This window comes from Zalophus californianus, chromosome 15 (assembly GCF_009762305.2).
Source record: "Zalophus californianus isolate mZalCal1 chromosome 15, mZalCal1.pri.v2, whole genome shotgun sequence".
In the NCBI taxonomy this organism is placed as follows: Eukaryota; Metazoa; Chordata; class Mammalia; order Carnivora; family Otariidae; genus Zalophus; species Zalophus californianus.
Window position 1 is genome coordinate 77,620,723 of NC_045609.1, and position 288,358 is coordinate 77,909,080.

General features: G+C 44.9%; 1 protein-coding gene across 8 annotated transcripts; it reads left to right on the forward strand.

Annotated features, from left to right (window-relative positions):
• Positions 1–31,841: 31,841 nt before the first annotated feature.
• On the forward strand, positions 31,842–190,224 carry PLPP4 (phospholipid phosphatase 4). 8 transcript variants are annotated; one of them, XM_027596266.2, is made up of 11 exons: positions 31,842–31,901; positions 43,268–43,330; positions 53,229–53,312; positions 110,599–110,771; positions 113,227–113,335; positions 123,955–124,045; positions 128,730–128,793; positions 130,486–130,610; positions 179,533–179,703; positions 187,583–187,698; positions 189,575–190,224. In XM_027596266.2, the coding sequence occupies exons 5-11, from the start codon at positions 113,330–113,332 to the stop codon at positions 189,698–189,700; spliced, it is 699 nt and encodes a 232-aa protein (XP_027452067.1). In that variant the 5' UTR covers positions 31,842–31,901; positions 43,268–43,330; positions 53,229–53,312; positions 110,599–110,771; positions 113,227–113,329; the 3' UTR covers positions 189,701–190,224. The 8 variants fall into 8 exon arrangements, with proteins under 8 accessions (XP_027452067.1, XP_027452065.1, XP_027452066.1 ...); XM_027596264.2 differs by lacking the exon at positions 110,599–110,771; XM_027596265.2 differs by lacking the exons at positions 31,842–31,901; positions 110,599–110,771 and adding an exon at positions 32,104–32,128.
• The last annotated feature ends 98,134 nt before the right edge of the window (positions 190,225–288,358 follow it).

Sequence of the window (288,358 nt, forward strand, 5' to 3'; positions counted from 1 at the left end):
TGGTGGTAATGGTTGCACAAAAATGTGAATGTACTTAATGCCAGTGAACTATACACTTAAAAATGGTCAAGATGGTAAATTTTATGTGCTTTTTACAACTAAAAACAAACACAAGATTTGTGTTTACACACAATTGTGTGTACACAATATACATTTGTGTACACACAAATGTATATTTGTCTATGTGATACAGAATTCGGGAATAGATCTGGGGCTTTTAAACAATGGCCTTGAGACTTTGAATCTCCCAGCCCTACTTCCTCTGTGTCGCTCATTCTCAGGGTGGTTCCAGCCATCCTAGCAGCTAAAACTGGCCAGTGGTATCTCTGAGCTTACATGGTCCTCCTATCAACAGTCTTAAGCATATAAAATATCATGGGAGGACTCTGATTGGTTCTGCTCGGGCCATATGACCATCTTTGTGACCATCACGGTGGGCAGGGAAAGTAGACCTGAGTTACCCCTGTCACTGTGGAGCGGGTGAGGTTGTGGAGCACACAAGGTCCATCAGGTAGCAAGAAAGAAAGGATGTTCTCCCAAAGAAAGGGTGGTGGATAGACAACCCAAGACCTCTGTAATGTCTCGGTTCTATCTTCCAAAGTCATTTCCACCATTGATGCAGGGCATGAGCACTTTGCGTGAGTTATGGAGACTGGCTTTCTTCCAATTCCACCCTCCTTTTTTTTTTCAAGGGACTGCAGCCCTCCAGAGGGCCTCCAGGTTCATGGCACACCTAACTCCCAGAGGAGAGGGATTTCTACCAAAAGTCCTGGTACATGGTCACATGGCCCTCAAGTACTGAGTGTGCTTGGGGTCAGTGAGGTGTGGCTCTGAACAGGACAGAACAGGCACCCTCCTGATGGTCCGATTGATTTTTCAGCTTCAATCCTGTTAACCTCATGCTACCTCTCAGGACATTGAATAATGCCCACCAGAGTCTTACATCTACGCACTTAATTTCCATTTGAGAGATTTATGTGTGAGGTTGTATACATTATACCCTTGTGTAGACAGTCAGCAGTGTTTGTGAATTAAGATCGATTACATGGGCAGCCACCTACACAAATTGCTTAAAAGTCATTAATTTGTGGTTGGCATTAACATGTTTGATGGATGTCATCAGATACAAATCAGAAAGAACTCTCAGCTCATTTCAGGGAGGGTGGGGTTCTATTGCTCCTAGCATTTCTGCATGATGGATTACCCAGTGAGGAGTTTTCCCCAAGTGGGGTCCCCTCTACTACCCACTTTCCAGGAACCTGAAGAACTGGCTTAAAATACAGATTCTTGAGATTTACCCAGATAAACGGAATCGGACTCTCTGGAGATGGAACCCAGGAGTCTGTATTTTTTCAAGCTTCCCCAGTGAAGTTGGAGGGCCCTCCTCTGGAGTTTCCTTATACTGTTCTGTGTCTATTTCACAGGGTAGCAAAATGCAAGAGGAAGCTTTTTCATACACTGAGAGACCAAGAAATTGTTTGCTGAGTGCATAGCCAGGGCGACTGCAAAATCATGGAATGAGGAAGAGCAGAGAGCTTTTTGGCATTTGCTTTTTCTCAGTTGTCTTTGGCCTCAAAAAAATCCTTATGCCAAAGTGGCACCTTTTGGGGTGGCATATTCTGATCTTCTGCAGGGCTCTCTGTCAGTCTCTCTCAGCCCCAACTCTTGGTTTTCTCTTGCAACTCCTTGTGACCAGAGACAATCTGGTGAGCATCACCCCTCCATTCCCTGCTTCCTAAGAGACTGTGCTTGAATTGGGTTTCTGGAGCAGGTGCCATTAAAGTACACACCAGAACTCACATTCTGCATGGATTTTAGGCATCTCTCGACCTTAGCAATTATCCCCGGGTAGTGCCTCTGCACCCTTTGACTTTCTTTGTTCATTTCAGATGCTGCCCAATCAATCTCTGCTCTTTCTCCCTCCAGGCTTGGATGCAGCTTCACAGTACTTTTCAATATAATACCAAGTTTTGATTGATTTACAGTGAAGCAGATTTATACCCTATATCTAACCAAACTTCGGCTTTCACTTTTGGAGAAGTGTAGGCTCAGGGAGGAAAGGTGACTTGTGCAAGGCCCAGAGCTAGGTCTGGGAATACCAGTACCCTGGCTGGAAACAGAGGTTTTTTTCCTTGCCTTAGTGAACGGTCAGTGTTTAATCATATTTTCCAGAAATGTTGGAATTGGAGCATACATTTTAACAGCTAAAATATCAATTTGTCTGGAATATAATTTTTTCCCTATATGAGTGAGTATTTCTTAAGTGTTATGGGAATTGTGAAGGACTGAGTATGTAAATAGCCATTCTTAAGTGGCAAGTCTGAGCACTGACAACCTGCTGACTCCCAAGAATAATTAGCAGATTAGTAGATTCCGCATGACCTATAACTTAGAGGGGTAGACAGTGGTTCATGTGCTTCGCCAAAAACGGGGACACAAGATAGCTAAATTTGCAAACACTCAAGTACCTGGCATTTGCCAAGAATAGAGTACATATCACTTTGTTGAACCCTCATCTGCCACACCATATGCCAACATCCCCTCATGGGTACACTTGCTATTATTCCCATTGAATTTACAGTTCTCACACCGGGGAGCCGCGTTGTTAGAGCCACTAACCAAAAAAGATGCAGTGTCATATCCAAAATGGCAAAGTGGCTGAGTTCAACAGAGAAATCAGAGGTCTGTAGAAGACCTCTCATTCCTAATGCAGTCCAGTGGGCTTCCAGCTCTCATATGGAATGCTGCTTTGTCTGCTCTCCATCAGTATCAGCCATCAGAAGGAGGACTTTAGAATAAATCGGTGGAGGCGAGTCCTGTCGGTGGTGACAGGAAGTTGTAGTTGAGAATCCTGCCATGTGCCCAATATAGCAGTCCTTCCTCCTCATCTAATCCGTGCGCCCACTCTCCCTCTCTCCATAGTTGTTATTTCTTTGCCAAGCCCTCAAGCTGGATTAATGAATAACTTTAATAATGTGGTAAAGAACCTGGAGTTATTTTGCCTGGAGAAGGTATATAAAATAGGTTATATCATTTTCTCTTGTGCTTCCCCCATAAGCAGCCCATCTGCTTACTCATCATTGCTGGTGAATTTTAGCCTTTGCATTGGATAGTGCTCAGATTAATTTGAAACTTCAGGGATAATTAAGTGTATAAAATGCATGTTTATTGCTTTTTGAGTGAAAGTAGTAAGAAGAAGAGAAAACTGGAAAGTGGGGAGAAGTGTTCTAGAAAATTAACTCAAAGTAGACCTCTTAAAGGTTCTGTGGGGATAGGGGGGCACCTGGCTGGCTCAGTTGATAGAGAGTGCAACTCTTGATCTTGGGGTCGGTGAGTTCAAGCCCCATGTCGCATGTAGAGATTACTTAAAAAATGTATAAAAAAAAAAACACCCAAATTCTGTAGGGGATATTAAATACAGTTTCCCAAGGTAATTTCTGAATAAGAAAAATAGAACAGATTACATCAATTTCAAAAAAGATCTTCTTGCCAAAGAAAACATAATTTCTGTCTTTATTTTTATTTATTCTTAGATTTCCAATAAAATGTCATATATATGTACATATATATGTATCTCTCTCTAGATCTGTATATATGTGTATGTATATATATATGGCATTTTATTTCTATATATACACTGAGAGACCAACTGGGAAAATTTATAGGCTAAGGCAGTTAAGATCTTACAGATAGTCTGTTAAGATTTAAAATTCACATATGGCAGAGATATGTTAATAAATCTAAGTGGATACTTTATATGGGCTTGAATAAATTGGAAGAATATAGAATTAAAATTGGAAAACTGTGCTTTTTGTTCTCTTTAGATCAAATTCAGACTTGCTCTGAATTGAGCACTGAGTAGTCCCATAATGTATATATTAGTTCATGCCTTACAAATTGCTTTCCTATCTGCTATAGCCTTGGATGTTTCTGCAATTCTAAGTCATGTAATGTAGTGATTATTTAATTTTCTACATGTTCTGGATGAGGAAACAATGCTCCAGAGAAGCTGATGACTGTTTAGTATGAAGCAGCCAATAACGTGGCAAGCCTGGATGAATCCAGATCATCATCACATTTGTTTGTTAGTGTTGAGTATTGAGTGTAGGTTCTTAGATTGGGCACCAGTCTGGGCACAGGGGCCAAAGGCAGTAGAAAGAGTCCCTGGCTCCAGGGAGCCCTCAACGACAGAAGTTCAGAGTTTATGAACTATGTGAAACTGTTGGATTGGGGAGGATTTGTGGATGGATTCTATCTAAGAGGTGCCAAAGGTCCTGTAATGCCTCCCAGAGTGGTAGTCCACCTGGGGGCTGATGATAAGCAGGATTGATGGGATGGGGAATTCAAGGATGGAGGACAGAGGCCCACATGCCCAGTGGGTGGGAAGGCACAAACTGTCCAGGGTGGCTCAACCCACAGTTTTGTGCTTTTTGAACACTTTAAACATTCACCAGAAGTTGAAATTATTATTGAAATTTGTTTTTATTTTGTTGCAAACCATACAGTGGGACTGGAAATCCCTAAGAATTGGGATTTCTTATTGATTGCAGAAAGACTAATTCTCCTGGGGCCCAGCTGTGTAGACTCCTGGCTCTTACGGATGCTGTCAATGAAGAAAAGTTGTCTTTTTGCAAAGTTTCAGTTCACGTTATGCATGACTTTCTTTGACATAAAAAGGTAAAAATCAATCCAAGAAGAATATTGGCAACTCAAATCTGTCCTTTTCGTTAGCATATCCGTTTTGAATAATATGTATTTACAGATTGTTTTGTGACAGGACCACAAAAAAAATGCTATACATGATATTCTTAAATTGTAATGAAATTGCCGTCAAGTTTTTCAGGTTCAATATTTCCTGAGCAGCAGGTGATAACATTCAGAAAATCAGTATATGCAGTTTTTTCAGGGCTCTGCTGGAATGATTGATAGTTTGGACTCGATTTGAATTGGGAAAGAGGAAAAAGGCAAGATCAATTATGGGTGAACTTGGACTTCATTACTGCAGGGCAATCACTAATGCAGCACTCTTCTCTGAACATATGTGAAGGCAAGGGCCGGGGCAGAGAGTGAGGAAAGGCATGGTCTGGGCCATTAGGGCTGCCCATGCACAAACAGCGCTTGCAGTGAGGATGCCTTCTTCTTCTTCTTCTTCTTCTTTTTTTTTTTTTTAAGAGACAGAGAGAAAGCATGCACCTGCAAGTGGGGGTGGTGGGGAGGGGCAGAAGGAGAGGGAGAGAGAGAATCTTAAGCAGACCTCCATGTTCAGTGCAGAGCCCCACGCGGGGCTCCATCTCACAACCCTTAGATCATGACCTGAGCTGAAATCAAGAGTCCAACGCTTAACCAGCTGAGCCACCCCGGTGCCCCAAAGTGAGGATGTCTTCTAATTGAACCAATACCACAATGTAGATTCCTGGCCTTCATAGCAGCTTCATTTGGTTATTTTTCTGGTTACCAAAGCCTGTATCCTCACTGCTACAAAATTCACGTATTACGAAATGTCTGACTTGCCACGTGAGGGTTCTCTGGAATCATTTCCCTTCTCGCTCATCTCTGAGGAAAACCACCATCAACAGTTGGGTAGTCTTCTTGGAATTGTTTTTGGCTCACTCACCACTTATTTATTAACAGAGAAAGATTAAGTACCATATTTTGAACTCGGTCGATAATTTCATATCTCTGTGAATTAAAACAACCACCACCACCACCTCCGTGGGCCTGGGGCCTGCCCTGCCATGTGGCCGTGTCTCTGGCCAGCAGCTGGCCTTGCCCTTGCATCCACAGTCCCCCGGTAAGGGCTTGTTCAGGTACCAAAATAGCATCGATCCAGGGGTAGCGTTTTCCTCAGAAACGGAAGCCACTTAAAAGCTCTGGGCACCAGACAAGAGGCTTGCTCAGGGGCTGGCGTATTCTTGCTGCGTGTGCCTTCTGAACTGGAAACTTGTCTGGGTGTTTTGGGGGATCTTCTTGCTCAAGGGGACTGAATGGCAAAGTGGGTCAGAATATGCCTTCCAGGGTTGGGTGGCATCCATGTTTCTTCACCTCACTAAGCCTCCATTTCCTTGTTTATAAATGGAAGTGGTAATAGTACCTCTGTTATAAAATTGTTTTTGTGGGGATTAAATGAAATCCTTTATGTAGAGCACTAGCCCGGTGTCTGGGATATTGTAAGCACCCGTAAACGACAGAGCCTCTTGCTGGGTGTGCAGGCTCCGGAGGACAGGGACTGGTTGTCTTTTTCCTTCTGTATCTCTAGTGCTCGGTCCATGGAAGATTCTGGCATAAATATTTGTGAAGAAATGAATTCCCCCTTGTTGCCTCCATTGTCCCCACTGAGGAGGCCAGTCCCTCAAGCTGGAAAGAGAATCCAGAAAGGAGAGTTGGAAGGTCAGAGAAAAGTCATTAAAAAGTCATTAAAAGTCATTAAAAGTCTTCTGGAAGTAGAAAGTCAGAGCTTGCTGCCCAAACTGGGAAGCTGCCACACAGGTCCCTCTGCTGAAGGGGGACCTACAAGGAGGCCAGGGGTGAAGTCTGTATCAATCACTCTCTCTTTTTGAGGCTGGTCTAGTTGTACCGTTGGTCAGCAGGTTGGCATTTAGGACGAAGAGCTGGGTGTGTTTTGAGGGGAGAAAAAGAACAGGCTAGAATCCCCCCCCCCACTTCAGCATGTTTCCACCTCGCCTCACCATGACGACCTTCCGAAAGCAATGGCTGTTGCTTCACTCCTACCTTAGATCTTCAGCAGATGTCTCCTCTGGGTAGCTCTCCACAGGATCTATAAATGCGGTCCCAGCTCAGCCAAGTGGACTCAGTCAATGAACCACTATCTGAAACTGATTCCTGTCTCTGTCAGGATAACACACAGCACTTCCATCATCTGGCCGCTAATGAATCCCATGGTTTTCTCCCAGAGCGTTCCAACAGCCAGCTATGCCCTGCTAGATCTCCTTACCCTATGAATGGAAGGGCCCACGGCCCGGGACAGATATGCGCAGACATCCGTTGTATGGGGCCACCACTGAGTATAATGATGCTGAAGCTTATTAGCTGTTATAGTAGGCAAGGTCTTCTGGGATTTCTCTAGCCTATAATTGGCTTTTACTGTTGTGGGTTCTGTGAGTGTCAGAAATAATGAGATGACATTTGGATCTGACATGGCATCATTAGAGGACTGGTAATGCAGATTATGAACATGCGTTCACATAAGGGAGAAGAATAAATCAAGAGGGAAAATGCTTGGGGAGTCATGAGGGTTGTGTCCAAATATATACTCTTTTGGTGTATATTAACGCCAGCAATTAATAACCCACGGCCCTATCCTCCAGGGGCTTGTAGGTCCCTAGCTAAAATAACATTTCTCAGGCCTTCGAGAAACCCCTGGTAAGGCACCTTGTGAGCGAGTCTGAAGATCATCTGTGCCCTGCATAGGGTTGGATGGGATGCGGATTAGTCCAAAAGGAGAGGGAAGCAGGGCATGTGATAGCCCACCTTGTCAAAATGGAAATATCCTGGGCACAGTTTTATATGCCTCTGCACGATTCCAGTGATATTATGGTTTTTGAAAAAAATTAGCAATTTATAAGTCATTAAATTGCTATGCCTTATGGGTGAGTGGCCTTATCCTCCACCCCCCCTCAGAAATACTGCAAGCTATATACTTTACCACACTCAGGAACAAGCCGATGCAAATGTTTGTCTCTGGATATAGAAATCCTTTGCTCATGCACTGAGTATTTATGAGAGTTTGTACAACTCTGCTCATTATAAAATTCAGAAGCATTAGTACCATTGCTATCATAGGTAGCAGGTGATCAGAAAGGAAGGGGGGGCAGTGCTGGTGGGCTGCCTGTTATGTGCCAACCTTTCCTACAAACAGTCGGCATGTCAACCCAGGTCTTGTAGTTTCAAATGTCATATCTTTTATCCCCAACTCCTCATCCCCAGCCAGTGTGTTTAATGCCCCAATGATGGCCACATACCTCATGCTTTAGGAGAGGGCGGGGTGCCTGTCAGTGCTGTCCCTGTCTGTCCCTGTCTGCCTCCATCTGTCCCAGTGTAGCTTTCTCTGTCTCTGCCCACTTTGTCCGAAACTCTCTTCTTACCTTAATTTTTTTTTATATTGAAGGGAAATATACATGCAGAAAAGTGCCCATATCATAAGTGCTCAGCTGAGAGAATTCTCATAAACTCGAATCAGCATCCTAGGAGCCCCTTCATGCCTGGTTCTAATTGCTGCCTCTCTCCAAGGGCAGCCATGCCCCTAATTTCTAACAGCATAGATGCATTTGCCTGTTTTCGCAGTTTAAATGAACAGAATCCTGTGGCTTCTTCCACTTGACATTTTGTTTGTGAGGCTTATCCACATTGTGTGTAGTTGAGAACTCATTCTCATCGCTGGGCGCTGTTCCATTGTGTGCAAATACCGTGGTTTATTTATCCATTCTGCCACCGATGGGCATTGGGAAGTTTCCAGTTTGGGGCTGTTATGGGAAGGGCTCCTGGGAACATTCTAGAAGATGTCCTCTGTTAAGCAGACGCCCCTATTTCTGTTGTGCATAATTTAGAATAAGAAATGTTAGCTTCCCTTTACTTTAATTGTAAATTTCACCTGGCCTTCAACCATCTCAACCTTCACTGAAGTAGAGAGGGAGACTGAGCGGCGCTTAGGCCATAAACTCAGGTGTATAAGAAATACCACTGAAGTTTTAAAAATTTAAACCTCAGTTTTAGCTCCAAGTCCTTGTACTACCAGACTAGGGGAATCCCATCTCAGTTGTTGTGGGATTGCCCCCACACCCCATGGTGGCTGTGACCAGAGCTGGGAAAGGGAAAGGGTCTCCAGCCGCTGTCGGTCCCTCTGCTGAGCAGCTCATCCTTCAGAATGAGGGACCATTCTGTGCTGTGCTAGGGGCTGGAGTTGTGGGGAGCCCGGACCCTCGATGCCTCTGAACATATCCTTTGGGGTCCTCTCTGGGTCCGGCTGTCTCTCTCTGGGGTGTGGGAAGAGGGGAGGCCAGATCCCTGCTGCTCTCCTTCCCATCTCAGGGAAGTCTCTTCTTCAACGGGAAGACTCTCCCTGCACCACCCTGCTTCTTGGAGCCCCACTACATCTTCCGCCAGCTCTGACCAACGTTGGGCTCAGGATTTGGGGAAAACAAAAGCCGAGAAGTTTTAGGAAGTTTTAGACCTGGCGTATTCCTCCCCTGAAGCAATGAAACATAGAATCTGCTTCAATGAGGGAAAGGCAACAAATGGGGAGAAGAATAGAAATCATCTTAAAGTATCACAGTCTGCTTGACTAAGATGTTGGGAGCATGATGGCCATAGACACATGTGACCTGTGCAGTAACAGTTGACATGAGCTCCTGTCTGTGGCCTAAGGGGTCACTGGGCACCACCTGGGCATGGTGGTTTCTCTCTTGTGGGACTCTTGTGACGCCTGTTTTTCCTCTCGCAGGAAGTGGGGAATGGGTCTTGGGTGGAGAGGAGGGAGGCATGAAAGACTGAGCGTGGAGAGAGATGCGTGGAGAGGTTCTTGGGGAGAAGTCACATCGTCAAAACACAGCAGTTACTGATGTGGGACACATGCTAAAATGGCCAACGTACTGATAATCTGAGAGAATGAGACTGTTGTGTCCTAAAAGATGCCAGCAAGCTCATGTGACAGGGAAACACTCACCCCCATATTCATGTCCTAGGGCCCTGGGGACAAAGTACCACAAATTGGGTGGCTTAAAATAACAGAAATGTACTCTTTCACAGTTCTGGTGTCTAGAAGTCTAAAATCAAAGTGTTGGCATGGCCACCCGCCTCTGAAGGCTTGAAGGAAGAATCCTTCCTTGCCTCTTCCCAGCTTCTGGTGGTTGCCCACAGTCGTTGGTATCATTGACTTGTGGATGCATCACTTCAACATCTGCCCCCATCCTCACATAGCCTCTTCCCATGTCTGTGTTTTCTCTTTTTATAAGAATACCAGTCATTGGATTAGGGTCCACACTAACGCATGTCAGCTTACCTAATGATACCTGCAAAGACCCTATTTCCAATATGTTCCTATTATATATATATATATATATATATATATATTTTTTTTTTTTTTTTTTTTTTTTTTTCCCTCCCCAGTCTCTCAATGGATTGAATAATGCACACCCACTTTGGGGAGGTCTATCTGCTCTATTCAGTCCACCAATTCAAATGCTAATCTCTTCTGAAAACACCCACACAGACACACCTGAAAATAATGTTTAATCAGATACCTGGGTATCCCATGGCCTGATCAAGTTGACACATAAACTATATTAAGTTATAATTATATAATTAAATTACTGTTTTTTACATTACACGAGAATCTTTATTTTGACAAATAAGTGCAGAATAAAAAAATTGACCTGAAAAGCAGGTAAAAATCAATGTGTTTACAAATTAGTGTAGAAATGATACAAAAGAGGGTTAAAATTCTCAATGAGGAAAACCCAAAACGTGTCCAATTGTATAAAGCCTCTTCTCTTGCAAGAAACAGGAATAGAGCTGAAGACCCAGTTTGTTTTTGCTGCGGAAAAATGTACAAGATAACTGAGAAAACCCAGCCGAGGTGGCCGTTTATAAAAGTGTGGGTAGGTTAAGAGGAAACATGGAGGGATGGTGCAGGACCCTGGGGACGTTCCTACCACCCCTTCCCTGGAGGGGCAATTGCTGGAACCTGGCGGGTACAGCTGAAGCTGGAGGAGAGGACCTCTCAGCAGGAGCTGTGGCCTTTGGCAGAGGGACCTGCACACTGCAGAGACCAAAAGTGAGCCAAGGGACATAGGTACCCCAGTGTCACTTTCCTCTCTCCTTCTACTTCCTGGCAGTATTAGTCACAGAGAATCAAGTAGAAGTGCCGTGGGTCCACTGAGAGCCTCCAGCATGCAGTGCAGAGTGGAGGAAGGTGGAAGGTAGAGCAGAGGGTCAATGGAAACCATCCAGCCATGAAGCTGGTGTTTCTTTGCTAGTGTGAATGTGTGGTCAAGAGGGTTTGCCTTGCCAGCGTCCATGGCTGAGGAGGAACAAGCCCAGAGAGTGGGTGGAAGTCCACACCATGGAAAAGGCCCACCTGCCGGTAATGAATTACAATTCATTACAGTATAGTTTCTATAGGGTGATTTCTAGTTTTCAATCAGCAGAGTGAGTTTCATTCTTTCCATGGAGGAAAAAGCAATCTAGACCTTTTTGGGTAGAGACTTAAAGAAAACACCAAAATCTTATGGCCACGACTGGTTGTGCCAAGAGCTGGAACAATCCTAGAATAGAGATTGACAAAGACCCTCAAAGATACCTGATGTGATTATATTACGTAAGGAATTCAAACCTCAGATTGGTTCCAAAAATCTAAATATTTTAAATGGATATTAATTTAATTTAAATTATCTGGAATAATTAACTCAAAATTTCTCCTCAAAGCATAGTCTCACTTTTTTTTTTTTATGAAACATCTTACTTATGAGAAGTAGAATTAAATCAATAGATTTTTCAGGAATATGGCACATCATTCTTTTTCCTTTTCTCCTCTTGACAAATGAACTCAAAGGTGCTATACATAGATGTGGGTTTTTTTTTGCTTGTAGGCATTTAAAATACATTTTTCTTGTGTAAGTCAAATGAAACATTACATATTAATTTGTACAGTAAGATTTATTGAGGTTTCTGGAGCTGTTAGGAGTTTACAAATATGTGCTTAAAAACTTCTGGGTCATTTCTGTGATTTATTGTGAGGTAATACGTAAATACACATTTAGGTGCTCATTAAGAACAGATTTGAGTCCCATAATATGGAAATTACTCAGTTCTTCATACTTCATAATACATCACATTAGCTGGCAGGATGGAGCCATTTTGATATTAACATAGATTTCAGGGTAATAGAAATATACTTACAGGAAGGTTAAAAGAACAAGATCCTCTTCTAATGGCTCTTTGAGCCACTTGGAATAAGGTAATGCTTTGTTGGCATATTTGTAAAAATTTGAATAATAAGATGATAAGATTTTTAAAATATCGACTTCTGAGTACTACTTTAAAATACCATTTCTCATAAAATATTAAAAAATGTAAACATTCAAAATAGCCAGATGCGACTGTGTTTCCTCTTCCATTTTGAAGACTACTAGGGGCCTGTGAAACATTACATTGAGGAAGGCTCTCAGAGAGCCTGTTAAGGAAGATCTCTTCTGCCTTTCTGGGGGTGGATGGGTGTCGGCAGGAAGTTGGCAACCGCACCTCTGGAAGTTGTGTGGAAAAATGGCGTGGCATGCAGAGCAAAGAATGATGGGCCACTTGGCTAGAATAGGAACAGCAGAGTGGAAGAATTTTGCCCTGAGGGTCCACTAAAGCCCTAATAGTCTGCTGGTTCACATTTCATTTCAGTTTTTACCATGTTGGTCATGTTAGCACTATTCCTATAGCTGAAGTCTTTTGTAGCAAGTCTCCACAAAAGTCTCTTCATTGTGGTTGAAGCAATGGGTAAAGCAATGCAGAAATAGAGGCAAACACCCTGGGATAATTGCGGATTCCTCACTCCCTCTGCCAGGTTCAAAACCATCTAAAGATTGGAGTTACTGGGACCCAAGCTCTGCTGGGTGTTGAGCACACATTTAATAGTTTCACATAACATCTCCTTGGTTAAAAACAATCCTTGGGGGCACCTGGGTGGCTCAGTGGGTTAAGCATCTGATTCTTGATTTCGGCTCAGGTCATGATCTCAGGGTCATGAGGTTGAGCCCTCTGTCAGGCTCCACACTCAGCATGGTGTCTGCTTGAGATTCTCTCTCTCTCCTTCTCCCTCTGTTCCTCCCCCTGCTCACACGTGCATGCATGCACACACACACACACACACACACTCTCTCTCTCTCTCTCTCTCTCAAATAAGTAAATCTTAAAAAAATCCAATCCTTGGTATTTATGTTATTTTTTTCTTTCCCAGAGAGTTTGAGATGATAAAATATGTTGACTTTCTCCTGGCAGTTGGGAGCACCTACAGTGGTTCTTGGCTTTGGATGTACGTTGGCATCATTTAAAGATGTTTGGATAAACAAGCATCAGTATGCAGCCACGCCTTCAAACCTATTGAATGAGAACCCTCCAGACCAAGTCTTGATTAACCTGAACTGAGAAATGAGGCCGGGCATCTCCCACTCCTTTCTCCCGTCTAGGGTCCTGAGTTGCTTCTCCAGAATTCACCTTCTAACAAACTACTCCCAGGAGGCCATTTCCCTGGGTGTGTTTAGCTGAGTGGGAAAGTGTGATGTGGAGAAAATAAGATTGGGCTGGGGTTGGTCTCTGACATTGGTGGTGTTCATCTGACCTTCTGGACTCTCTGAGGCCCGTGGAGAGAAACGGGCTATGGGGAGAAAATGGAGCAACAAGGGTCGTGCATGGTGTGGCTTTCTGTGGGAGCCATGACAACGTGTGGAGAAGAGAGGATGTCTACTCCACCTATGCATGGTGTACAGCAGGGCTTCAGAGCAGGAAAACACCCCACTCTGGCCAGACAAGGCTGGCGGCACTGGGAAAATGGAGTGTCTGCTCCTTTGACTCTAGCATTAGGGTCAGCGCTGTGGGCACTGGCCTGCAGGACAAAAGAGAGGGCAGGAGTTATCCTGAGCCTATGTGAAGACTCCCTGGTGACTCTTCAAAGTAGGAGTGTTGGGGGGTAGGGTGGGTGCATGTGTGTGAACGTACACATGCATATTTCAAGGGGCTGGAGGTCCTGCATCATGCACATGGGAAAAGGGCCAGGGATACCTGGGCTGATGCCCTTCCTTTGACCCTTCACTGTAGCCATAGGCTGGGATGCTGGGGTCACATGTTGATCCAGCCTTGGCTCCCATGTCATCTCTGGGTGGACAAGGCCCACAGTGACTAAGGGGTGAAGCAAAGAAACCGTTAGCATTTACACCTATCTTTGGAGTCTAGTAAGTCCATGTTCCATAAAATGCAAATAGATCCCAAGTCTCAATGCTACACTTTGCCTAAGATATGACTCTCTTGTCCATCAGCAGCCATACGAAATAATCTTCTCTAAAGACCAGATCAAATATTGCTTTCTTTGGATAGTCTTCCTTGGTCTCTAGCAGCTACAAGTCTCTCTTCATCTTCTTGGTTTATGGGGTACATTATTTTATAGTTCTCTTGTTGGAGTTTACTGCTTTCTTCTCTGGGTAACTGCTAATCACATTCGTATGTGAGACATGCAATAGACACTCATCATTTACAGTCTTCCATTTTCCCAGCAGATGGAAACTCCTTGAGTGCAGAGCCCAGTTGTCGTAGTCCATTCAGATTGCTACAATAGAATACCGTAGAGTGTGTGGCTTAACCAACAAACACTTATTTCTCACAGTTTTGGAGGTTGGGAGGTCCAACATCAAGATGCCAATAGGTTTGCTATCTAGTGAGGACATGCTTCCTAGTTCATAGATGACCATCCTCTCTGGCTGTGTCCTCATATAGAAGAAGGGGTGAGGGGGATCCCTGGGGTTCCTATTTTAAGGGCAAAAATTCTACTTGTGAGAGTTTCACCCTCATGACCTAATCACCTTCCAAAGGCCCCATCTCCTAATGCCATCATATTGGGTGTTTGGATTTAACATAAGAATCTGGGATGGGGGGACAAACATGCAGTCTATGACACTCACTCTTAGCTCTCCCATAAGTCAGTGTACTCAGGAAAGGCACCAGAACACGTTTGCTGAACATGAATGGCTAACCCCCAAATCCTTCCTGCTGAACTTCCATGGGCATTTTGTTTGGAAAAATAAGCTTCACAAAGAGGCTCCATTTTTAAGAGTCATTCTTGTTTAACATGGTTTGGTTTGAGTATCTGTAGGGGTCTTTCCTGAGTATGCTTTGTATCCCCTGAGCCAGTAAACGTGGAGCATAACGCTCCAGGCCATTCACACAGCGGTTCACCATGTGTGGAATTCTCTGCTGGCTGATTGAATTAAGTAAATATTTAGGGTTTTGAGGAAATTATCCTCACTAGGTACCCCAAACAAGTAGCAATTCCTGACTTCTAGGGAACTGAGAAACACCCTATTTTAATGGCAAAAACTTGCACAGATTTTCACTCTATGATTGGTTGTACTTTTTAGAATCTGCTAATTGAGCACATATATAATGACAAAGTGCAATGGATAATTTGAGGAATATTTTATGTGTTTTTTTTCTTTTTTTTATTATGTTCAATTAGCCAACATATAGTTCGTAACTAGTTTTTGATGTGGTGTTCAACAATTCATTAGTTGCCTATAACACCCAGTTCTCAAGCAGGTTAGTCTTAACGGCACCTACAGGCATATATCTGGTGTCATTTTTATTTTTTATGGCAACTAAATAAAGATAAAAACATCAGTGCTTGTTGCCATGTGCTCTCGTGGAGTCTTTGAAATTTTTCCTTCCCCCCAAGATGTGTGGCTCATGGAATTGTCAGTCACTGCACTAAACTGTCCTTTGGTTAAACCTCATGGTCGAGGAACAGCACTGTGGTGGATCTAACCAAAACGAGAACCTACAACCTCTGAGCTTCCTCCAGTGGCTTTACTTTTGTGTGTATGTACAGCTTAGAGCCAGCCTGTCTGCAAAAAGAAAAAGGTGAGATGGTTATATCTGTTTGAAGATAGATCTCACCAGCAGTATCATGCAGCCTAAAGCCATACTAGAAACAGTGCCTTGCCCCCATCACCACCCCCCCACCATCCTGCAACTGGAACTTTCTTTCATCTGCTCCAGGATGCACTCTTTACCTCTCCCACCCCTCCAACCTTTTGACCAGCCAACAAATCACTGGGGTTGTAAAAAGGAAACCTGATATTTATTCCTCCAAATTAGAATGAAGGGGAACTATAGATAATCTTATGTAAATAGACTATTGTAAAAGAAGCTGCCCAAAGCTCATTTGTTTATTGAGTCTGATGGGGATTATAGAGGTCAATGTGACCAGCCAGAGGTCCTAGGGGTACTTTACAGGCATCAGTCTTTTCTTTCCAGTTGGACTTGACAGATTGGAAAAGGGGAAGTATGTCACAAACATAACAAGATTCCGAGCATCCAAGTGGTTGTCGTCCATTTGTTTCTAGAAGGGAAATACCACTTCTTTATCAACACATCATGCAGAGCAGTTTCTGTGGGATAAACGATTTTAACATGAGTCAAAAGCAGAAAGAATGTCCTGACCTCAGATTTTAGCACTTTGGGGGGATTTCTCCATCCTTGTGTGATGTGAGTCTGCCTCTGTGTCCTCAGGCAGGACAGTGCTTCTGCATACTTGGAGCTTTCTGTTTTATCAAATCACACAAATTTGTTTCAAGAGTGCAGACATACCCGATCTCTTTATCTTTCATCCTCAGCTATTTCTGATTTGAGTCAGTGTTTCCTTAATATAAATTTTCCCAAGTTATTTTATAAAGTTGAGGACCTAATACAATTTCTGAATGCCACATAATCAATATGTTCTTGCTATTGCTATGGCAAGATGGAGGAAGGTTTCAGTTTGTAGCCCGTGGGTCAGAAGTGCAGGTAGCCTGGGGACCCCTGAGCTTGTGGCTTGTGTGTGAAGGGGGAGCCGTCTTGTTGGGCACTGAGCCCTTAAGCTGGGAGTCTAACTCCAGAAGGCTGGTGTCAGAACTACACTGCGGTATTGCAGGAACCAAGTCATATTAATGGTGGACACGAAAAGAGAAGCCATAGGCTTCTCAGCTATACCCATGCCCATGAGATGCTTCAGTATCTTTCTGAGAATTCATCCCCTTCCTCCCCCCCGCCATCTAGCTAGAGTGGGTCTAGCACTTGCAAATCAAAGAAACTCTGGTAGTCTTGGCAGGGAAGGAGGCCCTCAGAGGCCCTCCCTGATGAGATCTTGTTGAGTCCTATGGATCTCTGGCTCCCCAGAATCTGATCCTAAGAGGAGGCCAGGTGGCAAGCCCATGAACCCTGCATGATCTCATTCCATCTTGCATCTCCTGCCCCAAGTCTGGTTAAGGGGTGCAGCCTGGCCCTGCATCCCTTCCTGGACAGCTCTACTCTCCACCTGGACTCCAGTGGATGCTGCAGGGAACTCAGACCGGAAGGGCCTCAGGCTGCCTCCCCCAACTGTGACCATGAGAGGCCGTCCTGGGTGTCCTGAGCGGCCTTGCTGTTAGGTTCTTCTGTTGGCCAAAAATAGAATTTTTCATCTGGCTACCATTTGGCCCATGTGTTCATGTCTTTGGTGTTTCGGTTTTATGTAATAACAGGATAAGAATCTTATTGTCTCCTTATTGCTGTAGTTTCTAAATATTAAAGACTGAAATACGGGTTTCTGAGGGGAAGCCAATGATCTAGATCCCCAATATACACTAATGGATGGTACGATTAATATTTAATTAGAATGTTTTCTGGAATATTTTCCAGAAAATTTTAACTTAATTTTAGGTGTAAAAAGGTGCAGGCTTTTTTTTTTTTTCCTTTTTTTCTTTGTGTCATTCAGTTTTTTTTCCCTGTTCTTTTCGGTTCCTTATGTTATTGCTGGAATGTGATTCATTGGACTGTCAGTATTGGTTTAGCTTTCTTTCTGGTGAATTTAGAAAATCTTCCAGTGATTTCACTCATTTAAATTACATGTGAGAAAATGTTAAAGGTACATGGAAAATTTTATCTGGACATCTATCAAACCCAGGAGTCTTTAGGGATGGGGCCTTTTGTGAGCTTTTGGGGTATTTCTGATGACTGCCAAAGCTGGAACTGCAGTGTAATGCTTTTATAATTCCTCTAGGAATTATGGGTGCATGTTTTTGTAATCCCTTATCTGTCCCTCATAATTGGTAATAAACTTAAACAAAAAAGGAGATGGTAGTGCTTTGTGTTAAGAGGCAGGAAGCAGGGGGCTAGTATTTTATTTCCGAGCCAGGCTTGGGCTGGAGAGAGGAGCCCGAGATGGAGCTGGGGGATGTCACTGGAGAGAACAGAACAGAGCGGCGTTAACCCTGCAGATTGCGGGGGAGGAAGCCCTTTAGAGGGTTTAGAGAAGGTGGGAAAAAAGACAAAGGAAGAAAGAAGGAGACTTCGGGTAGCCGGCAGAGCCACAGCGACCACCTCCAACGGCTCTCTTAGCCCTGGCCACAGTCCGCTATCTGGACCTCCCAGTGAATATGCACTTCAGGTTTATACGGTAAGCCCCTCTCCACTGGGAGGCAGTCACCCCAGAGCTTCCTCTCAAAACTCCAATGACACGTAACCTACACGACTTTCTCCAGTTATATCCAGGGAATAAGTTGATTTCTGATGCTTCAAGCAAAGTGATTGGCCAGGGCTCAGCCTTGTGTTTTGGAAACCTCCATCATGACCCCTGCCTGCCCATCACCCTTGTCCTGTGGCCAACTGCCAAGCCTGGCTGACATGCAAACCTGGAACCCCACGAGTGCCAGAGAGACAGAACAATGCCAATGAATTTCAGAGTTTTGGAAATGTAGAAGCTTGTACAGCTGAGATCTCAACAGGCAACAGACTTTGTTTTCTGTACCTTTTAAATCACAAAATGAATAGACATTGATTGCTAAAAATTCAAGCCCAACAGAAGAATATAAAGTAAATAGTGGATGTCTCCTATTCCATAAACCCCTCTTCTAGTCCAACTCCCTACAAATAACACTGCTAATAGTTTTGTGTCTATTCTTCCATACCCTTAGCCATGCCCATGAACACACACACACACACACACACACACACACACACACACACACACACACATTTCCAGGACTTTTGTTCTTTTCATTTTGATAAAAATTTGATAATGCAAGGCATTCACTTTGCTGTCAGCAGTATACCAAGGATGCCTTACATTTCGTATAAGTTTACAGTTGACCTCTGACCTCTGTTCCATAGACTTGCTCTGCCTTAACTCATTGAACATTTCCCTATTGATTGATATTTGAGTCATCTCTACTTATTTGATCATTCAATAAATATTTATTAGGCACTTATTAAATGTTAGCCTCTGGGGCGCCTGGGTGGCTCAGTCGGTTAAGCATCTGCCTTCAGCTCAGATCATGATCCCAGGCTCCTGGAATCGAGCCCCACATCGGGCTCCCCGCTCAGCGGGGAGTCTGCTTCTCCCTCTCCCTCTGTGTTCTCTCTCTCACCCTCTCTCAAATAAATCAATAAAATCTTAAAAAAATAAATTCTAGCCTCTGTTCTAGATTAGTAAATGCCCAGCCATCCTGGTAGATTTCTGCCCTCATGGGGTTTCCTGCAATGGACACTCACGTGTCCCATTCCTGATCATAGGGCAGGTTTTGGGGGTATCATGTGTCAGACAGCATGAGGATTTTACATGTGGATGGTTCCTGCCCAAATACCGCATACCTAACTTTAGATAGTATCTTTTAAAATCCTATATGTCTTTTTATTTCTGTGCAGAGAGAATCTGTTCTTTTCCAGAGTCCTGTCTCCTGTGGACACCCTGAAAATGATTATATTTGAATCATAAATGCTGGGAGAATAATTGAAGTCATAATGGAAGAGCTCTTCTGTCAGGGAAACACTGATGGGATTTCTCCCTTGTATTTTGGCTCCTCTCCTTTCTCAGCCGATGTAATTTTAAACTGTGCAAAAGAACCATCATCCCGACACCTCCTTGGGCTCTGAAGTGCCTGGGGACTGATGGAGGTCTCCAGTGAAATCTGACCTCTTTCTAGGACTTCTGAGGAAGGAAGGAATGTTTTAGACGTCTGGAAGTCTGTTTCACCCTCTCAGCAGCCTGGAGATTTCAGGTGACTCTCTCGGCTTGTGTGGTGGGATAAGCCTGCCCTGAGAACAGGGAAAGCAGCTTTGGAGAAAGAATCCTGTTAGGGTTTCTGATGTTTCCAAATGAACAGACTATAGAGCATTAATTTAAGTCAGACCGGAGAGGTTAATACAATGTCTTTCTTTGGCTAAGTGATCTCTGACTTCACGTCTCAATGTTTGCAGCATCTCTGGATATAAAGCAGAGTAATTGTTGCCATCTGCACCTGCCACGAGTGCAAAGAAACCAGGGTGGCTTTAAGAAAAGCAGGCGTCAGGTTCTCCATCAACGTGGGTCTCAGTTCTCTAATCCCTTTTCCTTAGGTGTTCCCGGGAACCTCTGCTTGGGGAGGGAAGAGAGAGATACTGACTACGGGGAGAAGAGGGGAATGTTCTATGGGAGAAAGGGTCAAAGGCACAGGAGTCCTACAGCCAGAGTCTTGAGGTCAACTATGAGGATGGGCATTTACTAATGACGTGACTGTGGGCACGTTACTGACCTCCCCAGGCCTCTGTTTTCTTGCCTGTAGAAGTGGATAATAATCCTGTACTCCACAGGGCTGTTGTGAGATTTTCCAAATTTCTAGCCACACCACTGGCATTCAGATGTGGGTTTGGTACACCGTGTTTAGCTGTGGGACCGATTAGGCTGGAGGGCAGGAGAGCTGGGGCGGGAGGTACAGGATTTCCTCCGCTTATGGTCCGCGAGGGCACACTCTGCTGCTCGGGTCCTACGGACCCAGGTCTCAGCCCCTGGACCATGGTTTCCTCCATGTGGCCTCTGGCCGAGTCATTTAACGTCTCTGAGCCCCTCCTTCCTTGGTCAGTCACAAGGAGGCAGTGGCGGCCCCCACATCTGAAGGGTGTCCGTGAGGCCCACGCAGGACGATGCCTGGAGGGTCTACACTGAGCGGCCTGCGGAGACGGTGGCCCTCGCCCCTCGGTGTCATTCCATCTTCACTCCTGCCACCCCCTCCTCTGCTTCTGCCTGAATTCCTTGAGGCGGACGAGTAATTTTAGTTAGCCGGCCACACGCCCATTTGGCAGAGTGAATGAGGAAAACCACGGTCCTTTTCCACTGTAGACATTGTTTCTCTGTCTTCAGCCCAGAGAGGCAGCAGACCTACGGGGTCATTTTCTCAGAAGACACACTACCTGTGCCGAAAGGGAAATGATTATTCTTGGCAGAGATCCCTTATGGTTCCAATGGACAAAATGATGCGAAAACCTTCACTGAACGGTTTTACCTTAGTTGCTTGGGGAGCCTTTTGAACTAGTGTCAACGAGGCGGTGGGTCCGGGCACTTTGTTCACTCACTGTCCCCATAGCTGCAGCCCTGGCCTCACTGGTATTATTTTAGGAAAGGCTGGGTGACCGGTAACACTTTCCTTTACACGTTCCCCAATACAAATGTTCTTCCCCTTGCCCTTTGGTGTAGGACTCTGGGATTTCAATCAAGTGGGCACATGGGCAAGTACAAAGGCGTGTGTTCATTCATTCATTACTCATCCATCCAGCAGATGTTTACTGTGCACCTGCTACATGCCAGGCACCGACCCAGGTCATGAGAACCCAGTAACCAGGAAGAAACATGGTGCCTGCCCTATGGAGCCTACAGTGCAGCGAGTGGGAGACAGGCATCAAATAATCACACAGCGAACCACTAAAATACAAGTAACAATGAGCGCTAAAGAGGAGAGACACATAGTATGGGCTATCTAACGTCCTCAGATCTGCTCCTTACGGTATGGGAGAGCTCACCTATTCAGAAGGGAAAGGGAAGGCTTTGCTGGGGGAGTGGCACTTGAATGGAAATCTGAAGGGTGAGGATGGACTAACCTGGTTCAAGGTAGAACATTCCAGAAGGATGGAGCAGCAAGTTTAAAGGCCCTGAGGTGAGAGAACATGCATGCTGCAGGAATTGAGAAAAGGCCAGTGTGGCAGTGAGTGAGGGATGAACAAGTCAAGATGAGTCTGAGGAGGAGACACTCACACAGGCTGTGCAGAGCCTGGTGGGCATTGCCGGGAATTTCTCTTTTCTATTCCAGTACCACATGAGAAACCACTGCTGGAAGGTTTTATGAGTGGGTAGTTTGTGTATGTATGAGTGTGTGTGTTATATGTGACTTGATTTCCATTTTGGAAGCACCTCTTGGCTGCAGTGTGGGGTCAGGAATGGGGGAGCAGTTAGGGAACCAGGGAGGGACGGTGGACAATTGGCCTGAGATGATTGTGGAAATGCCTGGGCCTCTGAGAGTATTTGAGAGATACACCTGACAGGATGTACTTTTGGATTCAGAAATGGAGGGATGGAGAAGTTAGGGCTGACATTCAAGATGCCATCTTGCCTAATAGGGTGGACAGTGGAGCCATTCACTGAGCTAGGAAACACTGCGTCAGAGCCAAGCAGGCAAAGGAGATGGGGTGGAGGCAGCACGTGGAAAGCCCCAAACCCTTCCTCACAGCATTCTCTGGGCCTTGCCCCTGTCCCCCTGTAGCTCACCTCCCCACAAGGAGGAAGCTCCTTCTGAATTCTGGGCCACGCTCACCTCTACCAACAAGCTTCCAGATTTCTCCTCATCGAACATCACCACTTTGCCATGTTTTCGTACTCCTCGGGGAACTCAGTTCTACCTCTGAATGAAATGCAATTTCATCTAGGCCAAGTCTAAGTCAAGTTCACTCTCCTTTTGGTTAAAAAAAAAAAAAAAATAGTGTCAAGAGCCACCATTCCTTGCAGGGCACTGTGCTTGGTGACTAACATTTGCAACCTCATCTGAGCTTGGGACTAAGTCAGATCTCCAGCAAGCGATGAGCCTGATTCTGGTTTAAGCTGTCAAGGAGTTAGTTGATTGAACAGACACTCCTGGCCAAGCACCTGCCGTGTTACGCTTGGCCCTTGGGATACAAAGACAGAATATGGACCTGTCCTCAGCATGGGGTGAGGAAAGAGGGGAGACCCAAATGAGCCACTGTGTCCTGGCTTGAAGAAATGATCTGGCAGGGAAGACACACGCATTGAGATGTGGCTATAGGCAGAATGAAGTGATGTAAGGAGTAGGTCCTGGGTTACAGAGGAGAAGGGATTCACTTACAGGCAGGCTTGTGTAGGCCTCCTGGTGGCGGTGGCACTTGTTGGCGGGCGTGTGGGTTGAATAAGAGTACCGGACATAGAGTGGGTGAGGGAGAGACATTCTGGGCACAGAAGTCAAAGTCAAAGCACGGGGTATGTTTGGGGAAGGGCAGATGGGGGGGGGCTGCTAGAATGCTGGGTACGTGGATGGGGAAGCAGTGAGAGAGGAGGCCGAAACTAGAAAAGGCCAGACAGTGGAGGCCTTTCTATACTTCCTATTCCCTAATCTACTCTATGATCGTGCTTACAGAAATTTGCTAATTAATATGTGTAAGGATGCTCACTGTAGCACTGTTTGTCATGGAAAAAAAAATAACAGGAAACAACGTGTGACGGCTAATTTTATGGGTCAACGTGACTAGACTAAGGGGTGCCCAGATAGCTGGTAAAATATTATTGGAGCTGATTCTGCAGGTGGCCACAGCTGTGACAGGTTCCTGAGGAAAAGGAGTGGGAAGACAGTGCCTGTAATTTAGAAAAATGACTCAGGTGGCAAGGGGAAGAATGGGTTGGAAAAGTGAGATGTTAGAGGCAAGTTTCTAGATTTAGGTCGCTATTATGGGCTGCATTGCGTTTCCCCAAGCACCCTAACACCCTGTACCTGTCACTGTGATCTTATTTGGAAATAGGGTCTTTGCAGATGTCATCAAGGTAAGATGAGACCATTAGAGTGAATCCTAATCCGATGTGACTGGGGTCTGCGTAAGAAGAGGGAAATTTAGACACAGTCACACACAGGGAGGGCGCCGTGTGACAACAATGGAGGCAGGGATTGTTGCTACGCAACGGCAAACCAAGGCGCCCCAAGGAGCGCTGGTGATGGAGACGCTGTGAGAAAGGCATGGAACAGATTCTCCCTTGAGCCTTTGAGAGAGCGTGTTCCTGCCGACGCCTTGCTTCCAGATCCTGGCCTCCAGAACTCTGAGAGGGTAGGTTTCTGGAGTTTTCAGCCCCCCAGGTGTGGTGGCCTGTTAATGGCAGCCAGAGCAGCCCCCAGTGCTTCCTGAAAACCAGCCGGCCTGGGCCTCAGCCTCAACGTCACACAGAGGTGTGGTGCCCAACTGGAGGCCAAATTCAAAGCGCCAACTGTCTTGGTCAAAGGAGGCTATGAGGACCTTCGACAGCTCAGGCACGTCCTCAGCAATGTGCTTCAGAAGGCGGTGGAGACTGATCCCCTTCTGCCTCAGCAGATGCCCTGAGGCGCCCTCGGGAGCGAGGCTGGGAGAGAGGGTGCAGCCGAGCGGGAGGCTGCTCTGTGCTCCCCTGAAACCCCAACGCACTCCTGGAGCTCCAAGAAGCATTACAATGGCAGGGCCAGAAGGGGCAGAAGTGATACCACACTCCGGATGCTTCTGAGACTTTATAGCCTGAGGGTTGGTCCCTCGGACAACTAACCTGGAGTGGGATGTGCCCTGTGCCCTGCATGCGGAGACTGCCGGCACCTCTGGGTTTAAGCCGCTGCCTCCTGTCACTGACTCAGGGACAGTTTAAAAATGAAAGTGAGAACCTCACTCCATAATTAAAGAATGCAAATCAGAGCAACAAAGAGGCCATTGTTCATGCATTGAATTGGAAAGAAATTAAATTAGGTGTCCGGGACAGGGGAGGGAGGCGGTGTGTGGCAGTCAATCTCAGAATGTTGATGGGAGTGGAAACGTTTGCAGCCTCTCAGGAGGATCATGTCTATCAAAACGTTTAGTGCATAGACAGGGCCCTATACAGTGTAGGTAAGTTCCTACACTGGTACGAATCTACTCTATGATCCTGCTTGCAGAAATTTGCTAATTAACATGTGTAAGGATGCTCACTGCAGCACTGTTTGTCATGGAAAAAATAGAAAAAAAAATAATAAAATAACAGGAAGCAACTTGTGATGGCTAATTTTATGGGTCAACACGACTAGACTAAGGGATACCCGCCTAGCTGGTAAAATAGTATTTCTGGGTGTGTCTGTGAGGGGGTTTCTGGAAAAGAATAGCATCTGAATTGGCAGATGGATCTCATCGAAGTGGATGGGCAAGCTAGCGAGAGCCTGAGTAGAACAAGGCGGAGGAAAGATGGATTTGTTCTCCACTTAACCTGGGCCGTCCATCTCCTGCCCTCAGACACCGGCACTCCCGGTTGTTGGGCCTTCACACTCAGACCAAGACTTATACCATTGACTCTCCTGGTTCTCAGGCCTTCAGACTTAGGTTGAAAACACTCCACCAGCTTTCCCGGGCCACCCGGCTTGCAGACAGCAGACGGTGGGACGTCTCCGTCTCCATAATTGCATGAGCCAAACCCTCATAATAAATCTCTTTCAGTATATCTCTATATATCCTATTGGTTCTGTTTCTCTGAGGAACTCTAAGACACAACCTAAATGTTGTTCAGTAGGAAACTGGATAATTTTATTATGTACATCTCTACAATGAATTACTAAAATTAATTGGGAGACTATTCTGGGGTAACTGTATTGCTGGATGGAGTATAACTTGGTACAATCACTTTTTAATGTTTTAAACTAAAATAGCTTTATTTGAGCTGAAAACACAATTCTATAACTTGGAAACTGTTTTTCAGCCTCTGCTAAGAATGAACAAATGCATACCAAGATATACCCACAGGTCTACTCCTGTGTGTGTTCCCCACAGACTTGCATCATATAATCAACCAAAGACATTAAGAATGTTCCCAATAGCATCATTTATAACAGCCCAAATTGAAAACAATGCAAATATCCTAACATTGTAGACTGGGTTAATAAATTGTGGAATAGGCATATTATTTGGAATACTACGCAGCAATGAAAACAAACTGCTCTCTACACAACAACACAGGTAAATCTTACAAACATAATGTTGAAGTAAAGAAATAGGCATAAAAGGCAGTGTAGTGGTACATACCACATGATTCCAGGTGTCTGAAGCTCAAAATCCTGTAAAACTAAATGAGTGAAAGAAGTCCAGGTGGGGGTGACATTTGTTGGGGTTAAGTAATGACTGCGGTGAGATATGGCAGAGTCTGTTTCTTGGCATAGGTGGTGATTACTTGAATGTGTTCACTTTGAAAATTCATCAAGCTCTACACTGATGATTTTGGTACTTTATTTACATACTACTTCAATGAAAAATTTACTTAAAAATAGATACCACTCAACAACAAAAAGAACAAACAACCCAATTTAAAAAAATGGGCCAAGGACTTGAATAGACATTCCTTCAAAGATATATGGACGCAAGGGGCACCTGGGTGGCTCAGTTGGTTAAGCGACTGCCTTCGGCTCAGGTCATGATCCTCGAGTCCCAGGATCAAGTCCCGCATCTGGCTCTCTGCTCAGCAGGGAGTCTGCTTCTCCCTCTGCCCCTCCCCGCTCTCATGTGCTCTCTCTCTCTCATTCTCTCTCTCAAATAAATAAATAAAATCTTTTAAAAAAAAGATATATGGATGCCCAATACATGCATGAACGATCACTCAGTGTCACTAATCATTTGGGAAGAGCAGATCAAAACTGTAATGAGTTACCACTTCATACCCGTTAGGATGGCAATGACTCTAAAAAAGAGGGAAAATGACAGGTATTGGTGAGGATGTGGGGAAACTGGAACCCTTATACATTTCTGGTGGAAACATAAAAATTGTGCAGCTGCTGTGGAAAATGTTTTGGTAGTTCCTCAAAAAGTTAAACATACAATTACCATATGATCCAGCACTTCTACTTCTAACCATATACCTCAAAGAATTTAAAGCAGGGACTCAACAGTACTTGTATACTCATAGCCAAAAGATGAAAGCAACCCACGTGTCCATCGAGAGATGAATATGTCCACACAACGGAATATTATTCAGTGATAAAAAGGAATGGCTACACCAGCGATGTGCTTTGAAAACATTGCGTTAAGTGAAATAAGCCAGACACAAAAGGATCAATATTGTATGAAATCCCCATGTATGAGGTACCTGAAATAGACAAATTCATTGAGACAGGAACTAAAATGGAGGTTATCATGGGCTGGTGGGAGGGAGAATGAGGAGTTAGTATTTAATGAGTATGGAGTTTCAGTCTGGAATGATGAAAAGTTCTGGAAATGGATAGCGGTGATGTTGCCTATGGTTATGCATCTGAGAGTTCGAATGTACTTAATGCCCCTGAACGGTACACTTAAAAGGGTAAATTTTATGTATATTTTATCACAATAAGAAAGAAATACGATATAAATAAGAAATAGAGATCTGTGATATGAAATGATCACTAACACATATTAAGGGAAAAATCAAGAACAGCATATATAAAGAACCTAACTCGAATTGAATATTTTAAAAGCATATGCAAATAGATGCAGTTACTTTAATATTTTAACCCAAGGATGTGCACGAAACTTTGATGGTGCTTATCTTTGCAGAGGACTGGAAGTAGCAGGGAGAGCAGGTGGTCCTTTTTTACTGAAAACCTTTCTCTGTATAGTCTGAGATCTTCTTTCCCTCCGGGCACATGCATTGTCTTTGTTCAAATAACCCTAATATAACAAGGGAGGAGGGAGTGCGTGGAAGTTCCCTTGTAGTCACAGCTCCCCCGTCCTGCGGGGAGCAGTCCCGAGCCCAGGGTGGGAAACAAGCCAGCAGAGCCCCTGGCTTTGGGTGCCCCTGCTTCTCCCCAGGACAGCGTGACACAGGACAGGCTGACTATTGCACTTACATCGTGGAATGAGCAAAGCCTGGGGCTCCTGTTTATGGAAGACCCGGTCCCGTTCATTTTTAGAGGCCAAATTATAGAACTCTTCACCTTTGTTTTATAGTAGTTGTTTCGATAATAGAAACTGAAGTACTTGCCCAAGAGGGTAAGGGAGAGCCAACCGGTTATGTCTTTGAACAATAACCTGCTATATAGTCAATGCCTGCAAATCACTGGTGTTAGCAGAGTCGTTTCCTGGAGGAAGCGTCCATGCTCCTAGATGGGTTTTGGACTTTCAGGAGACTCAGTGGAGCTGTTTGCATTATTATCACTGTGAAGTAGAGTCATTATTCCACTGAATCTGTGACAAGTGTGACAATGGAGCAGGGCCTTGCTGTCCCCTAACTGCCTTCTTGGTGGAAAGCAAATTCCTTGGGTCTGAGCTATTGGTCCAATGAGATGTTTCTTAAAGTATCTCACACACGAGCAGGAAAGAAGTCCCACATTTTCCCAGAATTCAAGGAACATTGTTGTCACTTGTGTCAAATAGCTGTAGAGTGGCTGTTCCCAGGAGCTTTAGAGCATCTTCACTCTGTCAAGTGGCCCCAAGGGACATGAGACAGACGCCACTTCAAAACCACGGGGACAGGGTGTTAATGAAATACCTCATCACTGAGAAGTTTCTGGTTGACTCAAAAGTGTAACTTCCCTTTGGAGGAGCATTGCTAGTTTCAAAAATTAAAGTGTAATCAGATGGGACAAGAATCCTGTTTTTCCAGCAGTGGATTCCAAAGCTGGGTTTAGCAAGGCAAAGAAAAACATTTTATTGCTTTAACAGAAGCTCTTCATTGTACCCATTTCACAGCATAATTTTGCTTCTGTTTTATGACAAGGAAATCTCTGGGTTATGATGTGGTGGCTTTCCTGAACAATCTCACCATCCAGCAAGATCCCACTATAGTCCCCAGCCGGGGTGGGGTGGGTGCTTCCATTAGGTTGGTCAAAAACAGAGCTGACAGCTGCAGAAATCCTAGGCTGTGGCTAATGCTCAGAGGTGTCGGCTTTTCTGTGAGGAAGGCTGTGCTTGTTCGTTTCATTTGAGAAGACATAAACACCAAGTAATTACCACTTCTCTAATTCCACTCCACAAGGAGGGGCCTAATCATCATTAATTCCTCTGGGGTGTGCACTATGCCACCAGCCCTGTGATGCGCAGGTCTGGAATTAATCTGGATGTAACACTGCATCCTTGTCATTTAGCATTGGTTAATCTCTCTCTCTCTCTCTTTCACACACACACACACACACACACACACACACATACACACACACACAAAACCAGAAGCCCTGAGCATATTTTCTATGGGAATGTGGAACACAGAGGGAACGGGCTAGGATCTGCATTTGGGTGGAGCCTGGAAGATGACAAAACCAAATTTGTGTGATGCCGAGGCTCTGAGGAAGTCCCAAGGGCAGGCTCAGACCTCCGTCGTCCCTTCCTTATGAGTGAAGCCAGGATGAGATGGGAGGAAGGTACTTGATGACTGGGGTGGGTGGGAAGACAGACAGATGCTCCTGCTACCCAGGCCTAGCCTGGCCTTCCCTGCCAGAGCCGTGCTGTCTGGAGTTGATCTCATCTGGGATGAGAATGACACAGTGGGCCTATTAGCAAGAATAAATTAGACTAATGTGATAATGATTGTCTGCCAGTTCTTTTATACCAAGGCACACGTAGTATATCCTTTTTTTTTTTTTTTTTAGTAGAATAATCTGTAGACAAATCATGATTCATTTTCATGGGCAGTTTTATCAACCATGAGGTTCCCCCCCCCACCTTCTGCATCTGATAAGCTGTAATTTGCATCATATCCTTGTTTTTATTAGCCCTGTTTTATTTTAGACTGAGCCGTTGTGTTTGCTCCCTGTTTCAACATTTTCCCAAAGGAGAGAGATAGAAGAGCACACACTTCCAAGGTTTAGATCCACAGGCTGGAGTTGGAAGCAGTCTCTCCTTCCCAATCAGGCAATGTTCTGGGATCACCCTTCTTCTTCTTTTTTTTTTTTTTAAAGATTTTATTTATTTATTTGACAGAGAGATAGACAGTGTGAGCAGGAACACAAGCAGGGGGAGTGGGAGAGGGAGAAGCAGGCTCCCCGCTGAGCAGGGATCATGACCTGAGCCAAAGGCAGACACTTCACCGACTGAGCCACCCAGGCGCCCCATGGGGTCACCCTTCTTGATCCTACCGGGGTGTCTTTGAGCCTCCTGGTCTCCTGAACAGTCCTGTCCTCACTTGGCATACCTGGGGACCCTGCTCCTTCAGATGTCTCCCCTGTGAAGCCTCTCCTGCCCCCTGCCCCAGATATCTATTCATTCAAAAAACGTTTGAAATGATGTGATGGGCACTTGTTGGGGCACTGGGGTGCCGTGGTAGACATAGCAGCCCTAGCACCTGTGCTCCTGGAACTTAGAGTTCAGTGAGGACCCAAGATAAAAAAATAATAAGTGAATAAGCAAACACAGTTATTTCAACAGTGGTAGGTTATATAAAGATAACCAAACGCTAGGATGGAGCATGATGGAGGAGCTCTCAGGTAAGGCAGTTGGGAGAAGCCCTCTTTCTGGAAGTGACCTGTAATCTGACCCTTGGAGGATGAGCAGGAGCCAGTTGACCCTAGAGCAGGGGAAGGGCATTTCAGAACCTGGGAAGGCCAAAGGAAGGAGCAGGGTGAGTTTGAGGAACTGAAAGAAGCTAGCAGGACTGGTGAGAACATGGATTAAGGGCTCCCAGTCTGTGCCCTCAAAACCTTTTGTGCATACTCTCCATATAGGGTGCCTTGTGGTTCTCTAAGTTGGGTGTCTGGATGTCTGCCTCCTGTCTCTGCTCTTATCCTCTGGCATCTCCAGCAACTGGGTCCCTCCCAGACACACAGTAGGTATACAGCGTGTGTTTGTTGATTGGAGAAGTCCATGACGCTGGTCTTGTCTGTGCTGGGTGCTTGTTATGTGCCTCTGTGTAAGTCCTTGCTCTGGTTAATTCTGGTTGCTTGCGTAACTGCAGCAACTTTGGCTTAATGCCATAAATGAATTCCATACAAAGTGATGTAGATAGCCCAGGCTTTGAGGCGAGAACAGACACGGGAGATCATCAATCCAGTTTTCTCAGGGGAACGTGACTTATCCAAGGTCACACAACAAGCTAACGACTGGAAGGAGACTGGCTCCTGGAGCCCTTGACTCCCAGGCTTTGCTATGTCCACTGGCCATCTGGTCTCCACTATGCCTCACCTCTCCAGGTTCCTCCACATACAAAAGGCTAGGAGGGTGGGGCTAGAGCCTGGGCCCCGGAGCCGGCCTGCCCTGGGGCCGATGCCAGGTGCACTGCCGAAGCCTGGCTCCCACGCTGAGCAATGCCTCAGTTCCCCCATCTTCAAAATGGGGTAACAGCTAAATTTATCGTTTAGTGCAATGATAATTCAGTTAAATTAAGTAATTCATGCAAAGAACCTGGCACTTAGTAAGAACTTCATAAATGTCAACTATGATTATCCTTTCTCTATATTCTGAAGTCAGCAGAGGCTCAGCACAGGTTTCCAACAATTCTTTCCTTTATGCATTTTTTTCTTTCTATTATCTACTGAACTGGATTTTATTTATCCATCTCCCCCTGGGCAAATGTTGGAAAAATTATAAATCCCAAGCTATTGTTTCCTCATTAAATTTTAGAAAATGACACCGTACTGCTATGATGCGCTCTTGCCCAACACTCCCAGTGTAGGGAGGAGGCTTGTTCTGATTAGAGAAGGTAATTAGTCATGCGCAAGCAATGCAAATAGCGTGGAGGAGAAAGGGCCTCTGTGGGGAGAGAAATGGCTTGGATCGTGGTCTTGAAGATGAGATTATAAATGAGACAAAGGATTCACGTGCATAAAATACATCCTGATAAAGAGAAACCGAGAAAATGCAAATGGAAATGAAAAGGTTTGAAAAGGCTTCAGTTGTCTAAATGAAACACTGAGCTTCATGTCTTATATTTATCAGATGCCTAATGAGGATTTAAATGGAGGGGTAGGGGCACCTGGGTGGCTCAATTGGTCGAGCATCCGACTCTTGGTTTCAGCTCGGGTCATGATCTCAGGCTCAGGTCACAATCTCAGCATTGTGAGATCAAGCCCCGTGTTGGGCTCCGAGCTCAGCGGGTAGTCTGCTTGAGATTCTTCCTCTCCCTCTCCCTCTGCAAGCCCACTTCCCCACCCTCTCTCTCTCAAATCAATCAATCAATCTTTAAAGAAATAAAATAAATGGAGGGGAGGAGACAGGTGAGTAGTAGGCAGATGGGTGGACAGACAGGTGGACAGGTGGAGGGTGGGCAGTTGGGTGGATGGGGGGGTGGCTGGCCTTGTGGGTGAATGGATGGAGATAGCCAGACAGATGGATGGGGGATGGGTAGATGGAGAGGCAGGTAGGTGGGCTGGTGGATTAAGACAAAAGGTTCACCTGATTTTTCACATTAACTCATCTGGAGCTCCATGAAGTATTGCAAATAGTAAGTATATCCGTGTGAAGTTACATGTTTTATTTCCTCAACTATCAATAAGAAAAAAAAACAAGTACAAATTAGCCTTGTAGACGAAAGGCAGAATTATCGTTTTATTCTCTGTATAGAAAATAACACAAGATTATTGTCACATGAATAGGCAAAAAAAAAAAAAGAGGCAGGAAAGAAGTAATACAAGGTTGTATCAGGCAGCTAATTAGTAACAAATCACATTGGTTTTCTGGATTTTGTGATGTTAAAATTATGATTTATTTTCTCATTCTTAAAAAAAATTCACTGTTATTTTTAATTTTATTTTTGTGATATTGTGATATTGTAAGCTATTTCTTAAAGAGGGAACCCAAAAGTGTTTCCATTTCAGGTCCCACAAAACCTGGGTTCCTCCTAATGGTGAAGCATAAACTTTACCTTCCTGGTCCCCACTCCGCTCTTCTGCACTCACACCTGCCACCATCCTAGCCCTAATTAAACCAGACCACTTGTCTGCTGACACCTAAGCCCCTGAGCGGGGCTAAGAGATACCTAACTTGGATGGCGGTCTCTGGTCTCAAAATGGGCACTTGGCACTGCTCCACCCCATGCTGTGTTTTCTCGGTAAACCCACCTTCCCACGATTGTCCATGACGATGTCATACCCGTGCTTTCCTCAGAGCTCCAACATCTCACCCTGTCCACTTGCTTAGCTGATGACTTCTGTTCTTTCACTGAGAAAATAGACAGGAACCACCCACCTCCCTCAATCTACCCATCAGAGTCCTCTGCCCCACCCTTTCTGGAAGACGCAAAGATGTGAGAGTAACAGGTGCTTGGGTGCCCCACTGTTCTTAGCCCACTCTGGAGGCCACTGGGGAGAGTTCTCTTTCAGGCCAACATCCTCCTGCTTCTCTGCCCAAGGGGGTTCTTTGGTCATGGGTGTGGGTGCATCTAGAAGAGCCGAGGAGCCCTTAGTCAATAGGGGATGGGGTGAGTGCTCACCCTCTGTGGAACAGTTCTGATTCTCAGCGACCCTAGCTGGATGGAGCCCCAGTGTCCACAGCAGCTAATGCACACACCTGCTATTGACTTTCTTCCCTTCCCTGTCTTTTTCCCAAACTCTCACTGTGCTTCTTGGGATCCACCTCCCTAGTAAGCTACTTGCCCCTGAATCTTTGCTCAGAGACTTCTTAGTCTTCAAACTGCATCCCAAACCCACTGGGTCCTTACCCCTTTCACCGGCAGCACCCCGGTCTGAGCCACCCCTCACCTCGCACCTGTAATATTGTGGAAGCCTCTCTCTTTCTTTCTCCGCTTCCACTGTCGCCCCATGTGGTTATTCTACCGAGAAAAGCTGGAGGATCTTGATCTTTCAAGGGCATAAATCAAATCATGGGACTCATCTGCTTAAAATCCTTGGATAGTTGCCCACCAAATGTCGAGTAATATCCCAGAAGCTCACCTCAGCCCCTCCACCTCCCTGGCTCCATCTCATTTCCTGTGCCCCCTCAGCCAAGCTCTGTTCCCATGGGTCTTTGCTCTAGAACATGCCAAGCTTGCTCCTGTCTCAGACCCCGTGCTCAAGTGTTACCTCCTCAGAAATATCGTCCCTCTCCGATGGAAGGAACAATGGTTCCCTAAAGATGGAATATCCTAATCCCCGGACCCTGTGGATATTGACCTCCCTTGGCAAAAAGAGAGCTTTGTAATCAAATTAAGGATCTTGAGATGGAGATATTATCCTGAATTGTTTGGGTGGGCCAGTGTAACCACTATAGAATCCTTATAAGAGAGAAGCAGGAAGGCTAGAGTGAGAAAAGGCAATTGAATGAGGGAATGGGAGAGGGAGCAGGAAGAGAGGAGAGAGGAAGACGCTGTGTTGCGGAGGACAGGATCAGGAACGATGGAAAGGGATTCTTCCCCAGAGCCTCTGAAAGGGATACAGCCCTGCCAACACTGTGCTTTTAGGGCTTCTGCCCCCCGCCCCGAAATGTAAGAAAATAAATTTGTGTTTATGTAAGCCACTAAATTTGTGTTCCTTTGTTACGATGTGATTTGAAGGTTAAGGTTTGAGAGCAAACAGCCAAGAAAGAATTCTTGAGACGTTTTTGGTGCAAAAAGATGACTTTATTATAGCACGGCGACAGCACCCGTGGGCAGTAAGAGCTGCACTGGGATTGTGAGGAGTGACTGATGATACACTTTTTAATTAGTGGGGGTTAGGGATAGTGTTAAGTCTCTAAGGAATTTGGAAGCAAGGCTTTCAGGACCTTGAGGGGCTAGCTGCTGTTAAGGTAAGATTACTCTTCGTCTTTAATAAAACATAAACATGAAGGTATTAAGGCAGCTAGGAGTTCCTTGAGGAATATCATGCTGTGTATGTTTCAGGTCTCTAACCCGAGGGCTGCAAGCTATAAGGAAATTTAATTTTGGCTACATTTCTCCTGCCTTTGTTCTCATTAGTTACAGCAGCAAGAAGGAAGGAGCAGATCCTCCGGTGAATTGTGCTTTTCTCCCCAGCACTGAGCACAATCTCATCAGTACCATTTGTGATTTGTTTGTTTACTTGTTTACTCGTGATGCCCCCTAGAACGTAAGCTCTGTGAAGGCAGTCTGTGTTGGTCACTATTCTACTCCCAGCAGCACCCGGAGGTGGGGCGGCGCCTTTGCAAAGTCTGCGCACCTACAAGTGTCCCTGCCCTTCCCACGCCTGACACGACTTGTTGAATGCATGATGAAGACTGTTTCCCGTCATGACCACTGAAATATGCTTTACCTACAGAGACAGACTTCTCCTTGGCTGCACGTGCCATGTGAGTTGTTCTTCTACCCAGTATTGATGTGTTTGCCCTGAGCCAGCCATACCTGCCACCCGCTCTCCTCATGGAACCAAAGGCACTGGAGTGGGTCTTTTGCTTCTCAGGACACGTTTGGGTTGCCCTCAATAATGGGAATAATTAATTGTAAGTGTACTTCCCAATTGGATAAATCCTCATAGGGGGACCGGGAAGACATTTTCATTCATTCTCAAGGCCACATTATTACATTCCCCAACTCAAGGAGGCCGTTCACTGCTCACATCTGGGGCTCAACCCTCCTGGTGACAATGCCTTCTGCCTATTTTTGCTACCATGGATTTCTTTCTACTCTATCTAATTTCTGCTTCCTCATAGCTTCTGTGCACATGGAATTTTTACCAACTCGTGATTTCTACTACCTTACGATGACTACACTCTGTCTTTCAGAGGGTAGTAAATGCTTGACTTATGTACACCAAGTTGGTTCCTTGTTGCCAACAATATAGGAAATGCAGGTTTTTTAGGTTAGCAATGAAAGCTACTCTTGATCAAATTAACATATAAATTATTGAGGCTGTGAACTGAAGGCGGAACAGTTTACATTGGGAGTCAGAAATTCACCAAGTCATTTCCTCGTTAAAGGAGAAATTACCTTGAACAGCCACCACAGGCTTGGTGATATTAGCATTTTAAAACAATTGAATGCATTCTTTCATCTTTTATGCTGTTATGGACCTTAATGGAGTAAACATAGCAGGAAAAAAGTTAGTAAAATATGAAAGGGAGAAATTAGGCAGACTGCTAATTCTTTAGCAGAATTAAACACAGACGCCTCAAAGGTATTTCTCGGCTGCTTTACAGATAATAGCTAAATAATTAATTCACTTTATGTATCCTCATGTGGCAGGAAATGCCAAATCTCTTTTAAATGTTGTTACATTTGTTTCTGAGTTTCTCCGGAAAGTTACATGAGGAAGGGCTTTTAGGTGGCAACGTTGAGATTCTCTAAAACCTTTTAGTCCCATGTTTAGAGGAAGTAAAAATTATCTTGGCTGACTGGGCAGCCATCCCTGGCCCTGGGGGAATGCTAGGTCGGCGGGGGCGAGGGGGGGGGAGCAGATTGCCATCACTCTGATTTCTTGGGAGGAACATCTTCCAATGACAGCATGGCGAAGAGGTATTGAATCTCCGAAGCTATAAGCTTGGCTCTGGACATATGAGTCTGTAGGTGGGGAAATGGGAGAGTCACAAAAAGCAATCCTGGGGAGAAGGTAGGGCTCTCTACCTGACCTGAATAATTTACCTAGGGGCCATGCATTCGTTCATGGACATATGTCTCTGAGCACCTACTGTGTGGCTGATGCTGTGCTGGGTCCTGGGGTGAGTTGGTGGTCAGCACGCCAGACCAGGTCCCAGCCCTTCTGGGGCCTGCATTCCAATGGGGCAATAACTGAGTCCCAAAATACATTTTGAGAAGAGCTGAAGAAACAAAGTGAGTTGTGACAGACGTCACCAAAAAGGAGGCAAACATAATACCAGCAACTGTGAAAGAGCTTTTATTGACTAAAAGAAGAAAACCTCTCAGTTTTTTAAGAATTCGAATTTTGAATGAAAGTCATCCAAAATAGGTGATTCCACGAGGTTTTAAAGCAAAGGGCTGGATGAAGACATATGGAGCAAATATTAGCAAATGGTACATCACACGAGGGTGAATTCAAAGCCAAGGATTAAAATCAGGCAAAAGTAGCACTTTGTTATAAAGGATATTATCCCCAATGAGACCATAATGATCACCCATCGAGATCTTCAGGTTCTGTGGCAGGCAGAAGAACAGGCCCCCCGCAGATGTGCATGTACATTCCTGGCACCTGTAAAAATGTGACCAGGACAGAAGGGACTTTCTAGATGGGTTTAAGTTGAGGATCTTGAGATGAGGTTATCCTGGATTATCCTGGTGGGCTAATCACAAGTCCTTCTAAGTGAAAGAGGGAGGCAGCAGAGTCAGGAAATGGGATATGATGTGAATGGTGGAGTTTCTGGCTTTGAAGATGGAAGAGGGTCGCAAGCCAAGGAATGTGGGCAGCCTCTGGAGCCAGGAAGGCAAGGAAGCAGATTCTGCTCTAGAGCCTCCAGAAAAAAAATGCAGCCCTGCCAATTCCTTGAGTCTAACCATGTGATTCTTCCAACCTCCAGAACTGTAAGAAAATACATGTGTGTTGTTTAAGTGACTATGTTTGTGGTCATTTGTTACAGCAGCTGTAGGAAACCAATACATATACCAAATAACAAAGCATCAAATTATGTAAAGAATAAAGGGTAGGGACTACAGTGAGAAATATACAGAATCATAAAAGAGATTTTTAACTCATTCCTGTTAACACACAAAATTGGGTTTGAGATTGCTAGCTGCTCATCAGAATCTGTGGTCTTCTCTTCTTCCCAAGTACACAACTGGACTATAGTTCCCAGCTTCCTTTGCAGCTAGATATGGTCATGTGACAGTTCTAGCCAATGTGATAGAAGACATTTCTGGGCCAAGATTTTTAAGAAGCTCACTCTGCCCCCTTCTCCCCAAGACAATGATGAGGCCTTAGGAGATGGAGGAGTCTTAAGGTGGAAAGAGCGGGGTCCTTGAATCACCTTGTGACCAGTACGTTTTATGAGAGTGAGAAATAAGCTTCTGTGTATTTGAGTCATTGTATATTTTGAGGTCTTTTTGATACAGTAGCCTAGTTTAAGGATTAGGAGATATAGAGAAAAATATTTAAGAATTTAAAAGATCTAAAAGTTATAATTAAGGAAGGAAACAATCAACAAAACTAAAAGGCAACCTGCTAAATGGGAGACGATATCTGCAAATAACATATCAGATAAAGGGTTAGTATCCAAAATGTATAAAGAACTGATACAACTCAATACCACCCCCCAAAAATAATCCAATTAAAAAATGGGCAGAAGACGTAAACAGACATTTCTCTAAAGAAGACAGACAGATGGCCAGCAGAAACATGAAAAGATGATCAACATCACTCATCATCAGGGAAATGCAAATCAAAACCACAATGAGATATCATCTCACACCTGTCAGAATGGCTAAAACCAAAAACACAAGAAACAACAAGTGTTGGCGAGGATGTGGAGAAAAAGGAACCCCCTTGCACTGTCAGTCGGAATGCAAACTGGTGTAGCCTACTGTGAAATACAAAGTATGAAGTTTCCTTAAAAAATTAAAAATAGAGGGGCGCCTGGGTGGCTCAGTCGTTAAGCATCTGCCTTCAGCTCAGATCATGATCCCAGGATCCTGGGATCGAGCCCCGCATCAGGCTCCCTGCTCCACGGGAAGCCTGCTTCTCCCTCTCCCACTCCCCCTGCTCCTGTTCCCTCTCTAGCTGTCTCTCTCTCTGTCAAATAAATAAATAAAATCTTTTTAAAAAATTAAAAATAGAACTACCCCATGATACAGTAATTTTACTACTAGGTATTTACTAATTCAAAGGGATACATGAACCCCTACATTTATTGCAGCGTTATCTACATAGCCAAACTATGGAAGCAGCCCAAGTGTCCACTGATAGATAAATGGATAAAGAAGAGGTGGTATATACGTACAATGGAATATTATTCTGCCATAAAAAGAATGAAATTTTGCCATTAGCAAAAACATGGATAGAGCTAGAGAGTATCATGAGAAGTGAAGTCAGTCAGTCAGAGAAAGACAAATACCATATGATCTCACTCATGTATGGAATTTAAGAAACAAAACAAATGAGCAAAGGATGATAAAAGAGAGAGAGAGAAGCAAACCAAGAAATAGTCTCTTAACTGTAGAGAACAAACTGATGGTTACGAGGGGATGGTGGGGGGCGATGGGGGAAATCGGTGATGGGTATTAAAGAGTATACTTATCATGATGAAAAAAAAACTAAATTAAATTAAGAAATAGAAGATCCAACAGTTATAATTAATACATAATCATTAGTTAATAAAGTAGAATTAACAAATTATAATTAAGAAGATTAATAATTATAATTTAATATACATCGGCATATCAGCTGATGGAGACTACTCCTTATTGTCAAGCAGTTTTTCCACAATTCTAAAAACTGACCATATAACAGGTCATGGAGAAAATCTCCATACAGTCCATTTGGTCAAAAGTGTAAGACTACCTTTTCTAATCACAGTAAAACAAAAATAACTGACAAAAAAAAAATAGGCCTTCACTTTTCCTCCCAAGCCCCATACCTTCACAAAAAAAAAAGAAAAGATTTCTTAAATTGCCCTTTATTTCTCCTTTCATACTTTTCTGTAATATTTTGAAATTTCTTATTTGATTCTTACATTATTTCTTAAGAAGTGGGGCAATACCACTGCAGGGGTAGAGATGATTGCCAGAGACTGGGGATGGAGGAAGGTGACCCGCAAAAAGCATGAGGGAACTTTTTGGGGTGGTGGAAACGTCCTGTATCTCCACCGTGGTTCCACAGCCTTACCAAATGCACTGAACCACACACCCCAAACAGCGTACATTGTACTGATTGTAGGTTATACCTTAATAAACCTGAATTTTAAAAACTCAAGCCAAAGTAAATCGAGATAATAGAGTAAATTTATGGGCCATAGAACCCTGGATTATTATTATTTTTTTTGTATCAAAAAAATGCACTGATGTTTTTGAGCATGCCTGTTCGAAGCCAGTCACGCACTGAATCATCTAGATTTCAAATCTGGCTGTGTGGGACTTAGAATGACCATGGCAAGTTGGAAAATCATCTATCCTATCAGTATCTGTCAGAACGCCACTGTGCCAATACCCAGGCTCTACCGCACAATCCTAATATCAAGGAATATCCGGTTGTTCTCTTGTTTGAAGAGAGAAGCAAATCGCCTCTGCATTCCCGCATTCCAAACACGAGATTCAGCAGAAGGAAGAGAAACCCTTCAGAGCACGTCCCGAGATGGGCACCATCTCCAAGCACTGTATTTATGTCCTTCTGTTAGCCATGCCAGCATGCAGGAGGCTGCCCCTGACAAGCAACCCTCCTGGAGCTCATTACCTAGAAACTTTCTAAAAGTGGACTGTTTTATTCTAGAAAAGAATGTCGACAGGGGTCAGATACAGTTTTAAGCAATATTTAACAAATATGACATCTCCCTCCCCCAACACATTTAAATACAGGATGAGGATGCTAAAATATTACTTAGTTCTTTGGAGGAGGGTCAGTGCTGAAAAGCCAGTTGGCATGTTGGAATACTACGGAAATGGTGTGAGTTGGGGTCTGGGCCTCCTGCGCCGTCTCCTCCCATGGCCACATCCATCATCCCTTATGCTTGAGCCATGCCAGCCAGTCCGCTGGTTTCAAATCTCATGCTTTTCTCTTGGCATCTACATCTGTGCCTCCATACCCTTAACTCATCCATCCATCTGTCTCCTCCAGGAAGCCTTCCCAGAATCTTCTGGCTCAGCGAGGACCCCTCATTTTTGTATTTATTTCCCTATGCCTATGACTGTTTTTATCATCACCAAACGGTACTGAGAGGATGTGTTCCCATGACAGTCTCCTAAACTGACTGGAAGCTCCAAGAAGGCAAGTTCTCTTACTGGCTTTGTCCTCCAGGCCTTGTTGCAGGTTATAGCTCTCATCGGGGCTTGGAGAGCTTATTGAACTGAAATGGGAACTGCTTCTCTCCTCACCCCCAGTCTGTGCTCTCTTCCTCTCTCCTTGCTGACCATGTGGGCCAGGCACAGAGTAGCAGGTGCAGTTCACGGATGCTGCTGGGGCAGGTGAGGAGGTAGGGGTCAGGACACCAGTCAGAACACCGAGGGAAGGGCAAATCTGAGAAGCAATCGTGGCTTTGCCCAAGCACCCTATGAATTAAGACATTATTTTATTGATGCCACTACAAATTCAACCAACAAAAAATGATTTCGCCCTCTTATATGCTGAGCTAATCTATTTTAGAATCCTGGAAAGAAAACCAAAAAAACATGGACAATATAGCATGCACCACAGAGAAAGGGGAAATTCCAACATTAAACTCGACTGTAATCCTGTCACCAGATGATGCTATGACTGCCCTTTTCTGGTCTGTAGACATGCTGAGTTTCTTTTCACCTGTGAGACCGAGGGATTGAGGAGGACATTTTACCTTACTTCTAGTGAGGGTTAAGAAGCCTGTGGACAAGGGAAACAGAGTACATTGTTTGGTTGAAAGCAGGCCCAAGGTGGAATGGTGGACGCGCAGGCAGGCATCCTGAACCTTGTATGAAGCTCAAATGCCGCGTCAGGAGTAAGCCGAAGAGTCAGAACCTGAGAACCACTGGCCCGAGTGAATGAGGAAGCAGTTCAGGGCAGGCTGGAACCTCTAGGAAGATGGCCCAGATGGAGCTGTGTGGCTGGTGGGGTTTTCAGCAGCGTAGGTCAGAATCTTCTTCCTACTTCTCCCAAGATATCATGAATAAGAATTAGCTGAGTGTTCTTTCAAAACATCCCAAACATTTCAAATCATGCATTTATATTTGTGTGTATACATGGTATACATGTGTGTATTGTGTGCACACATGCATAGCTTCTGCTTCTCTTTTTGAAAAATATACAAATAGGATCATTCTTGACACGGTGAAGGGTTACTGTGCTTCTTTTTACTTGGCACTATGTCTTGTGGATCTTTACATGCCATTGCATCTTGATTAGAATCATTAAAAAAATTGTTCCAGAATATTCCACACGAGATGGTGGTACCAAAATGTATTTAGCCTGTTTCCCTATTGATAATAAATATTTGTTTTTTTATTATCCAGTTTGGGGCGATTTGCATAGCTACCTTTCTTATACACATATCTCTCCACAGCGGGGCAAGTGTATTGGTAAGAAAGACAGTTAAAAGTGCAATTGTTGGGTTGAAGAGAGGGTATATTTTATATTTTTTTTTTTAGAGGTTTTTTTTTAAGATTTTATTTATTTATTTGAGAGAGAGAGAGAGAGAGAGAGAGAATGAGAGATAGAAAGCACGAGAGGGAAGAGGGTCAGAAGGAGAAGCAGACTCCCTGCTGAGCAGGGAGCCCGATGTGGGACTCGATCCCGGGACTCCAGGATCATGACCTGAGCCGAAGGCAGTCGCCCAACGAACTGAGCCACCCAGGCACCCGAGAGGGTATATTTTAAATTCTGCAAGTTGTTTATAGATAGCATGGATTCTGCAAATTGCCTTTGAGAAAACATACTAATTTTTGCTCCTACCTTGGTATGTGGTCTATCTGTTTGTCCACAACATCCCAAAGAGATGTTCTTCTGAACTTGTGGCCTGGCAGCTGTGTTCAGCCTGCCTTGTTTCCAGGATCGCCAACACATTATCTGATGAATGAATGACCCTCTTCTCCCGCCAACCGCCCGAACTCCCTCCACCCTGTTGCTTAAATAAGTTTTGCTTCTTCAGGCAAGTCTCTCTGCTGCTCCAAACTAGGCTTAGTCTCTCTCTTACACGCTCACATCGTAGCCTCTATCTCCTTGTATTTACGTAGATGTTAAACAATGATTTGTATACTGTTTGTATTCCACCCTAGATTCATTTATTCATTCTTACGTTTTCATTCACTCATTCATTGAAGATGCTGACTGACAAATTGAGTGCCGGTCTAGTGTAGGGATTAAGAGCACAGACCCTGGCATCAAATTTCTTGGGTTCAAAAATCAACCTTACCTCTTACCACCCTGTATGACCAAGTCATGCAGCTTCTCTATGCCTCTCTCAGTACCCACTTCATAACATAACAGGGATGCTTAATTGGGAGAGTGCACATGAAACACTTCAAAGGGCAACTGGTATATAGCAAGTGCTAAATAAATTCTCTTCTGTCTTATTATATGCCAGACAGTGTTCCAAGTGCTGGGGATCCAGCAGGAAAGAAGACAAAGAACTGTCTTTAAAAAAATCAGAATAATTTCATATCGGCTATAAGGGAAATACATGCAGCATAGGCTGGGGAGGGGGGATTTCTCTTAGAGTGGTTAAGGGAGGCCTCTCTGTAAAGGTGACTTGTGAACAGAGGCTAGAAGGATAGGGGCAGCATGAGCTCTACAAAGAATCAGGGGAAGATCATTTTAGGCAGAAGAAACAGTAAGTGCAAATGTCCGGGGGCAGGAACATGGTGCATAAGAACAGAGCCTATATGATGGGATAATCACCATGGTACCCCAGTGCCTAGTATATGGTGTATCACTGTGTAGGTATTCAACAAATTCATAGATAAGTAAATGAGTAATGAATGTGTGAAGCAAGGAAGAGATGATATGAATGGGTTAGAGGCTTTGTCCTGCTTTTAGGTACCATCTGCCCATTTTTGTTCACTCCCTAGCCTCTGGAGAAGAAGCAAATGAGTATGATCTTTGGCATCCTTGTCTGTTGGAGAGTCAGACAGGTGAGTTGATACTTTAGTTAGGATGGGATCTGAAGATCACACGTGGCACCTGGTATAGTCATTCCTGCCAAGAAACCGAGCTGTCCGGAAGAAGGAATTTCTGCAGATCCTGTGTACAGAAATGGTGACAATGGACATTTCCACCAGACAAGCCTGGAAGGGTTTCCAAAGAAACCTTCCATTTCTGATAGTGAAGTCATCTGCCCTAAAGCAAACTTAATGTTCAGAGTTCAGTCACTGGGCATTTGCTCCTTGTCCCAGCACAGCCTGGACTGTCCCCTCCATGACTGGTGTCCTGATGCTGTGTTCACCTCCACATAAACAGGTGTAGCCAAGTGCCCATAAACATGCCCACTGTACAGACTTCACCCTGATCTGAGCCTCTGGGTGGATGTGATTGCCTAAGGCAGCAGAAGAGGAATATTAAATATCCATGTGGAAGAGAAATAGGGTCCAGATTAGCAGAAACATAAAGACCTGGGTCTGTTGAGATGAGATTAAAGAAACACTATGAGCATTGGTTTAGCACTTCAGCTTTTTCAAACTGAAGTTAAGCAGAGACTGTCTGATGTATTCTCATGATCATCCTCAAATGAAAACCAAAAAAAAAAGCTTACAAATGGCATATGATCCTAGGCTGAAATCCCAAGCTTTTCCCACTAGTCAGTGTTGATGTTCTAATCATAAATTACAGTACACTGGAAAATCCAACCTTCAGAGCCACTTTATCTTTTTCTAGGCATTTTTATGGTATACTTAAACACATCTATATCTATAGTATATTTATTTATAAGGGAAGTTAGTTTTATAAAAAAATATTCCTTCTTCATTCATATACTCAAAATATATTTTTTTGAACCAACTGCTTCCCAGGGCAAAGGTTTTTGAGTTTCATAAATTCTGAATTACTGCAGATGAAAGTGGTTTTCACTGTTTTCCTCTTCACATTTACTGGTCTTCAGAGTCTTTTTATCTTGTGGCTGGCTTCACAAGAGAAGTCCTCCAAAGAAAGTACACTCCCCCAGGGGCTGAGTTGGCCTGTTGTTGTTGTTGTTGTTGCTGTTGTTTTTCATGAAAAGGGTGATCTTGTTCATGAAACTTTCCAAATTTGAAGGGCCAGGTTGCCATGGCAACTAGTGGAAATGGACAACTCCTGTAACTGGATGAACAGCTGCCTGGATGAACATTCCTCCCACTGGGGGGCTGCCTCTGCTCCCCCATCCCTGCAGCCATTGCCTTATTGGGGCTTTGCAAGATCTTAGGTCTATATTCCAACCCCAACAAAGGTCACACCCAAAGCCCCTGTCATTTGCAACCTTGGGACAAAATCTGTGAGTGACTTATATCTGGCATTTTCATCCACAGCTTTTATTGGCATCGTGATAGAAGTTGCCAACAAGGCAGGGGACTTGCATGATGGCAGGATTAGTGTTCTATTTGGAGAGATGAAAAAAAATCTTTTCTAGACCCATAGGAGCCTGAAGAACTGGAAAAAAAGATGAGTAAAGCTCAATTTTTCTTATGCTTTATCTTTTACAAGATGGATGGCTCTAGCAACACGACCAACTATACTTGCTGATAGGTGGCATGGAGTAGGGACAAAAGCATGGACAATCACTCACTTAACAAATGTCTCTTGAGCACCTGCTGTTTACTAGATGCTGGGGATTCAAGGTTCTGGAGGCTCCAGTTAGCACTTTGCTAACCATGTGTGAACAAGGGTGCTTTGTGACTTGCTCAGTGGAGAGAGAGGGCCCTGGAGTCTATCTTGCACAGTGTCCTGTACAAGTAGGCCCTTAACAAACATTGCCAATGACACTAATGAGGGTGGGGAGCAGCAGGCTGAGATAGAAGGAGTGATGACTTTCAGACCCGGAGGCCCTGGGACCCCAGACAAGTCACATTTGCTTCTCTGAGCCTGCTTCATTGTAAAAAAAAAGGGGGGGGATAGTAATATCTCCCTTGCAGAGGTGTTGAGAGAATTTAATAAGACGATCTCCCTGGAAGGGTCTAGTGTAGTGGCTGGTGGGGACGAGCTCTCTGGAATAGCATCTGTAAGGCTAGAGCAGGTGTGGGAGAGGAGGACGGAGAAGTAGCAGGGGCCAGATCATGCAGACCGCCAATGGGGTCATATTAGCCATTTTGCACTTTTTCCTAAAAGCAACAGGGAGCCCCCAGAGGGTTCTAAGTGACCGGGACAGGGGTGGTGTAGCCGGGGCTGGAGAGCAGTGGGAGTGTTCAGGTGGGTGCCCTGGGAGGGGGAAGTCACAGGACTTGGTGTCGGTAGGATGCAGCTGGGGTGAGGAGCTGTTCCGGTGCAGAGGGCTCAAGCTGGCATCCTGAGGTTTTGCTTGTACAACAGGCTGGAGAGTGGCGCCTCCAATCCTAATCGTTGAATAATGGCGGAGGAAGGTGTTTGTTGGACAAAATGTAGACTTTAACCCTTCAACACAGAGTGTGAGGGTCTGCAGGCTGACCCAAGCGGGAGGCCCGGGAGCTTGGTCAAGCCAACAAGCCCCAACGGAGAATGTGCTTCTCCAACCAGTCTGGAGTCGGCTGCTCTGTGCTTATGTCTCAGCCACGTGCTTCACCTATCACATCGCCCATGGTCCCGCAGATACCAACCGAGCACCAAGCCCAGGGGCCCACAGGTGAATCAGACAGATCTGGACCCCCGAGACTTTCCGTTCCAGCATGGGGGACATAGAACAGACTCGTGACCAGGATGTGGACAGGATAATTTGCCCCCATTTTGAGAAGTGGAGGTCAAGAGGTCGGAGTGTTTGACAGTAGCTGGTATGGGTGGGTGGGTGGTGGTGTGACTTTATGTAAGGCAGTCAGGGAAGACATTTAAAATCAGGTTGGAAGAATGAAAGACCCTGGGCAAGTCCTTGTCTCCTGGAGCCTTGCGTTCAGCATCTTGCTGAGAATGATGGTGCTTTCTTTCAGATCAAATATACCATCCATCAGTGCAACTTTAATCTCTACAAGTGTGATGTGCTGTTACCAGGTAACAGTGGCTGTGTGGGGCAGAGTGTTTGGGCTCTGTCGTAATGTCTTTGATGGCACTAGAAAGAGAGAAGGGCGTTTGCTTACTGCCCAGCATTGTCCTTAGAATCAGAGGTCCTGGCCTGGTGAAGGAGTCAGGCTTCCCCCTAAGACCCTGAAGCCCAGCTCCTCTAGGACTCGGGGGTGGGGTGGGGGTGAAGGGGTGAAGTCCTTGGCTGTACTGTGCTTTGTGGCCACAAGAGGGCTTACGGCCCACAAACATTTCCTCCAGTAAATCTTGCAATGTTCTCTTTTGACACAGTTTCACCGAATGGGGCCGAATCCAGGAACATTTGAAATTGCTGTTTAATTACGCACGATTGCCAGACAATTATAAGCATTTCTGTAATAGCTAAACATTAATTTTAGCATCTTAATTTTATAAATGTTTAAATGTGTTTCTCATGCAGAGCTATTCAAATGCAGAGGCTTAAATCAAATGATTGCATTTATAATTTTCTGGAGGTTTTTCCTTTGAAATTAAATTTCCCCATTAAAAGTTTCCTTTTGTTGTACCCTCCCATCAGTTGTTGGTTCACGTTTACGGTGGTGATTGTTCTCTCCCAACCATGTGCATGGTTGCGACTTTTCAGCAGTTGGATTTCTTAGGCACCTGCATGTGCATAGAGCCCTGCTTAATGACTCACTGTGTGATCCTCCAGTGTCAAGCTGGAAATATGCACGAACAGGAATCTGCAGTTGTAGGAACTTTCGGAGTTTAGCAATGTGCATCTCACAAGAGAGTTCACAGTGAGATTGCCAGTCTGACACAAGCACAGGCAGGGACATTTGGGTCCAGCCTTTGCTCAGATGGAAAAAACATCCCATGTTCATGGTGATGCCTTCTGTTGATAGGTCAGCAGACAGTCATGAACTTCCCTCTCTTGAGCACACTTTCCTTTTGTAGTTCCCCTGAGGATTGGTCACACTAAGAGGGGTGTGCTCAAAGGCAGTCACCAGGTGGAGAAGTTTCCAGCCCACCGACTCCAGGAGCATTCAATCATCATTCTCAGCCATAGGACATCCATCACTTATGTATCTGGATGGGATTGGGACCTCAAGTTCTCAGAATCCTCCTGAGTTGAGGGGGCCTTTACACAAGGCTGGTGACACTGACCCCAAGGGAAAAGACTTCAAGAATAGATGTCTTTTTTTTTTTAAGTACCATTGACATTAGTATCAGGTGTACAACATAGTGATTGGACAACTCTGTACATTATGCAGTGCTCACCACAAGCTTAGCTCCCATCCGTTACCTTTGGATGCAGCAATACAGTGACAATATTCAGTTGTACCTTTTGTCTCGTGACTTATTTGTTCCATAACTGGAAATCTGTGCCTCCCATCCACCTTCGCCCATTTGGCCCATCCTCCCACCCCCCTCCTCGCCGGCAACTACCGGTTTGTTCTCTATATTTATAGGTCTGTTTCTGTTTTTTGTTGGTTTGTTGGCTTCTTGTTTAGATTCCACATATAAGTGAAATCATGCAGTGTTTGTCTTTCTCTGTCTGACTTGTTTCACTTAGCATGATACCCTCTAGGTCCATCCATGTTGTTGCAAATGGTAAGATCTCATTCCTTTTTATGGCTGAGATATATTCCCTTGCATATATACCACCTCTTCTTTATCCATTCATCTATCGATAGGCACTTAGGTTGCTTCCATATCTTGGCTATTATAAATAATGCTGCAATGGACATAGGGGTGAATATATCTTTTTCAACTAATGCTTTTGTTTTCTTTGGGTAAATACCCAGGAGTAGAATTACTGGATTGTATGATATTTCCAGTTTTAATATTTTGAGGAACCTCCATTGGTTGCACCAATTTGCATCCCCGTCAACAGTGCATGAGGGTTCCCTTTTCTTCACATCCTTGCCAACATGTGTTATTTCTTGTCTTTTTGATAATAGTCATTCTGACAGGTGTCAGGTGATTGCTCCTTGTGGTTTTGATTCGAATTTCCCTGATGATTCAAGAGTAGATGTCTTTAAAGCTAAACTATCTCATGAAAGAGGCTTGTTGATTCCCCTCTCCCTTGTATACCTTGCTAGCTGTTTTTATTCTTCAGCATCCAGGCTAGCTGGTCTTCAGGACTTCTGTTGACCCGGTACAGTGGCATACTTGTTCAAGTGGGTTCAGCAGCTGTTGTGGATGTTGTGGAATTGAGAGGGGAAGGGAGAACATTGTGTGAATCTTGGGGGCAGAAAAGATTCTGCCGGAGATACTAGAAGTTGAAAGAGGGCTTGTCCCTGGTCTAGACTCAGCCAATCTGATGCCCTCACCTGAAGTTGTGACACACGGATGAAGGGACACTTTGAGGCAACTCTCAGTCAAAGGTAGCTGAGTCAGGGACAGGATGCAGTTGAGGGTCCAAGGACAGTGATTAGCCAGACCATCCTTTGGATGTGACAGTATATTTTCTGTTGCTTGGGTCTCACTGGTTCTTGCTTTTTTTTTTTTTTTTTTTTTTTTTTTTTGAGTCTGGTTCTTTATCTTCTCTGTCAATGTGATAAAATCCATCCAAAGAATTGATTATTAGGTTAGCTAACTTTGGTTTCTGTTCTTTGCAACCAGGACTCTTGATGTAGCTGTGGATAGGGCAGCTCATCTTCTTCACTTCTCAGTTCTTTTTTCTCATCTGAGACAGAGATTTCTTTTTCAGCACCTGCTTCAGGCCTCAGGTTCTAGCCCTTTTTTGTCTCATGCAAATCATTTCCTGGCCCAAAAACCACAACACTTTCCTAGCACTTAATGAAACTTCCAGCCAACACCTGTTCTCTGGCTCTCCCTGGATAGCGGTTCATCTTCAAGCCTACATGCTCCCTCTTCCTGGAAACATAGTGCTTGGGAGGGTAGATTTTCAAGTCGGAGACCCAGGATTCAACTCCATCCTCTGCATTTACTTCTGTGTGATATTGGGCCCAATGCTTAATTTCTCTGTGTCTCAAATTCCTCATCTGAAATATGGGCATAATACTGAGTAGCTCCTCCGTTATAACAAGAATTAAACTCATGAAGACCTGTAAAGGGCCTAGGACAGTGCTTAGCAAATGGGGAGTGCTCGGTAACAATAACTGTTATTACTAACATTGCCTTGTCAGTTTGTTGTGAGGATTAAGGGAAGTGATGGGTGTAATGTGTTCAGCATAGTTCCTGGCACAAAGTACTCAGCTGTGGTTAATTATGATTGTCCTTTATCTGATGTATCTTTCTCATCCTTCAGATGTGGTTCAAGTCACCTCTATGCAAAGTGTGGCGACTTTACTTGCCACTGGTTGGCTTGCCCAAAGCAGCCAGTGAAAGAAAAACGAAGAGGTGGTGGTTTGGGTCAGAAATTCAGATGACATAGAAAAAGACCCTGCCCATCAGCTTGGCTCCCTTCAGTCAATGACATCTGTCTTTCGGCATCCCTGTGATTCCATTTTAATGGAAAGAAACCAATCAGCAGGGACTTGTTGAGCTTCTTGAGCTGGTTTTCTGGGGTTTGTAGTTTTTCTCTGATTCGATCACGCTTATTTTGCTTTTTCTCCCACCTTCTCTCTCCTTTGGTTTTCATACAGTTTTGGTTGGAAAATTCCAGCCTGCGTAGGAGGATATAAGGGAAAGGTATGTGGCCAGGTACAGGAGAGTAGCACATTTTAAAGGCCAGATCAAGGTGGCTCTGGAAGGGCAAAGGTGAGGAGTTTGGGGAGCGGGGGGGTGGAGGGAGAGCTGCGATCTCTCTGGGAATGGTCCCATCCTCCTTCCTCATCCCTGTCCCTGTCCAAACTGTTCTTCCTGCTACCCTCATGGGCTCCCCCGTTCACTCTCTTCAAAGATTTCCTTGGTTGGAGAAGGATCTGGCTGGAAGTGTCTATTGAAAGGGTCATCTCTACATTCTAGGGATCTTCAAAGCCAGGGGCGTGGGTGCTCTAGGATAATAGTGAGGCCATGAGTGGATGGGTTTGGGCAGCCAGTCACATATTTTGAACAAGATGGGCTTGGTCCACAACCTTTGCCTGGATACCCTCTGACTTGCAGAGTTGGAATACCTCTTTTTGTCTCAGAATTCCTACCCAGGACACAATTCTTTTAAAATATTGCTTATCAAATGTTACTATACCCATAAAGACAATGGCAGTAATAACACCAGCATAGACATATCTTGAACGTTTGTCCTGGTCTATGCATGTCATTGTTCTCAGTGTACTCTCCCCATTTAGTCTAGGTAACACCCTAGAGATTAGTCTTAGTATTCCCATTTTGCAGATGTGGAAACTGAGATTTCAAGAGGTTCAATGACTTGCCCAAGTCCCCATAGGCAGTAAATTGCAGAGCCAGGATTTGATCCCAGGTGGGCTCTTGGAAGTCTAACTGATGGCAAGGAGCGGACTTAACAGTTTTTACTGTGGTGTGCACTGTATTTGGCTATTCTTTTCTAGTCCGGTTTTCTCAGATTTGTAGTCCTTGTTAAAACACAGAACACGGGGCGCCTGGGTGGCTCAGTTGGTTAAGCGTCTGCCTTCAGCTCAGGTCATGATCCCAGGGTCCTGGGATCGAGCCCCTCATCAGGCTCCCTGCTCCGCGGGAAGCCTGCTTCTCCCTCTCCCACTCCCCCTGCTTGTGTTCCCTCTCTTGCTGTATCTCTCTGTCAAATAAATAAATAAAATCTTAAAAAAAAAATAAAACACAGAACGCTGGGCTTTAGTCCACAGTTTTAGATTCAGTAGATCTGGGGTGGGCCAGAAAACGTGCATTTCTCACATGTCCTCAGGTGATGCTGCGCCTGTTAGCCCGGAGACCACATGTTAAGAACCATAGTCCTAGAGCAATATCAACCCATGATTGTGTGTTGACTGGAAATATTCAACTATAAGCACTTTCTGAGTTTGGACCCAACTTGTAGAGATTTCTCAATCATGTGACTAGAGCTGAGATGTCTTTTTGCACAAAAAAAAGTTAGTTCTTTTCAGTGAATTAATAGCACACGTGATTATCAAGAAGAAGTTTAAACCGTGAGAAAAACAAAACAAAAGAAACAAACCTGCCCCCTTTACTACTCTTGCCTACGTGTGCTAAGCACAAAGCAAAAATTTGTCATTAGGTTGTTTTCCTAAAGGGAGCCCTAATTGCTCCTTTTGTGGCATTAAATAACATTGATCCACGAAGTAAGAAAGCTACTCATTTTACAAATCTCTTTCAGTTCTGGTGATATCAGTGAGGAAGCTTCGGTTCTGTACTATTTTTTTTAACACTCCCCAAAACTGCTCCTTAATCTCCTCCTGCAACAAAGAGAGAGTGAGCCTGAGGACATGCAACAGTAACCAGAATTTAATACACTGTTTCTATTGATGTACTTTGTTTTGCCATTAACTCATCTATACCCTATTTAAATAGCTTGGTGCCAATTATGAGGAGAGACTGCCTTGGCTTGAATTGGAGCTGCCATTTATCAGCTGTGTGACTGTGGGCAAAGTTCTGAATCTCTCTGTGCTTCAGTCGCTTCAGTTTTAAATGAGGATTAAAAACAGTCTTAGCTTTGGTGTTGTTATAAGGATGAAATGAGTTAATATTTATAAAGCACTTAGAAGATTATCTTGACCACAGAAGTGCTATATAAGTACTTGGAATTACATAAATCAGCAAATAATTCACAGAGGCATGAAAAGCATTGTCTTAAAGCAATTCAACAGCAGAGATGGGGTACTGGAAACCCGAAGCTGTCCTGTGCCTCTCAGCCTGTGTCAGACATTGCAAATCCATGGAGGCTGGTCCCTGACTCCACGTTCCCCTGGCCACAGCCTTCAAGGTATCCACAAACAGTGCTTGATATGTTTCATGCTTCATCTTCAAGATGAAGATCCATTTGCCCACCCTAGTCCAGACATGCCAGTGGACCTGGAATGGGGACGCTGGTTGAACAGGGTGTGAACTGGCTGCAGCTTTGGTCAGGGCAACCCCCAGAGAAGCGAGGTCAGAGATGCTGAAGGAGGACAGTTGGCCGCAGCATCCACTCCAGAACCTTTTCCTCTCCCCAAACTGAAACTCTAGTGCTAGGTTGGCCATTATTTTTTTTTTTTTGTCCTCATTAACTAAAGGTCCTGAGGGAGCAGTGATCTGCTGTCCCCCTCAAAGCCAACCAATGGGAGCCTGTCAGAGCACTGGAAGTGGGGAGTTGGGGCATGTTTGCTCCTCACTTAGACAGTCTTTTGACATGAGAACTTAGGGACCAAAACCAAACTTTCTCTTATCCATCATCTTGCCTCAGTCAGGCCTTCACTTAGCTACCCAGGGGGCTTATTTAATAAAAAGCAGATCCAGGGCCAGCATTTCCAGAAATTCTGATTCATTAGGGCATTTGCATTTTTAATAAGCACGTTAGTGATTCTGATATAGATACTTCATGGAGCACACTTTCGAAAATCTTGCTTCTGTCTCTTTTTAAAGGGAGATATTCCTTTGCTTTTATTTTTTTAGGATCTTCTGTGTAATTTTTTGCTGGCACAGAAATCCCTTTTGAAAGGAGGAAAGTGAAAAAATGCCACAGATAGATATGGGTGATGGCATTAAGACAAAGAATGAATTTATAACATGTAGAGAACTTCGAAACATTGTCCCTTTCTCTGACCTTTTCAATTTCTTGTGTATCATGAGAATTAACATAAATTGCTCTTTGGTTATTAACAGAAAGTTGCGCGTGCCTAAAATCTTTAACTAAAAAAAAAAATCAGAGCTTTTATTATTCTATATTAAAAAGTTCAACCCAATATGAGTTTTTATGCCAAATTTTTAAAATAAGAAGCTGAGAGTGTTCCAATATTATAACCATTTTTGTTTTAATTTTTCCCCCTAACTTCTTACATCCAGTGGAAAGTCTGCTCCGTTGGTGCTTCCAACTTAGAAAAAGTCAGTTGCCAAGGAAGACCACCTGTCAGCCACAGGAAAGAGGAGGTGAGCATGCAAATGAGAATGCAAATGTATGCAAATGAGAATTAGAGTGGTAAACAAGATGAGTTTTGGGGGATGCTGGGAATCATTGCTGTGCTTGGTTCTTGGGTTGATGTAAAGACATTAAATTGTTCCCACAGGAGATTTTTTTGTTGTGGTAAGTATAAATAACACAAAATTTACTACTTAGATTCTTTTTAAGTGCACAGTTTTGTGGCATTAAGTACATTCACACTGTTGTCCAATCATCACAGCATCCCCTCCAGAACCTTTTCATCTCCCCAAATTGAAACTCTACACCCATTAAACACTAACTTCCCTTTCTCCCCTCCCCAGTCCCCGGCAGCCACCATTCTACTTTCTGACGCCACCAATTGGACTAGTGTAGGGACCTCATCTGAGTGGTCACATAATCCGTGTCCTTTTGTGTTGGCTTATTTCAGTCAGCTTCATGTCCTCCAGCTTCATCCATGCCATGGTGTGTATATTTCCTTCTTTTTAAGGCTGAATAATATCCCATAGTGTGGAATACACCCCATTTTGCCTACCCATTCATCCCTGGGCGGACACTTGGTTCCTTTCACATTTTGGCTATTGTGAATACCACTGCTCCGAACGTGGGTCTACCAGTCCTCCAGCAGTGGATTTTATTTTTTAATTTTTATTTTTTATACTTTTTATTTTTTATACTGTAGTTTTAATGAGTTAAGTACAGGGCTATCCCTTATCCTTCAACATATATGTTTACAAACACATATATTTTAATGAAAGAATATTTTACTTGAAAGGTGGATCATACCCAGTGTCGTTTCAATGAGTTGAGCATACAGCAATTTCCATATGCTTCGACACTTAAGTTTATAGACACTTATATCTTAATGAAAGAAGATGTTACTTGAAACAATGATTACACACAGTGTAGTTTCAGTGAGTTAAGCACAGGGCTATTCCCATCCAGCAGGGGATTTTAATAAAAAACAATGACCCCCTCCCATCTTCCTCTGCTGAGTCTGGTCTGATATTCCAGAGCTAGCAAGGGACTGTCCGTTGCTCGAGAGACACTCATCAGGAGATGGGCTGAGCATGTGGCTAAACTCTTCATGGGCCAAGCACTTCATAATTTCTCTTGGGGCCAACTTTTCTTATGAAACCCTTCAGGCTAGAAGTTCTCACCTTTTCCCCCACAAGGAGGCATTTAGCAAATCCTGTCAGTGGTGTTTTTTTTCCCAATTGAATGAGATCTAAAAATTCCATCATATGAAAAAAAAATTCCATCACATGATTTGAAGCCACAGAAAATAGTAATAATGGGGACAGAGACAACAATATTCTTGTCAGCTTCAGTCTTTTGCATTGTATGTCGCTTCCTGTGTGTGTGTTGCCTTTACTTTGTTCACAGTGTGTAATCGCAGTCTGCTAAACCGTGGCGGGGTGGAAGGGAATTTCTGGTGAATTTTATTTGACGTGCAAGTGGGAGGCTGATTCTGCTTGCCTAACTGTCTGACTTATTCTGTCATAGATATGAGAGTCACCAGGTAGCAGTGACCTGCATCACAGGGCGGGGCTTGTTTATGAGCAACTTGCAGGGATTTTCCCCTCCCACCTGCTAATGAATCTGTAGGAGCAAGAAATCAGATGAGAATCATAGTGTTCTATGCCTCCCGTTTCCAAGGCTGTGATGGAAGGGAATGGTCATCAACCTATTCTGTTTGAAAGGAAGGTTTTCAAAGTTGTAGAACTCTCCAGAGCAGTGGTGGGTGGTCAGACCAGAGCACCTGCGTTAAAGGATGATTTTCCTTCTGGTTTTGGCCCCTTCAGGGTGCCTTGGCCTCATTCCCCCCTTTAAACTGGCCAACAGAAGCCCCCCCTGGGCAGCACTTCCCAAGAGACTGGGCTGTTTTCGAATTCAGGTTTTGAAAATGGCTTTGAAGATAAAAGGAGGTGTCTTCTCTTTATGCCGCTCCCCTCTTGATTCAATCTTGGTCTCATAGCCTCTCCCTAAAACTGGCCTCAGCCCCTGCAGCGCAGATGCTGCAGGCCTGTCCCTGCTGCCCTCTGGCTGGCCTGAGGGTTTGCTAATCCGAGAGGCCAAACAGCCTTCCCCCCAAAACGATCCCCTCGGCCCTTCAGCCATTTCTCTTCTTGGGTTCTGAGCTCATCCAGCTGGTTTAGAGCTTCCATTATGAGCAACTGTAACACCTCATTTCCCCAGCTCTGCCAGGGCCTGGATAATCCAGATCATGGAAATAGACTCTTCCAGAGCACGAACTTGGACATTGCTCAGGATGCTTGTTGGAAGTCTTTCAGAAACCACATTACATGCCTATGTTCCTTCGAAAAGAGGAGCTTTTAAAGCTTGATGTGATTACTTTAGTGGGGCCTCTGTCAGGAGGCCAAGCGGGGCCACAGCAAGGCTGCACCTGCCATCTCTGAGCGCTGACACGTGGCTGCCGCATCTCTCTGGCTTTTTCTGTGTCTCATCTGCCATGGGATAGGAAACAGAGTAACCAGCTAATTAACATCATACATGAGAATGAATAAGACTGACATCTGGCAGAGTGATAAAGACAGAGATTTTGAAGTGACAGCTCTGGGTCCGAGGGCTGGGTCTACAGTGTATTGGATGGCCTCAAAGGGCTAGTCATTCAATTTCTACACCTCAGTCTTCTCATCTGTGAAACAGGGATGGGGTTGGCATGAGGATCGTGTGAGGTGTTGTGGGCAAGGTGTCTGGCACCTGGAACCGTTATTAAAATTTGTGGAGGGGGAGAGTAGCGGGTACGGTCCCAGCGCCCCCCTCCCACGCCCGTACTCACCGTCTCTTATATAACGGTCTCCCGGTTTCCAGCTGCAAACACCGGCAACTGGGTGCTGACGTCTCTCTGGTCATTGTCGCCTGCTTGGCTAGAGCTCAGAAAAGGCCAGAAGTGCCCAGAAGTACCCTCTTGGTGTCCCAGGGGTGACACCTACTGATAGATGGTAGAACCCTGGCTCCCGGGTCAAGGATCAGGGGCGACTCGGAGACACGCTTTACTCCAGTTCTCCAGTGGAACCGCCCACAGTGTCACCTGCCTGACGACGACCTTGCATTGGCCGCCCTCCCTATTCTGACTCATGTACTCACTTTCCCATGGGAATTCCTGAGATCACCTCCTAAATAAGCTACAAGCACTCACACCCTTGCCTCAGGGTGGGCTTCTAGGGGAACCCAAACTAACTATTGTTAGGGCCGGGAGATCAGCAACTTGTTTTCCCCTCAGCATCCTACTCACGCCGTGTGTTGTTTGGATTGCACAGACAGACAAAATTCTCTTTTCACACAGGTACGTAGTTACAGATGCTAACAAGGGATTTTTAAGATCTCACTGCACAGGGCGCCTGGGGGGCTCAGTAGGTAAAGCATCTAACTTTTGATTTAGGCTCAGGTCTTGCTCTCAGGGTCCTGGGATCGAGCCCCGAATTGGGCTCCCTGCTCAGTGCAGAGTCTGCTTCTCCCTCTCCCTCTGCTCCTTCCACCGCCCCCCCCACCACTCACGCTCTCTCTCTTTCTCAAATAAGTAAAATCCTTAAGATAGCACTGTGCAATCACAGTATATATTCTTCAGTTAAACTTCCAGAAGCATGAGAGATGGGTAGTAACTTCTTTTCAGAACTGAGTCATTAACAAGATCTGATAACCACTTGCTGGGGAAGGTCATTGAGAGGATGTGACCTTCGGTTCACCCGAGAGCAGGACATCGAGAAGGCTTCTCACCCCCTCTTCTGTCATTGGAATGCACATTCTGCCTGCCGTCCTCGCAGTGGGATCCATTGTCAAGAGCACAGCCTGGAGAGAAACAGCACATGTGACTGAGCCTAGTTAGCGCCTCTATATAAACTTTTAAGATTCTGGCAGGCAGGTCTGGAAGTCTACTCATCTCCCAGCTTCTGAGACACGCCTCGTATATAAGTTCCTTTGCTTCTGAAATGTGCCGCCTCTCCACCTGGAGTGGCCTGCCTCTTCCTTCCTGCTCTCCCTGCCCTCCAAGGAGGGGGGCCAGTTTCAGCGGGAAAGCTCCCGAGGTCTGGAACCAGCACCACTTGCATTCCAGGAGTCTTAGTTAAGCAAGAAGCAGCGGAACCTTCTGGAAAATGAGAAACTTAGCTCCGGCATCCGGGGTTACCTTGATGGGACGTTTGTCCAGTTTGCATGGTGTGAATGCCTGTGCATTCACCTGTTGCTGCCCAGCTGACTGCTGCAAAGTGACAAGGGCATGCACTGGGCAGACAGTGGTGTCTGCATTTGTGCATCTGGTGCAATGGAATGGGCAGAGCCCAGAAAGTGTCAAACGACCAGTGCAGAGTGCAGTACTCCTAATCATGCCACCTTCCCCCGAAAGTCAGAAGGAAGACAGGGTTTTCTCCAAAGTTTGCACGAAAATGAGCTTATGTGGCTGCACCAGTTCACGCGCTGGCTTTCTTGGATGTGTTAAGATTTATTTTATTATTTTTTAAAGATTTTATTTCTTTGTTTGAGAGGGAGACAGAGAATGTGCATGAGAGAGAGCACAAGCAGGGTGGGGGGCAGAGGGAGAGGGAGAAGCAGGCTCCCCACTGAGCAGGGAGCCCGGCGGCACGGGGCTCAAACCCAGGACCCCGAGATCACGACCCCAGCCAAAGGCAGACGGCTTAACCCACTGAGCCACCCAAGCTCCCCGGATGTGTTAAGATGTAGCATGCCATCCAGGCAGGTGTATGTTCTTTTTTATTACAGCTTCTGAAGTGGTTAAAACATATTTTAAAACAACACCCATTTGACTACAGCCCTGCAGCAGAGCCAGGTTTGAAAGCACCACATTCTGGCACGCGGCCCGCAGAAATGGCAGCCCCTCCCTCCTTCCATCTGCAAAACCTGCCGCTCCGTTTTCCCAGCACTGGCCACGAGCCACGCGCGGCACTCAGCGCCTCCGTGCTTCGTCTCGCCCAGCGCCCCCAAGTCTCCGCGAGGCGGCTCTAATAACCACCACCGTTTTATAAAGACCGAAGCACAGAGAGGTTAGGTCACTTGCCCAAGGTCACACAGTGAAGGAGGGACAGAGCTGAGGTTCAAACCCAGGTCTGTCCCATTCCAAGGCTTCATCAAAACCACACCTCTGACGGGCCTAATTGCAAGGCGTGTGCTCTTCCTCCTTCCCTCCGTGAATTTATCAACTGCTCCTAATGGCGCAAATGAGAAAAGGCTGGAAATGAGGGACTTTCTCCCCCGGGAACAGCATGTCTTTTTGTCTACATCATGCCGGTAGGACTTGGTAAAAACTGGTGAAGAATCATGTACAATCATGTTTCCGTTTTTTTTTTTTTTTTTTAAACAAGCCGTTCGATGTGTAGAATCTACAGCATCTGTCTCCCACAGAGGTCCAATGTCTCCCAATTTTTATCTATTGCCAATAATTCTTTGGAACTGTGAATGCTTGCATTAAAAACACCAGTGCAGCTCTTGCTGGTGCAGGCCAAACCCCTGTGGCTACCCCGTCCCCAAGGTCCCTGCTTTGGAGATGACTCTTAGTGATTACAGAGATACCTGGCTGCCCTACCTGGTGAGACAGCTGGGACCTTGGCCTATCATAGACCTGTTTCCGCTTTACCAGGACAAAACCAAGGAAAGTTTTCTGGGCTGTGGGCCTCTCCACATTGCTTTTTCCTGTGTAGATTAAAGATGTTGTCAGTGTTTAGATCTAATGACGAGGAACTTGCCGGGGAGGGAGGGCTGTCACCTTCCTACTTGGACAAAGGTTGGGAAGAGGGGAGATATGGCACCCATTTTCATTAGCATCCTTTGCATGGAGAAGGGGAAAACATCTTGTGAATATCACTTATTACTCAAGTGTCAGAACATCTTGTGTCCTGGAAAGTTACAAAACAGACCTGTGAATTGAATACGGAGATGAAGTTCAGGTAAAATGGCAAGAGACCAGCTTTGGGCTGGTGACACCACTCTTTCCTACTTTCCTGCACTGACCATTCCTGGTCACGCACGTGACCACTAGAGGCCAAGGAGGGACGGAGTCACTCTGGAGTGGGATTTTATTCTATGACTCATGGATGGACAGAATAGCCACTTTTTAAAAAATATTTTATTTATTTATTTGACAGAGAGAGAGACAGCAAGAGAGGGAACACAAGCAGGGGGAGTGGGAGAGGGAGAAGCAGGCTCCCCGCGGAGCAGGGAGCCGACGCGGGGCTGGATCCCAGGACCTCGGGATCATGACCTGAGCCGAAGGCAGCTGCTTAAACAACTGAGCCACCCAGGCGCCCCTAGAATAGCCACTTTTAACTATTTTCCCAACGTGTACCATTTACTGTAGCACTCAGTCATTAGCCTCTTGCTTTGTGGATGTTGATCTTGCTTTCCTAATGGAACCCTTGTGGCCTCTGTAACGTCTGTGTCCCCCACATATCCTTCCGTGGTCCTTGGCACATGGCAGATATTTGGCAAACGCTCTGTGATTAATGTAATAGATAGAAAGATTCAATCAGGTCTCAATGACAGAAAAAAAAAAATCCTAATAAAGCTGTCATAAACAAAACCAGGAAGGTGATGGCTCATATAACTGGGAAGCCCAAGTGTTGTTAACAGTGTTAGTCAGAGCTTGTCTCGAGGCCTCATATGATGGCAGTGGTCCCCAAATCTTACCTCTGCTTTCCTCCATGTTAGCTTCATTCTCGGGATCCCCTGTGATGGCAAGAGGCCAGCTTTCTGAGAGTCGGCTAAAAATGATATAACCTCATAGAAAAAGAAACACATACCCCAAAGTTTACAAATAATTTATGGGAGTTTCGTGTACTCACTATAATCCCAGCATTACACATATATCATGATTAGGGAACTTTCTAGCTTTGGGAGTCACAGCTGGAGAAGTTGGCAGAAAGTCAGGTAAGGCAGACTTTATTCTCAGGAAGGAGGTAGTTTTATGTTCTATGTATGAAAAGACTGTACAGATACAGGGCCATAGCTCTGGAAATCCCTGTGCTGTTTGGGACCACCGTGGCAAGGTATATGTCTGTCCATCCATTGCTGTTCTAAACACATTGTCCCCCTACAGTAGACTCCTTAGTTTCTTTGAAGGAGAATAAAGAGTGGAAAGACTTTTTTAGAAGCTGGGTTCCAAAATGCAGTCTTCATATATATATATATATATATATATATAAAGGATATATATATATCCTTATGAAACTCATCAATGTCACCTGTACTGTGACAGAAAATACCGTGTTGTCTCCTTTAAGCTCAAGGGGCAAATGGACGTTCAGACAGGTGAGACAGGTGTGGCTGTTGGATGTAGCTGTGGACCCAACTCTTCCCTAAGATCTGGGTTGGCTGAAGGAAGAGATGAGCAAGACAATATCATGTAATACCATAGTTAACAGATTCCCCCAATGCTTGAAGCTTCATTCACTTTTATGTCACTCCATATGACAAATACTAATATTTATGGAGTAGCTACTCTGTGCCAGGTATTTTTCAAGGGGACATCACAGGAAATGGAAAAGCAGTCCTGTGCTAATGATTATCTTCCAGTGAGATCTATGTGGTGGGCATCTTGTGTGGTGGGCATTTGAAATTTGCCTTTTCAATATCTGATCACCCAGAGTAATGGACTTTAGCTTAAGGCTTTACTCCTTTTCCTCTCTCCATCCTTTGGTTTGAGAGACGGGTCTATGACCCAGCGTTATCCCAATCAGCATAATTACACCCCACATCTTCAGCCACAATGGTCATGTGACCCACACTGGGCTCATCAGAGCAAATGTCAGGATTTCTGCAGAAGCTATTGAGACACACACACATACACAAACACACACGCACTTTCTCTTTTATCTCTGCTGAACTTGAAGCTGAGAGGCTGTAAGCTGGAGCTACCAGAGTCAACTTGCCACAGAGGGAAAGAAGAATCTGAGGATGGAGAGAATAGAAAAGTAGCAGTGAGTGATAGCGCCAAAGACACCGAGGCTTCATACATTGTTTGAGTTCCTGATCAAGCGGAGCCTGATCCCAGAGTTTCCCTCTGGATACTATCGTCTGGGTCAACTTGAGTGGGGTTTTCTGTCAGTCACTACTAGAGAAATCATAATTGATTCACCTGCTGGCCTGGAAGACTTGAAGTAGCTTCAGCTACAAGGACGTTCTGAGGACCTGGCATACACAAGGTTCTTGGAGAACAGATATGCCAACCTGTGGGGCAGGTGGACGTGGACTTGGTCGCCCCTTCCTTCCTGTCATTAATCCCTGCTACTCATGCCCCAAGCCCCCATCCCACACACCCTCCCTCCCTTCCCCAGGCACTGGTCCTGGTTTCAGGTCCACTCTCCTAGCAGTCAGTCAGTCCCCACGGGAGAGTGCGGGCCCGGGGCATGTCGTGCCAGGAAGGGCACTGACCTCTTATGGGAAGGCTTGCCCTTCGCTTTTACTCTGTGCCTCACCATCTTAGTGGTCTGGGTGGGTCATGCAACTGCCTGAGTTTCATCTTCCACAAAAAAAAAAGGTGGCTATAACAAAAACAACAACGAAACCAAACATTCTCTTCCACATGAGCTCATGCTGAGGATCAAAGGAGTCAATGCGAGGGCCAGCGTTCTCCAAATAGCCGACTGATACGGAAAAGAAGACATCTTTGTTCACAAACAGCCTGAGGTGTGAGTTCACTTGGGAGAATTTGCTCCTCAAAACAGGATCTTTGTTTTTTTTTTTTTTAAGATTTTATTTATTTATTTGAGAGAGAGAGAGAGCATGAGAGAGAGAGAAAGAGAGAGAGGGCACAAGCAGGGGGAAGGGGTGGAGAGAGAGGGAGAAGCAGGGTCCCCGCTAAGCAGGAAGCCCAACATGGACTTGATCCCAGGACCCTGAGCTCATGACCTGAGCCGAAGGCAGTCGCTTAACAAACTGAACCACCCAGGCGTCCCCAAAAGGGGATCTTTGAAGAGGAAAACCTTCATTGCTACATGAATGAAGCTTGGGACGTGAAATGACAGCCTTCAGCAAGGGTGGATAAGGGTCAGAGGCCCTGCCTACCTACCTCCCCGGGTATCCTCTACAGACACCTGCTCCCCTGGCCCTTGCTGAACAGGCCCCGCAGCGGACTCCATTCCCAGGAGAGCAGTTATGACCTGGAGCACCTGGTTTATAAAGGAGAACATTTTTCTTTCCATGCATGCATATTTTTGTAGCACTCACAAGGCAGAGGTGGCGTTGAGGGAAAAGGACTGACAGGGTGAATAGGCTGGTTTCCCTTGACACAAGATGTAGGTGACACTGGGCGGAGCTGTCCATGCCTTCCTGTGAAGGTAGAAAGGTGGTCAGCACATCAAGATACCGGAGGAAGATTTCTGGCTATGGGGGCTAAGAGCCTGAAAACAAATGAAGAGTTTTCCCCAAAAGAATGGCCAGGAAGTGCTGAGCTCACCGGTCCTATCCGATCAGCAGTGGGGGCCACAACTTTTACTATGATCTGAGCGCCAACTTGCAAGGAGCATTGGAGCACTTCCAAATATTTCCTAGAAGCAACAGTTCAGTTTGGGTCTTCGAGAGAACCATGGCGGGTTTTGCTGAGTGCATCTGACCCGGTGGCAGGCAGAATACTGGGATGAATTAAGGAGTTGGCACGGTTTACTTGAGGGATCCCACTGAGAATTTCCTCCACATCCTCTGAACTATTGGTTTTCTTTTATTCTTCCTCTTAAAAAAAAAAAAACTGAGCTGTAACATGCACACAATTAAATACATAGACAGATTTAAAGTGTACAGTTGGATGGATGCTGACGAATGTATGCCCCCATGTATCTAGCATCTCAGTTAAGTATAATACCTTCAAAAGTTCCCTTGTGCCACTTTCTTGTCTCCACCTAGAGGTAACCACCAGTTTGCTTCTATCGCCAGAGTCCAGTTTTGCCTGTTCTAGAAGCTCCTATAAATGGAATCATATGGCATGCTCTCTTTTATGTCTGGTTTCTTTTGCTCAAAATTATGCCTTTGAGACTTATTCCTGTATTTGCATGTATCAGTAGCTCCTTCGTTTTTATTATTGAATGGTGAGTATTCCATTTCATGAACACACCATGATTTATCCATTCTCCTGCTAATGAACATGTGGGTTTTTCTCAGTGTTTGGTTATAATGAATCAATCTGCTATGAACATTTGTACACATCCCTTGGGCTTGGCTAGCGCAGAGCAGGACCCCGAAGAGATGGGGGGAGGAAATGAAAAGAATCAAGGGGAGCCCACGCAAATCCTCAGCTCTTGACAAAGCTGCCAAGGCAATTCATTGTGCAAAGATTTGTTGTGTTCTTTACAAACGAGGCGGGAGTTTGGAAAAGAGAACTGGACATCCTAAGGGGATAAAAGAACCTCAGCCCCGACTTCATGGCACGCGCAAAAATTGATTTGAGATAGAATATAGACCTAAATATAAAAGCTAATATTACAAAGCTCCTAGAAGAGAACATAGGAGAAAATCTTCACAGATGTGGAGTAGGCAGAGATTTCTTAGGACACAAAAGGAACAACCATAAAAGAAGAAATTGATAAATTTGGCTCCATCAAGATTACTAGTATGTGCTATGCTGAAGGTACTGTTAAGAAAATGCAAAGTTAAGGCGCAGATGGAGAGAATATATTTGTAACAGGCATAACTAACAGGGGACTAGTATTCGGAATATATTAAAAATTACTTCAAATCAATAACCAAAAGTGAAACCCAATTTTAAAAATAGGCAAAAGACATGCATAGGTCCTTCCCAAAAGAAGATGGCAGAATGGTGCAAACATGGATGAAGGGATGCTCAACATCACTCGCCATCAAAGAAACACAAATCAAAACCACAATAGGATTTCAACCAAGATGTGGCTGGATGTCATCAAAAGGGCACAGGACTATGAAGGACGGACTGGAGTTCTGGTCCTGCCCCTGGCCCTGTCCCTGACTCCGGGGTCTAAGCAAGGGAGCAGAACCAGCTGGTGCCCTGAGTACATCGGCTTCTATATCTTCAATTTGTTTCCCTGCACTAATATCCCAGGATCCCGATTTGTGCCACATTATCTATGTCAGTGAGAATCATGCGGGTGGCTCCCACACAGAGGTTTCTCTTTGGATGAAGTAAAGGCAGTGATATTCTGACTTCTCACGTGATGAATTTGAAAACAAGAGATGAAGTCCTGCTAGGGAAGAAAGTTCCTAACTTAAAGCCTTCTAAGAAGCAAAGGAATATTTTTTCCCCTGAAAATGTCATTAATTCACACATTTTTCTCCTTAGACGGAATAACAAGTAGTCTAAAGACAGGAAGGGGTTAAATCATTTTCAGTGTGCCTTATATCTTTCCTGGAAGCAGGAACGTTTTCTTTTATTAGGTAGAATTTAGCTTAATGCACTTCAGTGTTGAATCTATAGTGCTATATCCTCAAAGGTCTTATAAATATTACAACTTGAAAAGGTGAAAGAACTGAGAATATTTAGTTTGGAAAAGAAAGCTTCTCTCTTTTTCTGTCTCTCTGCCTCTCTCTGTCTCTCCTTCCCTTCCTCACCCCACCCCATCTCCATGTCTCTCTCTTTCTAGTTGTAGAGTAATTAAAGGGCTGTTGTAACGTAGAGGAATAGGCATTAAATTCACCCCCATGTGGTCTATAAAGCACGGTTTGGACCCATGGATATAGGCTGCTTCTTCTCAAACAGCACCACCACCACCAGATCTCTCCAGAAATGGAATGAGAGGTGAGTGAGTTCCACATCCCTGGAGGTGTTCAAGAAGACAGATATTTATTAACTATTAGGGAAGACATTCATGGACCAGGTTGAACTTGATGACCTCTCCTGAATTTCCTCTTGGTTCCTTGGTGTTTTAGGCACATCCGCAAGTTTGTACCAGGCAACCACAGTGGAAAGCCTGGATGTGTGGGTCTCTGAAGTTGAGGGCACCGTGCTGGCTATCTGTTGCCATGTCCCAATCTTAGAGCAGTTAGGTGGCTGCCATTGACATACAAAGCGTAACTGTGGGAAATGAGGTTATAAGAAATTGTTGCAAAGTTGTGTTCTCCAAAGGTGGCTTTGGTTTTTGGAAATAGCTAAAAGTCTGGTCAATATGGGATCATTGTACTGCACGATACTGCTTGAGGATTAGAAAAAGATCCAAGAGCAGAAGCAGGATTATGGAGGGATGAAGGGGACTTTCTTGACATGCTCATAAGCTCAATACAAAATAAGAGAGATTTCCCCAGAGTGGCACTTTGAAGATGCGTGTGGCCACAAAGCACTGGGGATGGGGGAAGCTGTGGTCATTTGAGTGTTTACATCCTGATGTGATTTTTCAAAGATCAGTCTCACGCATGACAGCTATGGTGCTCACTATGTCTAGGCAAGGGATGGACATGTTTATGTTATTTCTTATGATTGAGTGAGACTCTAAAGACTGCTCAAGTCTCTGAAACTGCTAGAAGCTCTGATCCATGTTTCCTTCCCTGGAGAACACATCACATTCCATGGAAGTCTTATGAAGACCCAGCAGGAGCTGCTAAGCTGGGCACCCGGGTGCTTTGACTGGATTGCTTTATCTAACCTGCTTTCATTTCTTCGCTCCCTTGTCAATTCATTTGTCTGCTGGGGTAGCAATATGGCACTTCTGGAGAGCTCTAGTATTTGGCACATGTCCACAGCTGTACAGCTGCTGGAGCCAACCACCTCCAAACCCATGGAAGTGGCAGCCTGCTCTCTGGGATTTGGGATACCAAGAATGTCATCTTCAGTCCCCTTTCACTGGGGAGAGAACCTGTCTGCCCTTCAAGAATGACCTCCCTTAAATTATAAATTCTTCTGCGAGGGAGAGCCCACAATATATCCTGATCCAGACTGATATAATGAAGAAGGCTAGAGCCAACTTTGGTAAATGAAAAAGGAGATCCTTGGGGCAGATGACAGAGTTGGCGACAGGAGTGAAGGAGGGGAGGAAGAGACCAGGCCACAGAGGACAAGCCTTGGGGGACATCACGGCTTTGGTTAAAGGCAGTCCTGCAAATCTGTATTGACAAAGGCCAGCACACCCAGGATAACTCATTCATTGGTGAAAGAATCTGGGCTTAGACAGGAACTCATGGGGCATGTGAGCTGTCTTCAATCTGCCTGTGTCTGGCATGCAAGGGGATGTGCTGGCCTTTGTTCATTTGTTCCACACCAAACAATTTCCTTACTCCAAAGTATCAGTCCCCGTTTGTGGGTCCACCTTTTCTCCATTCTCAGCTCAGGGGCTTAGGGTGAAGGTTCCACTCCCCGCTTAGGGATCAAGCCTGTTATCCAGGCTTGAGACAATCCATCCATCACGACTCCCTGGCTACAGTAATTGGTTCATGTGGGGCGGTGCCAATGACATTCAGTGACACTTTGGCTGGGAGCGCTGGGATCAAGGTCAAGGTCGTTCCCACCAGATTTGATCCTGAGAGCATGCAAAGCTGGGATTCTTGCAGCCAACTTGCAACTACCAGGAATCTGAGACAGAAGCCAATACAGTGCAGATGGAGCAGAGAGCTGAGAAGAACCAATAGAAAAGATTCAGGCATCAGATGGGAGGTTGAACTGGGCAGCTCTTTAGAGGTACATGTTTCAAAGTCGCTTCTTAATGACTACAGCAATGAGATCACCTGCCCTTTCAAACTCCTTCTCTAGGCATCTCTAATACAAGCACAAATGAGAAACATAACATGGCACAAAGATTCTAATTCTGTGATCTTGGTGACAGGTTCTGGTGGGCAGGATACTGCAACTAGCTCTCCCCCATGAGCCTACCCTTGGTTTGCCCCTCTGCTCTGCCAGGGAGAGGGACCGACTGTATCCTCCAAACCCCTTCCTAACCTTCTTCACCTGTACTCTTGCCCTCACCCAGGATCTCCTCCCTGTGTGTTTTCCTGCTCTGCTTACAAGAACCAACCGTGCTCTACAAGGCTAGGTCCCTGGCCATCCCAGACCAAAGGAAGGACTCTTAACCTTTGATCTCTGAGTGATTCAGTTTTCTGAAACCCCTCTTTGGACTTATTAATACTGCTTTGCATAGTTCCTTGGCATTTCTTCATGACTCTCTGGCTGCCTATCTTCTTGTGGGAAGATATGGATTATGAATCCTAGCACCTAGCACACAGCATTGCACGGGCTGCACTTGGTTGGTTGATGCTTATCGGTAAGTGATGTTTAATAACGTGGGCTCTTGTTAGTATCTCTTCCTGGAATATGGCCATCTGCCAGTCTCAGATCTGGGTCATTAGAGTTTACTGGGTTGACTAGGGGATCTCCTGCACCACTTTGCCAACCTATGGGAGTCCAGTTGTGTCCAGGATGTTGCCGGGCCCAAGACAGAATCACACCTCCTCCCTCCAAGTTCTTCCTACTCCCCCAACACCTGACACCTCACATGCCAGATGAGGCATACGGTCCATTCATTTATTCATTCACCAAAGACTCAACAAGCACAGTGTGCCAAGCATTGGGTGCACAGCGATGGGCAAATCAGATGCAGTTCCTGCCTGGGGTCTTTATATGAAGTTCCTTCCACACAGAACTAGGATTGTTCTTCCTCTGCCTGCTTCTCTGTCCCTAGACCCTGAGATGTCTGGGCATAGGCATCTTGCTTCGGTCTGTTATGTGTCCACTTGGAAGTAGAGTCTGTCTGTCCTTTGCTAATGGGAGAACCCTTCTCCGAAGCTCTTCTTCCTACCTACTCCCCCTTTTGTCCAAGACTGAGATATGGCTCCTCATTCCCAGGGACTACCTTCTAATCCATTTCTCCAGCTCACAGAGTCCTGGCTGGGTCTCTCCTAAAACTTATGAGATCTGGGACAAATTAATGGTTAATGTGAACTTTGCATCTTGAGCGTCCATCTGGTTTAAATTACTAAAGCTAAAGGAAATATACCTACTCGTGACAGGTGATGAGAAAACAAAGCCAAATTCCCTCTGGGCTCTGCCTTGAGGTCATGACCCTCAGGCCACCAGCCAGGGATGATGGTCTGGCCTTTGACTATGAAGCCCAAGGATGACGCTCCTGGTCTAACGTGCAGCCCCAGCTGCCTCAGGTGCTCTGGACTGAATGCTGTATCAGCGATGAGCGACCCGGATGGCCTGTCGCGGGCAGGGAATTGTGCCAGTCTCTTTTTTGATTTTCACAGCGCAGCAGCCCGAAGATGCTGAGAGTGGGAGTCGGAGGAACCCCATCCCGGGGGCTGCCTGGCGCTGGTGGCTTGGCGAGGAGCCAGGGTCACCTTTGCCCTTAGTCTGTGTGCCAGGGCGCTGGAGCCTGGCTGGCAGTTCCTGAGGGCAAAACGAAGCCTGAGAGTGTTCTCAGGGGAACTTCTTAGGAAAAAAAAGGAAGAATTTCAGGTCGGAAAGGGGTAGGGAGAGCAAAAAGCGGGAGGGAGGGAGCTCCGTTCAGCAGGCGCAAAGGGTGCCGGGGGGGGGGGGGTGGCTTCCTGGGCCCGAGAGTCCCCCAGCGCGCCTCGGCCGCCTGTCCACGTGCGGGCGTGAGCCGGGAGCCCGAGGCTGGACAGCGTGAGAAGGAAGCGGAGCCTGGAGTCGCAGAGCAGCCGCAGGCGGGGACCCAGCGAGCGCGCTGCCCCGGGAGCCGAGCGCAGGGGCCGCCCATTGGCGAGGGAGCCGGGGAGCGCGCAGGGGAGGCGGCGGCGGCCGCGGGGCTTCCCCGGGCTTCCCCTCCCCTCCCGGGACTGCGGGCGCACGGCGCGGACCAGGGCGCGGAGGCGGCGCTCGGCGCCAGGGCGCGGGGAGTCCCCGGGGCGCCCCCAGCTCGGCGCGGGGCTGCGGGGCGGGAAGCGGCCGGCGCGAGGGACGCGGCGTCCGCGAGCCCCCTGGCCCGCGGCGGGTGGTTTGGGCTGAGCCCTCCCCAGCGCCCGCCCGCCCCCGCCCGGCGCCCGCCTCCCGCCTCCCGCCCCCGCCCGCGGCCTGGAGCGCGCCTCCCTCGCCGCTCCGGGTCTGGCGAGCCGGCGCCGGTCGAGCTGCGAGAGCCGCCGAGAGCACCAGCCGCCGCCGCCCTGGGAGCTGCTCCGGCCGCACCATGCGGGAGCTGGCCATCGAGATCGGGGTCCGAGCCCTGCTCTTCGGGGTCTTCGTGTAAGTAGTGGCGCGCCGCGGCTGGGGGCGCGCGGACGCGGGGACCCACGGACCGAGCGTCTCTGCGCCCCAACTTTGTTTGCGCCACCGCGTCCCTTCGGGGCCTGGATTCGAGGTGTCCTCCCCGCCCAGTGCCCGGGGTGTGTCCTACGGGACCCTCCTGGTCCTCTTTCTGGGACCCTGGGTGCGGAGGGACCCGCGTAAGCCGGTCTAAGGCTCGCCCCCCGCCACCCCCATCGCGCCAGGGAGCGGGACCGGCCGCCGCTCGGGTCCCCTCGCCTGCGCCGGTCGCCGGCTGCGCACCAGCTGCCGGGGGAATCGGGGCTGCTCCCCTGGAAGCGGGCGCGCAGTCTCGCTCGCGCCTTCGGGAAGTTTCTCGTTGGGTGAGATCTTCTGAGCCCGACGTTTGCAGTCCTTCCTCCTGGCCCTTCTCCCATGGCCCCTCGCCGTGCCCGGGGCCAGGCTCCATCTCCTTCCGTGTCCCTGGCTTTGGTGCCCCAGGGTTCAGGGGAGCGTTTTCTAAGGAGACGTTGGCGGTAGTTCTCCGGCTGGAAAACTGTTGCTGCGGAGGCTCGGGAAGTCCGGGGCCGCAGCCCGAGGTACGGGCTCCATACGCCCGGAGCTCAGTGCGGGCGGGGGCTCTTGGGGACAGCAGCGAAATGCCCCTGGTGACCCCAAGGGGCTGGTACCTGGAAATAACGATCTTGGAAAGAGGAGGGGGCTCCAGTGCAGGCTCTTTCAGAGATGCCTGAACCCCAGGGCGCCCGGGGGACCCGCTACCCACCGGCCTCCCGGCCCCAAGCGGCAGGGAGCTGTCCTGCCTCTCTGCCTTTCAGATGCAAACCCTGAACACACCGCGGCTCAGATCCACTCCACCGTCCCTTTGATCTCTTGTCACAAAGGCGCCACACCTGCACTTGACCCTACATGAGTTCTTTCCCCCTCTGCCCATGGCTGTTCTCTGACACGTTTTAAATATTGAGGTTGCATGAACTTTCTGGACTTGCTGGGTTCTTTGGAAAAGCCCATGCAGCCATTCCAAACAGGAGGCCCTCGCTGGATGCCTACCCCAATCTGGAGTCACTGATGGCAGGTGGGAGGCTGTGAGTTGACTTCTGTTCCAGCAGCCGAGGGTAGACACATGGAAAGAAAGACCCTTTCTTGCATGTTTTTCTTTCCTAGGGATTAAATTCATCCAGAGTATTTATTCACACTATCATAAAGGGCGGTGAGTTCCCCCAGATGCAGGCAAGCCCCCTCTCCCAGCTTCTGACTAAACACTGCTGTTATTCAGTGGGAAGGAGGAATGAGAACTTCAGTTGGGTTTTGATGCATTTGGGAAAACAAAAGAAACAATTTTCCCTTTTCTTACTCGATTTTTCTACCTTTGGAATATACATTAAAACTAGTATAGCCGTGTGATCAGATGGGGACAGTTTCCAGTTGGCAGATAGGCTAAATCCCATTAAATTATTATGTGATAGAAATAATAAAATAGTGTTCAGTGCACGGTAGCATTTTAACATTTGTTTGGTGAATGTGTGTGTGAGTAATGCTGAAATAAAGTGAGGTAGGCTTGTAGGCTGCCTGGTTTGATTGCTGCTGGCAATTATCAGATTAAAAAAAAGGGGCCAAGGGTAAGCAAATACTTACATTGTTTTCAGATTTCCCTTCACATATCTCCCAAAACATTTATGAGCTGTTTACGAATATATGATGGTCTGTGCAGTGGATTTGAAAATGTGATAATTATTGTTTTACGTGCTTTTTGCTTCCTCAAAGAATGTTATGTAAAAATCAGACAAGCGGTGTATATTCTTTTTTCCAAACTTCCCCTTTTATTAATTAGGGGGATCTGCTCTCACCCAAAGGGAAACATTTGGGCACTGATGGTGTTTTTGGATGATTCCCTGATTTCCTGTCAATTGGACATATTAACAGTGTGTCCAACGTGTGGCTCTTTGACCCGCAAAGACCAGCTTTGGTATCGCTGGGAGACCCCCTAGGTGTGAATCTTGGATGTTCAGATGCAGTTATCATCAAGCAGATAACCACTTCCGGAAGAACAGGCTGGGCGCTCACAGATACAGATGACCCTTTGTTTTCTTAGATAAGAAAAGATGTGAGATGACAGAGGCTGACTTTTGGGGGAAGTTTTATTCTTCCCTTTGCCGGTGCTTGTCTGATGGCAAGATTCAGTGGTTCGTACCCCCTCTGCTCCTGAAGATGGTGGTCTCAGTAGCAGGGCCTCACCTGAGTAGGTGGAGAAATTCCCTCTGGGCAAGCTGAATCCACTTTCGTGGCTGCTGTGAAATCCATCATCTGCTGCTCCTTGGTGTATGTACCCTATTTCTCAGGACAAGAGAATAATCTTTTTTCGGGGAAGGTACCTTGCTTCTTTTGCCAACTTGTGCCTCTGGGGGAATATCACCTGTGCACGCGCTTGTTCTTGGATTATATTTGCTCTGTGTGAGAGCAGGATCCCACCGCCTGATGCCCACCTGCTCCTGGGAGTTTGAAGTTAGCACTAATGAAATGCAGCTTTGGACCCTTAGGTCGTAGGTTATATGTTATATGGTTATATGCTTTTCCTTTCTCCTTAGGGAACCAGTTCTCTGTCTCTAGACCAGGTTTAGTGCTGAGGTTTGGTGATTCAGGATCCCAAGAGAATACTCTCCAGGAAACCCTCGTAAGATCATCCAATGCCTTTTGGGCAGCCCTGCTTAAGAAATTCAGACCACCTGGAAGAAAATTAGTAACGGGTAATGCAAATCAGGGCTGGCACGGAAAGCTTAACCTAACAGGAAATAAATTGGTTAGAGGACCCCAGTGTTTAGGAAAAATCAAAATATAATGTGTAGCCTTGAGGCTGCATTTCGTGCTCGGAAGCTGTGGCCTGGAGGCCCCACGGTGCTCTTACTTGTGGACCTTGGGCAGAGCAGAGAGAAGGAGCGCCAGTGAATTGTCTCTGTCCTATTGCCACCCAAGACGCCGGCACAGATCCTGTGAGCGTTTGTGGACAGGCGAAGCCAGCACTGGACCTTGATGAGCAAGCACAGCGTGGACACAAGGTGGTCAGTCAACAGCCCTGAAGGCAGGTAGTATATCTGGTGAATGTGTGTGTGAGTAATGCTGAAATAAAGTGAGGTAGGCTTGTAGGCTGCCTGGTTTGATTGCTGCTGGGAATCATCAGATTAAGAAAAAGGACCCAGGGGTATGCAAATATTTATATTGTTTTCAGATTTCCCTTCACATATCCCCCGAAACATTTATGAGCTCTTTCATACAACTAGTAGTATATTACCTCCCCTTGTACGACCATTGCCGGTATGTAAGTGCCATGTATTGAAGGTTTATTATGTGCCAGGCAATCATGAAGACGATCACGCATACCAGTTAAGCCTTATACACACCTGATGGAGGGGTATATTGGCAGTGGCGCTCATGCTGAAGAGGCTGAAGCACAGACAGATTAAGGAACCGCCCAAGTCACAGAGCTAAGAAGGGCAGCTCTGAGATCTAAATCTAGATGCTCCTTCTGCATCATCTGGACTCTCCGCCACCTCACTATAGTGCTTCAGAAAAAAATAACAGCCGGCGTGGGGGCACTCAAGGGTTTACTCTGCAAAAGGCATTCCATGGGATTTCTCTTGTCTCGTCTCACTTGAGATGTTCTCCCCACTTTACAAAGAAACCAAGGTTTAGAAAGGGTAAGTAGCTGGCCTGAAGGTACTCAGCTAGCAGGAGGTATAGTCCGGATCCGGACAGGTGGTTGACCCCACGTCTCCAGGCTGCCAGCTGCTGAGATAGAATGTGTCTAGCCCCAGGCTTCCAGAAACTAGAGCAAAAGTGACCGCATCCTAGAAGTCATCCCCTTACGTGACCCATTGTCTCTGGAGAAGCAAGTGAACGGCCTGGAATGATGTGTGGGAAGGGCTGTCACTCTGGTTCTCATATCGGGCTCTTAGGGTGACATTTCAAAGGGGGAGGGGTGGTGGTTGAGATTCTCATTCTCTAAGAGATGGAATTTAGGACGTTACAGATTTTGAAGGGTCTTCCTTAGGTCTCTGGAGCCCAGAGGGTGAGATGTGGAGAGAAAATTGCAGGTCAGAACCTAAGTGGTAGTATTAAAGAACCGGTGGCCGATACGCTCGTGCACCTGTTGGCCCTTGCCTCCAGGACATCAGTTTGTCTGGAAAACCCTTTATTTCTAGCACTGCAGAAAGGGCTCCGGAGATACGACGACCATCAGAAATGCTGACGGAGGGGGAAGGTGATCTCCCTCTTTCACCCGTGAACCTGGGTTCCCTGGGGTCCTCAGTCCCTCCCTCCCTCCTTCTCTGTCCCCTCTGGGGTTCCGGGGGGCCCCGTGTCTGGGATGTCCCTCTAGGAGCTGTGGGGCTGCTCGGGACACTGGGTTGCTCAGGTAATGATTGGTGTTTGCCTCAACTCAGAACAGTCCTGCATCCTTCTTGGAGCACTTCCTGTGCTGGGGGCCTATGCTGGGTGTTGGGGATGTTTGAAGAAGGAAGGCTTGAGAGGGGGAGCGGGCTTCTGAGAGCTCACAGGTTGGCCGAGTGAGCACACGGTAGACCGCTGTTATTTTCCCCAGTATAATCACTGGCTTTGAAAGTTTTGCCTTCAAACATTTTTATCATTCATCCAGTTGACAGATAGATGCTTCTTTGGCCTCTTCTGGGTTGCAGGCACTTGTGCTGGCTATTTTCCTTCGCCTTCATGGGTACACTTTGGTTGGTATGATTCCAAACAGACCCAGGGAAACTTGGCACTTTCGCCAGTCCAGGTGATTTGCTTGAGGGCACTGGCTGTCAGGTAGGTTTTTGGAGTATTGACAGAAAAGAACATATCTTTCATTATTACCCCTCAGAGTCCTGTCTAGGGCTGTAGGCCAGGGACAGTTATGGTAGTTGGCACAAAGTGCTCCGTTTATTGAGAGGGAGGGAGTAAAGAGTCCTGGGAGGGGGGAGAAGGAGGAGACAGGGGCCAGGGAAGGCTGCCCAGAACTGGCAGCTCACCTGAGTCTTGAGCATCGAGGGGCAGGTGTGCAGGGCCTGGCCCGAGAACATTCCTGCGGACAGAGTGTCCTGGAGCCAAGGCCAGGAGGTCTCGAGGCATATTTCGGGTGGGGATCAGGTCGCCAGGTGTGGCCTCAGCACAGGGCGTGGGTTTGGAGGTGGCTGGTAGGAGGGGCAGGAGAGGAGTCTGGGACAAGAATGTGGATGGTCTCAGGGCCCTGCCAGGAAGCGTGGACATTCCCTTAGAAGCAGTAACTGGGAAGCCCAGGGATGTTTGAAACAAAAAAGCATCATGCTCAGACACTTGCCCAGGGGTGGAAAGCGATAGCTCCCTTCGGTACAGAGGCCCCATTTGCTTTTGTCAGTGACAGTCCCCAGCTCTTCCACCATCGCTGTGCCCTACTCTGCTCTCAGAGGGAGTGTGTGTGTGTGTGTGTGTGTGTGTGTGTGTGTGTGTGTGTGTGTGTTTTATTATGTTATGTTAACCACAATACATTACATCATTAGTTTTTGATGTAGTGTTCCATGATTCATTGTTTGCGTATAACACCCAGTTATATGCTCCATGCAGAACGTGCCCTCTTTAAAACCCATTACCAGGCTAACCCATCCTCCCCTGCCCCCAGAACCCTGTGTTTGTTTTTCAGAGTCTATCATCTCTCATGGTTCATCTCCCCCTCCGATTTCCCCTCAGGGGGCCTGTGTTTTATTCTGCCTTGGGTTGTGGTCAGCCGTCTCCACGTCTGGTTCCAGACTGCTAACTGTTGGACGGTGGGGGCTGGGGCTGTATCATTATCTTCGATGCTTGCTTTATATTCCCAGCCAGCCTTCCTTGGCATGAACGTGGTCGCTGCTTCACTAGTGCTCCCCAGATTGCACTCAATTTCTGGTGGTCATAGAGGCCTCAGAGAGATCGGCCGCAGGGCAGGACAAGGCTTCCTCAAGGGCGGTGTGCTGACCACCTGCATCGGAATTGCCTGGGGCTCAGTTCACACTTAACTGAATCAACATTTGGGATGGCGCCCTGGGAATCGGCATTTTTAACAGGGGCTCCTTCTGCCCCCCACATTGGGGAACTCCTAGCATGCAGTCTACACCCTCTTGTGGTAGGAGGGTCTCGTCGTTCTTTTCTCCTTCCTGGCCGCACAGGGGACTACCCTTCCCAAACCCCTGCCATTAGCAGGAGACATGTGGCACACTGATGTCATTGTCTTTCTCTGTCGGTGGCGAGCATGGGGCTGCGTGTTGCGATGACAGAGCTGCAGCATGTGAGTAGTGGGATAGCTGTCCTGGAGAGTCATGCCTTTGGCAGTGGGCTTTGTGGGACAGAAGGAAACTTTCTGTGTTAACGACAATGTGGCGGACTGATTAGCTACGGGAAAACAAGTCTGTTCCATCTGGCTAATACGCCTGGAATAGTTTTGCTTGCTCTCTAGAAACAAAGAGTCATCTGAGGCAAAGTGGGACAATGAAAGCCCATGGACTTTGGAGCTAGGCAGGTCTATGTTTGGATTTTCGCTGTGCCCACTAATTAGCAAGTTGCCTAAAATCTCTGAATCTCAAATTTCTTCATGTGGGAAATGGGAACAATACTGAACTTCACTGGATGTTAGTAGATAAGATGCTTTAAGTGCCTGCAGCACACAGAACAAAAATTAGATGCCTTCTCCCCACTCCTCTGAATCTCTTACTTATAGGTAGTGTCTCAATGGCCTTGTAGCACCGTGGTCATGACTGTGGCCTTTGGCACCAGTTTCCAAGGCTTGAATCCTGGTTTGTGTGAGCCTTTCAGGAAAGGATTTAACCAGCTTAGATCCTTGTTTCCCCATCTGTTCGACAGGAATATTAGCAGTACCCATGAATGAGAGTGTTAAATGAGAGTGTATTCAGCTCGTCACGGGTGCTCAGCAAATGGTAATGTTATGACCACTGTCCTTTTATTAAGATGAATCCATAATGTACACTAAAGAGAGACACTATAGGTAGTTAAGATACTCTGATTCCAAATGATTTACCACAGGATTTCTTTAAAATAATAAACTTGTTTAGACATATTTCAAAGGATTCCCTTTAGCCCCCGTCAGTGACGTATGTAACTTGCCATGAGCTCATTCAGTGGGTTGTACCCCCGTAGAGCAGTGTGGCTGGCTCACTGTCTAATGAAGGGGTGGTCTCAGCATTGTATTTTCTCATCGGTCACTTAAATCAACTGACCGTTTACAGCAGTGATTGTAGGACATTGAATCAGAAGGGGTATTAGCAAAATTGCCTTGGGCCATGTGGAAGGAAAATGCTGCATTCCCGTCATTTACCTCCGAGTCTGTGTTCATCACCCAGGGCTCCGTGAGAAGTCCGGCGCAGGGAGTTTTCCATCAGACACCCTGTCCACTCCCAGCTGGTGCTGGGCTGAGTGTGCCGAGCGCCTCTCCTCTCTCCAGGGAGGCTTCTGCCTTGTCATCTGATAAATGAAGCAGCCTTCTGTTTGAAATATTATTTGCCACTGTAAAGTGAGTCTGCTGAACCCAGAATTCTGAGAATTGATGATGTTTTGCCACAGGGAGATAAATGCTTATAACATGGCAAAAAGGAGATCACTAGTTTCATAACTTGTAGGTAAAGTTATCTCAATTAGTTATAGGGATTATGCCTTTTTATGACCCACGCAAGGATCATAAAAGCTCCCTATCTCTATTTTTCTATGATAGTGTTTTTAAATATGAAAATCATCTTAGTCATAGTTATTTCCTTAAAAAATACAATCTTGGTGTTCCGTGGATGAATTAGAAGCCCTGGTTCACAGCGAAGCGGTGGATTCACACAGAACCACACCTGCCAGTGTGTTCTCATCAGTCCACTAAAGGCACAGAGGTATTGAGGACCTTGGGAATGTCCGGGATGGGCAAGCAGGAGGCAGAGAGAATCTGGGGCTCTGAGCCCAGGGATGGCCGCATCACCGTCTTTCAGTGTGTGACCGTGAAAAACTGTCCTACAGAGGTGAGGGATGAGTTGTTTTTCTGTCTCCGCCAAAGATGAAGGAATGAAAACAGGATCAGAAGCTGCAGGAGCATCTAGGTTGGTTTTCAGAAAGGTAGCAGTCTGCCAGTCAATGCTAGATAGTTCTTTTCTCCTTTGCCAGAGGGTTTTAAACACATTTTTACTAAAGTATTAGTTCGAACCATATGCAATTGCTGATATTTGACTGTTTTGACCTACAAAAAGAAGAATTGCATTTAGCTCAACCTAAAAATAATATACACAAGGAAAAAATGCATGATTTATAATCGCACGGCTTCAGAATGCAGTCTACCCATCAAGCCCCCCCCACCCCCCCGGGGCTCCACCACCCTGACTTCGAACATCATTTTTGAACTCCGTGTAAATAGAATCATACAGTGTGACCTCTTTTGTGTGACTGTTGGTGCTTAGCATGTTTTGGAGATTTATCCATGTTACACTTAGCTGTAGTTTGTTAATTCTTATCACTGTAGAGCATTTCATGGCATGACTGTACCTCTTTCTTTACTTGTTTTACTGTTTGTGGACATTTGGGTTATTGGTTGGTTTGGGCTAGTAAGTGTAATGCTGCTATTGTTTTTAGGGTGAAGATAATTTGTAATTTCTGTTGGGTGGATACCTAGGTGTGGAAATGCTAGGTTATTCATTTGAGGTTTTTAAAGAAGGATTTGGCCTTTCTTTGTCTAGCTCTACTTCTGAAATAGAGATGTAGTCTGTATTCAGCTTTAATCTCCCATCTGTTGAGCAGCTATTTTGGCAGAGTCCGTGGTGGGCCTCGTGAATGCCATGAGGAAGCCAAGAGCTGGGTCCCCACTCAGCAGGCGGGCGGGCCGCGTGGCACCCTAGTCAACGTGAGGGCTTTGGAATCATTTCCTGACTGCTGCCTATAAAGATGTGCCCTAGCTTTCTCATCTGTAAAGTGGGTACAAGAGTATCACCTGCCAGGAGGCTGTAAAGTTGAAGTAATGTAATGTGTGACAGATGCCTGCTACGAAACTGGCACCTAGGAAGCATTAAAACCAGTCTCCGTCCCTTGCTTCATCTTCCTTCCTGTGGGGAGGTGGAGTTGGCGGTCAATGAAAAAAATATCACAATGGAATAATAATAAAATGCAGCTGTCAGCACCACAGGAGAGCTGAGCCTTGAACTAGGATTTAGGATGTTTTGGGGGAGTATTCTGAATTATCTTCCAAGAAATCACTGAGAAAAAGAAATGGCATACACACACACACACACACACACACACACACACACACACACACACACACACACACACACACACACGTATGTATCTTAATTGACCTATATCTTCACTTTGGTTGTGGAGGGAGAAGAGAAGACAAGCTTTAATACTTACTGTATATCCACTTTGTTCTAGGCACTTGTCACACCTTAGATGATTTAATCTTTGCAACCTCCCAGAAGGCGATATTATTGTCCTAATTTACAGAGTTAAGAATCAATGCTCCTCCTATACAGAAAGCTCTTACCAATCAATAAGAAAAGAGAGGAGCTCTTTAAAAGAAAAATGAGCAACAGAACTCACAGGGAACTAACATGTATACAAATAACTAATACACCTTTAAAACTGTGCCTTCCATAGAAATGCAAAATATGCATCTGAAAACAATAAAATAACATTGCATATAAGCACATGCTTTTTATTGTGCCAGGACAAAATGCGCAGCCATTGAAATTAGTGTTGTAGACAACTATTTGTTGACATGGGAAGATAGCCATAAACTGTTGTTAAGTGATAACAAGTAGGTTTACAGAAGTGTGCATAATGCTACTTTAATGTGGTAGTGTAATAGAATCAATTCGTGTTTATATCTGTAAGAAAAAGAGCTATAAAGATATACAACAAAATCTTAATGGTGGTTATTTTGGGCTGATGGGATTGTATAACATTTGTTTTTTTCTTCATACTGTTTATTGTCCACATTATTTTACAGGAAACATTTATTACTTTCATACATAATCAGAAAAATCAATAAAGAAGTTTCCTGTTGTGGGGGGAGAAAGAAGCTAGTGAAATATCCTTAGATAGGGCACGGGGTGATCCTTTTGTGATTGCTTTAGAAATATCTGAAGTGGGAATGTGTCGAAAATCACCCTTTCTATATATATATATATATATATATATATATATATATTTTCTTAAAGATTTTACTTATTTATTTGAGAGAGAGAGAGAGCACTAGAGAGCGAGAGCAAGCAGAAGTAGGGGATAAAGAGAGAGGGAGAAGCAGGCTCCCCGCTGAGCAGGGAGCCCAATGCGGGGCTCGATCCCAGGACCCTGGGATCATGAACTGAGCCGAAGGCAGACGCTTAACTGACTGAGCCACCCAGGTGCCTCTTTTCTATATATTTTTTAAAAGATTTATTTATTTGAGAGAAAGAGCACGAGCATGAGAATGGTGGGGGAGGGGCAGAGGGAGAGGGACAGACCGAATCTCAAGCAGACTCCGTGCTGAGCATGGAGCCGGACATGGGGCTCAATCCCACAACCCTGAGATACAACCTGAGCTGAAACCAAGAGTTGGACACTTAATCAGCTGAGCCACCCAGGCGCCCCTCCACCTTTCTATATTTAATAGCAACTAAAATATTGAAAGGAAAACCAGAAAGTAAAGATTAACAACAGCTGTGATCCGAGGCCGCAGGTGGAATTGTAAATGGACATAACCCCTTTGAAGAGTGGTATTACAGTGCATAGACAGCCGTGAAATTATTCTTGCCCTTTGACTTACAACTCTTAGAAAAATATGTTGAGGCACTGATGTAGAAATGTAAAAATCCTCATGTAAGAAGATATTCATTGCTGTATTCCATACAAAGCAAATATATTTGTCAAATAAAAATAAAATAAAACTCAAATGGTCAACCCTTGAAGAATAGTTTGATAAATTATGAACACAAGAGAATACTATATATCTATTTAAAATAATCATTTTGAGAATCAGGAAGAAACATAGTAACATTTTATGGTGTAACAGTTGAGGGGGAAAAGTACTATACAAGAATCGATCTCAGAATCAAATCTATGGGAAATATGTTTGATTTGTGCAAATATTAGAAAGGATTACACAAAAGTGCATGTGTGTGGTGGGAATGAATGTTTCTCCTCACCTAAACGTTATCTTTAAATTATAAAATAGTTGTGAAAATTAAAACAGTACAAAAAGTGTAAGGAACTGCTTCACCTCTGTGCCATTTCCTTCCCTTCATTTTTTTAAAAATTTATTTTATTTTTTTACAATTTTTTTTTTAAGTAGGCTCCCTGCCCAACATGGGGCTCAAACTCATGACCCTGAGATCAAGAGTTGTATGCTCTACCAACTGAGCCAGCCAGGTGCCCCTCCTTTCACTTTTTAACGTCAAACTTTTAAACAGTATGTACTCTTTTGTGTGAGTATTTTGCTTGGCACATTTCTGAGATTCATCCATGTTGTGCTTAGCTGTAGTTCATATATATATGTATATATTACATATTTTATATAATATATACATATAAAAATATAAGTAAATATAAAATAAAATAAAAATTTAATAAAAACTGAGAACACATTTTATCTATAGTTGAAATTTTTTTTACTTAGTTTAGATCTACTTGAGTCTTCTTACTGGCTGTGCAGTGTTTCATCATATTAACCTATTCATGGAATTTTCAGGTGTTTTCATTTTTTCCTACAGCAAACAATGTTGCAATTGTGCTTACACTCTGTAGCGCACCTGTTAAAATATTGCTGTGATAAGACTTTTGCAAATGAAATTTCTTGGTCAAAGGCCATGTGTATTTTAAATTCTGATGGACACTGTCAAATTGTCCATCCAAAGGGATATATACATGCCTACATTCTGTTTTTGACATCCTTGCCAATGCTGGATGTTGGGAAAGTTTTATATTTATACCACAGGACAGAGTATAACATTTGCATCTTTTCACTCTTGCATTGGCAATTTTTATTTCTTTTTTTATTAAGTTTTAATATTAATTCCAGTATAGTTAGCATACAGTGTTATATTAGTTTCAGGTGTACAACATAGTGATTCAACAATTCCATTCATCACCTGGTGCTCAGCACAACAAGTGCACTCCTTAATCCCCATCACCTGTTTCACCCATCCCCCCACTCATCTTCCTTTTGGTGACCCATCAGTTTGTTCTCTATAGTTAAAAATCTGTTTCTTGGTTTGTTTCTCTCTCTCTCTCTTTTTCCTTTGCTCATTTGTTTTGTTAAATTGCACATATGAGTGAAATAATATGGTATTTGTCTTTCTCTGACTTATTTCAATTAGCATAATATCCTCTAGTTCTACCCACATCGTTGCAAATGGCAAGATTTCATTCTTTTTATTATTGAAATAATATTCCATCATATATATACCACATCTGCTTTATCCATTCATCTATTGATGAACACCGAGGATACTTCTGTAATTTGGCTATTGTATATGATGTTGCTATAAACATAGGGGTGCATGTATCCCTTTAAATTAGTGTTTTTATATTCTGTGCAGTTACTGGATCTGTTTTTAACTTTTTGAGGAGCCTCCATACTCTTTTCCACAATGGCCACCCCAGTTTGCATTCCCACCAGTAGTGCACAAGGGTTCCCTTTTCTCCATATCCTCGGCAACACTTTCTTCTTGCTGTTGATTTTAGCCATTCTGACAGGTGTGAGGTGCTGTCTCATTGTGGTTTTGAGTTGCATTTCCCTGACGATGAGTGATATTGAGCATCTTTTCATGTGTCTGTTGGTCAATTTGTATTTCTTTGGTGAAATATCATTTCCCTTAATCCATGCTTTTATAAGATCTTTAAATTTATCTTACTGATGTGTAGGAGTACTTTATGCCTTAAAGATATGAATCTCTTCTTTCATGTGTTGCAAATATTTCTCTGTGTCTGTGGTTGACTTTTATTTTATTTTATCTATATATTATCTATCTGTCTGTCTGTCTATCTATCTCTCTATCTATCTATCTATCATCTCTCTGTCTATCTATCTTATTAAGTACTCTCCACGACCAGCAAGGAGCCCAATTCAGCACTTGAACTCACGACCTCGAGACTGAGACCTGAGCCAAGTTCAAGAGTCAGATGCTTAACCGACTGAGACACCTAGGTGCCCCTATGTTGACTTTTAAATTTCCTTGCAATTTCTGTTATTTAATTTTTTTTGAGAGCGAGAGAGAGAGAGCGTGTGTGCTCGCATGGGGAGGGACAGAAGGAGAGGGAGAGAAAGAATCCCAAGCAGGCACCATGCTGAGCATGGAGTGGGGCTCAGTCTCACAACCCTGAGGTCATTTCCTAAGCTGAAATCAAGAGTTGGACACTTAACCCACTGAGCTACCCAGGCGCCCCTGCTATTTCTATTATTGTGTGCATTTTAATTTTTATGTAGTTAAATCTATCAGTTTTTCCCTTTATGGTTTCAGAGTTTCTGTCCTATTTAGAAAGTCCTTTTTCACCTAAAATAGGAACATTCTTCTGTATTGTCTAGTATTTTATACTTTGTTCTTAAATTTTAATTCTTTAATATATTGGAAATTTATTTTTATTTATGGAGTGAGGTAGAGGATTTAAATTTTTGCTTGTATATGGTTTTTCAATTGTGAAAAGGACATTGCTTTTCAGTGATACTATTATCAGATGCAAATTTCCTTCTGTCCATGGAATTGCAAGTGAATTCTTTTACAAGTTCAATTCTAAGGTATATGGCCCCTTATTTCTGGGAACAATGTAGTACAGAGGTTAAGACTGCAAGCTCCAGAGCCAGGATGCCTGGGTTCAAAGCACTAATCTTCTATTTACTGTCTCTGTGAACTTGGAAGTTATTTTATCTCTGTGCTTCAGTTCCCTGGTCTTCAATATGGGGATAATGACACAATAATTTCATTGTATTGAGATCAGAGAGAGTGGATTGTGTGATTTCTGTGTTTTATAATTTGTTCTGACTTCCTGTGTGGCCATATACATGGTCAAGTTTTTGTAAATTTATATAGCTTGAACATAATAGTTTGTGTTTGGGGGGTACAGAGCTCTAAATATATTAAAGCAAGTTAACTGTACTATTCAGATCCTCTATATTCTCACTTTTAAAAATTCGTTCTTCTTAATTTGGTCTTGTCTTTGTTAAAGTAATCTCTACACCCAACATGGAGCTCAAACTCATGACCCTGAGATCAAGAGTGGCCAACCAGGTGCCCCTAATTTGGTCTTTTTAATGTGAAGATATGCTGCCTCTCAAACTAGGGTAATTAGAGCATTTGCATTTTTTGTGGAAATAACTAATATTTTGTCATATTGCTGCTAGCTTATTCTGTGTTTTCTTTTTGTGCTGCTTTTGTTTTTTTCCCCCTAATTTCTTGCTTCTGGCTGAATAGTTCAAGTTTTCTTTGCTGCCCTCCTTTTTTTCCTTTAGTGATTTGGACATCAGAATTCCTATGTCTGTACTTCAGGTTAGTGTTCTTAAATTTTATCTCCTTCTGATGAACCTTTTAATATTAGGAAGCGTTCATCTTTGTGTTAATATTCCTTATCTTGAAGTATACTTTATCTAATATAATACATAGCTACATTATGTTTCTTTAGATTAATGTCTGCACAGAATATATTTCTTATCCTTTTACTTCTAACCTATCTGTATTTTTATGTTTAATGTATGCCTCTTATAAGCAGCATTTAGTTATACCTTTTCATTTTATCCAATATAGCCAATCTTTGCCATTTAATTGGAGTGGTTAAGCCACTTACATTTAATGCAATTATTGATATGGTTGAGTTTAAGTTTACCACCTTGTTCTTTGTTTTTTATTTGCACTATCTGTTTTTTGTCCCCTTTTTTCTCTTTTCTCTTAGGTTAATATTTGTTAATATTCCATTTAACGCCTTTGTTGTATTTTTAGCTACACCTCTTCAAAAATGTTAGCAGTTTCTCTAGAGATTACAATATACGTTTTTTACCTATCACCATTGTCAATATTACACCATTTCAAATACAATGTAAAAATCTTATGACAGAAGACTTTCATTTCTTTCCTTATGCCTTTGATACATTGTCATAGAATTCACTTCTATGTATAAGTCACATAAAACATTTATTTTTGTCTTAATCAATATACCTTTATAGAAATTATACAAAAATACCCACATACTTATCATTTCCAGTGCTCTTTATTACTTCTTTCAGATTTGGTTTTTCCTTAGCATTATATCCCTTCAGCCTGAAGAACTTCCTTCTAGCTTTTCTTGTAGGGCATATTTGCTAGAAATTAATTCTCTTGGCTTTTGTTCTGTTAAAATTGCCTTTATTTTGAAAGATATTTTTGTTGGATGTAGAATTCTAGGTTGACAGTTTTCTTTCAGCAATTTAGAGATGGCTTTGGAATTTTCTTGTAGATTCCATTATTTCTGATGAGAAGTCACCTGTCATGGTCATTGTTGCTTTCCTGAATGTTATGTGTTTTTCTCGTTGGCTGCTTTTAAGAGTTTCTCTTCCCCTTTGGTTTTTAGCAATTAGACTATGATGTGTCTAGGTTGGTCTCATTGTATATTTCCCGCTTGGGTTCATGAGTTTCTCAGAGCAATGGTTTGATGTCTTTCATCAGTTAAATATTTATAAGACATTATTTTTTCACGTATTTCTTCTGCCCTGTTCTCTCTCTCCTTTCCTTTTGGTTTTTCAATTACATAGATGTTAGACAGCTTTATATTATTCCACAAGTCTTGGATGCTGTGTTCTATTTTTTGTTGTTGTTGTTATCTCTTTCTTCCCTGTGGCTCGGTTTAAGATAATTTCTACTGACTTATCTCAAATTCACCTATTCTTTATTTTCTACTATGTCTTTTCTGCTGCCAAACCCATGCAATAAATGTTTTATTTCAGATATTCATATTTTTCAGTTCCAGAATTTCCATTTGGTTCTTTTTTAGAGTGTTACTTTTGTTGTTGTTGTTGATGTTTTCTACTTATGCATCCATTCTCTTCATCTTTCCCTTATAATCTTTTAATGTATTTATAATAGAAAGCCCTTTTCTGAATGAGATCTTGCCATTTGCAACGACGTGGATGGAACTGGAGGGTGTTATGCTGAGTGAAATAAGTCAATCAGAGAAAGACATGTATCCTATGACCTCACTGATATGAGGAATTCTTAATCTCAGGAAACAAACTAAGTGTTGCTGGAGTGGTGGGGGGTGGGAGGGATGGGGTGGCTGGGTGATAGACATTGGGGAGGGTATGTGCTATGGTGAGCACTGTGAATTGTGCAAAACTGTTGAATCACAGATCTGTACTTCTGAAACAAATAATGCAACATATGTTAAGAAAAAAGAAAAAGAAGAATATAGCAGGAGGGGAAGAATGAAGGGGAGTAAGTCGGAGGGGGAGATGAACCATGAGAGACGATGGACTCTGAAAAACAAACTGAGGGTTCTAGAGGGGAGGAGGGTAGGGGGATGGGTTAGCCTGGTGATGGGTATTAAAGAGGGCACATTCTGCGTGGAGCACTGGATGTTATGCAGAAACAATGAATCATGGAACACTACATCAAAAACTAATGATGTAATGTATGATGATTAATATAACAAAAAAATTAAAAAAAAAAGGAAAGCCCTTTTCTGCTAATGCCAACATCAGGGTGATCTATGGTTCTGATGTTTTCTTCTGTTGATTGTGGGTCATATTTTACTGCTTCCTTTGTATGTGTAGTAATTTTTTATTGCATATTAGACAGTATGGATCATACATTATAGAGACGCTAGATCATTATTGTCTGCTGAAGACTGTTGAATTTTGTTCTTGCAGGAAGTTAATTTACTGTTGGGTCACCTTCATCCTTAGAACCTTGGTTCTAGACTGTGTTTGTATAAGTCTGTCTTGGTTTTGCCTCTGATCCTAGGATCCTTTAGTTCTGGGATGTGCTTTTTAAAAAATTACTGTAGTTTGGCTCTTCTGAGGTTTCAGTAGAAAGTCTAACTTGGAAAAACTTCAAGTCCAAACTCTATCTCCTGGCACTGGCTAGCTGCTGAAATTTCTGCTTCACTTTTAGACTGTGGCTCTTACTTTCCGATGTGGTCCTTGGAGTCTTGTCTTAAATGTTGCAGTGTCTGAGTTAGCCAATAATTTGAGGGGAATTTGTACACAGAATTTTAGGTTTCCCTTCTCTGGCTAAACTCCTTTTGAGGGAAGTTTCACATTTGTTATTTTATCCAGTATTTTATTTCTATCTGTTTTCTCTTTTTCATAGTTCTTTTCCCCCCTCTTCTGCTTTGCTGATTGGTACCCCTTAAGGCTCTTCAGACCGGCTATGGATTTCTTTATGTTTTCTTTCTTTTCAGTGATGTTTTTTGTGAGGGAAGAGAGACAAAATGAATGGGTTCAGTCAACCATCTTGAACTGGGTGTCTCTTTAAAAAGATTTTGCAGATTTTTCTTGGATACAATGTTCATGTTTTTTAATATATAAAATTATATTTTTTAAAAATCCATTGATTCTTACTTTTACCCGTGAATATTTTTGTGGTTTTTCTGAGTCATCATTCAACTGGCCTCTTCTTTGCCTATCTAAAATCCTACCTTTATTTTCCCAGGCTTGGCTCAGAATTTGCTTTGCTGTGTTATCTTGTCTGAACATATCAGCCCTGAATGAATATATATAATACTGATGACAGAGTTATATAGAAGACCCACATCTATCTTTTTATTTAATGATGGAAATACTTGGTCCCTGAATGTGTTGTGCTTTAATTCAGTTCTATGGACCAATGAAAAGATTTTCAGTCATGTAATGAGAACATATTAAACTGGACTTTAAAAATAGGAACACTTATGAAAAATAACATGAAACATAGATGGCTTGCTTTGATTTTTTTCCTTACACAAAAGATCCTCATACTGTTTTCTGAAAGTAGCAAACTGGGGTCGTTTGGCTCTGGGGAGGAGGAGGAGGAGGATGATGATGATGATAACAACTGATATTTATTGAGCACTTACTATATGCCGGGCAGTGTGCTGTAGCACTTTAGACTCCTTAAGGCTTCACATAGCCCTGTGAGATAGAAATTTATAATTCTTCATATTTTTGGATGAGAAAACCAAGGCTTAGAGAGGTTAACGAACATGCCCAGTGTCACACGGCTAATCAGATGAAAGTGCTTTCTGTGAAAAATTTAAATTGAGTATTTTATGAGTTAGAACAATTCACAGCGGATTTGGGTGCAGAGGGGAAGTGAAGGGATTGGTAGTGTGGCTTTCTGATAATGAGATGACCCTGACAACCCTTGTGAAATCATGGACATGAAGGGGATTGACACACACGGAGCAAATGGAACGTTGACATTTTACCAGAAGGCACCACTGAGTGGATTATATTATACCCAGTGTCTGACCTGACCTGGCTCTAGGCATTGTCTCATCCATCTTCTTTGACAGAGGGCCTCACTCAGATCATCCTTATTGTTCCGGGGCAGAACTGAGCCTAGAACCTCAGTCTCTTGACTCCTGGCCCCGTAGGCTGCTGGGGCAGCTGACTTCTGTTGCTCCTCCTGAGACGTGAGCTCTGCACATTTGGGCTTGTCTGTTCCCCATCCTGTTTGGACCAGTTGATTGCAGCTGTGTTTGTTTGTTTGTTTCTTTTTTAAAGATCTTACTTATTTGTCAGAGAGAGAGAGAGAGGGAGAGAGAGCACAAGCATGGGGGAGCGGCAGGCAGAGGGGGAAACTGGCTCCCCGCTGAGCAAGGAGCCCGAAGCAGGACTCGACCCCAGGACCCTGGGATCATGACCTGAGCTGAAGGCAGACTCTTAAGCAACTGAGCCACCCAGGCGTCCCTGCAGTTGTGTTTCTAAACAGCCTCTGGAGGGCAGCTGGTGAGGAGAGCTGCTTTTTATCAAAACAAACTCTTGCTCAAAAGGAGGTCCTTTGGCCAACATTGGTTTTCCGTACCACTGTCCAGGTATCAGATGAGTAAGTTCTAGAAACCCAATGTGGTTGTAACTAACAATACTGTATTATGTATTTGAAAGTAGCTAAGAGAGTAAACCTTAAGTCTTCTCATCACAAAAAAGAAATGATGGTTCAGTGCCATGATGGAGGTGTTCATTAACACTACAGCAATGATCATCTTGCAGTGTATAAGTGTATCAGACCAACACGTTGTACACCTGAAACATACACAGTGTCAGTTAGATCTCAGTAAAGCTGGAAAATGGGAAGTCCTGACAGTTCCTCTCTGTGAGTTTATCACACTTCTGTGGCACATGTGGGAGGGATGTGTCCACAGACCTAGAGCACGTGAGGTGACAAGTGAGTCATGCCTTCAAGTCTGTCCTCTCCTCGTGGTCTGTCTGACGTGAGATGAACTTAAAGTTCAGGGGTAGTTGTTTCTGTGGGTGTTTTTGTTTGTTTGTTTGTTTTTAATAAAGTCCAGCTTTAAAAGCTGGAGGATACTACTTGTCACACTGAGAATACCTACACTTTGGACAGAGTATCTGTGCATGGTGACACAGCACTTTCCTTGATCCTGTTCCCTTGTCCTGGGAGCAGAAGTGGATGACATGGGGGCAGAAACTCCAGTGCCCTCATTTCAGATGGTGTAGAAATCACCTCCATTCCTTCACTCCTGTAGCTTCAGATGTGCATTGATTGTGTCCCATTGATTGTGTCCCATACCGAGCCAGGCCTGAGAACATCATGAGATGAGAAGTGGCACAGGCCTGACTCACTAGCCCAGGCCATGTCACTGGTGGGCATCAGGGCCCTTGGAGGTCGGGAGGCAGCAGGGCCAGTCTTTCTGGCATGGGGAATGGGCAGTGCAGAAGGACCAGCCAGGAGGTAGGGGGGGTACAGTGGAGTTGGGGTTTGGGTGGGAAGAATGACAGTGCTCAGAGATGGGACACAAAATGGAGTGAAGACATCTGGGAGCAGCATGGCCTGGGGCCAGCTGGGCCCTCCTCTGTGCAGACCTCGCTGCTGGCTCTCCAGCCTCGGGGGCAACCCTAACTTAAAAATGCTTCTCTAGGAGTAATAGCTTCTTTCTTTTTGTATGCTTACAGTGTGCCAGGTGAGGGTCTTTTTTAGCATAAGCACATTTAATTCATTTCAAGAAAATCTAAAAAGTGAAAAATCATGCCTAAAATCAGAATGACCTCCTTAATGAATATATTAAGAAATATATTATTCAACATCAGAAAGTATCTTTACTTTCACAAAAAAATTCATCAGGGTAGCTTGAGAACAGCACAGCCTAATAATTTCAGTGACTACATTTTTCATTGTCAAGTCGGTTTTGCAAAATATAGTCTACCGATTATTGTTCCACATTACTGTTTTGGATGACCTGGTGAGTTCTGTATGGAGATTAGCAAATAGCCCGAATATAGGATATTTAAAAGAAAGGCAGCTTTATGACTTTCAGAAATAAGTGATAACAATCCTACATTTGCACCCTGCAACCGGGTAAGGTTCTTATGTTTTGTGTGCAATTAGCTCATCTAGTCCTTACAACACCAGCATGAAGTGAATGCTATTAACTCTCTCCCTGTGCAGGTGGAGAAGGGCAGGGTGGGGTCAGTGATCTGTCTGTGGTCATTTGCCAGTAGGTGGCAGAGGTAGAATGGGAGTCCAGGCCTTCCTGGCTCGAGTGGCTCTTTGTTTCCATTGCTGTCTTGCTGGGGTTGGGTGGGGTGATAGCTTTGTCCGCAGCCACTCACACACTGGCCTCCTGCGCACTGCGCCTGCCATGGATCTTGGTCATAACAGACCCATGGTCAGAGGCAGGGGAGCCTCGTGCCAGGGATCCCAGGATCTGGAGCCAGACTGAGCATCAGATACTGTCTCCACCTCTGCTTGGATTACTTCAACCTCTCCTTTCTAAGTTAATGAATCTGCAAAGTGGGGATAAAAATAGTACCTATTGGAAACTGTCAAGGAATAAATTCTGGCAGGGTGGTGCCTGGCAGGCAGGGAGCACCATCATCATGGTGGTTGGTGTTCATCTAGAAATTTCTCCACCCTTCTTCTGGTCCCATCTTCAGAGCAAAATGTCTTTTTTGGCACATTTCTCCCAATGGTTCTCTGGTCACCTTGACCTCTTATTGCCTGTGAGAGCCATGTGTTTATAAGGTAAACCTGTTTTAGTTTACCATAGTTGTTTCTTTCTTGAACAAGTAGAACTTCTCTCTGGATGTCAGCAGGCAATGTTGGAAAACAGTGCTGCCTTAGAATAGCCAACATAAAAAGCATCAAGAGATTTGGATGAAGCTTGATTAATTATCTGTGTACTTTATGCCTAAAATGTGAATCATGGTTTTCATTTTCCTCTCAAGAACGTAAGCCGCCTGCTTTGAATTAATCCAGGAGAAGAGTGTTTTAAAAAATTTCCCTACTGCTTTGTCAGCATTTAGAATTACCTCCTGAGGGCTTTCTTTTTCCTCTTCAGAGAATCTAAAGGTAGGCTGAATACTTTCTGGATTAAATTTAATTATTTCAAGTTTGAAAAAAAAAAAAAGAGAACAGAACTTTGTGAAGGTTGTACTCCAGAAAGAAGTGTTCCCATTGTTAATTTTTTGTTTCTGAGGTGTTTTAAAAACCACTCCCCTGGGTTTTTTCTGCTGGCTGTGTTGGAAATCATGAGCCCCTGCCTATGGTGGGAAATCAGAAAGCAGGTCTCATTATGGAGTGAGCCAGGTTCGATTTCACACTGAACGGAGTCAAGTCCTAAGTACAAATCAATGTCAGATATAAATGAGTCCAGGTATAATTTCTCTGTGTGGATTTGGGTTATGGAAGCATTTGTCCTGTTCTACTGCAAGCTTCTTGAGAAAAGGGCTTTGACTCATGTGTTCACGACTGTCCCTCCCAGCCCTGATATGTGTCTGGCACATCGTAGTTGCTCAGGAAATATTGAACTTTTGCTGAAATCACCTCACTACAGCTGACACTTGTATCTACTAGAGGAAGGAACTCTTCCAGTTGGGATCTCCTGGGCCTACATACAGGAAGACAGAGGTCAAGGCTTGGCCTTAAGATGTACAGAGAAGCTCAAAGGAGAAGTCGAGGGAGGCCATGGGTCACTCAAGTTGGACAACTTTTCCTCCTCAGGGAGAAATGCAATGAGGAAAAGTCCAGGTGCTGCATTGAGATACCCTGTGGGTTCGTGGCTCTGTCAAGTCCCCAGGAAAGGTGACTCCTGACCTTCTCCCCTTGGGTTCTGTCAATTAGAGGCTGTGCAGGCTAGCACCAAGCAGGGAGGTGGCAAAGGTGACAGTGTGTTAGTGTGGCTACGTGTTGTGTTTGATTAAATGTCTGGACACACACCGTGGTCTGCCAGGTCTCCATCCTCGATAAGGTCCATGCCCAGAGCTAACTGTCCACAACCTTCTTGTGAGGGGTCCTCAGTGGGGTCAGGCCCATTTCCTCAGGCATAGACCCCATGCTCAGTTACTTCCCACCTCTTCCTAGGGCATGGGCTGTTTTGTGTGGCTGTGTTATGTCTGAGCCAAAGTTTACCTCTTCCAGAACCACAGCTTCTAAGAATGTTACCTTTGCTAGAATTTTTTCCTTTTATTTTAAATAAGCAGTATTTTAAGATTATAAAATAAATGTAAGCTCAGTGCAGGAAACTTCTACAATACAGAGAGAAAAATGGGAAGAAAGTGAAATTATTTATGATCCTACTAGGCAGAGAAAACCACAGTTAGCATTTTGGTTTGTATTCTTTTAGTTTTTTTTCTCCTCTGCCATAACACATAATACTTTTCTGCACAAAAGGTCTGCCTTGTCTAAAATATAGTTTTGTAGCCTGCCTTTTCCATTTGGCATTATGCCCTCAATATCTTCCTATGCCAATAAATATTCATCCCCAACTTGCTTTTGTAAAAGCTGTGAAGGTTGGCAGGATACACCACTCCAAAATATGCCACTTTGGCATAAAGATTATTTTAAGTTGAAAGCAGTTGAGAGGAGGTAGATGAGGAAGGCTCCCTGCCTTCCCTCTCTTTGCCTAAAAGTGGGGCATAAATTTTCAAGAGTGTCCCCCTCCCCTCTGTACCAGGAAGGACAGAAATTGGTCATTGGAGGCAACTTTGGACCCTATCGGTCCAGAGATGGCACTGGAGGATAACAAACTTCACTGACTAGCTTTTATGTACCATTAGTTTTCTCTCATATATTGACCTTCCCACAGTTTGCTGCCCTTGGAAGTGCTAAAACTTTTTGCCTTTGTCCTTTTATTTCTCCACAAATTTACTGTTCTTTACTGGGGATGCTGTACAAGCTGGAGTTCTAAGCCACAGCTTTGAGTTACCCATTTTTCTTTGGTTATCTCCCATGTAAACATGTAGGATACATGTTAATAATCTGTCTTTCTCTTGTTACTCTGTCTTTTATCATAGGGGTCCCAGCCAAGAACTCAGAAGGGTACCTCCCCTACAGCTTCAACACAGTCCATTAAATTAAGGCAAATAATTTGATACGGTCAGCTTGCTGGTGGTGGACATCAGTAGGCTGTCTCTGGGTTCGGGTTGATGTGAACCACACTGTGTTGAAACTTCTGGCTCACGTGTTGTTGTGCAAATCTCTGATTATATTCTTAGACTTAATTCCTGGTTGAGGAATTTCTGGGACAAAGTGTTTTTTTCCCTCTACTTCTGCCAAAGGGCAGAAAGGTTGCACCAGTTGACATTCCTCCTTGCAGTGCCTGATCTGGCTGGTTCTTCTCATCCTTCCTGCTCAAATGTCCCTTGCTGGAGAAACCTTTACTCGTTTTGTTCAATGTCCCTTTCCCCACCCTATTGCATTATCATATTCCGTTTTAGTTTTTGAATTTACTTATTTTAATCAGAAATGATGCTGTCCATTATTTATTGGCATCCTTGTTTATTGTCTATCCCCATTCAACAGGTCGTAAGCTCTGTAAGTACAGGAACCTTGCCTGTTGGGTTTGCTGCTGTTGGGGAAGGCCTTTCCATCCCTCCTCCATTTCCACCCTTCCTGCGCATCCTGGTGTGCAGGACAAATTTGCTGAATGAATAAATGTATTATGCATTTTTAAAAAAAGTTGTTACCTTTATTTGAAAACAAAGGATGACAAACTTAATTTATTGCTGGTGACCAGTGGCCCTCAGGTGGTCCTGTGATTCCTTTTGGTGTACTGAGGTAATGTAAGGCACATTTCCCATGCACTAACTGGGGTTTTAATTAATGTGGTTTGTTTCTTATAGTTTAAATGTTTTTCTCTCTATGTGAAAGGCTATAGACAGTATGTTTACTTAAATCAAGTTATGTTTCTACTACAGTTTGTAGCTGCTAATCTTCAAGGGGTCTTGAAAGGAGATCGTCATCTCATTAGAACTGTGTGTAAAATAAGGGTGAATAGGTTTAGCTTGAGGGTCTAAATAGCTCTCCTGTGTTTAAGTGCTTGAGTATGGGGTGTGCCTAGGGGCTTTTTAAATTGCTCACTGGTTCTTATAGAGGAATACTGTTGATAGTTGAATTCTGCATAAGTGAGATATTACAATTCTTGTTACTGAGTTTGTGTTCCCCTTAAGTACAGCAGGAGACTATATCATCTGGCTCCTGTTAGAGGTTGAACAAGTGGTTCATCCAGAGAGTACTGGCAATGGCTGTGCATCTGGGGCACAGCTGGGGGATGCTGTCAAGGCCCATGCCTCAGGACTCCGAATCTGACCTCCTCTGTCCAAGGTTTTATCAGCAACTTGGATAAAGACATAGACAGCAGGCTAATCAAATTTGTGAATGACACAAAACTGGGATGGAAGTCTAATATGTAGGATAATAGAATCAAGATTCATAAAAATCTTGGCAGGAATGATGGGTCTGAAACTAACAAGGTAAACCCTAACAGGATTACATGTGAAGTCTTGCAGCTCACTTTAGCAGAGCCAGCAGCAGCTGCCAGCGACAAGAGAGGCCTGGCTCAAAGGCAGTTTGTGTACAGAAGACCAAGTAAGGCCTGCGGGCTTCCAAGATGCTAATTTTTAAAATTAATTATGCCTTATATTCTTTTTAAAATTAATTATGCCTTGTATGCTATTGATAGCAGTAGGACCTCGAGATCTAGAGGATGGTAAATTACCTCATAGCCCTTCTTTCCTGGAGCATTTCTTCCAGTGCCCCTCTCCCACCCCCTCTCTCAAACTGTACTGGTTTCCAGCCCCCAACTGAGGTCTTTCTTTCTCTGGGCAGCTTTCTCAGAGCCTGCAAGATGGACAGCACCCCTTCTCCCCCATTACAGTGCTCACCAAACCATGTGGCTGTTGTCTGTCTGATTGTCCATCTTCTGCTTTGGACCAAGGACACATAGAGCTTGTGTCTGCCTTATTAGACGCTCCTCCCTGAGCAGTGACTCAGTGACTGGCTCACAATAGATGCCCAGTGGATACCCTGATTGGCGGTATGACCACTCTCAAGAGTACGGGGCAGGATTCTGGACCCCACACTATTGGATCTTGTACCCCTCTCACCACCAGGCAGTGACAGGTTTGCAGACCCTGTGCTGTGGGGACGAGGGGATGAAATTGTGGATGCTTAGCTAGACCATGTGCAGGTGTGGACCACCAAGGAAGGAGGGTGTAGACCATCCTGGGGGTTCCAGGGCTGCACAGGGGATGTCAGGAAGAAGGGACAATGCAGTTCCCTGAATGAAAGAGCTTTAACACAAGTGGCACTCTCCAACCACATCCGGCTGCTTGCTTGGTGGGCGTCACCAATTAACCGTGCAAGCTGAATGCTGGAGGGGGAGGAGTTGAAAGCTAGTGATTATAACAGTCACAGCATCAACAGCACATCCTACCAGGGCTCTCCCTGGCTGCCGGGCACTTTGTGTCACAGTCCCTCGGCCTCCGGGTGGGGTTAGGTGCTCCTGCTCTCTGTGTGGGACAGATGAGGACACTGAGACCTTCCTCCAAGTTAGCGAGTAAGCAGCTTATAACTAAAGTCTGCTCCTACTCCAAGGGCCACTGATGCTATGATTCTGCTGCCTTGGGGTTTAGCAATAGCTCCTCCAGTGTCTCTAAGTAGAGGAATTCAGTGGCCAGGACTTTGTGCCTACCGTGTAGAGGCCCCTTCTGCCTCCTTTGTCTGTTTTCAGGGCAGGAGCTGACCTGCCAGTGCCTCAGTGTAAGACCCTAGGACGCGGGTGCTGGAGTCCCCTCTTCTCCCAGTTCAGCAAGTGGCCCAGTTTATCTGCATTAACATGCCGACGCTCATCCTCTGCAGGCCTTCAGGGGGTGTGGGGTCATGGGCAGAGCTCCCAGGCTGGAAGCTGGACAGCCCTGGGTTTGAGTCCCTGCTGCCACTTAACTGGCTGCAGGATCGCTGTCCAATCACTTAAGCTCTCTGAACCTCAGCTGTGAAATGTGGAATTAGTCTCCAGTTCTATAGAGCTCTTGAGCCCGGGGCCCACTTGACAAAAGATGGCTAATGTTCCCATCTGCTTTCAGGTTCTCAGCTGCATTGCCCATGGTCGAGGTTGTTAGAAAGCTGTTCTCTAGATGAGCTGAGCCTGTCCATGAAAACCAACTGACTTCAAATTTCCACATGTGTGGAGCTTGGGGAGCTTTTCTGCCTCGTAGAGGTCAGAGACGGAGTCAATCGTCAAACTCTCCCGGCCTCATGAAGCCCAGGTTGCGTCTGTATCCAGGCCTCTCTGCCCTTTGTCATCATGGCCTGGCTATGCATGGCCCTCCCAGTTGTTGTGTGTGTGTGTGTGTGTGTGTGTGTGTGTCGCCTAACTCATTTTCCACATCTTTCTCTTGTAGCAAGAAATATGATTACAGACCATTTGTTGGAGGGGATATCAGTAAATGTATGTGTGTGGGTTTTTTTCCCCTCTGAAATCATGGAAAGAAAACGTCCATTCCTCAACAAATTCTTTTGAACCTCTGTTAGACTTCAGGCAGAACTGTGGACCCTGGAGACATAGTAGCGACCAGATGGATAAAGTCTTTCCCCCCGTCGAGCTTGTATGCCAGTCTGGTGAGAAAGGCTATAAATAAGCACACAAATAAAAATATAGTCTGTTGGATGGTGATGAACAGTTGAAAAAAATGCAGCTGAAGAGGAGAGGGAGGGCTGGTTTGCAATGGGGTGTTGATGTTTTATGTGGAAATGGTCAAGAACGCCTGGCTGACAAGATGCTATTTGAGCAGAGACCTGAAGCAAGTGAAGAGCGAGCCTTGCAGGTGTCTGGGAGGAATATTCCAGGTGGAGGAAATGCCAAGGACAAAATCCCGATGTAGGGGCATGCTTGGCAAGCTCAGGGCCCCCCAGGGAAGACGGTATGGCTGGAATCAGGGAGAGAATCACAAGTCCGGGCGTGATATGGATTCCGGGCCGTGGGGGGTGGGCAGCTACCATCCTCACTTCTTCTAGTCCTCACTGCTGGGCCAGTGGCACCGCCAGGATCACAGCTTCAAGTTGCAGGTTAAGGGTCTACTGCAGATCCACCTGGCTCCCAAGTCCTCTCCACTCCCACTGGGCTGGGCTGGTACAGATCTTCCCCATCGCTGTCCCTGTTCCCATCCCCATCCTCACTGTCCTGGTTCCCTGTGCCCCAGCCCCAAGCCCGGGGGACTCTGGCCTGCAGAGGGGTACACGGGCGCTAACTGGGAACAGACCCCACTCCCCCCTTCCCTGGGCGGGTGCCCCCTGCCAGGGCTTCACCTCCTCTTCACTTAGGTCGGAATTGGGATAAATTAGACATTATTGTTTGAGTTCAGGACGTGGAGTCCGTGCTGGCCTCCATCAGCAGAGGTGGGTGAGAGGGCCAGCGACCCTTCCAGGGCCCTGGGATGGATTTGAGCGAGGTGGGCTGGAGTAGTTTGCTCAGGTGCAAACAGTGGAGCTTAAAAATAATGCCAAGCTCTCTGGGGCCCTGTGAGGACTGAGTGAGTTCGCGTGTGGGAAGCACTCAGGGGGTGCTGGGGCAGTGTGAGGCCTCTCCAGTGTCTACTGTGGTCAGCACTTGGGCCTGGGGTGGAGGGAGATAGACAGACGTGGGCTCTGTGCTCACGCAGCTTCCAGCCTGGCGGGCCCCCCAGCGGTCAGCAGGTACCTGTGTGGTAGTCAGTGTTGCACGGGGCAGTGGACACGTGTGATGTCATAGTGACTGAGCAGAGGCAACCAGTGTTACCATTTTGGGGGTTTTCTTTGCGTCTCTCTTTTTTTCTTATGCGTGTTTGCGTGTAATGTCAACAACGACAAACTAGGGGGGCCCAGGATTTTCCCTTCACCTCACAGTACGTCATCACAGCCAGTCACCCGTAAGTGGCCAGCCTGTGGCGGAGTGATGTCCTGCAGGGATGTCCACATCCTCATCTTTGGAATCTGTGGACGTGTTACCTTACGTGGCAAAGGGATTTAAGGTCCCACAAGTAACTAAGGTCCCTCATCGGCTCACCTGGGGGGTCGGGGGCTTATCTTGGATTATCAGGTGGGATCCGTCTAATCACATGGGTCTTTGAGAATGGAGGAAGAAGAGGCAGAAGAGGGGGCCAGAGAGATGGGGGGCGCACAGTTTCAGACCTACTGTTGCTGGCTGTGAAGTTGAAGGGGGTCATGAGTCAAAGAATGAGGGAGATCTCTAGAAGCTGGAAAAGGCAAGGAAGTGATTCTCCCCTCGAGCTTCCAGAAAGGAATGCAGCCCTGCTAGCACTTTGACCTGAGCCCAGTGAGATGTGCATCGGACCTTTTTTTTTTTTTTAAGATTTTATTTAAGTATTTTAAAGAGAGAGAGCACTCACAAGCTGGGGGGTGGGTGGCGGGCAGAGGGTGAGAAAGAATCTGAAGCAGACTCCGCACTGAGCCCAGAGCTGGACCCGGGGCTCGATCTCACAACCCTGAGATCATGACCTGAGCCGAAACCAAGAGTCGGAGGCTTAACCAACTGAGCCACCCAGGCGCCCCATGCATCAGACTTTTGACCTCTAGAACTGGTGTTGTTAAAGCCACTAAGTTTGTGACAGTCTGTTACAACAGCAATAGGAAACTAATACGGCTGGGTTTTAGGCCTGTGCCTCCCCTCCCCTCCCCACTGGGCTCCCTGAGGACGTACGCTGTGCCTCGTTCACTCTGGGTCCCTGTGCCTGGCACCGCTTCAGGCTCAACAGACATTTATTAAACTCTTCGCCATGCTTGCGAGTTGTGCCTCTGAGTTCAGGGCTGGAGTGGTGTCCCTCCGTCTCTCTTTCCAAATCCAAACCCTTCTTGGTGCAGCCCATCGGAGTGGCGGCCAAGGCTTAGAGACCTGCTGCCGGCCCAGGCCAATCTCAGCCTCCGGACAAGGCCGCTCAGACACAGGGAGTGTCGTGCTGGCTTAGCTCACGACTAATGAGGTCTTCAGAGGGGTCTCCCTGCAAAATAGAAGGATTCGCGGGTGCAACACAAAACAAGCACACATGTTTTTTGGTGCCAGAGACTATGGATTCCTTGTGACATTTTAAGAAGGACCATTATTGATTGAGAGGTAAAGACAACATCAAAGGGAAAAGCCACATAGAATGGAACAGAAGTGAAAGGAGAAGTGTCCTGTTGACCTCTACATGTCTCCTGACTGTCTCTTACTTACAGAGTGGCTCCAGAGCAGGGGACCCCACCCTGGTTCCCCAGAGATTTGAATTTGACTGGTCTGGGGCAGGGCCAGGGCAGTGATATTTTTACAAGTTTCTCGAGTGAGTGTGATGTGCAGCTGGGGGTTGAGGCGAGCTCCCCAGGACCTTCTTGCCCTGCTCTGTTCTCACATCGGAAGCTCTTCAAACCCTAAAAAATCATTATATGGTATTGCTTAGAGGCCGCCCAAGCATTTTACACATGGAGAAACTGAGGGTTAGAGACCCAGGTGCCCTCTGAAAGGTCAAGAGGCATTCTGGTGGCCCCGTTGAGAGCAGGGCCTCCATCTGCAGTCTTCCCATAGGCATTGCCAACAGCCTCCAACCAAGATGGCACCACCAGCTTCCTTCTGCGAGTGGCTTTCTTTCCATTTCTTAAAAGTTTTCTCGCTTCTTCCCAAATCCTCCTTTAAAAGATCAGCTTATCCTTTGATGGGAACAGACCCCTCTGTCTCTCCCTTCCCCTTGATGAGGCAGGAGCACTGAGTGAGTATGAGACAGGCTCTGAAGCCAAGCAGACGTGGCTCTGAGATCTGGCTGCATGGATACTGCATGGCCTCTGAGACCCTCAGTTTGACCATCTGTAAAATGGAGGGAATGTTAGTCATACTCCATAGGGTTTGTGAGGTTGAAGAGACACGTGGTGCCTGGAAAGTGTCCAGAACAACGTGTGGCTCAAGAATACCAGATGTTATGATACTGTTTTAATTACTATTGATGTAGGGAGGGGGAATAGACATTCAAGTGTCAGTGCCGATAACAACCATCCGTGGCTGAGCTTTTCACTGTTGCTTTTTAGCTTGCTTTGGAATGCACTTGGTGGTGGTCAGCAGTGTGCCCTCGTTGACCTGACAGGGAGTGAGTCCTCTCCCGGAGGGGGATAATTGTGAGTTTCCAAGTGAGTGTAGGGTTCGAGGAGCACTGGCTTTGGAGTAGAGGCTCATTGGGCATTTGTGCTTCATTTACACTACCTGTCTTGAGGTTAGCCTGCGGCGGCGGGGGGGGAGGCGGCTCCTCTAGGAGCCCAGGCTCCCTGGGAAGAGCCGAGCCCCTTGCTCACTGTAGGATTCGGGGATCTGCCGCCTTCATCTGCATGTCTCTATTACATAAAAATTTTCCATGCAAGTAATTGCAGAATGGGGTAACAAAGAGGATAATAGAGGGAGATAATTGTGGATAAATCAGCTTGATTACACTTTTCCTCAAACTCGATTACCCAAATATGCAGTGCTATGCAAAATCTCGAAAGCCAATTAAGACCTTCCAGTAATGACTGCAGAATCTGGGGAAGCCTCTCTGATAACGTCCAGCTGGCTGCCCAACAGGTTGAGAATGGCAAGAATCACCCTTCTGCTTTGTTATATTTTAGAGACAGCCAGGGAGTTTTATTGTTATGCTTTTAAGCAAAGCAATTACATGTACTGGTGAGAAGGTACCTTCTCTTTGGCTATTTGTGTATAGAGCAGTTTAGATGCACCTTTGGTATTTTACAAGGGGATCTTTTTTTTTCTGTGTTCTGCATTTCTTTGTTTTAAATTTTTTATTAAATTTCAGTTTATATAACATATAGGGTATTATTAGTTTCAGAGGTAGATTTTAGGGATTCATCAGGTGCATATATTAGCCAGTGCTCATTCCATCAAGTGTCCTCCTTAATGCCCATCACCCAGTCACCCCATCTCCCCACCCCCCTCCCCTCCAGCAACCCTCAGTCTGATTATCAGTATTGCCCAATTGCACTGGGTACTGATTCATGTGAAGATGCATGATAACACTTGGGAAATCATTTAAGGCAGAGAAGCAACTGTTGATTTCTTTAGCAGCACGCTGTTGGCCTCCTTTTCCGGTATTCCTTGGTCTTTATACTCATTTTTTTCTAGCTTTACTGAGCTATAATTGACATATAACAGTGTGTAAGTTTAAGGTGTATAATATGTTGATGTGATACACTTGTATACCGAGAAATGATTATCATCGTAGAATTAGCTAGCATCTGCATCATGTTATATAATTAGTGGTAAGAACATTGAAGATCTATCTTAATAAATTTCAAGTGTATAATACAGTATTATTAACTATAATCACCATAGTGTATATTGGATCTTTAGAACTTGTTCATCTGATAGCTGGAAGTTGCTACCCCTTGACCACCATTCCCCCATTTCTCCCACCCCCCACCTCCAGCCCTTGGTAACCATCATTCTGGTCTCTGTTTCTGTGAGCGTGGCTTGTTTAGATTCCACTTATAAGTGAGATCAGACAGTATTTGTCTTTCTCTGACTTATTTCACTTAGCATAATGCCCTCGAGGTCCATCCATGTTGTCACAAATGACAGATGTCCTTTCTTATGGCTGAGTAGTATTCCATTGTCTGTCTGTCTGTCTGTCTGTCTGTCTATCTATCTATCTATCTATCTACCACATCTTCTTTATCCATGGTTGGACACTTAGGGTTGTTCCCATATCTTGGCTATTGTGAATATCACTGCAGTGAACATGGGAGTGTAGATCTTAGGGATGGAGATGTCAATTTGGAAAGACCAGAATTAGGCTGGCATGGCCCTGCAACCACATGTCGTCCCCACTGCAGAAGAGCCCAAGTCCTGGGGCCCACATTATTCATGAAGGGCCTGAAGGGAGGGAGAGACGCTTGAGAAAGAGAAAGTGGGCAGGAAGAGGTTTCAGAGAACAGGAGGATGGTGCCCCAGGAGCCCAGGGTCAATACTAGCCCCTTGTGAGCAGGGTCACAGAACCTACTTAGTAGGCAGGATGATGATGCTTGTTGAATGCATGGCTGCATGAATGAATGGATGAGGAGTAAAACCTAGCATTTATTGGGCCTGCTTCCTCTGTGCCAATCATCTCATTGATAATAAGCCTTTCACAGATGAGAAACTGAGGCACACAGAAGTAGAGTGATTTGGCCAAGGTCAAACCCATGGACACGTACTTCAGAATCTGCTTTTCATTTAACTGCCTTGTTGTACTGGAAATGAATGGATGAATAAGGGAATAGAATTCTACATTACTCGTAAAGAAGTAACGCCACTGAGGGAGAGACTCTCCTACAATTACAAGCTAATGAGCGCTTTTGATGCCTGGTCCAGGGTGCTGCTAACTAAAGCCAGGCTGATTCCCCGTATCACCTGGGGAGACTCTGGGTCCTCCCACCACTCCCTGCACTCAGTGCAGTTGTCTGCAGCCCACCCGTGGTTTTCCTTCCACCTCAGTGTACCCTAGCCCACACTTCCAGAAACAGGGGCAGTGGAAATAGCCCAGGGTAATGGTTAGAAGACCTGAGTTTGAGCTTCAGTTTTGTTGCTTGTCCTGCTGAATGCACTTGGGCAGGTCAAGAAGCCTCTCTGAGCCTGTTTCCCTCTCTGGACGATAGGTACGGCAGTGCCTACTTTTCCGTTGTGAGGAGTGATTGAGGGAAGGTGTAACACTTGCCTAGCAGGCTCCTGGCAGGTAGGAAGCACTCAGAGAGCAATCCTGAGCCATCCTCCCTTGCTCTGCTTCCTCTCTCCCCTTCTTTCCCTCTGGATGTCTCTGAAGACAACATCTCACTGACTATTACTAAGGAGCCATTCAGACAGTCTGTGACATATCAAACCCAGTTCTCAGCAGTGCCGGGGACTGGGGTCGTGCCATCGCTTGAGACAGAGGAGAGAGCAAGGTTTGCAAATTGGTGTTTCGGCAGGGGAGCAGTGCTGCCGGTGCTGGTGGGGGTGGGGCGACAGCTCAACACTCGATTGCTGTGGACCACTTAGTCCTAACAAACCACTTGGCAGACGAGCGCCCCACAAAGCCAGGCTCCCGGAGAAGAGAGAGACGCATGTGTCCCCTGGGGGCACTGGCCTCATAGAGTGGGGGGTTCCTGGAGACTAGGGGATGCTGGAGACTGTGAAGTGCCCCCCGCTCTGGGCCCAGCCAGCAGCCAGCCTACAGCAGCCATGGAGACGCAGCGGGGGTGGCTGGACCCTGGGCAGGCTTTGCCCTCCTGAGTGGGCAGCTCCTTCTTAACTCCTTCATCAGTGTGTTGCCCTGGAGGGATGTGGGCCGGAGGTTGCCAGACCAAATTCTTCACCGGAAGCCAGAAATTCAGATTTTGCTGTAAGAGCTCCTGGTTTTCAAATATCGGCCATGAATTATACATTTTAAAAAAAATCCACTGAGGGCACCTGGGTGGCTCAGTGATTAAGCGTGTGCCTTCGGCTCAGGTCATGGTCCCAGGGTCCTGGGATCGAGCCCCGCATTGGGCTCCCTGCTCTGCGGGGAGCCTGCTTCTCCCTCTCCCACTCCCCCTACTTGTGTTCCCTCTCTCGCTGTATCTCTCTCTGTCAAATAAATAAAATCTTAAAAAAAAAAAAAAAAAACCCACTGAGCTACCCAAACCAAATGTAGCCGCAAGTTGCTTTCGGTCCAAGGGCAGCCAGTTGTCAGCCTCTGACTGGAGAGTCCATGTGGCAGAAGATTGGGTCTTTATTGAAATAGCTGCCATAGATTTGTTTAGTCTCGATGCAACAGGTATTTATTGAGCACTTACTGCATGCCAGGCACTGTTCTACAGCTCCGATCAAAAGCGGACAAGAATTAGTGCCCTCTTGGAGCTGGCGTTGTGCTGTGGCCCTTCCATTCAGCCCAAAGCCACCGTATCTTTGCAGCAGTGATGATGACCCAGCTATTCTCGATCCTCCTCCTAAGACGATTTCGAGTGAGCAGATGGATCCCCGCTGTAGAGCCCAGTTGTGCCAACAGGCAGCGATTGCTTGGTCCTTGACTCTAACTGGCCATCGTTGGGGCCACAGAAAACAGCACGGGGATGTCTGCTGCTGCGCAAGGTCAAGCCCAGTTCCACGGGCCAATTTGACTCTGCATTAAGGATTTGAGGGTTTGAGTGCAGGTGGCCAGGAAAACACTTAGTGATGCTTATAGACAGCCAAAGGCTTTGGGGGCAAGCACGAAGGTTCTTTATCTGCTTAAACACCACAGGCCTGGCCATGCCTCAGGGTAGGGGGGAAACGTCTGCCTTCCCCAGACCCCAGCTGTGGAGCAGGTTGTCATGCTAAGGGCAGGTGTACCCCAGCGTCTTGTCTCATATGCTCCCCACATGCTCTCCACCCTGACCTGGCCCTGCCATTAGCCTCTCATCAGATACTGGCTATCCCCAGCCCTTAGCCCCAACCCTGGCTGTTCTGTCTCACACATGTGCCTCTTCTCACCTACCAGCCCAGATGAAGATCATTCTAGAACATGGATAAGCAGGTCATGGAGAACGTGGTCAGGTCTGGGCTCTGCTGCTTTCTGCCAAGGACTCGGGTAAGGAAGGCCTGCTGCCGCCCTGCCCCCCTGCTGACTGATGCCGGGGGGGAGTTCAGATGAGATTGTAATGGAGGAAGAACTCAAAGACACTTCGGGGGCCCCTGTTTGGAACAAGGGCTCTCTGGCTGATGTGTTTGAATGAAAATTACAGCTCAGAAGCCCCTTCAGATTAAGTTCTGTCTGCACAGCGTTTTGTCCTGAGTGTTGAGTGGCATTCTGTTCTGCTCCAATCAGAGCTCTGCTGAGTGTGTCCTGGGATCTTTATGTGGCTTGGTCCAGGCGTGGGTATGGAGAATGCTCCAGAGTGCTTTGAGCTCTGGGTCAATTCCTAAAGACTTATTTAATCCAGGAGTGAATGCTTCACTGGGCATTCTAGAGTCAGAGCTTAACTGGAGACGGAGGTCTGTTAGCAAAGAAATATATACTTTCCTCCCTCTTCTTTTACTAGGTTTTTTTTTTTTTTTTTTTTTTTTTTTAAGTGGCTTTTGTTTGCCTGTGGCTCAGACACAGTGCGGTAGCCCCTGCATAAACATTTTCTGCTAGGAGATGTGTCTGGCCCAGAGGATGTTCCTCCCAGAGAGGAGAGCTTTGCCGGGGTGCGGGGGGGAGGTGCAGCAGCAGTGCTGGGCTTTGAGCTCCAGGAAGCCCAGCAGCCAGTGGGAAGTGGATTCCCAGTGGCCTGGATCAGCCCATAGTCTCCTGTCACCCACAGCTCACTGTCACCGGCCTGTCACCACCCTCGTTATTAAGTACCTACTTTCCGATGTCCAGGGAGAGGACTCCTCAGTGCCTCGGGCTCTGGGGCACCGCAACCTGAGGGTTTTCAGATAGGTCTAGGTGTGCAGGTTTTGGAAGGAGACTCGTTTTTTGAAGGACCTGACCTCTTCCCTTGTCTCTTCTCCTTTCTTCTTGCTGATTTTTATTTACTACTCTTTCAGTTGTTACACTTGACTGAAATAATGCTTTCCAAGAGCATCAGTTGCTTTGGCTGATAAAACACTTAGTTTTGCAAGTATCTTTCGGGCAATTGAGCAAAATCATTTTAAAAAACTTTTTGGTGCGGAAATTGTCAGATACCCTCCACCAGTTACCAACACTTGGATTTCATCTGTTCTCCCTCCCCCGTTATTGGTGGAGGTTGTTAAAGCAAAGCCCAGACATGACATCGTTTCATATGTCAATACTTCAAAAACTTTCACCAACGAGAACTTAAAGAAAAAAAAAAAAAACCCAACAAAACAACAACAACAAAAAACTGAGCCAGGCCTCCAGGAGCACAATACCGTTTGTAAACCTTGATCAAATGAACACATTTCTTTGAATCAGGATCCGGATAAGGTCCATACATTCTTATAAGGTATGCACGTTTTTAGGATTTTTTTTTTTAATCTGGGGTTTTTCAGTGATAAGTAGTGTTAATACCTGTTGTTGAGTGCTTCTCATGGACCCCAACTATGATCCCAAATTCTCACGACATTTCAGCAGGGTGTTCTGCCCATTTTATAGATGGGGAGGGGGCCTCAGCCGCTTCCCCAGGGCATGAAGCCCTAGCTGGACCCAATATATTAGCTTTTGCAGGCTGCGTTTGTGTAGACCTGGATTTTCTGTTTGAATTCAGACAACTAAAATGTTTTCCATCTTCTGTTTCTTCCAGAGGGAAGGCACCCTCTGCAGAAATGTTCAGAAATCGGTGGATTAAACATTTGGACTTCTGGGGTGATGCACGTAGTTTTGAACATCGTGCTTCTGCAACATATACTTCCATGTGTGCCCCTGCCCCGTGGCAGGCAGGTTTGGGTGTGTCCTGCTTTTTCTGTGCCAGGGCTTGAATATGCTCTTGTGGCAGGAGACGGCTCTGGGGGAGGGGGCATCTACTGAGCGCTATATTGAGTCCATTGTGCATGACCTCACCGATCCTTCCTCAGTGCGGCCCTGAAGGCAGCGGGGAGCAGGGTTTATGGTTATTTCCACTTCCAGAGGAGGCACCCAGGGCTCAGAGAGCAGGTGTCACTTGCCCAGGGTCACACAGGTTGTAAATGGCAGAGGTAGAACAGAAGCTGTTCCACTCCACAGCTCTGCTAACACTGTGTTCCCTTTGCCATATTGCCTTCTGTGCTATTTCCCTCCCTTTGGGGGTTCCTGCTCCCGGGCCCCTCTATGCCAGCCTCTCGTCCTGGATAATTTCCAATATACAGAAAAGTTGAAACAGTAAAATCCCCCATCTGCTCCACCTAGATTTAACAATTAACATTTTACCCTATTTGCATTATCTCTGTAGTTATGTGTTTTATATACAATTTTCTGAACTATTTGAGAGGAAATTGCGGACAATTCATTATCCTAAGCTCCCTAAATGCATCTCCTAAAAATAAGGCCTTCTTCTCCATATCCATGTCCTTACTGCACTGAAGGAAATTAGTAATATTTCCTTATGATCACCTGATACCTGGTTTGTTCCAGTCCCTGTATTGCCTTAGTCATCCTCAGAGTTTCTTTTTAATGGCTTTTTAAAATTTTTTTGACTCAAGATCCAGTCAAATGTATGTTACATTTGTTTGTTTTGTCTCTTCAGATTCTTGTAATCTGGAACATTCCCTCTAGCTTTCTTCCTGGACTTGTCTTTTTGCTTGAGGGCATTTGACTAGTTCCTCTGTCCCTGTGTTTCCTATTAGCTGGAAGTTGGATCCGAAGACTTGATTAGGTTCAGAGTATACATGTTTGGGAAGAATGCTCCCTGGAGGTGCCGTGCACTTCATGTGTCAGAGGTACACAGGTGTCTGTGGCCCCGGTACTGGTGACCACAGGTAGGGGAGGCAGGATAGGGCCCTGTTTCTAAAAGCTGAAGGAGAGCTGGTGTGAACAGGTAGTTGGGTCAGCGGCTTGGTTTTATTCATGCTGCCTACTCTTGGTCTTTTCTCTTCCTTCCTGGAGCTGGGTAGGTCGATGACACTTCCAGGCTTGGCCCACATATTTCCACCACTGTCCCATCCCATCATGTTCAGGAGGGCCCAGCCAAGAGGTACAGGCTCTGATGCCCCATCTTCACCCCCTTGGCAAGGAGGGATTCCTACCCTGGGGTCATGGGGATGGCCATACATGACACTTAAGAGGGGACAGAGAGATTGATAGCAGTTTATCAGTCACATATACTCACAGCAGGGGAGCAGGACACTGCCTGCTGGGCAGGGCTAGAAATAGGGCAGAGCGAATCTGCAAGGCCTGTGGGAGGCAGGCTGTGTAGCACCAAGAGGGTGGGGTGTCCCTGCTTCCTGCAGAAGGACGTGATTGGTCTGTTCATGGGCTGGGAGGGGATGGAAACCCAATACTCCAGGATAAGCAGAAATTGCAACTGGTCCCTTGATCAGGAGGATTGTTTGGTGGGGGGACCTTACCTGAGGGAGCGGAGCGGGGCAGGGAGCTTGTGCTCAGGCTGTTTGAAGTCTGTGTGGTTTCAGGGGTTGGGGCAGGACACAATATTGGGCTGTGATTTTAGGCTTTCCCCCCAGCAGGGTGAGAACACATGCCCGTGCCCTTCTAAGCACTGCACATCGTTACCGTGTTTAGTATTTGTACCAGCCCTCTGAGGTTGGTGTTCTTGTCAGCATTACTTGGCAGAGTAAGGAGACCAAGGCCCAGGAAGGGACGTGTCTTGCCCAGGGTCAGGCAGCCAGTAAGGGAGAGTGGAAATCCAACCCAGGCTGCCTCTCCAGAGTCTGTGCCCTCACAGTTGGAAGGGCATGAGGATTGGAGCCAGGCTCTGCCTGTGCCTTGGCCCCAGGTGGCAGTCACCCTCACTCAACCTGCCTTGTCATCCTTTGTGAGCTGCTTCAGAGAAGAGAGAGCATCCCCAGGATGGGGTGGGGGCTCTGGGAGCCATTCCTCATCTGGTCCAGGGCTAGTCTCCTGGATGCCATTCTCCCCAGGGCAGGTGAGCTGCAGGTGGCTTTGCTGCGGGGGCATCTGCTTCTCCGAGGGGCAGGGAGGAGGGGGCTGGCGGGAGCAACGTCTCGGGGGCTTCACTTCTCTCATGATTTCTGCCCTTCCCTCCTTTACAACAAACATCAGACTGCTCTCTGCAAGAATCTGATCTCAGTCTTCACACTGACTGAGAACTGAGATCCCCATGTTGCATTTCCCAAGAGTAAGGCTGTGTTTCTAATTGTGGAAAATGGTATCTCTTATTTAAAATAATTGCAGATGCCTTTACACGGGTGGGCAGTGTGTGCGTGTGTGCGTGCGTGTGTGCGTGTGTGTGTGTGTATTTGCGTGTTCTTTCCTAAAAGTTCCAGAGTATGTGCTCAGAAGGATATGGGATAGTGGACATTCCGTAGCACATAGAGCTGTGATGACTTAGGCAAGAGACACTTTGCTTTGTGGCCTCAGTGCCCCCATCTCTGAAATGGGGATAACAGCAATTACTATCTCATAGGGCTCTTATGAAGAGTAAACAAGTAACGTTGGAAAGCACCAAGTCAAGGGCACAGCACAAGATGGTTCCAAATGTAATAACTAGCTATTTTTATGAAAACTGTTACTCTTGACTTTGGGGCATCCAATGACCAAACTCAGGAGAAGGCTGTGTGGGGGCAGGTCGCTGAGATAATTCATCAGCGTGTTCTCTCTGTAGCCTCATATTACCCCTTGTCCAGGACTAAATCCCATACACCTCCTCCCTATGTAGCAGCTGCCTGTCCCTGACCACTTCCAGAGCCCATTTGCCAGTGTTTTTCCTCCTGCATGGGAGAGGCCCACTAGGGGGGACAGGTCAATAGTTCAAGTAAGAAACAGGCTTTACTTTTTTGCTCTTGCCTGGAAAACTTCATCACGAGTCTTGTTTTGCCCTCCTGCACACCGCAAGCTTCAGCAGTGGCTGCCGGGGCCATTGTTGGCTCACAGAATGGCCAAGTGATGAGTGGCAGGTGTTGACATCCTGTCTGATCCTCTTTCCCTGGGCATGCAACCTCACTGCCCCTGGGTTGGGGATCAGGGGGTGGGAGGGGGCATCCTTCTCAGACTCACATCGTGTCCTCGGCACACTGTTCATGCCCACACTGCAGGAAGAGAATTTGGTTGAGGCCTTCAGTGCCCCAGACACCGTACCAGACCCCAACCTTTCTTACTGCTAATGATAACAGTATTATCACTGTCCTGGAAGGTATGGCCATCCTGGGGCGGCGGGGTTTGAGGATCAGAGAGGTGAAGTGACTTTTCTCAAGCCACCCGGCTGGCAAATGCCAAAGCAGGGATTTACACCAAGTTGAACGGTCTGGTTAAGTTCATGTTTCAGTACAATCTTGTGTTATTTTTGTTTGGGAGTCAAAGAGGTAGAAATCTGTGCCTAGTATGTGACTGAAGTGTTAACCTTATTTTGAAAAAGGTATGTTATCAAGGTCTGTGACTTAAAGATCATTGACAAATCTGTGGAGTCTTTTAGAAGATGATGGGGAGATTCTGGGGCTTTGAGAACTTGACTTTGAGTTAAAAGAGGCACGGGGGACATAAACATCATTATTCCCTGCTAGTGTGATGTCAAGATGGGCCATTCTTCTGGGCTCCTAACTCTGGGCTGCATCTGTTGGCACATTCAGCACATGAACAGTGATAGATACACATCCCATAACATTTCCGGGGGTCAGGGTCCTCATAAGCGGCTCTAGGTTGGAGGCCATCTCATGGGTCCAGCAACTGGAACACTCCTAACCTGACATCTCCTCAAAGCAGAGTGGGCTGACAATCTGTGTAGACAGCACTCTGATACCTGTAACTGAAGATTCAACATCCCATTCCCCAATCAGTTGGCACTTAGGGTCCCTTGACTATAATCTCCGCAAAAGTGGGGACTCTGTGTGTTTTACTCACCAGGGTTCATGGGGCAATACCTGGCACATCGAAGGCTCTCAATTAAGTGTTTGTTGAGTGAATAAACAGTAGGCAAAAATGATGGTCCACTGTCTGTCCCCTACTGCATTCCTTCCTATATAAGCAGATATTGTAGGCTGCTTAAAGTCAGCTGGGCTGTGAAAACAGTACTGGCCACCAGGAGAGAGAGAGAGAGAGAGAGAGGAGATAGGAACCAAGCCTAAGGAGGATTTACACGTGAATTTTATGTCCAGCATAAAGTTAGAATAACATCTTTGAATTTTCACAGTGTCTGTTTTCCAAGTTCTTCAAACTGCACCATCAGAAAACTGAGGAGAAAACAGTAACACTGTTCCTCCTTTGCCAAGAAGAAATTGATATACAGGCAGATTAAGATAATTGTCAAACTCAAACAGTCAAGACATGAAAGAAGCCTAACTTGGATCCAAATCCAACAGCAAGGTACCTGACTTTTGTCAAGTTAGAATTCTGACAAAAGAAAATTGTATGTTTACTTTAGTAGTAACTCCTTCCTTTTCCCATCAAAACACTTTGACCTGCTTCCATGACCGCAGCAGTGCCGGAGATGATTCTACGGGCTTTGCGGGGTGAGTTGAGATGACACGCGGTGGGAGCCCCCACCTCCACAGGCACGGGGAGGGCACGTTCGCGCCTTCTCACTTGTCCTTCCACCTTCCCTGCCTCGCGGGGGAAGCCCTGGAGGACCTCCATGGAGAGGGCAGGCGAGGTTCCAAGGCAGCAGCACCAAAGTAGAATTTAATAGCAGTCTTTGGTGTTCATTGTATTTATTTTGACATTTACCCGCTGTTTATGGAGGCAGTGCTGATTTCATAATTAAGCAGTGATGTGAAGTTTCTTCTAGGCTTTTAGTTTACAAAGGCTCGAGGAAAGTCACGGTCCGGGAGGAGGGCGGGGGATAAAGCAAAACTGGCCAACTTGGTTCTTAAAAGACCGAAGCTGGGAAGCACCAGCTTTCCCACCCAAGAGCTGTGTATGTCTGACTATAGTGCTCACATTCATCCCCTGGGGGTCCTGTTAAAAGTGAAGATTGTGATTCAGTAGATCTGGGCTAGGCCCCAAGATTCTGCATTTTTCATAAGCTTCCTCCCTGTGAGGCTGATGCCCTGGCCCCTTGCAAATCAAGGTTTGATCCACAGGTCAGCAGCGTCGGCACCGCGGGGCACCTGGCTGGAGATGCCAACTCTCTGGCCCTTCCTGGGACTGGCTGTTTCTGTAGGCACAAGCCCCCCAAGTGGATCCTGGGCACATTCATGTTTGGGGAGTGCTTGTGTGAGCGTAGTGAGCCCCAGTGAACAGGTCATTAGGAGGCCATGCCTGACCTTCTCCGTGGAAGCTGGGTTTCCATTTCCTGGCTTCCAGACCACCTACAGAGAGCTTGTGGGAGGGGGTTTCCAGGCCTGGGATGTCCTTTCTTGGTAACCACCCTGTATGGTCTCCAGACCTTTCCTTGCACCCTGCATGCCCACCTCTGCCCCCCTTTGCTTTCTGAGACCCAAGTCCTCTGTGCAGGTGCCTCACTGTCTGGATTCTCAGAGGCAGCCACTGGTGGCTGGAGTGTGGCTGGAGAAGGGACATCTATCTTTGACTCCGCCGCTCCCAGAGGATATAATTTGCTTGATAGTTGCATTCTGACTGCAGCTTCTCGGGGTGGGATGTGGAATTGTGCAAAAGGCTGGGTGCACAAGGCTTTAAAAAATAGCCATGAGGGGAGTAACACCTGGGGGACAAGCGAGGTGAGGAGGGACGTGCTCAGCGGTGTGGCTGGCTGCGTGGGGAAGGAATGGGGATCGAGGTTCTGGGGTCTCTGAGAGAGGGGCTGTGGGCCCAATACAATGATGACAGCCGGTGGTTGGCATATTGTTATTTTAAAGCCACATCTGTCATCTTAAGCAGCCTTTCTCTGATGGGACCTTGCTCTATATCCCTGCCAAGAGGGGGTCCACTCCTGTCTTGAATGTGGGCTGACCTAATGACTCTCATGTCACCAGATGACACCACAAGACCTCCGAGACTAGGTTTGAAAAGACATTCAGCCTCTGCCTGGCTCTGTTGGACCCCCATTCTGAACTGAGTTCGCCAGGTGGAGACCTGGGCTGGTGGGTCAGTTGGACAAAGCAAACCATATCCCTGCAGGCTCTGTTCCCCCCTGCCCCCCCTGCATCCCGTTTTACTCTTGGTGGTGTTTGCTTTCCATCCGCCTGGGTGTTGTGGGCTCCCAGGGTGTGGAAGGGCTTGGGAGGGTGACGAGAGGAGGACATGGATGCTTAATGCTGTCTGATTTCTTGGCAGCAGCCCCAGAATTCTCCTCATTCCCCTTTTCCTTCCCTCCCTCCCTTTCAGTGTTCCTCCTGCCCAACCTTCCTCTTCTCCGGGAGGCTTTTCTTGCTCACTCTGCCCCCTACTGGTGGAGAAGTGTCAGCGCGCTGTCGGGGTAAGGGAGGGAAGGGAAGAGCCCAAGGTTCTTTCCCGGGTGGTGTCAACTGCTCATTCACCTTTGCTCCACGTTGAGCCCATTTCCTTCCCAGAGCTGTGCCGCTGGCTGGCCTTGCCCCAGTCTGAGCCCCCACCCCACCATTCTGCCCTTTGGCTCCTAGTTCACTTTGGAGCCCTGACTTCTAGGGTGTTTGTAGGTCAGCTTCGCCGCCGTTCTTTTATGCCCAGAATGGGGCTTTGCTGCTGCCAGAAGGTTCTACAGAATCTCAGTAATTCTTTCAATCCATCCCCCTCCCCCCGCCCCCGGGGAAGCCTGTTATTACCTTCTCCTTCCCCAGAGGCTGGATTCTCCACTGAGGGCGTGTGGGAGTGGCCTTCTCCGGGACTACAGGCAACAGATGAGCGCTCAAGCCCTCACGTGTCTGTCTTTGTTTTGTTTCAGTTTTACGGAGTTTTTGGATCCATTCCAGAGAGTCATCCAGCCAGAAGAGATCTGGCTCTATAAAAATCCTTTGGTGCAATCAGACAACATACCTACCCGCCTCATGTTTGTAAGTACCACGATTTCAGGGCTGATTTGACCTGTCTCCCAAGTGTGAACCAAATGGGTTTTCATTTCTGCTTTTCTAACCCCTGCTGAAGACCATGAGCAGTCTGGAAGAAAGAGGAGGTGAGCAGCCCATCATGCTGAACTCAATTCCAGATTGTGACGGTCGCCGCTGGGTCATGCGAGAGCTAGTAATAGCCTGCTAATCTGGAAAGAAAAGGCACCTCCTTACCTGAGCTGGGCCAAGTGGTTTACAAATATTTGCAGTAAAATATGACTAGAGACTGATTTCCCTACTCCATCTCCTTCGAGGATAAACCTCAATTTTGCCAAACTCAGGCACCATAGATCTAGCTCTGTTAACTGCTCTTCTGGTTCTAGCTGGTCAGGTGATCACGAATGAGACCACCTTGTATGACTCAATCCCTGGATAGTGTTCTGTGTCTTTCTGCCTCTCGAATAAATGGGCCAGCGTCCAGATAGCTGGTGGATTATAGTGGCATTCCTTCTACCTCTTCACCCTGACCCCATGGCAATCGAGGCCTTTTATATTTCACTTCCGATGTGCGGGGCCCTTTGCTGAGAGCTTGAGAAAGAAGGATTATCTCATTGGATCTCACCCAGCATTCCAGTGAGAAAGCTGTCAGTCTTGTCCTCATTTGCAGGTGCAGAATTTCATCCTAGAGAAAGGAGGGAACTTGCCCAGATCCACACAGCTAGTGAGCAGCAGAGCCAGGATTCAGATCCGAGCAGCCAGCTCTGAGCCTGGTCTCAGCCATGAGGCTGCCCTGTAGGGTGGGAGCCCAGTGTCCAGGACTCCTTGCGGATGCTGATCGCCTCCTGGGGAATTGCCATCAGGCCTTTCTGTAGCAGAGGAAATACTTAAGCTCCTCTATGTTACAGAACAGTGATGTGACTTTTGGTTGGCCAGCCTTACAGCTTGAAGTTTATTCCTGTTGACCAGCCATTGAGTCTTGTGCTTCTGGGAACTTAAGTGATTGGGTCAGAGATTTCTTCGAGCTCATGAGGAATATTTTTGTGTTTTGAAAGAAATCCCTCTGATTTTATGAAGGAAATCTTGTTAATTAGTGATGATTGGAAAGATCTTTGTGTCTGCAAACATCCCGAAATGCCCAGCACATTACATGAGCTTTGAAATATTATTTTATTTGCTTTTTTTAAAAGATTTTATTTATTTATTTGACAGAGATAGAGAGAGAGAGCACAAGTAGGCAGAGAGGCAGGTAGAGGGAGAGGGAGAAGCAGGCTCCCCGCTGGGCAGGGAGCCCGATGTGGGACTCGATCCCAGGACCCTGGAATCATGACCTGAGCCGAAGGCAGCCGCTTAACCAACTGAGCCACCCAGGTGCCCTTAATTGCTCTTTAATAATTGCTTTTCCACTGGAAACTAAACTGGATTTTTGTAAATTTCAGGGGAATGGAAGAGTTCAGGCATTACCTAACACTTGAGTATGAAAATGAGACTTTTTCCATTTCTGCTGTAACTCAGATCTTCTATAAATCCTAGAAATAAAGGAACTAGCATATGTCTAACTAGTTTACTCCATGGTTTTGAAAGGGGGAAGCTCTTACCACTTATCCCCCTTCCTCACAGGTTTCACATTTTATGTGCTATAAAACACAATTTGGAGGTTAAGGTTCATGTGGGATATTGTGAGAAATTTGTGGCTGTGTCCTAGATTTATGAACAATGGATTGTTTTGAAGTCTAGATACCAATGCCACAAATATTCTGGCTGCAGACACAAATAGGAGGGGGTGCATTTGCATGTTGGCAGGGGTGGATGCGAGGCAGTAAAGGAGTTATTCAGTGCTGTGATTCTCAGAGAATAGAAGTGTATTCAGCCTCAAATCCTGATTCCTACCCGTGAGTCCCCTAATGAGAGAAGCTCAACCTTTTGTTTTGTTAATAGCAGTTGATGCATTTCATTCATTTGGTCACAAGATTTCATGCAGTTCCATAATAACACAAGGAATGCAGTAGATACATTTATAATACATGTAACACAAAGAGGAAAAATACTTTGTCACCACATTAATTAGATTTTTTTCCTCCTGGATTTTAGTAAGAGTTTAATATAAAATATCATTTGTTTGCTTTGATCCTTTAAAACCTTCAGATGTTTATGGAAGACTGTAATAAAACATGTTTTTATTTTTTTTAAACTATGTTGGTTTCCTTAGAAAGCTCAAGTTTTGCTACTTAATACATAAACCAAATCCTCAGGTCTCTTTTACTTTTGGTTGGAATGTTTTAATCTAAGGGCAACCTTTTCAACTTTCACAACATTATTGAAAGGCAGCTGGTAATAACCCAGATGTATTTTGACTGGGAAATTAGGCCTCTGGAGGGGTGTGTGTGTGTGTGTGTGTGTGTATGGGTGTGCACGTGTGCATTTTATTTTATTTTTTTATTTTTTAAAGATTTTATTTATTTGACAGACAGAGAGCACAAGTAGGCAGAGAGGCAGGCAGAGGGAGAGGGAGAAGCAGGCTCTCCACTGAGCAAGGAGCCCGATGCGGGGCTCTATCCCAGGACCCTGGGATCATGACCTGAGCCGAAGGCAGCCATTTAACCAACTGAGCCACCCAGGCACCCCTGCACGTGTGCATTATAGAGTAGCCGCTTGTTCAGATCAGAATGGTAGGGGATTGCGTTAAACAGAGTGAATGGTGATCACATCACTGTGAAGCCCCCCTCATTTGTTCTGCCTTTGGCACTTTCAGTGAAGATGACTATGTCTGTCAACCTGGAAGTTGAATGTAGTTGGGTTATTTGATTCTGAAAGTTTGTTTCCCTTGATGACTCTGGGTTCCTGTTGAGCAGAGAGACAGGCTGAGAAGTCTTTTCACATATACTGAGTCTTGGATTAGCATCTCCTGGATGTTCGCAGACCATTAGCTGCCTTTATGGAAGGCTGCTCCCTTATTCAAAAGATGTCATGGTTCCTTCCTGAGTGTGTGGGGTTTATCATAGCATTTTTGAAAATCTACTTTTTGGTGTAGGAAGACTGTGTTGGTTTTTGCTTTTTAGTATACTCTTTGTTGCTGTCTTAGTAGTTGTGTCTTTGTACATTCAGAGAACATTTCTTTTTTTTTAATTTTTTATTGTTATGTTAATCACCATACATTAATTACATCATTAGTTTTTGATATAGTGTTCCATGATTCATTGTGCATAACACCCAGTGCTCCGCGCAGAACGTGCCCTCTTTAATACCCATCACCAGGCTAACCCATCCCCCCACCCCCCTCCCCTCTAGAACCCTCAGTTTGTTTTTCAGAGTCCATCGTCTCTCATGGTTCGTCTCCCCCTCCGATTTACCCCCCTTCATTCTTCCCCTCCTGCTATCTTCTTCTTCTTTTTTTTTCTTAACATATATTGCATTATTTGTTTAAGAGGTACAGATCTGTGATTGAACAGTCTTGCACAATTCACAGCGCTCACCATAGCACATACCCTCCCCAGTGTCTATCACCCAGCCACCCCATCCCTCCCACCCCACCCCTACTCCAGCAACCCTCAATTTGTTTCCTGAGATTAAGAATTCCTCATATCAATGAAGTCATATGATACATGTCTTTCTCTGATTGACTTACTTCGCTCAGCATAACACCTGCCCTCCAGTTCCATCCACGTCTTTGCAAATGGCAAGATCTCATTCCTTTTGATGGCTGCATAATATTCCATTGTGTATATATACCACATCTTCTTATCCATTCATCTGTCGATGGACATCTTGGCTCTTTCCACAGTTTGGCTATTGTGGACATTGCTGCTATAAACATTGGGGTGCAAATACCCCTTCAGATCCCTACGTTTGTATCTTTGGGGTAAATACCCAGTAGTGCAATTGCTGGATCGTATGGTACCTCTATTTTCAACTTTTTGAGGAACCTCCATACTCTTTTCCAGAGTGGTTGCACCAGCTTGCATTCCCACCAACAGTGTAGGAGGGTTCCCCTTTCTCCACATCCCCGCCAACATCTGTCGTTTCCTGACTTGTTAATTTTAGCCATATTCAGAGAACATTTCCAGGAGCCTGCTGTGGGTAAGGAAAGCCATAGGAGCTTCAGGTGATGGGAAGTCAAATCAGGCCTGGTGGGGGGTGGATATCCTTAGGGGTCCTATAGACTCCTTGGGGAGATGGTACTCTAAAGAGAAACAGCATCTAGGAAGGGCTAGAGGCTCGGGTAAACTTGTAGGGAGATTCATCATCACCATCATCATCACCATCACCGTCACCATCACCCCTATCATCGCCACCACATTCATCACTATCACCACCATCGTCATTATCATCACCATCATCATTATCATCACCATCACCACCAACATCATCACCATCATCATCATCCTCACCATCATCATCACCATCACCACCATCATCATTATCATCACCATCATCACCATCATCACCACCACCATCATCATCCTCACCATCACCACCATCATCATCACCACCATCATCCTCACCATCGCCGCCATCATCACCACCACCATCATCACCATCACCACTCTCATCATCATCATCATCATCATGGCAGTAACAACAACCAACATCTCTTGAATACAGGAATTGTGCTCGCCACTTCACAGTGGCATCTCAGATAATCCTTCTCACCATCTGTTGAGGTCAGCACTTTTGTAATCCCATAATTTCAATGGAGAAAATGAAACTGCAGTGAGATTTAGCAACTTGTCCGAGGTTATACAACCACCAGATCCTGCACCTGGATCTGAATGCCAGCTGCCAAGAGGGTGGACCCTCACAGACCCATCTGACTGTGATGTCTCGGTGGGGACTCAGGGGATATGGAGAGGGGGTGAGTAGCGGATCACACACGGAAGAGCTGGTGTGTCAACGCACAGACATAGGAGAGCAGGGGCCATGTGGGCCCGGTGAACAGGAGTGTGTTGAGAGTATCTGTGTCTGAAGGGGGCAGAGGAAGGCAGGGATAGAAGCTGACTGCGGACAGCTCTAGGTTAGTTAGTTGTTACTTAACTCAACCAACAGTTACAAAGAACCTGCCTGAACCAAGCACGGTGCTGGGTGATGGAGTGCACAGCTGAACAAGGTACGGTTTCCTGTCTCATGGGGGACACAGATATGAACATGAACTGGATGGTCACAGACAAGCTCTTGAACAGGTGAACTCAGGTAATGAGTTGAAGGAATGATCGGTATTCCCCAATTGCTCTGCTTGGCTTAAAAAAAACAGATCTACCCAAGACCCGTCCTTTGTCCTGGCCACAACAAGTCCAGAAGAGTTACTTCTGTAGAATATTACTGATATTGTGTTGATTCAATAGTAAGTTTTCCTATTTTAGTAGAGGATGCTTCTAAGGAAGACAGAAAGTCAATTTTGTGGGGAGGAGGGAAGGAAAAGAGACAAAGCTGGCCTCGTGATAGACAGTTTAATTTTTAGACTTTTTGGTAAAGTCTTAGACAGCTCTTTTCTCTGCAATGGGCTGTCATTGTTTACCCACAGCAGGGCCTTTTCAGCTGTCTGCACTGCTCATCCCGAGTTGTCTCTATAAGCACTTTTCAGCATACCTTTCTGTCAAATGCCAGAAATGAAGGCACTTTGCGCCCATTGTTTGTCTGATATGAATGAACTCCAGTGACAAGTTCTTCCCTAGCTAACATCCTAACATCAGGGCGCTCTGGCTTGGACCCCTTTGCTTGTTAAAAGTTCCTGGTATACTTATGCCCCTCCCACTTCAGACACCCTAGTCCGACTTTGTCGTTTTCCAGAACCATCCTGGCAGCACTCTGCCTTGCATCAGCACCCTGGGTGACCACCTTCCGGGTGCAGCAGCGGCTGGGGACTGACAGCACTTCCCGTGTTGATTTCATTGGCCAGTGCACAAGGCAGGTCCTTGGTGGAGATGTCAGTCATGTAGGGAATGGCAGGGAGCCCAGGCAAATGAGGCTTTTCCCTGTCCCTGACCTCCTCCCTGACTGCTCAGACCTAAGGGCATAGTGGGCTGGAACTTAAAACACTTTATTTCCAATGTCTGGTCTCAGGATCCTGGTTCTTCTCTACTGGGTGGGTCATTTGTTCAATTTTTCCTGGGAAATAATGACATTGTAGCCAACAGCCAGCATTCACTGGATGCTAACTCTATTGGACTCTCTGGGTGGGCAGGTTCCAGAGCGGACTGGCTGAGATCAACTTTCTAGCAATGTGGCTTGGCAGAATCACCTCTCCTCTCACTGCCTCAGTCTCCTTATCTATAAAAAGGGGCTTTGATAACATTTCCCTCTCCCTCCTACGGTGCTGAGAGCATCAAATGAGGTGATAGACTTACAGTGCTTTGCTTAGTGTTTGGAGCATAAGAGACATTCAGTAGCTGCTGGTGAATTCGAATCTTAGCAACGATATTTGTTATGGATGTTATTATACCCCATCTTATGGATGATGAAACTGAGACTCAAAGGGGAAGAGATGGAGTGACTTGCTCATGGTCACAGAGCTGATAAGTGTCAGAACTGGAGCTTAAACCCGGTTTTCCTTAATCTGAGTCTGTTCCCTGCATTTCCCTTCTGCAGAGCACGGAGCATAGCATTGTGCAAAACCAGCCATGTACCAGATCCTGCCTGATGATTTATATATTATCTTGATATTTGGATTGTGTGGAATACAATTAATCAGTAGCTTACAAAATGTTCTTTAATGCAAGAATGACCTCAGCCTCAGTTTCTCCATCTGGAAAATGAGGCATTTGGGCTTAGGTGATCCCTGTGATTCAAGACTCCAGCCCAGGCAGCATGGCAGCCCAGGTTGTGGTGGGGGGGTGTCCTGGGCCCACCAGGTGCATGCCTTTGGGAATTCACTTATCGCTCTGAGTTCTAGTTTTGTGAGTTATGCAAGGAGGATAATGTTTCCCCCAACAGAGTAGTTAGAAGATTGGACAAATGTGAGGAACGCCCTTCACACATAGTAGGTGCTTAATCCATGACAGCTGCCACTGACATTTCTGTGACTTATTCATGCTCCTGGGTATGAGCCCCCTTACTTCCTCCTTCATCTCCAGAGGAAAGGCCTTTACCATGTTTTATTAATGCTTCTTACTTCTAAGGTGAGAACTGCTCTAACACCATGATTAAAAGCATAGAGCTTGATTTAAACAGTCTGGGTACAAATCTTCACTTTACCACTTACTAGCTGGGTGACTTTCAGCAGGTTGTTTAACCTCTCTGTGCCTTAGTTTCTCATCCATAGAGTAAGGGTGTCTAAGTGTGTTAATTTACCTCAAGTGCCTAGAACAGACCATGGCCCTTGGTAAGTTTTCAGAACATGTTAACCCTGCTTATCTAATTTGTGTATGCATACTGAGCAGCCCTGTTCTCATAACTAGTGGGTGAAGCTCAAACCTGAAGAGAGTTCAGTCTGTCCCCTGCATCCCACAACAGTGATGGGCTGGGACTCATTGTTCTGGTCTCAGGTCCCATTTAATAAGCACTAATGGGCTTGTTCCCAGGATTTTCAAAAAAATTTTTAAGCCATGGAAAAATGAACCTGAGGGAAAACAGTCCCGGGGAAATTTTCCTGCCCCTTTTTGTCCTCCAGATCCACATCTGTTTGGAAGTAGAAGTAATCACTCCCCCCGTCCCCCGACCTCTCGTGTCTCTGTGTCCATCTTGACCCCCGTGGCCTCGGGAGGCAGAAGAGCTGCCTCTAAAGGCTTGCGTGGGAATTGTGGGAGGGGTGTACACCAGGCGTGATTCAGTCTGGTTTGCCAGGTGAAAGGGGGATTCATTTCTCTTTTACTCAGTTCCGAGGTGCTTTTGCCCAGAAGGAAGTTGTTTTCCTAATGTGTTGGCTTCTGAGGCTAATGTCTTAACTCCCATCTTCTTAGTTGGAAAATATTTGTAAAAAGGGGAGCACGTGATCAATGTAAATATGTCTCTCTGCTCATTTGAAGACTGTGCTGTCCAAGGATATGGCAGATATGTTTTCAGGAAGAAGAAAGGGGATTGGAGCCCAAATGTCGCTAGGATGCGGGGAGGAGAGAAAGATGGCCACACAGTCATGTGCAGACATTTCTGTGGCCTTCTGAGTGGGTGCTTCATCTGATGCATTCCCTCATGTAAAGCTCATGAACTGGGGAGCCCTGGCCCTCCTGGGTGCCTGGCATTGGCCCAGGAAGCAGTTTGTCAGTGGTTCTAGAAAAGAGACCAACGTGCATCTACCTAGGAAAAACCTAGAATGGGTGAAATGCAGTGCATGCTGGTTGGGCTGTCAGAGTGAGGATCTGTTAGAAGCAGGGGAGCTGGGGCAGGGAGCAGTGCTCAGGGAGACCCCCTTGGCTATCAAGCTGTGAGCCTGGAGCCTCTGGGTAGCCCTAGTGCTTTCTCCAGCCCCTCCTCATGGGCCTGGAGATGTCAGTGTCCCCTGGTATCTCTGTCTCCTCTTGGTTGGTACACTCCTGCTCAGGATCTCCTGTAGGCAGTCTCTGAGGTAGGGAAAATCATATCTTTTCTGGGGTTTTATTCAATCCAACCTTAGAGTACGTCATCTGGGATTGTCTTGTAATGTTTTCTTCAGTTTTGCATTGTTCTCAGCTTTGACTGTCAGTGGGGTTATTGTGGTGCTGTTCACTGCTCAGTGAGCTGATTTCTCCTGTTGGGGAGTGTGTGGCCTGCTCTGCATGCCTGAAATGAGAGGAAACGAGGAGCTGGGGGCTTTTATGACCTTAACCATAACTTTGGATGTCAACAAGCAAGGGCTTCAGTCATTACTCTTTCAACACTGAATGTGGGAGTCAAAACTCTGACCGAGTGTTTCTCAGTCACCAGCATCAGTATCATTTGAGACACTTGTTTAGAAAATGTAGATTCTAAGACACGTCCTGTGAGTATACTTGAGGGACTCAGCGTTGTAACAAGCCCGACTGTTATTCAAGGGTGAGAGCCACCCAGGCACTCATGGGAACTTCCACAGATTTGCTGTAACTATTTACTCCACAAGTGAGTCTTGCCTTTTGCAGTCGCCTCTGGGGAAATCCTCTGCTCCAGTTCTGAATCTCCTCTCATACAGCTGCCCTTAGACTTGTTGTATTCTTGCGAATGCCCTCCATGGTGATAGGACTTGCTCATTTGGTGTTTATTTATTTTTTTAAAGATTTTATTTATTTGAGAGAGAGAGAGCACAAGCAGAGGGAGAAGCAGGCTCCCCGCTGAGCAGGGAGCCCGATGTGGGGCTTGATCCCAGGACTCGGGGACCATGACCTGAGTCGAAGGCAGCCGCTTCACCGACTGAGCCACCCAGGCGTCCCTCATTTGGTGTTTAAACAGCTGATTGATTCAGGGCCACAGCTGATAAGGAGGCTCACCAAGCTGGTGACTACCATTGTGGTGGGAAAGAGACTGGCCAGTAAGGAGAGGGCTTTTCTCATGTCTCCTGAACTGCCTCTAAGGACAATTCCCAAAGAGGAGACCCCAAGATGTGCTCAGCTCTGGCAGCCTGGTTGTAGCAAGAATGTAGAACATCTCCAGTCATTTTGAAAGACTGTGTTCATTTTGGTGGTTTCTGTTTTTATAACAGAAAAGTGTCTTCCAGCGATGCCTTAGCCCGATTAGAAAGCCCCTTTCCACAAAATGGCGTTGTGTTAGAGCACACGTGGAGGTTTCCTAAAGTGTGAGCAATAGTTACCATACCCCACCCTTCCCACCACTGTCTATTAGGCCAGTTGTGTGTCTGCAAGATATTTAGTCCCTTCCGATATTGTAATCCTGAGATGTTATAATCATAAGGAAGTAACTGAAATACTTTTTTCTTGGTTGCTGGAATGTCAAAAACAACTTACTAATTGTAGAATGCTGAATAAATGCTAGATATGGCAGGCAGAAAACCTGGTCTCTAAAGCCTGGCCTTGCTACTCACCAGCTTTATGTCATTGGGCAGATCATTTAGTCCCCAAGCCTGGCAAAGATAGTCACCGAGTCATCAGGAGGATTTAAGAGACGCCAGGACCTGCTGCTACCCAAACATAGGTCCTGCCTCATAGAGGGTTCTATAATGAGCGTTGCTTGCATCTGAATCCCACCAGCTTGATTCGTTAAACACTTACTGCACTTTTGTGTGCTTTGGGCCAGGGAAGGGGAGGGGAGGGAGGGAAAGAAGAGAGGTGGCAAGCAAAAGGATTAAACTCTGCTTTGCAGAGGAAATGAAATTCAGCAAAAGAACACCAAAGAGAATGGATCGATTGACTCTAAGCAAGTCCAACGTGCTCCCCGTTGCCAGAGAGCTGGGGATGGGAGGCCAAGTGTTCTTTTACCCTTCTGCAGGGGAGGATGTGAGGGGGTTGCTGGCAAAGCTGAGTCATCACGATTATAGGTTATTCTTTTCTGTTTAAAAAGCCTCCAGCAATTACAAATCAATTATAACCCACACTGAGACCTCCAATTGCTTTTTTAAGTCTTCAGAGTCTCTAAGTATAGATATAAATCCTCTTTCTTTCTTTGAGGTCAGGAGTTCAGTAAGATCGTTCAACTAGTGAGTCTAAATGAAACTAACTTGAACTAATTATCAGTCAGTTCTCTGATAGCAAACTGCTGTCCTCATAAGGGATTATTTGTTATTTTTTTTCCAGGCAATTTCTTTCCTCACACCCCTGGCTGTTATTTGTGTGGTGAAAATTATCCGGCGAACAGACAAGACTGAAATTAAGGAAGCCTTCTTAGGTAGAGTATTCACAGTTCCTGCTCTAGGGGATGGGGCTGGACTTAATTAGATCAGTAGATTTTAAAAACCTCTGTTGCACCCAACTGATTTTTCTCTTGGTCAAATTAAGCTTGGGAGAAACAAGGAAAGGTAAACTTTCAACCCTACGAAGAGCCAACACGCAGATGGTGAGCATCTCACCTTCAGCCAGCAGCCTTGTCGCTGTCCTTTGTGCTGAATATGAATGTCCAAATACACGTCTGAGCTCTGTGCTGCTCAGGTACAGCTTCAGGGTAGCTCTTAGCCATGAGGCAAAGAGAATCCGAAACTGTCAACCATTGACTGTCCAATCCCACATCTGTGGCTAGTAAGCCAATATTACGGGCAATTCAGAAATCCGCCATAGGCTTCTTGACTAATCACCATTGGCTAGAGGCACAGAGATCAAAAGCAGATGTAAAATATAATAGAAAATGGAAATAAACTCCATAGCTCACTCTGGCGGAGGGGGCGGGGGGGGGGAGGATTTTGGCGGTTAAGCAACCGTTACTGTATAAAGAATGCCACAATCTTTGCCGTTGATTATAGCACCATTGTTATAAATTCTCCCCAAGCTAAGCCATTAGCTGCGTGTGACATGAGTTTGACATTTTTAAGACTAAATCCATTTTTATGATCTTCATATTAGTTAAAAAACTGAGTAAATGACAGTATTAAGAGAAAGCAAAGCTAATTGGCTTGCTTCATAACCAAAATAAACTACCCAATAGTCAGGTTTTCAGCTTTTTGATCATTAGGAGAACTGAATTATGTTTATTTTTTGACACCTCAATAAAAACCATCCAAACCCTCACACAAACCACTTTTGATATTTTGTATGGACTTACCATTCATTCAGTTAGATTATCATATCTGGAAAGATGAGATTTCCCACCTTCAAGGGTATGTTTGTAAATTATTGGGCTTGGAGGAAATGAAATGTAGCAAAATATGGTCTTCTCTTCTCTTGGTGCAGGAGTGAGGGTAAGGTCAACATCTGGGGTATGCAGAGCAGCGAAGGGGGCTTTGCGCTCTGAAGCAGGACGGGGAACATCTCTTATATAACCAGGCTTTGGTTGGTCTCTAATTAAACAGAACAGAATCTCTCTCCAATTAGCTCATATAAATTAGGGGTTTAGTTACAGGGCTGTATCAGCAATCTCACAAATATCCAAGAATAGGGGGAGAAAGGACAGAGGAGCATCATGGGGGCTGGAATTGGGAACCGGGCCATCGGGGGTGGAGATACACTCCTCTCCGTAATGTGCCTTCCCTCTTCCCCTCACACATCCTGCCTAATCCTCCAGTGTGGCCGTTATTTCTGCTGCCTCATACCTTTGGTTTCTATAAGGCTTGGGCTTGCAGTGGTAGGCGCTCCTGTCCCACACCTGTAGGGCCATCAGCTCCAGTGCCCACCTCCAAGTTGCTCAGCATCTTGTGGACCAGACTTCCCAGGCAGACCCTCTGGCTCGACTCATTTTCACACCTGGACACAAAAGTCATGAGTCTCTGGTCAGCCTGTAGGTGCCCAGCCTTGGGTCAGGTACGTACCCAGGCTACTTATCTGTGGTTTGGGGATTTGGCGATCACATGGTCTCAGTCCCCTTAGCTGAAGTGGCAGAAAGGTCCAGTTTTCCAAGGAGAGCATAGGTGCCCTCCCCATGTAGCTTGAGCAGCCAGGTCAGTGTTGGGCTAAATATCCCTGTGGTCCCTGAAACGTCCTCCTGGCAGCCCTCTCAGCTGACCTGGAAATCCCTTTGCCTCTCTTTTTATTCTAGTTGCTCCCCTGGCACAGAGTCCCTAGATGATATGAGTGTGGGTAAGAGCTGTCTCTCATGGTTATGGTTATAATTTACTGCCAGCTTTTGGAGTTGTGTGTTGTTGTGGCAGTAAGTTACTTCTCTAGACCTTTTCATTTTCTGCTAAATCTCCCTTGGAGTGACATTTCAAAATTGCACACCATACCCTGCCTTCTATATGTTAACAGAGAAGGTGGAGTTATTGGATGTTCTGTTTGCCTAAATAGATGAGAGCCTGCCCGGGGAAGCCTCCTGTTGCACACAGCTTTTTTGTTTTTGTTTATTTTTTAAATCACTTCTTTTAGGAAGCCTTGGAAGTAGGGGGTGGGGGACTGATCTTTAAAAACCAAGGACAGAAAACCAGGTGTAGCATTTCCAATGTTATCTGGAGTTCAGGACTTTCTCAGAGGGGTTTAGTGTTCAGGTCCCTTCTTTAGCAGACCTGAAACCCCAAGACCTCCTCTTATCTGCATGTGCACAGTGGCCACCTTCGCACATCTGCTGTGGAACAAGACAGGTGAGGTTTGCCCCTATGCAGCATCTAGCTTTTAGGGGTTTCGGCTGCAGAACAGCCAGTTGGTCTAATAGAGTCCCTTGTTGTGGAACTACTGCAGCGCCGAATTCTCAACAACAACCAAAGTAACAACAAAAGCCCTCTACCCCTCTGGGATGCAGATGAGCAGTAGTGTTCTCAGTAGAGGCCACTTGTGGGCTAACTCACAGGACACATTACTTTGAATTTCTTTGTTGGATACAGTCTGGTTTGTCATTTTGTCCATTCTCTGAAAGCCGCAGTGCTCTGGGATGTTGTAAACACAGCTCTTACGAAACAGACCCGCTGGGTTATTGTTAATCAACAAGCATTCCTGATTGGGGCCATTCATTTCCTGCTCAGCCAGCCTTTCATGCCTCTGATCTGGGCGCAGCCTACCCTCTGGTGTTGGTGAGAGGCTCCCACAGTGGTCCCTAGGGGCTATACTATTCAGAGGAAAATAATCAGTTCGGTTTACTTTCACCCTAAATATCGTCACTCCAGAGCCCCACTGTTTTCTGTCTCCTTCAGGCTTTTGGATCAGAGAGTGAAGTTGCCAGCTATTGGCAGTTACATCGCATCCACACGTTTTCTAGCGCAGCTACTTGAAACTTTTCAAAGACCTGCTCTTGGCTACAATAAAGCCAAGCCGGTGCTGAGGCTGGGGTCGTGTCTGGTGTTCTGGATTGATGTAGCGGTCTGTGAAGTTCCCCAAGGGCATTTGGAGATCTGCTGGTGATGCTTGTTCGCAGAGACTGCCTCTGTGCTAAGGCCATGCTAGGACCAGGATCAGAAGGAGGCTGGCCCAGCTGGGAAAACACAGTTGTGTTCCCAGGAAAAGACCGCAGTACCCCAGTCCCGAAGGCTGATCTCACAGCCTGTTAATTGTCTTGGCTCTGGGGAGAATACAGCAGTGAAGATAGCCCAGGGCATTTTCTCCTCTTCTCTACAAAGGAGACCTCTCAGTGGTGCTCTGAGCTGGCAAGAGAGAAGGGAAGCCAGCATTTTAGAAGGAAGGGTCTGTGCGTGCAGAATGGAATCAGAAGAATCCTAAGATCTCTCTGAATTCCTACACAATTTATCCATCCAGTTGGCTGCTTGGTGTGTTAATGCTCCGACTCCTGCTCCGCTCTGTCCACCCCCGGGGCCCATCCGTCCTCTTGCCTCACTCAGATATGGCCCTCTGTGGCCCATCTCCAGCTTAGGTGATTAGTTTCCCTTTGACAAAGGTATTCATTTGAACTGGTCCTTCCCATTCTGTCTGCTTCCCATGACTTGTTAAAAGCAGATCGGTTTTGTATCAGTCTCTGGCCAGTGCCCTTGGTGACTGTGTTGGCCATTGTGGTCTACTTTCTGCTCAGAGAACACATTTGTCTCCCTTGATGACCATGCATTGCTCTAGGCAGCTCCTTCCCGGAAATGTCCCTCCACCGCTATTTTCTTACATAAATCTCAGCTACTATTGAACAGTTAATGGTTGCCAAAGGGAAAGGGTAGCTCACGTGCTTTGTCGGTCAACAAAACGTTGGAGCGGGCATCAATAGGTTTTTATTGCTTATGCAAGGCATTTGACCTTCCATCACATTGACTCGGCTTTTGTGCAGTCTTGATAAACATAGGAGAGACCTGTGAGGTACCCTTTGAATGATCTGTACTTTATCCACTAAAGTCCTTCCAAGCTGCTTAGAGAAAGTCCCCATGCTGTATATTTGTAAATAATGTATTCCAGAAGTTCCTACTGCCTCAGGTGGCAAAAAGCACACCCCCAGGCAAACCTTCTCAAAACCCAGGGAGGTGTTGGGACTGCTTACCTTCTCAGAAAGTGATTTGTTTGATAACAAATGGAGTTTGTCAGCAGGTGATGGGTCAACACAGAGATAATCACCCAGTGGGAATGTCCTACTCTGAAGAAGGATTCCAAGAGCTGCTCAGATTAGAATTATGTTTGAGAACGTTGCCAGAAACAAATAAAAAAGTTATGTTTCTTGCTACCGGTAAAAGAGTCTCTATATGCTATGGTATTAAATCTGTTCATATCAGGCCAAAACATAATGGATGGGTTCCTTTCCAATATTAAAAATTTTAGTCAAGGAGGAGAGAAAAATTTCATGTCATAGGAGCTTGGGATGTTATGAGCCACTCTGCAAAGTCTTGCCTTAATTATATTTTACTCTAGCCACTCAGACTTCCCTCTGTCTTTTAAACTATTGACTCATATGTCTATGGTCATAATCGAATAGTATGATGATGTAACAGTGACGAGGATGATGATAATGATGACTGTGGTTTGGGAGCCCGCTGGTTATTTTTCTGTCTGTTGGTTTTGTTTTGTAGCGGTGTCCTTGGCTCTTGCTCTGAATGGCGTCTGCACAAACACTATTAAGTTAATAGTGGGAAGGTAAGTTCCAGAAAGAAACAAATGGTGACTTAGACTCTCACGGTCATCTGTGGATTGGCATTTGAGCTTTGGCTTATGGCATATTTCTGTTGCCCCCCTGGGACACAGTTTCTGTTCTCCATTTATCTTGCCTTCTCCCTCAACTGCTCCAGAAGTGAGCTAGTTTCCATATAGAGATGAACAGTCAAAAGACCTGGATTTGAGGCCTGACTTTGGCTGTTGGCCTTGGACAGGTTAGCTCCCCTCTCAGAAGCTCGGCATTTACTGATTATCTACCTGGTGGAGCGTGCTGGCCAGGCACCCAGGGGGCAGAAGGTGGATACAAATTGGGCAGCACATGATGTGGCGCGGTGGTGTTCTCTCAGCTTTCTGCGTTAAGAGTTGCTGTGGGGCCCCGATAAAATGCTGGTTCCCAGGCCTTGTCTGCTCTGAGGTTCTGGTTCAGTAGGTGAATAACCACACTTGGAGAAACACGAGCCAAGTAGAGGGGAGAGAGTACACCAGAAGTGTACTCTGGTATCAATTGTATTCTGGTATCAATCAGTATCAATTATTGATACTGATTATTAATTTCTTACAGATATTGCCAGATTATTATTGGGCCTAGATCCCAGAGCTGGAAAGACCAGGGTGTCAGTGTGACCCAGTATGTGCAGAAAAGGGGCCCTGTGTTTATAGCACTAGCAAAGCCTTGCCCATGGCTGGCCTTCAGTAAATATTAGTTGAATTAATGGGAAGGGATTGTCCATCACCCCTCTGTGTGAGAATCCTCACCAGAGGGAGGCAGAAAAACACGGGGTGAAGTGTGTCGGTGCAGGAATCCAGTCACTGGGGTTTAGGCTTGCCTTTGCCACTTATTGGTGGGATGTGACCTTGGGCAGGAGTGTAATCTTTCTAAACCTTCATTTTTGCACCTGTCAAATGAAGGAAATCCTGGGGTTGGCATAAGAATCATATGATCCGATGCACATGCAGCGCTTGGCACTATGTGAGGTACCCAGTAAGGGCTCCATAAGTGCCAGCGTGGCCCGCAGCCTGGGGCCAGCTTCCCCCCATGTCCCGTGAGGTCTGTCTCCCCAGACCCAGGCCAGGGAGGCCAGCCTGGATGGCCGTGCGCTCTGCGTCATGGAGCTGAGCTGTTGGGTCCTCTCTCTCAGTGAGGTTAGGTGAGACCTGCTGTTCGAGGAGGGACGATTGACCATCCAAATTCAAGATGTAGGGACATGCGGAGCCTGGAGTCTGGGGTTCTGGAAGCAGCCTCTGAGTGGGAGCTGTCGATGGAGGCAGGAACTACTTCTACTCTCCCTGCGCTGTGCTTAGGTGCCTCCTGTCAGTCCTCCCATCCAGCCCTCACGACCTCCCCTTTGGGTGGGTATTCATGTCCCCTCTTACAGATGTGGAAGCTGAGGCTGGGGGAGGCTGTGTCACCTTCCCAAGGTTAGAAAATTAATAAATGGCAGAGTGGGAGTTCCAACTCAGAGCTTTCTGACCCCAAAACCCGAGCTTTCCCCAAGACCACCATGTCTGGAGTGGTCCCCAGGACCTGGGGACCCCAGGTCCCCAGTGGTACCCAGCACCGGTATTGATGGCAGGAGAAGGAGCTCGGGGCAGCAGGGAACGGTGGGGGTCAGCTGGGGATTCCTCTGTGATGGCAGCATTTTATATTGAAAATGTCCATGGTGTCTTTTGTAGACCTCGCCCCGATTTCTTTTACCGCTGCTTTCCAGATGGAGTGATGAACTCAGAAATGCACTGCACGGGGGACCCAGATCTGGTGTCTGAGGGCCGCAAAAGCTTCCCCAGCATCCATTCCTCCTGTAAGTTCGGTGGCTGGGACTCTCTTTAATTCCCGGTCATGTTTCCTTACCACTTTTGTTGGGAGTTCCAGTGGAGAGGAAGGTACTGGGACATGAATGTTGAGCACAGTTCACTCTTCTTCCCTGTAGGCTTAGAAACAAGAATTCGGCAGTAAGTAAGAAACCTGCAGACGAGGCTCTGGAGTTTACAAGACATTGTACATGTTGCTTCTCTGAGCTCAGCGGAGCGTGACGTGTGACACTTTACCCTTTGGCAGTATGATTCAGGCGCTTAACAGTGCAAGGGAATTTACCATGTTCCCTGGGACCTTGCTTTTCAGCTCTGTGTTCTCGCCAGTTCATTCCTTCAGTGATGGTATCGTGTGTGTGTACCAGTACAGAGCATATATATGCACGTACATACACACACACACACACACACACACACACACACACACACACACACACACACGCACATGCCTCAGTATATAGTCTGGTTATAGATATGCAGGCTGGGACCAACCTCAAAGCCAAGACTAAATAATATGAATCAGGTGCAGGGTGGTGTAGTGGAGAGAACACAGGTCTTTGTAGTGACACACCCTGGCTCTGCCAGGTCTTAGCTCTGTGACTTACCTGCTCTTGCCTCAGCACCTGCTCTGTACAGTGGGAACGATGCTGCCTCCATTCCTGGTTGGAGGTGAGGGTTAAAATAAGTGATGATGGTCGCTGACATTTGGAACAACTGCCATGACAGCATGTGTAGGGCATTATCTCATTTAATCCACTCAATGTATATGTGAAGTACTTAATATGGTGCTTTAAATCCACAGTACTTGTCCATATTATTGTCTGTAACCAGAGCTGAGGTTCCAGAGTATTCCGGTTCATTCTGTCAATGTTTACTGAATGACCGAGGTGCCAGGCACAGTGCTAGGTGTTGGGAACACAGAGGTAACTAAGACACAGCTTGTGTCCTGGGGACTCTCGAGGCAGTGGGACACTGTATATTTAGGTTGGTGACACTGGGATCATTGGAAAACTGTAACCACAGGCGGCCATTTGGGAGAGGCCGTTCTTGTGACCCAAAGTCCTTGATTTCTCACAGGTGTGACATTATCAGCCGTTGGCAGGCCTGTTACTTTGATCTTTTCTGTTTTTTCTAAGTATGTAAGACATTCCCTGATAGCGGCTGGATCAAGGTCTCTGGATGCCTTTTCCTGCAGTGTTTGTTGAATATTTTGCTCAGAGCCCTTAGAGACTGGAGCCCTCGCAATAAGATATTGGGGTGCCAGGTGCTCTATGTGAATTACTGTTAATCTGTACGATGGCCTCGCCAGGTCAGGTTGTCCCCATTTTACACGTAAGGACAGTGAAGCTCAGACAGACTCCGTAACTTGTTCAAGGACACTTAGTTGACCTTCATACCAGCCTCTAACTCGATAGCGTCTCAGGGCTTACCGTGATGAAATACAATGAAGTAGCCCATGTTCATTTAAATAAATAACTCATATTCTTGTCTGGTTTGTTGGAGACTATAGGGGGTTGAATAATGTTCCCCCAAAAGATATGTCCGAGTCCTAGCCCACGGAACCTGTGAACGTGACCTTATTTGGAGAATCGTCTTTGCAGATGTAATTGAATTAAGGATCTCAAGATGAGATTATCTCGGATTTACAGATGTCCCCGTTAGAGAAAGACATAGGAATATTTGAGATGCAGAGAACAGGTGAGAAAACCACGTGAAGAAGGGGTGGAGATCGGAGTGGTGCAGCCACAAGCCAAGGAACCTGGGGCCACCACATGCTGGAAGGGGCAAGGAAGGATCCTCTCCTGGAGCCTTCAAAGGGCGCATGACCCTGCCCACACGTTGATTTCAGTCTTCTGGGTTCCTGAATGCGAGGGACTACATTGCCGTTGTTCTCACCAGGCTGGTGGTCATTTGTTACAGCTGCCCTGGGAAAAGGATATAGAGGCTTAGACCGAACACTTACCAGCGAGCGGAAAGCCTTTGGCTTTAGAGGCTTGAGGGAGTTGAGGGAAAATGCTTACTTGAGTGTGCTTTGTCAGAATGCCCACTGAGGTTCACATGGCAAGGGGCCAGGCACTGCAGGAAGGTGGAGGGCCCAGGGTTCTCCGAGGCCACTCGAGGCAGGATATGCATTTGGAATCACCTCCCCTCTGGGTGTGTTTGTGCTCTCTGAAGTCTCATTTTAAGGAGGAGTCGCAGGTGCCTGCTGGAGGAATGCCTGCTCTCCTGAGCTCCGTTTCATGGTCTGGCATTCCTGTGCTGACACTGTTGAGAGGTCCCCGAAATAGCATGTACCGGGGGTTGGCTCCCATCTGCTCTCCAGCTCTGTCCTTGTAGGGTCCCTCAAGTTCTCTCTTGTTTAGGGCATGTTCTGTCCTCCCAAAGACTCAGTGCCAAGCTTGAAGGGGCTTCCAAAGCTCAAAGCAGAAAGAAGTGAAACCCTGCCCCCTGGCTTTTGGGTGGTTGACTGAGGCCTGCCAGCACAATTTCATATCCAGTGTTGCATTTGACATTGGACAGGAAATAGCTGTCGTGTGAGTAACTCAGCCCAGAAGACTGCCGGTCCTAGAGAGTAGAGGCCAAGACCCACAGAAGTGTTTCTTTGAGAAGCACACCTTCCCTGTCAGATGCATTTTCTGACAGGGCTGCCCACCAGCTGCCCTGTCAAGTGCATGGCTGATGTCCCATCTGTGCCAGACCAGCTTTTTGACAGAGGCTATGACTATCTTTTGCTTAAGACACTGCTTAAAATATGGGGCGCCTGGGTGGCTCAGCCAGTTAAGCAGCTGCCTTTGGCTCAGGTCATGATCCCAGGGTCCTGGGATCAAGTCCTGCATCAGGCTCCCTGCTTGGCGGGAAGCCTGCTTCTCCCTCTGCCTGTCACTTCCCCTGCTTGTGCTCTCTCTCGCTCTGACAAATAAATAAATAAAATACTTAAAAAAGAAAAAAAAAAAGACACTGCTTAAAAAGTTACAGATTTTTGGGGCGCCTGGGTGGCTCAGTCGGTTAAGCGACTGCCTTCGGCTCAGGTCATGATCCTGGAGTCCCGGGATCGAGTCCCGCATCGGGCTCCCTGCTCAGCAGGGAGTCTGCTTCTCCCTCTGCCCCTCCCCCCTCTCATGTGCTCGCTCGCTCTCTCTCTCATTCTCTCTCTCAAATAAATAAAATCTTTAAAAAAAAAAAAAAGTTACAGATTTTTACTACTTGGCAGACACGGGACCCTACCCAGCCTCTAGGCTTTGATGATAGCATTTTTATCTGTTCTCTTTCTTTGTTGTGACAGGTCAGTGACTGCCTTACAAGGAGCTGCCACAGCCACTTAGAAAAACCATCAGTGCTGTTCTTTGGATTCCTTATTGTGGCTAACAGGAAGTGGTTGGCATGACTCTTGGAGGAGGTGCTGGACCTCGGAGGGATGAGCTTAGTGGACCCCCAGTGTGATACACACGCTCCTTCTCCCTTTGTAGGCTGCACGGGAGGGAGTGCACACAGGCATTCTGGGCCACGGGATCTCCTAAGACGAATTCCTCATGCTAGATAATCACAGCTTTGCTTCAGCTCTGTTTATAGATAATCGGTGACTGGAAGGTAGTTGACGTCCACATACCATACCATCCTGCAGAACAGTTGATTTTCTTTGAACCTAAGAAAAAACATTGGTTCCTTTTGGAGACAAAAGGTCTTGTGCTTAGTTGACCATAAGCCGTCAAACAGCACTCTGCTGAAGTGCTCACGTGGCATCCAGCCCTCAAAAGGCATGTCCCACAGTAGCCATCTTGTGGGACTGGCTCCGTAAGGCAGCCCAAGCCTCTCCTGTGGGAAAAAACAGAGTCACACTTTCAAAGAGCAAGTGGTTTCCTCTTGGAAATTTGGGATTTATTTTTTTTTATTTTAAATATTTATTTATCCATTTATTTTAGAGAGAGAGAGAGCGCACATGCATGCATGCTAGTGGGGGGAAGTGCAGATGGAAAGGGAGAGAATCCACAAGCAGACTCCCTGCTGAGTATGGAGCACAAGGCTGGGCTCAATCCCATGACGCTGAGATCATGATCTGAGCTGAAACCAAGAGTCGGCAGCCTAACCCACTGAGCCTGGTGCCCCCAGAAACTTGGGATTTAAAGCAGAGAAAGGCAATAGAGCTTTAAAGCAGGGATATTCCAAAAAGGGAATTGTTTCTCATTGCAGTCTTGGCTTTTGATTGGATATTGTTTCACATTCCAGAAAGAGGATAGCTTTCAGAGAGAAAAACAGAAAAAAACAAATTATTAATGCCAAGTCAAGCTATTAAGAAACTTCTTTCTTGTGAAAATGGCGAGGATGCATAAAGTGATATTGTTGTTCATGGATCAGCAAACAACCCATGGGCCAAATCCGGTGCCTGCTTGTTTTTGTAAATAAAGTTTCGTTGGAACAGTGAGATGCCCATTTGTTTATGTATTGTCTGTGGAGGCTTTCACATTCTAATGGCAGAATTGTGTAGTGCAAGGGAGACATGGTCCACAAAACTGGAAACATGTTGCTTATGCTCAAACAAATAGTATTGAAAAGCATTACCATGGTGGTTGGGGCTGGGGGCGGGATAAATATGCAGAGCACAGAAGATTTTTAGGGCAGTGAAACTACTCTGTATGATACCAGAATGGTGGATACATGTCATTATATATTTGTCAAAAGCCATAGAATACACAGCGGTAAGAGTACACTATGGGCTTTGGGAGATGATGATGTGTCAGTGTAGGTTCATCAGTCGCAACAGATGATGGGGGTTGTTGATAATGAGGGAGGCTGTGCACATGTGTGGGGGTGTATGAGAAGTCTCTACTTTCTTTTTTTCTTTATTATTTTTTATTTAAATTCAATTTAGTTAACATAGAGTATATTATTAGTTTCAGGGGTAGAATGTATGGATTCATCAGTTGCATATAACACCCAGTACTCATTATATTAAGTGCCCTTCTAATGCCCATCGCCCAGTTACCCCATCCCCCCACCCACCGCCTCTCCAACAACCCTCAGTTTGTTTCCTATGGTTAAGAGTCTCTTATGGTTTACTTCCCTCTCTGTTTTTTATCTTATTTTATTTTTCCTTCCCTTCCACTATGTTTATCTGTTTTGTTTCTTAAATTCCACATATGAGTGAAATCATATGGTATTTGTCTTTCTCTGACTGACTTATTTCACTTAGCCTAATACCCTCTAGTTCCATCCACGTCCTTGCAAATGGCAAGATTTCATTCTTTCAGATGGCTGAGTAATATTCCATTGTGTATATATACCACATCTTCTTTATCCATTCATCTGTCGATGGACATTTGGGCTCTTGCCACAATTCGGCTAGTGTGGACATTGCTGCTATAAACATTGGGGTGCAGGTGCCCCTTCGAATCACTATTTTTGTATCCTTTGGATAAATACCTAGTAGTGCAATTGCTGGATTGTAGGGTAGCTCTATTTTTAACTTTTTGAGGAACCTCCATACTGTTTTCCAGAGTGGCTGCACCAGCTTGCATTCCCACCAACAGTGTAAGAGGGTTCCCCTTTCTCCACATCCCCGCCAACATCTGTCGTTTCCTGACTTGTTCATTTTAGCCATTCTGGCTGGTGTGAGGTGGTATCTCATTGTGGTTTTGCTTTGTATTTCCCTGATGCCAAGTGATGTTGAGCATCTTTTCATGTGTCTGTTGGCCATTTGTGTGTCTTCTTTGGAGAAATGTTTGTTCATGTCGTCTGCCCATTTCTTGACTGGATTTTTTGGGTTTTTTTGGGTGTTGAGTTTGATGAGTTCTTTATAGATTTTGGATACTAGCCCTTTATCTGGTAAGACATTTGCAAATATCTTCTCCCATTCCATAGGTTGCCTTTTAGTTTTGTTGACTGTTTCATCTGCTGTGCAAAAGCTTTTATCCTGATGAAGTCCCAATAGTTCATTTTTGCTTTTGTTTTCCTTGCCTTTGGAGACGTGTCTAGCAAGAAGATGCTGTGGCTGAGGTCACAGAGGTTGCTGCCTGTGTTCTCCTCTAGGATTTTGATGGATTCCTGTCTCATATTTAGGTCTTTCATCCATTTTGAGTTTATTTTTGTGTATGGTGTAAAGGAATGGTCCAGTTTCATTCTTCTGCATGTGGCTGTCCAATTTTCCCAACACCATTTGTTGAAGAGGCTGTCTTTTTTCCATTGGATATTCTTTCCTGATTTGTCGAAGATCAGTTGACCATAGAGTTGAGGGGCCATTTCTGGGTTCTCTGTTCTGTTCCACTGATCTATGTGTCTGTTTTTGTGCCATTACCATACTGTCTTGATGATAGACAGTATGGTAATAGAGCTTGAAGTCCAGAATTGTGATGCCTCCAGGTTTGGTTTCCTTTTTCAATATTCCTTTAGCTATTCAGGGTCTTTTCTGGTTCCATACAAATTTTAGGATTGTTTGTTCCTGCCCTGTGAAAAATACTGATGGTATTTGATAGGGATTGCACTGACGTGCAGATTGCTTTGGGTAGCATAGACATTTTAACAATATTTGTACCTTCTTAATTTTGCTGTGAACCAGGGGTGCCTGGGTGGCTCAGTTGTTAAGCATCTGCCTTCGGCTCAGGGCATGATCCCGGGGTCCTGGGATCGAGCCCCGCATCGGGCTCCCTGCTCCGTGGGAAGCCTGCTTCTCCCTCTCCCACTCCCCCTGCTTGTGTTCCCTCTCTCGCTGTGTCTCTCTTTGTCAAATAAATAATCTTTAAAAAAAAAAATTTTGCTGTGAACCAAACTGCTCTGAAGCATTTTAAGTCTGAAAAAAAAGCATTACTAAAGCAAGACCAGTACACTTTAATTGTACACGCAGATGTTTCATTTTTAAACAACTCCATTATATTTTAAAAAGGGCGCATTTATAGGATAATCAATACTTGTGGGATACACTCTTTAAATGGCAGACAAGATTTAAAAGGTGTATCTGGCTGATGATGATCTAACAGATTCTTCTTGAGGCCTTACTGTTTTGTAGGTACGGGGTTGGTACTCCGGGAGGGTACAGGATGGTCAGACGTGGGCAAGTCCTCTTTAGGGCAAGGGTGAATACCAGGTGCATTACCACGGTGGTCTGGAACCTGGGGACTAGGAATTCCAAGCAGGGGACAGGAAAAGCTTTGGGAGGAAAAGCACTTTCTCCTGTCATTTCCCAGGAGAGGGTGTATGAGCTACAATGTTTTGAGATACTTAATGTTTGAAGTGTCTGTTTTCAATTCTTTAGCTGGATGCAGAATTCTAGGTAGAAAAATCATTTCGGTGCAGGATTCTCGTTTATAGTGTGTTTGAGAGAAGCCTTGTAGCATTCCTTTCCTTGGTTTTATTTTTCTTTCTCTCTCTGGAACCTCTTAGAATCTTCTCTCCATCTCTGGCCATCTGAAGTTTCACAGTTTTGTGCCTTCCTGGGATTCTTATTTAAGCTGGAAGCACTGAAGGTAATTGGGCAGAGCTCATTAATTAAGCTTCACTGAAGGATGAATGGGGAGCGAGCTGGGTTTTCACTGGTTGACCCCGAGTGTTAGCACCTGGCCTTTACTTTGAGGCTCTTCCTTTCCCCAGAGGAGACTCCCCAGGCTGTTGCGAGGTGTACCTGAGCCTGGCATTCCGGAAGCCAGGCTGAGGGGCTGGGGTTCTTACAGGTCACCTTGCAGACTGACCCTTCACCCTCAGTTCTCAGTCTGGTTGCTCAGCCCTGTTCCCTACTTGCCTGCTTTTCCTAAGTGCAGAGCCTCAAATCGTTAAACCTTCTATCTTCTTCAGGAGTCAGGGAGTTGGCAGTTCCTTTCCTGGTTTGTAGGATAGGGCGGAGAGTTTAACTGCTCATAATAAGGACTCCCCACCTGTTCCTTGTTTCCATCCCCCATCTTCCTCTTGCCTCCTGCAGTACCCAGAGCTTTGCAGGCCCTTGGTGGTGAATAAGGGACTTCTCATGAGCACCACCATCTGCAGGCTATAGGCTCGCCTTTCCTGGCTGTGGGAGGTATCCTCTCTGCCACCTGCTTTTGTTGGCATACGTTGTGGTGTGGACTTGAGGTGCTTCTAGCTCCATTTAAGATAGAATGTATGTTCCTGTTTGCATCAGTCATGGTTCTCCAGAGAATCAGAACCAGCAGAGAGAGAGAGAGAGAGAGAGAGAGAGTGAGAGTGAGTGTAGGGGGGGCAGAGGGAAGAAGGAAGAGGGAGCAGTTATTTTAAGGAATTGGTTTGCATGGTTGTGGGGCTGGCAAGTTGGAGATGTGTAGGGTCAGCCCACAGGCTGGAAGCTCAGGTAACAGGCAGTGCTGTAGTCTTGAATTTGAAATGGGCAGAGCCAGCCAGCAGGCTGGCAAGTCAGGCAGGATTTCCATGTTGCAGTCTTGAGGTAGAATTTTATTTGGGAAACCTCTGTCTTTGCTCTTAAAGCCTTCAACTGATTGGGCGAGGCCCAGCCTCACTGGGGAGGGCGAGTGAGCTCCTTAAAGTCAACTGATTGGAAACGTTCATCACCTCTCAAAATACCTTCCCAGCAATATCTAGACTGATGTTGACAGAACAGCTGGGCACCAGGGCCTATCCACGATGACATGTAAAATTAGCTGTCACACTTTTTTCCTTCTTCTATCATTTTAAAATCAGAAACACCACCGAAATGCTCTAATACTTTAGTTGCAGAGATGCCGCACATCAGAAGGTTCTCGATCCGCCTCAGCGTTACTCTGATGACAGAGTCCTTGAGAGCGGAGTGTGCCCACTAAAGTGTGTTTGTAGGCTGAATGCCTGGGAGTTTGCTTTTACTGAAAAAATCTAAATGCTTTTTAAGTGCGGATTGAGAAATGATCACAGGATAACCATGTATGCTAACGGCCAGGTGTGACTCCGTGAAGCGTGAATATTCAATATTATAAACCAGCTGGTTCTTCTAGTGTTAGGCAAGCTTTTGCATAAAGTAACAGGAAAAGGAAAACAGGAAATTGTAAGATTCATTTCTTTTACATTATTGAGTTAATTGAAATTGCTATCCAGAGGTTTTGCTGGGTGGGTTTTGGTAGATGAGAAACTTGAAAAATGCCACCTTCTTCTTTTAAAAATGCTATAAAATGGCATGGGTGCTGAGGTCATTGGTCTGGCCAGGACCAACCGGTGGTCATTTGTCAGAGGTCAGCTCAACTTGTGTGGTTTCTGTTAGAACTTAAAGGAAAGTTTTCAGTCTCACCAGCATGTCGAGGGACAGCGTCAGATCCGGCAAGAGCCTCTCATGGCTTTTCCCCTACATTTGTACCCTCCTACATCTCAGGCTCCGAAGGCAATTTCGAAGGTTCTTGGGAAGCAACTGTGCTTGTTTGCCACATCTTTCTCAGGCAAAGGAAGACTCCCCGGCGCAGTGAAAAGCCTTTCTCTGGGGATGCCAAATGCAGGGAGGGAATGATTGCTGTCAGTAGAATCCTAGACCTCTTCGTAGGAGGGTGTTTCTTAATCTCTCTTCCATTATCACTCTTCCTCCTTGTTTTAGACATTTCCTCCCCTAATTGCTCCATTCTACTGTGAAAGTTTAATGCCACCAATATACTGTCTATCTGTGTAGGTACCGTTGCCCTTTTCTGAGGGCCACCAGCAATGATAATCCCTAAGACTTGTTCATCTTCCCAAGAGTCAGTTTTCATCCGCTTGGTGGGGAGCAGTGCTGTCCTGGTTGAGGATGCATGGTTTGGGGTGGTAGTTCTCAGCTGGACAGTTTTGCCCACCGGGGGACATTTAGCGATGTCTGAAGAAAGCCGGGTTTGTCACAAGTCAGGGGGTGGACCAAGAGCATCAAGTACACAGAGACCACCAGCGCTTCTAAGCATCCTGCGCACACAGGACGGCCCCACGACACAGACTTAGCTTGCCCCAAATGTCAGTGGTGTCCAGGCTGAGAAAGCCTTGTCTTGGTGAGTTAGGTAAATATGTGGTAGTAGTCGATCAGTCACATGTTAAATTTGTCCACTCTCCAAATTCCCGGTCTGACTAAATAGGATATGTTGAGAAATGGGCACCGTTCAATTAATTCAAAATACTCTCCCTCAGAAACTCGACTCATAACCCCTATTCCTGTCTCAGTATAGGATATTTCCATAAACCCAGAAGGTTTGTTTTTGTCCCTTTTCAGTCAATCCTCATTCCCTCAGGGATAGCCACGGTTCAGGTTTTGTGTTTTTGTTGTAGTTTTTAAATTTCAGGGGCGCCTGGGTGGCTCAGTCGGTTAAGCGTCTGCCTTCGGCTCGGGTCACGATCCCAGGGTCCTGGGATCAAGCCCCACCTTGGGCTCCCTGAGCCTGCTTCTCCCTTTACCTGCCGCTCCTCCTGCTTGTGCTCCGTCTCTCTGTCTCTCTCTTTTTCTCTGACAAATAAATAAATAAGTCTTAAAAAAAAAATAAACTTCATATAATTGGAATCATACAGTATGTCCTTTTCGTGTTTGGCAGCTTGTGCTCAATATAATTTTATATTGCTCAATATAATTTTATATAATCTTGAAGTTCTTCATGTTGTCATGAGTATCAGTAATTTCTTTTTATTGCTGAGGGAAGAGGAGGAGGGGGCCCTGTGTTCTGGGCTGTTCCCTCCTGGAGCGGAGTTTTCCATCATACTAGGCTTCAAGTGAGGAAGGAGGGAATGGGTCGGGTTCAAATGCCACAGATTCTCATCATTCTTACGGAGTTTTAGTGCATTTTCTTGAATAAATGTTTATTTTTTGTATGTTCTTGGGACCATCCAGAGACTTAGAAAAAAAATTTTTTTTAAATAATTTTCCCGTTTTGCTTAGGAGTGGGTCCACATGGCTCCTCACATTGCCATACTAGAAGTGGAATTACCTTATGTCAGTTTTGATCATATTTTTAAGGAATTTGTACCTTTCATCTAGGTTGTCGGATGTATTAGGATAAAGTTGTTTATAATATTCTGCCCTTGACTTTTTTGATGTCTGTAGGAGCAGTGCTGACGGCCCTCTTCCATTTCTGTTCTAGTAATTTGTATTTTCTCTACTTTTTTCTTGAGTAATTGTACTTGGGGTTTATCAATTTTACCAATCCTTCCAAAAAACAACTTTTGTGTTTGTTTATTTTCTCTATTTTTGTCTCTTTTTTGCCTCATTGATTTTTGGCTCTTATTTGTATTATTTCCTTATTTTTAATTTGTGTTTATTTGCTCATAATTTTCTAGTTTCCTAAGTTGGAAATTTAAATCGTCATTGTTTAAGACTTTTCCTTTCTAACTTAAGCATTTACGGCTATAGATTTCCCTTAAGCCCTGTGTTAGCAGTACCCCACAAAATTTGGTGTATTGTATTTTTTATTGCTCTTCAAAATATTTTCTAACTACCCTTGTCATTTCTTCTTTGATCTTGGACTCTGTCTTAGACCTTCTTATTTAGAAGTGAGCTTTTCACTTTCCAAATGGCTTTTCTAGCTATTTTAATGTTTTGAATCTTTAACTTCATTTTATTGTGAACAGAAAACAAGTATGTCGAGTATTTTGAAATTTATTGGGATTTGTTTTATTCCCTACTGAATATTTTATCTCAATGGACTTTCCATGCACACCTGAAAATGTATTTATGCACTTGTTGGTTGTGTCATTCTATATGTGTCCATTAAGTTACCATGGTGTCGTTCAAAAATTTTTGATCCTTGCTTTTATTCTCTTTGTCTCCGTGTTCTGTCAATTACTAAGAGTAGGGTATGATGGTCTTCAACTAGGACTGTCGAGTCATCTGTTTCTCCTTTTAGTTTCACTGGGTTTTGCTTCATATATTTTAGAGATCTGTTTATAGGCACATACACATTTATGATTGTTGTGTATTCTTGGTATTTTGACTCTTTTATCATTAGGAAATGTCCTCTGTTCCTCACCCCACCTCTTCCCATCTTATGTAATGACTTCTTGTGGGTACAAGGCTCTTGGGTCCATCAATTGGGAAAAGAATTTTATAATAGATGTCTTGTTCTTAGCCCTTGGTGATGGAATAGACTTGAATTAAAAAGGAATTGTTCGATAGACACATTTTGTGTGGGCTCCTTTTATCTTTATATCAAACCATTGACTCTTAACACAGTCTTCTAAATATGGGTCCAGAGATCATTCAAGATGGTAGCTGTGTTCCAAAAATAGAAATTCAAATGATCACATGTCCCCTGTACTAGACATCTTTTGGGATATGTATGTATGGATGGGAAGAGACAAAGAAAAAGGGAAAGAAATAAAAAAGGAAAGAAATTAATCAACCAATTGATCATGAGCCAACAGTGTTCCACAATCCCCCCCCCATTTCTGAGTGGATACCCTTCCTCAGATGGGGCTCTACCATAGAAACATTACCTTTTGGGCTCAGAACCACCAGGCTTTTTCTTTGTGTCCTCTCAGATTCACATCTAGCATGCCTATCCTTACCACCAGTGTATTTCCTTTTCCCTTTTGGGTAGAACTTATAAAAGTACGTAAGTTATTCCCATGGGGGTCTCCACAACAAACTTTTCATTCCAGACTTCCTTCCTATGTCTCCTGGTGGGTCTGGAGGCTGCCTCTCCCACCTCTGTTGGCATATTCCTGGGAAATGCAAAGTCATTTGAATGTTAGCTGGAGCCAACTTAATTAGGAAGTTAAGTCTGCCGAAGGAAAATGAAACAGATCATTCTACAGCCAAGTCTGTGCAATCTTCAGATGATTCAAACCAGCGCTCCTTTGCTCCCGTCAGTCTCTGGAGTCTGCTAATTAGTGCTAAATAGCACCTTCCTTCTATGCCAGGAGTAGATTCAGCTCTGGGGATCTGGAAGCAGAAAAAGCATTTCAAGCCTTTGAAGAGTATGACATTCTAGAATGAGGATGTCAGGACACCCCAGAGCTTAAAACTCTCCCGGGGCTTCCTGTGCACTGGAAGGCTCATCCAGTCCCAGATGAAGCTCTGGCCCCTCTGGTTGCCTCTTCAACCTCTTGTCCTGCGCCCTCACCCAACCTTGCTTCCTGCGTGCCGGCCACTCTGTCCTTTGGATGGCCCTGCGAGCAGCTGTCGTTTATTGAACATGGAAAATGTGTCAGGGTCTATGTTAACGGCTTTTTTAAAGGACTTATCCCACTGAATCCCCACAACATACCTGTGAGGGCAGCACTCTTATTAGCCCACTTGTCCAGATGAGGAAACTGAGGCTGAGGGGGATAATGATTGGCCTCCACAGCACACAGCCAGCAAATCACAGAGCTGGCATTTATACCCACAGTGTCTGACTTCGGAGCCTAACTTTTTAAAAAGAAATATATATATATATATTTATTTATTTGAGAGAGAGTGCGTGCACGTGATTGAGGGGAGGGGCAGAGGGGGAGAGAGAGCATCTCAAGCACACTCTCCACTGAGCATAGACCCTGACACCGGGCTTGATCTCGTGACCCTGAGGTTATGACCCAAGCCAAATCAGAGGTCAAACACTCAACCAGCTGAGCCCCCCAGGCACGCCCAGAGCCCAACTTTTGACAGCTCCCTCCACATGAGACATTCTTTCCATTCTTGGCATTTGCACTTGCCCTGCTCTCACTTCTCAAATGCTGTCCGAAGCCTGCCCACATTCCTCCAGCACTCACCAGTTTCCAGCTACCAGCCCCTGCTTCTCTGTGCTTATAGCAGACTGGGTGTGCAGGGAAGGAACACATGCCCATCCCCTCGAGCAGCCCTCAGCCACTGACTCATGGGCTGGCGTATAGATATCCCGGCTCCCTTGCCCTGTAGGTAGACCAGGTCTGAAGGGTGTATTTTACCCTGTTTCCTAGAGCCCTAGTGGTGTTGAGCTCTTGCCTCCCAGAGTGGTAACGTGTTTGATACCATGTCTCACTGGCTTCCTTCCTATCTGTGTCTTATTTCCCCACTGGTGTTGTTTTGAATCATCTTCCTAATAGGCTGTTTGCCCTTGAATCTATCTCAGGGTCTCATCCTGAGGGAACCCAAACCAATACATTACCTTGGCTAACTCCTACGACTTCCTTGAGTTTCAGCCTCTGTGTGGCCTTAGGAAAGCGGCCATCCTGAACAGCCCAGATGCTCCCGCCATTGTTTTTTGCTGTAGCACTTAGTTGTATCTGTAATCATCCTGGTGGTTTGCTTGTTTTTCTCTGCTTCTGCTCCATGAGGGCAGGGATCTTGGTCATCTCCAGCACTGATGTGTTCCCAGGGCCCAGCACAGTGAATGGCTCAGTATAGGCGCCCCAGATATTTATTGAACTAATTGATTTGTTGTCTTAGCTGAATAAAGCTTTAACTGAAGCTACATATATGCTATCAGTGTGAGCAGGACCCCAAATTCACCATCAGGGCTGAGTTCCCAGAATACCCCACACTTTTTTTGTTTAGGGTGAGAGAGACCTGAGCTGTTAAGGTAATGTGTTCAGCTGTCCTGCTCCCTAGCAGGGAAATCTAGCAGCAAACCCTTTATTGCTCAGTTTTCCCCTTTACTCTTGGAACAATGAAGGAATATGGGTGGGATAGGGTGGCATAGCTTACTTTGGCATAAAGCTCTGTGGCTCTGCCTCGGTGTCATCAGCTTTATAAGAGGGTTTAAGATCCCGGCCAGAGAAATTCTTGTGAGAATTGAAAGGGCTAAAGGTGGGAAGCACCTTGCGTAGTGCCAGGCTCATAGTCAGTGCTTTGTGAATGCTGGGCCCCTTTGCGCCTCCTCCAGCAGAGCTGGGAATCTTCCTAATGACTGGAAAGACCACAGTGACACGGTGAGTTAGGGTCCCTTGTGTCTGGAAGCGTGAGAGGGACCTGGGGACTTGTGTGTGTGTTGAGGGGGGGAGACAAGCTAGCTTCTTTAGTCCAGAGCTTTGACACTCATGAGTCATTTTTTTTTTTTTAATCAGACATTCAGAGATTAAAAGTTTTTGGGAGCCTCTTTGTGCTTATTTCCACCAGTAAATGGACTTGGTTTCAGGCTACAGCTTGTTCTTTTCCTTAGAATTATTTCCCTTAGTTTTTGAGTTATGAGGAGCTCTGCAATATTTCATCAAGAAGAAAGGAAGAAGAGAAGGAAGGAAGGAAGGAAAGAAGGAAGGAGTGTTCTTTTTTTAAGATTTCATTTATTTCTTTAATAGCACGCACAAGTAGGGGGAGCTGCAGGTAGAGGGAGAGGGAGAAGCAGACTCCCCGCTGAGCAGGGAGCCCAGGATCCTGAGATTGTGATCTGAGCCAAAGGCAGATGCTTAACCAACTGAGCCCCCCAAGTGTTCCCAAAGAGAATATTCTTGAGAGCCCCCACCTGAGCCTCTCCGCATCCCCTGGTGATTAGTAACCTTGTAAAAAAATACGGATCATATTTTTGTCCTTTACTAATACGGCCTTTTGTTCAAATGGTAGAATATTTTGCCTGGGTATTATTTACCACACCTCACAAATCAAACAAGCTTCCGTTTATTTCCTTCTGGAAAAGACAAGTGACGGGCATTTGCTGACTCTGGCTAGAGCAGGGAAGCCTCACAAGCAGCTGCCCGTTTCTCCCCGGCTCTTCCCGTGGCTTGGTGCCTTGCCCCCGGGGGTTGTCTCCTCCTGCTGTTGAGCCTGCTCTCATGGCTGCTATTAACAAGTGAGGTGCTGCCATCTAACTCACGATTGGGACTTCATCACCACATCTCAGGTAAAACTTCCAATACTCTCTAAATGCTTTAAAAAGTATTCACTCATTTCTTTTTTTTTTTTTTTAAAGATTTTATTTATTTATTTGAGAGAGAGAGAATGAGAGATAGAGAGCACGAGAGGGAAGAGGGTCAGAGGGAGAAGCAGACTCCCTGCCGAGCAGGGAGCCCGATGTGGGACTCAATCCTGGGACTCCAGGATCATGACCTGAGCCGAAGGCAGTCGCTTAACCAACTGAGCCACCCAGGCGCCCCACTCATTTCTTTAGTGAGTCAGTCATTTAGTTCACACACTGATGGGACACCTCCTGTGCGGGGTGTGGGAAGAGATGGTTGTGGGTCAGACAGATCCAGTCCCGGTTGTGGCAGAGTTCACAGGGCAGGGCCTCTGTGAGCCCACAGAGTATTTGTGCCGGTTCGGAGAAGGTGTCTCTTCCAGCAGATGCAACAGCAGGTACAGGGCATAGAGAGCAGAGAGGAGCCTGCCCTCGTCGGCGGGGCGCTCTGGGACTGTGAGCACCCTGAACAGCCCTTCTTGGTAGCCCCGATGGATAGCATTGGATGTTAAACAAAGCCACTTAATTACACTCCTGATATATGCTAGTAGGAAACATATGTAATACCTGGTAATTAAAGTGGTGTCTCTTACATGATCAGAGGCATCTGGGACAGTTAACTCTAAGGGAAGGGTGGGGCAAGAACAGAGAAGAGAGGGTGAGAACATTTCTTACCAGAAAGACCCTGAACCTCCCCATCCCTCGTCACGGTGCGTGTGGAGGAGAGGGCCAGGGCGCGTGGATCGTTTTATGACTTTTGGATTTCCGCTCTAAATACCATGAGTATTCGTTTATTTCTTCTTTCTCCATATGTCTATAGCTACATATTGTTGGATGTCAAAAGAATGCCATTTTAAGATCTAGCCTGGTATATTTGTTTTTGTAATCATTGGATTGCTCCACAAAAATAAATACTTTTGTGTCCAGCATTTCCATATCGACTGTGGTAGAGAGAGAAGGATTATCTTCAAACTCCGACAGACCGGAGTTTGGCCTGGCTCCCATCACCACAGTGATGCAGTCTCACACAAATCACTTATGACTGTGCATCTCAGTTGGCTTATCTGTAAGCAGAGTCCCAATTCCCACCTTTTCAGGGGTGTGTGGTGGGGGGAATGAAATGAAATCATTTATTGCTACTTCCCCTTGAGCTCTGATTCCGGGGAAGATCGGAGAAGTCTGGTCTCTGTCCCCTTTGGCAGATGGTAGAACAAGAGAGAAACAGAATCTCCTGTCCCTACACCAGGTGTCCATTTGAATGTGTTTGTTCCTAAGACAGCATGACAGCAGGTTGCGAAGGCATCCCCCAAGTTTATTTCCCCATCAAAAGGTACTTGTTTGATTATTACGTCAGGACTGATTTCTTTCATGGAGTGTGTTTTTGCTGTGAGAGCTGTGTGATAAATTCAGTCAACATAATTCCTTTTGTGTTCGTTCTTAGTTTACACCTACAGTATTAACTTGATCCTAAGTATAGATCTAAATGCTTCAAAAACTCAGCGTCTTACAACTTTTGAAAGGAAAAGTAAAACATCAAAAAAAAAATGATTCCCTGGTTATGGTCTGCATTTAAGCATTGTGGCGTGCCATTTTTGGATTATTCTCGAAAACCAGCGTGTGCTTCAGAGAGCCTCTCTTGAGCTGGGCTTCTGGACGTGGCATAGCGTGGTGCCCTTGTCTGCCAGGCTTAGAGGTGGGGAGGCCTGCTGGAGGTTTATTTCAAAGAACATCTGTTAACAGTTGTACCCGCACCTAGAAAGGTCACAGAGGTGGGGATACCCAGAGTGAGTCTGTCTGTGTGTCCGCCGGCATGGGCCCAGACACAAACTGCCTGAGTCACAGCCTCACCTTAGACAGTGGAGTTGACAGTCATTGCCCACTGTTTCCTCCACTGTGTTGCTCACTAGATGTGGCGAAAGCCCATTAATAGAATTAACAGTCCATTCGCTAAGTGAATAACATAATTTATCAAGGTAATTGCTAGAGATGCAAAGGAAGCCTCTGGGTACAGCTAGGCTGGTTGTCCTCAGAACTGAAAGGCCACATGAAAAGCACTGTTCACTGAGCTTCCCTCAGTCTGTTTGGGGGGCAGGCTTCGGAGCAGCATGGGCATGGTGGCGTGAGTTCATGGCAAAGGAGCTGGCTGCCTGCCCCAGAAAAGAAGGTGCCACTGAAGGACTTTGGCCAACATGGGGACCTGTGTGAACCTCAGCAAAAAGTGATTTTGTGAAAGTATGCTCAGTTCCTTTCATGCATCCAGCACGCCCATGCATTCTTCAGCTGCTGCCAAGAAGTTGACTGGTAAAAGCTTTCCATGTGGTGACAGCCACCACAAAACCCTCTGTCACATGACCTCTGATGCCGCTTCCTCCTTGTCCCGGTCATTTGGAACAATCAGACACCTGCTTGTCGCTAAATGATGACCTCATTTTCCAAAGTCGTCAAAAATTCTCCCACACGTGTGCAATCCCACTTGGATGGAGTTTTTCTTCTCCTAGAGGCAGTCTGCATGCTTTATCTTAAGTGAGTCTGCTGCAGGAATTCTGTCACTGGGATCGTATGAACGGAAGAGGAGGTGATGAGGACCGTGTGCCTGCCACAGCTTCCAGCATCTCCAGGACACTGGACAAGTGTGGGTGTGAGCGGCAGGGCTGGGCCTCCTTGCTGGGGACAGTTGTGAGTGGGACCCACTAGCCCCAAGGATGCCTGCCACAAGTGGAGTGAGAATGCCACAGAGTCGCAGAAGCCCGGAGGCCCCAGGGACACCCAGCAGACTGGAGTCCATGTCTGGAGCACCATCAGCTTTCAGATCCTTCCTGTTCAAGCAGCGCTGTCTCTGCGTGTAGATGCTGAGGCGGAGCTTGCGAGGATGGTGACCCTGGCACCCTCACAGCTGTCGGCCACGGGGTGCCCTGCCTGTGAGGTCGGCCTGTGGTCCCCTAGCAGTTCCCGTGGTGGGAAGGGCCGGAGCTTGCGAGGCCCATGAGACCCAGGAGTGGGTCCCCGGATGTTGTCTCTTCCCCTCCCTCTGCCCCGGAAGTGGCAGTGTGGCATAAAGGCGGCTGGATGAGGCGTGGCTGTTCTCCAGTGTTTCATTTCTAACTCCTGCCCAAGAACGAAATATGAGCCCAGATGCTGCCCCTGCCCCAGCCCCTGAATGCACAGCCTGGCCTTCCTTCCTCTTCTGTTCCCCTCCCCCATGCTGGCACCAGAAGCCCTAAATGCTCCTCGTGGCAACGCCTCGAGAACATGGGGACCTGTTGTCACCCACAGTCACTCACCAGTTTCTGTAAGAATTCCTTGGGGAATTCTCATCTGGGGATTTTCCCAAACCATGCTTGAACCAACTTCAGTTTCCTCTCTGTATTACTCAGGGTTCTCCAGAGAGACAGAACCAAGAGTGTGTCTATATAATGAGAACTGGCTTACGTGATTATGGGGTCTGAGGAGTCCCATGATCTGCCGTCTGCACGCTGCAGACGCAGGAAAGCTGGCCACGTACAATCTAGTCTGAGTTGGAAGGCCTGTGAACCAGGAGTACTGACGACGGGCAGCCTAGTCCCAGGGAAGGAGAAAACGGACGTCCTTACACAAGCTGTCAGGCAGAGAGAGGGTGAATCCCCTCTTCCTCCACTTACTGTTCTTTTTCTCTACCTATTTGTTCTATTTTGTTCTATTCGGTTCTGGCCCTCAGATTGGGTGATGCCCACCCACACTGGGGAGGGCTAGTTCAGAAGCACTCTCACAGACATACTCACAAATCATGTTTAGCCAAATATCTAGGTACCCTGTGATTCAATCAAGCTGACACACAAAATTAACCGCCATGCTCTCCTACTCACTTTGGGGAGAGCACGTTCCTCTCCTCTCCAGCACACACCCTGCCAACCAAGCAGCCTCAAGCCCCCACAGTCACTGCCCTAGCCTGTGGCTCACTGTCTTCCCCTCCTAGCTCTTCCCCAGAGCCCCCCCTGCCTGGTACAGAGTAGTGTTGAGAAAGTGAATGTTCACCCTACCTACCCATCTTTCAAGGCTGGACTCATTTTCCCAACTCTTCCTGCAAGCCACCTGTGATGATGAAGTCCCTCATTCACTTCTCCTTATCATCTACCTTGTTTCTCTTGCAGAGTGGTGGTATGGATAATGCTAGAGAGTTCACTAGAAAACCATTGCCCATTGTAAATTCAGATGTAAAGAAGAATTCAGAAGCACCATTCTCTGATTGTTCTGTGCATTGAATAACAGATGAAATGAATAGCAGAAGTTTACAAGGAATAGGTCTAACATGTATATCCAGTTTCCTGCTGGAGTTCAGGGATGCTAGACAGTATGATTTTTCCTAAAATGGATGTTCCTGAAATAATGGCTTTTTTTAAAAACAATCTTTAGGAGTGATGAGCAAAGATAATGGAAAGGAAAATTATTTTTCTCTATTTTCTAAAACGGGCACTCAGTAAGAACAAGTACTGAAATTAGTGTTTAGTTAATCCCTAGTCTTTTTTAACTGAGAGAAAATAAATGCCTTTCAAAGAAATGTCTACAAATGAGAAGGCAAAGCATAACTCTATGAGGACCTATTATTAAAACAACAGAAATGGCATTATTTTGATCAAACCTAGCACGTCACAAGCTTGCAAGTGACATTTCCCTTCTTCATCAATTGTAACTTTTGAAGTAAAAGTTGAAAATTATATTTTAAAAAAATCATTTAGACTACAATCATTTAGACTTGGCCAAAGTGTTCCTTCTGTAATTTCCACCAATAATAGCGTTTTGTTCAGTATGATGTGACCCTTCTTGGCCATGTGAAAAAAATGAGGGACACCTTTTCTTCTTATGTTCCTTTTTCCATCTACATTTATCCCAGTTCCATGGGGACAATACCTTTCCAAAGGCAGGCTGCTCAAGTGCTGGTAATATGATCCTGAATCATTCACTCATGGCAATTTCACGGTTGAAGTGGGAAGTTCACAGGTGTTAGAATCAGCAGGACATGAGTGTGAATCCAAAATAGCTTTTGTGACTTAGGCAGTTGCTAAGTTCTCTAAGCTTTGGTTTTCTCATCTTTGAAATAGATATAATAATATTTCATATTATGGTGAGGATTATTAGATCATTCACCTTTCACAATGTGCTAATTTTTTCACGTGGTTTAGTCACATGCTGTTGAATTTCTTAGGGATAATGACTGCCTGCGGACCAAGATGATTTGGTGTTAGATTTTGGGGATTGATTTTCATGGGGATGAAAAGTTGTTTGGAATACCAAAACCTCAAGGTAAAGGACTTTCAATTCCACCAGACTTGCCCTTCTTGTTATTTATTAAGATTTATAGAATTGATAAACTCCTAGCAAGACTGATCAAGGGATAACAGAACACACAAATGACCAATATCAGGAAAGAAAATAGAGCTCCTCTTAAATAACCTGAATACATTAAAAAGACAATAAGGGCATTTGTAAACAGTTTCATGCCAACAATTCAACAATGCATGTGGAATGGTCAAATTCCTTGCAAACCACAGCTCACCAGAACTGACAGAGATGAAATAGAAAAACAATTTGTAATTAAAAGTCTTTGTACAAAGAAATCTCTAGACTCGGGTGGTTTCACCGGTTTCTGCAGTCAAACATTTAAAAGTAATATCAATCTTACACAAAACTTTCAAAAAGATAGAACACTTCCCAACTAGTTCTGTGAGACTATACAAATAAGATTATAGAATAATCCTGATAACAACATTTGACAGAGATATTACAGAGAAGAAAATTATAGGCCAATATCTCTCATGAATATAGACACACAGCCTTTAATAAATTAGCAAGTTAAGTCCAGAAATACATACAAAAGAATTGGAGTTTATCCTAGGAATGTAAAGTTGATTTAAAAATTAAAAATCGATTGTTAACAATTCATCAAATTAACAAAATATTGGAGAAAACCATATGATCATGTCAATAGATGTAGAAGAAACACTTTCATGGTAAAAGCTCTCATTGAACTAGGAAGAAAATGGAACTTCTTTAGTTTGATAAAAGACATCTATGAAAAACCAACTGTTAACTTTATACCTAATGGTGAAAAGACTGAATACTTTCCCCTTTGGATTGTGAATATCATAAAAGATTGCCCATTATCACTGTATCTGTTAAAAGTTGGGTGGGAGTTCTAATCAGTGCATTTAAACAAGAAAAAAAATAAAAAGCAAGGAAGAAGTAGTTATTTTTATTTGCAGATGACATGATTATTTATTTAGAAAATCTTAGGAAATCTATAAAACAGTTAATAAGCAATTTCTAAAGATCATAGGTACAAGGCCAATATAAAAATCAACTTTATTTCTATATAATAGCAAGAAACAATTAGAAAGTGCAGATTTTAAAAGTACCATTTATAGTAGCATCAACTTATGAAAACCTAAGAATAAACTTAACAAAAAGTTAAAAATCTGTTATGTTGTTTTTTCCTAAATTAAACCATAGGGTTCATAACAATCCTATTTAAATTTGTTTTGTAGGAATTGAAAGCTGTTTATAAAATTTACCAAAAAATTCAAAGGACCTAAAATAGCCAAACAATTTTGAGAAGAAAAAAATTTGAAGTACTGATAGAACTTGATTTCAGGATTTCATATAACTCTGCAGTAATTAAGCTAGTATGGCTTAAGGATAGATAAATAGATTAATAGAGCAGATAGAGCCAAGAAATAGATCTACACATATATGGTCAGTTTATTTTTGACAAAGATGCCAAGGTAATTTAGTGGTGAAAGGAAAGATTAAAATCAGTGGTACTAGAAAGCTTGAATAAAATATGAGAAATAAATTAACCTTGACCCCTAGCTCATACGATATGTAAAAATTAACTCAAAGTGAATCATATACTATAAGTTAAATCTATAAATCATCTAGAAGATAATGTAGAAGAATATCTTTGTTATTTTGGGATAGTCAAAAATTTCTTAGAAGGAACACAAAAGCACCAATAATAAAAACAATGACAGGGGCACCTGGGTGGCTCACTTGGTTAGGTGTCTGCCTTCAGCTCAGGTCATGATCCCAGGGTCTTGGGATCAAGCCCCACATAGGGCTCCCTGCTCAGCGGGAAGCCTGCTTCTCCCTCTCCTGCCCCCTGCTTGTACTCACTCTTTCTCTCTCTGTCGAATAAATAGATAAAATCTTTAAAAAAAGAAAAAGAAAAAGAATAACAAATTGAACTTCACCAAAATTTAAAAGTTGTGGTCTTCAGAAGACATCATTAGGAAAAGAAAAAGTGACAGACTGATAGAAAATACTTGCAATTCAAAAAAAAAAAAAAGGAAGAATATACTTGCCATTCATATATCCTACAAAGGATTTGTACACTCATATCCAGAATATATAAGGAGCTCCTATAGATCAATAATAAAAAGATAACCTCATAAAAACGCAGGCAAATGGCTGGAACAGAGACTGCATAAAGAAAGGCGTATAAATAAATGGTCAGTAAGCATGTGAAAAGGTGCTCAATCATCACTTATTAGGGAAATGTAAATTGAAACCACAATGAGATACCACTTCTTAGCCATTACCTAATGGTTAAGTTTAGGAGGACCGGCAACACCAAATGTTGATGTTGAGGGTGCAAGTAGAACTCTCATATATTGCTGGTAGAAATTGGTATAACCACTTTGTAAATTGGTAGTCAGTTTTTTATAAAATTAATCATATTCTTACCGCGTGACTCAGCAGGTCCATTCTAATGTGTTTACCCAAGAGAAATAAAAACACATGCCCATGAAAGGACTTAGATTATTGCAGCAGTTTTATTCTTAATCAGCCCAAACCAGAAACAATGCAAGTTATCTGAAAAGGAGCAAACTACTGATGGGTATAGCAATATAGGTGGATCTCAGAAACTCTACATTGAGATAAGGAAGCTGGACACAGAAAAGTACATATTGTAGTATTCTGTTTATGTGAAGTTCAAGAACAGTTCAAACTAGTCTATGGAGTAGAAATCAGAGTGGTTTGTTCTGAGTAGAGCATCATAGACTGGAGAGCTGACTCTAAATGGTTGTAATATCTTTTGGGGGATTTTCCTTATATGAGTATCTGTGTTTTTCAGGATTGATCTATACAGTTCACTGTGTGTAAATTTTATCTCAATAAAAAAAAAGCTAAACCAAAAGCAAAAATTTTCAGATATGCAAGATGTACTATCCACATATTAGTGAATCTCAAGAATACTTAGGAACAGCTTGATCATTGATGAAACCTTTCACATAGCATTTATTTTAACTTGAAAAATCCAGCAAGCTATCAATTGTGGTTACATTTAAGTGGTATTTGAAATGACATTTAGAAATAATAGGGTAACCTGAGGTCAGTGTTGTCCACTGGTAAAGTGATTCAGACCTGTGGGCTCTTACTGTCCTCCTTCTACGTTTGCTCATCTCCCAGCCAGTCACACAGCAACCAATTGATTTGTGCTTACTCTTTTTCTTTAAAAGTCTTAGAATAGCTATGTGCCACAAAACCCTATAAAAACCTAGCCCCTGGGGGCCTGGGTGGCTCAGTTGGCTTGATTTCAGCTCAGGTCTTGATCTCAGGGTGATGGGATTGAGCCCTGCATTGGTCTCCATGCTCAGCTACTTGGGATTCTTTCGCTCCTTCTCCTTCTGCTCCTCCCTGCCAAGCTCTCTCCCTCTCAGGGGGAAAAAAAAAAAATCGAATCTAGCTCCTGCCTAACCCTCTAGCCTTATCTCAAGCCATGATCTACTCCAGCTACACCGATCTGACAGTTCCTGGTTGTATCAAGCTCTATGCCTTTCAGGACTCCACTGCTGTTCCCTACCATGGACACACTCTCTGATGCTCTTTGCATATCTAGCTCTGTCTCATCTCCCAGATTTATACAAAGTGGTGACTCCCCTGACCCCATCAGTCATCCTCTCTTTCAAAAGCCTATTTGTTCCTTTCCTCACACATTCAAAGTTCATAATTATTTTTATCTCTAGATTCCATAAGACCAGGAACCAAGTCAGCCTCGTTGTTCCCCAGAGCTGAGCATGACACCTGATCAAGCATGTAGCAGGAATTAAATAACTATTTGTTGAATAGCTTCATGATAAAACTTTCAACCTCATAACCCCAGGTGGTGATGGTGATTGTTACTTCTAGTAAATGTGTGTCATGTGGAGTCCACACATTTCTCTAAATCTGGATTCTTATTCATCAACAAAAACTTGTGTCCTCATAGGGAATAAAGTCATTTTTCTCTAAATTCAGATATTCAGCTGCCTCCTCTTCAATGACCTTTGATTGAAGATCTCTAATGTCTAAAGTCTCTAATGGCTAAAGCACTGAAGCTAAAATCAGGGCACCATGTCATCCTCCCTCCTCTGGGTAGAAAGTCGCAATCTGATTGGATTGCAGGGTTTTGACATTTTGCATCCTTGTTCTAGCACCACTGGCCATCAGAGAGTGTCTTGGGAAGACTCAGGAACTTTATCATTCCCTGTATCCCACATGCACATACCTTTATGCTCATTCCCAGGAAAGCAGTCTGGCTGGTGGACCAGATGGACCATTTGACTGAATTGACAAGTGGTGCCTTCTTCTTCTTCTTCTTCTTTTTTAAACGGAACAGACTGAATCCATGACCTACTTTGGCACTGTAGAAAACAAACAAGCTTTCACCTCTGGGCCTCATTTCCCCAAAGCTGTAGGCTCAGATCAGTGATTGGAAAGGTATCTCAGCTATGCTGATTTCTCCTCTTTCAAGGAGCTGAGTGATAAGGATGTCAGCTGCTGGAATCGATGCAGGAAAAAGCCGTTGAAAGCTGCAATAAAAGAAGCTTGGACCCCGCCCCCCAAATTCTCGTCCTGTGGTGATTGGTACCGTGTAGACTGAGCCCACTCCATTTGAGAGGAGCATGGACATCGGGGTTCTCAACATCCAAATGATTGTTGTTTGAGTCTTTCCAGTTAAGAGATTTCATGGGGAAGATACAATGTGCCATGAAAGGAAATGTATAGTAATAAATCAACCACCTCTAAAATTAATCTGCTCTCAAACATCTATTCCTGCTCTTGGTGGGAACCTGCCACCCCTGCTCGGTTCTCGGTGGCTATTGGATGTTTTAATAGGACAGTACAGTGTCAGCACATTACAAGTTGGTGATCAAGGGAAACTGCCCATCTTGAGAAAGATTCAAGATTTCATGAAGTCAGTGAAAGTGATGTTGCCAGGCTGCTGGGCCAAAGAGATCAGTTTAGCAATTAAAAAGAAATCCAGTAGGATGAGGCCAGTAGAGTTGTTTCAGAAGAGACAGATTTGAGCATCAAAGGATTATAAGATGTAATTGAGGGAAAGTAATGAATACTACTGATATTTCTGTTAATAAAAAGATCCTCTTAGTGATTTTGAGGGCACAATGAATAGTATTGCTGCACACTCTTATTTTCTACATTTTGTCAAAGACAACCAAAACTTGATTTATTCTTTGTTCTAGAAATTAGCTTAGTTGCAATTGTAACCCATATCGTGTTAAATAGAAGATAAAATAAGGTTTTCATAAGTTATAGTTCAATTTTTTTGAGCTGGAACCTCAATAAAAGCTCTTTTGCACTTATTTAATGTGAAAGGTTGCTTTCTGTTGTGAATAGATTCACTTTATTTTTTTTTTTTAAGTTTTTATTTATTTGACAGAGAGAGAGACAGTGAGAGAGGGAACACAAGCAGGGGGAGTGGGAGAGGGAGAAGCAGGCTTCCTGCTGAGCAGGGAGCCTGATGCGGGGCTCGATCCCATGACCCTGGGATCATGCCCTGAGCTGAAGGCAGATGCTTAAAGACTGAGCCACCCAGGCACCTCATAGATTCACTTTAAGTAATTTTTTGCTGTCAGCGAGATTGCCTATCCCTGAGAATGAGTTCAGAGCTTCTCATGCCCATGGAGGTCTGAAACTCTTACAGAATCACATAGAGGTAGAGGGACAGATCTAACAGGATCAGTGCCATGACTTGAGCTGCTCTCTAGACTTAGCCATTCCCCTCCATGTCCCCACCTATTCACCCCTGGATCCATGGCAGCTGACTCTGTCCACCTACTCTGGGCAGCATAGGACTCCTTGCCTGCCTTTAGGAAGTTTTGAGAGGGCTGATAATCTCCCAGAGGCTGTTAGTTAAACTGAGTGCCAAATTTGGGAAGTAGGGGTGGAAGGGAATGGAGAATAGTGCCAGTAAGGGAGAAATAAACCTGAAACACTGAAAGAAGCAGGACCCAAATAGCAAAGCCCTTATTTTTGCTTCTAGAGAGAAAAAGGAAAACCTAGCTTTTTCGTCAGTTACCAAAATAGCACTTCACAACGCCCCCCACCCCCAGCCTTTTGCTCAGTCTGTTAAAATTCTCAGGTGAGGTTTTGGCAAATATACCTCATTAAAATTTAGACTCACTGAGAGTGTCATTGTGCAAGGCAGAAAGCATGGGATTTGGGAGGTCTGACTAGCTTCATGTCTGTTTGTTTGAATGAGTGAATGAATGTAATTTGGGTCTTCTGTCTATCACTTTCAGTGGTGACCTTGAGGAGAATGACATTCATTCACCCAACTGACGTTTATTGATTGCTTCCTGAGTTCTAGGCACTAAATTATGTGTTGAAGCTGCAGAGGTGAATAAGACAGCATCTGCTCTCAAGGAACTCAGTCCAGTAAAGAAGTTAAGACAGTGTAGGAAGGATTCTTCCAGGAGACTCCTGGCTGTGTGTACTCTGAGACCAAACTGTAGGCTTGGGTATCACCCTGATCTGTTTTTTTCTGTAGACTGGTGGCTCGTGTGACTAACTCCCTCTCCTCCCTGCCTTAGGAAAACGGTGAGCTCTGTCAGGAGGTCACACTCTTTTCTGTGAATATTGTCAGAGACCCATAACAGATGTTTTGGGCTTTCATTTCCAGAATTCCAATTTTCTCTTTAAGCCTTTTTTTTAAAACATTAAGATATTTCCAGGGCACCTGGGTGGTAAAGTCAGTTAAGCATCTGACTCTTGGTTTCGGCTCCGGTCATGATCTCAGGGTCCTAGGATCAAGCCCTGCATCAGGCTCCACGCTCAGCGTGGAGTCTGCTTGAGATTCTCTCTCCCTCCCCCTCTGCCCCTCTCCTTGTTCACACATGCTCCCTACCCCCCCCTTAAATAAATAAATCTTTAAAAAAAATTAAGATGTTTCCTTGTCATCAGACTTCTGGCACCCTTCCTGTTTTCCATGTTTTTGAAAAGTTTCCTGGAGGTCATTTCCAATCTCATAGGGAAGGGCTTTCAGTGTCCTGGGGAGTAATTTTTCTCTTTCTCATCTTGGAAATTACAGTGGGGCCAAGAACCTGTTTGTGGGTACAGGTTGTGTTCAGATTTCATGGGTAGGATGTCAAATGGTATGGACATGAGTATAAAATCTAAGTTTGCCGTTTACAATAGAAGGGACATAGGGAAAGTTCAGTCTCCTGTGGAGCATATTGAACTAAACATAGAGGCTTTCTCTTGACTGTGTACAGCTAATGTTTCTTGAGAATTTACTGTATTCTGGGCATGCACAAAATTGTTCTAAATGCATTGTCTTGTTCAATCCTCAGGAAAACCCTATATGGTAGATATGGTAGATATTCTTAAAATCCCGTTTTGCAGGTGAGACCCAGAGGATTCAGTATCTTGTCCGAGGTCCCATAAATAGTAAATAAAAGCTAGTATTCAAACCCAGGCACATAGGTGTTACTTCGCATTATGTAGGTATCTTATAATTCACTTTAAGATGTTAGTTGAGAAAATCTCCAACTGGTCACGTATGCACAAAGTAGCTGCTTTCTTCCTCGAAAACTTTGTAAGAAAAGTACTTAATGTTCATGTTTGTGAGGCATGCTTCATTGCTAATAATTTTTAAAGAAAATAAACAATCCAAGCCCTGATTTAACATATTTCTGAACCTGTGTAGATCATGCAAAACATCATAACAAATGGCACAGAGTTGCAATGTACAAGAGAAAAAGGGATGAGGTCTGTCTTTGCACCCCTAATAGTTATACTAGAAAAATAAAGTAGCAATGAAGCTTGAACAACGTCCTAGTGTAAAATCTGTAACAGGCAACCTGGCCAGTTTTATTTATTCTGTATTTATTCTCATTACAAGCCTTGAGTGCTCCCTGGGCTCTCTCTTCCTAAATCGATGTTTTCAGAATTCTCAGTGGCTTGAATTTTATAATCTGAGAAATCAATCAGGTGCCTCGGGAGAATGCCTTGTCTTACTCTACTTGCAGCCTCCAAACGCCTCTTGTAATTAAGTATTAGCTGGAGTTCGTTGCACTTGAATAATGAGGTGATATTTGGGTAGACTTCCTTTGTTGCTTTTTCTTCAGGAGCATTGCTTGTTTTCTGGTTAAGCAAATCATGGTTGTCATAAAATTGTAATTTAAAGTCTCCATAATGATGATACTTAGCATGTCCTAAAACCAAATCCAGTACTTTGGGTTCACTGGTGTGTGGTTCAGTCTGGCACCCAGACCCTGGAATGCACAGTGCCTGCCCTGTGATGATGGAGCCTTCATAGGTAAGCTTCACAGTAAGTAAAAGGAGACCAGGGCTGGGGGACTTGAACCTGGTGTCCCTTTTTTAAATGGCCTGACTTGCTTGATGACCAAATGAATGGCTGAATAGTCCACAATACAGGACAGACAGTTTGGTGGCCGGCTCTATCTAATCTGCACTTGTTCCCAGACTAGATCATTTTCTTAGTACCCTGCTATTGTTTTATAGGGACGGTTAGTTAACAATCAAATATGTACAAAGTCACATATAAAATATATCTGTAGGGTTTACATAATAATAATATTAAATTAAATAATAATAGTTATAACAGTAATAATAATAAGTTAAATAGTAGTATTAATAAATTTTAAATCATAACAGAAAACAGACCCTCATGTACCCGTTACTTAGATTAAGACAAATAGAATTTAAATATACTCTTAGAAATCTGGTATGACCCTTCATGGTGCCTTACTGTTCTCTTCCCACTTTTGCCATTATCTTGAATTTTTTTAAATAAGTTATTTGTTTTTGTAGATAGTCTTACACATACACACACACATTCCTAAACAAAATATTGCTTAGTTTTGCCTATTTTTGAACTTTACATAAATGGAGTCATATAGAATATATTTTTTGATTTGTTTCTTTTGCTTACCATTGTTTTTGAGATCCTCCTATTTATTAATGCATATGGTAGAAGTTAACTCATTTTCATTGCTGTGTAATATTCCAGGACATGAATATCCCAGTTTTCGAAAAAAATCATTCTGTTAATGGACACTCGGGTCATCTCCAGGTTGTAGCAGTTATGAACGGTGTTGCTATGAACTCCTGGTGCACTTCTTGCAAAAATAATTCTCAAATGTATTCCTGGCAGATTTCGGGGCATTTGCTCATCTTTAACTTTAAGAAACAATGCCAAACTGTTCTTACAGTCTCACCAGCAAGTTATGAGAGTTCCTCCTGCCCACAGGCTTGTGAGCGCTTGGCGCTATCAGAGTGTAGTTTTTGCTTGTCTGGGGGGGTCTGATGGCAGCCCTGGGGTTACCATGTGTATCTTCCTGATGATTACTGTGCTGGGCCATCTTCTCCTAAGCTTAATGGAATTTAGATTTCCGCTTCATAGGACATTACTATTCCTATCTTTTGCCTATTTTTCAATTACGTTGCCTGCTTTTATTTCACTGACTTACAGGGTTTTTGAAAAAATATTCTGGATATTAGCTCTTTGTTGGTTATTTGTGCAGCAAACCTTTTCTTTCTCTCTGTGCCTGTCTTCTTTATTATCTTTCTGTTTATTTGTTTGGTTTTGCCTCCCACATTTAATTTGTGTATTCATTCTTTTATTTATTCATTCATTTTAATAATTGTTTTGTTATTACAGAAGTAGCACATGCATACTATAGAAAGTCACTACTGCCCAGAAGTCATCAGCTTTAACACCTTAGTGCATATTCTTCATTAGAATCAGAGGACCTTGTTCGTCTTCCGTAGTGTTTCTCAGCCCTTTGCTCTTCCACATGCATTTTAGAATCAGCTGGTCAGTTTCCATGAAAATCCTAATTGAGATTTTGATTGGCATTTTATTGAATCTGTGGTTCAATTTGGGGAGATGTGATACCTCCCTATGTAAATGCATGGTATAATTGTCTTTTTAGGTCCTGACGTCTATTAGTGGTTTTATTTCCACATTATTTAGCACATTAATTTTAGATACTATAAATTATATTCATATTGCTACTGTAAATTTTATTTTTTAAATTATGTTTTCTGTCTGGTTGTTTTCTGGTATCCGGGAATATAATTGACTTTGGTATATTGATTTTTTTAATGCAGAAGTTTTGCTAAACTCCCCTAGTTAATTCTGACTACTTATCTGTAAATTATTTTGGGTTTTCTACAAAGAAAATCTATTTACCTACAAATAATGACTGTTTTATTTTTTCCTTTCCAATTTTTAAACTTTTTTATTTCATTCTCTCATATTCACTAGCTAGGACCTCCCTACCGTGTTCTAGAAGTGGGGATAGCAAGCATTCATGTCCCATTACTGATGTAAAGGGGATGTTTTAAACATTTTACCATTAAATAGGACTTTTTGGTAGACATTTTTTATCAGGTTCCTTTTATTTATAATTTGTAAGGATGAATTTTGAATTTCGTGCATCTACAAGTTGGAGTTTTTTCCCTTTAGTGTGTTAATGTGGTGATTTATAGTCATTAATTATTAAAATATGAAACAAATGTTGATTCCTGTAATTAAACCACTTTGGTTTAGCTGTGTTCCCCTTTTTCCTTAATGCAAGATTTGGTTGATAATATTCTGTTGAAGACATTTGTAAATATGTTTTGAGTGATGTTGGCCAATAATTCTAATTTCTGGTACCACAATTGTCTGGTTTTGTAATCACTGTTATCAAAACCAAACAGAAGTATAAAAAAGAAAGACAAGACCTACAAAATCCACCAAAATGGTTGGAAACCTTATTATTTATTTCAGTGACTGACAGATCAAACATAAGTGGGAAAATATATAAGATTTAAATAGCACAGTTAAGCTTCATAAAATGAGTGTTCCCTCATTTTTTAATTCTTTGTAAAGAGTCTGTGTAAGATGATTTATTTCCTTTTGGGATGTCTGGCAGGTATGCCCATAAAATATTTGGTCCTACAATTTAAAATACTGAATCAGTTTAAAGTTATAAAGCTCTTGTGTTTTAGTTGCTTTTTCTTGAGATATTTTGGGTAATTTGTATGTATTTTTAGAGCTTAGTCCTTTCACATAAACTTTCAACTGTATTGATACAAAGTATTTCGTAATATCCACTGGTTCTCAAATTAATACCTGCATTACTCATTTTTATATTGGCTATATGCGCCTTCTTTCTCCCTCTATCCAGAAGTTTTTTTCTTGTTTATCTTGCCAGAGTTTAATCTGAAAAACAAACTGAGGGTTCTAGAGGGGAGGGGGGTGGGGGGATGGGTTAGCCTGGTGATGGGTATTAAAGAGGGCACGTTCTGCGTGGAGCACTGGGTGTTATGCACAAACAATGAATCATGGATCACTACATCAAAAACTAATGATGTAATGTATGGTGATTAACATAACAATAAAAATTTAAAGAAAAAAAATCTGTTACTCTTTTCGATATGCTCTCTTTTCCTGTGAGCCTCTATGCTATGTGTTTGCTCTACTCTTCATTATTCCTGCTGCTATCTTTAGTATTTTCCCACTTTGAACTTTCAATTTATTCTGCTCTCTTATTTTTAACTTATTGCTCAATAATGCTGTTCTTTCTTCTTTTTCTAACTAAAGCAATTTAGGCTGTAAGTTTTCCCATAAATGTTGCTTGAGCTACATTCTGTAAGTTTTAATACATAGTTTTCTTTAAAATTACTTTTGAAAATTTTCTGATTTTCATTTTTTTCTGTGACTCGTAAGTCGGTTAGAAGAGCTTTTTAAAAAAAAATCCTAAACATATATCTTTCTTGTTATACTTTTTAAATGATTTATAGTTTAATTGCATTGTGATCAGATTATGGGATGTAAAAATTACCAATCCTTTGACCTTGAGGCTAGCTTTGTGGCTTAGCATATGGTCTATTTTCATAAATATTTCATATGGGATTAAAAAATAATGTGAATTTTAAAATTGCAGGAGCTAAAGCTGTACATATATCCACTAGACAAGTTTTTTGTGCTGTCCAAATCTTATGTGTCAAATTTTTCTGTTTATGCTTAATTCATCAATTAGAAAAATGTGCATTAAAATGTTCCACCCTCATAGTAGATGTGGTAGTTCTGTGGTCTTGTAATTTTGTTCATTTTGGTTCATATATTTTGAAGTGCTGTGTAAACATAGTTTAGAATTGTCATACTTCCTGTTATACCTTCTACTGCCTTTATAATTAAGTCATGACTGTCTTTATTTCTAATACTGTTTTTACAATAAACAATATCTGACTTTACTAACGAAATCAGCTTTCTCTTGGTTAATATTTGCTTCTTATATCTTTTTCTATTCTGTGTGCTCTGTGTTTTATGTATGTATTTCTTTAACTTTTAGCTGGGGAGCTAATTTTAATTACAGTTGTTGTCATTACTCATATGTTAGGGTTTATTTATATCATTCATTACATAGTGTTTTCTCTTTCCTTCCTGTACAATGTTTATGTTATAATTTCATTATTTGCCTCTTCTCTTTTAGAAGTTCTATCAGTCCTCTAGTTTAACACACATAGTTAACCAAGTCTCGAGTCATTTAATATCTTTGTGTTTCCCTTCTGAACATTTAATATGAAGACACCGAATGCTTTCTCTCTGATAGATGCATTCTCACTTACCTGGTAGATCTTTGGTGTTTTCATTCTAGCTTGATTCTTTCTCTCTCCTCCAACAGAACCACCGACACCCTGTGTGTGTAACCTGTGTACAACCCATACACGTGTAACCCGCGTACAACTCGTGCGTGTGTAACCCATGTACAACCTGTGCGTGTGTGACCTGTGTGTGTGTAACCCGTGTGCGTCCTAACAGCTCTGCTTACCATCCCTTTTCCACTTCAGCCCGTCCACCCTCTACTTCAAATAGAGCCTTTAAATTTCCTTCTTTGATATTCTTTTTTGGTAAATGCCCAGTTTGTTTTGATTTTTCTAAATTTCCTTTGTTTGACCTCATTCTTAGAAGATGGCTTTGCTAACTATGGAGTGCTAATTTGACAGTTACTGTCTCCCTGAACTTGGAAGATAGTATGGAAGATGGCTTTGCTAACTATGGAGTTCTCATTTGACAGTTACTGTCTCCCTGAACTTGGAAGATAGTATTTTGCTGATCTCTTGCTCCAATTTTTTTTGGCATTTTTGAAGTCAGTTGTAAGTCTTACTGCTGCTCTTTTGTTAATACTGTGTGTTTCCAACCTGGGTGCTTTTAGCATCTTGCTTTTCTTGAGTGTCAGAGTTTTATTATCATGTGTCTTGTTGTGGGTTTCCTTTCACATATCTTGTGTGAGATTCACTGGGCTCTCAGGTTTGTATCTGTCAGCATTCTCAGATGCTCCAGCCATTGTCTGTTTGAACATTGCTCCTCCATATTCTCTATCATCTTCTCCTCTACTCTGGGACTCCAGTCAGACTTTCTCAACATATTATCCACGTCACATAACTTCTCCTGCGCATTCTGCCCACCCACCCCTCTCCACCCCTGCCTTCTAACTGCATTCTGGAAAAATTTTGAATCTGTCGTCCAACCTAATTCCCTATTCAGTGTTGTCTCACATGCTTATTTAATCTATCAAGTTTCTAAGTTCAATTACTCTATTTTTTTATTTTTAGAATTCTGTTTGGTCCTTTAAAAAATCTGCTTTGTTATTTTTTATAGTGCATGTTCTTTGTCCTTATTTTCATGCTTCCCTATAATTTCCTTAAACACATTACAAATAATTATTTTATCTTCTGTGCCTTATAATATCTGAAGTTGTTATGAGTCTGTTTTTCCTATATATGCCCTGAAATCTTCTGTGTTTTGAGCTTTCTTACTCTGGGCTTTTTTTTTTTTTTTTTTTTTTTAAGATTTTATTTTTTTAATAGAGAGCAGGGGCAGGTTGGGGAAAGGGAGAGAGAGAATCTCAAGCAGACTCCCACTGAGTGGGGAGCCCCATGCAGGGCTCAGTCTCAAGACCATGAGATCAGGACCTGAGCTGAAATCAAGGGTCGGACGCTCTACCAACTGAGGCGCCCAGGCGCCCCTTGGGCTTTTAATCTTTTCCTAGAATGTTGTTTTGGGGAATATTTTGATGTCTGGGTTGAAGACGAATTTTTCCAGAGAGTACTACCTGCTCCAGGGCCATCCAGAATTCGTTCTCCACGTAGGGTTTTGTGGGGACCATATGAGAAACACAAATTGGACAGCAAAAACCTGTGAGAGGCGTGGTACAGTTGTGAGGTCTCTCCGCACAGCACAAAGATGGAGACAGACAAGTCTCCTTATTGTTTCCTCCCTCTTTACTCCGAATAAGGGTTATTCAGGGGTCTCCTGTTAGATGCTCCACCTCGGATAAGCCTGAGACTGTGCCTCATGATGACGTCAAAGCAGGGGCTCTAGGTCTGCGGGTTTCTGTGAACACACTCAGGGCGCAGTCTGACTTTGCCGTGGCCTTGTATCTAAGACCTGTGCTTTCCTTTCATTTTGAGGAACCTTGCTTTCATGAATTTGTCTCTTTGTGTCAACTCAGTGATAAGCTGAAAAGATTGCTTGCTTGCTTTTGTATCTTACTCAACATTTAGTTATTTTAGTCAGGATCTATAGGCAGCCATGCTCTGGGAAATGAAATCCTGGGTTGGGGAAGTGTTAGCTCTTTCTGTGCTGGGAAAGGAGACTCATGTCGGGCTGAGAAGCAGACAGATCTGGGTCCAAGGCTGGCTGCAATGTTTCTCATCGGTTTCCCCAGAATTTTTAACACCACCTTTCATTTGTACGTGGAATTTCTGTTTACCAAGTACTTTCACAAAAATTGTGTTTTTGAGACTCGGGTGAGGCAGTTCTTTGTCCCCATTTGGCAACTAGGTAAGACTGCTGGTGGGGGACACCACTCTGACCCAGAACCCAAATCCTGTAATGCCTGGAAGAGTTCTATTTTTGTTCTATTTTGTGCTGTCTTGGAGTAAAGGATTTAAAAGAGCCCAGCAGGTGCATTTCAGTTTGTTGTGTAGAGGAAGTTGTGACTTGGATGTTGTCTTAAGGAAGGTCTTCTGAGATCAGAGATAAGGCACAGAGGCTTCTGTCTCCATGGAGTTGGGGTCATCCTCCTGCTATGTTCACCAGCCTGGAAGCTCTCTGAACCCCGTAGTTTGGGGATTTGTGTGGAGGCTTCATCATATAGGCCTTATCGATTATTGACTCTCTTTCCAGCCCCCCTTTCCTCGCTGGAGAATGGCAGGTGGGGCTGAAAGTCCCAAGCATCTAGTCATGACTTGGTCTTTCTGGTGACCAGCCCCTATCCAGGAACCCACCCAGAGTCACCACATTAGAATAAGAGATGCTCCTAGGGCTTATCACTTGGGAATTTATAAGGGCTTTAGGAGCTCTGTGCCAGGAACCAGGGGCAAAGACCAATATATACGGTTGTCTGTCATCTCACATGTTCTCCTCCTATGTGAGTTGAGATCCCCGATCAGGGCTAGTGCTAGGGGCAGGTTAGAAGGGTGTTTTTTCCCTAACAAATCATACCGCGGGTAGTATAACAACTCACAAAAGGTCACGTCATTGGCAGATAGCGGGGCAGTAGCCATCGTTAAGACTTCAAAGGCTTCTCCTAAAGTTCATACACCCCACATAGAGGCTGATCGGATGAACACACAGGGCATATTCATGGCTACTGCCTTTTTAGTTGTTTCTCCAACATGTGCATTGCTACTGAAATTTCACCATCAAATTTATGTTCCGCTAAGGCCTTTGGAGGCAAAATAAAATTATTTTTCATTAAAATGTTATCTTGATCTGAAGCTGGCCCATGCTTCTGTCAGCTTCCCTAATGATGTTGTGGAAGAAGGTAATTTCTCCATTTTGAGGGCATATTTTTATGTTTCAGATCATTATGGCATATAATCACAAGGGAAAAAAGCAAAAGTTGTCTTGGCAACTTAGACCTTCTATAGATCAGGATGCTCTGGTATCCAAAACCACTTCCCGTCTTGGTGACTGTTCATAGCTCTCTCCAGGGTAAGGAGTGGAGTACCATTTATGATTCCTAACAAGACTTTGTCATCAAGCGGTGTGGGGTATGTAGGGGGAGCCAGAGTGGCTTCTGTCATTTAAAAATCCTTAATCCTCCTCCGCTGATGCTTCGCCTTTTCCCGGGATGGTGCCTCCAAGGACTGACAAAAAGACTGCCACCTTCTTCCTGCAAAGTCCCTTTCTTCCCGGCCACTGGAACTCCCCCTGCACTTTTTTGTGCATTGTGCCTGAGTTGGTTGTGGGTTCTTTTTTTCAGAACAGAATCCTATTTGAAGATGTGGGACCGGGGTTACACAAGGAGCTTACAGTCCTCCGCCTCTACTGTTTGTGTTTCCTGCCTCTGACATTTGCTTTCAGACTAATTATGAGTTTTTTGGTTCCTTTTCCTTTTCCCCATTGCTCATCCTTAAACAAGGCAATACTCTCATTGCTATCATGAGATGGCGATCTCGTCTGGCTCAGGAAGCTTAAGTATCACCCTGCCTAGAAATAGGAGATGAAGGACATGACCTTTTACGGTCATAATGTTTTTCTGTCGCCAAGGACCTTGGCCTGTTGCCAGAGTACTTAATATTGAGTCCAGTTGTGTTTGTGAAATGAATAAATGGTCTCTACCATTTATATATTCATTTGGTTACCATATATTGGTTACTTTTCTTGCCAGGCAGTGTGCTGGGTCCTCAGGCTTCAGTGGTGACCCTGAAGGGCACGTGCCTCCTGGGGGTATCAAAACAGATAGGCAGTTAGCAGGGCCATAACTGCAGTTATGCTAAGAAAATTGTGATTTCTTGCTCCATTTAGAAATAATTCACCAGGGCGCCTGGGTGGCTCAGACAGTTAAGCGTCTGCCTTCGGCTCAGGTCATGGTCCCAGGGTCATGGGATTGAGTCCCGCATCGGGCTCCCTGCTCCTTGGGAGCCTGCTTCTCCCTCTGCTTGTCTCTCTCTCTCCCTCTGTCTCTCATGAATAAATAAATAAAATCTTAAAAAAAAAATAAAAAATAAAAATAAAAAAAATAGAAATAATTCACCATTTTTAAGGTCTGTGTTAACCTTCCGTCAGTAATTTGACCTCTCTGGGCCTCCATTTCTCATCCATAAAATGGGCTCAATAGTTATGTCACTGTGTTGTTCTAGGGATGAAGCAAGGCCAGGTAATGAAAGCTTCTAGCACAGTGCCTGGTGGGTGGAGACACTCCACGCCTGATGGTCTTGCTGTCCTGATGGAACATTCTTGGAATCTGCTCAAGTCAGCTCCGTCTCCTCTTTCCTTCCTTTCTACTTTAATGAAACTCCACTCCACCTGTCTGTCCTTCAGACCCTTGGAATCTTGTGTTGCTCCCTTTCCATAGCTCACCTCATCCGAGAATGCTGCGAGTGTCTCTCGTTGTTCCCTGGAATCTAGCCCAGATATTGGGGGGTGGGGGGGGGTGGCTGTCAGTCCCTGGGGAACAGAGGGGCTTCTGTTCGGAAAGCTCCAGAAGGATTCTGGGGTCATCCTTATAGGAAGAACCTTGTAGGAGGTGTGTGTGTGTGAGAGAGAGAGAGACGGAGAGAGAGAGAGAGAGACTGACTGACTATATATCTGGAGGATGGGATGTGCTAAGGAGGAATTGAATGAATGTCCCAGCCTGTCTCCCTCCCATATGTTATTCTGAGCCAGTGCCTGACTCCACCCCTTCTCCATCTTTGGGTACCCCCCTGCCTCCTCCTTTTGTGAAACCTTCCCTGCTTGTCAGATCTGCAGCCATTTATTTACTATGCACATTTATTGAGCACCTAGTGTGTGCGGGCATGGGGAACACAGCCTCTGCCCCCGTCCTTTAGAATCCAGTAGAAGGGAGGTAGATGCTAGGCAATCACATAAATAAAAAGAGTGGTGTTAAGTGTTATGACGGGTAGGTAGAAGGCATAGTAAGAGCCCGTTACACTGCCTTGAGGAGGTGACATTTAAACTGAGACCTAAGTGTGAGCAGGAGTCAGCTAGGCAGAGGAGGGATCGCGTCACTGTGCTCCCATAGAGCCCCCGGTCTAGCTTCCATATTATCCTACCATTCCTTCCTTTCTTTAATATGTTCATTCACTTGTATTTATCGAGCACCCACGACTTGTGTGGCACTGTTCTTGGTGGGGTGCATATAATGGCAGAGGATGCAGACACCTTCTTGGTCATGGAGCCATCCTGGTGCCACAGAGTTCACATCCTTGTTATCTTGGTACGTGCATCTGCTTCGTTTTCTCTTCCACACTTGCAGATTCACTTTGGGAGGCAGCATCATTTTGAGAAAGAGCATGAGTAGAAGGAAGAGGGGTCAGACCATCACTGAGAGCCTAAGGCCTGCCAGGCACTTACTTTGTCCGGCATATCATGGATACTCTGTGATTGGTTCTCCCAATCACTCTGTTGGACAGCTGCTGGCTTGTCCATTTTACAGATGGCAAGCCTGGGTTTTAAGAAGTTAAGCACCTTGCCCTAAGTCACATAGATAACAGGTGGTGGGGTCAGGACGCATACCTAGGTCCACCCAGCTGTGCTACAGAGCACTTCTCACCTGTGCTTAAATCCTCACTCCATCTCTGACTAGCTGTAGGTTCTCAATTCATGTCACATCTCTGGAGTTGTAGCTACCAGGTCTAACTGGCCACCTGGCTTCCTGTAGTGTGTCAAGATGGTTGTCTCCATCCCTCTGGAGCAGATAGTCAGGTGGTGCTGGCTTCAACAGTCCCAGGCTCAGCCTGCCTTCCCCAAGCTGCTTAGGATCTACCTAATCTCCTTTGTAACAGATGGCTTTCAGTTTCTCACCAGCACACCAATTCTTATTAGATCTTAAGGCTGATGGTACTGGAGTAAGTCATTCTTCCTGAGGCTGATAGCCACTGTGACCATGCCTAGAATCAGAGGCAGTTCAACAGTAGGGTTGAATGACTTTAGCCCCTGGATCCCAGGTAACTGAGGTGGTTTTACAGCCCCTTCCGTCTGTCCTCCAGGCTCCAATTTTATTTCCTCCATGGAGCTTCCCTTGTTTTTCCCAGTTTTTCTCTCCCAAACAAAACTCCTCCAGGGCAAGAACTGGGTCTTATGCATCTTCCCATCACTATGGTCCAGCAAAGTCCATGGTTCCTTGAGGCCATTGATAAATAGGTGTTGAGGGAATGAATGAAGGAATGTATGACAATAATGTACCTTTGTGCTAAGTCCTCTCTTCATTCAGCACATATTTACTGGGGCCAGTAGAGTGTAGGACTGTACAGATAGATCCAAGTGTGAAGGAGGTAGCATAAGTCCAGCCCTCATGGATGTTACAGTCTAGTGGGATCTAGGTCTGCCCGCTTATACAAGCAAAGAAAGGGAAGTATGTATAGATGCTTACCAAGATAAATCAGGACCTAAATCCTGTCCCCTAAATTATCTAGTTGAATCAATTGATACTTTTGGGGTTGTTGAATTATATTGATTGTGATGAACTCTTGTACTTAAAAGAAATTTTAGAAAAATCATTGATATGATTCAAAAGATTTCAAGGATTTTGACAATTCTCTTTCTTCCAGCAAAGATAAGACTTTTTGCCTCCTACATCTGAGCAAAAACAATCTCATTGCTCCTAAACTGGGGAGAAGGCAGGCTATTTTAAAAATCACTGGGGATACTGAGTCTGTTCTGTAGTTTTCATCAAAACTGACCCTTGAAATTGTAACACTGATTGGGTAGTTAAATCAAATGTTAATGATCTTCTCTTGATAAGTTTGTGCAGAATAAATAGCTGTCATTCCTTAAATTCCGTTGAATGGCTTTAGGCTACAGATGCACTGTGGATCCACATTCTCACTAGGATTTGTAGCGATCTACTTTCATCTTTTTTTTTTTTTTTGAGGATTTTATTGACAGAGAGAGAGATAGTGAGAGCAGGAACACAAGCAGGGGGAGTGGGAGAGGGAGAAGCAGGCTTCCCTTCGAGCAGGGAGCCCGATGCGGGGCTCCATCCCAGGACCCTGGGATCATGACCTGAGCCAAAGGCAGACGCTTAACAACTGAGCCACCCAGGCGCCCCTCATCCTTTTCTTTTTTTAAAGTAAAATCTCTTAACCAATATCTTAGAATATTAATGAATCTAGCTTATCATAGAAAACAGAGCGAGCATCTTGGCTAGGCTGAGACTATGACATCGAAACTATGAAGGAGAAACTAGTCACATTAAGGCATTTAGGGCCACAGAGACATCAAAGTAGGTTCTGACACAATGAAGCTAGTTTCTGGGGAGTCGTAGGAGAAAAGCTATGTGATGGGTCACTTAGCACCGGGACGGCCTCCTGGCTCTCTGACCCTCTCATCTGAGAGCTTCAGGCATCCTACAAAGCAGGTTCAGAAAGATACATCCACTGACTTATCTCACTGAGTCTTCAAGTTTGTTCATTTTGCTGGCTAAGATCATTTTATATCTGCTGAGAGCCTTGGGGGCTACGGAATTATAACAGCCTGATACCTAGCTCTAGAATTCTCTCAGAGCGAGCATGCAGTTATATAACTAAAGAGCCACAGATTGCAAGAGTAGACTTTGTGAAGGCCCTTCTTGCAGAATGGAACTTTACAGAACCAAGGCTATGGGTTAGACAAGTGGTCAGTTGGCTCCAAGCACTACACTAAGCATTTTACAATTCCTCATTAACTGATTTGTGAGATAACTTTGTAAGGCAAGTGCTACTAACCCTATTGCACAAATAAGGAAACTGAGACCCCAAGAGGTAAGCTTATACGGGAGTTAAGTGGCAGAGCTGAGACCACACGGGTTTGCCTCGAAAGCCCACACTCTCCAACAGCACACAGTACAGATTTTCCTCAACTTATGATGGGGTTATAGCCTGACAAACCCATGGTAAGTTGAAAATATCATAAGTTGAAAATGCATTTAACACACCTAATCTGCACTCCATAGCTTAGCCTGGCCCCCCCTTGAACTGCTCATAACACTGACATTAGTCTACAGCTGGGCAAAATCATCTAACACAAAGCCACAAAGCTTATTTTATAATCAAGTGTTGACTTCTCTTGTGACTTATTGAACACTGTACTGAAAGTGAAGAACAGAACGGCTATAAGTGTGTCGGTTGTTTGCCCTGGGGATCGCAGGACTGACTCTATGCTGCGGCTGGTGCCACTGAGCATCACGAGAGAGGATCATATCGCATGTCACATCCATGGGAAAAGGACAAAATCCAGAAATCAAAGTACGGTTTCTACTGAATGCACATTGCTTTCACACCATTATAAAGTAAAAAAAAGAAAAAAAAGTAAGTAGCACCCTTGTAAGTCAGGGACCGTCTGTAGTCCCTGCTGTTGAATGGATTCCTTAGTCCCCAAATCTCCTACGTCACTTAATTTGCTGTTGCGGTTGGTTTAAACAAAATCACCCCAACCTCAAGTTCTTCTTTGCTCTAGTGTGGAGAGCAGGGACAAATTGACTTGTATACTTTTCAGCTCAGGCATAGAGGGTGATTTAACCAGTCAGCACTGGAAGACAGGGGTCAGGTGACCTGTCACATTGGCAGTTCGCAGATCCAGCCCTGTTGGCCCACAGGTGAGGTTCGTTTGGTCTGCACTGTATTAATTTTGGATGAGTTGTTAATATGTTAAAATGGAGACATTTACCACACACATCAGGATATCCCTCCTTTGCCAGAAGATCAAAACTTCCGGGAACACAGAGCCCACGTTTCTATAGGGCAGACACCAGCTGCATCTTTAAACAGCAGGTGCGTTGTGCACAGCAAGGCTGCATCTTTAAACAGGCAGGTGCTCCCCAGTCCTCACCACTCCCAGTTATCGCCCCATAGTGAAGCAGCCAGGTGTTGTCATTTACCATCGCAAGTGAGCCATTGATTCTTTTCAGAAGGCGAAGTGTTTATCTGAGTGTCTAGCAACAGTGGAGCAATAGAAGATAGACCAGGAGGGTTTTCTGCTGCAAAAAGGTGTCTCTTAATATCCAGTTACTTTACTCCTGTTCCCTATCTGCCTGATCCCTGTGGGCATGACTTGGTGGCCCCCATGGTTGAGTCTGTCATTTTACAGAACAAACTGTGGCCCAGAGAGGGAAAGTGACTTGCCCAAGGTCATGTTATTCAGTTAATGACAGAGCCATGATGAGAACCTGGATCTCTGACTGCTGGGAGCACTGTCCTTGTAAGGAGTGTCCTGTACTGACCACACATGCTCGTTCCCACGTCCTGGTTTTGGATGGTCTTGTAGAGATACACTGACATTCTTAAAACCCCCTGTGGTATTAAGATTTATTCAGTCATCTGGTATTGCTCTTCTCGCTCTTGGAGAAGAAAATACTGCTGTTTGAGCATCATAAAATGGGAAATTTGTACAGATTACCTCATCAGGGTACGATTCCATTTTTGGTGCCAGGAATGATCACTTTGTCTGGAGAAATTCATTAAAATTAGCAAAAGTGAAAAACACAACACGCAAAACAGGATCTGTCCCCCTGATTCTTACCTCATTTTATTTTGAAAGCTTTGTGTGTGTGCATTCCAGTTTTCTTATTTCTGGCAATCATTGGGGTCCAAAGGTCTTCTGCTTGCTTTAAAAGTCAATGAGGGGTGGGGGGGAAGCAAACCACATTATTTCACCTAAGCTAGCTCCATAATTAGAACTTCCTTTGCAAAGAGAGCGTTGTAAACCTGTGGCAATTCATCTATGAAGAGAGAAGAACCAATGATTCCCTTTCAAAATCCCCAGCAGGCAGAGAGCCCTGCACAGGGGAGGTGCCTCATGTCACATCCTGGGCCAGCAGCTTGGACTGGGATGCTTTGCTTATCCCCTCTCATTGACGACAGAGCCAGAAGTGAGCATTGAAAGTGCCAGAAACAGGGTGGGAAAATCATTCTCCTTCGTCTGCTTCCTAGTTTACAGGCTCCAAGAACATCTTTGCTTTTCACAGCCAGATCAACATATAAATATTTACAATCAGCTGTTTCTAGCTCAGAAAACCTGCTACAGGCTCTGAAAGCAAGGGGCATATGCTCTTCCCCATAGATCACTGTGAGAGAGCTTGTGTGTGTTTCAAACTCTGGAGAGCAAATAAACGAGTTCAGATCCCTAGGGACAGGTAGAATCTTGGCATCCTCTTGCCTACTGGCTTGGGAGTGTTCTAATCATATTTCTGTTTTTCATGATGTTAGCAAAGTATGAACACATTTCCCCTATTTTATGATCTCCATCTTCTGAAATGTCCACTGTCTTGACTGCTCTGCTCTCAGTTCCATTTCTTAATCATGCTGGAAGCGGGGGCTGTGTCTAAGGGAAGAGCAGACAGAATGAACAGGGTCTCACCTGTTCCACATGAGCATAAAAGGTTTTTCAGCTCTGCAGGGTCTCCAGTGCATGTTTCTTTGAGAAGAGAATAGGGTGTTGCTTGGCTAGCCTTGGAAAGCCTTTCTTTGTAATGTATGGTGATTAACATAACTATAAAAAAATTTTTTAAAAAGTCAAGCAGAGAAAGTCAATTATCATATGGTTTCACTTATTTGTGGAACATAAGGAAGAGCATGGAGGACATTAGGAGAAGGAAGGGAAAAGTGAAGGGGGGGGGAATTGGAAGGAGAGATGAACCATGAGAGACTATGGACTCTGAGAAACAAACTGAGGGTTTCAGAGGGTGGGGGGGCAGGGGGCTGGGTTAGCCCGGTGATGGGTATTAAGGAAGGCACGTACTGCTTGGAGCACTGGGGGTTGTATGAAAACAGTGAATCATGGATCACTGCATCAAAAACTGGTGATGTATTGTATGGTGACTAACATAATAAAATAAAGTTTAAAAAACAACAACAGAAAACTTCCCTGCTTTCTTTTTCTCCCAGTTGAATGGGATCTGAGCCTCGGTGAGCCCCAGGATCTGAGAGCTGGACGGCCCCCAGGAGGTTACATCCTGGTCCCCAAAGCCCAGCCTCACGGGAGGAGGTGGAAGAACAAAATGTAGGATCGTAGAAATTCAGTGCGGTTTGGCAGAGCCTAGTTCTACTTTGGACAGTATTCGGGAAAGCAGGAATGCAAAGTGCCCGTGGTGTCCAGGCCACAAGGCAGAGCCTCAGAAGCCCTTTGCCAGAGGACGTTCTGCTGGCTCAACAGCTGTATAAATGTCACTGAGAAAGTGACAAGCATAAGGGTTAGCATGAATTTGGAGCCTGTCATGTCACCTAGAAAAGTAAAGGCGCACAGTGCGGCTTTAAAAACATTGCCCAAAGGCCCAATAGAATATGCAGGACAGCAGCTGCTGCTGGATGCCCGCAGGATCTAAACTAGTGAACCCAGCCTTTAAATGCCTTTTTGATTCCCAGCTCCTCTTCAAAGAAACAGACGTTCCCACACTTTGGAGGGCTGCAGTGTGGGTCCCAGGGCATGACAGAGAGTACATTTTACCTGCTCTCCAAAGAATGAGTGTCAGCCTGCTGCTGCCAAAGCTGGGCAAATTCGAGTTCCAAGGGGGGACAAGGAGGTGATCTAGTGCAGTCTGAGGGTCTGGCCTTGAGCTACCCACCCCAGGTCTTGACCTTGGAGAGTGTTCAGCGGCCCCTTCCCTTGCCTGTCTTGTGCCTCGAGGCTCAGGTGGCATTGGCTGCTTGAGCTGGGACCTGTCTGTGTTAAAGTGTCCGAACCAATTTTTTTTTTATGGGGGCACAGACAAATCCCTGCTCCTCGTTCACCCTGTACTCATTGACTTCCTTTTGTTTTTATTGTTCTTCCCCCCCCCCCCCCCCCCCCCCCCCGAGATGCCAGTTTGGCAACACTTAGGGCTGCTTCTCTGATTGAAATCTTGGAGACTTTCATCCATAACCCTACACAGCCCCAGGACAGTTCTTTTATGCTCCCACATTCAGTATAATTAGCCAGATAGACTTGCTAAGCTGTCTGGTTTGAACGAATTCCGTTACTCCTCCATAAGAATTCAGGATGAGGCCAGTACCCACCAGAGCCAACTGTCCAGCCTCCCCCTCCCATTCTGCTACCTCAGGGGAGGATGTAAATGAAGAGAAGAAGCCGAGCAACGTGGGTCAGGACAGGAAATTAAGAACCCATTGTGCTTGCTAGGATGGTGGCCAAATGGGGCCACTTTCAAATGCCCGTAAATCACTTAAAAACCTTCCATCATAGCAAAAATGTAGAACAGCCCTGAACAATGAAGCTCCTTACATATTCTTATTTTAAACAGAATATTTAATATGTATTGGCACTGCTTTGCTGTTTATTTAGGTGCTAATCATTATTCAAAAAAGTTTAAGTGCTTCGTTTTTATTCCTGAGATAAACCTGATTTAGTCTTCTGTTAAAAAGGGAAAAAACAAACAAACACCCTCTTACCTTCTTTAACTTGGTTGTTGAAAGCTTTCTACTTTGACAAAAGTTTATGTTTGTACCTGGGGGATCTCTTTTAAGAAGACACATTATTGGGGCACCTGGGTGGCTCTGTCGGTTAAGCATCTGACTCTTGATTTAGGCTCCGGTCAGGATCTCAGGGTCGTGGGATCCAACCCGGCATCCAGCTCCACTCTGGGCGTGGAGCCTGCTTAAGATTTCTCTCTCCCTCCCCCTTGTCCCTCCCCACCCCTACTTGCTCTCTCTGTATCTCTCTCTAAAAAAAAAAAAAAAAAAAAAAAAAAGACACATTATCAGATAATTTGATAAAGCTGCAGTTTATTCATTTTTATGTGCTATAGCCATGATTATCTTGAACCTACAATTTGAGGTTCTGCTTTTTTCCCTTAACATGGTACTGTGAGGATTGTCCATAGCGCTGTGTGAGCACTGTGATTGTGATGGGTGTGTCATAGTCCCCTGAATGGAAATATCACAGTTTGCTACTCTGTGCCTCTGCATTCATCATCTTGCATTGTTCTATGATTATAAATAACTCAACCAGAATATCTTCTAGAGCTCTCCATGTTTTTGGATTATTTCCCAAGGTAGACTCTTAGAGAGTCTTATAAAGGGGATGATTGTGTTTTAGGCCAGGCCCTCAGACTGGAGAGTGCACACAGGTCTCTCGTGGACCTTGCAAAATGCAGAATCTAACTCAGCAGGTCCGGGCAGGCCTGACTTTCTGCATCTGTAACTAACTCGGGGATGCTGAGGCTGCTGGGTGGGCTCAGGCAGTCACTCCAAGTCGAGTCGCCGGTGGATTGGCATCCGGAGTATTTACAAGACCGGTTTTACCAAGCCCCTGTGTGGGCGGGTTACCAAGGAGTCTGCCCCTCAGGGGTGTTTTCTCACCAAGAGGAAAGCTTTGGTTAGGCTGGTGTCTAGAGAAGGCAGGGGCTGTGGCTTCAACGAGTGACAGAGGCTCAGTCCCAGCTGGTGTTAGAATCACTCGGGGAGTATACGCATGCACACTCACACACTCATGTATACATATGTGCACACACACACACATACTCATACACACACTCACGCGTACATACACACGCACACACTCATGCATACATGCACACATGTACTCACGTACACGCACACATGCACACTCATACCTACACACACATACACACTCACATACATATACACACATATACATACTCATACACGCACACGCTCATGCATACATGCACACACAGATCTATACACACACACTCATACATATACACATATACATAGTTATACACATTCACATATGCACACTCACACACTTATACATACACTCACACACACACATGCACACAAACACTCTCGCTCCCACATGCATACACTCTCACACACTCACACTCACACACACACACTCCAGACCAGTAGACCAGCACCAGCAGAATGTACGGCAGCGAGACCTAGCTACCAGGATTTTGTAAAGCTTCCTAGGTTTTTCAGGTTTTGAAAAACCTTCCTACTCCATGGGTAGCCAGGGTTGCAGACCATTCTAAACCCGCAGAAGATCTGCTTTAAATCTCACTGAGTTCCAACTGTGTTTTATTTATTTATTTATTTATTTATTTATAAAGATTTTATTTATTTATTTGAGAGAGAGAGAATGAGAGATAGAGAGCACGAGAGGGAAGAGGGTCAGAAGGAGAAGCAGACTCCCTGCTGAGCAGGGAGCCCAATGCGGGACTTGATCCCGGGACTCCAGGATCATGACGTGAGCCGAAGGCAGTCGCTTAACCAACTGAGCCACCCAGGCGCCCTCCAACTGTGTTTAAAGTTGACTGCGTGAGAAGTCTGGGAATTACATATGCTATACCCAACCTCCACAATTTTGACAATGGATTTAGCATAGTCATGAGTTGTCTCTGCAATTCTAAAGATCAATAACCACAATTTTTAGGAGGAGAAAACAAGGCATCTGTCACTGCCAACCTCTCCATCAAACTCATTCCTCCATAGTTGTGCTGGACCCATCTTACTGAGCGCCCCCAAGCCCCGAATCTCTTCCTTTCCCTCACTCTTCACATCTCAGCAGTCATCACAGTCTTATGTTCTATACACACTTTTTTCTTATAGAACCCAACACATTATATTAAAATCCTCTCTACACATGGCTATGTCTCTTTCAACCAGACCTTGAGCCCCTTGAGAAAGAGACTGCATCGGATGCACTTTGTTATTCCCCACCTAGAATAGTGCCTGTGTAGCACACAGTAGATACCCATTAAATCATTGTGGAAGGGAGGGAGGGAGGGAGGAAGGAAGGAAGGAAAGAAGGAGGGAAGGAGGGAAGGAGGGAAGGAGGGAAGGAAGGAAGGAAGGAAGGAAAGAAAGAAAGAAATAGAATACATTTTGATCACACACAGTCTGGAAGGTCATTCTTGCCTAGACGGTACCTGGTGCCCATATGCCTTGGCCCTGGGGTGTGCAAGATGGTAGACAGGATGCCCAGGATGTGCTGTGTCCTTGCCACTTACCACCTGCTAGCGTAACACCTGCTGTTTCTCTTTGGCAGTTGCCTTTTCTGGCCTCGGCTTCACGACGTTCTACTTGGCGGGCAAGCTGCACTGCTTCACCGAGAGCGGGCGGGGGAAGAGTTGGCGGCTCTGTGCCGCCATCTTGCCCCTGTACTGCGCCATGATGATTGCCCTGTCCCGTATGTGTGACTACAAGCACCACTGGCAAGGTGAGTCCCGGCCCAGGGCCTGCCTAGTCCTCACGGTAGTCTGACACTCTCCTGCAGGGATGGGTATAGAAAGGTGCCTATTCAGGGAGAACCAGGTGCCCACCTTCACACCAGAGTAGGCTGAAATAACAGCAGATACAATTTTAAAGAAAACAAGCCTGTTCGTGTGAGCTCTGACCCCCATACTGCCCTTACTGGGGGTAGAATTGAAGCCCCTCCTCCTCCTCCTCTGTGCTCAGGTCCCAGCAGGAAGGCAGACCCTTGGCCTCAGTCCCAACTGCGATTTCCCTGCTAGATCATTTGCCTCAGTCTTCAGACTTGGTGCCAAGTGGTGTTTGGCTGCTTGCACATCTCACATCCGTCACACAAAGACATATTTATCACCACAGATGCGCTTCCAAAGGACGGGGGCAGCCCAGGGATCAATGCCAGCAGCGTTCTTCTGAGCAGCTGCTAGGAGGCTGTTGTGAGGCTTACCTGTATGTATGACTCCTGGAGTATCTGAGAAAAGTGAAAACAGCACACAACAAATGAGGGACTGGAATAACACTACACCATGCCATGTCCTCCGGCAGATAAGCTGCGGTCACGGCCTGCCTGAATGTCAAACAGCACCTGCCCCAGCAAACAGGGAGCAGAGGGGTGATGCCCATGGGACATGAGACTGCCAGGAGCGCAGGATGTAGGGCCATGTTTTGCTCAGGGCGATCCTCAGATCACCTTGACCAGGCCACCCTGAGATAGGAGACCAGCTCCGGGGGTGGGTCTGGAGTGGTGGCCAGGAGTCTGCATTAACATGCAAGTTGGTTATTTCTGATGAAGTCTGAGCAGCTTTGGGGAAGAGCTCCAGTGTGTCACCTTTAAGCAAACAGACTGAATTACATGTGCCCAAATCCAGTTTCCTGGGATCCGAATGGCTTTCCACGATCAGCCCGTGGCCTGCCCCTCCTCTTGCTTGCCTGTTTCCTGATGCCCCCATGCAGTTCCCCTCCTCCCCACTTTTCTGTCCCTGCAGCCAGCTGCCTTATGATCCTGCACACTTCTCACCTCTTCCCAGCTGTTTATTCCAGTGGTAGTGACATAGCAGATGAGGCCAGAGGTGAGGGGTGCTCCTAGCTGGGGACATATTCTCCCCGTCTTTTCTGGGGCCTCCTGCTCCTCCTGGTACTTCTCCAGCTTCTCCTGCTCCTTCCCTGGCCTCAGCTCCACCCTGGCCTCTTGGAGCTCATGCTCTGGGCTTTATGAGCTCCTTTCGAGCAGGAGCTTTGAGCTTAGAGCCAGAGGTTCAGGGGAAAGAGAGACTGATGCGTGGTCTGGCCAGGTGGATACGTCAGTGCTGATCAGGGTCTTGAGGCCCTCCTAATGGGGGCAGTCACTAGAAGCCATAATGCTGAGCCCTGTGCCCTCCCTTGTGATCTACTTTTATCAGTGACTTGGATGAAGTTCTGGATAACACAAAGCTCCATCATGGGAGGGAAGCAGGGGCAGAGTTGCTTAGCCAGCAGCACCAAGGCATACCCACCGCACCCGGGACTATTTTCCAGCAGAATCATTATCGCCCAGATGATGAGGGCATTTCCCCATGAAGAATATTACGAGCTGGCTGGTGTTTTATGAACTGCTTTTCATTTATCCCTTGTGAGCTGTAGTTTCTTCTTCTGACCTTGGGAACAATAATCCCCCAATATTTCATATGCTGTTTTATAGACTGAATGAAATAACGGATCTGAATGTACTTTGTAAATGAAAATATATTACACAAATGCAAACTAGTATTGTTGTTGCTTTGTGCATTGTTTCTAGAGAAGGATGGGTTGTATTTCCCAAACAACTGATTTAGAGGCAGACATGTTTTTGGACCGTGGTCTGTTTGTAAGCTGTGAGTCCCTGGTTTGCACTTTTATTCAGTCACTTGGGATTTGAGAAATGATGAAGGGTTTCATATTTGAGTAGAGTGTTGCTTTATCTTGGAAGGCAGGAGGAGCCTTTGTGTAGTGATCTTGTCCTGAAACGCTCAGACGTGAGATTGGCCTCTCTTAAATACTTTTGGCCCTGATGGGATTTTTACTCATTACCTTGCTGTGGCTGGTACATCACGAAAGGATGAAGAGTCACAGTCTCAGGCTTTATGGAGGTGGCAGACGCATGACGCAGCTGGTGCACTGAAGGCCTGCTGGCAATGGGGCTACAGCCCCGTCTTATCCAGCGGGCACAGAAAGGAACTTGGAGCAGTAGAGGGAGAATATGAATGCTCTGTGGGGTGATAGGAAAGCAAAGCAAGAGACTTGATGTTCAGTGATGTTTAGGGCCAGACTTGAGATGTGGTCGACTCTCACAGGCAAAACTGAGTGTACGTGGGGTGTTATAGGTCTTTGACGTGGCCAAGTACCAGTTCACCTGTGTCATCTATTCCGTTTATATCGCCAGAATCAGCCAGGAGAGGAGTGCGCCTTCTCCTTGGACTCTTTAATGGGCCCTGAAAGGAGTCTGGCTCATTTTACCCGAATTTCCTTTTATGAGACCATCCGTCACTGTCTACACCAGTGGTCTCAACAGGGGGTGACTGTACCTCCAGGGGACATTTGGCACTATCTGCACATATCTTTTTGGTTTGTACAACTGAGGGGTGGTTGTATTGGTGGTTGCTCCTGGAACCTGGTGGGGAAAAGCCAGGGATGCTCCTAAACCTCTTACAGTGTACAAGACAGCGACTCCCTCACGACAAAGACCTACCCAGCCCCGGATGGCTACTGCTGAGGCTTAGAAAACCTGATCTGAGGTGTACCTCAGCGCCATCTTTTTTCCCCCTTATTACATGTTAAGAAGGAGCAGTGTTCAATGAGTGGGAAATTTTATTCATTGAACACTCACTCATTAAGGGAGTAGTCAGGGAGGCCTCCAAGGTTTCCAGCTTAGAGGAGGGATGGACAGTGTGGGTGGGTGTTTGAGGCAGATTGCCTGATAGAGATAAATAAGTTGTTTTTCTTCACAGACTGAGCTGTCCAATGACCATGGGCAGACGCCACCTGTCCTGATGAGAATCCATGCAGAGCCCCATGGGCATCAGCAAAACCCAAATCCCTCTCATTGTAGACTTTAGTTAACAACATTAATATTATGAGATTTCTATGACTCCATTTCAGTTTTGACTTACACAACTGTGTCTAATAGAGAAGTACATCCAATTACTCGATTGTATATTTTTATCCAATAAATAGCCCATAATCCCAAATGCCTCCCTCTTTCCATTATCATGGTTATTTTCTGTTATCAAACCCTTCTTGTCTTTTCTGCCTTCCTAGCTCCACTCCAAACAGACAAGCCTGTTGTTTTATTAAGTGAAGAAAATGGAAGGCACAGGCCATGGCAGGAGGGAGCATGTGAAATATTTAGCAGGACTTCTGCAGAAATAAAGCCAGCTAGATGGGTCCTGAGTCTGTATGTGGCTGAGAGTCTCCACGTCTTTGTGACATGCCCGCTTTCAGGTCAAGTGAAAGCTACAGAGTTTCATGGGTGATGCTAACTGCCAAGCCCAGCACCTCACAAAGAGGTTGCCCTTCGTGATTAGCCATGTGTTTTCAAGAGTTAAAACTTGTGGAATTTCCCATCTAAGAAAAGCGTATGTGGAGAAAAATGTTCTTACTGAATTCACGTCTCCCTCAACTCATAGACTTTAGTGTTTATGATTTCTAGTCAGTGAAGAATTACGGGAGTGGCCGGAATGTATTGTTTGTTGTATGAGTGGACATAATCGTGAGGTCGTTCTGCCCCTCAAATTCCTGTGTGTGGATCCAGGCTTTCCTCATGTGACTCTACCTTTGGAGGTAGTCTTCCAACCAACGCTGGTTTCTATAATCATAATGTCATTTTAAGCAGCTCTGGGTGCTTTTGTGGGTTTTCTCTCTAAGAAAGAGCATCTCCCTTTGAATGTAATACAGAAAAATGGGTCTCAAGGGAGGAAACGGTCCTTCATTCCCACCCAGCTCAAGGTTAGAAAGCATCCGTGGCAGTGACAGATGCCATATTTGACTGGGCTGAGGTGTTCAAGGGGGCTGCCACTGCCTTCATCATGTTTCCCTGACTGGGCTGTGAAAGGGTTTGTGATTTGAAATGAATTTTCATGTAGTTACCAGACTTCAGGAGATTATCAGCCCTGCAGATGAGGTGGTTGGCGGCGGGGGACACTTTGCTGATGGTTCATGTGCCACAGTAAAGAGCCAGGAAGAGGCTGCTACCCCTGCCCCTCTACACACACACACACACACACACACACACACACACACACACGGGGGACACTTTGCTGATGGTTCATGTGCCACAGTAAAGAGCCAGGAAGAGGCTGCTACCCCTGCCCCTCTACACACACACACACACACACACACACACACACACACACACACACACACACACACACACACACACACACACAGTTGAGGGACACACTCTGTTAACCAGGTTTTTCCTGGGCTGTCAGAAGCAGTCTCTAGATTTTCTGAGCAAAGTGAGTTGAAAAGGAGCCCTTGGAACTATATTACTGTTCCTACCCGAATCCCACCAGCTTTGAGTAAAACAGAAACACTGATATTCTCCCACGGATATTCTTGGTCTGGAGTGAACTGATTTCAACTCATTTTCCCTCCACTGTCGGCTGCCCTCTGTGGCAGGGTCTGTATTCACATTCATCATCAGCTGCCCAATGTTGCTCAGGGTCTGGGAGCCTCCCAGCCTCGATGACTTATGAGTCCACCCACCTCTGCCTTCCTACCTTAGGCATCCCCCCAGGAGGGCTGGGGCTGCCTGCAGCACCCCTGTCACCTGCCTCCTCCCTTAGAACCCACTGGGCAGCACTTTGGGCCAGGCCAAAGAGCGCATGAGTCAGGCCCTCTGCCCTCTCTGCCTCTAGGTTAGCCCTGGTCTTCCCCTGTTGCTAAGTTCCCAGGGAAGGTGGGTATTGGCTGCTCACAAGGCTCACTGATGACCCCCTGGCTTCACCTCACTCCCATCCTTCTCTCATTTTCTCTGATTTCTCTTGCCCTCCTGTGGGGAGCCCCAGCCCTCCTGTGGGGATGCCACACTTTACTGTGGCACATGGCGCATATTAACAGAGCGTCCCTCTCTGTTCAAAATATTTCGAGAATCTGATTCCCTCTGTAGGTGTGCCTCATTCCCTTCCCCCTCCTGACTTTGGCTCAAGTGTTCCCTTCTGGGTGAGGACCCAGAGGTCTTGTGATGACCACTCTTGGAAGTGCAGCCCTTCTTCCACGCTCCCCACCGCCCTCATCTTGCTCATGCATCAGCATCTAACGGACCGAGGGGTTTATGGTGTATTGATTACTGTCTGTCCTTATCCACTAGAACAGAAGTCTGCAAACTTTTTCTGTAAAGGGTCAGACAGTAAATATCTTAGGCTTTGTGGGGGCTGGGCAGTCTCTGTTGTGACTCCCGGATTTGGCTGTAGTAATGTGGAAACAGCTGTGGACAATATGGAACGAAATAGTGTGTGTGGTTCGTAGTTGGGGAACTCTGCACTAGAGTCTGATCTCCGTGCGGGCAGGGATTTTCATCTCTTGTTGGCAGGGCACATCGTAGGTACTTGTGTTAGTTCCCTCAGGCTCTGTAACAAAGTTCCACAGACCCAGTGGCTTAGAACAATAGAAATTGTCTCACAGTCCTGGAGGCTAGAAGTCCGAAATCAAGGTGTGAGAAGGGCCACACTTCCTCTGACACCTGTGGGGAAAAGATCCTCCTGGGCCTCTTCCAGCTTCTAGTCGCCCCAGATGTTCCTTGGCTTATGGCACCATCATTCCAATCTCTGCCTCCAGTGTTTTCCTTGTGTTTCTTCACATCGTTGTCCCTCTGTGGGTGTGTCTCTAGTCAGATGAGATGAGAGCCCACCCTCATGACCTCATTTTGACTTGATGACCCCCCGTACAGACTCTGTATCCAAAGGAGGCCACATTCTGAAGTACTGGGGTTAGGACTTCAACTTATCTTTTTTGCAGGGTGGGGGGGACACAATTCAACTCCTAACAGTGCCCAGTAAATGTGTTGAATGAGTGAATGAATGAATGAATGAGTCTTACTAAATCATGTTTCTTTCTTATTAGTTTCATCTTTTTCTTCACACTGGTTTTATTAAAATTTTGGGGGGAGGGTTATTAAAATTAACCTTTCCTCTGCAAGTTCTTTCCCTTTAAAAATGAACCAAAAAAAATTAGACTTTAAACATTCATTCAGTCATTGTCTCTCTCACGCCTGTGCCCTAGGCATATTGTCCCCTGGATGTGTGGTGTTGGAGAAGACAGACTTGGCAGCCACCCTTCCAGCTCCCAGTACACCAGATAGATCGTGTATCCTCCGTGCTGTGGAAGTTCTTTCACAGAAACTCAAAGTTACAAAAACAGAAAGCTTCACTAGTAGTAGAATGAAAGGAACAGAAACAATCGTGGGATTTTTGAGTTTGCCCATAGTGTCCTGGGTCGTAGAGCCCAAGGCATACAGATTCCCAAGTTAGGCCAGCTCAGTGACATTGGATGTTGCCATGGTGACAGAGAGGGATGTATTCCCCCAGGGGACTTGACGGCACACCTCCAGAAGATGTGCTTGTTTGTACCAGAGCAGGTGAGCATGGCCAGTAGGTACCGGCACTTCCGTGTTCCAGACCCGGTGAGATCCTCTCCTGTCCTTTGAGAAGGGGGTGGGGGTCCTGCCCATTGTATAAATAAGATTCAAATTCAGGTTGCCTGATTCAAAGTCTGTCCCTCTTTCTACTACCATTGGAGCCCATCTAGTGTTGTTTCCCTCCCCCTACTTTGTTGAGGTATAATTCGTAACTCAGAATTCATCCCTTTTAAGGTGCACAATTCAGTGGCTTTTAGTATATTCAGAGTTGTGCCAACCATTATCACTAATTCCAGGAAATTTTCTTCACCCCAAAAAGAAACTCCGACCCCAGCCCCTGGCAACCACTAATCCTTCTTTCTTTCTCCACGGATCTCCTTATTCTGGGCACCGCGTATACATGGGATCACACAACATGGGGCTTTTTGTGGTTGGTGGTGTTGATGCTTTAGTGCATCTCAATTCACCAGACATTTACTGAGTAATAACTGCTGGGGTCTAGAAAATGAAGATGAGGAAGGCTGTTAAGGGGGAAATCAGCACTGAGTGGTAGGTATGGGCGAAGAAGTGCGCAGAGACAGTCTCCCCGAAAGCCAGCAGGGTCCCTGGTCCATGCTGAGGCTTCCACAGAGCTTGAGGGTACCTGGACTACCTGGTGGTCAGCTCCTGTCCTATAGAATTATAAAGACACAAGCCCTCTGGTAAAAGACGGTCCTTCCTTCCGCTTCCCAAATTTGCCAAGCCCCTTCCTTCTTTCCTCTGGAAGAGGAAGTCTTTCCTGGAAGACTGCAGGTGTCCCCCCGTCTCCACTTCCCACTTCCCCTGGCTCACGCCTGCTTATCCTGCATGGCTGGCCTGGGGGGCACGTCCTCCGTGAAACTCGCCTGGTCTGACTGGACTAGCCCATGCTACTCCACCGGATGGTCTCTCAGGCCCACGCTTCTCCTTCGTGGCGAGTATCACGGCTGTGGCTCACTGATAAGGCTGTCATTAGTTAGTGTCCTTCTGGCCCCTGAGGACTGTGAGGTCTGTTTTGTTCAGCCCTGTGCCCTAGAGCCAGACGTCACGCTGGGCAGCTGATACGCGTGTGGAACACAGACGTGGGTGGAATGGAATGGCACTGATGCTGAGTAAGGAGACTCCAGTATCTTGTGCTTCAGGGACAACGAGATCCATTTATTCCCCTTTTGAACCCTCCAGTCCCATGCTGCCATATTTAGGGTAAAGTCAATCCCAAGCTTTTTTTCCCTTAATAAAGGCCCGCCTGTCTCCTGCCTGCTCTTCTGTCAGCACAGGCCCGACAGGCTGTGTGTAGGATTTCATCAAAATAACAATAACCCACTTGAGGCACCTGATGACTGTCTCCCTCATAAAGTAAGTCATTTTTTGGATCTTGTTCTCCACCTTTGTAATAAACAAAGCCCCACATGACTTTGCTGAGAAGGTGGCTTGCCTGGACCTTGCACTTCCCTTGTTATTTCTGATGAACGCTGGTGGACCTGTGATACCACGTTCCTCTCTTTCCGTTCAATGGAAAACAGCATGGGCAGGACTTGCCTTGCCCTCGGATGCTGCCCCATCAGTAAGCCTGGAGAACATGTGCTCAGGACAATTCGATGTCCTGTGGTCAGTGGTGCACCTGATGAGATGCCGTACCCCAGAAAATTGCCAGCCGAAGGACATTATTTGTAGGTTTTGCTCTTTGGTCTGTTCGGTAAGTCAGTGGCTCAAATGCAGATGTCATGGATCATTTCAGACTCTTAATAAAAAATCATGCCCCATGGGGCTGTTCCCTGGGGTTAGAGAACAAAACAACAGTGCAACTCTCCGACCTCGAGTCGACCTTGAGTCCTGGCACGTTTTTATAGGCTGCTGGCCACAGGCCCTGTGAAGAGCTTCTCCTTTTAAGGAACTCGATTTAATCCTGTTAATTATGCCTTGTCTTATTTTATTTTTCCCTCCCTTCCCTATGATCCCCTGTTTTGTTTCTTAAATTCCACATAGAGTGAAATCATATGAAATCAGAGAGGGAGACAAACCATAAGAGACTCTTAACTCTAAGGAACAAATTGAGGGTTGCTGGAGGGGAGGTGGGTGGGGGGGATGGGGTAGCTGGGCGATGGGCATTAAGGAGGGCACTTCATGGAATGAGCACTGGGTGTTATCTGCACCTGATGAATCCCTGAACTCTACCTCTGAAACTAATAATACACTATATGTTAATTAATTGAATTTAAATAAAATAAAATTTAAAAAAGAAGAAAAAAAATTATGCCTTGCAACCCCACTCAGGAATTATGATGCTGTTTCCCTCTAAGAGGTGTATGGAATCCAACAAGATCGTAAATGTGGACGTGGAAACCCCAAATGGAGATTGACAGTTCAGCATGATAGCAACCTTCAAAAGAGTCCCGAAATTCCTTTTGTTAAGGGAGGTTTTCCATTGTGCTAGAATCTTCCTGGCAAGAATAATCCATAGACACAGTTGAAAGCGCCAACATGCGCGTATACATGCACATACAAAATGAGGGTTGTTGGGGTGGGCTGCTTTCATGGGGTCTCTGTTGGGCATCAGCTGAATGCCTTTTTGGGCCAGGGACTTGCCCCCCCCACCCCCGGTGGAGAGACCTGTTCTGCCTCCAGATGCGCCCTCTGCCCCCCAGCTTGATGAAATGTTGGAGGGATTGGGATTCTCACAGCAGAGATCTGTTGAGTTGCCAATCCTGGTGTACAATAAAATATTTTCTTTACTTTGTGACTCCAAAGTGTATTTCTTCCCTGGGAAATCACTTACGAGGCAGAGTCCGCACACCCGATGACTTTTGGTAGCTCACCGGCAATACTGCAGGCCTCCAGCGGGAACTTGCTGAAGAATAAGAAATCACAGCCCCGCACCAGGGTATCTAGATCCTATAGAGATGGGCTGGACTTCTTCCAGATTCTAGAAGAGATTTTTAAAATTCAAGAATGCAAATCTGAGTTCATGCGATGCTCAGGTGCATGTTAAAGACTTAAGAGCAAATCAAGGAAACATGTTCAAGGGATCTTTTAGTCCTAGAAATGAAAAGATCTGCAGAGGCCACCAAGATCTATACCTCCAGCATGGTTTCTCTTTCCTTTAGTCTCTCAAGGGGGTCCAGCAAGCAAACCACTCACTGCAGTAGGTGAGAAGAGTACTTTCTAGAAAATGTAACTGGCCACATTTGAATGCGTCATAACACATTTCTCCCATTTTGCTCTTTCTGCCTAGATTCTTTTGTTGGTGGAGTCATTGGCCTCATTTTTGCATATATTTGCTACAGACAGCACTACCCTCCTTTGGCCAACACAGCTTGTCACAAACCCTACGTCAGCCTCCGGGTCCCGACGTCGCTGAAGAAAGACGAGCGGCCCACAGCTGACAGCGTGCCCAGCATGCCCCTGGAAGGTATCACCGAAGGCCCTGTATGACTAGGGCCTCAGGAGGATGGACGCTGAGCCCAGGGCACGCTCTTCCACCCCGGCATCATAACACAGTAGAAGAGGTTTTCTGTAGTGTGTTTCTCGTCGGTTGTTTCTCAAAGTTATCCTTCTGCTTCCATTTTGCTGATGGTATTCCTGCTACTTTAAATGTGTCTTCTCAACTTTCTTGAATTTGCAAAGGAAGGACGCAGGAAGAATCTCGGAGAGACATATGGAAGGAGGCCGCAAGGACAGGGCAGGTGTAACTTGGTCCGTTCCTTTACCTGAAATGTTCACTGTTAACAGCCACCGTCCTGTGTTTTCATGGTCGTAAAACATAATAAAGCCTCCCACCTGGTGTTGGCTGTCCAGGGCAGCAGAAGTCCTTCGGAGACGCGGTGTGTGTTACAGCCGAGGCCAGGGTGGGGAGTCGGTCCAAAGCCAGCTCTGTTTGTAGATCATTCCAGGTGCTGAGCTTTGGAAGCTTTCCGAAAGGTCAGCTTACCAGGGCATATGCCCCTGAAATGGAGCTGAAGTTTGAGGCTACTGCCTTAGTATTTCCAGGGTTTTTGAATCATTGGATTTAGAAGGAAATGAGACAAATGAGTGCACACAGAGGCTTTCACCAAATACAGTGAAAACAAAGATGCCTGAGGGCCAGGATGGAGAGGAGGTCGCTGCGGGTGTCTCAGGGCTGGGGGGCACCGGATCCTTCCCAGGGAATGGCTGGGGGGCACCGGATCCTTCCCAGGGAGTGGCTGGGGGGCACCGGATCCTTCCCAGGGAGTGGCTGGGTGGCCTCTGGCAGTAAGCAGCAGCTTCCAGGGAGGAGTTTTGCCCTCCAGGACCTGAGTTTTGCAGGACTCTGCCAGAAGTCTTCTTCTTCGAACAGTGGTGCCTTCCGTCTCTGGTCTGGCAGGTGGCGTTTCAGCGTGGTAGAAGGGCTCTGGTAGAAAGTACAGGAACAGAATCACGAATGCCCCGTTCTGGCTCAGCCAGTCGAGAACCCTTGTCAGTCTGAGAGCAGAGCACACTGCTTGCTCCTTGGCCACTTTGTTCTTTTCAAGGCAGTGAGCCTTCCCTCCATTTGCTTCTGAGCAGACACACATGTGGTTCTCCAGGTCCCAGCGCCTGCTGTGAAGGGCGGGGGGGGGGGGGGGGGGGCATTTTTGCATCACCTTGCAGCAGCTGCTGTCATAGTCTCTGGGAAGACTCATGTGGCTGTACAAATTGTTGCCTGGGCAACTCTGGGCTGGGGGCTCCAGTGAGAACCACCAGGATATTTCTGATCAGCTGTCTACACTGTGAGCTCAGCCCTGGAGTGCACACACTACCTTGTGAAGACGTTTCACAAGCGAGCCCCTGTGCAGCCCTGTCCGGCTGCAGTCCTTACAAACTAGGCTCAGTGCAGAGCTGTGGGGAGACCCTCCCCATGTGGGGTGGAGGGATGGAGGGCTTGAGTTGGCTTTCGTCCAAAGTCAGACTCTTGATTTCTAAAAATTACAGCAGTTACACCCATAAGCAACTTTGAAAACAGATGTGATATACTTCAGAAGCTAAATCATCGCCATCTATAAGACATAATTTTAAAATCCAGAGCTAAAATTCATATAAAACTAGAAAATTAAATATTCTGATTCAACTAAACGTTTATAATTTTCAAAAATAGTCAAATATAAAAATGCAGGAAAAGGATCCTTTGCTACTATTTCAACAACAACAATAAAACCCAAGATCAAAACCACCCACTGTAGTTCAAATACTTCTTTGATTCTATACTTAACCAGAGCTCTGCTTAGCAAGTAGGACAAAAGTGAGAGTTACATTTCATTACTGAGGACTTAAAATTCTGGGCCACGAAACGTAAATTTAATATAAATACTTATATTTACGGATCGATGAAGGGATTCTGAAAAGTAACCAAGAACAGAGCATTATTAATTCTGATAATTGAATGGAAAGTCCTACCCCACGGGCCATGTCAAAGCTTTCATTAAATAATAAGGTGACAAAGGACACCATAACATGAAGCTATGGCAGGATTCTTAGGAGCCATAATTCACTGGGTCATTTCACAGAAGAGGAGTGTTTTCGTGGATCCATATATGTTAATTTCGTGCTCTACTAACCTGAAAGCAAAGTAACACCATAATGCACTAACGAAATGGCAGTGAATGGAGGCATTTCTGCCTGCCCCGATCTCTTCTGGACATGAGAGGTTACTAAAGCAGGCTCACTGGCAAAGCGGGCCGCACACTGTGCAAGCAGTCAGATCCCACCCTGGTAGCTGTGGTCCGTGACATGCTTCTTCCTTCACTGAGTGAACCTGCTCAGATCAAACCAGAGATCAGCAGGCACAGGTCAGACACCTGGAGGGACTAGGGGAGGAATGACCTGAGGGAGCAGGTCAGGATGTCGGGAGTGGTGGAAGCCTTGCACAACTAAAGAGCACGTGCCCCAGGTAAAAGGTGCTGGCTCTCTTTATTTCCAGGCTGCTGCCAGGTAGGAAGACAAGCCCAGAGTTGCCAGATCTTCTGATTTTTCAAGAGAAGTCAAGAATCTGCATTCTCATGTAAAAATGCTTGATTTAACATTGGATAGCTATTTCCATTGAGATGCTTTAGGATGCAAGTAACAAAAAAACCAGTTGATAGCAGCTTGACCAGTAGGGGTTTATTAATATTATAAAAGAAATTGAGAAGTAGGTGGCCTCAAAGGCCCCCAGCCATTTCTATCCTCTTACTCTACCATCTTCAGTATATTCAGTGATATTCCCCTCATGATCACAAGGTGGCTGCAGTATCCCCAGGAATCACATGAAATCATTCAATCCTGCTCAGATGCAGGAAGAAAGGAACCCAGTCATGTGATAAGATAAATGTACTCGTGAGTCTCTCTTTATAAGGAAGGAGGTGTTTCCCAGCATCCCTGAGAAAAATTCCCTTAGCCTACACTGGCTAGAACTGTGTCACATGGCAATCCCTGGAGGTAAGGGGAGCTTGGAAGGGAGAATAACCAGCATTTTCAGCCTCTGGCGTATTGGGAAACACATTTTTTTTTTTCTTACCAGAGTTGCTTTCCATTGCTTATGACCAAAACTGCCTCTAAAGAATTTTCATGTCATCAGTCACCACTCTCCAGAATTGGACAGACTGTTAACAAAGAGTTTACAGACATTGTACTGATGACACCAGACTTCAAATTCCACTCCCAACCTTTTTTTTTTAATTTTTTTTAAAGATTTTATTTATTTATTTGAGAGAGAGAGAATGAGAGATACAGAGCACGAGAAGGAAGAGGGTCAGAGGGAGAAGCAGACTCCCTGCTGAGTGGGGAGCCCGATGCGGGACTCGATCCCGGGACTCCGGGACCATGACCTGAGCCGAAGGCAGTCGCTTAACCAACTGAGCCACCCAGGCGCCCCCACTCCCAACTTTTAAAACTGGGCTCTTCAAAGGTGAGCCTGTCCATCATGCAAACTCCAGCTGGAAATTTCAGAGGATTCCTGGCAGGTAGTAATCTAAACTGGAATGTTCCCCAAGTCTCTAACGGCCAGTGGTTCCAAACTCTGGTGCAAACACCAGACCAAACACCCAGTGCAGCAGCTAAGGCAAGGAGGACAAGGAAGAAGTCCTGACATGGTGCTTTGATCTTGCTCTCTTCCCCTGCCCCCCCAATTAAAACAAAACGCCCCCCCATTTCCTAAGTTTTACAAAGTGAATTGCTAATTTCAGTGTAAAATTAACCATGAATTTTAAAGATGTGGTGCTTCTCTGAGGAGTCTTTTTTCCCTTGTCTGTGTATATTTATGCCTTCAGAATTTTGAGGGGCAGGGCCTAGCTCTTCTCATCATACCTCTTGCTTGGGGACATGGTGACCCTGCTCTTGTCAAACAGAACTATTAACATATTTGAAAATGACCTTGATACCTGGGACTATCACCATCCTAATGCAAAGGAATCCAATCTCAATTAGGGTTAAAATTCAGGGTGATTTATACCAGTATAATCTGGGGGCAGAGAAGATTTAGTACTAGAATTCTAGGGGAAATTCGTTTAGGAGGGAAGAAAAAGAGAAGAGATAACTAGTATTATGCTGGCATTTCCCAAAGGGACTTTCACAGAACTGGCCTGGCTTTGTGAAAATACAATATGATATGATACATACAATATAGTACAGTGCAATATAGTAGGATACAGTATATAGTACATTACAGTGTAATATGCAGTATGTAGTAGAGTACAATATAGTACAGTCTCCTACAGTCTGATACAGGACGGTATGATGCGATATGGTATAGAACAGTGCAATACAGGTGGTTATCCTATTCTAAACTCCCCCTTAGAGATCTAAAATGTACAATAGCATATTAAAGGCTCTAAGAAGTCCTGCACTAAAGAAACTCACCATTTTCATTCTCAATGACACCTTTTGACGCCAGTTCTTGCTACAATATGGTCATGACTGCTAGTGGATTTCTACAGATAATCAGCAATAGTAGTGCTCCCAGGGACAACATAAGTGGCACCTTCATACAATGACTGCTGTGTGGTGGGTGAGCCCCAGGGATGGCCCTGCTACTCTGGTGCAGCGTCTTATCTTGATCTGCCCTAGAAAGTTCCCTGGACTGATGAGAGACCACAAGCATGGATGCTCTTGGGCGTCTTGCACACTGTGGTGCTGGACACCTGCTTTGTCCGCATACTTGGGCTTAGTCATCAACAGATGCTCACTCCTCCAGGTGCTTCAGGGAGAGTAGGAAGCACTCAGAATGGGGCCAGGCAGCGCTTGAGCAAATGGCTTCATCCCCGTGAGCCTCATTGTCTGCATCTGCGAAGTGGGAACACCAGCAACCTTATAGGACCTCCTTGTAGGATGGCTTGGGAATCAAGAAGGTAGGATGCTGAGCCACTGACAGCTGTAGTTGCTGCAGAAATCCTGGGGGGGTCTGAGCAAGCACTCTGGGATTACAGAACTCCCTGAAGACTATAGGATCATTGTAATGCAAATAAGGAGAGTTTTTCAGGCAACACTGTAATGATCATCTAGTATTAAAGCCCTGACATATGATCCCTCCACTGATGGCTGTTGCCAACAACAGGCAGTGGTCAAGTTTATCCTCTTAGGCAGCCCAGATCCTCACTCTACGAAGCTTGAATTAATATTACAGTAAATTTCACTGTTGGTTTTTATAAGAATTCGTATCTCCGAGAGGGGCTCACAGTAAGTCATAAGTTGCTGCAGTGGGAAAGGAGGACCAGCCCGCCACAAAGGCAGCACTGAGTTTGTGGGGAGTGAGAGACGTGTGGGCCCCCCCCCCCCCCCCGCAGGAAGGGAGAGGAATCAGAAAGGGGCAGGGAGCAGGTGGGAAGAAGAAGCAGCCGAACCGAGGAAGCAGGTGGGATTATTGGAGAAAAGCGTGGAATTAGAAAAAGCCACAGGAAGACTCAAAGGCTCAGGAGCTTCTCAAGGATTGCACAATGTTCTGGTTCACATGGAAACAACTCTGGCAAAATAGTGCTTGTACCTGTGTGCCAGGTGCAAAGGATAACCTTGAGCTAGAGAGGGGGATGTGTCTGCAGAGAGGGCAGCACTGGCTTCAGTGAAAGGGGAGTTTCGTGAAGTGGGCAGCCCAGCCTTATGTTAAAATGAGAGTCAGACCCCCTTTACTATGCATTTGTACACCCCCACCCCCCCGCCAGCTCCCCCCCGCCCCGCCACCACACACTGGAGATTGTCTGCAAGTGCACTGTTTTCATATGCCTCACCTGGGCTTGATGCTGCCTGAAACAGACTTCAAAGAACATTCTGATCTTCGGCTTGCCATCCTGGCCTGCCATGTTACCCTACATCTGCACCTGGACCCAAGAAGGACACCTGGACTCATGGCTCTCTGCTGACAGCTCAGAGGGGAAATTTAAACTGAAGAGGGGCCGCCTTTTGGGGCTGACTTGAAGGTGCCCGCACAACACTGTATTAATTTCCACACACATAACAGGTAAGAGTCGGCTCTGGGCTGTGCTTGGGTTCAAGTCTAGCTCAAACACCTCTGCAAAGAGGTCACAAACCCCTTAAAAGACTCAGTGTCCTCATGGGTAAGATCGGGTTTTTGTGAGGATTAAATGAGGAAAGCATGTACAGAAAGTGCTTACTTAGCGCACGGCTTGGTACATAGTAGGTGCTCAATAAGTGTCGGTTGCTGTTGTCCACATGAGTGGATTTTCCTGAAAAATAGCATCAGATGTCTTTCTCACACGGTGACCATTTTTGTGTAAAATCTTTGCTCGATGAATTCTACACTCTGAACTCTCCTCGCCCAGAGGTTGCTCCCTAGAATATGACCTTTGCTTGAAGAACCTAATGCCATGATTTTGAGGAGCACTCGAACACTGTATAATGGGTAATAGTGGGGTCATTCATGCAATTTCTACCACTTTATAGATGAACAAACTGTGGATCAGAGAAGGCAAACCATCTGCCAAAGGTCACACAGCTTGCAAAGGGAAGACCTTGGCATCCAGGCCTGTGTGACAGCAGAGCTGTGCTCCTTGTGGCACTGCTGAAGCATGGACAGTGCTGTATCTGTGCTGTGGGTTTGTCATCTCCCACCTCAATGTCAGGAGGAAGGGCCAGGCTCCTGGGGACCAGACACCTCAGCTTCCAGGAGAAGCAGGGAAAGCAGAGATGGCCTGGAGGCCACAGGAGGCCCTGAGGGCTGGGCTAGCAAGTGCTTTCTTTCCCCAGGAGCCTCCAAGTTGCCAAATGGACTTCCAGAGCGGCCGGCTGTAGGCGGATGACCAGAGAGAGGCGGGGAAGCAGGTTCTCAGGGGAAGGGGTGTCTCAGTACCCAATGAGCTGAGCCAGGATTCCTCAGCACAGAAGTTGGGGGTCTTGTCCAGCCTAAAATCTGAGCTCAGGGAAGTCCATCCAGCTGGTGACGTCTATGCACCACCGTGACTGGGGTGTCCTGCTTCCTCCCTCATGAGATGATCCCTTTCTGCCATGACTGCTCCTCAGACAAGCCTGACCTGCTTTCCTTGTATCTCTGGCCGCTGACCACCCTGGTAGGGCAGGACAGCCATCAAGGCCCGGAGGGAAACTCCCACTCTGGGTGGGGGTGGTCCTGGAGGGCTCAGTGCCAAGGTGACCAGGGGCCACGGGCTCAGGGGGGTAGGCCAGGAGGGGCTTGAGACAACGGGCTGCAGGAAAACCATCGGAGCAGAGGGAGTAAAGAGTAACAGTATCCCTGGCTCCCACTCCCCGAGCGCTCACTGTGTCCCGGGCTGCCCCAGGCGGCCCCTGCCTTCTCTCAGCCACACGCAGGGCAGCTTTGTGGGAGAGGCTCCGTTGCCACCCTCGGTGTGCTGGTGGGGAGAGGGAGGCCCAGAGAGGTTCCGAAACCTGAGCTGTATCGGCAAGGGAGGATTTGAACCCAGCAGTCTCCGCCAGAGCCGGCACGTGTCCTCACTACACGTAACACTTGTGGCCTGGGGCAAAACTGCTTGTCCCCCGCCAACCCACCCCTGCCTGGCCAGTCCATGCTCCAGCCTCCCCAGTGTCCCCATCAGCGTTCCCCTGTGGGCACGTGTCAAAACAGGGAGGGCTGACATTGTTGTCCATCCGAATGTTTAGCTTCGAGAATACTGCTGAGCTCGACCTCTCTTCTGCGGTCTCCTCGTCTCCGGCTCTCTTGGAGTGGAGGCTGGTCTGTGGCTTCGCGGTCATTGTCACGGAGGTTCGGGAGGGAGCAGGGTAACCACAGAGGCTCAGCTGCTGTGCGTCACGGCCACTGCCGCTTTACTTCGGCAACAGCTTTATGACGGGTCCCTCCTCTGCAGGCTCTCCGTGTCCCCAGCTCTAGAACGCACCGGGCACGGAGCCGAGGCTCAGGGAGAGTTTGCTGAATGAATGAACAGTACGAAACAAAATAGGCCCTCCTTCCTTCACTGCATCTCTTTCTTCACATTTTGCAGTCCATTAGAAGCTCATCAATAGACTTTTGTTCCAGAAGCAGCACATGTTCCTAGGACAGTGATAGGCAGGGGAAGAGGAAGCTGGGAAATCACTAGGGGATGGAAATTTGGGGAGAAGTAGGGGTCGGGGGACAAACAGCCCAAGCTGAGGATCCAGGCTGGGGTCAGAGGAGCCAGCAGAGAGCTTTCCAGGCTACAGCTCATTGGCCCTGGCCTGAGGGCCTCCCAGCCCACTGGGCACTCTCTCTCCCCTTGGAGCACACAGCTGGGCGCGGTGGGCCTCAGGTGACCCAGGGCTTGAGACCCTGCGGGAGGGAAAACAAATACCTGGGCAACCATCCCGGTCATCCACCCAGGGAAGAGGCTGAGATCCTGTCTCGCATGCCCTGAGGGGCCCCTCACTCTCTGGGCTCCATTCCCCCATTTCCAGCCTCAGCTTACTCCCAGCCTTGCATCCGAATTTCCTGGGGCCTAATTCATAGGCTCAGGCCGGGGTGTTGTGCTGTAGCCTCACCCTCAGGGCTCCTTGCTGATGGTCCCTTGGGGCAGATGCCCGTCTCCAGAAGAACCAGTGTCCCCTACAGGTAGCCTGTGTGTTCTCAGCAGGTGGCCTGAGCACCAGGCATGGGGAAATGACTCGGCGTATCTGGACCAGAGAGGCACTGGGGGTTCGAAGCTTGCCCAGCCCACTGGCTTCAGGTAAAGACAGCCTGAGTCTGATCTCTGGTTCAACTGTAGATGGTGGCGTGACAGGGGTGTAGAGGGACAGGGGCCACTGTGCCCTTTCCCCAGGTCCTCAGGTTACCTGCACGTGGGGTGCAGGTGCGTGGAGATGGTTTCTCTGTTCATCTGATTACCGATCGCTAGGTGTTACCCCAGAGCTCCTGAATTACAGTATGTGGTGAACCCTCACCTGCGAGCGATCCTCAGCCACCTCCAGCTGAAGCCCCTGCTTCTGTCTCCTTTCCCCCTGATGGACAGAGTGGAGAGGAGACTAGCCTATGGGGCTGTTCTTGGGGTGTCCTCCACCCCGGGAGGGAGCGGTCTCGGAAACGAGGATGTTTGATGTGGGGTTGATATTTGGCAGTCCGTGCTGTGTACTCGTGCTGCGGGACCACTCTCAGCTCACCTGCCTCAGCCAGACTCCCAGGCATCACCCCTACTGGTTTCTTTCCTCCCATTCCCCTCGTCAGATCCTTCAGCCACTCTTCTTGGACCTACCCTCAAAATACACTCCACATCCACTCCTCCCCAACCTGCACTGTTGCCACCTTGGTGCAAGCCGCTCTCTCCTAAACTGCGGTCCTTCCTTGTAAGGGGGCCAAGTTTGGAGACAGACATACACAGAGGGGAGACCACGTGGAGAGGGCTATCTGCAGGCCGAGGAGAGAGGCCTGGAACACATCCTTCCCTCCCAGCCCTCAGAAAGAACCAACTCTGCGGACACCTCGACCTCAGACTTCCAACTTCAGGACTGCATGTGAGACAAGGCATGTCTGTTAGTTAGGGCACCCACATTATAGTCTGGGTTCCCGCAGCCCTAGCCAACAAATATTTTGTCCCCCCCTTTCTGCCCTCACCAGAGTGTGGCTCTCATGGGAGCAGAGGTCCCCTCTGTCTCCTCGGTTCTGTCCTCACCGCCTGGCACAGCCTGGCACAGAGGGGGTCCTTGACATGTTGCTGAATTAATGAGTGGGCACCTCTTCTTGTTTTTTTCCTCACCATGTCTCTGTAAGGTTGGCTTATCAAGGTTTGGTTACCTACTCAAGGTGATGTAGCCAAAAGCAAGAGAGTTCCTGATTCTTGGTCCTGCATCATTTCAATGACTCCATAGTTCCCCAAGAGCCTTCCTGAACAGACATCTTCTTGCCCTTCCTTCTTACAGGCTCTGGAATGCTTATTCTCTGAACATACTTCAGAAGGTCCAAAGCCTTCTCTTTTGGACTGTGGAGACAGATGCCAAAACCAACAACATAGCAACCAAATCCAGACACCTAGAAGGAGTTATTTACCTTAAACAAAGCAAACCAACCAACTTGACTAAGGCCTTCTTTTCTTAGCTAAGTATTGACCATCACACTAATTTATAAAGCAAACACCCCAATCCATCCTCATTTAATTTATTAGAATTTGATTTACAGAGATCTTTCAAGAAGCTGTTTCACACTCGGAGCTATAGGCTGGTTGATTAAACATACCTGCACAGCAAGAGGCATTGGCTAGAAAGGTCAGGAAAGGAGAGACCAGTGCAGCTTTAATCCGGCAGCCATAGCGCTGTGAGCAGGCGAGTCCTAAACACGGGGGGGGGGGGGGGGGGGGGGGGGGGGGGGGGGGGCGAGCGTCAAGACAATGTGGGCCAGCAGGGCATAGCAAATACATTCTTTCTCTAAGTGGCTGAGACTTGAAGCGGGTTTGCCGGAAGACAGCCCATTAAATGAAATCATTTTTTCTAAGTTGCCTCAATGGCATAGCTACTGCTTTAATGCAAAATTAGTTAACTTTGGGGAATAACAGGGCAGCTAATTTGCAGTTCAGCGCGGATGTGTTCGAACTCTTGCTGTTTTCTTTTTTAGTGGTTCCTTCTCTGTCTCTGTGTACTTCAGAAGTATCTTTTCCGGGACTCTGTGTATCGCTGTGTGTCTTCGACTGCTACACACTGTCATCTTCCCTCCCCCCTTGTGGCAGAGTGTCTCTGCCTCTTGATGTTCCTCTCTCTCTCTCTCTCTCTCTCTCTCTCTCCCTAGCCACTTTATCTGGCCGCCTGTGCTGATGGGTGCTGAGCTTGGCAGGCTGCGGGGAACTTCATCAGCCTCCCCCACACTGAAAGCTGTGTTCTTGTGTGGAACAAAACAGCGCTGTGGAGAGTAAAAATCCCTTTAAGTATGCGAATGTTCTCATTATCCTGGGACTGGAGAGAGGAACCTCTCAAACTTTGTCGTTTCAGAAAGACAGACCTTTGAAAGCTGTAAATGACCTTTGCACTTGTGTCTTTTCTTCCAACAGCTAGAAGATGGGTAAATAGTGCTCAATGCTCGTTGGCTGGTCCATGAAGGGTAGGGTGATTTATTGAGATAGTAGTTTGGGTTCTGTGTTTGCTGCTGAAGAACTAGAAAGAATGAGAGCCTTTGCCATCCCACTTTCTGGGTTCCTCTCTCCCCCAGCCCCTGAGAACCTGCTTTTCTTGACGGCCTGAGGTCACTGTGAGGATCGTGCTGCATGCATAGTCTGGGGGTTAGAGAGGCAGGAAGGGCCTTCTGGGAGGGGCAGAAGTCTGTGTGCCAAGCTCTGACTTAGGCATTGAGGAGACATCTGGGCACAAAACATTCCTGCGCTTGTGTTGCTCCTACTGGGGAGGTGACTGTGAACTGTGATGGGCTCAGTGAGGGGAAGAGGACCTTCTGGGTAATGTGGGAGGGAAGTGGAGGTTTAGCTGGGTGGTCTGCCTAGAGAGGAGGAACCCCTATGCCTGGGAGCCCTCAAACTCAACAAAGATTGATGCGTACAAGAGTGGCAAGAAAGCAGAATCTCTGCATCTGAGTAATCTCGCGGGTTTGGGCTGTGAATGGATCTGCAGATACTGGAGCAACTATGAGACCCTCTCAAATGTTCTCCATGGAAGACCCCCGAGCCTTTCCAGCATGCTGGGTAGGGATAGGCTCCCAATTTGCTGAGCCAGTCAGGCCAGTAGGATTGGGGTGGACACTCAGAGTCAAAATTAATTAAAGATTTAAAGAAAATAAAGTAACTTGACATGTCTTGCCCATTTAAATTTGTAACTTCTAAGTCTCACCCAGACTAAGATGGAAGGTGTGTGCTCAGTGGCACTGTACAGGTAGGTAATTTTTTCACTCTTCAGAGTATTGTCCCTTACTCCACATATATTTGTTGGCTCAGTCCTGGTCTGGTTGGAAAAGTGTAGCTGAGTGGGTAGGAGCGACAGCTCTAGAACCATTGCGATCTTTACTCAAACACAATCTCATACCCACAGATTTATATCTCAGCCCTACCATGTGGCCTTGGGCAAGTTACCTAGATTCTCTTCCCCTCAGTTTGTCCCTTTGTAAAGTGGCCGTGATGACAGTATTCACCAGAGAGGGTTACTCTGAGAATCAAGTAAACAATGCATGTAAAGCACGTCAAAAAGGTGCTTGGCACCCGACAAGTACCTGAGCAATACTGGCTCTCCTTTTTTCTATTTCTTACCGACGAATCTTAGGGAAAGGAACTCTCCGCAACCACCAACAGTGAAGCCTTGAACCAGACGATTTCTGAGGTTCTGTCCTCTGAGTTCTACGGACATAGGGCGTAGCCCCTTCTCCCCCTTTAACAACACTGGGTACAAGCCATGATTACAAACTGGACTAACAATGCAGTGGCTTAACTCTTAAAGAGAATGATCTGAGGTTCACAGAAGACCAATCAACAATCCGAGTCACATCAGGGAGAAGATAGGGCAGGGTTGGGTTGTGTGCACTCTTGTACTCTCAACACCGTTCACAAACAATCTTCCCTCCTTTGGAATACTGCGAGAGAGCGACAAAGAAATGAAAAAGAAGAAGAAAAGAGAAGACATTGAAGCAAAGAAGTTGGCTCATAAACTTACAGAGGGCAGCTGCCTAAACTCTAGGTCTCTTTTGGCATGAGCATATTCAAAGGCCCTTTGGCTACCTGGTTCCTCGGGAGGGATGAGGGACAACGGCTTCAAATAGGCTTAGGGTGTGAGACTGAGCTATACAAAATAGTAAGAGGGCAGGGGTCCTTAATATGCGCATAATTTTGGCTGATAGGTATCAGCAGAGCAGACCTTCAATCTCTTCAATCTCTCGGAGATGGATTCCTCAAGCACTAGAGGATCCAAGATGGCAGGTGTGAGCCTGGACAAGCCTGATCTTCTTACCTGTAGAATGGCATTGGTTCCTGCCCTGTTTAACTCTCAAGGTGACTATCAGGCTTGTAGGGGAGGAGAAAATCTTTCCCTTCTACCCTTCCAGGTTCTCAGCTGGAGTCTGTAACAAAACACAGACTAAGAAGGGAAAAACAAGTTTATTGACATGTGTATTGCACATGTAGCACATGGGAGTCCCCAGGGATGAGCAGCTCAAAGAAATGGCTTAGAATTTAGACATATGTAGCACTTTCAACAAAAAGTAAATTTATAGAGAAATGACAGGACAAAGGAAAGCAATTTTAGGCTTCCAAGGGCAACAAACTGTGGAAAGTGCAATATATTGAAAACTAAGGTTGCCTATCTGGTAAAGTTTTTTTTTTTTTTTTTTTTCTTTTTGAGAGAGAGAACCTTAAGCAGTCTCAATGCTCAGCAGAGGGCTTGACCCCACAACTCTGAGATCATGAACTGAGCAGAAATCAAGAGTCAGACACTTAACTGACTGAGCCACCCCGACTCCCCTAATAAAGCTTTTAATGTAGATTCCTCTGTCTGCTGTTATCTCCACATTGATAAACGTCTAAAGTTGTCTCCCTTCCTGACAGAGTAAGGGGGAGGGATGCTTTGTAAATTTATGTCCTGTTTTTAGGCAAATAGGGAAGGGCAGAGAGCTTTTCTTTGGTAACTGCTTTGTCTTAATTGCCTTGCCAGAAAGAAAGCCACAGGCCCAAGGTGTTGTCACTCACCCACAGGAACAGCAAACCAAGACTTAATTACAGTTTTAACCTCTCCAGCAGAATTTTAAGCCAATCGGTCTGGAATTTTCTGGTCAGTACCAATTAGGTAATCTGTCACATGGACTCTGTCCATTTCCCAAAGGAAGGTGAGGTAATGCACTTAATAAGACCCTATCCCTAAGGGAAGGTGACCTTGCCTGATAAATCCTTTCTAGTCTTTAGCTATTAACTCCTTGCCCCACCCTTCTTCCTATAAAAACCTTCCATTTTGTACAACTCCTCAGAGCTCCCCCCTATTTGCTAGACAAGATGCTGTCTGATTCATGGATTGATTAATAAAACAAATTAGATCTTCACATTTACTCGGTTAAATTTTGTTTCTTAATAGTCTTCAGCCCCAAATAGTTTTTACACCAAAATGTCACATTTTGGGGTGACATTTTGATTCCCTTAAGGCTCATTGTGAGACAATGAATGAAAGCATAGGAACATGATCAGAGAAGATTGCATGTTCTCTCTCTTACTCACTCATGCCCTGATATCTGTAGTCAGGCATTTGTGGAATGAATGGCTAGATTAGGAGTGGAGTGGGTCGTCAGGAAGAAGAGTATGGAGGTTAAAGTGACACCCCTGGCAGTGCCAGCCAGGGCTATGCATACTAGCCAAGATTGGTCTCTTTTACTTGACTCTGATCTGCTTCCCAGGAGTCACAAGACCTCTTTGCTGTATAAACATCACTGAATTCTTCCATCAGTTGAAACAGCCATATGGTGGGGACCTGCCTCAAGGGAACTTCTGCCCAGAGAGGGAATTACTATGAGTCAGTAGGAGTGACTAACAGATTCTAGAGAGAAGACATTGCCTCTTGGCCTCTTAAATGAATTCACCAGCCAGAAGCCTCCTGTCTGCTCTCTCTGACTTTCAGAACAATCTCTCCCAGTTGAGAGGCATCAGCATAATCAACAAACTTAGAAAATGATAATCCTTGGCACTTCTAATAAAACAAAGTAACAGAAAAGCATCTATAACTTTACAAGTTCACACTGGAAACTTAACTTCATAAATAAGCCATAACAGTGGTTTCACTATTAGAAGTCAGTAAAGAAAACATGGGAACTTAACGGCCTGCCAGGAATAAAGGCAATCACTATATATTTTAAACATGATCAGTCCTCAAAACGTCTACCAATGAGGACAAACTCATTTCTGTCTTGGACAATCTCATGCTTTTATCCTCAGACAAGACCAGGTTGGGAGCTACAGGACTTCGACAATGGCAATGACCAAAATGAAGGCCAGAAGGAGCAGAACATTAACCGGGTACAGAATCCCCAGAACGTGTGGGTTCATTTGGGATGATGGCAAAAGAAGGCACCAGTTAGTGTGTGTGTATATATATATATATATATATATATATATAGCAGTGCCTCGCTGTCCGTAAACTCTGCCCCAGCCCCTTCAATCAGTTTTGTTACTTCGATGTGGTTGTCTACTTTTGTTTTCTGTCCTGCACATTTTCCTCCTGATAGCATTTCACTTTTGGGAGAACTACCCGCTCTTCCCTCTGTCCCAGTGGTAAAAGTAGGACTGGCCCCCGACTCAGAGTCGGAGGCAAAGCATGTGACCTAGCCTGGCCAACCAGAAGATCACATCCCTCTGACCTAAATGATTGGTTGTGAAGTGGACCAATCAGAGTGCTGAGCAGCAATTCCAGGACTTTTGTGGGAACCAGGAAAAGGAAGCGGGCTATTGCCTGGGGGTCGCTGAGCAGATGAGGTGGGAACCTCGAGTGGCTGCAGCCATCTCACCAGCAGAGGGGCATCTGCTTGCAGGTGGAGCCCACACAGAGGAAATCAGAGCCAAAAGATGGAGTGAAAGGGACGATGTCTCCTGTGTCCCCTCCCCACCCCACCCCCAGCTGTGCAGGAGACCAGCCCTGCCCCTGGCTCTCAGTTCCTTGAACCAGTGAATCACCCTTTCCTCTGTAGCCACGTTGAGTTTCATTTTGCATTTCATGCGGCTAAACAAAATGGACACTGCTTTCAGCAAGTGCCAATGACAGTGAGTCCGAGCCCTGCAAGACCAGGAGTGCCCCTGGTCTCCCTTCTCTGGAGTGGGAGTCTGTCTGAGCCTTGAGTTTCTTTTATGGGTTTGATTTGCTCCCGGTCCCTTGGCTTGCTCTCCTCCAGCCCTGGAGCTAGCCGTGGCACTCCACCGTCCAGCTGATGCTTGGAACCTGTGGAGTGGGACTTTGTGTTATTCAACTTTCTCCATCATTAGCACACTGTTTTCCTGTCTCCAGCGATGCAGGCGGAATGCAAAGCAGCATGCTGGTTTGAATTCCACCGCCCGCGTTCATCAGCCTGAGCGTGTACATGCAGCTGGGCGGCAACTGCCATTTCTGGCTGATGGCTCAGAGCCACGATTTCACCGTGTTACGGATACCCATTATGTCGTTTTGGAAAATGTAGGGATCTGGCTGTCCAATGTCTCCAAAGATGTGGATGTGAATAGATAAAAACACTTAAATCTGCTCTTACTTTCATGTGATCTGAGAAAAACCTGGTCTTTGTGGTTTGTTTCCCATAGAAACAAGAGGAAAGTCAGACAACACACTGTCAATATCATAAGTAATGACACACAAATACCATTTGTAATTTATTTTTACAGTTACGATGATAATGTTTGTGTTTCATAAGGGTTGTCACAGTTGCCTCATTTCGTGAATGACATATCCCTCTGCAAGCAGGTGGGGAGCTTCTAGAATCTCAGTTGAGGCTTATGAAAAGAGAAGCACCACAATTTAGTGGGCAAGAGTCACCGAGCTTGGTGCACTGAGTGCATGCACATGCACTCAGAGGCCATGTCTTCACATTGCATGATCATGTGGAGGCTTAGGACACTTATCAGAGGGCCTCATGTTCATGAAATACTTTTTCTTCTATCAATTGCTACAGTGGACCAAAAAGTTTGTCATCTGAGTTGAGCCAAGTAAGTGTCTTGACTCTCAGGCTCATCTGTGCTCAGATGATGTGTCAGTGTAATGAAAAGTTGAGGTCTGAGTCTGATAGATATTGACATTCTGGGAATAATAAGATGTCAGAGTAAACTTTTCACCGTGATTCCTTGGGTAAATAGGATCTAAAATTCTGTTTTTATGGAGTAAGAGAGCTGCCCTTGTTTGGAACAGATTTAGGACTAGTACTTTCATAGAGAGGCATGTGATTGAGTTTCTGAACAGTGTTTCAATTGCGTATGTTTTTTAATAAAAAGAAACGAAGGAAGTTGGGAAGGAAAAAGGAGGAGAGGAAGGAAGGGAGAATGGAGGAAAAACCAAAAAGCAAAAAAAGAAGGAAAAAGAACCAGAAACAGAGAGAGTCAGAATTCCATTACAGTATCATTGGCCGGAGAGAAGGACACTTGCAAGGCAGTTGACCAGACTTGGGGAGCAGTTGAAGGGGTGAGAGCAGAGTCGGACACAGATGTCATCATTTGGAAATCAGAGTAGACTTGTTTCTTGAATGGCAGAAGGAAGAATTAGAACAAATAAAGGAGGAGAGCGACTTCAGTTCTGTTTTAAGAACTTACTTCATGGAGAAATGGGCTTCCAAGTGAGGTAGTGAGCTCCCTATCTGAAGATGTACAAAGCAGAGACCAGACACATAGAGGGAGTGTTGATGAGGAAATTCATACATTAGGGGAAAATGTTAGACCAGCTAACTGCTGCGAGTCTGTGTTCATTTGACTCTTGGAAATCTTAATGGCGATCTTAATGGAATACCTCGAAGGAGCTCGAGCCATTTGGGAACAATAAACTCCTGGGCTCATGTGGAGCTCAGAGGAGGAAAAACTGTGGCAGCAACAACAAAACACACACCAAGCCATACTTCGCCGTAATGAGGAGGTGATTACTTCCCTTCAAAAACTCCACAGGGAACGATAGTAGGTAAGAGTTAAATCACAGGCATTTCCCCTCGTTATCTGGTAAATAACTTGAGTTGCCTTTCTAATTAGCCCTGTGCTGTCAGCTCTGGAGAGCTCTCAGAATCCAGTGAGATGGTTATGAAAGTCGCTCAGCCCCAAACTGTGCATGGTCATTGTTGGCCAGAACCCTGCCACCCACACAATGACATGAGTAAGAGGCACGGCAGAAGCCACTTACACTCCAGGACATATGGCATAATAACATTTGGAACTATTGCATGGCCCTGCAATTCATCCATTTTTTATGAAGCTAAGCAAAATCTAAGTTCCTAAACTACTGCTTAGAAATCCAGATGGAAAACATTTCCTTCTCCCACCTGTTCCTGGCACACTATATTCTATGGACCCGAGGGCTGCCACTGTCTGCAGGCTGTGCTAGGTGGCTATTTGCAAATCATTGTTATTTAATGTTGGGTCACTTTTTAATGTGCCCATTAAAGAAAATAAATCTGGCAAAATTCGCCAGGAATGACGGAGAAACCAAGGTACCATCCTGACAGAGACTCATTTCTACAATTCCCAATTTTCTTCTGGGGGTGGCCAATATTTACGCAGGGAATTCTCATTCATTGGCTTTGCAATCACTATAGGGGTAGGGATGGGAGGGGAGGGATGGAGACAAAGACCCGAGAAACTGAAAAAGAAACGGGCACATCACCTCCCTGGAAGGAATTTATCTAGTGTTTATTATCCTTCTGTGCCATGGTTAAGCAGCTTTTCTTTATCTCATTCAAGCAAGCCCAGCCTTTGGCTCTTCCTAGGCAGAGCTGTCAGCGGGCCCCTGAAAATTTTTTGTAAATGTTTAGTTAATTAGATGTCAAGCACATCAGATGGTAGATAAACAGGAGCAGCTTCAAACTCAAAGAGTCTGACAGGGATAAAAGCAGTTGCTAATTATGAGAAGAAATATTTGGATAAGAGACAAAAATACACTCGAAGATTTAGTTTCTTGCTCTCCATTTCCATGGACTAATTCACATCCTCAGCAACATTTAGTATTGCCAGTCTTTTTAAAAGTTCAGCCATTCTAGTGGGTGTATATTTGTATATGGTTGTGGTGTGAATTTGTACTTCAGTATCATGGCTAGTGACACTGATCATTTTCTTGTATTGGTCATTCTTGTGTGTGTGTGTGTGTGTGTGTATGTGTGCATGTCTTTGTATGTGAGAAATGTGTTTGTGTTTTCAATATTTGCCCATTTTTAATTGTGTTACTTGTCTTGGGTTGTAGGGGTTCTTTATATATTTTGGTTACGCGTCCTTTCTCATATCAACATGTTGCAACTTATCTCTCCCAGTCTGTGGTTTGCTTTTTCATTTCCTTAACAGTGTCTACCAAAGAATAAACGTTTTTAACTTTAATAAAGTGAATTTATTATTTTTTGCCCTTTATGATAGGTACATGTTGTATTCTAAGAAATCTTCACCTTCTATAAAATTTTTCTCTCATTTTCTCCTGAAAGTTTTGGGTTTAATTTTTACATTTAAATCTGTGACTTGTTTTGAATTACTTTTTTTAAAAATTTTTTTATTGTTATGTTAATCACCATACATCATTAGTTTTTGATGTACTGTTCCATGATTCATTGTTTGTGCATAACACCCGGTGCTCCACGCAGAACGTGCCCTCTTTAATACCCATCACCAGGCTAACCCATCCCCCCACCCCCCTCCCCTCTAGAAACCTCAGTTTGTTTTTCAGAGTCCATCGTCTCTCATGGTTCGTCTCCCCCTCCGACTCACTCCCCTTCATTCTTCCCCTCCTGCTATCTTCTTCTTCTTCTTTTTTTCTTAACATACATTGCATTATTTGTTTCAGAGGTACAGATCTGTGATTCATCAGTCTGGTACAATTCACAGCGCTCACCATAGCACATACCCTCCCCAATGTCTATCACCCAGCCACCCCATCCCTCCCACCCCCCACCACTCCAGCAACCCTCAGTTTGTTTCCCGAGGTTAAAAATTCCTCATATCAGCGAGGTCATATGATACATGTCTTCTCTGATTGACTTATTTGAATTACTTTTGTTTAAAGCAAAACTATCGTTTATTATGGGCTTTTTAACATATGTAGGAGAAAAATATTATATAATAATAGCACATATAACAAAGAGGGGTTAGAGGGATAGAAATACATAGCTCTTAGGTTATAACTGAAGTTTTATAATGCTATTTGGGTAGCCCGTGACTAATTAAAGATACATATTTTAAATCCTTGAGAACCACTTAAAAAAGAGAGAGGGCTGATAAGCCATTAGAGGAGATAAAAAAATGAATGGTAAAAATACTCAGTTAATAGAAGAGTAGGCAGGAAAACCAGAAACAATGACCAAAGACCATATTGGACAAATAGAAGACAAAACAAGATATAGATTTAAACCCAACCATATCTATACATACATTAAATGTAAATGTTATAAATACTCCAATTAAAAAGTAGAGATGAAAAAAGTAAAGTTCAATTACATGCTCTCTATAGGAAATTCTCTTGAAATACAAATACAAAGAAATTATCTTTAAATATAAATATAAAGGTTAAAAGTAAAAGATAAACAATAATTGTAAGAAAGCTGTAGTGTTCATATTAGACTAATGACAAAAGGGTTGATTTTTCTGGAAGATATTTTGATCTTAAATATGTATACACTTAGGAACAAAATTTCAAAAATGCATTAAGCAAAAACTCATAGAACTGAATGAAGAAATAGATGATCCATAGTTGTAGATGGAGATTTTAGCACTCCTGTCTCAGTGATTCATAGAACTAGAAGACAAAACTAAAAAAAAAAAAAAAGTTCGGGATAAAGAAGATTTAAATGACATTATCAATCAACTGCCTCAATCAGTGATACATTTTAGCACGAGCTCTTGCAGAGAGAGAGGGCAGGAATATATTACATCACCCTTTGCTTGGTACCATCTACATTAGTTATTTCTGACTTGCAGGGCCTAAACAGGTCACGGAAATGAGTGAAGTGGTGGGTAAGGTGGGGCTATGGCAAAGAGAGTATGAGCTTCTAAAACATTAGCAAACCCCTTGCCTCAAACTTTCTGGGATCATGCCAGAATATGGACCCAGAAATCCCAGACCTCCTGATTTGTCAAGAGATGCCAGTAGTCTGGCTTTTAAGTAAAATATATTGATTCTTAAATATTGGCATTACTTTAAACTGTTTAATTAAAAAAAAACTATCCTCATAGCTCCTCCCCCTTCCACTCATTCTACACAGAGCTTCCTAATTAGATTTCCCGAGCGCTGCTCATAGCACCCTCTTGCTCAGGAGTGAGAGGTGCCCCAGTTCCTCTCCCTTTTCTTTCCTATTGCTCCCCTGTACACACCCTGCATGCCTGTCCCCTCCTCCTGTACCACCTTCATTTATGATGCACCCATTATCTTTGCTCAATGTATCCTTTCTCCTAGAACATATTCCATCCTCTCTGCTGTCAAAACCACACCCCCCAGACTAGCTCAGTCTTGATGAGACCCCACGGACATGTTCTGTACTCTTTTGGGGTGTTTTAAACTGTGCAACGTAACTCCCAGGCAGTGATCGTTCCCTCATTCTGCTCTATTGCTTAGAAATCTGTGACCTGTCATGTCTTCCAGCCCAGGACAGGGGCAGGTGCCCGTTCTGTTACCTGAAGGCATCCTGATTAGGAAATTTTTCCTTTCCTGGGCTTCTCCTTTCCATATCCTCCCTAAGGCATGTTCATTAAATCGCCCAGCATGCGGGGCGTGTACATCCCCTTTATAATTACAGCCTCTCCCCTTCTCTCTGGAATAATCATCTCTCCATTTCCGTCCTCCTCCCAAACACAGAGCAACACCCCCCCATTCAGCTTCCAAAATAGCAATACTTATTTTATTTTAAAACCGTTCTCCCCTCATGTCTTTCCCAGCCTAATCCTCCCTTCTCCTCTTTTCAAATACAGCCGGTGGACTCTTTAGAATCTGTTTCTTCCAAATATTCTCTATCCATACTTCTTTTCGGAAGAGGAGCCATTGTCTCTTTCTGGAATGCCTACTTCAAAGTTACTCATCTCTTTTCCCATCTTCCGCTTAACTAGTCATTAGCTTCGGTGTTCAACTAACTTCTAATAATAGGTCATGATAATAACCTAAAACTTATCCAGTACTTAGTATATGCCAGGTGCTCTGTCACTGCATCTCATTGCATTCTTACAACATCATGAAATACATAGTATTTACTATCCCAGTTGCACAGAAGGGAACATTAAGAAATCATTTGTTGAAAGTTGTACAAGTAGAAAATGGCAGAGGCATGACTCAAGTCCAAAACCAGGTTATCCTGACCCCCAGACTAGGTTTGGATGCCCTATTCCCCAACCCCGTCACCAGTTACAATGTATAGTAGTTTCCCGTGGTTGCTAAAGCAAAGTTCCAAAAGCTGGGTGGCTTAAAACAACAGAAATTTTTTTCTTTCACAGTCTGGAGACCAGAAGTCTGCAATCAAGGTGTTGGCAGGGTTAGTTCTGGGTGAGAATTCATTCTGCACCTTCTCCTGGCTTCTGGTGGCTGCCAGCAGTCTGTGGCTCTCCTTGGCTTGCAGACTTATCGCTCTAGTCTGCTTCTGCCTCCAACTCATCTTCTCCTCTGTATGTCTTCTCCTTTTCTCTTCTCTTATTGGGATACTTGTCATTGGATTTAGGACTCACCCTTATCCAAGATGGTCTCATCTTGAGATCCTTAATTACTTGGAGAAGACTTTTTTCCCCAAATAAGGTCACATCATAGGCTCTAGGTGGACACACCCTTGAACTCCCCTAAAAGAGAAACCCGTGTAGGGCACGTGGTCTCTGGTTATTTCCAGTCCAGGATGCAGAGACTTCTGCCGCATGCAGATTCGGTGTATCACTTCACCTTAACAGTATCCAAGATTATTCTTTTTAATTTCAGAATTTTATGAGGATAACAAAAGTCATTGAAGGTGAAATTCACATTGTGGCATAATCTACACACACACACACACACACACACACACATGCGCACACACGTTAGGTAGATATGTAGTAAGTTTTAAACGCCAAGCAGATTTAATTAAATTAATGCATCTGGTTGGCAGTCTCTACCAATGAAAACCTGAGTCTGAAATGCTGAGGGTTCTGCCTCCCCTCTGGCCTGGATCACTTTCTTCCTTCATTCTCCTGGTCCCAGATCTCCCGCCCGCTCTGCTCAATCACACCCCTACCCCTGGCTGGTCCCTTCCTGGCCCCAAATCTTACACCCACACTACAGAGTTCCCAGAGTTCCAGCCTCAGCTTTTCCCTGTTATTGTCACTGCAGTGCCTACGACTATTCCCAAACCCCTGCCGTGGAAGTAACAGCCAGAGGGGTGCTCTGGGCCTCATGCTGCTGACATAATGCCCTCTGCCACATGCCACAGCAGCCAGAAGAGGGCTATGGCCCACTGGGGACAGCACAGGAGATGAATCCCTCCCCAGCTGTGTGCTACTGCCAGATTGATTTTTACACTTTAATTATAGCCGCAGTTAGTGCCTTATGGATTGTTATAGAATCAGACCCCACAGAAACGTCTGTGAAGTTTGGCAGCAGAACAGGGGAGTCAGCAACTTGGGTTATAGTATGTGGTTCTTCCTGAAAATGTGCCCCAGCTGGTGCTCCGTGGAAATGACAACTGCAAGGGAATCATGTTGCAGGTTATCTATAGAGATCCCATCACCTCCCTCTTTGGGTGGATGTCTAGAGCTTGAAGTGCCCCAAGGGTCCTTTGGAAAGCTACAGATGCCTCTGTGAATTTGCAGGAGACAGGCAGAGTCAAATTGCACTCCCCAGAAAGAGGCGGAGACTTGGGACTGATATCCACTGGTAAGACCCCACCGGAGATATAACACTGAAATATATCCTGTACCTGTGGGGACAGTCTCCAGGACCCAGAACCTCCATGGAATTCAACTACTAGCAAATTAACACTTGACCCAGCAGGGGGCCTCCAGGCACCTGCTCTGATTAGTTGGTACATTTTAGTTGCTTCCTGAGTATTTGAATATCGCCCATGAGGAACAGGAAAGACAGCAATCAGGGAAACTGTGAGGTCCCTAGGCAGGAGGGTAGGAAGCAAACTGCCATGGGGTTGCAGCCGGAAGCCCAGGGAGGAGCAGTGTGTCAGTGGCAGACTCTGAGCTTGTGTTTCTGAGCTTTGCTACAGCTTCTGTTAAACCTATTGTGGGTTTGGTCAAGATTCTTGCTGGGGGATGTGAGAGGGGCTGAGCCCTTGAATAAGGGAAAGCTGACCTGCAAAGCCAAGAAGAACAGCATGTACTTGGGACAGATACCCATGTGCTGAGGTTCCAGGATGTCCGTGGGCTCAGAGACCCAGAGCCCTGCTTGTTTTGGGAAGGGATCCGTTCCAGCTGGTGAGTGCGGCGGGCAGAGAGGGGGCAGTTGGCCCGCCAAGGCAGACAGTAGCAAAATACAACTTGCCTTACTACCTTGGGTGTGGGGATCATCTGGAGGAGGAAGAGTGTCATGCTTAGCCATGCTTTCTTGTAGAGAGACGAGAACTCTGTGAGGGTCAGGAAGACTGAAACCGTAGCTTCTCAGAATACTCTCTGTCCCCCTGGACAGCATGCCCCTTCCACTAGAAGGCTTCCTGTTTCTGTCCCAGAGGTCTCCACTGTCAACAAAGTTTTTGCCCAGGATTGGGCTTTGCTGTGCTTGTGCTCTGTAATGATATGGGCCAGGCATCAGCCCAAAGGCCACAGAGATGAATCAGACACTGGCTGTGGTTTTGTACTGAGTCTAGCAGCCAAGGTCAACACCTTCTTCCCCACAGGCATCTCCTGCCTGGTCAAGTGCATACCATTCCTCATGCCCAGTCCATATCTTTCATAGGAAGGGTCCCACATTTTTGTCTTATCCCTGCCTACAATTTGGATTGTGCTTCCTCCCTCCACCCGTGGAAGGGCCCTTCTCCAAATATGTGCTAGATATTTCCATTTGATGGTCAAGCTCCCCGAAGAGCATTAAGTTCAGCCTTCTCATCTCAAGTTTTCTGTCTAAATTAGAGGCTAATGGATTTTCTCACAGTTATCCTTCCAGAATATTCCATGGACCTCAGTCTCCAGTAAGACTGAAGGAGTTGGACTAGATGAATTTAGCATCTGACATTGTCATTTTTTATGATACTGTCTGCTTCTCATTTTTTAATTTTGCTAATAGAAGCTAGCCCACAAGGCACCTCCATGGGAGTTCCAAAGTGGCCTTTCTTCAGAACAGAGCCTCATTCCAGGGCTTTTGGCTTGGCAAGCAGAGCAAGAACGGAATTTCAGGTCTTTCCAACACCTTGGACTGGGTGCTCTCGTGCAGTGAATGACCTGTCCAACCTTACATGGCAGTCTTGTTTTCCAAGTACCAGCAGGCTATACAGTGGCAAAAAACAAGTAGACAAGAGTCATAGTCTTTGTTCAGAACAGTGGTTCTCAGCCAGGAGCGATTTTGTCCTCCCCCAGGGTACATTTGACGGTATCTGGAGACATTTTTGGTTGTCACAATGGAAGGATGGGCTGAGAGAGTGATGGAGGTTCTACTGGCATCCAGTGGGTAGAGACCAGGGTTTCTAAACAACCTACAGTGGACAGGACAGCCCCACAACCAGGAATTATCTGGCCCCGGGTATCAATAGTGCTGAGGTTGAGAAACCCTGGTTCAGAAACTATTCATAATAATAATTAGATATCGCATAAACAAAGTAAATGCTTATTCATAGCAAAAGTTTAAATCAGGAGTCACTTTAACAGATACTTCTGAACAACATGTTTGAACTCCTGTCTCTTTCTGTATGTCTTTGAACTTTATGCCAGCCCCACTGCAGTGCTTTTACCTCTGGTAAGAAGGCTACACTTTCATTTGGGAAAACAAAGGAAAGCCTGAAAGTTATGGCCTCCAAGGATATCTCATTCAATTCTTTCCTTCATGTATCTTTCTAAACTTCTAGAAAACCCTTGCTAAATTGCAGGTTAAAAATAACAAAAACGTTTTAAAATTAATACTTAGGGGCACCTGGGTGGCTCAGTCGTTGGGCGTCTGCCTTCGGCTCAGGTCAGGATCCTAGGGTCCTGGGTTCGGGCCCCACATCGGGCTCGGCGGGAGACCTGCTTCTCCCTCTCTCACTCTCCGGGCTTGTGTTCTCTCTCTCGCTGTGTCTCTCTCTGTCAAATAAATTTAAAAAAACAAATTAATACTTAGATTTTCTGCTGTGAACTAAACTAGAAATTAACCCAAAATCGAGCCTACAATTTGAATATTCATTCTATAAAAAAACATGAGGGAAAAATGTTTTTTAAAAGTCTTTATCAATTCTTTAGCTTACATAGTAATTGAAAGTTATTGACCCTGAAAAGATACTGAAGAATAGCAATATTTGGTGTTTTATTATTGAAATTACATGTCTACATAAATGAAAATGTGGATGAAGTAGAACTTTCGATTGTAAAATGGAAATCAAGTTGACTCTTCACTTGTTTTATTCCAATTGGTCTTGACTTGAAAGAGATTCAAGAATCAGAATGTACTTAGGATGTAGAAAGATACACCTAACAATGAGAAAAAGGCACATAGTAAAAGCAACCTGCCGGCAGGAACTTCTGTTTCGTTCAGTGCTGTATCTCAAGTGCTTAAAACCAGACTTGACATAGGGTAGGTACTCAGTGTGAGCTGGAAGAATGACTAAATGGATCAATTAATGAATCTATCATTATTTTTTAACAGCTATGTGTTAAGAGGACATTTGGGTTGTCGCAAGATTCTGTGATTATAATGTTACTATGAATTGCTCCCTACACGCTTTTCCCCAAGAGCTAGAGCATTTCGGATCATTGCTGTCTAGGCTTATTAAGTGGATTAGTGAGCAAGAGTGGATAAGAAGGGAGGAGCATTATTTGTGTGGCACAAAATGGTGTTAAAAAGCCTAGGGAAGGCTAACAAGACAGAGGACAATCAATTCTTCCACGTGTCCTTTGTGTTTAGCTGGATGGCTGCCCATTCCGGGAAGCCCTTCTGCAACACCATCACCCTTCATGCCGTTAGCACCCATGGGTACTTCTCTGGTTGTACAAACCGCCCCTAACTGAAATGATCAGACAATTGGTCTCTCTTTTCTATCGAGACAGTTGACCACCATGAAGACAAAGTTTGTGACTCACTGCAAGCTGCAGGCTTCAGTGCCTGGAAGAGGTATATTGTTTCATTCCAACAAAAGCTTATTCACACACTTAACATAGGTCAGTGACGATGCTAAGAGTTGGAAGCCACACAAATGTAACAGTCTCTTCCCTGAAGTGAGCACAGTCTAAATGAGGGGACCTCTTACAAGTGGTCACAAGTTAGCAAACAGAAACCCGGTCTTCTGTCCTATATCCATCAAGTGATTGACAACAGAGGCTTGTTCTATGAAATTATGAAACTTGTATTCAAAACAACACACAAGAACTGGATCAAGAAGAGAAGTTTAAATGACCTACGTGACAAATGGTAGGTAATAGAATGCTGTTTATACCACTTTGCAGGCCTGATCCAGGTTGAAGTCCACGCAAAATAACAATTTACAGTACTAAGTGAAACTTTAGGTAATGAGCTTGAGTTATTAGAGACTGTGGCATTGGAAATCAATTTATGCTTCTGTTTGACAGTTTTCCATAACCAGCATAGGCTAAAACAAGCGGAACCAATCTCCCACCTGGAAGCATCCATTTAACTTCCATCCTTCCCTCCCTGACTAGCTTGGGAGCTGCCGCAGTGCCTGAGGGCATGAGGAAGGTGAGTCTGAGAGAGGGAATGGATAGAAATCATATGCTCACACAGTGGAAACTAAAATCTTCAGTGACTTCACAAAACACCTGATACTTAACCTCTTTGGTGACTCCCTCCAAGGAATCGGACAACCCCCTCTTGATAGTGAGGCTACCTTGAGAACCAGGACATTTTTCTTAAAAGCTAAAACAAATCTGGCATTGTCATAAAGGACAAAAGAAGTTCAGAGGAGGGGGAATACGTGGGTTTTTGAAGTCAGAGAAGGAGGGGAGGCTGACCCAGGAAGAAATGAACTGCAGAGCAGAGCTGATGGCCACTGGGGGAGGGGGAGACTCAGAGGAAACTGCCTTGGCCTGTGTTTACTGGGAAGGCTCCCTGGAGGAAGAGGCATTTGTTGGGTAGAGCTTTTCTCTTCTGAGGGAACTGACTTCTTAATTATAAAGTGTGACATCAATACTTTGCTCAGTCAGAGCTCGGGGCCTTCCCACAGAATTTTTCACCAGATAGTCTTGCTTTCAGTTGATAATTATGCCGGCCATGAAAATGCATCTCTCAGATCACCAGCTGTGAGGAGCTTCATTGGTGAGGGTCCTGGCAGGAGACCATCACCTTGTATGCATTATGCTTCCCACAGAGCGCTTTTGGCCAGTGGCTGAGCTTGGTTTGAGTTTCTGGGAGACACGGAGTCCTCTGGCTGGAGGCTTGGGCTCCCGGTCGCAGGCCTTGGCAAACCTTTCCCAGAATGGGCCTGCCATCTCAGACTCTCCCCACCCTGCTCCTCCACACCCCAGACCCGCATAGTGACCTGACGGCTCTCTCAGCCTCCTCTGACTCCATTCCTATTTCCTCTCTAGGCATTTCCCCCCCCAAAACCTTCTACACAGCTAATCCCATTGTGGTATCTGCTTCTCAGAGGACCTGAATTAACCTGGTCTTATACATTCTGAAAGCAGGGTTTTGGGATGGGGTTTTTTTTGGTATTTGATTGTGCATAAGGTTCTTTATATGGGAGATAGTGAGTTGAGGTGGGAAGAGTTTAATTAGGAATGTGGACTTGTAGGTCTGAAGGCCTGAGTTCCCCACCTCTCCTTGGCTCCTTCCATCTCTATGGTCTTGAACAAGGTATTTGACCTTGCTCTCTAGTTAAACCTGTTTCTTTTTTTTTTTTGAACTTTTATATTCCCCATATTTTATTTTTTTATTTTATTATGTTAATCACCATACATTATATCATTAGTTTTTTGTTTTGTTTTGTTTTTAAAGATTTTATTTATTTATTTGAGAGAGAGAGAATGAGAGATAGAGAGCACATGAGAGGGAAGAGGGTCAGAGGGAGAAGCAGACTCCCCGCTGAGCAGGGAGCCCGATGTGGGACTCGATCCCGGGACCCCAGGATCATGACCTGAGCCGAAGGCAGTCGCTTAACCAACTGAGCCACCCAGGCGCCCTATCATTAGTTTTTGATGTAGTGTTCCATGATTCATTGTTTGCATATAACACCCAGTGCTCCATTCAATATGTGCCCTCTTTAATACCCATCGCCAGGCTAACCTATCCCCCCACCCCACCCCTCTAGAACCCTCATGTTTCTTTATCAGCAAAATGGGGATGATAAACTACCTACTTCATAGAGTTGTCTCAAGATTAAAAGGATATATGTGAATGCAAGATTTCAGATGCACATAACAATAGTTGCTCTTCACTGAGGGCTTCCTTTGTGCCTTATATTACTCACTTAATCTTCACAGTTTCCATATGAAATATCCAACTTTACTGATAAGAAAACCAAGGTGCAGAGGGGCTGGGAGGCAGAGCCAGAATTTGAAGCCAGGCCCCAGAGCCCGAGGTTGTTAACTGTACCCTATGTTCTTCCCCACATCGCTAACGCTTGGGGAATACTTGCTGAGCTTTCATCATTAAATCCGGGGGATTTTTCCACTTTCTGTTCCTGTGACTTTGACAAGGGTCTCCAACTAAAAACCAACTTGTGACTTCATAAAGGCAAAATGAGGCAGGGTACGTAAATGCCCAGCACTGTGCCTGGTGTTTCGTACGTGCTCACTGAATTGTAGCTCTCATAATTATCAGTATTATTCCTCTCTCTTTGCAGTATTGCAGTGAAGCGTGGGCTGTGTGTCCCCGGCTTCAGATAGGGTGTCTGGCTGGTGGGAGCTGAGATGCACTGGGAGGGAGCGCAGTTATAAATGCTACAGCAGATTAGTCATTTCCAGTATTTTCGATATACCCTTTGCAAGTCTGCATCCCTTTATAGGAACTTTGCCCTATTCTCACGCCTTCCTGTCTGGCTCGGTCGGCTGCCTGGCCAGGGCCATCAATAATATATGTCCCCGCAGGCGGCTGAAAGACGTTAAGGACTCATGGTGATGGATCATAGTGCCGGTCAACCTCTGCTTGTGGACTATGTGGAAGGCTGGGTCTGTAGGCTGCCGTGGTCAGCCTCCAACTGGAGGAGGGTGGGGGGAACCCCACAGACAGCCGTGCTGGGGAGTCCAGCTTTGTGCATGGCTGCCTCAGCTTTGGGTGTTTGTTATAGCACAAATGTGTGCATGTTCTTTCTTCCTAAAATAGCAGGGGGAGAACAGAAAATACATATGGAATAATTCTTTTTTGCTCTTCTCACCATCTGCGTCATACTTTATTAATGAGATCGAACCAAAATCATACAGGTGTTCTGGGGCATCGTAAGCCTGTTAACCATCGTAAGCTTGTTAACAGGCCAAGTTTGTTCTTAGCATTGTCATCCTCTCCTCAGTGCCCCGCCCATGCCTCTATAGATCCTCATCCCCGCCGACCACCCCACCTCCCTCCTTCGCTTGCAGGTCTATGGGATTTGTGGCTTACTCTCTCTGAGTTCTATCTGATTAATTCTTAATCTCTTCAAGTCACTCATAAAATTTAATTGTATAAACATATGAACACCTAGAGTGCTAGGCGCGTGGAAGGAAGTAAGGGAATATAATGTGCGCTCTGTGCCTTCCAGGGACGGACACTCCAGACCAGTGGTGCTCACACTGAAGTGGGCACCAGAATCCCCTGGGGGCCTGGTGGAAACACAGATTGCTGCTCCACCTCCAGAGCTTTGGATTCAGTAGATGGAGAGTGGGTCTGATCATTTGCTTTCCTGGCATTCCCCAGGTGCTGCTGCTGGTAGTCCAGGGACCGCATCTGGAGAAGACTGGCTAGTCAGAGACACATACATCTGCAGGTCTGGAGGGCTGGAACAATAGAGGCCACGTTGCTATGTTGGCAGAGGCCAATTTCTGAGTGGGTCATCCTGGAGGGGGTGGCATCTTTGCAGATTCCCAGGGGGCTTCTGGAGACATGATGGTCAAGAAGTAGTTTTCATGCATTACATTCAGACACTGAGACAAACCAGGGAAAAGGAGTCCGGGGTGGGTAGCAATGTTGGCATTCCTAAAATCCCTTGTTGACTGTCTCCATGACCTTGGCCAGTACTTACTCTACCCCAGTAACAACCCTCAACTGGTGATGGGCTTTTTTTTTTTTTAATTTTTTTTTAAGATTTTATTTATTTATTTGACAGAGAGAGACACAGAGAGGGAACACAAGCAGGGGGAGTGGGAGAGGGAGAAGCAGGCTTCCTGCTGAGCACGGAGCCCGACGCGGGGCTCGATCCCAGGACCCTGGGATCACGACCTGAGCCAAAGGCAGACGCTTGGCGACTGAGCCACCCAGGCGCCCCAGTGTGATGGGCTTTCTTATCCCTGAGGTGGGACATCTCTTAGGTGCATTCTTCGTAGTCCCCTGGGGTCCCGGCTGGACAGAGGCCCAGTTGCCCACAATGGTGACCTGATCATTAACACTTGGATGGCTATCCTTCCTTTCCTTGTCTTAATTGTCCATTCCCCTCATGGCACCTCCTGGGATCACCTCCCAAATAAATTACTTACACTCACTAACTTATCTCAGGATTTGCTTCCAGTGGAAACCCAAATGAAAACACTTGCTAAACAATCAATCAAGTGTCATGTTAGACATTTCCAGATGTGCAAAGTCTCTAGGAACCTTTTGAAGGAAGGTATGGAAGAATGTGCTCTACCAAAATGGGCCACACATCAAAAAAGAGGAAGACATGTGATACAGAAAGCAGCATTCCATGCAGGAGGGAGGTGAAGGGAGCCCTGAGGGTGCTGATGATTACAGCTGGGTGATAGCTGGGGGCTGGGCACACAGGGCCACCAGGTCAGCTTGGAGCATGGCTGAAGGCTCTGGGAGAGAGTTTCCTTAGGAAAATAAATTTGAAAAAGTACTGAATGCGTTTGGACTTCTTGGGAAGTGTATTTAGACAATTGTCAGTTTGGTCTTCAATTAGTGATAAGAACATAGCATGCTATGCAAAATTTTTAAAAAGAAAAGGATAATTCAACTCCAGGAAAAACACAAAGTTATGAGTTAGCCATGTTATCAAATCATAATGTTTAATAAGCCAATCAAAACTACAATAAAACTCCTTTGGGAATTTGGGAGGTGTAAGGAGCATACTTGGGAAGTAGGACTGTAAAGTCTTATCTTCCCTAGGGCAACGTCGATAAAAAATGCCCAAAGCTGAAAAATCAAAAGATAGCAATTCAAGCATGGTGTTTAAAGACATGGAAGTAAAAACGAAAATACTCAGCTAAAGGAGGTAGATGTGGCTGCCTTCAGATGAGTGAGAAATGGAGGAAAAAGAGAGGATCTAAGGCTTTCCACAACAAAAAAAAGAGTTTGACTCTTTACACTGTATGACTGTGTTTGCCTTGAGGAAAACAAACAAAAAATTCAGTACAGTACAATACAAAACCTCAACTGAAGAGTCAACTTTTCAAAAAGGGAACTCTGACCCCAACATCTGACTAAGAGCTACTCTCTCATGTTCTCTCCGAGGGAGGGACATTAAAAGCTGTAAATCTCATCTTGGGTTTTCTGGTTGGTCTCTCCAGTTAGACTCCAAGCTCCTTGGTCCCAGAGATGGTACCCCAATTAGCTCTGTATGTCCAGCTCCCACACAGGGCCTGGCACACAATTGATGCTACACTGATGTTCATTGGACACATGCATGAATGAAGGAGGTTCAACTAGAATAGTGCACAGGGAAGCAGTGATACAGAAGAGCAAAGGTTCTAGTCAGCTGAAGAATTTTCCAGAAGGCTTTACAGTGGAAGTGGTGTTTGTCAAGAGGGACTGGGTGAATGGGCAAGGTGGAGAGGGGTGACCTAGGCAGGTGAAGCAGCTGTGCAGAGGCCCGGCGGTGTGAGAGAAGACATAGATGCTTGTGTGTGTGTGTGTGTGTGTGTGTGTGGTGTGTGTGTGTGTGTGTGTGTGTGAGAGAGAGAGAGAGAGAGAGAGAGAGAGTGAGGGAGAAGAGAGGAGTGGTCCACATCAGGCTGTACCAGTAAGCAGAGGTCAGCAGAGCCTTGTAAGCTACTTCATGGCTCTTAGAGGCCACTTAGCCTTCTCATGCCTGAAGATCAGAGATTCCCAATGTTGATTTCTCATCAGAATCACCACAGAAACATTTTTCACAAACATGTTCCTGGGCCTCACCCCGAGAGATCATTAGCCATAGCTCTGGGACTAAATTTGTCAGAAGGTAGATGGCATAGGATGAACCAGGCTTGGGGACAGGCTTGGGACAGGGGGAGTGTCTGAGTTCAGGCTGCTATAACAAATATACCATAGATTGGGTGGCTTTACAAACAAATATTTATTTCTTACAGTTCTGGAGGTTGGGAAATCCAAGATTGGGTTATGAAAGGTGCTGGCAGATCTGGTGCCTGATGATGGCCTGCTTTCTGGTTTGTGGATGGCTGTCTGCTTGTGTCCTCATGTGGTAGAGAGTGGAGAGAGGAAGCATGCTCTCTCAGGCCTCTTCTTGTAAGGACACTAATCCCATTGGTGAAGGCTCCACCCTCATGATCTAATCCCCTCCCCAAGCCTCACCTCCTAAAACAATAACTTTAGGGATTAGGCTTCTACATATGAATCTGGGGGGGGGGTGGGGTGGCACACACATTCAGTCCAGAGGAGGGAAGAAGTCAGGGGAGGACCAAATCTGGGCTTTAGAGTCAAGAACCACATTGGAGACTGTTCCTAAAAGCCAAAGATGATGTAGTTTAACCTACTTGAATCAGAACAAAATGAATAACACCTTTGTGTTGATTTAAAACACAAACACTACAAAAGAGCTATGTTGTGAGGCCTTCATTATTACTAAATCTACCATGTTTTTGCTGAAATGAGGCAATTTAAATATGGAAAATTAACATTGATTTACAGATGACCTACTTTCATTACTGGAATATAATGGGCTCTTTAGTTTTCTTTCTTCTAGAAATTAGTAACAGTGAAATATGTCCTAAGGTAAGCTTGTGTATTTCATATATAAAATGGGATGTTGGTGCTATTCAAAGTATCCGATTTTATTGAGGGAAAACACTTTAAAAATACCCTAAGGATGGGGCGCCTGGGTGGCTCAGTTGTTAAGCATCTGCCTTCGGCTCAGGTCATGATCCCAGGGTCCTGGGATCGAGCCCCGCATCGGGCTCCCTGCTCTGTGGGAGGCCTGCTTCTCCCTCTCCCACTCCCCCTGCTTGTGTTCCCTCTCTCGCTGTGTCTCTCTCTCTGTCAAATAAATAAAATAAAATCTTTAAAAAAAAAAATACCCTAAGGAAATGCTGTTCCCTAGATATGCATCGTTTAATTCCTATCCTGATGTTCATTTATTTCGGTCTTATCTTCCTTTAAAATCAACCAATATCCACTGAGTTCCTACTCTGTGCAAGGCCTGGATGTGGGAAAGCAAGCAGCTTAACTGCTGTAGGGAATATAAGAAAACAGGAACCATGAGCTCTGTTCAAAAGTAGTTTACAAGCTGGCCAGGGAGATAAGATACATGACAAAATTACTAATGATCCGAGACACTGTATGCTAAGGTCAAGTCAATGGTGCAGAGGACACAGCTACAGGAACTCAGATGAGGGGGAGAGAGCTGTGGTCAGGGAAGGGAAGGCTTCTTGGAAGAGGTGTGATCTGAGCTGACCTGGAAGTCTGGGTGGGATTTTACTGAACAGAGTTGAGCAGAGAGTCCCAAGGCAAGGGGTAGAGAGGACATGACTCCAGAACGGGGAGGACGTAAGGCACGTTCAGGAGACAATGCTAGATTGAAGGAAAGCACTTACTTGGGGATTGCTGGAGGTGAGACTGGACAAAATGTTTAAGGGGTGACCATGAAGGCCCCTGAATGCCAAGGTTCAAAAGAGTAGGCAGTAGGGAGCAGCTGATGAGCTTTGATTAGGTTAGAGAAGCAACAGATGAACAGAGTATTGGGGGAACATAATCTGGAGGAAGAGTGTCCAGTGGATTAGGAAAGTGATGAGCCAGGTGGGAGCCTGTCATCACAGGGTACATCTGAGGGATGGGATTCTGAGTTAGACCGTGGGATCTGGATTGACCAGAAAAGGAAGGTGGCCAGCAACCCTGCCGTGAACGAGGAAGCAGGCTCAGGGACAAGAAGAAGGAGGCGAGGCTGGCAGCCCCACACGGAGGCTTTGTACATGAGTCGTCGGTGAATGGTGGCATTGCTGCTGGAAACAGGAGGGTCCAGTGGGGATGCTGGTGTGGAGACAAGGAGAAGGATTTTTGTTGCAATCACGTTGACTGTGAGCAGGCGGCAGAAGGAAGTGTAGGCCAGCAGCTGAGATGTGGGACTTGGTGTAGGAGAGAGCTTGCAAAGGAGCCATCCCCACAGAGCTGAGAGCTCAAGTCGAAAAGTGGAGAAGGTTCTTTCATGCAACAATCTGGTCCGTACCTGTTCTGTGCCATGCACCTCTGCAGTGCTGGGGACACAGGGTGGGGAGAGGGTGGGGTTGGGGGGGAGCCAAGCAGACCCATTCCTTGCAGAACTTGCATTTCACTGCTGGGAGCTCACCTTACAGCAGCAGTTTTGCAAAGATCTGGGGGAGGGAAGCTCGAAGAGAGAGATGGCAAGCAGAGAGCATTCCATTTTTAGGGGCAAAGAAATAAAGCTGAGTATTGTGGAAACCAGGACTCTTCTGAACTCTAACACAGAGGAGTCAGAGAGAGTTGAAACTTGGTATCATCTGCCCAGGACCGTTGAAGGACCCTGCCTAGTTGTCCCATGGGCTTGTGTTTTTAGGCAGAGGCCATACAGTCTCTTCCAACCTTAGACTGTGGGCTAACTGAGGAAACTGTGTGACCGAAGTCTCCACGTGAGCTGCCTACGAGGGACCAGAAAATATCACTGAAAGGCAAGCATTCAGTATTAGCCTCAGGCATTTAAAGGGAACCAATGAAGCAGTTGGAAAATGAATCAATTAATGGTGTTCATCACATCAGTTCCTCACTGGGTCCAACAATTTCTTCAGAGCGGCCGGGGATGCTTCGTAATGAAAGCCAGGCTCATGTTCCCATCAGCTAAATGAGGCCTCTCATCACATGGTTCTTCTCAGAGGGAGAGCCAGTGATGTTGATGTTGATGTGACTGATACATATGTATCAAGCAATTAATCATAATGGCAGAGAGCTGAGACCTTGGCTGAATTTTGCATGAACCCAGAACAGCGCTAGAAATCGGTGGTGGGTTGTAACCCTCCCCTTAGGAGAGTTGGCCCCTAGCAGGTGCAGTAGAAAAGGAGGGCTTGTCTGGGACTTCTAGAGTCCCCTCTGCCTCTCTCAAGCCCGTGGGACAGAATCCCCCGCTTGCCTCTCTCATATGGCACTTGGTCCACAGTGAAGCAATGATCTCTTCACTTGCCAAGCTTCTGTCCTGGTCTTGGAGTTCTTGAGGTCAGGGACAGTGTTTTATCCAACCTTGCATCTTCACTTCTCAGTCCAGCATCTGGCACAGGGTGCGGGTGCTCCCCGAAGGTCTGCAGCAGGTGCGAGCCCCCTTCGGTGCCTCTCATGTGGAAGGAATATGCGTGGCGGCAGCCACAGGTACCACGAAGCAGTCAAACCCACCAAAGGAATTCTGCAGAGTAAGAAACCAGCTCTTCTTTTCAGATTCAGCAGGAGTTCCCTTCCAGTCCACCTGGAGGAATTTGTGAGCGAGAATGTCAACACATGTGCAGGAGAATATCACATGCTCTGCAGCCCTGGGGTAGCTCAGCTTCTAAAGTCCTGCTGGGAAAAGGGTATAAAGCCCTTTTGTGAATGGACTCAGCTGTCCACAGAGACTGCTGGGTAAATCAGGACCGAGCCCCATGCACAGGCCAGTGACACCAGGGCTGGTACAGGAGACTCAAGGACCCTCCATAACTTTCCTCTTATTTGTTACTCAAACTCCCTGCCACCCTCCACAACGCTAAAATAGCCTTGCATCAGCCGTGAGCTTCTCTCCCCCACCCCCTCTCCAGGGGCCAAGGCCAGGCTCCTGAGTTGCATATAAATGAGTCTGGACACCCTGATGAGAAGTTAATAGTATGGAGGCCATGTGGATGGAAGGAAGCAGACCATTCTTGGCACTAGCTGGAGAACACAGAGGGTGATAGGGGAGAGAGCGGGGGGCCTGGGGGAGATCTGCCTAGGACTTTATAGCAGGAAGTCCAGGGGTCCCCAGGACATCCAGGGGACTGAGGCAAAACAGAAAGTTTCATGTTAGAGATTTAGCAGAAAAGAAAAAGAGAATCAAATGCCCCCTCCCCTAGAATATCTTCCACTCTGTGTCTTGGGCTCAGCAAAGAATTGGCCTAACTTACTGTGCCTTCTGCATTCATTTTGAGGCACCCTAAATGCTCTCATTAAATAATACAATATCTTGATGTATTCATTATTGTGCATAAGAAGGCAGAGATGTAGATGGCATAGATTACAGAAGGTTATTATAAAGGTTGATATTTAAAAACAAAACAAAGGGTTCCCATGTAACAGTATAGTGAGATATAGTTTGGATTCTTTGCTTACAAGTAGAAGAAACCAATCAAAACAATGTAACACAAAGGCAGGAATGGGTAGGGATCCCTATTCATTGGGAGGAATAGTGAGACAAACGGCCCCCCAGGAGAACAAAGCCCACGGTCCAGCCCCAGGGGTCTGGGAGCAGGAACTCAGCCACTGTCTTGAAGGTCCTGCCCTCAGGATGACTCAGCCCCAGCTGGCTTCCTGCTTGTGTCATTTTGCCTCAGAGGTGGGACAGGGGGCCAGTGGCTTGGCTCAAACGAGGTGTCCCTCCTTTGGTCACTGACATCATCCAGGGAAGAGGCAGTGCCCCAGCCCACATCAGGGGCCATCCCAGAGAGCTGCGGGATAGAGAGAGGCTGTGGTCGTGGGGGGCTGGGATGGGACTGCTAAACCATCCAGAGGATCTGCGCTAGGATCATGTGAATGTCATCCTGCGCCAGGTCAATTATGGCTCCTGGCATGAAAGAGATGCTCCGAAGTGGTAGCTTTTAATCATAAGATTAAAAATTGCCATATGCTTCAATTAGACTGAACTCCCCCATTCCATGGGATTTCCGGCAAATGAGGCCTTTCCTTTTCTAACTTGTTTTCATTGTTAGAATTTAAATGTAGCTTCCAAAACACACCGGATCACAAATAAAGCATTCTAAGATTCTTTGAAGTCAACACGTTTAAGCTGATGAAAAAGATAAATTGCCCTCTGTGGTCCTTACATGTTTACACAGAGAAAGCGCTGAGTCTGGCCACCTGCCGCCTGCCTCGGCATCCAGGCGGACTCGGCCATTCTCTGCCTAGTGGCTCCAGGCATATCCGTGCCCTCCGTGGACTTTAGTTTCTTGGTCTGTGAGAAGGGCTTTGAGCTGATGAGGAGTTTGAACTGGATGGCCCCAAATAATGCCCAACATCTCTTTGCTACAGTTCAGGATGAAAAGCTGTTTGACATCTACCATGACATTTGCTTCTTCAAGTGCAACACTCAATCATTGCATAAACTTTATATAAATCTCTGCAACCACCATTTGTCAGTGAGAACAGCCCGTGTTTTGCTGTTCAGTGGTCCGTGGGCATACGGGTAAGGGCCATTCTTCTCCATAAGCCTGTAGACACGACAGCCTCATCTCAACCTCAGCCCAAAGTAAACCCAGGCAGGAAGAACCCGAGCATGAGACAGCGCTGGAGAAATCAGTGTGAACTAATTAGCTTTCCATGCATACCCTCATCAGGAAATGAGGCACTATTATAATATCTTAGAAGAAAGACTCTTTGGCTTCCCCCCTCATAATAAGTAATAATAGGTTAATGCACAACCAGATCTGTTTCATTTTTCAGGATGGAGGGCGTGTAGTATCTAATTGCCTGTTCTCTATCAAAATTAAGTTTACCCTTGTAGCTTTGCACATTGCTAAATTGGTTTAATCATATTGGTGGTGAATGGTAGTGTGAATTTGTCCTTGGAGGCTATCAAGATATTAATTCACACAGCTCAGGAGTGCCAGGGTGGGCAAATATTTCCTCCTAAGTGATCCTTGATACCCAATGCTCCATTCAGTGTTCCATGTGAATAAATTTTGGTTTTCCCTACCTTTATTGTTTGCGGACATTTCCTGTTCCCCTATTTAAGGCCATAGGTTTGGGGGCTGCAAGTGATCTTAGAATCCACTCCCATATTAACGCAAGTTAATTGGATTCCTGAAAGGTTAAGTGAATTGCTCAAGGTCACAGGACTTAGAATTCAGGTTTTCTGATACTCTGTTGAGAGCCCCTTACACTTCACGGGTCTGCCCAGAAGGAAGATTGCAGGAACGTCCTTCTATTACGTTGAGTATCACTTCATAAACAAATAGTGACAAACAGCCAGAGCCGAGAAAGAGTGCACCAGCGAGCGGAGGGAAGGAGTGGGAGGAAGCACTGCATTATAGAATCTGACACAGGTTGTAAATTACAGGAGGGACTGGGAAATACTATGTGATGAAGCCGGCTTTGTAAAACCCTCATCCAAAACAGCAGTGGACGATGAAGATGATTTCAGCCACAGCTTTCTTAAATTCCTGCAAGGCATTCTCTAGCGGCTTCTGAATCCCAGCACTCCATTTCTAGGCACCTGTGTTTAGAACCAGTCAGCGAGGCAGTAGGCTGAGAGTTGCTTCATGCCTGCCATGACCCTGACAATCCTATTAGAGATGTGTTACTTCCTCTCCTGGGCTGGTGTGGACTCCCCAGCCACTCTCTGTTCTGGCCCTGTAGGAAGAGGATGAAGGGCTGGCCTGTCTCCACCCAGTCCTGCCTGAGGGCCCCAGCTCAGTGGGGACTCCTTTTGGGAGGGAGAACAAAGGTAGAAAACATGGCCAAGACCCCCTTCGGTGCTCAAGAACTGGGGGAGCTTTGCACCTTGTGAGGGGCCTGACGGAGCTCCAGTACCTTCCCTGCGGGAGGAATTTCATCTTCCAGGCAAGGTCAGGTTCTCATTCCTCCTGGAGCCACCAGACTCCGGGGGGACAGTTTAGAGATCCTGGGCACCTGGGATCCAATCTGTCACCACTAGTTCCCATGCATTCTCTTACCACAACTACCTCTACTTTGTTATACAGCATAGAAAACGTGAAACTTCAAAGGTTTTGTTCACTGTCTGAACACACCGCTGACAACCAGCCCGGATGGGTTCATTTTCACCACAAAGACGTCATCTGTCTATCGCCAACCCCCACACCCCTCAAATGGTGTCTCAAACATCCCCCTGACCAATAGAAAAAAAATGAAATGGCATCCACCTCTCTCATGCTCCAGAGAAGGCTCTCCTAGGCTGCTGTGCTTGGGTCACCTGGCAGAGGGTTTGGAGTAGGTTCCAGGACAAATCTGTAGTAAAACGATTTGGAGTCTGTCCACCTGTCCTCTGCCAGCAATTCCCCTTAAAAATAGATGTGATTACAGCAAAGGATGCCTGGTGATGAGAGTGTGGCTGCACAGTCCACGATTTCCTTTGGTCACCTTGGATTCTAAACTGGCCACAGAAGGTTGGCGGAAGGGGAAGGACAATGCTCCCCGGGGATGGGATTCCTTAGCCAGCGAAGGTGATGGAGATCTTAGGAACTCGGATTGTCCTGCTGGCTTAGGGGCGGCCGAGAATTTCTCTCTGGGAACAGCACTGAAAGCCATCCTTACTTCCAGAGCCGCTCCTAGTGATGGGCCATCTGGTCTCCAAAATGTGGCCCTTTTTTACGGGGGCTCTTTTCCTCTTATAGGGCTGTGAAGGAGCCAAGGCTTACAGAAGAAACCAATTACTTGTGGGTTTTTTTTTTTCAAAATATAAACTTTTACAACCGATACAATGGCTTAAATACTTAAATCATCTGAGAAACACTTGTAATCAAACTCTTTATACTTGAAGATCCGATTCCTACCAGCACACAGTTTGAAACCTCACTTTAAATAAAACAATTTGTTTATAGCGATCAAGGCTGCTAACGGGGAGGCAGGCAACACTTCCAGGGGAGGCCAAGCCAGCCCTGTCAGGAGCTTTCCATTACTGCCCACCAGAGAGACAGGAGCTGGCTACACGGAGGGAGGTAGACGTTTTCTTCTTCCCACCCCCTCCCGACCACGGCCCCGGGCATTACATGGCTCGCTTCAGTGGCAGCGTGGCCTGATGGAGAGGTCGCTGGAATCTGGAGTCCTGGAGGCTGGAGGTGATCCTACTCAACTGTCTGCGGAACCTGGGGCAAGTCACTGGCTCTCCCTGAATCTTAATTTGCTTCTTGACCAAGAGTAACATACCTGCTTTGCAGACTTGCAGAGATGAAATGAGATGAAGCTTGGTAATCAGCGCCTTCTATTGACATTTAATAGGCAAGGGTTGGCAAACTGTCAAGGGCCGGACTGTAAACATTTTAGGCTTTGCAGACCCCATCATCTCTGGCAAGCTACTCAGCTCAGTCTGGTAATGAAAGCAGCCATGTTTTCTCCCCCATTTCACAGTTGAGCTGACCAGGTGGGTAAGCAATTTGCCGAAGGCCCTAGTAAGGGGCAAAGACAGGATTTGAATGTAGGCAGAAGTGGATTTATTATAAAGCTAATGAACCTTAAGCTGCAGGGTCCCCCTCTTGCGTATACTACTTCCAAAGCTCTGGAATGTGTTCATGTGTTCATAAATTTTTAATAAAATTTTCAAAAGCAAAATACGCTGTTTGCAATCAGTTAAGACCACTGTCTCTTTCCACTCTAACTTCCCGCCCACTACAATTCACCCTTACGGATTTGATGTTGGAAATGGCTGTGGGCATGGTTGGGATCTGGCGGCGGGTTGCTGAATCAGGTAATGTTTTGTTTAGTTAGTGGGATTTTTTTTTTTTGGTAGTTTGCAGTCACCTCTGCCTAGAGTTAAATTATTGTTTGCCTTCTGGATGTAAGAATGCTTCTAGGAATGCTCTTGTCATTGATTGTGTTAACTCACCTGCAATCACGAGAGGTTGTACCTGGTATTTCACCCCAGAATTATGTAAGAAGCTGAGAAACAAAGCTTGAATTGCGTGAAGCTATGAGGCTGGTCTATGGGAAATTCTTCCAAATGGTACATCTCAAATATATAAAAAGAACATGGTGGAGTTTGCTCAAACTTAACAACAATCCTCAAGATTGCATGATATTACAGCAAAGTTGTAAAGCTACAAGAAATGTTTCTGTTATCAGCAAATAAAAAGCAAATGTTAATAAATTGGGCTAGACCAAAGATCTATTTTTCTTTCTATTTACTGTGTAGAAAATGTTATAAAATCATTGTCACATGAAGAAGAGATTAGACAGTAAGCAGCCAAAAAAAAGTAGCAAGATAGGTAAAATGGAAAAGACAGGAAGATAATTAATAAAATTATCATGCTATTTTTCTGGATATTGAGACTGTGGTATTTGTCAAATTTAAAATTTGCTGTAATTCCTTTTCCTGTTCCAAATCAACTTTATGATCATATTTTTTGTCCTCTTTTTCTTAAACACTGTGTGAGTTTCAGGCCCCACAAAACTTGCATGTGCCTGAAATCTCAGGAATCTGAACACAAATACACGCTCTGATACCCCCACTTTATCAAAACACCACGGTTGGTCACAATTGCTCATGTGCACCCACAAAAAACACACATGCTCACATTCACCCACAATTTTCCAATTGATTTTAAATTTACAGACAGGACTATTTATGCAACCCTAATTTGCAAACCTCTGGCTGAGGAGACCGCACACTCTGTTTCTGCTTTCTCAAATTACATCATCAGATTATTGACTTTTTACAAAAATTTCACTCACTATCTCCAGAATTTATGCGGCACTGGAAGGACTTTGGTCTTTGGGGGGTAGATTGCCCAGCATAGTGTGGTATAGGATTTCTGTGCAATCTCAAGTTTCCTCAGGCAGGGTCCCCAGCAGCACGGAGGCCTCTGGGAACTTCTGACCTCCTCCATTTGCCTATATTGCAAACCTAGCCCAGACCCGGAAGTTTACTGTCCTCAGTTACTTCATTTGGGAAGGAAGAAGTGAGGGAGGAAGGTGTTCGGCATATGAGCTCAGCTGACTTACTCATCATTTGTTCTTGGTTTTTCTTAGCTGAAGGTGAAGTTAAATCATTTACAATTACTGAAATAATTCTTGTATGTTTGGTCTTAATTCGGTTATCTCTTGTTCTGTCCTTTTGGGGATATTTTTGGATGGGGAGTTCTATTTGGTTTTACCTCTTTGCTATGACTGTGGTTTTATATTTTTGAGCATCTTCATTGTGGTTTGCCTTTATTTTTTAGTATGAATGAAAGTTGTCCTTCTTGTTTTTAACCTTTTAAAGAATTTTTAAACTACAATTTCTGTAATTATCAAAGTCAAGAGTGGAACAGTGCCTTCTGACTTGATCTAATATAAAAAGAAAAATTAAATATACTTTTACTTCATCTGTTTTAATAATGTAACTTAGAGATGAGAACGGTTACTTAAAAAATATATTCGTAGTCAAATTCCTCACTTCCTTCTTTGAGAAAGATTGTCATGGTAATTACCTGAGCTACTTGTCTTTGCCTCTCTTTAAGGTCTTTGAGGTAAAGCACTTTTGGAATCTGGGTACCATGCTTTCCCTGGAAATATATTCCTCAGCCCCAAGAACTCAGTGACATGGTGTTAGGATAGTTGCTTTCCTCATTTGGTTTTATAGCTGTATGTTTGCTATCTCCTCCAAGGAGATATGTATTGTCCTGCTTTTGAAAGGAATTTCTTAGGGGTACCTGGGTGGCTCAGTCAGTTAAGTGTCCAACTTTTGATGTCAGCTGAGGTCTAGACCTCAGGGTTGTGCATTCAAGCCCCGCATTGGGCTCCATACTGGTTGTGGAGCCTGCTTAAAAAATAAAAAATAAACAAAGGAATTTAAAAAAATCTAAGTCACACTAAATGTGGCACTTAAAACTATGCGATCCAACTTATGTGATGTTATAGACTGAATGTTTGTGTTCACCCAAAACTCATATTTTTTTTAAAAGATTTTATTTATTATTTATTTGGGAGAGAGAGAGAGAGAGAGAGCACAAGCAGGGGAAGCTGCAGAGGGAGAGGGAGAAGCAGGCTCCCCACTGAGCAGGGAGCCCGATGCGGAGCAGGGAGGTCGATGGGGGACCCTGAGATCATGACCTGAGCTGAAGGTAGACGCTTAACTGACTGAGCCACCCAGGTGCCCCCAAAATTCATATCTTAAAACCCTAATCCCATTGTGATGATATCTGGAGCTGGGCCTTTGGGAGTTAATTAGGTCATGATGGATCCCTCATGAAATGGGATCAGTGCCCTTATAAAAAGAGGCCAGAGAGCTAGCAAGCTCTCTTTCCACCATGCAAGGATATCATGAGAAGTCAGCTAGCAGCCAGACAGAGGGCCCTCACCAGAACCTGACCATAGTGGCACTATAATCTCAGGCTTTTTGCCTCCAGAAATTTGAGAAATAGATTTCTGTTGTTGATAAGCCACGCAGTCTATGGTATTTTGTCACAGCAGCCTGAAATTACCAAGATGTATGAGGTGCCTAGAGTAGTCTCATTCATGGTGACAGAAAGCAGAATGGTAGCTACCGGGGGCTGGGGAGGGGGGACATGGGTAGTTATTGTTTAATGGGACTGAGTCAGTCTTGCAAGATGAAAAGTCCTGTGGATGGATGGTGGTGGTGGTGGCACAGCCAGGTGAATGTACTTCATGCTCCCAGCTACATCCCTAAAATGGTTAAGATGGGAAATTTTACGTTATGTGTATTTTATTCCAATTAAAAAATTGTGATGTTGGAGCGCCTGGGTGGCTCAGTTGGTCAGGCATCTGCTTTTTGCTCAGGTCATAATCCTGGGGTCCTGGGATGAGCCCTGTGTCAGGCTCCCTGCTCAGTGGAGAGTCTGCTTCTCCCTCTGCTTCCTCCCCCCTCTCACACCCCTCCCTCATGTGCTTGCTCTCTCTCTCAAATAGGTAAAATCTTAAAAAAATTTTTGATATCAAATACTCAGTAGTAATACTTATTAAATTCATGCTAGATTTGTTTACCTTATTTTTTCCACTGAGGCCATCAGTGACTTTAACAAAAGGTTTGGATCTAGGTGATCTAGGATAGGCATCTGTATATTTTAAGAGATTTAGGTAAGTCTGAAGCCTCCTGTTTGAGAATCTCTACTCCATTATTTGATAGCAAATAGTGCTTCTGCTTATCTTCTGTCTTGCTCAATGGTGAGCTCTTTGAGAGCACATGAATATTCTGCTCGCCCCATACATTCCCTACAGCATCTAGGCAAGTCCTTGAAAACAGGTGTTCAATAAATAGCTATTGAATTGAGGAAGAAGTAAAATATAAATATTCCCCACAATGGTGGCATTATCCAATGACTAATCAAAGGCCACCATCCTCTAAGCTCTGGGAATCAAAAGCAGGTAACCTTTTGACTCTCTGTAAGACACTAGTCAACCACACTTTATGGCCAGATCTCCCTGGCCCCTCAGGATGAAATATGTCTGGGGTGTTGGGGACTTATGAGTTCATATTGACACCATCATCAATCAGATGCTCCTTCTAAGCGTGCAACCTCATGGAATGGTGTAGTGTTTGTTTTGTAAAAGTTTAGAAGCTGTAAAACAAAAACAAGACAGTTTTTCTCCTCATCAAATTCCTTAGTACCTTGGCTCTTTCTAGTCTAAACAAGATAGAGTAAGTGTCTCATACGATGAGAGCGTCAGATAAATACAACTCCCCCGCCCCCGACGCTCATGCTGTATGAAAGAGACGTCCAAGGGCTCCAGGTAGCTGGAAGCAATGATGGAATCAGGAAACGTGGACGAGAGGATTGTTTGCATCAGGGTTTCCCCTGTTTGTTATAGAGAAGACTCTTACAGCAAAATAAACAAGGACACATCCGTTCAAAAAACGTTCCTCTATTATTCTGTATTCCCAAATGTTCTATGCTAAGTATGTTATAATCAGAATCAGAAACAAGCATTAATTTTAGATCAGCATCTCTGATTTCAAACCTGTAAGATATTTGCCGTGAGCTGTAAAAATGGTCATCTCTTAGTGCCCAAGTGAGAATAACCAACTGGGTTCTTTAAAAATCATTCGGATCGGGGCACCTGGGTCACGCAGTCAGTTAAGCATTCGACTCTTGTTTGACTGGGGTCATGATTGTGGTATTGTGGGATCGAGCCTCATGTTGGGGGCCCTGCATTCAGTGGGGAGTCTGCTTGAGATTCTCTCTCTCCCTCTGCTTCTGCCCCTCCCCTCCCACTCTCTCTCTCTCTCTGAAAAAAAAAAAAGGATAAATCTTAAAAAAAAAATCAAGGACCAATCACTTGGACTTGACAATAGAAGATGTAATAAGATCAAATCCTTGTCTGCACTAGTTCGTCCATTAATTTATTCAACAAATAATTCTCGCATGCTGACAATGCTCCAGGCACTATACTTGATGCTGCAGGTGCAGCGGTGAACTAGATCACCCCAGGTCCCACACACAAGCTTTACTTTCTGGGAGAGACAGACACTGAACATAATTAAATAAGTATTATTTTTTAATGAAGAAAATTTAGAAATCATTGACATATAACTGACATGCAATAAATTGCACACATTTAAAGTGTTCGATTTGGTAAAATTTCACACATGTATATACTTGTGACACCATCACTACAATCAAGGCATTGAACATATCCGTCACCTGCAACCATTTCCTCTTCTCCCTTGGTAATCCCTCTTCCCCTCTGCATCCCAAGCAACCACTGGTCTGTTTTTTTTTTTTTTTTTTTTTTTTTGTCACCATTAGATTAGTTTGCATTTTTTAGGACTTTATTCAAGTGGAATCAAACAGTATGTACTCTATTTTGTCTGGCTTCTTTCAGCATAATTGTTTTGAATGTTATCAATACTGTTAAATATGTCGATAATTTAGTCCTTTTTGTTGCTGAGGAGTATTTCATTGTATGAACATACTACATCTGTTTTGTTTTTTTTTAAAGATTTTATTTATTTGACAGAGAAAGGCAGTGAGAGAGGGAACACAAGCAGGGGGAGTGGGAGAGGGAGAAGCAGGCTTCCCGCAGAGCAGGGAGCCCGATGTGGGACTCGATCCCAGGACCCTGGGATCATGACCTGAGCCAAAGGCAGATGCTTAACAGCTGAGCTACCCAGGTGTCCCTACATTAGTTTATTCTTTCACCTTGGATGGGCATTTAGATTGTTTGTAGTTTTTGGCTATCCCAAAATGTGCTCTCTCTATCTCTCTCTCTCTCTCAAATGAATAGGTAAAATCTTAAAAAAAATAAAAAATAAATTGTGATGTCAAATACCCAGCAGTAATACTTATTAAATTCATGTTAGATTTATTTACCTTATTTTTACTGAGGCCATCAGTGACTTCAACCAAAGTCAAAGTTCAAAGCTGCTATGAGCATTCATGCACAAATCTTTGTATAGAGATATGCTTTCATTTCTCTTGGGTAAATACCTAGGAGTAGAATGGTTTAAACATATGGTAGGTATATGGCTACCTTTTGAAGATACTGTTTAACTGTTTCCCAAAGTAGTTGCACCTACCGTTTCACACCCCACCTGCAGTTCATGAGAGTCCAGTTCCTCCACATCCTTATCCACACTTGGTATAGTCAGTTTTTAAAATGGTAGCCATTCTAGTAGGTGCATCATGGTTTCTCGTTGTGGCTTTAATTTGCATTTCCCTAATGACTAATAAACACAATCATTACTTAATTGTGGTTGTGAGAGCCTTGAGAAGAAACTGCAAGAATGGTGAGGTTGTGTAAGTGAGGAACAAACCTCAGCTCTGTGGGTGCCTTGTCTCTGCAACACCCATTATCATACAGTTCCCACAGCAGCCCCCTCCCCACGTCTTCCTAGTGCATTTAGTCTTTGGATGAAACTTGACAGTCAGAAATACTTTGACATTTAGCTACTCTCAGTCTCTCTAGTATAGATCACTATATTAGAGTGATCTCCATTTGGATATGGATAAGCCTGACTCTTTCTCTGAACTGGGCCATTTCCAGCTCAGCATTTTTGTGGGTGTTTAGTAAATGACTGAGTTCTCCTGGCCCCAACCCTACGCCTCACACTCCAACTTTCCCAAGGAAGGGATGCTCAGAGTCCTTTTTGTTTAATATTTTATTTATTTACTTGAAAGAGAGAGAGAGTGAGAGAGCATGAGTGGGGCGGATGGGGGGAAGCAGAGCAAGAGGGACAAGCAGACTCAGCTAGGCTTGGAACCCGATGCAGGGCTTGATCCCACAACCCTGAGCGAAAATCAAGAGTCGGATGCTCCACTGACTGAGCCACCCAGGCGCCCCTCTGAGCCTGTTTCTTAAGCTAGCACAAGGACCAGGGTAAAATTTTGCCATTGTGTCATGTTGACAATATGACAAGATCACCGGCCCAAAGAGATAGTTGAAGACAAGCAAGAAATATAACTCTTGAGTCATAGCTCAGGAAAAGAGAGGGGACACAGAGATGGCTTATCCTGTCTGGTGTCCTCAGGCCCCTATGGCAAAGTGGTTCTGCTCCCTGCCGGAGTAGGACCTAATAAAAGGGAGCAGGATGCCATGGGTTGGTTCTGTGAGTCAGAGAGACAAGGAGCCAGACTGCTTAGCATCTAGGGTCTTCCCTTGTTCCTGAAGTGAGTTTCCTGTAGCTCCCTAAGAGGAAGGAAGGAAAAATATAAAAGTCAATATAGCAAAAAGCTGACTTTTCACTGTTTTTAATAGTTTCCTTTTTAACCTCTACAGTTGGTTACTCCTTGGTCCATCGAAAATTCCATTTCTCATTTCTTCAAATATTTAAAATGTTTTCCTACTTGTGGCCAAATGGAAACTTAAAAAAAGAGAACCAAGAACAAAAATAAGAGAATGTCCACTGGGGATATTTGCAGGAAGAATGAAGACAGTGGGTATTTCCAAGAGCCGTTCCGGGCTCCTCATCACAACAAACCCAGAGCCTCCGCAACAGGGCAGTTAGAATACTTCTCTGGAGAGCTTCCGTTCCTCACCTCTTCTCTGTATCAAGCCATTTAGCTCTTGACAATACATTGCTTTTTGCCTCCTCTGCTCTCCCCAGCCATGCTATTCTATCTCTCGTACCCCCAGGATGCCTATGACAGCCCTATGTTTTTTGGCTTTCTAGAAATAGAACCCTTTGTCCCTGACCTAATGTTGTAAACTCTATCTTGTCCCTCAGAATAGTCTACTGCAAGAATTTACTTTTAAAGTTATAAATCTAATTTTTTTGGAAACCCTTTCCCCAATTTATTCCCCACTTCTTCATTTGTAATGTTTTAGAGGTTTGAAGTGGTCTCTACTTTCCAAACGGGACTAGCTCACCTACCAAATTGCATCCAGTGCTAGCCTAGACTGGCAACTGTGCCGACAGCATCTTCCTGGTTGTCATAAATGTTTGTGGAGTGACAGGTAAAAATTACATGAAATTAGCCCAGTGCTAAGCATCTATGAGCATCATCTTTTATAATTCCCACTTGCCCTCAGGGATAGACACTATCATTGTCCCAATATCATGGATGAGGTTAAGTTACTCGCCCAAGGGTAAGTAATGGGTAAGAGGCAGTACAAAGAGTCTACGCCAAACCCATCCAGCTTCAAAGTACAGGCTTTGAAGCACCATGCTGTGGCACTTCTCACCAGTTTCTTTCTTTTTTTTTTCCCCCACAGGCTGCCTGTCCTTTACTTTTTTTTTTAATAATTTTTTTATTGTTATGTTAATCACCATATATTACATCATTAGTTTTTGATGTAGTGTTCCATGATTCATTGTGTGCATAACACCCAGTGCTCCACGCAGAATGTGCCCTCTTTAATACCCATCACCAGGCTAACCCATCACCCCACCCCCTCCCCTCTAGAACCCTCAGTTTGTTTTTCAGAGTCCATCGTCTCTCATGGTTCGTCTCCCCCTCCAATTTACTCCCCTTCATTCTTCCCCTCCTGCTATCTTCTTCTTTTTTTTCTTAACATATATTGCATTATTTGTTTCAGAAGTACAGATCCGTGATTCATCAGTCTTGTACAATTCACAGCGCTCACCATAGCACACACCCTCCCCAATGTCTATCACCCAGCCACCCCATCCCTCCCACCCCCCACCACTCCAGCAACCCTCAGTTTGTTTCCTGAAATTAAGAATTCCTCATATCAGTGAGGTCATAGGATACATGTCTTTCTCTGATTGACTTATTTCACTCAGCATAACACCCTCCAGTTCCATCCACGTCACTGCAAATGGCAAGATCTCATTCCTTTTGATGGCTGCATAATATTCCATTGTGTATATATACCACATCTTCTTTATCCATTCATCTGTCGATGGACATCTTGGCTCTTTCCACAGTTTGGCTATTGTTCTCACCAGTTTCTGATGATTCCTGTTTGGTTCTATCACATCCAAGTAAGCCAAATGTCTTTCTCCATCTGGCTGTGACAACGATTTGCAGCAAATTTATCACATGTGACTTCAACTGACTTCTCTAGTTCTTGCTCCTTTGCCTTATGCATTGTTTGTCTCTGGACCACCATTCTGCTCCTAGGAAGATTTTGCAGATCATATGATAGTCCCTGCCCCAAAGAAACAGAAACAAAAGAACATACCCAGAGCTGTTCTGCAACACATTGTCAATAATCTGGGGTAGGATACATGGATTCCAAGTGGACCCCTCTCAAGCCAACTCGGAATGTTAGATTATGTTGTCCTCACTATGCTAAAATCTTTTTTTGTTTAATTAATTTACTTATTTTTACCTTTTTTTTTTTTAAATTAGGCTCCGTTCCCAGTGTGGAGCCCAATGTGGGGCTTGAACTCACGACCCTGAGATCAAGATCTGAGCTGAGATCAGAGATGGACACTTAACTGACTGAGCCACCCAGGTATCCCTGCCATCTTTTTAAAAAATATATATATAAAATCACAAAGGTTCCATTTCTATCTTGATTTGTATAAGTGGCTTTATTTAATTATTTGCCATCATCTTTACTGATATAGCTTTAAAAGTTGTAGTGTCATTTTGGGGATGCTGATTGGCAATACAACTCGCTCTCTGTCTCCAAAGAGAGACTACGAATACTCAGCTGTGTTAATGTATCTCCCCTCATTTTATGTTACAAGGAATATTCATGAGTATGCTATCAATATCCAAACAAGATACATTAAATTCTGCTTCTGGGGAAAAGCTGCGAAGGGTCAAACAGGCAATTAAGATCTTGTCTGCTCTTAAAAAGGATGATGTTTACTTCCCCCACTGCAAGAAAGACTCCAGATGGAAACTGAGATTTACAAAAGATGAAACTGTTCCCCGATTCATTTCTTCAGGGCTGAAGTTTAGCTCTCGTTAAGTCTGAAAATGTTCAGAAGATGCTTGTTCAGATCTCTCAAAGATTTATGACACTACTTGCTGATTTCTGCCTTTCCCCAAATCTGGGAGGAGTAAGTGAATATTTTCTCTGCTGAAGCATTTAGAATGGGTAATTGCTTTCACGCCAGGCATTTTTATGAAATCAAATAATAAACAGGGTCTTAAATTCTTTGTTTCCCTCAAGTTTCATGAGCTTAAAAGAATTTCTGTGGAGAATTTTATTTCTTACGCTGCAACTTGAATAACCCCATTAAAGCTTTTGCTTTTCCCCCAATACCCAGCTGTGTATATTTGGGTGTGGAATGCAATTTTCTCTGGCCACAGCTCAGAAGCAGCTTCTTAAAATGTTTAATTTCTTTGAAAATGTGAAACACAAACAAGTTTCTTCTGGGAAAATAATGGGTATGTATTGACTAATTTGGAGGTCTGCAGATTTTCTCTGTAAAGAGCTGGATAATAAATATTTTAGGTTTTGCTCTAATGTATCAAATTTACCCACGTAGTGCGGAGGCAGCCCTAGGCAATTCTAACCAATTGAGGATGACTGTGTTCCAATAAAACTTTATTTATGGACATCGATGTTTAAATTTCATATAATTTTTACAAGTCATAAAATACTATTACTCTTTTGCTTTTCCCCAACAGTTTAAAAGTGTAACCATTCTTTGCCACTGGACCATATGAAAAAGAGGCAGCAAGCCAGATTTGATGACTCATAGACTAATTCACTGAGTCAAGAAGTGGTTTTTGAGCATCTGATAATGTATGGGGAAAAAAGCAGATGCCATACCTGCCTTATATTACTTAGGGAGGAGAAGATTATTTGGAAAACTTGAAAACAAGGACATCTTCAAGTTTGGGGGAAATGATAGCTCACACTAATCATATGCCAAGCAATGTTTCTGAAAGGCTTGCCATATGCCGTTCTCTAAAGTTACTCTTAGTATCTTAAAAAACTGAGGTTTGATTTGAAGATGCTGGTATCTCTATACTGCGGAAACACAAACTATTTTTTGGCCTGTGAAATGCAGAGGTTTCCTATCATTCAGCAGATTCCTACTAAAAAGTATAAGCCTCCAGAGAGCAGGGCATTATCCTTGATGCATATCACCTCTTGTAAGTGCGGCTCAGCCCACTGAAAAAAAGACTAGGGGGTAAATGCACTCAGATATCCTTGGAACTGCCCTGAAAAAATATGGTGGTCACCAGCTCCTATATCTACTGAAATTTAGATTTACTCTACTTCAGCCCCAGTTAAATTAGACATGGGGATGGAGCTCAGGCTTACCGAGCTTAAAGAGCCCAGGTGATTGTAATGCACAGACAGAGGACCAGCCACACCGTGGTTTTCTGACTATTGGAGAAGCAGCTTCAGGATCACCTGGGAAGATTGGGAGGAATCCATTGTCCTCACCTGAGAACTTGCTAGAAAGGCAAATTCTCAGGCACTACTCTATCCACTAAATCAGAAACTCCGGTGGTGGTCATAACGGTCTTGTTTTAACAAGCCTCCTAGTGATTCTGAGGCCATCTCTAGCTTGAAAACCACTGGGCGACACCACACAGAGCCTTCTGTGGTTTGTTTAAGACCCACGCCTGAACAGGGATGGAAAGGCCAAGGTTTTAGAAAGTACTTGCGGTGGCCATGATGTTAGATGGAATTCATCTACCCAGAGGGGCCCTCTGGCCTGCCTTCCCAGGATAGTAAGTACCAGAGGGAATACAAATGCATGTGGGCTATTTTTCAAAGTATGGCAATCTGGTAGGTCTTCACTGCCCTGATAATATAGGGAGATGATGATTATTGTTTTAGAGCTGGCATATTTTCATCTCTGAGCTGGTTCCATTACTGAACTTTAATGAATCTTAATGGTAATATCACTGAAATCTGTACATAGATTTAATATGTGGAAATTATCCTTTTAGAAGAACTATAACAAACCATGAATCTGTGTGCTCATTTGAGTTCTTAGAACACGGCCTTCTTGGAGCCCATCGGGAGGCGAGCACAGTAGAAGCTTTTGCCCTGCAGACTTAGGGTCTTGGCACAAAAGCCATCTCTTTCTTATTTGTAAATTCTGGGGCAGGTTTTATGTGACCTTCTTTTGAGCAGTGTGCAAGTGAAAAAGTCTGAAAATTGCTGTTTTTCTCTCAAAGTGCGTTTTAGAAGACCTTCCTCTAAAACCAAGCAGCTTCGTTCCATTTGATTATTTGCAATGGGAGATATTTTAAAAGTGACGTCAGGGAAGGGATATAATTACTCCCCCCTGGGTTTGCCTTGGCTCTCTCTGGTGATTCACTCGCAAGAATTGGATGTGCTCTGTTGACCATGCACTAGAAAGGCACAGGCTTTGTGCTATTTCTCCAGGTCTGGGAGATTTACACTGATCCATCAGGACTCCAGAACTTTTCTGGGGCACAGCTCTTCTGTCCCAACCTTAGCCTGAGCCGGGGTGTGCACCTGTGCTGCAGAGCTCCTAAGCTCCAGCTGGTACCAGTGCCTTCTTCACATCACCTACAGGTGCTGGGATGTCATTGCAGAAAGGATCATAAAACATATCAGGGAGAAAAATGACTTTCTCTAGAACCATCTGCATCTTTGTTTTCTGGTTCTTGAGATCAGGAACATTCATTACATCAACACATACTTATCAAGTGTCCAGAGGATAAGATTTCACAAAGGCTTATGGATACAAAGCTAGATAGAGATGACCCCTGGCCTCAGGGATCTTGCAGTCCGGTTGGTAAACAGAGTCATGAAAATGAGAACCATACAGGGGCACTTGGGTGGCTCAGTCAGTTAAGCATCTGAGTCGGTTACGGCTCAGGTCATGATCTCCTGGTCTGGAGATTAAGCCCCTACTCGGGCTCCCAGCTCAGTGGGGAGTCTATTTCCTCTCTACCCTTTCCCCAAATCACTGTCTCTCTCTCAAATAAATCTTTTTAAAAAATGCCAAAAAACAAAAACAAAACTGGAACAGTACAGTGTGACTATTGCTAAGGGTGGCTGGTGCCTTTGTTCAAGAAAGACTGTAAGATAAATGTCCCTCCTAGGGGAAAACAGGAGCCTTCACTAGGACACTGCCTCTGAGCTTAGGAGTTTGAGGGGCAGGAAGGTAGTGGGAAGGTGCTCCAGATGGAAGAATCAGTGTTGACAAAGGTTCAGAGGTGCAGGGCAGCATCTAATCCCCTGGTTCGGTATATTTGGGTGTATGCTGCAAGGTGTGGGGCAGCAAAGACAGAGGATGCAAAGCTCCGGCAGCTGAGTTATTGCCCAGCATTCAAGGGGAGAGCTTTGAAGGATCCCAAGCAAGGGAAGAACATGAAAATAATAGTTATCCCCAGCAGCATTATTAATATTTACACCTATCATGTGCTAAGCACTGTGCTAAGCAATTCAGTTAAACCTTACAACAACTTTAGGCAATGAATATTAATTTCCTTCTACATAGGAGGAAATAAATTCAGATAAGATAAGCAGCTGGTCTATAATCACTATTTACTAAGAAGTAGCTAAGTCCTGACTAAGCATCGGCTTGGTCTGACTCCAAAGGCTGAGCTTGTAAACGCTTTGGCAGCTTGGAGTACATGGAGGCGCCGAAACTAGCGAGATGGGAGAATTATTGCCCTGGGGAGCCACCGTGGCAAAGCGATTAGAACTAAAGATGCCTGAGTGTAGAATTGTGCAATAAAGATTATGTCCTTCTAAACAATGCAGAAATTACATGACAGCACTCATTCATGTATTCATCCAATGAATTCATTCATTCTACTATATGCCAGGCACTGCACAAGGTCCTGGAGACTCAGAGTGAACAAACCATGTTTGGCTGTCCCCTAGGGTTCCCAAGAGCCTCCATGGTAATGGGAGATTCGATCATTAATCACATCCTTACACAAATAAGGTTTATATTAGCATGTTTATATTACCATGACTTGTGCTCTGAGGTCACGCCTTTCTGAGCTTTGAGACCATGTCAGAGGTGGGAAGAGGGGTGGTCCAGTCTAGAGAGGGAGGACCTAGAAAGACCTTCTGAAGATGAGGTCTGAAGAGTGAGCAGTAGCTGAGAGTTGGCTGAATGGGGAGGGAAGTATGTTCCCCACAGATGGAGCCGCATGGGCCAGTGTCCTGTGCGGAGAGGGAAGATGGTAATGGAGAGACGGAAAGGAAGCTAGTAGGGAGCAGGGAGAGGAAGATGGGAGAGGAAGCTGGAAGGCAGGTAGAGGCTGTTCCAAAGGTCTTAATCCATGGAAAGATCTGGGCCTTTGGACCAAAGCACCAAGTTTCAACCTTGGTACACATTGGTATAACCTGGCACCTTCTAAAAATGCTGAGTTCTGAACCCTGCCCCCAGAGATTGATTGGTCTGGGATACTACCTGGGAATCGGGATTTTAAAAGATGGTCGGGCAATTCTAATGTGAAGATAAGCTTGTGAAACACTGGGTTAAAATGTCTTGAGTGCATATATATCATCTGATTTCCACTTTGAGAGATCAGTCTGGCTGTCCTTAGAGAACAGATAGGCAGGGCAGGGCTGAGGAGGAGGGGGCGGTCAGGAACCTTGGCAGCTGGTTACCCACATCCTTCAAGGATGTTTTACTCCCTGTGAGGGCAGCCAGCGATGTGTCTGAAGTTGTTAGAAAGTTGGGAGGGGTACTTTTCCTTTTGTCTTTCTTCATTTTGCTCCTCTTATTTATAAAAATATTAAGCCTAGGGGCAACTGGGAGGCTCAGATGTTTAAGCGTCTGCCTTCGGCTCAGGTCATGATCCCGGGGTCCTGGCATCGAGCCCCACATCAGGCTCCTGGCTCGGCGGGGGGTCTGCTTCTCCCTCTCCCTCTGCCGCTCCCCCTGCTCATGCTCTATCTCTGTGTCTCCAATGAATAAATAAAATCTTTAAAAAATAAAAATAAAAAGTATTAAGTCTAATCTGTCCCCTTAAGCTAAAGAAACTGATCTTTTTTTCTTAGTTTAAATACTGATGTGTCATTTTCTGGTACATATCAAAACCATCATTTTTTAATTGAAAAAAAATTGATCTAATTTCTGCTCCTTGGGATAAGGCAAAACAAACCATCTTCCCTTTCTGTGTGACAGCTTTTCAGTAACGGAAAATGATGGTTATGGTCTCTGAAAGCAACCTCTTTTTACACTAGATGCTTGAACTTAGAAACTGTTTTGCATGCCATGGGTTCTAGATCCCTTCACTAAATGTATTCTAATTTGTCACCGACGTGTTCTCTTAAAATTTACTACTCTCTTGTTACATAATGGTTTCTTTCTCTATTTTATTTTAATAAGCCATTTTAGTTACTAAGGAAAAATGCTAAGAGAAATTATTGTGCCAAGAACATTTGATTTAAGAAAAGTTACCCATTTGTTTTCTACAACAAATGATATTTAAAATGATGTAAAAAGCACTTCAAATTTTACTCTTGGAAAGAGTTGAAATCGGCATTTTAAATTCTAACTTTCCTGTTTGTTTTGCGTGCTTAATTAACATACTTTCTTTTTGGCAAGAAAATAGAAAAGTCAGAGGGAGTTTTCCCCTTCACTCCTCCCCCACCCCCGGCCCCCCAGATTGAAAGCTTTTTTCCACTGGAGAATTTGGCTCAGCACAAAAACAATCTTTCTTTCTTTCCCTAAGTGTGGAGAAGTGATATTATTCTGATATTAATTGGCATCACTACCATTTATGGAGTGGTTACTGTAGCCAGCACAGAGCTCATCAGTTTGCACGGTAGTTCTCTCTTTTAATCTCTGTCACAACTCAAGAGAGAGGCATAATTTCTCCCTCCATCCTATAAATGAAGATGGAGGAGTTAGTTTGCCCAAGATCACACCTACCCCTAGCGTCCTGGTTATCTGTCTTCCCAGCATAACAGGACACCCCTTTCCTATCCTCCCGTGTCTTTCACCCCCACCCCCAAAAGCAAGTTTACACCCCGATTAAAGAACAAGGGCCAGCTTGGGTCTGAGTTCCTTCTGCAAGCTTCCCAGAGGACCCGACTTGCATGGCCATCCTTTTCTCTGAATGTCATGACACCTGTTTCTACCCGAGGAGGCAGTTATAATGGGGCCTATGATATCCATCATCGTGCAGTTATTAACCACCGAGTTATTGTTTATTCCTTATGTCTGTGAAGCTGATTTCCTCTACCTGGACTGTCGTTTCTTGGGGGGAAAGACTGTGTATTAGGAGTCTTTGCTTCCCTGTAGTGCCTCTCACCTTTCTCTCTCCCTGTGAGAGACAGACACTGTTATTTGAATAAATGAATAAGTGAATGAATGAGCATCTAGTTCTGGAAAGCATGATGTGCAAACCTTGGAAAACTCCCTGGCAAGCGAGGCACAGAGAGGAGGGCTGGGTGCACACGCCTGAGCGCTGCCCGGTTCTGGGCCCCGCTTCAGCGGTGCTGTGCTGTGTGCTCTGGGCCACAGCAGTCACTCCCCTCTGTCAACCCGCATGACCATGTAACACCCAGCTCAGAGGATTGTTGTATTAAATGAAATAATAGCTATAAATCCCTTAACCTAATTCCCAGCCTGCGGTCTCATTCACATACATGGTAGCGATGAGTGTCGTGCCAAGTATCTGAATAAATGCTTCACCGTTTCTCAAGATAATTCCTGGACTTGATCTCCTGCAATCACTGACCACTATTTCCTGAACTCTATGACGTGCAGGCCCTACGGCTGGTGTCGGGTGCACAGTGCTGAACATGCAGGCGTGGTCCCCAGCCCCACAGGGCTTTCCCCAGGCAGAAGGTGAGATCTGTAGGACTTGTGTCCTCTCCGTTCTACTGATGAGAACAGAGGGACCGAGGGGCGCGGCCAAGGCTGGCCATTTGCTGACGCGACCTCAGAGCTGTGCTCTGTCCACCTCATGGGAGGGCATCCAGGTGGGTGCGAGCGCCTTATTCTGTGCGCAGTGCTGTTGACAAACCAGGGAGGTAGCGTTTATTTTAAATCCATTCATGTGCATGCATGTTAATTTTGCTATAGCCATTAGCTTTGATTTGTTTGATGTTCAATAAGCCTGAATAAACATGACACAGTGTAATATTAAGTCCTATTTGATTCCTCAATGAATTTTCTGTTCATGAGTAGCTGTGGAGATTAACTCAAAAGGACTGGGATGCGTTATTTGTATTTAGATGTATACAGCAGGATTGGCAGAAATGTAAAAATGCTAAATGAAACTGCATAAGGTATTATATTCCAGGTCTGCTGACAAGGTAATTTGTTTTTATAAAAAACAAACAAACCAAAAAAAAAAAACATCCACCTGCCTACATTTCCCCATCATCTGCCCCTGAGATAGGCTAGCTACCTATTTTATTTTCCTCTTTTAAAATGCTTCATAAAAAATTGTGTCTTGTGTTCTTATTTGCTTTGGATTTGATCCTTAGTGGTTTCTTGTCTTTATGACTGTTACAATTCTACAGATAAAGTTGATCTGTAATTATGTTTGATTTTAGCAAACGGCCTTTGGAAAGAACTCAGAATTTAGACTCAGGATTTTTTGCAAAGTGCCAATTTGGAATTTCCTTTCTTTGTGTCCAGGCTCTGATGAGCAGTGCTTCTAACTTCTCTATAGCCAACTCAGATACCAGGGTCTTGAAAATATGGACAGTTTCCTTAAGGGAACATTCATTCTAGGAGCTTGTGGCCTCTAGCAAATAAATTTAATCCAGAGATAGCTATGCACTGCCAGGATTACAGTTTAATTATGGAAAGGAGAGTCAGAAGACCTGGCCATGCCATTTGTCAGTCCTGAAACAACCAACAAATTTGCAACTCTTGGATTCTTGATTTCCATGTCTTCAAAACAGAGCAAATGATGCTTCAGAGGGTCCGTATGAGGGTTGGATGAAATTACGTCCTTAGATGTGTTTGGTGGGGTCCTACCCCTGGGACAGAGTGGCCAGATTCCCCCAATCCCTTGCTTTCTCCACTTCCGCAGAGACGGGAAGTTTCCCATGGAGTTGTGGCCTCCTCTGTCCACAGAGCATGGAGCCCATAGACTGCATCAGAGATGTAATGTACAGCCTCTGTGAAGGTGATGGAAACTGGTAAACCAAATGCCTATTAGAAAAAAGAAGAACCCAAACAATTGCCCATGAAGGGAAACACTGGGGCAAACAGGAACTAAAAAGGCATGAGTTTGGGATGATTCGCCCAGCTGGTTTCCCAACTCATAGAAAACCATTCGCAAAGATCATAAGACCTGGAGTACCCTCCGTCTTCCCATCTTTCTCTCACCTCTGGCGGGATTTATGGATTAGAAGTCTACGGAAGTGAGGGCACATGATCAAGTCCTCTTGGGCAAGCTGTGCCTTTACTTCACAACCATGGGGTGCGGGGGGATGGCCGCCAAATGAGAGCATTCACAGGAGCTGGCCCTCAGAGTCGGTTCTCGGGGACGCAGAGGGGCAGTTCCCCATGGCACATCCTGCCCCACGATGGGCTGGGGCAGAAGACCATGAGGCCGGGAGGCAAGTGTGGCTGAGTGCCTGTCTGCAGAGGACGTGTGACAGGGAGCACCTGGCAAGCTGGAGTGCATGCTGCCCGGGGACCAAGGACTTTGGTCTGGGGCTGACCTGGAGCCAGGCATGCATGGCCATGTCCAGCACCCTGAGCGTGTTTGCTCCCCTTGGCCTCTGGCCTAGCTTGTCTCACATCTCAAGGTGAGCTCTGATCTCTTGTCCGTGCAGTGTATTAACAAGGTGGTTTTAAAATTATATGAAAGTAGAATTTATGGAAGAAAATTTGGAAACTACAGAAAAGTCAAAAGTAAAGTCATTTGTCTTACCATGTAAACCTTTTACCATTTCGCTCTATTCTCCATTTAGCCTTTAAAATATGTGGAGGGGTGCCTGGGTGGCTCAGCAAGTTAAACATCTGACTCCTGATTTCGGCTCAGGTCATGATCTCAGGGTCATGGGATCAAGCCTCTTATGGGGCTCTGTGCTGGGCGTGGAGCCTGCTTGAGATTCTCTCTCTCTCCTTCTCCCTCTGCCCCTGCCTCTCTCCCCTCCTGTCTCTCTCCCTCTCCCCGTCTCGAAAATATATATATAATATATTATATACTATATATAATGTACAGAGATTTTAAAACAAAACTGGACTCTTACTGCAATTCCAGTTTTCTCTCTCGAATTTTTCTTTTCTTTTTTTTACTTAATCATGTTGTAAACATTCTTCGAAGTCCCTAAAAATTCTTCAGAAACGATTTTTAAATGTATCCCAGGGCCCTCTCATGGTGGCAGCAGGCCCGGGGAGTGAGAACATGGCTCTGTGGGCTGTGTTATTTCCAAATCAGGGAGTGGCATTCCCATTAAGTGTGTTCATAGGCCTGCGTGTTAATGCAGCTCTAGGCATTTGCTTGATGCATCGAACACACAGCCGTCCGTTGTGTGAATGCATCTTTGTTAACCATTCCTCTCTTGTCAGTTATTTACATGCCCTCAGATTTTTCACTGCAAATAAACACTGCTATGTTTTATTTAACATTATAAATAAAAATGAAACAGATTTAGGTCTTGTCCCTCCTATAACTTAAATACATGAAAATGAACACTGGCTGTGCTGTAAAAATCCACAGAGCCATGAAATAGAAAAGACAGCCAAGGAAAAGGCCCTAATATGTATAATGTGTTGTATGACGAAAAAAAAAAAAAGCATGTCAAAGCAGTGGGAGAAGAATGATTATTTCACAAGAGGTGTTGGGAAACTAACCTCATACTATAACAGCACAATACATTCTTGGTGGGTTAATGAATGACATCTTTAAAAATTGAAATCATAAAAGCACTGGAATAAAATCTTAATGACTTTAGTTCTCAGGGTTTAGAAAGACTAAGAATTCAACTAATGGAAGAAAGCAAGAGGGAAAACAATACATTTGCCTACATAAAGATATATAACTTCAGACATAAATAGATATTTGGTCCTATGGGTACCACAGATAAGCAGTGAATAAAACAAACTCAGTCTTTTCAAGGAGCTCGCATTCTAGTGGAGGAAGACAAGGCAAGAAGAAAGAAGTTCAGGAGAAAAAGGCAGCGTAGGGGAGAAAGAATGGACAGGCTTCCTTCTTATCAGCCGTAGTCATCTGCAAGGCATACCTTCTCCTTTGAATAGTATTGGTAGCTAACATCATGTTTTAAAAAGACCTTTTAAAGTAATGGTTCTCTAATTACCAAAGATAAGAATGAAATGTTCTTTTGGGGCACCTGGGTGGCTCAGTCAGTTAAGTGTGCAACTCTTGATTTCGGTGCAGGTCATGATCTCAGGTTGATGAGATTGAGCCTGCGTCGGGCTCTGCGTTTAGCACAGAGTCTGCCCCTACCCCTCTGCTCGCCATTCACTGTCTCTCTTTAAATAAGTAAAAATCTTTTTTTTTTAAATGTCTTTTTGTTTCCTCCTTTGTAACATGGAGAAGTTAGCATGTTTTTACCGTATAGTCTTTCTTACTTCCTGTTCTCCGTTAATGTATATTGTGATCATATACCTACGTTACATACGATTTTTACATTTCCTTTCAGTAACTACATCTGAAAATTTCATTTGTGATCAGATTTGCAGTTGGACTCAACTTTTCAATTTTAGGACTCCCTGCAGGCAGTTTTATTCCAGGATTTCCCTCATATTAAGTACTTTCCATTATTACTTGAAATTGCTGTCCATCTTCAAGTGCTTTTTTTCCAAAAAAGTAAAGATGTATTTTTTTCTTTTTTTTTTTTGTTAAAGATTTTGTTTTTAAGTAATCCCTACACCTCATGTGAGGCTCGAACCCACAAGCCAGAGATCAAGAGCTGCATGCTCTACCAACTGAGCCAGCCAGGTGCCCCAAGATGTATTTTCACTTAGCTCTTGACTTTGTGATCTCTTAGTTTTGCATGTAAGCAGCAACCTGTGTGGAAAATCCTTGGAAACGGTCTTTTTTTCCCTCATGTCTTTTTTTTTTTTGTCATTACTTCATTCTGTAGCATTGTAGAGAACAAAACTCATGCCATGGTGTAGTTTTTAATCCTTTCTTGATAATCTACAGTTTGGTTTGTTTTCCTGTTTTAGATGGAAATTTCTGTTTTAGATGGAAATTTTCCTGTTTTAGATGGAAATTTAGTGGAATTAAAAACAACCACCACCTTAATATTTAGAGCAGTTTTAGGTTCACAGCAAAATTGAGAGAAACGTACAGAGATTTCCAGTGTACCTTATGCTACCACACAGGTACAGCCTCCCTCATGATCAACATTCCCCCACAGGATGGTACATTTATTACAACTGAAGAACCTACATTGATACATCATTACCCAAAGGCCACAGTTTACCTTAGGGGTCACTCTTGATGTTGTACATTCTGTGGGTTTGGACAAATGTATAATGACATGGATCCACCACGATGGTATCACACGGAACAGTTTCACAGCCCTAGAAACAAACTGTATGCTTCCCCTGTTCATCCCTCCCTTTCTGATAACTTGCTTTCTATCCCTTTGCACAGATGGGCATGAAAACCTAGAGTTATCCCTTGTTCCCCAGGGCTCCAGTCTCTGACCAACTGGTGCTTTTTTCAAGAGAGAAAAATAATTCCCAGCATACAAACACCACTTCCTGTCCCTTCCTCTCTCCATCACGTTGTGCCCTGTTATTTATTTTTTGGAAGTTTCATTTAATGCTTTGATCATAAATAAGGAGTGTTGAATCTGAGGGCGGGAAAGGGGCCACACTTGACTATGCAGAAAGGGGATGTCTGCACAGCAGAGGAGGGACCCCCGACTTTCTGAGGGGTCTAGATCTATGCTGTCCAATTAGTGGCCACCTGTGGTGATACAATTCACATGTAAATTAATTACATTTAAATTAAATGAAGAATTCCATTCCTCCCTTGTGTTAGGCTCAGTAGTCCCAAGTGGCTAGTGTGCCGGACAGCACAGACATTTCTGTCATCACAGAAAATTCTACACTTGCGGCAGAAAAGAAAATATCCCTATATTTTTTAAGATTGATAAGTTTTCTTCCATTTAATGCAACACAAAGCACATGCTGGCTCCGATCGTGGGTATCCATTCATCTCTGTGTGTCTTGTCAATAGCAGGAAATTCTCTCAGATCCTTATGGTAGCTTGACTGCCAGTTTTTTTTTGTCTTTTTTTAATATGTGTTATAAGTTTTCATTTTTCACCTGTGCTTTCAGTGGTCTTTTAGCCAAGAGGTTGGGAGAGGCTGCATCAGGGATTGCTGGTCACATTGGGTATTGACACTGAACGCTGGTGGCAGAGATTTTGAAAACTCAAATTACGTATCTGGCAGAGAGTGAACTGCCTCTTCCGCTCTTTGGGAAATTCTCTCCTAATTCCGGGCCAGTCCAACTTTTGCGGATCCATCGCCACACATGGAAAATGGGAGGTTTTGCTGGGGAGTGGGGGATAGATTCACTGGGGACCAGCTTGGATTCCATTTAGGAAGCAGGGAGGGAGGATGTTGCTTAAGGAGCTTCTTCCAGTCAGAGTGCAGGGTGGCTCAGGGAGCGGAGGGGCTGAGGCGGAGGGACAGAAGTCCCTCCCACCACTGTTGACTTAAGTGATCAGAGGAGGACTCAGGGTCTGGAGGAGAGATGTATCACGTGAGAGGCACATCTTAGTGATGGGTCGGCCTTGAAGAACTGAGGGACAAGGGAGGAGCCCATGTTCTGTGTCAGGCTGATGGCTCCATGAGGGTGGGGACCACGTCTGCTCTGGTGACCTCTCCATGCTCAGTACCTGGCACAGGCCCACTACATGAGGGGCACTCGATACATATATTCTCAGTGAGTAAGTGATCTTGGGGCAATTAGAGGTAGGACGGGTCCCAGATGACTCTTGGTTCCAAATGTGTGAGTCCCTGAAAGAATTGTGGTGCTATTCTCTGGGAAGAAGGATCTAGAGTAGAATGGGAATTGGAGCTGTTTGGGAGGAGAAATGATGAGCCGCATCTCAGGCAATGCATTAGATTGAGCCTGGTGAGGTCAGAAAATATGGGCTGTGTTACCAAGACTTCTGGTCTCCCAAACAAGCTGGACAAGAGGTGGGTAATAGGTGAGAAAAAGAATAGAACAGTCAGAGTAACACTTGACGAAGACTCAGGAGATCCAGATTTGATACCTGCCTTAGCCACCAACTTGCTCTCTCATTCCGGGTGTTTTCTCATCTATACAATTCTGAGTTGTGTTAGATGAACTCTAAGCACCAGTTTAGACTAGAATTGTACATTGTATGGGATTCTGTGCCTTGGTGATGCTCAGGATGACACCTGGGGAGTAGGCAAAGGTAGCTTAACAGTGACCAATAGTGAGCCCAACCCCACCTTTGTGCCAACATGGATGACCCCCTCTCCTGGTTGTTGCTCCTAGGCAAAAGAACATCATAGTGTTCTAGAGGTGGGGAATTAATGGGTATTTTACACACTCGGCACATACAAGATTCTATGTTCAAATAAGTTTGAAAACACTTAGGTAAAGTTAGATTCCTTTATTACTATACTTTTTATAGCCTTTAATATGCTCATTTTCTCTCTGGGATATTAATGTACTGGATACACTTCTTTAAAAAAGAAAGGAAGGAAATTGTAATCAGGCAAATCTCAGCATGCAGGAAGGGGGCAGCTGACTTCCTGCAGGCTTGTTGAGAGCTCTCGAAGATGCCCTTTGGTGAGATGGCTCTTACTGGGGCTATTGAGGATGAAGATCTGTAGGTAAGCCACTCCATTGTCTCTCGGACCCAAGTGCCTCTCAAAGGCTAAAGGAACCTTCTGTCAATTCTATATGCACATCTGCCCTCTGCATCCTAAAAAGAGCTTTGGACACACAGGTGTCCCAGTTTCTAAATGTATTTGGCTCAAGTCAATCCAATGGTGTTAACCACTTAGTCATATTCACCACGAAGCCCAAGCCTTCCTCACTCTCGTTCTGTTCCCCTTGCTCCTTTCTGGTTTGTGGGCACTTACATTTTTGCAGCATAAAATAATGAAGACCCTGAGGACTTCCAGCTCAAAAAGCTGGGGTTGATTCAGAAAATTTGTCCCCAGGCAGGAAAACTCCCAAGTGGTGTGGATGCTGTCCATGTCCATTCAGCCAAAGGCATACTTGGGAAGTGGTCTCCCATGCTTTCAGCACAGGGAAGGGAATGGTCGTAAAGGAGGCTGGGTTCCTAGTGGCTCTTTGATTGCTGACCGTGTCCTTGGTTCCTGATTACTTTGGCCATGGGGTGAATGCCTTTGGTCTGAAACAAAACTTCCTCCGTGAGAGCCATTTGTTAGGTCCAATCAGCTAGCCTTGGCCAAGCATCGGTGAAGTGGATTTCTACTATTTTGTCTTGCTCTCATCCCTCCTCTTTATAAGACTGTCTCCCTCCCAGTTTATACAGTTCCAAAGGCTACTTACCCTCATCCCATAGGACTCTGAGAGGGGAGAAGGCCTTTGGGTCCAAGATTCTCTGAAGCCGGAAGGACCGGCCCATTATAGAGAACGACAACAAGCAGTTGTTGCCTGCTGGGTGAGACACGTGGGTGGAAAGAGCCCTGAGGGCAGAAATCCCCTCCATGTCCTAAAACGTCATCTGGGACATAGGTAGGTGGGAAGGGGAAGTCTCTTCCTTAACCCAAGTTAGAAGTCACCGGTGGGAACACAGTGGAAGGAGGAAAGTTCCCCTCATCAGTCATATGCTGGAATCTTCGTCCTCCGCCTGCCTCCTGGCCCCCCTCTCTCCTCATCCTAACGCTCCAGTGCTTGGGCACCCGGGTCCAGGGGGGCACCACAGGCAGTGGACTGTCAGTGCCCCCTGCTTTACCACCGAAGGGAGGCAGCGCTTCTCCTGGAGCTCAGGCACGAGCTCCTTCCAGAAAGAAAGCTACTCACAACATGCCTGTCTGAAATACTGATGGATGTTTTTAATCAACTTTGATGTCGTATAATTTAAAGTCAATATTTTCGGCTGTAAATATCAAAATAAAATTTAGCCAAGTGGAGATTTCTGCCTACAGATTTCTTACCCGTTAGCTGGCAAACAGCTCTTGAATTAAACAAATTTAGCAGTTCATGTTTCTCAACTAAAATTACAATCATGGCAATTAAAAAATGATCATTTCCATTTTCACTGAGTCCATATGAAGGCATTCAAACTTTGCTAAAAGGTGTATTTTTTTTTTTTTTGGTCAGTGGGTCTCACCTGCTTTTGAGAAATATCCCCCATAAATTTTTTTCAGTTATTTTCACAAAGACTTAGTTTGTCTTCAGTTGTATTTTAGTTGCATTAAATAAAATAGTCTTCAATTAAAATTTTATTTTAATGTCATTAAAACTTTTAGTGTACTTCATCAGAGCATTTAGTTAATGAAGTCCTTTCCCCAGTGGAAGAAAAAGTTTCAAATGGTAATTAAAGCCCAGAAACTGGAACAGTGTACTGATAACCTGGAGGGCCCTCTGATGGGTGAGTCTAGGTTATTGTGTAGATTTTTCTCCCTGTGTAGAAGGAACCTGCAGCAGAATACCAATGTGAAATGGTGAATCTTTCTATTTGTATCACCTCTGAGGGGTAGGGCTTTCTGGTCTGTTCTCAGCAGCAGCCTCCTATTTCAGAGGGAGGGAGAAAAAAATAATTTTGATACAAATATATGTCTCTGCGTTTTAATTTCAGAGCTTGTATCCCATTCTGTCCCTGCTTTGAAATGTATTTGGCTCAAGAAGATGCTGTCAAAATGAGTTACATTAATTTATCTTTCTGGATGAAGGTGTTTCTAACAGAGCAATTATATGTTTGCCCAGCCTAAACATTCACTTCATTTCCATCCAGAGCCTCTTCCCCTTTGCTGGCAAATGGAAGATACAAAATTGGTTATCTTGGCTCTGAGAACAGAGGATGTGTTTAAATTACATAAAAGATCCTTCAGGCCAGGGTATCTAGAATGCAAAAGCAAAGCAGCTAGAGGAAGGAGTCAGCATCCTATCATTCACCATCTCAGAGTAAATTTTATTCTATCTCCTCTGCCTATTATAAACCTCTCTCATGAAAATGAGTCTCCTGAATCTTGATGTTCAATCTATCCTCATTCTGATCATGTGGCATTTTCATGACAAAAAATAAAATAAAAGGAGTAAAGTATATACTCTTGTTTCTTAATGTTATAGGGACTGAAAATAGTACGGGGTGATTCCGTTTATAAGGTCTTTTAAGTTGTACCCAGAAGTATGAATATGACAAAGTGAAATTGGTTTTGAGGGGGACAAGATAAAATCACCATTTCACAGTTGTCGTGCCCTTGGTAAAGTAGTCCGTAATGCTAGCAAAAGTAGATTTCACCACTTCAACTCAGGAAATCAGTGGTAGTTGATATTCTCTGGGTCTTGCAAGTTGGGATCATAATAAAATACAAGTTGACGTTTTACAGTGACTGCCTGCAGATCCTGAATTCAAACTTACCAGTGGTCTTCATCAGGTGATGACACTTCTCAAATCGTTAAGCCTACAAGGCATTTCGATGACATTCAGGAATTTTACTACACACTCAGACGTAAAAAAATTTTCACATTGCCTTTTTTTTTAAGTTAATGTTAATTTTTTAAACAGTGGTAAAACCTACACAGAATTTGTATGTCATGGATCTCACCATCTCCCCCACTACCGTCCATCTCCAAAGCTCTCCTAGAGGCAACTACTTTCAACACTTCTAGCTATGTTCTTTTATATTTACCTGCATTTTTCTAACTAATATGTTTCTAGTACTATTTCTTTATTTACCAGTTTTAGGCAATACCTGCTTTTTGGTGTGGTGGTTGAGAATATTCAGCTCTTTTGCCATCACTCCTAATTCATCACCTCCAGTTGCCCTGATAGAGTTATTTATAATTCCTGATAAAATAATATATTTAAAATGTTTATATGATTACCATTAACAGTGCTTACTTCTGCACCAAGTGATACATTATAACCATCTTCTCTCTTGTGTAGAGTTTTGTCTTTCTGGGAGTGAAAATTTGAATAGTTTTCTATCATCCTATTGCCAATTTCCTTGTATGCTTGTCTAAGGATTTGTCGTATTTTTTGAAAATACTGGACAATTTTCTTAGTCTGGGCTGCTCTAACAAGGTGCCAAAGGCTTATTGGTGGCTTGTAAACAACAGCTGGAGCCTGGGATCCTGGGATGAGCAGGCCAGCAAGGTTAGCTTCTGGTGAGACCCATCTCCTAAGTTGTAGACTGCTGACTTCTTTTTTAAAAGATTTTATTTATTTATTTGAGACGGGGGTGGAGGAGAGGGAGAAGCAGACTCCCCGTTGAGCAGGGAATCCGACTCAGGGCTTGATCCAGGACCCTGGGATCATGACCTGAGCCGAAGGAAGACACTTACCCGAACGAGCCACCCAGGTGCCCCAACTGCCAACTTCTTATTGTGTCTTCACATGGTGGAAAGGCTGGGAGGGAGCTTTCTGGGGCCCCTTTCATAAGGGCACTAATCCCATTCATGAGGGCTCTACCCTCATGACCTGACCACTTGGCAAAGCCCTACCTCCTAATGTCCTCATACTGGGTATTAAGATTTCAAGAAATTTTATGAAAATTTTAAGGGACACATTGAGTCCATAACAATTATCAGTCCCAGTTTCCCTGGTGACCTTCTTCCCACAGCCCTCTATGTTCTTCTTCCAATGTCCATTGATTATTCTCCATTCGTCTTCCAATTATCTATCCTCTTCCCTCATTGCTTCTAAAAGGAATTTCCTGCAGTTGTCTACTATCCAGTTTGCTACTGAAAAGTTTGATAACATTCTAATTCCTGCTTCCTTGAATGCAAACTATTATTTTTCCTTCCTGAAAGGTTTTAGGGTTTTCCTTTTATTTTAGTGTTTAGTATCTACAATATTGTGATGACCCTTGGCATGGTTGTCCTGCCGTTCCTTGGGTTCCATACTCACTAGGCCTTTGCTATCTGAAGACCCAGATACAATCCTAAGAAATTTTCTTGTGTTATTTCCTTAATAATTTCTTTCTGCTTTCTCTGACCTCTCATTTTAGAAATTCTAGTGCTTGGACTCTCACAGATATATCCTCCAATTGCATTTCTGTCCCTTCTTTTAGTCAGATTTTGTTTTATTTTCCTAGGTGACTTCAGGGTGAATTCTTTAAAATTATCTTCAACCCTTCCCAGATTTCGTTTAAACTTTAGGTTAATAGCTTTGTTATTTTTTAGAGCTTTATCTCACATTCTGTTTGTTCTTTTTGAAAAGCATTTTGTTCTTGTTCTATGAATGGACTATCTTCATCTGCTTGAGGATAGTAATAACTATTTTTAAAAAACCTTTCTTTTGCTTCTGCTTTGTCTCCTTCCACCTTTATTTTTCTTAGATTTTTTCTTTCATGTTAGAGGCTTTGCTCAGATTTCTCTTTGCCCACCTTTTTTTAAGGACCAAGCTCTAAAAATGCTGCTTTGGATCTCTGATTGCCTTAGAGCCAGGGTGGAGGGCTGGTTAATAGGACAGTTCCAATGTGAAGAATGCAGAACATTGGTATATTAAAGTGTTTTCTCTGGGGCCATGAAATGTTTTCCCGAGTGATTATGCCAAACTTCTGCCTAGGGAAGTGTGTACCTTGCTTGAAGTTCATGAGAGCGGAATTTGGGAGGGGGCCAAGCATTCTAGTGCTCAGAATACAGACCCCGCCTTAACTCTGTCTGTCCTACTTTCATTCCTGTGTCTCGTTCCTTCCTTCCCGGTGTCCCTGAGCTTGGACATCTCTGGACACATTTCTTTAAATACTAGACAGCTCACTTTCCGTAGGAGGAAAGTGGGTCCAGCTACGGTGGTATGGGCTGATGGAAGGAGTTGGTGGGAGGAAGGGGACAATTGCTCTGTTATGAAGATAACTGGCATCCTTTTTTCGTTCCGAGGCTCACCTCTGCTTTCCACAGCCTCTGGTATGAAGCTCCTGCTCCTTGAGGGTTCTACAGGATGACCTGGCTTTCGAATGGTCAACAACTTCCCCTCTCGGTGCATCTTCCCTGCAATGCACATGGAGGTCACAACTTCCTGTCCTCTGTTCTCATGATTTCATTGTGTTCTACCTTCCAGAAAACACTTTGACATTTTGCAAGAGTTATTTTTCTCTTCTCCCAATCTCTCAGAACTTGTGGCTTAATATCTACAATTTTAACGAGTTTAGTGGGATTTAGAGAGCGAGATGAGAGAAACAAAGCTTGTGTGTCATGTTAAAGCAGAAGTCCCTCTCGTTTTCTAAATCAAATGAACACTGACTCTGAGCTATCCACGGAGGAGAGAGAGCTGATGTCAGTTTGTGCAGAGGCCTCATTCTTGCCCTGAGCCTTAACAAGGAGTCAAGGGCTTAGCTGGTGCCTAGGAAACAGAAAGCGGCTGTGAGACTTCTGTTCTTCATGGTCCTGCTGGGATTTGCTGCTTTCACAACATCACCATGTGTAATTGCTTTATTTACTTTTTTAATTATTACAATTTTTAAATTCTCACTGTTTTCCTCACTCAACAGTGTTCCAAGAAGTCAGGGATTATGTGTTCCTTGTTTACCGTTTTGTTCTCAGCTCCTTCCTTTATGCTGGTCACATCTATGGAATCAATACATATTTGTTCAATGAATGAATAAATGTTTTTAAATAAGCCATTGATGTAATTCTGATGCAAGTGCCCATTGAACACACTTTGACAAACCCTATGGAGTATTTGCTTGCCCCCTTCTGAAATCAATTGTCCTCAATTAAAATCAGTTTGATTCCCTCCAATTCAACTCACATGTTGAGCAGCACCACAGGGCAGGGGCTACAACCCCGTTAACCTCCTAAAGAGTAGGGTCCTGGCCCCTTGTACTCCACTCCACAGACTCACCCATGCAACAGGGCACAAGTACACACCCTCCAACCCCGACATACCAGCAAACTGGGTAGCTAACAGCTGTGCCTCTTTGTGATTTCTGGCTACTCAGCATCATTCTTCCTTCCTAAGAGCACCATGGAGTGGTTTTTGTAGGAGAGAGGGCTTCCTTTCCAGCCTTGTGTGGGTCTACTTTGGTGGTCCCATCGAAGCTCTGTCCATCTCAGCCGGAGCAGCCTCCTCCTCCAGATGTGGCCACTTGGACTCCTTTCCCAGCTTACATCTCAAGTGAGTGATGCCAGGACAGGGAAAGCCAGCCGAGGACCACCATTCCAGCACTGGTACCCAGGAGGGATAGTCAAGGAAGGACTTCCTCCTGCCCTAACGCCCCAGAACTCCCTGCCTCTCGTCTTGTCCCGGTGACTCCTACCGAGTCTGGTCTCTGGTTTCCTATATGTGCTGCCTCTCTCTTTCTCTCTGGCAGGGACTTCTAGCTAGGTTCTCTGTGTCTTTCTGCCTCAGTAGTAACTGGTTGAATTGAGAGTGACAATATACTCTTCCCCAACGTGACATTTCCCCACTTCCCTGACCAGGTGTCACAGTCTTAACCAATGGGATGTAGAAAGAAGTTGTTGGGTAGATTTTCTAGTAAAGTTTCTTAAAAGAAGTGGCCTGCCTCGCGAGTATGTGTATCCCCACCTCCTTTATGAAAGGCTTCTAGGTGAGGACAGATGCCATGGATCCCCCTCAGCTCTGGCCACGCAGGCATGCCTCATCATAAGAAAATGGACAGAGGCAAAAATATTAATTTATGCAACAGAGGATCCGATTCATCTCATCATAAAATGTTTCATTTTAGCCCAGATACTGCTCACTTGGTTTCTTTAAAGATCTGGAACCCTTTCTAACTCAGTTACATTTAAAATAAGATGTCAGAAGCTTTTTATTTTAGTGCTATACAGTGGCTCAAGACTCGGGCTCTGGACACAGCCAGAGATGGACTTGAACTGTAGGTCTGCTCTTTTACTCAGACCAATCATACAGCCATTCTGAGCTTCAAGGTCCTTATTGGGAAGATGGGGGAGAGGGAAGCCACTATTTCAGAGGTCACAGTGAGGAAGAAATGAGATCATACTCCCAAAAATCCTGGCTTACGGAAATGGTAAATAATGTTAGTTATTGATCACAAAATGCAAGCTGTCCATTGATCCAGCCCGATGCATGCACTGAGAGAGTCCATCTAATCTGCACCAATAAGGGCAGTATTAATGGTGATTTTCCAGTTCCTAAGTGCATTTTCAGAATCTTACCTCTTAAATAAGTAAATAAAAACATTTTCTCACTCTTGCTTTCAAACCCTGTAATTCTGACTGCCCCCCCAATACTGCAAACATCTTTATCAATAGAACTTCTGATTAATCTTTTTATAGTTTCTAAGAGAGGCGGTTTCTTTTTGATTTTTGTATCGAGATACAAACAATAAAATGCACCAATCATAAGTATTCAGTTCAACGAGTTTTGACAGTTGTACAAATTGGTGTCACCACAATCCAAAATGAGAGGAGAGGTAGGTTTTTAGTTCTGTTTTGCTTTTAAATATTATTTTGCCCCTTCACGATGATGCCCTTCTTAAGGCAGAGGTATGAGAAAGCGGCACAGTGACGGGTAGCCACCAAGATGAAGAAGACACAAGAGTGAATCTGACAAATGTGTCTCTTGACTCCGCTTTCTCCCAACCTGCCCTGCTCCTTCCTTGCTACTCTGACATCCTGCCTGCTTGAAGCTTCAGCCTTTCTTTCTGTGTTGCTGCTCTCAGCCTAGAAACACCCAGGTCTCACGTGCCGCATAAATCCTCTCTTGAACTGGGTCTGCTGCAGTTCTGTCCCATCTCTTCATCTTCCCCAAAGAGAAGGCTTTGCTTCCTCGGTCTCCCCAGGCGCCCCAGCTCACTACAGGCTGACTTCTACCCCAATCAGGGCATCTCTCAATAAAAGATGGCTCTTCGGCCCACCTCCCCTGAGGGACACTTGTCCCTACCTGACACTTCCACAGACCAGCTGCTAGTGAGCTGCTATCCTCTGGTCTGGCTGAGTGTAAGTTCAGAGAACAGACAGGGAGAAGACCGGGGGTACCTGGGATCATATCTTTCCTGGTTAATAGTCTAGATAACTTGAAACATGAGAGAACACCACTGTTCTGGTACCTTCTGTGTGTTCTGAGGAAGGCTGGACTTGTTGTTAATTTTGGGGAGAACTCTGATCTGAGCTTTGCCTGGGCCAGCCAGATTCCGCAGTGACTCAGGTAGTTTTCCCTTCTGTTCTTCCCTGCAGTGAGCGTGGTCTCTGCTGGGAGGTCGGGACGGTCACTGCGGGACCAGCTGGAGAGAGAACAAGACCCTGCTCGCTTACTTAGGGCACACAAACCTCACGGTTGCCACCGGATGCCTGCACCTCCCACTTGTCACGGAGGAAGCCCAGAGACAAATACAAAATGGTAAGAGTAAACACAAAAAATCAGACCCCCAAAATCAGAAAGATAAAATCAATAAAATTTTATAAAGAAATTAATGATCCGACAAAATATAAGTTAAGACTGAGAAGATCAAATGGTGGAAAAACTAGAAAGGCTTTTTATATTGAGCACCACGGGATGAATTAAACACATGGAAGGACCCTGACTTTTCATTCCCAAGCTCGGCTCTGCAAGAATTCTCAGTTCCTTTATTGAATCTAGCTCCACCTCATTTGCGATTTGAGTCTCCCAAACTTCTGGGCTGGTGGGAAAAGTCGTCTCAGTTCTTTTTTTTTCTTTTTTTTCTCTTTAAGATTTTATTTGTCAGAGAGAGGGAGATAGAGCAAGAGGGGGAAAGAGGGGGAGAAGCAGACTCCCCACTGAGCGGGGAGCCCGATGCGGGCTCGATCCCAGGACCCCAGGATCGTGACCTGAGCTGAGGGTCAGGTCACGCTTCACCAACGAAGCCACACAGGTGTCCCAGTGGTCTCAGTTCTGATGGCACCACCCACCCTGCCTCCTGGTCACGACAAGACGCCTGCACCATCTTCACTGTCACGGCTGGGGGCGTGGGGGGGAGGGTGGGCTGCAATAATTATAACTGCCTTTCCCAGCAGTGACCGGTGGGCATCCTCTGCCCTGACCACAGGCCCCCTTCAGGCGGGGGGCTCTCTGCTGACCCTGGGCCATCCCGGAATGTGGTCTCTTTGGTAAAGCTGGAAGCCCTGTCTCCATAGCCGCCTTTCTGGACACATCATCAGCACCTTCCCCTCTCGGCTCCGGCCACCCCCTTGGGCCTGTCCCATAGGTACCGCAGACCTCTTACTAGCCACTCCTTCCGTTCTCCTTGGTTCTCTCCGAGATGACCGTTCAGCTGATGTTTTCCAGACTCACCTGAACCAACCCCTTCACTGGGCTCGGACTTTTAGAAACAAAATCCAGGACAGGAAACGTTTTGCTGGCAGTTTCTATCTGGCGGCAGACTCCTACTGGGACAAGAAAAGCAGAATTTACTCTCTGCTTTAAAGGGGAGAGGATGAAGGTAGGAAGAACAGAAGGGGGGACTGGGGAGGAGAAATATAAATTAATCTCTCAAAATATTACCCAGCTTTGGGGCGCCTGGGTGGCTCAGTTGGTTAAGCGACTGCCTTCGGCTCAGGTCATGATCCTGGAGTCCCGGGATCGAGTCCCACATCGGGCTCCCTGCTCAGCAGGGAGTCTGCTTCTCCCTCTGACCCTCTTCCCTCTCGTGCTCTCTATCTCTCATTCTCTCTCTCTCTGAAATAAATAAATAAAATCTTTAAAAAAAAAATATTACCCAGCTTTGTACATTATGTTCATGTAATGCTAGTCACTAAAGTTAACGACATGGGAAAATTGTCAAGATTTATAAAGTGTAAAGGACAGGGTCAGATGAGCATGTATCCAGGAGAGCATTTCTAGGATCTATAAATATAGGCATAGACAAAAGACAGGAAGGAAATCCACTTTTTTAAATAATTTTTTTGAAGATATCATTTATTTATTATTTATTTATTTATTTATTTATTTTATTTGAGAGAGAATGAGAAATGAGAAAGAGCATAAGTCGGGGGAAGGGTAGAAGGAGAGGGAGAAGCAGACTCCCTGCTGAGCAGGGAGCCCGATGCGGGACTCGATCCCAGGACCCTGAGGTCATGATCTGAGTCGAAGGCAGATGCTTAACCAACTGAGCCACCCAGGCACCCCCACTCATGTTTTCTAAGGCAGTAGGATAGCACATTCTTTTTCTCTTTTGATTATCTGCTTGTTTTAAAAAATTTTTTCCATGGTGAACTTGCTTTAGTTGTGTGAGCAAAAAGAATTGATGAGAACAGCTAAACATCTGTATTAGAGAAAAAGAGAAAGAGTCTTGTGCTTCCTACTTTCATTTTTCTCTGTGCCCCCGTCCTGCAGGCATCTTTTTAGGAGAGGAGACAGGAGGCTAGGCTCAATGTCCTGCGGGGTAGCTGTCCCCCGTGGGTCCATGTCCTGTGCTTTGAGGACTCTGCATTTCTGCTGCTGGAGAAAGTACCCACTGAGTCGCTGGCAGCCACGTCAGGCCTGGCTTGCCACCCAGATCTAAAATGCCCCTCTCGCCTTCCTGCCTGCTCACACCCCACCACAGACTGCAGGCCAGATGGACTGTGGGCAGGAAGGGGGCCCTGCCTCCCTCAGCGGTGAGGACCCGCACTGAGTCAGCTGGATTGTAAGGACACATGTGGCGGTGGGCATCGGGCTCCACGAGTGCTTAATATCCACCTGTGGGCAGCTTTACTTCCTGGGCGGGGAGATTGCTTGGGGCTGACATCAGGAAGGCCGCTGTGCAGCTGCTCCCATCCTCACCTGGTGAAGCCCCAGCTCCTGTCCTGTGAACACTCTTTTTCAGCTAAAAACAAAGTGGCCTCCAGAAGAGAGTGATGGAAACAAATAGCAGGCAGATCGTTTCTACGCTATGCCTTGGAGCAGAAGCCACTAATGGGTCTGATCCATCCACCTTCCAGAGGCTTTAGCTGTCGGCGACTCTGCCCCAGAGAGACGGAGCCCACGCCATCCCCCTCTTAGGATGTCCGTTCATTTACCTACGGCACCATCAAACCCAACCCCCCAGATTACACTTCACATGATGAAGTGTTCCAGAATGCTCTCTGCAAACCAAACCAGGCTTTGTAAATGTGAGAGATGATTGTGGCTGGCATCACAGCTCAGAGGGGACGCATTCCTAAGTTGTCAGTTTCTCTGGGTCTCACGCAGGTGGATGCTGGCAGCATGATTAATGGGAAGCTCTGATGAGAAAAGTACTTTCTTCCAGAAGCACCAGAACCTGACTCCCTCCCTCTTGGACTGAAGTACAAAGAAAGCAACGGGGCTCGCTTACTGTCTGTTCCCAGTTTAGCATCTTTGTGATCCCTCCGTATTGATTTCCTTTCACTGGAAACCCTGTTGCCTCTCTGATGAGTCAATTTCAAGTAGATTTCTGTCTGTACAACGGTATTCTATGATTGCCCACTATAGATCAGCAATGGCTTGGCGCCTGGGCGTTCCTATAGCTCTAAAACCATCTCGAGCAACTGCCTGGATTGTTGTCACCCCAAGTCCCCTAACAGCCACTCTGTTGAGAATACAATAAAGGAAATGAAAATTAACCCCGTGTTAGGGTGGCTGGTGTCTGCAAATTCAGTTTCGTTAAAAAGAAAGAAGTGGATTCCTGTCCGACAAGGTATTTAAAAACTACTTTTGGAATGCCTAAGCCTAGAAGTTTTTGCAAATTCAAAAGCAGGTTCTGACAATCATGTCATGAGCCTCACTTTCCACGCCACCCTGAGTTCACTCTAGCTGATCATAGCAGTTCTTTAGTTTGGTTTGTGGTTCCATTGGATGGTTGGGATGTGTCCTTTTGCCCCACAAGTTGTTGACAGGACTCTGGGGTGAGGGGAGGAAGCTAGAATCTGTGGGAATAAATTGAGAGCCAACAAACCACATTTTCACTATAATCCCACTACTTTGGACTACAGTGATCCCTATACTAGGCAAATTTGTGTCAGATTCCTGGTTCCCACATCTCTCACATAACTCCTCCCCTCCCCTGACCACCATACATTTAGCATCTTCTCTTGAGTGTCCTTGAATCTGTACCAGCCAGCCCAACCTGATTGGTCAAATTCCAGATTACAGGTGTTCAACCTATACCCATCAAGATTACATGGGCAATTAAAGCAATATGTTCAGGCATAGTTTTAAGCCTAGTAGGGCCCTAGTATAATTCTGCTTGTGACTATACCAACTCATACTATAGCCATTTCCCCCAAAGGCGCACCTCCTACAACCAGAGAAAACTTGATGGCACATGGCTGTCTGGGAAGAGCTTGTCCATCATTTCCACAATGCTGATGGACCCACTAGGCCAAAGATAAGGCCATTTTGGAATACAGATGGTAGTGACAACCATCCCTTCCTGGGTGAGAAGCATCCAATCAAGCCCATCACTTAGTCTGATTAAGGCAGTGGGGGAGAGAACACTTTGAAACAGTCCTGGGCATCAGTGATGAGCTTGTAAGGTCAGGAAACCTAGGAAAATGATAAGAAAGTACTAGAAATGCTAGGCTGCCAGGGACACTTGCTATTTGCATACTGGTTACCAAGAGGCATTAAGGATGCTGAATGCTTATCAAACAACTGGAATAGCAAAAACCATTTCTTGCCCATCCTCTGCTAAGGAGATTTTCTCCACCTATAAAAGATAATTGAATTAATTTTTCCATTTGGGGTAGGAAAAAGGAGAGGGAGTGAGAAAAAAAAATCAGGATGTGACCTACTACAGTCTGCAAATGTTTCATGAAATTATTTCCATTCTGTATAGGTTATGACCAAAGAAAATATGTATTTGCCCTTAATTTGTCCAGCAAGAAAATATATCTGTGGAGAAGTCTTTAAAACTGCCTGAATTTAGTTGCCAGAGGATGATTTTAACAAAGCAGTATAATCATCATCACCATCATAATTTTCCCTTTAGTACCTCAAAGATCAATGCTAAAATGAGCTGATAAACGTGGAAAGCTTTATTACACTCTATATAGCATATCAATGCAAAAGCTTATCTTTATGCCAGAGTCATGCCGCCTTCTTCAATGTGCTTCTGTGTCTGCTAAGAAACTAACGAGGTTTTTTTGTTTTTCAAGAAAATATGCTGGCGTTTCCACAGTGCCAGGTTATATCTGAGTGTGGGTGTCCCGAACCCAGAGCCTTTTTCTTCTGACAGGACTCCAGCCAATCATTCCCAGCCACTGCCCCACAGGTAGAAAATCACAGGGCACTGCCTTCTGTGTTTGGGTTTAATGAAGGGCTCACACAGTCCCTTAAAGTGAGAGTTTTCAACCAGGAACAAATTGCCCCCGGGAGATATTGGGCAACGTCTGGAGACAATTTTTTGGTGGTCCTAGCTGGAGGGGGCTGGTGCTCCTGGCATCTAGTGTGTAAGCATCCTGCGCTCCATAGGACAGCCCTCCACAGCGAAGAATGATCTGGGCCCAACGTGTCAATTGGCCCATGGTGGAGAATTCCTGCCTTAATGACATGAACCTTTCTTCCCAAACAGTCCTGGCCTCCTAGAGCAGCCGAGCAGGGAGATTCAAGCCCCCGGAGCAGCTGCTTGTTGGGCTGTGACCGAGTTAGGGCACAGAACCACATTGTGGGGAAACAAGCATAAAGATCGATAAGAACTTTAAGCTGGACGGGTGTGACAAGCCAGCCTGCAGGGGACGAGGAGACACGGAGGCTGCTTAAGAGAGATGTCAGCTCTGGAGGAACAAGTATGAACAGGAGGCTTGTTGCTGACAAGAAGGCAGACCGCCCTCTCCTCCAGAGGGGACAGAATTCATTGGCCTGGGAGCATAATTGTTAGTGTGCGTCACGAAAAGGCAGGTGGTAAGAGGTCAAAAAATCAAAACAGGGGCAGAGAGTTGCTATTCCCTTTTTGTGGATTATTTGCAGAATGAGTAGCAAGGAGTAAAGATGATTTCACAGGACAAAAAAAAAAAAAAAAAAACCCATTTGCAGGTTAGCAAATATTGCATTTTAGGGCTGAAAACATTCCTTCCAGAAGCTGCAAAGTTCATCTCAAGGGCAAAGCAACAGACTTGGGGTAGCTGTAGAGACTTCTCCAGGCTGCAGAACTACAACTGAGTCTTGAGTAAAAGTTGAACTCAGCAGGGAGGACACTGACTGTGCTCCCCCATCACCGATCTGCAGAGTGAAGCCTGTCGATCTTTTGAACCTCAGTATCCTCGTTTATCAAGTGGAGATTGTCACACTGATTTGATTCAGGAAACTTGTGAGCATTGACCTTATTGAAGGAGGTCATGAAAGATGCATAAACAAGCAGGACCCCATTCCTGCATGTATGAGACTCAAGACTACATGATCTAGAAGTTTCCAGCTCTTGCAAGTCCTCAGAGAAGTAAAACCCCAGTTATGATTCCATGGTGGAAACACTCCAGGCAATTTAGCATTCCTCAGGTCAGATCTTTAATCCTTAAGAAATTGGAAATCTGGGACTTAGAAAAGCGGTCAGGAAATGGCAATCCAAATCCAACAGTAGAAGAGTATGAAACGACGGATGTCATGAAAACATTTTTTGGGTCCAGATAAATCTCATTTTTTAAATACAAGAAACTTACTGAATCAAATGAATGCTAATGAAAGCAAAGATAGTGTAAGTAAAACTGAGGAAGAAGCCTCTAATTGTATAGGGAATGTGTGAATCACTCTAAGAGAAGAGAAGGCAAATAAACAGGCCTGTCTTGCTGTATGGGGGATGTGCCGGCCAGGGCTCTGCAGATTGGTCCCAGTGCCGGGGGCTCCTCAGTGAAATGTTCCTGTAAGTTACCAGGTCCGTGCAATTGCCATGTGGCATCAGGTGATCGGTCCACAACCACACTCATCTGTCGAAGGAAAAGGACTTACTTGTAACTTTGAGGGTGCCCTCTGAACTGTAAAGCCCCAGTGCCCTCCAGCTTCACCCAAAGCCTGGAGGCCTAAGTCCGTGAACAGGGAAATGACTGTCAGCTAGAACAGAACCATGAACGAGGCTGGAAGTTCCCAATTCTGGGAAAATGAGAGCGAATCACAGGTGGTCCAGGAGACCCACGGTTGCTGCACTTTATGGGCCTCCCAACGCTCATCGTCAAGTTGATGGGTTTTCCGTTCCAATGAGAAACATGTGGAAATAGTAAACTGTGGCGATTGTATAGTTCTCAAGGAAGCCTCCCTAGGACTTGTATGCACCTTGCTGTGAAGTATGAATTTCTCATCATAGCACCGAATGGATCACACGGTGTTTGCAAATCCCCAGGCGAAATCTTCACCCTAAAGTTATGCCGGGAGAGAAGGAGGAGAAGGACGTGCCCTTTAACTGTCTCAAGTGGTGTAATAGAACTGTCATTTGTGCCATGCTGCTCAGTAGCACCCATACGACCCTCTGTCCCCTTAAAAAAATGAATGAAGCCAGGTCTGCTGGGACACGTGAAAAAATTTGCCTATCAGAGTGCTGAGACCTGTGTGAATATCTCTAGAGGTTGTATTCCGTTGTTTTTATTGAGGACAAAAAAAGGGGGGGGCAGCAGAATAATCCTTTGGCAATTCTTTAGGTCTTCTGTTGTCATGGAGTTTCCTTCTCTTTGCTTGTTTCAAAAGAAAAAAAAAAGGTAAGTTCAACCCAGAGAAGGAAGTTTGCCAAGTGTCTGATACAATAAATTAAGAGTTCCTTTAGGCTGGGATTTCCAAAGGCTGGAGTCACGGTTTTAACATCCTCGAGTCTCCTCCCCTCTGCCACATCTCTGTGTCTGCACATAGAAGACACAGAATGCATTAAGGTTTTTGTTTGTTTGTTTGTTTTTAAGTAATAGGAAATGATAGAGAAAGGGATGGGAGCCTGTGGAGAAAGTAACCATCTCATCCAAATTAGGGTCATAGGTAAAGGCCGTGGGAGAAGGTTTGTTGTTATATTTGGAGGGCTCCAAGTCTCCAGAAAGGACCTAAAATAAAAAGATTGAGGAGCAAATTGTCATGATTTTTGAGAACTGTTGGTCAGGAGATGATTTATTTCAGTTGTCAGCTTTGCTATATCCATATGTATCTCTTCTCCCCAACTGGAGTGACACTAAATGACCTGAAAGATCCTTTATAACTCAGATTTTATGGTTCTTCATGGCCTGATAATTAATACGAAGTTTACAGTGATGCTTCATGGAGTTGAATACTTTAAAAATTCCATCTACAGGGCGCCTGGGTGGCTCAGTCGGTGAAGCATCTGCCTTCAGCTCAGGTCATGATCCCAGGGTCCTGGGATTGAGTCCCACTTCGAGCTCCCTGCTCAGCACGGAGCCTGCTTCTCCCTCTCCCTCTGCCCCTCCCCCTACTTGTGCTCTCTCTCGCTCTCTCATATAAATAAATAAAATCTTTTTAAAAATTCCATCTATAAACAAATTATAAACATTTTAAAACAAATACTGAGATAGCTGACTTAAACCCAACAGTATCAATAATTACATTAAATGCAAATGGACTAAACACGCTAAAGAACAGAAATTGTCAAATGGATTAAAAAATAAAAGACTCAATTATAGCTTGTTTACGAGAAGCACATTTCAATTCCTTTTAAAATTTGGAAAGATATATTACGCAAACACTAAGCCTAAGAAAGTGGTGTGGTTGTTAACATTAGATTAAACAGACTTTGAGAAAAAGAGTATTAGCAGATATAAAGGGACATTTTTCTCTGATAAGAGGATCCATTCATCAAGATCAAATGGAACTTTTCAGTGAAGCAAGATGACGGAGTGAACTTTTCAATAAACTACAAAGCAAAGAACATTTTTAAGCACAAGACACTAGACTAGGATAAGTCCATATTCAGTTGCTTAATCTTGAGAGTGAATTTGCCCTGTCTGCAATTCTCATATGACCAGACAACATGTTGTCTTGGTAACAAGAAACTGTCTTCCAACAAATGAATACAAATGAGCTAAAAACTGGTCTTAGCTCGCTCCATTCTGAACATGACCCATATGGCAGAAAAGTAAAGAATTCAAATAAATGGATGGCTGCTCACCTCGGAAGGAAGACTTCGGAATTACTCTGTGTGAGTGTGTGTGTTTCTCGAAGTCCTGCTTAAAGGAGCACAAAGTGCTAGAGAGAAAAGATCCCCTCTCTCTGACCCAAATGTAGAAGGTGAGAATATAAGGAAAAAGTATTGCAAGGAATTGCCCCATTCCAGCCTAATTGGCAAGACCTTATAAAGACTCTAATCCATAAAAGCAGTAAACGAAGTTCTGTAGAACAACAATAACATCCCAGGGCAACTAAAGTAGAAACGATGCAGGCTGGGGCAGATTCTAGCAGACCCACACAGAAATGCAGGGCAGGCGAGAGCTGGCTGGTAGAGAACACAGAAGCAGAGGGAGAGAAGTAACCCAAGAGCAGAGGAGAAAGAGGAGGAAACAAAGTGCAAATGTCAGAAAGCGGAAGGGGCTCTAGGAGGGAAGGCTAGTGGTCAAGTTGGGCAGAAAGTAGGTGACAAGCCTGGAGCTCTTACAGGAGACCCCCAAGCTTGTATCAGCTCAGGACTGATGAGAATGGGGACCGGTATCACCCAGAGGAAAGAAAACTGAGGCAGGCATGCAACTAAACCCCAGGTTTTGCCAGGGGTCTTGGTTTCCTGTGGCTACTGTAACAAAAGACCAGAAACCGAGTGCCTTAAAACAACATTTCTCTCCTAGTTCTAGGGGCGAGAAGCCCCGAAGCAAGGTGTCTGTAGGGCTAGCTGTTTCACAGTTCCCTGCTAACCTCTGGTGGCTGTTAGCAATCCTTGGTGGTCCTTTCACTTGCAGATCTTGACTCAAGAGTCTCCACCTGCCATGGCAGTCTTCCCCCATGGCTCTGCATCTCAAGTGTGCCTTTCCTTTCTCTAAAAAGACCTCATTCGCTGGATTTAGGATCACCCTAAATACAGGATGATCTCAAGATCCTTAATTACATCTGCAGACACCCTTATTCCAAATAAGGTAACATTCTGAGGTTCCAGGTGAACATGAATTTGGTAGGGGAGCCAAAATTCAACCTACTACACCAGGTTCAAGGAACTGATCCAAATTATGTCATATGCTAGACCAGTGCTTCTCAAACTTTAATGTGCCTGTGATCACCTGGGGATGTTGTAAACATGCCCTTTCTGATCGGGTAGTACTGGGGTATAGCTGAGCATCTGCATTTGTATGAGATTCCAAGTGACGCCGCTGCTGCTGGTCTGGACCATCCTGAAGGGCAAAGCCTTAGTGTGTATTTGGAAATGTGTGCAATTAGTTGGCCATGCATTACCTAACTCCCAATAAAGCTGGTATGGCCATGAATTGTTTGGAAAAATAAGCTGTCAAGGGCTTTTGATTAAAAAGTAAGAAGGAGGGGCGCCTGGGTGGCTCAGTGGGTTAAGCGTCTGCCTTCAGCTCAGGTCGCGATCCCAGGATCCTGGGATCAAGCCCTGCTTTGGGCTCCCTGCTCAGTGGGGAGTCTGTTTATTCCTCTTGCTCTGCCCTCCCTCCGCCCCCATTCATGCTCTCTCTCTCACTCTCTTGCATGCTTGCTCTCTCTCAAAAATAAATAAAATCTTTTTTTAAAAGTAAGAAATAAACAGAAATCTGGATGTGAACAAACTGAAGAGCATCAGCTTGGGGGAAGGCTATGTGATTTGGGTTGTACCCTTCAATCTTCATGAAAATTACTAGACCAGCACAATGCATCATGCGAGTGAGGCTTTTATGGGAACCTTGAAGACGTGGAGCTTTGAGTCCAGGTGGGTTTGGGAAGGAACAAATGTCAATGGGGCAGGAGTCCCTGAGAATTCACAAAAATTGGGAGGGGGTGGCATCAGGGCTCATAAGAGTTGTGAAATTGAGGATTTAAAACAAGTAAACAAAATATTTGAGAGGTAGGAAGATGCCATGAGGTATGTGGGTGATGGCTACTAAGGTCCCATAGAACTGGCCTTCTGTGGGACAGGATTTAGGAAACTCTACCCCTGGCTTTGTCATGGTATCGTCTTTATCCATAGGTCTGAAAAGGGGAAGCCAGAAAAAAAAAAAAGGATTTTAAAATAGCCAACTGGAAGCAGTGGTGGACTGGATGACTTGGGTCTTTAAACTTTAAAGCCAATGTCCTGTCTCGGTAATCAGGAGGGACTTGCAGCCACTTTTAGACTTGGCTCAATAGGAGGAATCCTGCAAAATAAATTCCTCTTCTTAAACACTTTTCAGAGAGGGCTGTGGGGTGGGAAAATCAGAGTTGGTGATTCGGAAGTGACACTAATGAGAGCCTCCTTTCGCTTGGACACCAGCTGCACCTGAACACGGTGATCCCGGAAAACAGCAATGGTTAAGAAATCCTCCCCGCCCCTTTGTGTTCTGGAACCGGCTTCCTGCACAGAAACTTCTCTCTCCACAGGGCTTAGATCACAGCTGACCCCCTTGTTGAGGGGCCTCTGTAACGGCCCCTCCTGAGGAATGGGCTGACCTCTGATTTACTGCCCCACTGCCCCACACCTGCTTCTTTCTAGATTTGCCTACTCCTCCCTAGAAAAGGAAAACACTTTGCTGGCTGACCTCTGAGATGCTTGTAGATCTCTCTGTCAGAGGTCTCACTACTGCTATAGCTCCCTTCTGCACTGGCATTCCTGTCCTTTGAAAGAATCTTTTCAAATAAAGCCTCTCCTTGCCTAAGTCTGGATTTTTTTTATATGATAGTGAGAAAAATAAAGAGAAACTTGAGCCTGGGCCACAATTTGCCTATGATTCTGAGTTGTGAAGTCAGCATAGACTTTCTCCCCCAGGTTCCTGAAAGGGTCCTTTGGTCCCATTCCATGAGCCTTCTTAGGGTAGGGGCGGCACAGTTGAGAGAGAATCAGGCTGGAAGACAGGACCCCTGGTCTCTAGTCCCACATCAGCCAGTTACAACAGGAGACAACAGGAACCATGCGGCTCCTGGACCTCAGCACAAGTAATACCTTAAGGAAACTCTTGAGTCTTTTATTTCAGTTCTTTTTTTCTTAAAGATTTTGTATTATTTATTTTAGAGAGAGAGAGAGTGCGGGAGGAGGGGCAGAGCAAGAGGGACAAGCAGACTCCCCACTGAGCACGGAGCCTGACTCAGGGCTTGATCCCAGGACCCTGAGATCATGACCTGCGCCAAAATCAAGAGTCGGCAGCTTAACCAACTGAGCCACCAGGCACCCCTTTTATTTCAGTTCTAGTGGCTGCAACTTTGTAATTGATTAGACTTCTAACCATTAACATCTTGAATTCTAATAGCATTTTTTGGTCCCAATTTTTCAAATGGGCTCCTATCAGTAACTGCTGCTTTTAAATGTTCTGTGTATGGTAATGTGCGTGTGTGTATGTGTGCCCTGTATGCAGAGGTGATGTCCTTAGGAGGCTGACGGTGTCTATGATGTTCTGGACAACTCATTTGATTTTCTTTCTTCCTGTCACTGACCTCACCTACATTGATTTGCTTTTCTTTGGCACCTTCCCTTATGGTGGTCAATAGCATTTGTCTATGTTGGTGTGGAAGTATATGTTATTGATGAAGATCTGTAGTGAACTTATCTATGATTTTCCCAGTGCATGGACAGAAACCCTCTGTTTGGTCTCAGCGTGTTCACTTAGTGTTGACACATTTCAGTAAAAGATCACAGCAAAAGCCCCAGAGACAAAATGACTGTGTCAACTAGTTTTTTTTTTTTAATGTAGGCTTTCAAATTTTATTTTTGTTATTTATTTTTTAGCAAAGGAAATTTCTATCAAACAAAATCATATGTCAAGATCTGTCTGAATCACAGAACACAAATCAATGGATCTTTGCAGCAACAGCGTTGTAGGGGGCCAGAAATCTGCCCTGGTCTTCCCTCTGATGCTCTCTGGGGTTCCTGAGGGGCCACCAAACAGTGTGAAAGTCACACATCTAGGCCAGTCACTCATTCCCCCCCATCAAACAGTCCTCAAATTACATTTATGTATTTTTTTAACTTCTGTTATTCTATTTTTTTGAAGTTTCTATTTTAATTCTAGTTAGTTAACATACAGTGTTAGTTTCAGATTAGTTTCAGGTTGGCCAATCATTCATTTCATTTCTTCCCCAGGTTCCTGAAATGGAGACTTACCAGAGAAGGTAAGGCTCAGAGCAAGTGTCTTGCTCATGACCAGGTAGCTGGTTAAAACAGAGCTGAGGTCCTGGGCCTTAAGTCTTCCCCACATGGGCCCCCCCGCCTCCCTCCAAGAGGCCACTGCTTCACCTTCTTCACATGGTCCCCAGACCCACTCTGGAAAGCCACTCTGTGCTCTAGGCACATCTTCCTTTTGTGGGCCCCCAACCCCACTGGCTTTAGGACTGAATTATTCTGGAAGAAAGATATGAAGACAGGGAGGGAAGGAAGAAGGTCAATCATTTTTCAAAAGGTGCTATAACACTAAACTTTTAGCTCTCCATGGCCCTCAAACATTTAAAAAAATGCAACTTACAGAAATATGATAGTGATGTTTGCTATTTGCTGATTGGCAATACACATTTTATCTTACAATTTTACAACTGGACTTCAGTTAGTTTTAAAATGGATTTTTGCTTCAAAGAAAACCAATCCTATTTCAAAATTCTCAGTATCTCTCTGAAAAATATCAGGACATAGATATGTAAGAATTTGAATACAAATTTAAGCTCCAAATTACATCATTAGTAATATGCCCCTGCAGGCAAGCATTACTTGGTGGCAAAACATATTTCACTGCCAGGAGGCTATGAAGTGAAGAAGAGGCAAAAATTTTGCAGCCTGGTAGATTAAAGAAATCTATCAGGCTGATTTAGTACTGTGCCCAAGAGAGACTGGAAGTCCTAAATATTTAAACTTATTGTATTTGGCTTGAATGTGCCAGTTTTATAAGATGGTCACATACAAGATTCACTTCTGCTCCCAAATCCCAGGATGCGGAAGCCCCAGATTCTCCATGAGCTCCCTGGTATTTCCCATGTCCTGTGTAGGTAGGTTAGGACCATCTGACTAGTTTTGACCAATGGGCTCTAGGAGGAAATGGCAGATGTCACTTCCAGTCTGAGGCACTGAAGAGCAGGGATAAGTCTTCATGTCCTCCTCTCTTCTTTGGGCACTCTGGAAGTTCTACAGGGGGATGGAAGCATCACAAGATGAAGACCACAGAGGAAAAGTGCCACTTTCATTACATGATGTCAAGGGTACAAACTATCAACATGACTTATCACTGTTGACAAGGACCTTGATTGCCTGGCTGAGGAAATGTTTATCAGGTTCCTCCACTGTGAGGTTACTCTCCTCCCTTTCCACACCCTATGAAGAACTTTGTTCCCTGAAGCTCGAGTGACTCATAGATTATCCAAAATTCTTTTACACGGGAGATGTGTCTATTCCTTCCCTTCACGCTCTTCGCTCAGGGGGAGTCTGCTTCTCCCTCTCCCTCTGCCTGCCACTCCCCCTGCTTGTTCTCTCTCTCTCTCTCTCTGTCAAATAAATAAATAAATAAATAAATAAATAAACTCTTTAAAAAAATAACATTGATTTTCAAATTTTCTTGGTTTTTGATAATATCTCTGTTTAAGAATATGAAATTCCCTGAGCATGGCATTTGCATTTTCTTACAAATTTTATATGCATTTTTCATTATTATACAATTCGAAATATTTTGTAATTTTCATTGGGATTTCTTCTTTATGGGTTATTTAAAAGGTATTTTTAAATTTTCAAACATGACAATTTTATAGTTATCTATTTGATAATTGATTTGTAGATTTATATCTTAATTGTACTATGATCAGAGAACATAGTATATGATTGTAATTATTTGTAGTTGGTGGATACTTGATTAATGGTACAGCTTAATAGCAATTTTTAGAAATGTTTTGTGTGTGCTTGAAAGAATATGCGTTCTGCAGTTCTTCCATGCAATCTTCTAAATGTCTACATTCATCCTGTTTTCTGATGATGATGTGAAGTCTTCCAAATCTTTACTGAATTTTTGTCTGCTTGTTCTATCAGTAACCAAAAGAGGTATATTAATTTCTCCCCTGCAATTGTGGATTTGTCTTTTGCTCTAAGACTCTGTCAAATTTTGCTTTTTATTTTATGAGTTTATCCTATTAGGTACATGCAAATTACTAAAGTTAGATCTTCCTGATGACTTGAAGAAGAATATTATGAAATGTCTTCCTTTATCATTTGTGATGTTTAAAATCCAGCCCATCACCTGTTTTTGTACAGTCTGAGTAAGAAGAAGAATATTACACATGTGAAAATTACATGAAATTTGTATTTATTGTCTATAAAAAATTTTTTTTGGAACACTCACTCATTTGCATATTTTCTATGCCTGCTTTCTTGCCACAGTGGTAGAGTTGAGTGGTTGCGACAGAGACCAAGTCTGGGGCTCTCAGAGTTTCTTTCACAATGTCCATAAAGTATTTACCATCTGGCTGCTTATCGAAAAACTTGGTCAAACCATGCCCTAGAAAAAAAGACAGTCTCTTCAACAAATGGTGTTGGGAAAATTGGACAGCCACATGCAGAAGAATGAACCTGGACCATTTCCTTACACCACACACAAAAATAGACTCCAAATGGTTGAAAGACCTAAACGTGAGACAGGAGTCCATCCAAATCCTAAAGGAGAACACAGGCAGCAACCTCTTTGACCTCAGCCACAGCAACTTCTTCCAAGAAACATCGCCAAAGGCAAGGGAAGCAAGGGCAAAAAAGAACTATTGGGATTTCATCAAGAAAAAAGCTTTTGCACAGCAAAAGAAACAGTCCACAAAACCAAAAGACAACCGACAGAATGGGAGAAAATATTTGCAAATGACATATCAGATAAAGGGCTAGTATCCAAAATCTATAAAGAACTTACCAAATTCAACACCCAAATAACAAATAATCCAATCAAGAAATGGGCAGAAGACATGAACAGACATTTTTCCAAAGAAGACATCCAAATGGCCAACAGACACATGAAAAAGTGCTCAACATCGCTCAGCATCAGGGAAATCCAAATCAAAACCTCAATGAGATACCACTTTACACCCGTCAGAATGGCTAAAATTAACAAGTCAGGAAACGACAGATGTTGGCGGGGATGCGGAGAAAGGGGAACCCTCCTACACTGTTGGTGGGAATGCGAGCTGGTGCAGCCCCTCTGGAAAACAGTATGGAGGTTCCTCAAACAGTTGAAAATAGAGCTACCATACGATCCAGCAATTGCACTACTGGGTATTTACCCCAAAGATACAAATGTAGGGATCCAAAGGGGTATGTGCACCCCAATGTTTATAGCACCAATGTCCACAATAGCCAAACTGTGGAAAGGGCCAAGATGTCCATCGACAGATGAATGGATAAAGAAGAAGTGGTATATATACACAATGGAATATTATGCAGCCATCAAAAGGAATGAGATCTTGCCATTTGCAACGATGTGGATGGAACTGGAGGGTGTTATGCTGAGTGAAATAAGTCAATCAGAGAAAGACATGTATCATATGACCTCACTGATATGAGGAATTCTTAATCTCAGGAAACAAACTGAGGGTTGCTGGAGAGGTGGGGGGTGGGAGGGATGGGGTGGCTGGGTGATAGACATTGGGGAGGGTATGTGCTATGGTGAGCACTGTGAATTGTACAAGACTGATGAATCACAGATTTGTACTTCTGAAACAAATAATGCAATATATGTTAAGAAAAAAAAAGAGGAAGATAGCAGGAGGGGAAGAATGAAGGGGAGTAAGTCGGAGGGGGAGACGAACCATGAGAGACGATGGACCCTGAAAAACAAACTGAGGGTTCTAGAGGGGAGGGGGGTGGGGGGATGGGTTAGCCTGGTGATGGGTATTAAAGAGGGCACATTCTGCGTGGAGCACTGGGTGTTATGCACACACAATGAATCATGGAACACTACATCAAAAACTAATGATGTAATGTATGGTGATTAACATAACAATAAAACATTATAAAAAAAAAACCAAACAAACCATGCCCTAGAAATTTCAACATATACCTTTAACTTAAAGCCTTTTACTGCTTATCTTTTATGTCATTGTTGTCATGTATTTTAATTTCATTTCAAATCCCTCAAGATATTACCTTGATTTATACATTTAATATTTATTTAAATTTGCCTGCATATTTACCTCTTCCTTTGTACTCCTTTCCTTTATGCCTCTTTGATCTTCCATTGGCAATCACTGTCCTTTTTGGTAGAGATCTGCTGACAAATTCTTTCAGGTTTTGCTTGTCTAAAAGTGACATTATGGGGCACCTGTGTGGCTCAGTCTGTTAAGCATTTGCCTTCAGCTCAGATCATGATCTCAGGGTCCTGGGATCAAGTCCCACACTGGGCGCTGTGCTCAGCAGAGAGTCTGCTTCTCCTTCTCCCGCTGTGCTCTCTCTCTCTTTCTCTTTCAAATAAATAAATAAAATCTTTAAAAAATATCTTTATATTACTTTTACTCTTGAAATATATTTTCCCTACATATAGAATTCTAAGATGAAATTCATTTTTTTTCAGTGCATAAATATGCAATTCTTGGGTACTCTAGTGTCATATACAAAATTCTAAGGTGACCCCCAAGATTCCACCAGCTGGTGTACACACACACCTTCCAGTTAGTCAATCAAAGATTAGATAGACTGTGAAAGGATTTTGCAGATGTAATTAAGATCCCAAATCAGTTGACCTTAAATGGGATTATCCTCAAGTGTACTTGGCATACTCAGGTGAGCCTTAAAAAGGTTGGGCCTTGAGCACCTGGGTGGCTCAGTCAGTTGAGTGTCTGCTTTCATCTCAGGTCATGATCCCGGGGTCCTGGGATGGAGCCCTGTGTTGGGCTCCTTGCTCAGTGGGGAGTCTGCTTCTCCCTCTGTCCCTCCCCCAACTCCTGCTCTATCTTGCTCTCTCTCTCATGCTGTCTCTCAAATAAATAAATAAAATCTTAAAAAAAAAAAAGTTGGGGCTCTTCCTGAAAAAAGAAGTTCAAGTGTGAGGAGGATTTGATGTAAGGAAGATTCTTTGTTGCTGGATTTGGAGATGGAGGGGGCCACAGAGTAGTGAACATGGATGGCCTGGAGGATATCAGAATGGCTCCTGGCTGACAGCAAAAAGCAGGGATCTCAGTCCTACAACCACAAGGAATTGAATCCTGCTAATGATCAGAATGAACTTGGAAATGGATTCTTCCCCAGAACCACCACGTGAGAAGGCTGGCCAACACCTTGATTTCAGGGGTGTGATGAGTGGAGCGTCCACCTAATTCATGTCTGGACGTCTGGCCCATGGAAACAGTGAAATAATAAGTGGCTGTTGTTTTAGCCACTAAGTTGGTGGCAAATTGTTACACAGCAACAGAAAACTAATACATCTGGCTTCCATTATTTTGACATCTATATTCTGAAGATATTCTTTTGGGGAGTAACTCCTACCCCCCTTCCCTTCCGTTTGCTTGTATTCTCTTTATCTCTCCTGGAAATTTTACTATGATGTGTTTGGGTGATATTTTCCTTGTATTTATCCTACTTGGGATTCACAGAGCTTATTAAACCTGCATATTGATTTTTTCTTCAGTTTTAGAAGATTCTCAGCCATTGCTTCTTCAAATATTACTTCTGTTCCACCTTCTCTCTCCTCTACATCAGGGATGTAAAATTCCATGTATGACAGAATTTCTTACTGTATCTTTCTTGACTCCAACCTTTATTTTCCATTCCTTTGTCTCTCTCCACATCCAAATTGATATTTTCTCCTGATCTATATCCAGTTTCCTATTATCTCTTCATCTGTGTGAAGTCTGCTGGGAATTTACCCACTGAGTCCTTAATTTTGTTTATTATATTTTTAGTATAAAATAAAGTCTGCTGGGAATTTACCCACTGAGTCCTTAATTTTGTTTATTATATTTTTCAAGCTTAGAATTTCCACTCTTTACAGTTGACAATCATCTACAAAAATTCAACCTTAGTCTTTACGTGAATATAACAGTTATAGTGGTTAAATTTGTGCCTTCCTTCTTAGGCCTGTTTCTATTGTTGATTGTTAGTTGTCATTCAGGATGTCTTATCTTGTCAGGTGTCTGATTATTTTTAGTTGTATACCAGACATTGTATTTGTAGAATTGTTTGTAGAAATAATTTGAGGACCAGGATGATGATATCTACTTCAGAGAGTATTTATGTCTGCTTTTCATTGTTGTTATATGTCTGAGGGTATCATCACTCCAAAATAATCTTAAATCAATTTCATGGACTGAGGTGATTTAAAAGTGAGATGTCCTATGAGTGCCTACTTATAGTTTATTCTACTCCTAAAGTGTAGCTCTTTGGTTCTGAATTCAAATCCTATGAGATTGTCAGAGAGCTGCTAAGGTTCTCAGCATTTCATGACCCCCTCAAGGATTGGCATATGACCCCAGGAGAAAGAGCCGCCCCAAACACTGAACTTATTTTCCTGAGCCTCTTTTTACCCCAGGATCTTGACATCACCGTCTTGTCAGCTCTCAGTGCCTTCAAGTTGATTTATTTATTTTTTATTTATTTTTTAAGATTATACTTATTCACTTAGAGAGAGAGAGAGAGAGCAAGTATGAGTTGGGGGAGAGGTAGAAAGAGAGGGAGAAGCAGATGCCCCGCTGAGCAGGGAGCCCAATGTGGAGCTTGATCCCAGGACCCAGAGATCATGCCTGAGCCGAAGGCAGATGCTTAATCGTCTGAACCACCAGGCATCCCTGCCTTCAAGTAGATTTAAAAAATATTTTGTCCAACTTTTTAAATTGTTCTCAGCAAGAGAGTTGGTCTATTTACTTTGGCTCTTATTACTGGAAGCAGAAGTTTGGTGCTTTTCTTTTGATTTCTGTGTATGAGATATTGTATGAGCAGATAAAATCCCCTATTATTTTTCCTTTAAGCTGTTGAATCAGTTAAATTGAAGACAATCCAAAGGTTTCAAGGGAAGCATTGAAGTTTTCATCCTCTTTTGTAACTATTTCATCTGTACAAACCAAGGATTTGCAAACCAAAACAGAATATAAATTGTTGGATGATGAAATTCCTGTAGGATGACACAAATCCTCATTTCAGATATTTTTATTAATCAAGGGTCTTTTTATTCTTATTGACAGCCTTTATAATAATGTTATAAGTTTGAATACATGAAATAATATATACCAATAAGACTCCAATTTGATTTTTGAGTTTCATTAGATTAATTTTGAAGATAGGATTTCCATACTCAGAAGTTTGAAAACAATAAACAAATCTAACCAACTAACTTGAGCCAAATAAAAAAAATTATTTTGGTTCTATGTGTTAGCACACCGAATAACCCACAAATAATATATTGGAGCCTTCCCGGGCCTTAATCCAAAGTAGAGATGGATGAGCATGTCAAGATGATTCCTGAACTGTCTTGAAAAAGATAATTTGGGGTAGATTTAACAATCCTTACAGCAGACATTTTCAGCTGGTAACGTGTGAACGCAGATATATCTTGCCTTTACATTGTATTTTTTAAGTCTTCTGCATTTGCTGCCAGCATGTTTAAATCGGAAGATTTTATATAGAATATCCATATTTCTGACTTCTCTTAGTATTGGGTTGGAGCTTAAAAGATGTTGTCACCTGTATTTGTTTCCTAGGGCGGCCATAACACAGTTCCACAAACTGGCTGGCTGAAACAAGAGAAATTTATTGTCTCTGTTCTTAGAGGCTGGAAGTCTGATCAAGATATCAGCAGGATTGGTTCTTTCTGGTGGCTGGAGGGAGAATGTTCCAGCCCTTTCTTGATTTCCGGTGGGTCGCTTGGCTTGTAGGCCCATGACCCTGATCTCTGCCTTCATCTTCCCATGGCATTCTACCTGTGGGTATCTGTGTCCACATGTCCTCTTTTTACAAAGACACATCGTATTGGACTAGGGCCACCCTACGCTAGTACAACCTCATCTTAACTGATTATATGTGCAACAACTCTGTTTCCAAATAGATCACTTTCTCAGGTACTGAGGGTTAGGACTTCAACATATGAATTTGCGGAGACACAGTTCAACCCCTGACACTTACCTTAGAGGGGGACCATGCATTCCTCTGTTCCCCACAGTTGCCATCTAATCTAAATATTCTTTTTTGTTCCTTACCTGGCCCATTAAGGCATTTAAATTTGTGAAACTTGTCCTAAATCCCATGGGTTTAGGAGGCTGTGCACTTGGCAGGTGGACTTAAATCTTACGGAATCATAGGATCATGGGACATCAGAGGTGGAAGGAACCCTAGAGTTTAACCTCTTGCCCTATTGTGGAGGATCGGGCCAAGAAATGCTCCAACTGGCCTATTTGAAAATACTTTCCACAAAGGTCCCGGAACTTCTTACTCTTTGCCTAAGATTTTTAAAAATTCCATCACATTGAATTTATTTCAGGAGGGAGACAAGTCTGATCTGAAGCTCCCCTTTCAGATCCATTACATAGGAGATAAATCCCTTTCCTCTAAACTTTTCTCAGGAGCTGGTACTATGGGAATTGGTTCATCCTGCAGGGCCTAAGTAGTATTTTTTGTTTGTTTGTTTATTAGAGTATTTGCAATAGATTTATTCTTTAGAAAATAAAGAGGCTTTCCAACTAAATAGGGCCACCGTGTACAAATTAGCTCAGGAAAGGACGCTTCTCAATGGTTCAGCTGTTTCACAGGCCACTTAACATACAGCATGGGTAAACACGAATTCCCATCTACAAAGGGTTTTTCTAAATTTATAGCTTCTAAACAGCCATTAATTTTGCTACCAGATGGATCACAAGAGGCAAGCTGATAAATCTTTCATCTGCAATGGATCATGTTTTCCCATATGCATGTTTATTTTCAGAATCTATGTGTATTTCAGCCAGAATACAGCTGATCTTCCACAAAAACCATGCTGCTGAGCAAGAAGGAATCCATAATATCCAGGGCCCACCTGCTCTTGATAAATTCGGACTCCTTACATTTCAAAGGGGAGCCAAGGAGATCCTGATTCTGCATATCATCCCATATAACGAATTATTATAAAAGTTGATGTGCATATTATAGCTTGACTTCTAATGCATCAGTCAACAGAGATCAGCCCTTAAAAGCCAATAGGAAACTCCCTTTTTCCCCCTAAGAAGCTTGCAGTTCATTTTCCCCCCAGAACTACAATGGAATTGAAACATTTTCATTACTAGCTCATAATAGCCTAAATCAGCCCTTCAGGTATTTGCTGCTCATTTAGATCTGTTACAGAGTAAATATTAAATCACTTAATTTTCTGCTCAACATATTCGTCACTGACTATAATTTGCCTGACATAAACTGAATGTAATATCAAGTATACAGTACAATCAATATAAGAAGAAATAGGTGATATTTGCAAAAGACAGCAGAATTCATGCAAATATTAATGTGCTGGTCCCTCCAGGTGTTTTGACATTTCTTATTAGGAAGCTCTCCTTTTCTATGAAGAGTGAAAAAAAAGTCTTAAAATTCAAATAACATTTTATAGTTTGCCAAGTGCGCTCATGACCTCTGTCTCATGCTTTTCAAAAAGCATCGTAATTCTAAGAAACAGTTAAGGCAATTTCTGTTTTCTGAAAGACACTGATGCTTGAGAAAGCTAATGACTCATCCAAGGGACACAATCTAAGAGTGTAGCTGGGCTCAGGCTCAGGTTTTTTGCCCCTCGAGGACAATGTTCTTTGTTCTGTGCTATGTTGCTTCTCAAAATATTGCGCTTCAGCATTTCTTTACCCATTAGTTTTAAGAAGCCCCACTCCAGGACACTCTGAAACACCTGCACACACGGTCATTGGCAGCCACTGTTCTATTGTCCTGAGGCCACCAGTCATGGGCTGGGATTTACTTTATGGTAACTGTGTCATGCAGATGGATGCCTGGAACATTATCTCCAAGTGTCACTGGCCACCATTTGCATGCGCTGCCCTTGGTCAAGAGGAGAGGAGGGTTTAGTGTTAAATTCAAAGGGAGAGAGAAGCTGTCCTTTCTTTATCATGAGCTCAGGACACCTCCACGTGGTCTTCATCATCTCCGTACCTTTCTTTTCTCAGCAGCTTCTTCAAAGGGACAAATTAAATTCTTACAAGACCATCTTTAAATAAACTAGATTTGTGTTCGCTTCCTTGCATTTGCATAGAAATTAAAAGAAGACAGTATTTTTGTTACAAAAATAACTTATTAATAACAGCTTGATATGAACTAATTGCTTGCATGGCTTTGCAAGCAGCGGCAGGAATTATTACACTGACTGTGCTTGGGCATACTTGGCTGGGGCTCAGCCCCCAGGGGAGCCCCCAGAGTGTTCCCCTTTCCAAGGAAATGAGCTCAAGTTCCCTTTGCATTAAATATGAGAAGAGTTTAGGCCCTTCCCCAATAAATTGGTAAGATTTGCATTTAGCAATAATGATGATGATGATGATGATGATGATGATGGACATATTTATTGAGCACTCCTGTGTCAAACATTGGGCTAACTGCTTACCATACAATAGAACACAGACTCTGAAGCTCAGCTACCTGAGTTTTAATCCTTCCTCCTCCACCGACTAGATATGTAACTGTGGTTGAGTTACATCACCTTATTATGCCTCAATTTATGCATCTGTAAAATGGGAACAATATAATCCTCTTTTACTTTCTGTTGTTGTGGGGGGTAAAATGAGTTGTCATACGTTCAAGAGCTGAGAACAGTGAGGGCACATGGTCCGAACAGAATGAATGGTAGTTGTTGTCATTGTAATGATGATAGAAATAATTGTCATTGTAATGATGATAGAAATAATGCTGGCCACTTGAACCACTTGAGTGTCTAGAAACATATTTACCCTGACTTTACTTCTTCTTCCCAACTTCAGAAAACTGAAGGCTTAGACAAAATTTCCACAACTTGGTCAAGGTCTAACAGCTAGTAAATGGCTGAGCCAAGAGAAGAAAGAACTGATTTATTTTGCCCAGGACTATCACAGTAAGTGGTCCAATCAGCCGGTCCCAAGGCCAAACTGGTCAAACAGCAAGCAGTCAAGGACCTAAAGGGGGAGGGAAGTCAACGAGCTCGAAGGTGTCACAGAATGGACATTGGATTTGGAATTCGGTCTTATCCTGACTCTACCTCTCACTAACTCAAGTCAGTTAACTTCTCTGAGTTTTACTTTCTGTAAAAATGACCCTGATCTATCTAACCCATTCTATAGGATTGGTCTGAAAAGGGAAGAAATACCATATTTGAGAGCATTTTGTAAATTCAAATGTGATATAAGAAATCATTAATTTTTAAGATCTTACAGAGTGATTTTTATTTTTTACTTATCTATTGCTGTTTTTGATTAAACTGACTAAACAACCTGGTTATTTCTTGCCCCGTAGATGGAAGCCAATGGTTTCTTTAACCTACTAGCATACAAAGCAGGCTTGAAACAAAGGTTGGAAAATGTCCCAACTCATAAAAATGGGGACCCTGTCCCTCTCCCCCAGAAAATGTACAGTTTTTAAATCCATTAATTGAATGATGCATCCATTCACTTGTTGTATTTCCTTCTATGTACCAGGCATTATGCTGGGTAATAGGATGAATAATGTACAATCTTTGTCCTCAGGAGGCTAATCAACTTCATAAACCGATAATTATAACCTACTGTGTTAAGTGGAGTACTATATAATTGTGCTAAGGAAACCTTTATCAGGAAGGGAGTGTACAGAAGACTTCCTGGAAGAAATGACATCTAACCTAAGTCTTAAAGAAATAGTTTTTGGTAGCTAAGTCTATGGCTTACACTGGCTTGATGGCCTGACCTTAGGGTTAACTCAGTCCAGAAATGACTGAAGAAAATCGATGTTTCGGGGCACCTGGGTGGCTCAATCGTTAAGCATCTGCCTTCGGCTCAGGTCATGATCCCAGGGTCCTGGGATCGAGCCCCGCATCGGGCTCCCTGCTCAGCGGGGAGCCTGCTTCTCCCTCTCCCACTCCCCCTGCTTGTGTTCCCTCTCTCACTGTGTCTCTCTCTGTCAAATAAATAAATAAAATCTTTTAAAAAAAAAGAAAGAAAATCGATGTTTCAGCCAAGAATGTCCTTCAACGACCTACTGACTGCATGGAGCTTTTCTGTTGCCAGTGTCTCAGGGCAGATGTTTGCAAACCTAGCTTATTGAACGTGTGAAGTTCCTATAGTGGACCATGCTTGCCTTTTCCTCTTAGAATGACCACAAATAAGTATTCACCTTTATGTCCATGCTAAGGCTGAAGATAAACGTGAATTCAAATGAAAGTCTTGTAGGTGCTAAAACAAAATGAAAGGAATAAGATAAAATCAGACCAGAATTCATGGGTGTGAATTTCTACATGTGAAGAAATAGT

What these genes read in the sequence shown, in the direction of transcription:
- PLPP4 (XM_027596262.2), top strand. Translation starts at nt 69,387, where the DNA reads ATGCGGGAGCTGGCCATCGAGATCGGGGTCCGAGCCCTGCTCTTCGGG. An exon ending in AATTAAGGAAGCCTTCTTAG is followed by an intron (nt 124,046 to 128,729) that starts GTAGAGTATTCA and finishes TTTGTTTTGTAG; the next exon opens with CGGTGTCCTTGGCTCTTGCT. An exon ending in CCCCAGCATCCATTCCTCCT is followed by an intron (nt 130,611 to 179,532) that starts GTAAGTTCGGTG and finishes TCTCTTTGGCAG; the next exon opens with TTGCCTTTTCTGGCCTCGGC.